Below are 227,162 nucleotides of genomic sequence, written 5' to 3'. Positions count from 1 at the left end.
GGGGGATCTTATAGAGACCTATAAGATAATGAAGGGGCTGGATAGGGTAGAGGTGGAGAGATTCTTTCCACTTAGAAAGGAAACCAGAACTAGAGGGCACAGCCTCAAAATAAAGGGGGGTCAGTTTAGAACAGAGGAGGAACTTCTTCTCTCAGAGGGTGGTGAATCTCTGGAATTCTCTGCCCACTGTAGTGGTGGAGGCTACCTCGTTGAATATGTTTAAGTCACGGATAGATGGATTTCTGATCAGTAAGGGAATTAAGGGTTATGGGAAGCAGGCAGGTAAGTGGAACTGATTCACTTCAGATCAGCCATGATCTTATTGAATGGCGGGGCAGGCTCGAGGGGCTAGATGGCCTACTTCTGCTCCTATTTCTCATGTTTTTATGTTCCCGCTTTTATATTCTATGAAGTTATACTCCAGATAGCTTTATCAACTTGTGTTGCTACTTTATAAACTGATTTACGTATCTGAATTCCCAGATCTCATATTCTTAGTCGATGTAACCAATATTTTGTATAAATTAACCTCTACTTCTTGCACTCATACTGACTACCTCCCCATGTACCAGCACTTTCAGGGAATGATGTAGGAATACTGTATTCATCACAAATTGTTTTGCAAGGGATTGTTTCAAATCAAGATGAAACATGTCAACTATTAGCATTTATAAAGAATGGCCAGATAATTAAGTCTAATGGTCCAGGTGATCAGGAGTTAACATACTGAGGCTGGAATTTTCCAGTCTCGTACACCCTACCACTGCTGACAGCGAGAACGGAGAATTTGGTGCTCAGCAAAAACTCCATTCACTGCAATGGGATCGAGAATCCCAGCCGCGGGCAAGGTTGGAGAATTCCAGCCTAAAGATTTCACATAGGAGAAGACATTTGGTCCAGCAAGCCTACCTATCTGATTACCTACAGCAGTGATACTGTATATTGGTGCTCAAACATATCAGGCCACACATAATTAGTATGCATATTTATATTCATGATTCCCCACATAGCAAGTCTTTGATCTTAGCTCGGTCAAAAAGGAGTAGTGGGGAAGAATGTTGAACATCGGCAACTGGGGAGTTTTGCTGCAGTTTGCTCTTTTGCACCACCTGGTGGCTGAATGAAAAGCAGCACCAGTGAGGCTCCAGCTGCAGGTTCTCGCTATCCCCTCTTGTTCGAGTGATCTAATGTACTGGTAGCTTAAAATGGTAAACAATCATATTTAAAGGGGCGGGCAATGTTCATAAATCATGTGAGGGGAGGAGAGGATTTTTAAATTGCGTTCAAAAAGGATTAATCTTTTGCAGAGGCGAAAATAACTTTATTAGTTAATTACTGAAATGACTAGCTGAATGAAAATTTTTAAAAACAGGAAATGCTGGAAAACTCAGCAAGTCTGGCAGCATCTGTGGAAAGAATCAGAATTAATGTTTCAGGTAAATGTCCCTCAGGGGAGATTACCCTAAAATGTGAACTCTGTTTCTCTCCATAGATGCTGCATGATCTTCTCAATATTTCCAGCAATGTTTTTTAATTTCATATTTCCAGTATCTGCAGTATTTTGCCATTGGATTAAACATTTGTCTTGTTTCATTCCCCTAGCACTTGGCTGAGAATAGGAACTGGAAAATTTGCTACAACTTCGGAATAAATTAAAATGATCAACAGTGTGTGAAGACGTTTGTTCTGTATTTAGTAAGCAAAGTTATGACATCAAGAAATTGATGATATTAAATTTCAAGTACAACTGCAAAGAAAAAAGTCATTAGATTTTTGAGCACTTACAAGAGCAATAGGGCAGTCAAACAGGCCTGACTGGCAATAAGGATGGACAAAATTAAATTGCATGTGTATGGGAGAAAAATACTTGCAGGTTTATCTGAAAGGTTGGATATGTGTAGTACAGGAAAAAGCCAAGAGTAGTGCTGAATAATCATAACTCCAGAGTAACGATACAGACTGATGGGGTTTTATTATAGGAAGAATACATCTGACTGAAGTGACAGATGGAAACTGTAATGAAAGTAACTTGAAATATAAGTATTATTTTTATTACTATCCATGTCCAAAACTTTTCTAACAGAAAGCTAATGAAACAAAACCCAATTAATCTACAGAATGCATAATTAAATTTTAACAATTCCCCCTTTACTCCTGTAGTACAAATGGCTGTGATCATTTGAAATTTGGCATTCTTGCTTTTGTCCTGATAAATGAAATGCTTCAGCAAAGTGTCTTTTTTTCAGTATTTGGTTAACCTCGGCCTGATGTTTTTCAATGCTTGTTTATTTTTCGGTTCTGTTGAAGGATTCTGTTAACTTATCTATTATGTCCACTAATGCTAACTTATCTTTTGTGCATTTTCAGCAATTTCTGCTTTAATTTAAGGTGACTTGATGGAGGTCTTCAAAATTATTAAGAGTTGCGTGAAGTTTAATAGCAATTGATTTGAACCAGTGGAAACAGATAGCAACAAAGTGAGGCACTTTTAATGAGAAAGGTCAAGAAATAGTTTCTCAGTGGTTAGAATTTGGAACTTTCCAACTTGCTTGTTGAAGCAAAAACCATTGATTCTTTAAAAAGGAAATTGGATTATTGCTTGTAAACAGGAATATAAAATTGGTAATTGCATGGCAGTAAGATCAGGTGGCTCATGTGCAAGAAACGCAATCCCAGACTTACTGGGCTGAAAGGATGTAATATAGAAACAAAGCAATGATTCTCTAAATTGTACAATACACAAAAACTGTGAATGGTATGTTTTGTCACAAACGTACTGAGCCAACTAGTGATTACTTACAAGAATTTTATGTAAAGCACCATTAAAACCTGCCAAAAATGTGTAGCTGGCCATATTAAACTTTTCCAGATCAGCAATAGAGAGGGGCTTTCTCGTATAAACAAGAGATGCCATGCACCGGGGGGGGGGGGGGGGGGGGGAGTCATACTGGGGCCAATAGTTTTCCATAGTAAATATAACCTCCTCCTACCCTCCCAAATTATTGATACTAATGCTTTCACATAATCTCACTGATACTATAGTGATTCCATCTCAACACCCGAACAATTTAAAAGCACGTTTACTGTGCACCTTTCAAGTCCAGTTGTATTTGACATTTCTCCACAAACTATTCAACTTCAATTGATAATGAAGAAAAGATGATAATATTTGAAATCTGGTAGAAAACCCGAGACAGACGCACAAAATAAAACCAAAGAATGCAGGAATTAAGTATGCAATCTCTTATCTGCTTAATTTATACTATTTCTGCCTCAGTCTTTTAAGGGTTTTGATTTGCATTTGTGGTCGATTTGAACAGTGTGCACCAAAATCAATGAAAAACAAAATTATACTGATGAAACAGCATTTCTCCCTTAATAAGGCCACTATATAATTACATCAACAAGGTTTCATATTTCCTTAAAGGATGATCTTAAAATATATGCACAAGAGTACTGTAGTATAAAAAGTTAAAAACTGGAAAAGAGAACAATCTGAAGTTTGGATCTCTGCTTTAACGTACAATGTTTCAGAGATAAGTAGGTCAGCAGTATGCTCATATTTCACCCCAAAAAGCCAAGCACATTTTGAAATACAAGGACATAGAGTTCCCAGTAATGATTAGATAATTCAAATAACAGACAAAAACAGAACACTTCATACAAATGCAGCAAACTGGGTTCTACACGTTTTATGGGACTTTGCCTAAAACATGACCACAATTATTTTAATAGATAATAGAAAAAAGAAAATTCTTACCGGAATTTTACCACCACGCCCGCCCCGGCTCACAGAACAGCGTTCTCCGTTGGCCTCGGGTGGGATCTTACGAGCCTCGGGCAGGCAAGGCGGTAAAATTCCGGCAATAAAGTTTTGTACAAGTTCTGTTTCTATTTATAGCTAGTGTCAATGCACAGAAACAATACATAGAGTGGCGCTGCTGAAAATTATACATATAATCTGTGAATTTTATAAATAACGTAATGAATTTAGATAAAATATACTTTTAACCTCTATAGTGCTAAGAGATAAATTTAAGAATGGAAAGCCTTTAACTGTTTAAAAAGTAAAAGGATATTATGACATCTTTTCATAAAAGGCTCTTTTTTGGAATTAAAGATTCTGCATACCACAATGATCTCAAAAGGCAAAAGTCCCTCATCTTAAGTTTAATGCTGCCATAGCAAATTAGTGGTACAAGCATGCACATTCATGCTAATGATAAATAAGGCAGCTTTCGATTCAACAAAATCTTAGATATTTATTATTAGTGTGCAGGTCCTTTAATTTATTTACAATGGGCACTCCTCAAATATTTCAGTAGTGACAGCTACAACTTTTGTGCATACAAGCAAAGGGAAAAAAAGCCAAACATTAAAATCATTTCTAATGAAAAAAATTGGTTTTATTACCCATGATAAATAATTTAATGTTAAAATACAAATCACACAACAATCAACTAGAACTTTTGCCCTGTAATCTTTTGTTGGAGAATCTTGTGCTCAACAAACTGAGGAATATCTCTGTTAAGATGGAACATATTTTTTTATAACCATTGATAGCTAGAGGCATTGTCAAGTACCCTTAGGTCTGATACAGAGTAAAATCCTACTATTTAGCTCAACATGTTTTAATTTGAACCTCAGAGATGCACTCCTTAAAAATTACCTGTGTGATAGTATTATTTCTCACATCAGGAATCCTCTGCGTGGCAGTATAAGTTTACAATGGATTGTGGATTATTATTCTGCCTTGAACCTGAACCCTCTGAGCTGGACTGATACAGCTCAAATTATTTCTTAGTATCCTTAGAAACAGCAAATATAAACAGACTTCAATGTCATCAACTTGAGCGGAATCCAAACACAGGTACCTGACATGAAAGAATAGTATGCTAACCCACAATGACACTAAACGTACAAAAGTTCTGGCTAGTGGTTTATTTTCAAGGTCATGTAATTGTCAGAGGGTTGTGTGTATTGTGTCCTTAATACAATAATGTGTGTCATCAGGTAACATTCTGATTGGAAATATCAATAATGAAGCATTTAAACTCCACTGAATAGCAGGTATAATTTTGATAATTAGGTAGGAAAAGTATAAAATAAACAATTGTCCACTTAGTATCCATGAATATGGCATCCTGTAATTTCATTTCTAATATGATTTCGCCTAACTAAAATTGTAGGGTGTGGAATGAGGCCACTTGGCCCATTTTGTCTGTGCTAGCATTTGTGAACCTTTTATACTTTTGCTTCCCCATTTGTTCGGTATAATGAGCATATGGCACAAAGATGTAAGTGGTGTATTTACTCAAGAAAAAAAGACAGATATAAATATTTTTCTTTTCAACTGTACAAAACTCCATTGCCCCCATCGATTAGCGCATATTCTCTGTACACTTGTCATTTGAATAATCCCACCCATCTGTTACTTTAAATTCATAAAATATACTTTCTCTCTGTTTGTATTTAAAGCTATGTACAGAATTATAAAAATGTTCCTTTTGATAGGGTCACGAGGAATCTGTACAGGGAGATGGAGGGGGAGGACAGAGATGAAAGTAGCTTCGTTCTGTGGAAGGTGATGGTGGACAACTTTCACAGTTCTCTTCCGCTGACATGTATGGACTTCGAGGGGTAGGGGGTGGTGGGTAAGGATCCGAGTCGGAGTTCAGATCCACGTAGTATTTGGGACTCTTCCACCGGCTTGTGGTATAATCACTATCGCACACATCGGTGCTGCATGGAGTTGTCGGTGGCGCCACACTTTGCATAATATAATGTCTGTAAAATTGAAAAATAATGTTTTTGAGTTTCTCTTTCAATCATTTCAACAGTCAAAAACTACATGCCAAAGCCAAGATTTAAGGTGTGCAATTTACCTTAAAGCTTCTAGAATTGTAAACTGAATGCACTCGTACTGCTCATTAATGAACCAATTCAAGTGGTCCATCTCCTGCTGTCCAGCCTCCACCTTGGCTACTGACAGACATGATGGTGGACTAATGAAGGCTACTGTATCATGCTTTATTTGGAGATGGAGAGGCTCATGTAAATGCAATTTAATTAGCTACTTCACAGACTTGGCAACATTATTCTGATTGAAATTAAAATTACAAGGCATTTTACTTACATGTAGCACATTGATGTGGGTTAACTTAAAAAAAAATCAACAAATTTTACCAATGAGATTAAACTAAAAGCATTTATTCCCCCTTTCCTGCTACCTTCTCACAACATGCAATTTTCTTGGCTGAAATCTCATGCTGCAGCCTGATCTTGATGATTATTATCCTACAATTGCTGGGAGGCTGGTGGTTGGGTTCTCCGATTTTCATTTAATTCTTGTGAGGAAATAGCTGCCCTTTGCAAGTTATCTCCACGTGAGGGCATATTGAGGAATCGGAATATAACTTGAAAGAATCCTGGTTTCAAGCCTATATTTGCTTACTCAACTTTATTGCTGCCCATGTCTTAACTTGCACCAAGTCCCATTCCCTTATCGGCCCTGTGCTTGGTTGACCTACACTGGCACCGAGTCAAGCTCTGTTTTTATTTTAAAATTCTCATCCCTTTTTTCAAGCCCCTCCCCATCTCTGTAATCTCCACAGGCCCCACAATTCTCCAGCATTGGTCACATGTGCACACCCGATTTTAATTTTAAATCGGTCCAGCATTGGTAGTCATGCCTTCAGTTGTGTGGGCCCAAACTGCTAGAACATCCTCCTGTAATGACTCAGGAAGCCCGACTGGAAAGGAACATAGTTTATTACAGAATGCAAAGTAAAAACACAACCGTGGCGTATACACACTCGGCCCTGCCTGGGACTACAGTTTAGCAGGACCAATCCTGGGCCTGCCTTATAAAAGATTCAGTTAGTGGGTTCCAGATGGACAGGCCACCCCCTGTAACCAAGGGAACTCAACGAGCCTCAATGGGAGATCACTGATTCCCCATGGACCTTGTGGGGGTTATCAAACTTCCCTGCACCTATCTGTCTCTCTACCTTGATTTCCTCATTAAACATTCCTTAAAACTTACCTCTTTGACCAAGCTTTTAGTCATCTAACCTAAATGTGCTTATGTGGCTCAGTATTATTCTTTGTTTTATTGTGCTCCCATGAAGCACCTTAGGATATTTCATTCCATTAAAGGTGCCAAATAAATAAGTTGTTGACTGCACAATTTACTATATGCCCCTTTAAAAGTCACCGCCAATGTGCTAGATTTCCAACATCAAAATACAATGATGTTACACTAAGTCCCCCAATAATCTGTAACATTAATTTATTATTTAATTGTGACATTCTATCATTTAAACTGCTGAACTCAGTTATGGTCTCAATTTCTACCCCTGCAGCTACATTTATGATGGCATGTCATTTTTTATTTCTATGAATTTTCATAAGATACATTTTCCTAAAATAATGCAGACAGGTAGACAGATTGAGAAGTTGATTTAATTTTCCCTCAGCAAGGTATTTTTACAGTGCACAGGAGTAGCTGCTTCCTGTGTGGTCTCACACATTTCAATCATCCATATCCAATCTGGGCCGTTTCTGAATTGACAAAAGATGGAGGGTGAAAATTCAACAACAGTTTGGTGTTCATGGGAACTGGCTGTGGAACATAAAGTGGTAGTTTCTAAACATTTGGAGAAAGGCTTTATGAGTGCAGAAGTTAAAACAAATGGTCTAATGAAATGCTCATCCAAAAACTGAGAATGTGAACTTTTCATTGAGTTTAATGAACACACTATAAATTGTCTGCTATGTTCAGCATTGAGAACTTCAGCATCTCAGCCATTACAATACTCGCCTGTATCTATGCCCTTTAAATGTTTTTGCAACAATTAATGACAAATAGGTTTTAAGCAGTCAGAAACATGTGCCTTTTCCCACCTGTAAGACCTGGTCGTGGAAGGACTGTTGGAGGAGTAGCACACTTCGGTATTATAGAGCGAACGATCAGTGGCTGGAGATGGAGGTGGGTTTAAAATCTATGAAAAATAAATAAATAATTCAGAACATTTGGAACTGTGATTAAACAGATAAATGGTTTTAAACATTTAAATGTTTTCTTTGCAGGGCAAGTGCTGAGAATCAACTAACTAAACGAACACCAAGATCAACCCATTTGATCATAGGTTTTCCTTCCCAAATTTCAAATGAAAGCTTTGTATAACCAGTCATTTCTCATTGACCAAAATTAAGAAAATAAGCTCATGTAGCTTGCTGCTTCAGTATTGTCCATTGACTACCTTTGCAAAGTGCACCTTCCCTGGCAATTCTGCTCTCACCGATGTCATTAGGTGAGCGGAGCTGATATCCATCACCCACCTGCCACCAGCCCAATCTACACCACTGAATCGCTGTAACCCCTTCCAGCCCTTGGAAGCAGGCCACTTATTCAACTTCCTACCCTCTCCGATCCCCCAAAAACAGCAACTGTGCTTTGAGCCGCACTTGTCCCAATTTCTGGAATTTTCTCGCTCTAATCCTTTAAACTCCTCCTTTGGTCTCACCTCTGACCAAACTTTTGGTTATTCCTCTTAATCTCTCCTTTTTAGGCTCCACTCTTGTTTCTCTACCCCTCCTCTTGCTCCCCCTTATGCTTCACTCCACAGAACATTTTCTGGATTGCAGGGTCTATGAAGATGCAAGTTCTTGCAGTTATTAGCCGACAACTAAAGTTATTTCTAGGATCACCTAAATCTGTCTATGAAGGGCAACATTCGTTAATCAAATCAAACATCACTAGTAATATCACCAGAATATTAAGTTCAGTTTGAATTTGGCCCAGTTATTTAGTAGCTCCACATTTAATTTAAAAAAACCCTTTCTAACTTCTCCTCTATCGCGAGCACTGTAAGTGAACTTTGCCAAGCCTTCTGCCAATGGCATACTAAAATTGACCACAAGGAAGAGAAGAACCAAACTATGATCTTCAAATCAAAACAACTTTAAATTTCAATTTCCAGTACCAGAAGAACCGTCCTCTACTTTATGTCTTATCCCACTTTAAAAAGCATGAATTGTCATGCAATATTCAATGGGGAGAGGAAGTCCCATCGGCCCTGTGTTTGCTGACCTACATTAGCTCCTGGTTTAGCAACATCTTGATTTTAAAATTACCATCCTGGTGGCCTGGCCCCTGCTTATCTCTGGAATCTCCTCCAGCCTCACAACCCTCCGAGATACCTGCGCTCTTCATATTCTGGCCTCTTGAACATCCCTGATTTTAATTGTTCCACCTATGGTGGCGGCACCATTAGCTGCTGAAATTCTGGAATTCTTTCCTGAACCTCTCGTTCTTCCTTTAAGATGATCACTGAAACCTACCCTTCAGACCAGGCTTTTGGTCACCTGCCATTTTATTGCCTTTTGTAGCTTGGTGTAAATTTTGTATGATAATGCCCCTTGGATGCTTTACGAATTAAAGATGCTGTTAGAAATGCTAGCTGTTGAGTCTTGTGACTCAAGCAGTAGTATCCCTGCTTCTGCACCAGAATGCTCTGGGTTCACAAAAGAACCCAGCCAATGGTGCAGATAGTGTGCATCGGTGCAGGTCCCTTGCCCAGATAAATGGGCAAAGGAGGGCATCTGACCAACTGCCAAATTGTTACATTATGGTGATAGGAGTGAAGATAGAGAAGGCTAATCAATCAGCACTGTGGCGACCCGTATAATATGGGAAAAGCTGAGAGAGGGAGAGAGATGCAAGTTGTTGTTGGTACTTAACCTGAAGTTAAAGTTCTTGAATGCAAGGCAGCACAATATCTCTGTTTTCTGTGGATTCAACTGAATTTATTTTAATGTCTTGAAAACTGGCAGTGACAGCATTGAAGTAACATGCCATCGGCAGGTACAGAGTGGTATAGGTTTCTACCACACAGGAAGAGGAGATGCCCTATCTGAAACTTGTGCCCTTCCTAGTAACTGAGATAAGGAGGCACCACAATAGAAAGGCAATGTGGATAGATATTCCACACAATCCTTTTCACTACAAAGATTTGAAATAAAGTATTTTTGCTAAGGCATTTCAGCTGTCAGTTGTCCAAACATAAAACTTTATTATTTAAAGATAATATAAACAACATGTAGTGGAAACTTGCTCTGAATTAGGAGGAAATAGGAGCAGGACCAGAATTTTCCAGCTCTTTATGCTGGCAGCATCTTCTGGTCCTGCTGAAGTGAATGGAAATTTCAGTGGATTTCTGGTGGAGGCTGGAAGACATTCAGCCCATCGAGCTTGTGCCTCCAGTTAATTAGACCATGGCTGATCTCCACTTTCCTGCCTGTCCCCTGTAGCCACTGGCTTCCTTGTAGCTCAAAAATTGAATATGTTCACTGACCCAGCATCCACTGCTCTCTGTGGAAGAAAATTCCAAAACCACTGACTCTCTCAGCGAAGAAATTCTTCCTCATCTCTGTCTTAAATGCAAGACCCCTTATTTTAAAACTGTGCCCCCCCAGTTCAAATTTCTCCAAAAAGGGGAGCATTTTTTCAGCACCTACCCTGTCAAGCCAAATCAGAATCCAATGCATTTCAATAAGGTCATCTTTTATTCTTCTGTACTTAAATTAGTATAGGCCCACCTTGCTCAGCCTAGTCTCAGAAGACAAGCCCTTCATCCCAGGAACCAGCATAGTGAACCTTCTCTGATCTTCTTCTAGTGTAAGTATATTCCTTCTTAACTAAAGGAGATCAAAACCGTATACAGTGCTGCAGATTATGTTCTCACCAATGTGCTGCACATTTATAGCAGAACCATCCTACTTTTATATTCTATCCTTCTTGCAACAAAAGGATAATATTCAATTTATCATCCTAATCACTTGCTGTATCAGCATGCTAACGTTTTGTGATGTATGTACAAGGACACTCATATCCCGTTGTACCACAGCATTCTGCAGTCCTCTTTCCCCACTTATGTAAAATTCTACTTTTTTATCATTCCCACCAGTGTAGTGTAAAACCTCACATTTTTCTCACATTATTCTCCATCTGCCAAATGTTTGCCCATTCATTTAACCCAGCTGTATCCCTTTGTATCCTCACTGATGTACATTGTGCGCTGACAAAGAAGCAACTTCAAATACAGATCTACATTAAATGCACTAAATCACATTGAAACAATGTTCATTTAGAAAATGTCCTGCTCGATCAACAGGGAATCTTTTATGAATTCGCTCCCATTTCTGTGTGTAAATACATGAACTGAATACTGTAGTTTGAGGAGGCGTATTCTCATAACTGACATGGATTCTGAACATATAGAAGTGCACACCTGTGGATAGAAGGTTCCTTTTGTACTCGATGAACTGCTGGAGGAGGCCCCGGTCACATGATTTCTATCGTACAGTGGGGCCCCGTTGCTCCCTCCCATTAGACTCATGGAGCTGATCATGGACTTGCCACATGACATGCCTGTACAGGACAAAACAAAGTCACAAAGTCTGCACAAAGGACTCCAAAAAAACAATTGGAATTGTGTACTAGCATTTTCATTCCAGACTTCAGTGATCATTTTACACACATTTAAATGAAAATAGTTACATAACCTTTACATTTTACTTTGTCGTGAAATCTCAATATAAACCAGGAGCAGGAGTAGGCCATTGGCCTTTCAAGGCTGCTCAACAACATCATAGCTGGTCTGACTGTAACTTCAAGTTCGCATTCCTATCTACCCCTGATAATCTTTCACCTCCTTGTTTATCAAGAATATAGCCGAAGTTCCAAGACCCACATCCCTCAGAAAAAAAATCTCATCTCTGTTTTGAATTTAGACTTTAGACTAGGTTTTTAGACTAGGTCAATTTAGACTAGGTTTATTTAGACTTTCGACAAGATCTCACATAACAGACTACTATGTAGAGTAAACACGTATGGGATTGCAGGTAATGTCTTGAGATGGATAGAAAGCTGGTTAGCAGATTGGAAGCAAAGAGTTGGCATAAATGGGTCTTTTCTGATTGGCAGTCAGTGACTAATGGGGTTCCACAGGGATCTGTGCTAGGACCCCAGCTGTTCACATCATATATTAATGATGTGGAAGAGGAAACAATGTATCATCTCCAAATTTGCAGATAATACAAAGTTGGATGGGGAGGTGAGCTGTAGGAGGATGCAGTGATGCTTCACTGTGATTTGGACAGGCTGAGTGTGGGGGCATCTGCATGGCAGATGCAGTATAATGTGGATAAATGTGAGGTTATCCACTTCAGTAGCAATAATAGGAAGACAGATTATTACTTGAATATGTGTAAATTGAGAGGTGGATACTCAGTGAGACCTTGGGGTGTCCTCAAGCATCAGTTGCTGAAAGTAAGCATGTGGGTACAGCAGACAGTAAAGAAAACAAATGTTATGTTGACCTTCATAGTGAGAGGATTTGAGTATAGGGTTAGGAATATTTTATAGCGATTGTATAGGGTGTTGGTGAGGAGTATTGTGTACAGTTTTGGTGTCCTCATCTGAGGAAGGGTGTCCTCGCTATAGAGGGAGTACAGCGAAGGTTTACCCGGCTGATTACTGGGATGGCAGGTCTGTCATATGAGGAGAGACTAAGTCAGTTCGGATTATATTCACTGGAGTTTAGAAAAATGAAAGGGGATCTCATAGGAACTTATGAAATTTTAACAGAGTTAGAAAGGGTTGATTCGGAAAGAATGTTCCCAATGGTGGGGTCTATAACTGGTGGTCATAGTTTGAGGATAAGAACTGAGGTGAGGAGAAACTTCTTCATTCAGAGAGTGATGAATGTGTGGAATTCACTGCCATAGAATGTAGCTGAGGCCAAAACATTGTTTGATTTCAAAAAGAAATTGGATAAAGCTCCAGGGGCTAAAGGGATATGGGGAGAAGTGGGATCAGGATATTGAATTCGATGATCAGCCATGATCAAAATGAATGGTGGAGCAGGCTCGAAGGGCCGAATGGCCTACTCCTGCTTCTAGCTTCTGTGTTTCTATAATGTGGAATCTCACCTACCAGGAGCTAAGCTGAAACTGCTTTAAAAAAATTCACATGAATGGGCAATCCTTTATTTTTAAACAGTGACCCCTAATTCTTGATTTTACCACAAGAGGGAACATTCACCCCTCAGAATTGTATATGTTTTAATCAAGTTGCTTCTTAATTTTCTCAACTCCAGTGAATACAAGCCCAACCTGTCCAACTGTTCCTCATAAGGCAATGCACCCATTGCAGATATTAGTCTGGTAAACATTCTCCGAACTGCTTCCAATGCATTTAAATCCTTCTTTAAATAAGGAAATCAATACTGTACATGGTACTCCAGATGTGGTCTCACCAATGCCCTGTATAACTGAAGCTTCCATTCTAATGCAAGATCAAATCTGACTGCAGTAGCAATATGCTTCCACATCTTAAAGTGCCAACTTAAGTTGGGGTGTAGCTCCATGAATTTCATGGTACCTTGCCCAGTTGGTCATTCCCTTCAGTTCAGTCTATGCAGAGTGCGTTCTGACCATGAGAGAGCGTCACATTGATGTCTGGTCCTGTCTTCACCTGACTTCTACAAATACACATTTTCCCACCTGGGTCATAGAAGGATTGGCTGATTTTCCCTCTTTGTAGCAGCTAATTGCTGTCCCAGCTATGATCAATTAATTCAGGACAGATCAGAAATTAAAATCTTAATTATACTGAATAATAATACAAAAGATCTCACGTAGTCAAGCTATAAAATCCTTCTAGACATCCATTCTAATTGCTTTTCCGAACAAAAATAGCTCAGCCAGTTGTCTATTAGTGAAAAAACACTAAAATAACAAGCTTTGAAAATGTATTAACTCACATTTATAAAACATAATATACGAGGCATGCATACCTATTGCTAGTTACTGGCATTGTGTAAACATAATTTTCTCTAAATTATAAGACAATATTAGAGGAGCCCAGGGATGTTATTTGTTAATTTGTACAATATTGTTCAGAAACATACAAATTGCATCTCATTTAGAATCAATCATGCAAAGCAAACACCAAAATCAATTATCATCAGGGATAATATGGAGGGTTCCTTACCAGTGAAAGTGCCATGCTGTGAACTGCTGGGAGCAATAAAATTTAGGGGAACATGTGGGGCTCCACTGATATACTCATGTGGAAAAGGTCCATTGGGCCCCTTGTAGCGGCGACAGACGACGCGCTGACAGACGAAGTACATACCACCCATTACAAAGAGTGAAAGGATTATACCAATGACAGGTCCAATTGCACTGCTATGAGACTGGAACTCATTCACTGAAGCTTTAGCCAATTCTGCTGGGAAGATTTAGTTGAAAAGTCATTTCAAGATGAACTGAATCATGATAAATAAAATCAGAACATATTAACATTAACGTCTCCAAGTGAAGCAACTAGTGTACAGCAATATGAAAAACACTTTTGAGAAAAACGGAATGTCAATTTTAAACTGGTAAAATATGAGCCTGGCTGTGTTGGTAGCACTCCCAGCTCGGAATTAGTTCAGGAGTTCATTGTATAAACAAAATTGTCACTTTAGCGCAGGAGAGAGGTTTTGGGAACAAAATATTAAATCAAGATCCAGTCTGTCTGGAAGTATAATTAATATCCCATGACACCATTTAAAAAGGAAATAGTGCTATCGCCAACATTACCTCCTCAACCAGTAACAGTTTAACTTCATCCATCTCATTAACTGTTGGTGGGACCTTGCTGTAAATAACTTGTTTGCTATACGAAGCACTTCAATTGGTTGTGAGACATTACTGGGAAGTTTTGATGATGTTAGAGAGTGTTATTTTTATACTGCAGTAATAAAATGCGTAATTTTGCTTTTTTTCAAAATTAAATATTTATCTGTAGATCACCAATAGGGAAAGCAGGACATTTAGTGCATATATTTACACAGATACATTGATTTGACATACATATAAATGAGCCTCAAGTGAAATCCTGCAAAGATTGCATCTGCTTTAATTTAGTAGCATTCCAACTCGAGCCATAATGAGAGCTGTTGTGGAAAATGGAAACATATTGATGCAGTAACATCTGTGTGCTGTACCTAGCCAGGGTGAGTGAAGCAGAAACTGGGTGTGGAAAAATTGGAACTTTCCATTCATCATCTTCATGGTCACAAGTGTATCAAAATAAAAATGACTTTTTAAAAAAAAATGTTGGATCATCTTTCAAAAGAAAGCTTTACATGTTCTGCTTCAAGAGCCAGAACATGTTCTTCTCAGTGCATCCCAAGGGCCACTGAAGTCCAAAACCCATTAAGTGGATGAACAGATACTAACCGCAAAGTAGTTCGTCTGACCCATCATGGCAATCAGGAAATAAGTTGCAACGTTGCTTCTTCAAGATGCACTGACCACTGTTGCAGCGGAACTGGTTAGGATGACAAATCACTGGAATTGATGGAAAGCACAGTTATATACCAGCCAGTTTTGAGAACAGTTTAAACATTTTGAAATCCTGGAAACAAACAGGTTAAAACTAGCCAGCCTGACATTTTCTGTAGCTCAAATGGAGCAATGCAAGAAGTTTACTAGAATTATATTGCAGCAAGATGAATAGCCATTAATAAAAATCAATAAATAGGGGCATGCACTTTCAGTACGAAGTACCGCTGAAGTAAAATGCTGCTGGTTAAGAGAAAGTAGGCATTTTGCTTTTATTTTCAATTTTTTTTTCTGAAACCTGTCATTTTGAAATTGGATGCACATTTGTGATCAAGCCTCAATCATGAGACCAAAAGAGAATAACTTCACCAGAATAGTGCTACAGACACCTTTCTTGATGTTGATATCACATTATGGAAATTTAGTGATATAATAGTCCCTGAACACTTATTTTGACATTGTTCAGGAAGGGACAGAATGGCCATCTGCACCATTTCCAAATGAGTCACTTTGTAGCTATCAGCGGCTGAACATCTCAGTGATAAACGGGGATGTGAAAAATAGCAAGTTTACATGTGACCGGAAAATAAAAGCATCCTACCTTCTCTGTACAGGTTTGTGTTCTTTATTTGTACAAAAAAGGTTGGAACATACATCCGAAAAGCATTCTCCCATACACTTCCCTTTTTCCTATTAATGCAATTTATTAAGCTTTCAGAACAAACTTGATTTGAAGCAGTTCCGAACCCTTTTCTAGAACCACAAATCTTTCAGCAAGCGAATCTTTGAGTACTCCTTCTTTCAGGTGAGCATCTTAATATCAGCAAAACACCATAGGAAGTCCTGATTTTGCATCTAGCAGCAAAGGAATGGCACATGCTTTCCACCCCACTAACAGCTTCCCACAAAGTTTATACAGGCTTTTGAGCGCAACTTTCTCAAATCTAGCTCTGATCCAGTGTGACACCCTTTACTGGGCTTCTACAGCACACGCTCTGGGCAAGGCTCTTCAAACTATCAGATTGAAGAATCTCATGGAGTGAGGCAGAAACTGAAGCAGAAAGTTCAAATTAATTTTAAATCATGTACAGAAAGTGAAACAGAGGTTGGGAAAGAGAGACGGATTCAGAAAGAGATAAAAGAAGTTAAATAAATGGAAACATTTCTAACATGTATTTCCTTCTGAAGAAATATAACTCAAATTTCTAACATGACATTTTCAGGGCCAGAGAAGTTGTTTGGAAGTCATTATCATTCATCAGCTGTAAAAAAAAAAATCACTTAATCTTGAATTCACCAACCCTAACATTTTCTGGCTTTTTTAGTGGGGAACTAGTAGCAAGTACCCTTAATCCATTACATGTTCTAATGCCAATTTTATTGGTGAGGATTATTACAGCACACCCTGTAGAAGAGGTGGCTACCTCTGACCGCAACTTCTGTATTGCACATTTAAGGGATATGGGGATAAGATTGGAAAGTGGAGTTGGCGAAATTCAGCTTTGATTTTACTGAATGGCAGAGTAGGCTTAAGGGACCATTGAACATAAAAGTAAGGATGTTATACTTCAGTTAAACAGGGCATTGGGGAGACCACATCTTGAATTTTGCGTGCAGTTTTGGTGTCCTTACTTAAGGAGGGATGTTAAGGCACTGTTTAAAATTCGGGGTCACCTTTAAGGACAGAGATGAGGAGAAATGCTTTTCTTTCCCGGGTTGTGTGACTTTACAACTGTGCCTCAGAAGGCGGTAGAAGTGGGGTCATTGAATATTTTTAAGACAGAAGTAGATTGATTCTTGTATTCTAAAGTAATTGAGGGTAGGTAGGAAGGAACGTAGAACTTGAAACATAAACAGGTCTTATCGAATGGCGAAGCATGCTCAAATGGCTGAGCGGCCTATTTCTGCTCCTATTTCGTTTGTTCATATGTTCGTATAATCTATTTGTGCTCCTATTTCTTTTATGTGCTTATATAATTGGGCATGTACAGATGCCCAAAGTTACCTTTTGATTCTCTCTGTTATAATGGTGAGCAATGACAGCTCACCTTATTCCTACAGCACTGCAAAATCCAGGCCAATGGGACTGGTGAAGCAAACTGAAGCATTGCAATACCTAGTTTCTACCACTAGATGAACTCTAATAACATAGCACTCAAAACACGGGTGATTTGCCTGAAAGTGTCAAATTCGCGTAAAAACTGGAGTAAATCCCAGTGGTCTTTACAGCAGGAATTTCAAAATGAATCTCCCACACTCTGCATTACAGAGTGCACTAGTATGAATCCTGCGAAAATCAGGGGGTGGGTCCTATTCCTGCTGGAGAGGCCAGCAGCATAGCACTGAGCGGGCCACTGCACATCCGCCGATCTGTCACAGCAGAGATCGGTGCATGCGCAGTGGCTCTGCACTAATCGGCCTCCCGATTGCTGGCCAACCCCGCATCGCTGGCCCTCCGCCCCCACCATGACCCAATCTAACCAAACTTTTGGTTATTCCTCTTAATCTCTCCTTTCTCGGCTCAGCTCTTGTTTCTCTAGGCCACCCCCCCTCCCCCCACATCTCCCAAACGCAGCGCAGCAGGCTGGGAGAACCACCCCCACTGTTTCTGAGAAATCCGAGGCTTAATTTGGGAAAAAAACATGTTTACTTCAGTGCAGACTCGATGGGCTGAATAGTCTCCTTCTGCACTGGAAAGATTTGATGATTAATGAAATGGCAATGCAATGTGTGGGAAGATGATTTCATTAGCAGCAATAGAAATGTACCTGTGAATCACATCCATTTGCAATAATAATCATTTAATGTAATCAAGGATCTAATGTGTACTCAAGTGTGGCTCTGTGGCAATCTTTGGAGAAAGTATCTCAACTTGAATTTTGAACAAAAGAACCTAATTCAGGGTTATAAACTATACTTTTAAAATTATTTCATGGAATGTGAACGTCCTTTACTGCTCTCAAGAAGGTGGTGCAGAAGAGCTGCACTCTTGAAACGCTGTAGTCTGACTATTGTAAGCACACCCACAGTGCTGTTAGGAAGTAGGTTCCAGGATGTTGACCCAGTCACAATGAAAGAATAGTGAATTAACCCAAGTCAGGATGGTATATGGCTTGGAGGGAAACTTGCAGGTGGTGGCGTTCCTATGTATCTGCTGCCTGTGTCCTTCTGGTGGTAGAGGTTGTCAGTTTGAAATGTGCTGCTGAAGAGGCCTTGGTGAGTTTCTGCAGTCCATTTGTAGATGATACCCACTGCTCCACTGTATGTCAGTGATGGAGTAGTGCCAATCAAGCGGACTGTTTGTACTGGAGGTGTTGAGTTTCTTGAGTATTGTCAGAGCTGCACTCATCCAGGCAAATGGAGATTATTCCATCACACTCCTGACTTGTGTTTTATAGATGGTGGGCAGATGATGAGTCAGGAGTTTAGTTGCTACAGAATTCTCAGCCTCTTTTGTAGCTAGAGTATTGATCCAGCTGGTCCAGTTAAGCTTGAGGGTGGCACGGTAGCACAGTGGTTAGCACTGCTGCTTCACAGCTCCAGGGTCCCGGGTTCGATTCCCGGCTCGGGTCACTGTCTGTGTGGAGTTTGCACATTCTCCTCGTGTCTGCGTGGGTGCTCCGGTTTCCTCCCACAGTCCAAAGATGTGCGGGTTAGGTTGATTGGCCAGGTTAAAAATTGCCCCTTAGAGTCCTGGGATGCGTAGGTTAGAGGGATTAGTGGGTAAATATGTGGAGGTAGGGCCTGGGTGGGATTGTGGTCGGTGCAGACTCGATGGGCCGAATGGCCTCCTTCTGCACTGTAGGGTTTCTATGATGTCTGGTCAATAGTAACTATATTGATGGTGGGGATTCAGCTATGGTGTAATACTACTGAATGTCATGGGGAGATGGTTAGGCTGTCTCTTGTTGGAAATGATCATTGTCTGGTACTTGTATCACACATGTTACTTGCCATGTATCAGCCAAAATCTGAATGTTGTCCAAGTCTTTCTGCATTTGGACATGGGCTGTTTTAGCATTTAAGCAGTTGCAAATGGTACTGAACACTGTGCAAATCAGTGAACATCCTCATTTCTGACCTTGTGATGGAAGGGAGGTCATTGATGAAGCAGCTGAAGATAGTTGCACATAGGACACACTACCTTGAGGAACTCCTATAGCAATGTTCTATGGTTGAGATGATTGGCTCCTACAATCACAGCCATCTTCCTATGGGCGGCACGGTGGCACAGTGGTTAGCACTGCTGCCTCACAGCTCCAGGGACCTGGGTTTAATTCCAGCCTTGGGTGACTGTCTGTGTGGAGTCTGCACCTTCTCCCCATGTCTGCGTGGGTTTCCTCCAGGTGCGCTAGTTTCCTCCCACAGATCAAAGATGTGCCGGTTAGGTTGATTGGCCACGGTAAATTACCCCTTAGTGTCAGGGGGATTAGCGGGGTTATGTGGATTGATATCGGTGCAGGCTCGACAGGCCGAATGGCCTCCTTCAGCACTGCAGGGATTCTATGATTCCTTCATGCTAGCTACGACTCCAACCTGTGGGGAGTTTTCCCCTCAATTCCCATTGACTTCAATTTTGCTAGGGCTCTCTGTGACCACACTCAGTCAAATGCTATCTTGATGTTAAGGGCAGTCGCTCTCACGTCACTTCTTGAATTCAGCTCTTTTGTTCATATCTGGACCAGGCCATAATGGGATCAGGAGCCAAATATCCCTGGCAGAATCTAAACTGAGCATCGATGAGCTGGTTATTACTTTGTTGGTACTGCTTTATAGCACTGTTGACAACAACCTTCCATTTGTGTTGATGATTGAGCCAGACTAATGGGGGTGGTAACTGACTGAATTAGACTTATCCAGCTTTTTGTGAACAGGACATACCTGGGCAATTGTCCACATTGCCAGATAGATGCCAATGTTGAAGCTGTACAAGAACAACTTGGCTAGGGATGCAGATAGTTCATTCGCATGCCAGTGAGAGGGCAAAACATTCCTGCAGGGAAGAATTTCCATGTGCCAAATGACTATAGGGTAAATGCACCAATATTGCACTTGTCCCAAAGAAAAATGATTGCAGGTTGCAATTAGGACTATAGCCCAATTACACCAATTCTTCAAACGCAGCTTCCTATTGAGACCACAGGATATCAAATTTACTATTTAACTTAAATCCATACTGCTGTTATACTTAAAGGTAAAACTGGCACAAAATGAGTGAACATGGTGTGTGCGCATTGAATAGAGATAACTTGAAACCTTAACAAATTCAGTTAGGTTTAGAACTATAGATTGCTGCTGGAGTACCTCATTACTGGCCTTACCATACAACTAACACATTAACTTGATTTTTACCCTCACTTCTTGTTACTCCTTTTAACTCCTTTAGAGACGTTACACAGTAAGAAGTCTCACAACACCAGGTTAAAGTCCAACAGGTTTATTTGGTAGCACAAGCTTTCGGAGTGCTGCTCCTTCATCAGGCGAGTGAGTTGTGTTCACAAACAGGGCGTATACAGACACAAACTCATCAAATATCCTGAGTTTGTGTCTATATATGCCCTGTTTGTGAACACAACTCCTCACTCACCTGATTAAGGAGCAGCGCTCCGAAAGTTTGTGCTACCAAATAAACCTGTTGGACTTTAACCATAGAAACCCTACAGTGCAGAAAGTGGCCATTTGGCCCATCGAGTCTGCACTGACAACAATCCCACCCGGGCCTTATCCCCGTATCCCTATATATTTACCTGCTAATCCCTCTAACCCTCATATTTACCCACTAACCCTTCTAATCTACGCATCCCGCGACACTAAGGGGCAATTTAGCTTGGCCAATCAACCTAACCCGCACATCTTTGGACTGTGGGAGCAAACCAGAGCACCCGGAGGAAACCCACACAGACACGGGGAGAATGTGCAAACTCCGCACAGACAGTGACCCGAGCCGGGAATCAAACCCAGGTCCCTGGAGCTGTGAAGCAGCAGTGCTAACCACCATGCGACCGTGCCGCCCCAGGTCCCTCTGCACAGTAGTATGTTGTAATTTTTCACCGTTTAAATAATAGTCCATTTTACTATTATTCCTTCCAAAGTGGATAACCTCACACTTACCAATGTTGTACTCCATCTGCCAGATCCTTGCCCACTCACTTAGCCTATCCAAATGGTGTTGTGAGACTTCTTACTGGAATTATCTGACGCCAGGAAGATTGGATCAAGCTAACCATATTAAGCGTTCTTAGCACATTTGTTTCACTTTTTTGTTTTGATCTAAGACTGCCCGAGATGCCACTTCTAGTTGCTTTCCACTGGAAAGGAATCAACCTGTTTAGTGTGACCCAAGACTCGTAACAGTTGGACAGAAAATGCCAAATGATTCCTTTACTGACAAAGAAGATAAACCCAACATTTATTTTTTGATGAAGAAGTGAATTTGAAATTCAATTTCAACAAGTAATTAAAAAATAGTTTAAACCACAATATCCAAACAAACACACACTTGAAAAGTAATAACTGGTTAATAAGATTAAAAAGAAAGTTACCAGCACAGTTTTCCTCATCCGATTTATCCTGACAATCCACTTCACCATTACATCGTAAACGTCCATCAATGCATTGGCCCTTTTCACACTGAAAATGGTTGACGGAACAGATTGGGCAGTTTTCTTCATCACTATCATCATCACATTCTGGAAAGCCATCACAACGCCATGCCATTGGGATACAATCAATCTCTCCAGTAGCACATGTAAATTGTTCTGGTGAACAGGTTGGTGGTTCTGAAAGAAGGTGAGTATTATTCAGAATATGCTTTTCATTGTTGATGTTTTATACTTTGTTTTACCCAATGAATGTAGATGTTAGACTGGAATATCAGAAAGGATTCATATCGGAATCTGTACAATTTTTCTTTCATTAGCACTTCTCAAGCACTCATTTTCTGTCCTCCCTTCTTGTCCTTTTTGAAGGTGCAATACATGCTTGAATATTAATGTTTTTATTCTTCTTAGGATGTGGGCATCATTGGCAAATCCAGAATTCGTTGCCTATCCCCAGTTGCTCTTGAGAAGCTGGTAGTGAGTTATCTTCTCAAACCATTGCACAACATGTTACAAAAGCATTCTCATGACACTGTTGGGCAATGAATTCCATGATGTTGATCCAGCAATGAGGAAGGCATGACAATCTATGTCCATCTCAGGATGGTGTATATTTTGAATGGAAACTTGTAATTAGGATTCCCATATGCCTGCTGCTCATGTGCTTCTAGGTGACAAAGGAAGTGGGTCTGGAGATGCCGTTGAAGACGCCTTGGCATTGTATGATGACAGCACCATAGTCTCCATTTGCCATTCTTCATGAGTGAGACAAGAGGCTAAGGTCGGTAATCTCATTTCAATAAATTTTAATATAATTAGTGGGCTTCCCCATCATATCATCCCCCCCCTCCTCTGCCGATATGATGTCACATTGGTGAGGTTTACAACTGCTTTTAAAAACAGGAACCAGGCAAAGGGAACCCACCGGGGTGCACATAAATAAATCCCCTGGGCAGAAAGGGACTTGCCCAGGTAGTACACTACCACTGCCCCCAGCACTGTCCCTCCAGGAAAGCCATTGGAATGGGAAATGTTTCCTGTTTAAACTCTCTTTGTCTCCCTGGTAGGTAGGGCATCCCGCCATCATTCACACCCTGGAGGGTAATAACAAGGCGGATAACTTAACACAAGTCCAAACTGAGGTCTGACTCTTTACTTATAGATGCGGAGAGGACAGAATTTAAAATTCTAATTCCAACGTTTAAGTGAAGGGATTCTTTAAAGATACATTTGCTCGTAAGCAATACTGGTGTTTACCTCAGAGATCATTTAGCCCAAATGATCAGGATTAAGTCACTCTGCTCTTCAATTGAGGTTGCAACGTGGAATGATTTGTCATAGACTTTCAAATGTTACAAAAAATAGGATAATGTACCAAAGGAAGGGATTTAAAATGATAAAATGGCAGTATATAGGTACAGTACCTCCACATGTCAGTAGGTTTTGTAACAACACCAAGTGTACAGGACAGGAGCATCGTGGTGTCCCATCACCTTTTGCAATGCAGATATGTGAGCAGCCACCATTATCACGGGAACAAGGATGTGAACCTGTCAAAAGATTACTCATGACTTTTAATACCATTAGTAAATGCTTCAGATCCTTATCCTGCTCCAGTGCATCACAGAGTCAGGTTTACAAAGCAACCACTTCAGGTCACAAGTGAAAGTGCTGGAAAACAAGCGGCAGGATGAAGGCAGCTCCACCATTAACTAATTATACTTAGGATGTACAGATTGTTCCAAAAGATCATTCTGAAATTTTAATGCAGCAATACATTTGATTCCTTGCTATTCAACGGCTATTCACCAAGAAATTTCTTTCACTATTTTCATGCATAAAGTGCAAAATTTGCAGGCAGTATAATTTGCATTGAAGTTTTTATTAAAAGTTTATTTATTAGTAGGCTTACATTAACATTGCAATGAAGTTACTGTGAAAATCCCCTCGTCACCACATTCCAGCGCCTGTTCGGGTACACTGAAGGAGAATTTAGCATGGCCAATGCACCTAACCAGCACATCTTTCAGACTGTGGGAGAAAACTGGAACATCCGGAGGAAACCCACGCAGACATGGGGAGAACGTGCAGACTCTACACAGACAGTGACTCAAGCCGGGAGTCGAACCCAGGTCCCTGGCGCTGTGAGGCAGCAGTGTGTCACCATGCTGCATTGGCATTTTGTGCACCGTAACTAGCAGCAAACCATGATAAACTGGATGAGGTGAATTGCACAGGTTGTAACAACACAGTGTTGCGTCCTGATACATTTTTGGCTACTCTCACTGCTGTGCAAGTTTTATTTTCTTTGTAAGCAATGATTGAAGGGAGCAGTTTAAAATGATAACACTTAATTACATCCATCAGCAACTGTTGGACGACATCCATTTACAATATTTCCCTAGCCATGTTTTGTGATATCACAAAATCTGTGCATTTGTGATAGAAAATTTCAACAGTATTAAACGAAGAAAACTTACTGAATTCTTCTACATCCAGTTCTTCCACTGCATGGATGCCAGTAAGGTGAACTAATCTGCCCTGAATTCGTGTCCGATGGTCTCCATTAATCTTTTCTATGCACTCAATCATCTGCTGCTGACGATCAATCCAATAAATGTAATCACCAAGTATAGCGAGCCCCATTGGCTGAAGGATGCTGGAATCTTGCAATGTCAGTCTGTTGGCACCTAAGTAAATTAATCAAATTCCTTCTTTTAAAATGTCTTCATGCATGTCATCAAAACACTGCATGAAACTATGCCCGAATTATATACGCAATAGCACCAAAACCAATGTTTTCCAAGAGCAGAATGTGGATTTGCACCCGGGACGTTCCATAAACAAGTTTCTTTCAGGAAAGGGCAAGACTGGAAAAAGAAAGATCAGATTGCAAGTCAACTGGCATTCCTTTCATATCCCTCCTAGCAGCCAAAAGGGTAGGCTTGACAAGTGTTAGTGGTCTTCTGCTTGTTGTCCAACATTAGAATATGGGCAAACTTCAAGAGGGAAAGGGATTAAGTACAAATATTTGCAATAAATGAGAGGATTTTCTTTATGATTTAGTGTATAACCCCATTGCCATACGTAGTACAATGCCAGTTCAACCAGCAAATCAAGTTCTATTCCAGGTTGGAACTGGATTAGTTAATATCAGGCAGAGTAAAAATGGAGACTTGTAATTGGCCTCAATGGTTCTGTAATTAGCAACATGAAAATAAAGTATCAGTTATGGTTCTGGATTCTGAGCACTACCTGGTTCAAAAGTGCATTTACATGGCTATTAGATTTGGGCCTGAATTTTTGGGATGGCGGGGGCAAAAGAGCAGGTGGGGAACATGTCCATGCCGACTCCAACAGCCTCAGTGCTGTTTTATGCTGTAATGAGCGAAGATTGCACAAGTTGGGACTTCCAATCCTCGCTAAAAAGGAAGCCCCTCGTTAGACAGCTGGCAGCCAATCAGCTCTCCAGATCCTTCAGCAAGCATGATGAAGTGTTCAGAAGGGAACTGCACCAACCATCTTCAGGGCACTGAGCTTTAAGGGGAGGAGACGCTCCCAGTCAGATGAGGGCTATTGCTGGATATGCAGGAGAACAATCTTCTGAACTCATTTTCTGCTGTCGTGGAGGCTGCTTGCCTTATCCAAAATGGCGCTGGGATCACAGATCCGGAAGTGCCGCCCCCATTTCCAATGTATGCGATCTTTACCGGTAGGGGCAGGATGTGATTCCCACATGGGGAAATCCAAACCCAGCAGGGCCACGCGAATGCCGCCTTTATGAGTGAAATTTAAAAGGTGTTTGATAATGATGATCAAAATTTAAATATTCAATATTGTTAAACATGCTAACACAGTACAAGCGCAGGCATGTATAAAGATTACTTGAATAAAGTACCAGACATCAACTATTAGCACTAAATAAATCAACAAAAATGCAGATTTTATGTAGGAGCAAAAATTCCTCGTTATAACCTGTTGCATTAAGTTTACCAAAACTTAATACTTTTTTGAATGGCTCAACATTAATAAAAATAAGGCAAATGTTCCCAGGTATCAACTATGAGTCAGAACATTGTGGGTTCAAATCCGACTCTATACACTTGAACACAAATATCTAGGCTGTCACTAGAATGCAGTATCTTTAGGTAACAGTAAACCAAGGTTCCTGATTGCTCTCCCAATTGGATGCAAAACACCCCATGGCACTATTTTGAAGAAAAAGCAAGAGATTATCCCCAGTGTCCTGGCCAATATTTGTCCCATAATCAATTTCAGTAAACCAAACTGACGAGTGATCATTACTACGTTGCTGTCTGTGTGAGCTTCCTGTGTGCAAATTGACTGCCACTTTTTTTTTCCATTGCTATATTTTCTATACTTCAAAAGTTAGTTCTAAAGTGCTTTAGAATTTTCGGAAGTTGAGAAAGGTTTGACCCAATGGGTAAGTAAAAAAAGTGTGGATTTTGAATGACTGCCAAGTCACAAGTTCAATGAACTTATTTTACAAATAATAGAAGCAGATTTTATTTCATAAACTTCCTGCAGGTGAAAAATGTCAAGTGACATTTTACCTAATCCTGTTGTCACATATGTACAATGTAGAGTAACCAAGGATTTAAGATAAGCTCCTGCTTCTAAGAAAAACAAGTCTTCATATTGGTTAGAGCTGACAAAGTAAACATCTGCCCAATCAGAACCACGATTAAAATTTCAAAAGGAAGCAAAAGTTTATTTAGCAACAATGGTTTTTTTCACCACCGTGGCTCAAGAGCTGTTATTACTGACTTAATCAATTTTAACATGAGGTCAGCTGAAGTGGCTTTGTCTTTGTACTGTATATCTGTCCTGAATTATGTGTTAAATGCAGCACACACTGATACAGAATACAATATAGTGCTGGCAGTCCACAAAGTACACAAGAATAGTCCGCTATTGTTTTTTTTCCACCACCAACACCTGCTTTAAGAATTTTTCCACACTTTCCGTTTTGGGTATCTCGTATCAACATCAAACAATTATACGCCAGGTATTTTGGATGCAACATAAAACGTAAAAGGAACCATCTTCAGTACCAAGAATCTGCCTCAGCTCGAATCTCAGGTGAGTACCTCCTACTAACTTATTTCCAACTGTTGTGTTTCCTCTCAGAGTAAAATTACTGCCAAATTAGGGCCAATTGGTGTCAAATTAAGTGCAGTTTAGTGCTGCAGGCCCATACCAACAAGATATTGAGTGGAGATTACCAAACTCATTGTAAATATGACCCTATAGCCAACAGGCTTTCATCCCATCATATTCCATTGCATAAATGATGATATATTACATTACTTACTAACTGATTCTAACAGGACTATATCAATTCCAATGTGCCCTGGTAAGATAGCTCTTTGCTGGTATATTGTAGATAACAGCCTGCATGTTACCGTGAGCAATCTTACCGCACAAATGTTTCACGCAATCATATCAAATTCCTCTCCCTCTATTGTAACGGAGGCATTAATCCTTTTTAAAAAGGCTAAAGCTACTTTTAAAATTACAAAAAGAGGAATATGATCCAAACATGTTCAACATCACTATGATATCATCACTTACTGAACTTTTGGGACAATAAACCTTGTAAAGTTATCTATGTTTGGATATGAACTTGCTGTTTGAGTCATTATTCATTTGGCGACATGATCAATTTAAAAATCCTCTTTGGTTTTTTTTTTAAACTATCCAAGAAAATTGAATATTTCAAAGTCAAGTGTTCCTGAGTCACCGACAGGCAGAATTCCGCCAAAATTAGACTAGATTTTTCTAGTTTGAACTCACTGGTTCTGCCAAGCTATACAAGAAAGATCAAAGACAGACAGATATTATTAAAGATGGATTTCAAAGTTTCACTAAATACAGCTGTGGAAACTCAAAGCTAGAAATCAGTTTTCACTTCACATTTTCAGTAGTATATTGGAACAGAGCTTCATTTTATAGAAGACAGAACGAGTACATTTGAGAAGGATTGTGGAGATCTCAAACTTACCAGACAAATCACTACTTTCTATGCGTTTCAGATCTGCGTCAACCCAGAAAAGTTTCCCCAGTTTGTTATCGATTGCCAAATCAACAGGTCGGATCAATCCAGTTGAAAATAGTACCTCCCTTTCAGTGCCATCAAGCGCTGCACGTTCAATCTTTGGGGACCTGTCCTGCATGTTTGTGAAGTACATATACCTGCATAACATTTTTAATACACAACAAAGGGAGGATTAAAATTGAGATATTGCTGCTAGGAAACCTAGGCCAGAATTCTCCGGTCTCGCACACCCCACCAGCGAGAACGGAGAATTTGGCACTCAGCCAAATCTCCATTTGCAACAACAGAACTGGAGAATTCCAGCCGCAGGCAAAATCGGAGAATTCCGGTCATCGTCTCACACAGAAAGTCAGCATCTTATTACAGTTACTAAAATGAGATTTTTAAAATAAGGGACAAATCAAAGCTGCAACAATTCTTAAGAGTTTCACTAGCTTGGTTAAAGGTTATCTAGGAGAGAATTGGGGTAATTGAGTCTGGAGGTGATAAAAATAATGAGCGAGTATTTCAGTGGAAATGAAATAAAGGATAGCTGCAAAGGATGTCATGAAGATTGAAATAAATGGTCTTTGTGAATGAGGTTATAGGGTTGGAAATTCAGTTCAGGGCCAAATAAAGTTGTGAAGAGTCTGGTTCAGTACCAGATTGTGGCTAAGCAAGGGGTTGGAGACAATATTGAGGTTATGGACTTTGTGCTTCTCGGTATTTACGTTCAGAAACATCTGGCTCATTCAAAACTGAATGCTGGACAGAGTGTCTGACAACACAGAAGCAAAGGAGGGATCAAGAGAGTTGGGACAAGGATAGGTGAATTAATTTAAGTTAACTGTTCAGTAAGCTTCACTTCAATAACAAACACAAAGAAGAAAATGAGTTACCCTCTTTCTGCATTCACAACAATAGCTCTTGGACGGTCATGTTCTCCACGAAGAACTATGCCAATGGGCTTTCCGTTAAGCCTATTAACGTTGATGCTGTTGGATGTTTCACAAGTCCAGTAGACAGTCCGACTGTAGATATCAAGGCTTAAGTCATGAGGTTGTATATCTGAGTTTTGGCTTTGATTTGGCCCAGAAACAACCACAAATGCCTAAATAAATAAACAATAAATCAGGGTCAAAAAATTAAAAACATTTACTGGCTAACCATTTAATGTACATAATGCCAGAAAAGTGCCACGGCACCCTTACAGCAACAGCTTACATGCATAATCTGTGCTAGCTTTGAAATTGAATTATTTTCCCTTGAATTGAAAAATACACAATGATACATTACATTTAAAAGGCATTTTTGTTGTCCTTTCTTTTAAGCACATTATAGCTTCAAACTACAGGATAGACAGATATGTACAGTAATAGTTTTGTGTGGAGTTGCTTCTCCCATTAGCAAGATGCTCAATGCCATAATTCCAGTTATGAATGCAACAGAATTTCAGATCACTAACTAATGCTTTTAGGTCTCTGTTGCAGTTCAACTGAAACAAAGTCACATAGTCTGCATGAGGGAACCTTTTGAAAGGTCGGTTCAAAAGGTCCTCTTCATGTCTCCCCTCTCTCCATGCTAAGGCACGATACCTCAACCACACCTTATAACCCCTTGTGCCCTATAATCCAAGATATTCCTCCTCACCCATCCCCTATGGCCCCTTAATCTACTATACACTGTATAAAACCAAGGAATCCTATAGTGACGATATGTGTAACAAAAGCAGTCACGATAAAATGTGTTAAACAGTCATAAATTAATAACCTTCCACTTCCTTTGGAAAAAACTCTTTTCTCCTACAGGCCAATACAAGTTTCAATTATCCAAATGCTGTGAAGTATCAACAGCAGAAACTGCAAGCACCTGAAATCTATTCATCTGTGTAAATAAACGCTGTGCAATTGACAGAATAGATCATTAAGAGCCATATTGTCAATCAAGCAATATTTTTCTGTGGCTCAGATGTTTCAGTACAGCATTTCGAATACTTACAGTTTCTGCTATTGGTATGTTAAAGGGTCTAGATTATTGACACATTTATTGGTTTGCAGGAAAAACGTTTTTTTTTTAAAAAGTGGAAAGCTATCAATGAGTGACTTCTTTAAAAAGCTGTTTTTTAAAAAACACATTCTTTGGCAACTACGGGGTTAATTGGTTCTATCCAATGTATCATGGTGAATTGGCATGGAAGTGCCATAGATTGGCTTGGGGGTATGAGGGGCCATAAGAGTTAGGTGGAGAATACCTTGGTTTAGGGAATGTGTGAGAAGTGAGGGGATGTGTAGGCTAAAGGGCCTTACTTTGTCCATAACAACAGGGACAGCACCGAAGTGATCTTTTTAAACAGCCCACCATGGCAACTGGCAGCCCCGTAGCTGCCTGTGAACATTTTCCTGGGTCTCCCAGTGTGACTGCAGCCCACACCTGCAATCCCCCATAACCCAGACGGAAAACCCTGTCTTTCCTGGTACTCTCTCCCGAGGCGGGCAAAGCAAGCTGGGAATTTTCCTGACTCCTGCCTTGATGATGAAAATCCAGTTCATTGTGGGACTAAAGCACATTGAAAAGTGAACTATTGAAACCATCTCCAGGATAAATACCTTATGATGCTTTGAAAAGCAGCAAGAGGTGTTCAGAGCTCAGGTAAGTTCATAAAATGTCAAATGTAAGGATGATCTTACAGAGAATGAACGTAAGAGAATGAAAGAGAAAAAGTTCCATTTATACAGTACTTTTCACGATCATCAGACATCTCAAAGTGCTTTACAGCCAATGAAGTACTTTTTTATTTTACATGTAGTTACTGATGTAATATAGGATATACAGCAGTCAATTTGCACAGAGCAAATTCCCACAAACAGCAATGTGATAATGACCAGGTCAGTTATTTTTGTGATGTTGCTGGAGGAATAAATATTGGATTGCAGCTAACTTCCCTGCTTATTTTCAAAATAGCATGACTGGATCTTTTACATCCTTGTGGGAGGGCAAATGGGGCTTTGGTATAACATCTCATCCAAAAGATGATAGTTCAGCATTCCCAGAGTCCCGGACCGAAGGATAACCTTGATCTTTGTGCTCAAATCCTGGAGTGTGAATTGAACTCAGAATATATGGGACTGTTATCATAGATGAATACCCAAGGATAATACAATTTAGGTTAATGATTCTTATGTAAGTTGTTACTGAACTCGGTACACTACCAGCTATAAAATAATTTGAAAAGCAGGACACTCTTGCTTACTTTAGAAACATGCACGTATTAGAAAGATAGATACTGAGGACTTTCCTGATGTCTAGTGGGTAAATGCAAGAAATGGCATGATACTAAGCAAGACAAACCAGGGAGGTGCTAGATTTTGCCTCTATGCTGTACTGAGATCAGTGGTATCAGTTGGATAGAGCAAGAGGTCCAAATGGGCAGAAAATAAAATTAACCACATCTCCTGTTTCAGATTGCAATTTTGTAATCCTGATGGAAAGTGGGCAAATGTGAAAGCCAACCAAAGACAGGATAAAAGCAAATTACTGCGAATGCTGGAATCTGAAACCAGAAGAGAAAATGCTGGAAAATTTCAGCATTTCTGGCAGCATCTGTAAGGAGAGAAAAGAGCTGATGTTTCGAGTCCAGATGACCCTTTGTCAAAGTTCGATAGGTTTCATTCAGCCAGCTGACATACTTGCAAAAATGCAAAATGGATGAGTTACCACTCTGAGGAACTTTACAACTGTCGCATCATCCCTATGTATCAATGCGAGTGAAGAAAATGAGAGAAAACTGAGAAGAGGGCGGCTGAAACACATTTATTTGAAGATAAACACTAATTTCATGGTGGTAGCACTGTTTTTGAAAGATTCCATCTGCCACTTGCCTGAGAACCATCATCTCTTGCTCTTTTGATGACATTTTGACGTCCATCCACCCAGTAAATCAACTTGTCAACAGCATCATACTCCACTGCCTTCACATTACGCAAACCATGTACAGGCAATATTATATCTGGACTTTGGTGTTCATCCAACACCATGCGACTAATTGCAGTCTTCTGACTGAACAGCAAGAAGTTAATGGGTGCTAAAAGAGCAAAGACAAATTAAGCACATATTATTAAAAAGTTATCGGTATCAAGTATTTCTACAATGATCTAATTGCTACAGGCTAAGCTTACAGGATCATTACTGCTAAAGGAAATCTAATTGCAAAACAATGAAAATGTTGGCCTGGATTTTGGGGTAAAATCAGAAAGTTGCCATGGAGTTACCCTTCAGGAGCTTTTCTATACCAGTATTTCACCAAGAAGCTCAGCATTCAGATAAACGGCTGGGCTGTACTGTAAGTGCTGAACTTGTGATGGATATCAACCAAATACATGGGAAAATGTCAGGACTTGTCCATTCAAGTGCAAGTACAGGACCTTGGTGAGACCACATTTGGAATATTGTGTGCAGTTCTGGTCACCTCACTATAGGAAGGATGTGGAAGCGCTGGAAGGAGTGCAGAGGAGATTTACCAGGATGCTGCCTGGTTTGGAGGGTAGGTCATATGAGGAAAGGTTGAGGGAGCTAGGGCTTTTCTCTCTGGAGCGGAGGAGGCTGAGGGGAGACTTAATAGAGGTGTATAAAATGATGAAGGGGATAGATAGAGTGAACGTTCAAAGACTATTTCCTCGGGTGGATGGAGCTATTACAAGGGGGCATAACTATAGGGTTCGTGGTGGGAGATACAGGACGGATATCAGAGGTAGGTTCTTTACGCAGAGAGTGGTTGGGGTGTGGAATGGACTGCCTGCAGTGATAGTGGAGTCAGACACTTTAGAAACATTTAAGCGGTTATTGGATAGGCACATGGAGCACACCAGGATGATAGGGAGTGGGATAGCTTGATCTTGGTTTCAGATAAAGCTCGGCACAACATCGTGGGCCGAAGGGCCTGTTCTGTGCTGTACTGTTCTATGTTCTATGTTAAGTGTTTTGTAAATGGTGTAATCAGTCAAATTATTGCTAAACAATTCCTATGGTACTGAAAATTAACAAATGTGGAGTCTCATTCCTTTGTATTTTGATTGTTGGAGGTTTTTTTAGGTGCAAACAATTTTTACTTTTTCTTTCTCCTTTACCTCTTTTATTAATCGTAAGCAGGGCTCTCTGGTCCCGCTGGCAGTGCACCCCTGCCTGCAGGTTCCCCAGCGGCATGGGGTGGCTTTAATGGGAAAATCCCATTGACAGCAGTGGGACCCGAGAATCCCGCTGCCAGTCAACAGCGCACTGCCTCCCGCCGCCGGGGAATAAGCAGCTGAGAGGCTGGAGAATCTTGCCATGATCACTGCAATTATCCAAACAGAGTTTAAATATGAACTTTTGAAGCAATATTTTAAACATATTAAGTTATTAAATCCTTTGACAACTGAGTGGTATAGAATGCTCAGGGTGAATGAGATTATATTTCAGCTGCAACCCGGTGAGTAAACTGAACAGTAACGTCCAAAACATGGGATACCCGTTTTAGAACGGGGGCGGCACAGTAGCACAGTGGTTAGCACTGCTGCCTCACAGCGCCAAGGACCCGGGTTCGATTCCCGGCTGTGTGGCGTTTGCACGTTCTCCCCGTGTCTGCATGGGTTTCCTCCGGGTGCTCCAGTTTCCTCCCACATTCTGAAAGATGTGCTGGTTAGGTGCATTGACCCAAACAGGCGCCCGGCTGTGGCGACTAGGGGAATTTCACAGTAACTTCATTGCAGTGTTAATGTAAGCCTTACTTGTGACTAATAGATAAAACTTTAACACTTTAAAGAAATATAGTCATTTAACTTTACATATACTGGTAACATTCCTCCAAAATACTTTCATAAATTTGCAGGTTGTCTGAATCATTAGTATTTAATATTTAGTAACTTTTACTAATTATGAAATAAAAGAAGTGCTGGAGAAACTCAAGTCCGGCAGCATTTCTGGAAAGAGAAACAGATTTAATGTTTCGAGTACAATATGCCATTTCTTTGGAACTTAGTTTATTTCAGATTTCCAGTATCTGCAGAATTTTGCTTTTATCTTGTTAATTATGCCACTTTGTAAACTGAAGTAAATACTGCTGACACACAAAATGGGAACTGCTATTTATTACTTTTGTTCTTAAGTTATAATCCTTGCATTATTACAAATGACTGACTTCAATAGCTTGAAAAGAATTTTAGTAGCTCTGAAACTCTATATAAAATAAACTTAGTGTTGGAGTAAGATAAATAAAGACTTACAACTGCAAGTCCTGTTGTTATCATCAAGAAGGTAATGGGATGCACATCCACATCTATACCCAGTTGGCACAGCAAGACAAAGATGAGAACAGTGACCATTGGTTTGCACACATTCATTCCAGCCATCTTGACGTGAAGAATGAAAAACTAGGATGTCCATCACATAGTCCAAATGTCCCTGAATAAGAGTACGGTTTTGCCCATTCATCTTGTCAGCACGCTCAATACTGCGAAGATTCCAATCAGTCCAATAGATGTAATCTCGGTACTGTGTTAATCCAAAAGGGTGAGGCAGATCATCAGCTATGATTTCACGCTGTTTTCCTTAATTGATGAATGACAAAATATTAGATTTTGCAACCAACTCAGCTGAATACATAAAAAGTACAATTAGCAATATTTTATAAGTACATTAGTAACATCTCCTTTCTATGAGTCATTTCAGAACTGAAGCCAAGAGGGCAATGTGGAATTGCATTGCCATTTTGCCCTGGTATTGGTGCATTTGGAAGATGTTCCTCACTTGGTTTTGCACAAGCTTCAATTGGCTCAAAAACCATGGTTTAATTTTATTTGCTCTTTAAAGAAATTCAATTCTGATACAATGCACTGAAAATGGCTGACTGTTTCATCACTTCTTAATCTAAAGAAATTGATCTTAGATGGACACTGGAAAGCAAAACTTTGAGTTCTGCTATTTTCCATATAACATTGATGTGAGCAATCATGGAGCCAAATTTTCCTTTTCATATTATCACTAACAGTAATGCACTTGAGCAAACAAACAATAAATCATTAGAATCTTAGAGGTTTTGAGATTTGCATCTATTCAAGATTATTAAGCATGCAAACAATAACATTAGTTACTCTAAAAGAAAATATCAGCTGAAGAATGTCACAGAAACATGCTGAAAGAATTACAGATAAAGTGCGTGCTTGGAACAAAATATAGAAGTGTTTTCTTCATTGAAAATATTTGCCAAGGAATTGTCCAAGAAATAATAGATGAAGTACTTTGAGTAATCATACTCAGAAGAATTGCAACAGCAGTTCGTGGCCCCAAGTTCAGAAGCACTTTCTTTGGGAATTGGTATAAACTCCCACACATATTATTGGACAACATCAAACTGAAAATGACAATGCCGTGAATAGTTGGCCTCAATTGATAATATGGTATGTAAAATGCTTTGAATTAAAAATGTACAACTGTCTTTTCAGTGGTAAATTTCAGAAACAACTCAAAAAGCATATTAACAAAGCTTATCATCAGCCAAATTCCACACAGAACCTTTTATAAGGCCATATGTTCCATATTTAAATAATAAATAATCATGACAGATCAAAGCACTTATTCACAAGTTACTTCAAAACCAAGTTTGGAATTTCCTCTTACCTAACATATTTGAAGATTCAATCATTGATGTGTCCAGGTCAGTCCAGTAGAGCCTTTTCTCCACATAGTCAATAGTAAGTCCATTGGCACGGCCCACTCTGTCCACCAGTGCAGCACTATTGGCACCATCCATGTGGGCACGGACAATTCTTGGCTTACCACCCCATTCAGTCCAGTACATGTATCTGGCGTAGGAAAACAGTTATCAAAACACTTAGCAGGGTGCAACAAGTCACTGAACAAAAGATCCTGTATTGTCCTAACAGCCTGATCTTATGAATAAGATAAGAGTTTTAACAACACCAGGTTAAAGTCCAGGTAAAATGGACTTTAACCTGGTGTTGTTAAAACTCTTACTGTGTTTACCCCAGTCCAACGCCGGCATCTCCACCTTATGAATAAGATCAGTGACTTCGAGACTATACATTTTTCTGGGTTCAAAAATTCATCAGGTTTCCTGTTCATATAACAAACGAACTTTGAGAAACCATTTTATTTCATAGCTTTCACATAATTAAATCTTTTAATGGCAGTTCACGTATAAAAACACAGAAACTAGAAGCAGTAGGCCATTCGGCCATTTGAGCCTGCTCCATCATTCATTTTGATCATTGAATTCAATATCCTGACATAAATTTTGCATGTTTAAAGCATAGAAAGTTAATAATGTTCTTTATTTTGTTCAGAAGTGCAAAGTATTTTTGTGTCTAATGTAATAGGCGTTAGTGCTATGAATAACTGATGGAGGCAATGGACTTCCAGTATAAGCATCAAGTTCACCAACATGCTGCTTCAAATCCATTCTCAAAAAAACCACCTTCTGCTGATGCAATGGGATTGTTTCTACTCCCTTTTGGCATTGCTGAAGAAGATAAACCAAATTTGTACACAACTTCAGGATATCCTGACGTGTTTCACGATTATTACGCAGGGAAACATGGGCACATTTGTGCACCTATAAATCCCAAAACCATGAAGAGATAAATGACCAGATCTGTTTATTATGTTTTGGTTGAGGGATAAATGTTTGCCAGCACATTGGGAGAGATCCCTGTTCTTCTTCAAAAAGTACACCGGGAACTTTAACCTGTACACAAGAGGAGGGACAGTGCCTTGCCTCACCAGCTCATCTGAAGAAGGCACAAGAAAACAAAGTGTACCTCCTATATTGAGGTACAAGTCTAAATTATATACTCAAGTCTCTGTCATGAGGCTTGATCCTATGACCTTACTTTAGACTTGGTCAGGAGTGGTATCACTGAGTTAAACTTAGCACCTCGAGACAATGGTGATATGCTGACAGATTGCCACAAGTTTTGTACATCCTGCGTCCAGTAGGAAGTGAAATACCCAAATAATTTCACAGAAGATTTTCAAAAGCGTTCAGTAATCAGAATTTAATATCTGTTTAAGTACAACCCTCAAGAGCCTAACTTTTGAACAGATTCTTATTTCCAGATTATACAAACACAGTGGATCTTTGTTGATACCAATTGTGTTGTCCTCTTGACACGATTGCGTTTTAGGAAGATGGTTCAATAGTACAATTGACGACACTTTCATAATAGCCATTTACAATAGATAAAACCTTGAATTCCAAACCAAGGCTGCTGTGGTCAATGGCAAATTTATTGTTCACTACATTCACTCATGCAGATTTGTCTGAACAGTTAATGTCTGCGGCACGGTGGCACAGTGGCTAGCACTGCTGCCTCACAGCGCCAGAGACCTGGGTTCAATTCCAACCTCGGGTCACTGTCTGTGTGGAGTTTGCATGTTCTCCCTGTGTCTGTGTGGGATTCCTCTGGGTGTTCTGGTTTCCTTCCACACTCCAAAGATGTGTCGGTTAGGTTGATTGGCCATGGTAAATTGACCCCAGTGTCAGCAGGATAAATATGTGGTGTTACGGGAGTAGGGCCTAGGTGGGATTGTGGTGGGTGCAGACTCAATGGGCCAAGTGGTCTCCAGCTGCACTGTAGGATTTCTAGAATTCTGTAAGTAACTGATTTGGGATTCAAAATTACCTTTCGTGTGCTGGAGGTTTAGCTCAGCAGGAATCAGCTGATACTACCAATGAGCCTGAATCAAGATACAGTGGAATTCCAAATTCAGTTGGCTCCCCTAGCACACTACACTAAAACTGCTCACAATATGGCTGTAATGTACACCATGCTACAACTTACAGCTGATACAAGCAGCAGGTGCTAACGGAACTCGGTACTTAAGTTTTTATGTCTTTGACATAAGCTAGCCAGTTATAATGGACAAAACACCTCTACAGCTTAATGGTATATCAAAATTCTTATGTCTATGTGTTCTTAATAAAACTCCTTATGTTTTACTTTCCACATTTTCAACATTGCAATCTTTTCTGGGACCTGATAACATTTATCTTACATGATTAAGAATCAATCAGTTACCTTGACAAGCACGGATACAAAAACGCAACATACTGACTGTAGGTTGATAGATTATGACCCAAGAGATGAGAAATTTCAATGTTTTAACTCCTGCAATGTCACTTCTGTAATGCCAGGGATATGGTTTATCTTTAAGCCTACATCCATGCTTCCTGAGGAAACTTTTGAGACCTTTAGAACCTCGTGATATTTACTATACTTGCTCTTCCCTTACCCATCGGAAGGATCAAGAGCCAAAGCACGTGGATTATCCAACTCTTTCCAAACCAAAACCTGTCGATACTGCCCATCCAGCCGTGCCACTTCAATTCGATTGGTGCCCGTGTCTGCCCAGTAGAGGTTTTTTGATAACCAGTCGACCGCCATTCCTTCTGGATAATCGAGACCAAATTCAATCACGTGCTCAACAGAGCTTCCATTCATGAAAGCACGACTGATGGTCTATGGGAAAGAAAGTAGCATACAATGATGCAACATCTCACATCCGTTAACAAGCAGTGTTAATTTCAATTTAACCTGAATACATGGGCCGGAATTCTCCCATGTTATATGCCTTGTCATCACTGCCAGCAAGAACGGAGAATTTGGCGTTCAGCCAAATCTCCATTCACAGCAGTGGGACTGGAGTGTCCTAGCCACGGATGGGGTCGAAGATTCCCGGCCATAATCTTCAAGCAGCTAATTCACATCAAAAAGTTTAAAATCTTTACCTATATTCAGTAGAAAATGAAATAAGATCAACCTAATGTTTCTTCTGAACAGAAAAATCTAAAGAATAAAGTGCCACTGGAGTCTCATGGCATCAGGTCAAACATGGGTAAGGAAACCTCCTGCTCATTACCAGGTACTCCCCCCACACCCCTCCCTGCAAACAAAGGCTATTCAGCCTTGAGGTCTGTGTAGTGTTTTTCTCTGCACAAGCCACGCTGTCTAATTCCACTCAGATTTCAAAGAGAAGCCATTTCTTTTTTTCTATTCGTTTACGGGATGTGGGGGTCACTGACTCGGCCAATATTTATCGCCCATTTCCAGCTGTCCTCAAGAAGCTGGTGTAGAGCTGTCTTCTTGAACTGCTGTAGTCCAAAACATTACCCATGTTTGACCTGATGCCATGAGACTCCAGTGGCACTTTATTCTTTAGATTTTTCTGTTCAGAAGAAACATTAGGTTGATTTTATTTCATTTTCTGCTGAATATAGGTAAAGATTTTAAACTTTTTGATATGAATTAGCTTAATAATTAGCTGCTTGTAGATACACCTACAGTACTGTTAGGGACGGAGTTCCAGGATGTTGACCTAACGATAGTGAAGAAATGGTGACATATTTTCAAGTCAGGATGTTGTGTGACCGAAGAGCCTCTTTCTGTGCTGTAAACCTCGCCAACTTTTATGGAGGAGAACTTCCATGTGCTCATGTGTCTGTTGCCCTTGTCAGTGGCTGTGTTTGGAAGGTGCCTTGGCAAGTTCCTGCAGTGTATCTCTAGCACACAAAATCTATTTACCACTCATTTTTAGAACCGATTACTGTTCTGTACCTTCAAACTAATGTCTGTCCAATAAATTCGGTTATCAGAAACGTCAAAGTCGAGAGCAGATGCTTCCTTCACCCCTGTTAATGGAATTGCCACATCATTGTTGTTGGTCTCCAAGGAAATTCTACGGATATCCGCTCTGCTGGAGAACAGCAGGAAGGCTTCAGGTACAATGCAGGTTTTCATGTCCCTTATTAATTCCAGGCCCATTGGACAGGCACAACGTGGACCCTGAGGCACATACAAACATAGGTGACTGCAGCCACCATTATTTTTCGAACAAGGGTTTGTTCCTGTAATAACAACATGCAAAAGTACCATTATTTAAAGAACTGATCATATAGTAAAAGAAATAAGAAACATTAGAGAAATAAGAAGGGGGAAATCACTTTGATAGGGTTATGCTATAGGCCCCCAAATAGTCAGCGAGAAATTGAGGAGCAAATATGTAAGGAGATTATAGATAGCTCCAAGAAAAATAGGGTGGTAATAGTCGGAGATTTTAACTTTCCCAACATTGACTGGGACAGCCATTGTATTGGAGACTTGGATGGAGAGAAATTTGTTGAGTGTATTCAGGAGGAATTTCTCATTCAGTATGTGGATGGCTCGACTAGAGAGGGGGCAAAACTTGACCTCCTCTTGGGAAATAAGGAAGGGCAGGTGATAGAAGTTTTAGTGAGGGATCACTTTGGGACCAGTGACCATAATCCTATTAGTTTTAAGATAGCTATGGAGAATGATAGGTCTGGCCCAAAAGTTAAAATTCTAAATTGGGGCAAGGCCAATTTTGATGGTTTCAGGCAAGAACTTTCAAAAGTTAATTGGGGGAGTCTGTGGGAAGGCAAAGGGACGTCTGGTAAGTGGGAGGCTTTCAAAAGTGTGTTAACCAGGGTTCAGGGTAAACACATTCCTCTTAGAATGAAGGGCAAGGCTGGCAGAAGTAGGGAACCCTGGATGACTCGGGATATTGAGGCCCTGGTCAAGAAGAAGAAAGAGGCACATGACATGCATAGGCAGCTGGGGTCAAGTGAATCTCTTGAAGAGTATAGGGGGTGTAGGAGTAGAGTTGAGAGAGAAATCAGGAGGGCAAAAAGGGGACACAAAATTGTTTTGGCAGTTAAGGCAAAGGAGAATCCAAAGAGCTTCTACAAATACATAAAGGGCAAAAGAGTAACAAGGGAGAGAGTAGGGCCTCATCGATAGTCACGGTTGAGGTGCCTGAAGATTGGAGAGTGGCAAATGGTGTGCCTTTGTTTAAAAAGGGCTGTAGGGAAAAGCCAGGGAATTACAGGCCAGTGAGCCTCACATCTGTGGTGGGTAAATTGTTGGAAGGTATTTTGAGAGACAGGATCTACAAGCATTTAGAGATGCAAGGACTGATTAGGGACAGTCAGCATGGCTTTGTGAGTGGAAAATCATGTCTCACAAATTTGATTGAGTTTTTTGAAGGGGTAACCAAGAAGGTAGATGAGGGCACTGCAGTTGATGTTGTCTACATGGACTTTAGCAAGGCCTTCGACAAGGTACCGCATGGTAGGTTGTTGCATAAAGTTAAATCTCACGGGATCCAGGGTGAGGTATCTAAATGAATACAAAATTGGCTTCTTGACAGAAGCTAGAGGATGGTTTTAGAGAGTTGTTTTACAAACTGGAGGCCTGTGATCAGCTGTGTGCTTCAGGGATCAGTGCTGGGCCCACTATTATTTGCCATTTACATTAATGATTTGGGTGAGAATATAGGGGGCATGGTTAGTAAGTTTGCAGATGACACCAAGATTGGTGACACAGTGGACACTGAAGAAAGTTATCTCCAATTGCAATGGGAACTTGATCAATTGGGCCAGTGGGCTGACGACTGGCAGATGGAGTTTAATTTAGACAAATGCGAGGGGATGCATTTTTGGTAGATTGAACCAGGGCAGGACTTACTCAGTTAATGGTAGGGCGTTGGGGAGAGTTACAGAACAAAGAGATCTAGGGGTACATGTTCATAGCTCCTTGAAAGTGGAGTCACAGGTGGACAGAGTGGGGAAGAAGGCATTTGGCATGCTTGGTTTCATCGGTCAGAGCATTGAATACAGGAGTTGGGACATCTTGTTGAAGTTGTACAAGACATTGGTCAGGCCACACTTGGAATACTGTGTGCAATTCTGGTCACCCTATTATAGAAAGGATATTATTAAACTAGAAAGAGTGCAGAAGAGATTTACTAGGATGCTACTGGGACTTGATGGATTGAGTTATAAGGAGAGGTTGGATAGACTAGGACTTTTTTCTCTGGAGCGTAGGAGGCTGAGGGGTGATCTTATAGAGGTCTATAAAATAATGAGGGCATAGATCAGCTAGATAGTCAATATCTTTTCCCAAAGGCAGGGGAGTCTAAAACTAGAGGACATAGGTTTAAGGTGAGAGTGGAGAGATATAAAAGTGTCCAGAGGGGCAATTTTTTCACAGAGGGTGGTGAGTGTCTGGAACAAGCTGCCAGAGGTAGTAGTAGAGGCGGGTACAATTTTATCTTTTAAAAAGCATTTAGATAGTTACATGGGTAAGATGGGTATAGAGGGATATGGGCCAAATGCGGGCAATTGGGATTAGCTTAGAGGTTTTTAAAAAAAGGACGACATGAACAAGTTGGGCCGAAGGGCCTGTTTCCTGTAAACCTCTATGACTCTAAATATTGCAGTCCTGTTGAGTGGAGATAGTACTGCTCACAGATATGCACTGTCATGAGAAGCAGACATCTCCCTATATGTGAAGTCCACTCATTAACATATTGATGATGCACTCTACAGATTGGACACTGCACAGGAAATAATTAGGCAAAAGTTAACTATTTGGTTTTGCTCCTCTCCTGAATATGCACTTCATGCTGGTTGACTCTTAAATGTCCTGTAAAATGGTGTGGCAAGCCACTCAGTTCAAGGGCAATTAAGGATAGGCAACAAATGTTGGCCTCGTCAGCGATGCCCGCATCGCACAAAATAATTAAAAAAAACTCTTCCTTGCCATTTGGAAAATGGGTCAGCAATAACAGGAGGGAACCCTGACTAATAGTTCTTTCGCATCCTTCAAGATAACGTACCAAATGCTTTTGTTACTCTTGTTGCTTTCAGTCCCATAAGATCGGGTAGCTGATCAATGATGATTTCTCTCTCTGCACGGTGCTTATGAACACGTTCAATGCTTCGCCTTTGCCAGTCTGTCCAGTAGATATAATCACCCAACAAAGTGAATCCAAATATGTGAGGAAGTTTATCTTCCACAAGTGTCCTACGGCCAGTTCCATCCACATTGATCACCTGTTTAAAAAAGTAAAAAATGTCCAGCTTAGAGAAGATACAAATAGTGATGGTGGGGAAGACCTGCCTTACAGCTAAATACCAAGCAGCCATTTGCACAGTGCCAAACTATTTTATGACAGCATTCTGAGCAGAAACTTGTATGTTATCCTCTCCAATCTGACTTGTATCTTTTAGAAAAACACGTTCTTTTACGTGATCATTTTCAGTTTTGGAAAGAAAACTATTAATAAAATCCAGAAATAAATAGTTTGACATCCTCAGCAGCATCCGAAAGCTGACCTGTAGGATAACAGCTGAGAAGAGAGATATTTATAAATGTGAAACAGAGTCCAACCAAGGAGAAGGGGATGAGTTTGAACCAAAACAAGTCTAACCATGATCAACATAGCTTACACTTCTTTGGACTGTGGGAGGAAACCAGAGCACCTGGAGTAAAATCACGCAGACACGGAGAAAACGTGCAAACCCCACGCAGACAGTGACCCAAGGCCAGAATTGAACCTGGGTCCCTTGCGCTGTGAGGTAGTAGTGCTAACCACTGTGCCACCATGCCATCCCTAACAAAAGAAAATATATACACTTACAGTACTGCTATTCTAGACATTTGACTTACTGTAACCTAGTCAAACATCCCAACTGCTTTCTTTAAAAGCATCTTTCCCACAGCTATGATGATGGCCAAATATTAAAATGCCCATCAAACATGCTCAGGTACCAACTTTGGAATCCAAGTAAACCTTATCAGAATACCAAAACAGCAACTTGCATTTATAAAGCACCTTTAGCGTGGCAAAACACACCAGGCGCTTCACAAGAATACAGTCTGAAAAGTGCAAAGCAGTATTTTCTTCCATCAGATGTGGTCCAAGTGTCCTCACTTTGAAGAAATAAGATCAAAAGGTATTCTTGATGAAACACTATTGTTATCACAAGCATAGGAACAGACAGGCTTCTGATAAACAAGCATCAAAGGAATTAAAAAATACATTGCACATCTGTGGCTGTACTTTATGTGCATCACACTAAAATTGCAAAGGCCTGTGATACTTGCACCAGATTGGTTCAAATTCACATTCATAAATTATATTAATAATACCAGTGACAAATCAGTTGAAAACAAGTGAACATGCTTTCGAGCAGTTAAAATTCCTCTTCACCACATCACAATAAGAAATGCTTTAGTTCCTAACCTGGCTCCACACTGCATTGAAAAACTTTAACATCGCAAGCAAGTTTCTGAACATAATAAAGGCATGAAGAAATTAAAGGTTTATAAGAAAATAATTAACTTGCTTATATAGTTGCATTTTGTGTACTTGAAATATATCAAATAACATTTTACAGTGTTCATCTGGGAAGCCTAAGGCTTTAGCTCAGGCTTATTCAACCTCTTCACCTGGGGAAGGGTTGTGTGTGTGTGTGTGTGTGTGTGTGTGTGGGGGGGGGGGGGGGGGGGGGGGCGGGGGGGGATGTTTTTCTCACTGCAGGGGCTGATGAGCAAATTTCAGAACGATTAAGTTCGGTGCAACATTTTACATTAATTTTTTAAAAAGTTATGAAAAGAAAAGAAACTTGCTGAGCAAAACTAAAGAGCACTCAATAAAGGTGAGTATGAGTGTAACAGGGTGAGTGCATGTCTGTCTATCTCACTCTTAGTCTCAGGGTGCGCACTCAAGTATCCTCAGCCACTGTCAGGGTAGATGAGAGCGCATGACAGTGTGGGCGGGATTTTCTGACCGCGCTCGCTCCAAAACCCCTCCCGAGGTCAATGGACCTTTGCATGGTCCAAGTCCCACGCTGCAATTCCAGTGGCAGGCGGGACGGAAAAATTGTATCATGTCTGAGGTGAGGGTGAAGGAGAACCCTGATACTGGGTGTGTATGGACACACTGCCCTCACACACAGTCTCTTCCTTCCCTCTCTCTTCCCCCGCCCCCCCCAACCCTGTCTCCTCCATCTCTCTTCCACCCCCCCCCCCCACACAGTTTTCTCTTTCTTTCTTCCCCCCACCCCACCTCACACCCTCTCTCCAGGGTTTAGAATTTAAAACAGAAGGCAGCCCACCAAAAGTGGAGCAATTAAGACCGGGGACGCAAAAAAGGCAAGATTAGAGGAATGCAGTTATCTTGGGAGGTGATTAAACAGAGAGGAGCGAGTCGATGGTAGGATTTGAAAGCAAGGATGAGAATTCTTAGTTGAGACATTGCTTAACTGGGAGCCACTACAGATCAGGTCAGAAAGCACTGTAGTACAAGCCAAAACATATCACAGACACTCAGATAAAATACCCCTGTAAGAACTCATCGAGAATATTAAGATATCTGAACATATCTGAAGAATTTCCAAGATTCCTGTTCCAAGACAGAAACCATAAATTTAAAAGTGACAAGGCTATGAAGTTTCTACATGTCTTTTTCCTTCCCCCTCAAAGTTGTTGCCATGGTATATAAGAAAAGACTATGACCCAAGTATTGTTTCCATGGTAATTAATTCAACAAAATTATGTTGAATTTTGGGCCCCAATTTAACATGTCATCCAAAAGACTCACCTGCCCTTTCAGGTGAACATAAAAGATCCTATCTGACAAGCAGTAGAGGCCATCTGGCATCCTGGCCAATTTTTATCCCTCGATGAGCAAGACAAAAACCGACTGACCAGAGTCTTACCACCATTCACACCGGCAGAATTTTCCAAACCCGCTGCAGTGAATGGAGATTTGGCTGACCGCCAAATCCTCTGACCTTGCTGCAGCGAGGAACATGGCGTGAACGGTAGGTAGATCACACCCTATATCTCGTTGCTTTTGTGGGACATTAGTGTGTGTAAATTGGCTGCCATGTTTCTCTACATAACAAGGATGATGCCACTTCAAAAGTATTTAACTGGCTTTTAGATATCTTGAGATCAAAAAAATGCGTTATGCAAGTCCAAGTTCTTCAACAACACAGAAACAAACCTTGGCACCCACTCTCGGTTTTCTCTGCAGGAATGTTCAGTGCCCTCAGTTTGCCCATATGAAATGAGCAATGAATGTCAGGTATGTTCTGGGCTGATACCAAGTCATGCTCCAAGAGGGATCAGCTGCATTTTTATGTGGAGCGTATGTGAAAATGACTTTTAACTTTGGATTTGAGTCTGTTAAATTTTTCAGGTTGATCTGGCATTTTTCTTTATGGCAGCAAGATTTTTCTTAGCAAGTGATCTCCATTATTCAGATATGAGTGTGGGAATGGCACACAGATATTAAAGTGTGGCATGGTGCTGTGCATGCGTGTGAGGAAGTGTGTAGAGAAAAATGTGTACTGGAATAAGATGACAAGTTCTATAAGCAATCTATATGTACGCCGTCATGAATTTCTCGACAGAGAACAAAGGCTGGATATTAGCAGGTTATGTGGGGCAGCAGGTGGGGGAGGCAGTATGGCACAGACTTTCAGACAGCGATCCATGTTTCCCTGCATGCTGTGAAGTTATAACAATTTCTCTGTCTTCAAGTCCCCCTACCAGATAGCCAAGTTCCGCACACGAGGACGGCCTCAACAGGGATCTTGGGTTCACACTACCCGTAACTCCCATGATTTGCCTGGGCTTGCAAAATCTTACTAACTGTCCTGGCCTGAGACAATTCACACCTCTTTAACCTCTGCTTATCCCTCTCTCCACTCGCATTGTCTGTATCTGTAAAGACTTGATTACCTGTAAAGACTCGCATTCCAACCATTATCTTGCAATTGAGTCTGTGTCAGTTGGGTCCTGTTTGTGAACCCAACTCTCCACTCACCTGATGAAGGAGCGGCGCTCCGAAAACTCATGATACCAAATGAACCTGTTGGGCTTTAACCCAGTGGTGCGAGACTTCTTACTGTACCCAACCCAGTCCAAAGCCAGCATCTCCACATCATCCCTACCAGAAAGGTTTGACTTCCAGTCAGGTGGGGAATATATTGCAGGAGTAGGACATAGAACCAGGTAAAAAATGACCCCGAGCGTGTGTGCGTGCATTCGCTCCTGGTCTTCCTGGCCCACAAGCAATGCTGTGAAGGCACTCACTTTCTGCCCAAAGCTGTTCTCACCTCACTTCAGCTGCCTGATACCCCAGGACTTGAGTACTCGGTCGTTCACAGTAAAACCTCCAAAAGCAGGTTACATCAATGACCGACAGCCTCTGTAAAATATTCAAATTGACAACCCACCTCCTTGCTCTATCTTCACTGGAGTCAAGTTTCAGATTTTTTAAAATTTTAACATCTGATCTGACCAAACGCACTCATTTTTGCGTGCTGAAGTTTAGCCCAATCTTTCACAGGATATAATCACTGAAGATTTTGGTTTTAATGTGGTCGCTATAATGGAGAGATAACAATTCCTACAAAGAATGTATTGCAATATATTGGGCCAGCTGATCCATGTTATTCCAAGTGCAGATTGCTTTACTAATTTCTGCTTCCACCATGTAACAAATTCACACTCAAAACAGATACTATAGATTAAAAAAAAATCACAGATACAACATCCCCTCTGGAAATGTGCGCAATGACAGTTCCAGATAGTGTTATCGTCTTGTTAGACAGCTCCTTGAGTAAGAGGAAGAATAATTAAACTTGTTGATTACAGACACCTGTGCTCATTGGGAAGTACCAACTGAGGGAATGCATGTGCACACAATGTTCTCCCAGCCCGCAGGGGCAAAAACATGAAAAATGCTTTGACTGAAACAGTTGCAAGTTCCAGTTTGCTTAAGGCCTAGCAAATCTCTAAGAATGTAATTCATGTACTACCATTTAATTTGTAAGTACCTGTTTGGACAAGCGTAATGTACCATCCTGAGACTCTGGAAGGGACAGGACTAAAATCTTTGTGTTGAGGCCAGCTCAGAGGGAATGGAAAATAGGCATTTTGTCAGGCAGATTTTCTTCACTTGCAATGACTGGTATTATGCTCCTGGATTCTGGCACATGTTGTTTGATAGTGCTTGTGAAGTAATTTCAGATTGTTTACTCCATTGAAGGCACAGTATAAATGCAAGCTGTTGTTGGGTTAGGTATGTATAGAATATCAGTTCAAATTCTTTAATATCATGCTATTAAAATTATGAATGTTAAATGTGATGAACTAATGTGGAACCTTGGTTCTATGATGTTTGGAACAGTGTGAATAGTTCTGGTCTCCACACTACAAAAAGAATGCAGAAAGTGTAAAAACGTTTTCCAAGGATGATACCAGAACTGAGAGGGCACAATGAAAGAAAAAGCACTGAACAAGATGGGGTTCTTTACTAGAGCAAAGATTTGAAAGGCGACATGATCAAAGGGTTTTAAAATCATGAAGGCTTTCGATGGGGGAAGAAGTGCGATGCTGGTTTGGCAGTAAGGATTCTCAACCATACCTCATCTACATCCAGTGTCCATTCTCGTGGGGAATCCAAAACTAGAGAACATAAATATTAGTCATTAGGAAATTTTTCACTCAGTTGTGAGGATGTGGAAAAGGCCAGTATACAGTGTGTTTGAAGCAAACATGATAGATGCTTTTAAGGGCAAGTTAATTAAGCACATGTGAAAGAAAAGAAAGATATGCTGTTAGGTAAGTTAAGAGAAGGTGGGATGGGGCTTGTGTGGAGGACATATACTACCATAGACCTACAGAGCTAAATGGCTCATTTCTTGGATGTAAATTTTATGTAATTGAGAACTGTTTGTATTTAATAGAATTGACTCGTTACTAATGGTTCACGTTTACAACCAGTTAGAATTTAAAACTACTCTTTAAAAGGAAACTTTAACCTAGTAAAGCTCCCTTTCTCCCATCATTTTGCTTTTCAGAGCTTGCTGCTGAGAAGTGTGAAGACCATGAACTCTGGATGAGAACAGGACTCAGTTTGGTCACGAGGCTCTCCATGATATCATTACTGGGTCAGCGCTAACACATGGGAGAAAGGGAGCTTTACTAGGTTAAAGTTTCCTTTTAAAGAGCAGTTTTAAATTCTAACTGGTTGTAAACGTGAACCATTAGTAACGAGTCAATTCTATTAAATACAAACAGTTCTCAATTACATAAAATTTACATCCAAGAAATGAGAGATATCAAAAGCATTGGCTCACTTGGAGATTAAGCATCAGCCTCAAAAACTAAGATCAGTGTTTCTCTGGTTTGCTCACCATCACTTCAATTTGCTGAGCAGACAGTTTAGGAGCATTTAAAATAAACATTTCACTTTTAAAACCTCTGAACTATGTGCGCTTGGTTGAATATTTCATTCTCCAACCTAGATAATCAAGAACCTTAGATTGGATGTTTTAGCTGTCCTGCAATGATTCATTAAAGTTAATTGAGTAATTAATTAAATTGAAAACAAACTACACAAGCAGTAAAGATCACATATTATTTAAAACTTGAAGCTGATTTGGAAGCTTTAAGTCAATTACAAATATAACAACAAATACATTAGTTCCAACGCCATTGGATTATAAATTAGCGATTTAAGATTCTGAAAATAGCTGTGCCAATGTATCATTGCTTTCCTAAATTTCCTCAGTTTTTGTTCTCTGAAGCGGGAGCAACGTTCTTTATGGTTGCCCCATTGTCGGAAGGGCATGAGTGTGATGGAATGAGCATTATTGCAAGTTAGTTTGAAATTGGCAAACATCTGCCATCAAAAATTAGCATTTTTAAGTGCTACCCTTAAGATGAATCAAAAAATAGAACTACTGTCCAAAACTCTGTATATATCAGAGTCTATTCTATGCCTGCAATGCCTAAAGGCATTGCTGTGAAGATGGTTGGCTACAGCTTATGTCCTGAGGCAATCTTTGCAGCCTCAAATTTCCATACATCACCACTGGGTGGCTCTGCAACAATTGTCATACCCTCCAAACAGAAACCTTGAATACAATTCAATCTTTTAACACCATCTGAGAGATACAGTTAACATTATTTGCTTATTATATTTCAATAATTCTCCCTTTACCTTAGCATCAAAATATAATATCCCCACCCATGCCCTGGTGAGAAAGGAAAGCTGCCCTCTCCACCAGGTTTATTCCCCAGGAACAAACCTTGGTAGCTTTGCATCATCGTCATCATTCCACACAGACTGAGATGATGGTTGGATTTCTCTGGCAGGTAGTCGAGCACCCCCATGCCACGGGTTTCCCAGACCACAAACGTGAAGATCGGGGTGCCCTTTAACAAAGGCACCCTGATGCCTGAACAGTGGGGCTGGCCAGTGCACATAAAGTAAAGTAAAGTTTATTTATTAGTCACAAGTAGGCTTACATTAACAGTGCAATGAAGTCACTGTAAAAATCCCTCAGTCATCACACTCTGACGCCTGTTCGGGTACACGGAGGGAGAATTTAGCATGGCCAATCAACCTAATCCGCACATTTTTCAGACTATGGGAGGATCCAGAGCACCTGGAAGAAACCCATGCAGACACGGGGAGAACGTGCAGACTCCACACAAACACTGACCCAAGCCAGAAATCGAACCCGGGTCCCTGGCACTGTGAAGCAGCAGTGCTAACCACTGTGCCACCATGCTGCCCATCGTGGGATGCATAAATTTGCAACCATCAGGTGGGTGACAGGCGCTGCCAGCGTCAGCACAAAATCCCTCCATTTTCATGCCAGTGGGAGCACTTGGAGTGAAAACAGGAGGATTCCGCCCAGCATTTCAGGTTGAAGGACTCTTATCAGAAAGAAGTTGCAATAATCTGATGCTAGAAAGCTGGTCCAATTCAGACTAATTACAACTGGACTCCATCATGCAAGTCAAGAACATGGAGGCTGAAATGTGATCTTCATTAAAAGGGATAGTGAGCCAAAGCTAGAAGGAACTGGAGGGTAAAATGTTTATCGGCATGGCCACTGAAGTTCAGAAAGTAAAACAGTGAATAAGAACAAAGAACAACAAAGTACAGCACAGGAACAGGCCCTTTGGCTGTCCAAGCCCAAATATCCCAATGGGATTTAACCCACCTCCAATGCATTTTGGCCTGAGAATGTGAAAAACACCAAGCATCAATATGCAAAGTACCGAGTTCAAAGCAAGTATTTTATGTGAATTGTTGGTGCATATATTTTTATGGCTTATTTTATTTTCCTTTTTTATTATATTAATAAATATTTTACTTTACCCTACAAATACTTCTGCACAAATGAGTGATCATCCATGGCGTAATTGAGAGTAAATTAGAGTTTTTAGAAGGACGGTAGTATCAGAGACAGTGACCAACCAAAAGTCAGAGTTGTCTTAGGGTGCGGGAACACTGGGACGAGACCCCATGATTGCTGGAGGAATTAGAGAATCTGGCAGCATTGCGGCAAGTGTTGGGACCTGGGAAAGTTGAAAATAATGACAATGTTTGGAGTCACTGGAACTAGCTCGGAGATCACAAAGTACTGAAAATGCAGTCTGTATGTTTGCGAATACCAAGAGTCGTCGAAAGACCTGGAATTGGAAGTCTGGAATTCTAGGGTCCAGCAGGACTGGTGAGAAATAGGATCTGGTAGTATTGTTAAACCACCAGACTTCAGCCATCAATAACCGGCTGTCAGCTGTGTTATCTGACTCTATAGCTGCTCTATTTGCATCCTCACTTAGCCCCGACTGCTTCCATTATTATTCACCATTCTATGTGTTTCTGCCTTGAAAGCGTTTGTGGGCAAATTTTCTCTTATAATAAATGGGCAGAAAATCAGTGTGTTTTCCCTATTTAAAAAAAAATCACTAAATATCTTAAATTTCAATATACTCTTTGCACCACTTGATTTCTTTCCACGTTTTTAAGCACACTTTTCACATCAATATTTTGTTGTAATTTCCTACCTCCACATTTCTAATGTCTTTTGCCTACATAAGCTTGCCACACTAACTGCACAATTCTCTGGGGGAACAGCCTTTTCTGCCAGCTTGGTTTGCATCTTGATTCATCACTTAAGCTTCGAGAATGAATCCTACTTAATCCTGATTGAGGTGAGGAGAGAGTGGAATATAAAATGCCCCTGGCCACTTTGTCAACTCCTACTGCCCATTCAACTTTGACATTCTCTCCTTCGTACTTCCCATCTCTATCCTCCCTCCTTTGCATTCCCCTTTCCTCCCATTGCCAATGTCACTAGCAGAACGTGCAATTACAGGGCACCAGGTTTACAAAGAGAGTTTCCATTATAATTATGGACATAGCAAATTAGAAATAAAATTTAAACACAAGGACAGAATGTACCACTGTGAAAATGGTAAGTGATCGTTAGTCCAGTTAGCTCGTTAACATGCTTTTAAAAAAAAGAACAAAACTGACTTCTCCCTCACAAATATTACACTTGCACACTTTCCTGTCCAGACAGCACAGGATTCACACCAGCTGGAGGAAACACACCAATATCAATTAGATCACTTCCTGAATGTGAGGAAGTTTGTTCAAATTCCATTTCCTCAAGTATAAAAGTGGTTTAAAAATTACTTGTATAGTGGAAACTAAATTTGAATATAGTTTTACTATCTTGATTAAAGGAAACTGAACATACTTTGTTTACACTCAAAGAAAAAGAAATGTGATTACATTAAACATCCAAGCAATGATTTAAGATGGTTTTTGTTAAAGTACTCTGATTCTGCAAGATTTAACACTGACCGTTCAAGTTACCTAAAATTAACTTAACTTCTTTTGTTTGATTTAAAATGACTATTCACTTGTGAACAATGGTTGTAGATTGTGGAACAGCCAAGAACGACTTGTCCGGTACAGTTAAGTTTGGGAATATCATTAGTTCTACACTATATTTCTATTTGGAAATGGAAACAGGGCATTTGAAGAGGGTGAAGTAAATGAGAGAAATACGCAAAGCCTAATTTGAAATATCTTTCTTTCTAGCCAATTATGGCTGCAGAGGCAGTGAATACATTGGTTGGAATTTACAAAATTCCCTTGATCCTTGGAAAGGTCCCAGTGAATTAGAAACAACAAATATAACAACACTATTTAAGAAAAGGGGTGGGGGGGGAGGGGGGGGGGGGGACAGAAAACAGGAAACTATAGATCAGCTAGTTTAACATCTATCATTTGGAAAATATGAAAATCCATTAATATGGAGGCAGCAGCAGAGTATTTAGAAAGGTATAATACAAATTATAATAGTACATGTCAACATAGTTTTGTGAAAGGGAAATCATGTTTGACAAACTTAGTGTTCTTTGAGGATGTAATAAGCAAGGTGGATGAAGGGGAACCAGTAGATGTAGTGTCTTGATGTAGTGGTGCAACTGTACAGGGCATTGTGAGACTGCACCTCGAGTACTGTGTACACTTTTGGTGTCCTTTTTTAAGGGACATGATTGCATTGGAAGCAGTTCAGAGATGGTTCACTGGGATCAAAACATGGTCTTCGGAGCCCAGGTTGAACGGTTTGGGCTTGTATCCTTTGGAGTTTAGAGAGAGAGTCATGATCTTTTGAAACATAAGATTCTGAGGGGGATTGACAGGGTAGACAGAGAGGCTATTTCCCCTTATAGGGGAATCTGAAACTTGGGGGTATAGTTTAAAAATATGGGGGATTCCATTCAACACAGTAAGAAGTCTAACAACACCAGGTTAAAGTCCAACAGGTTTATTTGGTAGCAAAAGCCACTGGCTTTTGGTACCAAATACACCTGTTGGACTTTAACCTGGTGTTGTTAGACTTCTTACTGTGTTTACCCCAGTCCAACACCGGCATCTCCACATCATGGATTCCATTTAAGACAGAGGTGAGGAGTAATTGCTTCTCTCAGAAGGTCATTAAGCTTTGGAACTCTCTCCTTCCGGAACAGTAGCATTGAATACATTCAAGGCAGAGCTAGACAGATTTTGACATGGAGAGTCAAGGTTATGGGAGAGTGGGAGGGGTAGAAAAGTGGAGTAACGCCAGTCAGATTAGCTATGATTGTACTGAATAGCTGGGCAGACTTGTAGGGCCAAGTGGCTGACTCCTACTTCTTACGATGTTACGGATCAGAAGAATAATAAGTGGAGGCAAACCGGCCACCGAAGAGAATAGAAATAGATACTGTAACTGAGTAATATGATGTACTGAAAACAGAGAACAAACTTGAAGACTCTGGCATATTTTGAATTATGTCTCAAGTATCACAGCTACATTACAACCTCACTATTATTTCGCTGTCACTAAAGATTTTATTCTCAGTACAAACTGGTGCAATTTATTGTGCGTCATTCTTCAGAACCTTGTTGCGCAAGCAAGATGCTAGTGTCCGACTCTATGTTCACAGCCAATGATATATCCACTGTAACACTTGAGACTGTCAATCACATCACCAGCTGTGATCGTGCAGCCACACACCAGCACCTGTCACCGAACCTCGATTTCTCGCAGCGGATTATTACCGCACAAGATTTTAAAAATCGTTCATTACACAAGACTTGTGCAGGACTTGTAAAAACAGCATAAAGCACATCTTGCAACAAAAATGAAGAGCTGAAGTGTGCTTACATTTGAAGAAAAAGAAGGATCAATGCCAAAACAACAAAAGAAAAATTCCCCCAGCCCTGCGAGAAGCTCTAATACGATATAGCCCTAAAACAAACTATTTGCAACTCACAGTTTGATCCAAATACTATTCTTCATTGTGCCAAGAACCCTTCTGGAAAAATCTCTTTGAAATAGATTCAGCCAAAATTTCACTGCATTACAAATTTAACTTGTCAGCACAAAACCCACTGTCAGTTGTTTAATTTCCTTAAGAGCTTGCCACATTCTGTACAATACATCGGAGTTTGTAACAGTAATGTTGGTGCACTTGGAGTTTATTATATCTCATTATGACAATTTATTGTATTAGTTGCTGGTCTGGACCTCTGAACGCAGTGAAGATGAGAGTTTCAGGTTCAGCACAGCAAATTTCTTCTGCAATCCACTCAAGATCCAAAAACATTTGCATCATTTTCGCAACACATCTGTTTATTTTCTTTCGTGCACACCTTAATTTTGTACGAAATTAAATTAGTTTGTGTAAACAAAATCTAGTCAGAGATAATAGGCCGCACAATCAGTAATTTCATAAAATCTGAACCCGACTATGGTGAACCAGCACTTGCTAATTCTTATCATCTCTCTCACCCTTTACAACTTTCAAACAAAAATGTTAGTTTAGCTTAGTTGTGATAGGGGATTTTCACAGTAACTTCATTGCGGTGTTAATGTAAGCCTACATGTGACTATTAAAGTTTATTTATTACTCCCACCTTGAGTGCATAATCTAGGCTAGTTCTTCAGTGTGGAACAGAGAACTGAATGTTTGGAGGTTTCATCTTTTGGATGCAATCTCATCTGTTCCTATGACCATATTTGTAGTAGAGCAAGGCGCTCCACTGGTGTGCTGGCCTATTTTTATCGTGCCATCAACGCTCGTTAGACCTGCTAACTGGAAACCTACCTCATGACTCTTTGTGGGACTTCACTGGGCACAAATTGGCTGCTCTGTGTGGCTGCATTACATAAGTAACTAACTGTAATATTTTCGCCCAGTGATATGAAGACCATAAGACCATAAGACATAGGAGCGGAAGTAAGGCCATTTGGCCCATCGAGTCCACTCCACCATTCAATCATGGTTGATTTCAACTCCATTTACCCGCTCTCTCCCCATAGCCCTTAATTCCTCGAGAAATCAAGAATTTATCAATTTCTGTCTTGAAGACGCTCAACGTCTCGGCCTCCACAGCCCTCTGTGGCAATGAGTTCCACAGACCTACCACTCTCTGGCTGAAGAAATTTCTCCTCATCTCTGTTCTAAAGTGACTCCCTTTTATTCTAAGGCTGTGCCCCCGCGTTCTAGTCTCCCCTGCTAATGGAAACAACTTCCCTACGTCCATCCTATCTAAGCCGTTCATTATCTTGTAAGTTTCTATTAGATCTCCCCTCAACCTCCTAAACTCCAATGAATACAATCCCACGATCCTCAGACGTTCATCGTATGTCAGGCCTACCATTCCCGGGATCATCCGTGTGAATCTCCGCTGGACCCGCTCCAGTACCAGTATGTCCTTCCTGAGGTGTGGGGCCCAAAATTGCTCACAGTACTCCAAATGGGGCCTAACCAGTGCTTTATAAAGCCTCAGAAGTACATCCCTGCTTTTGTATTCCAAGCCTCTTGAGATAAATGACAACATTACATTTGCTTTCTTAATTACGGACTCAACCTGCAAGTTTACCTTTAGAGAATCCTGGACTAGGACTCCCAAGTCCCTTTGCACTTTAGCATTATGAATTTTGTCACCGTTTAGAAAATAGTCCATGCCTCTATTCTTTTTTCCAAAGTGCAAGACCTCGCACTTGCCCACGTTGAATTTCATCAGCCACTTCTTGGACCGCTCTCCTAAACTGTCTAAATCTTTCTGCAGCCTCCCCACCTCCTCAATACTACCTGCCCCTCCACCTATCTTTGTATCATCGGCAAACTTGGCCAGAATGCCCCCAGTCCCGTCATCTAGATCGTTAATATATAAAGAGAACAGCTGTGGCCCCAACACTGAACCCTGCGGGACACCACTGATTTCTCGAGGAATTAAGGGCTATGGGGAGAGAGCGGGTAAATGGAGTTGAAATCAACCATGATTGAATGGTGGAGTGGACTCGATGGGCCAAATGGCCTTACTTCCGCTCCTATGTCTTATGGTCTTATGGTCTTCATATCACTGGGCGAAAATATTACAGTTAGTTACTTATGTAATGCAGCCACACAGAGCAGCCAATTTGTGCCCAGTGAAGTCCCACAAAGAGTCATGAGGTAGGTTTCCAGTTAGCAGGTCTAACGAGCGTTGATGGCACGATAAAAATAGGCCAGCACACCAGTGGAGCGCCTTGCTCTACTACAAATATGGTCATAGGATCAGATGAGATTGCATCCAAAAGATGAAACCTCCAAACATTCAGTTCTCTGTTCCACACTGAAGAACTAGCCTAGATTATGCAGTCAAGGTGGGAGTAATAAATAAACTTTAATAGTCACATGTAGGCTTACATTAACACCGCAATGAAGTTACTGTGAAGGGCACTATCTAAATGAAAATTCTTTGTGCTGCACACTGACTTTTCACTCTTCACCAAATGTTTGTTTTGCATTTGGCCTGAAGCCAAAACTCTTCCTTCCTCCCACAATATTGTGCTCCTCTGGTAATTACTAGGAATGGTTTGCTCATGAGATGCTCATTCTGGCCAATAAGGCCGTCTGTTCATTTCGGAGGAATATATTATAATAAGCTGATCAATTAAGTATGAGTGGAAAGAAGGACAAGGTAAGCTTAAAGCAGATAATATAAATGGTGTGGAATTTGAATTGCCCCTATCTACCTAAAAACAACTTCAAATTACATTTATCTTAACAGCATGCATCTGGAAAGCATAATTTCTAAATGTTGTATTATGTGATCTAAGCAACTGTGTAATTTTGTGTAGTTACTTGATATATGTGTGCGCATTTTGCTTGAAGACTATACAAATTCCTTACGAGACATTTCTAACCTTGTACCTCAAATAGGTATTCATGAAAAATGGATTACCACTGCAATATTCGGCCACTTCAAGTAACAATCCAGACAGTCTGAAGTTCTTAACATCAATTATAGCAGAAACACACAAGATGGACCAATGCTGATACATTGCATGTAGTCGAGTCATTTGCTCACTTACCAGGCAGAGACCTTCTCATTAAGGCAGTAATGGAACACAGTAACAGAGAAGTTGAAGAATGGCTCCCTCCAGTTTGGAAATACTGAAGCTTGGCAGTTGGTTTTCCAGTACTTCAGCTATCCCAAGGGCAGTTATTTTTGCAATGGTCTCGTAAGAAATATGTCTCGTCTTCAAGCAAAATGCACACATATATCAAGTAACTACACAAAATTACATAGTTCCTTATATAACATAATACAACATTTTGATATTATGCTTTCCAGATGCATGCTACAAACCTCTTAAGACAAATTTAATAACCTAAACTATAAAGTTTACTTGTTACACAGGCAAAACATGTCTTGCCAAAACTCAAGTTCATTTGCCAATACTAAATTGCATTTGAATGTAGACACAGAGTTCACACGCAAATCCTTACCTCCTGCTGTTAGATCTCGTCTGCTATAAATGGATTTTAAGAGGGGGGAAAATGTGGAGTTATGTTTCAAAGTCCATTATTTAAATGGCTTGTACCCTGTAAATTCCAACACAATGTGGTCTCTGCACATATGGGATCTATTGTGAGCAGACAGTCCACCAGCTGCAGTGGCGACCGTGGACCACAAACAAGTCGAGCTGATGCCAGTTTCACAAAAATGGTGTTAATAAGCCACAAACAAAACCAAACCCTAGAGATCACCACTGTTTGTAGCACTTATGTCACGCACAGAAATGACAGATGTATCATCATAAAGCAAGGAATTACAAAGCACTATACAATTACCACTGGGCTATAGGATAACTTTTGAATCTAAGTTTTATTGTGTATGCATTTATCTGTGGACGTGGATGTATGTAGCTTCCCCTATACCCCAAGTAAATGGACCATCCAGATCTGCCACATACAGATGAAGAACACTCTAACCTTGATCAATGGTTGGAATTAAGCCAACTAATCTCAGCAAGAGCAGTGCTCAAACCATACCAAACCGCTTCAGGCCCGTAGCCTATGAAATGAAGTGGGGTACATTTAGCCACTGATCTCCGTTCTACTGAAAATGTGCTCTGTTGGACATTGGGTCAAGTCATTGCAAATAGCTTTCTAATACTCACTGTGAAGGCTTACAGGTGAAGAAGACTGGTTCTTAATAAAGTCTTAAGATGGCGGCTGGCGCTCTTGCAATCACAGCTCTCCAAGAATCAGTGCTTTCTAGAGAGCTGAGAGAAAATCAGTTTGCGAAGAAAGAAATACATCTACAATCTAGTACAGGGACTCTCGACCATTTTGGTCCTGAAAAACCCTCTCCCATAACACAAGTATTCTTTCTGCATAAAAATAAGCTGTACAATCAAATATATATTATGCACTTTACTTATTTGATGTGAAACTAAATGGGGCCACCATTTTCCAGTGTTTAAAAAGACAGCACTACCCTCCACAACCAGACTGAAATAAACCTGTTGGATTGGAAGGCGCTTTGGAAAACAGGGGGTCTTTGTGTGCACGACTGGCTGAAAAGTACTAAATCTTTTTCTGGCAACATTTGCATCATTTGAGGCATTATTACTATGTTTTTATGACAGAATATGAACAGATTGTGGGAGCTCCATGCGACCAATGTTTAACATATCACAGGCAGCCATGTGACTACAGCACTTCTCAGGTGCTTGCTCGACTGCTCCCAGCATGCCCGAGTGCCACATCACAGAACAATTTGCCTTCTGATTCAACAGTATTACTGTTTATCAAAAGAAGCTCAAAATCTATCAACCCCTCCAGCTTTTCTACTTAGTTTTAGAATTATTTTATCACACAAATCATTTTTATTCAAAACTGGTTCAGCGTTATTTTAATTTTAAAAAAACAATTTCAGTCAAAGTATGTTTTTGGTGATTTTTTAAAATTCTCTCCGGTGTCAGGTACAAGAGAGTGCTATTAATGGTAGTAGGTGATATCCTGATAACACAGCTTATGCTCCCAATATCTAAAACAACACCCAGGGAGGGCAAGAGCAGCCGGTACCGGGGGAGGGGAAAACAGAGCAGTCTAGCACCCCCCCTCCTCAGTGACACATTGTGGGTAGAAACCAAGTCTAAAGCGGCACCACCAGGTGTGGAGGCAATACGAATCCAGGAAGTGGAGTATTTGCAAATGGTGTCGGGATGGTGAAGGTAACAACTCTCTCTTTCTTTCTTCTCCCCACTCACTCTTATTACAGACCACTTGAGTCTTTAATGTGGACACCTGGTTGAGAACCCCTGTTCCAGCAGATCTAGAATGCTGCGCATAGCAAGTCAGATGATGAGCTATTTTATAGGGATTAGTAACCCATGACTATGTTCAATGTATCATTTTGGTTCAATGGAAAGGCGTATCTTTACAACTATAAAGTCTAATTGTCAAGAAAATAGATGGTTAGGTCAGAATTAAATTAGTGTTTGGTCAGGGAGTTTTTACAGATTGCAATGCATCATTAGTTTCAGGTTACAACTCCTAAGTAAACAGCATTTTAAGTTTGTATTGCACTTGAAGCAAAATGTGTTCATAGCGTGGAGCTTCCATGGTGTTGCTAACAGATAATCTGATTAATTGCTTTTTTATAATAAGATTATACAATGTTTTGCACAATGTATTATTCTACGGTAAAGCTATACTTAAGTTAATTTATCCTTTTAAAATCACAAAGTCCAATTTCTAGCAGTGAAGTTACTCAGAATTCAGCTGTTTGCTGAGTAAACTTTGCACTTCAAACAAGGTTTATCAGTTCAGGTTGTTGCGCAACTTGTTTTCTGCCAATAAAGTATGGCAATTTGGCGTATAACATCTGTGTGCATTAGATATACTGACCCTAAATTCCATTGGATTATTGCTCCTTGTCTGAATCCATGTTCTGGAGCCCCTGAACCAGAGGAAATAGTTCCTATCAGACCTCTTTATCCCATTTTAAAGTACTTCAATTAGACCACCTGATCACGTAAATGCAAGAGAATGCAAACCAATTAATGCAACCTATCCTTATATCTCAATCCTTTAAGCCCTGGTATAATTCTCATGAATCTGCATTATACCTCTTTCCAAGGCCAAGTGAGTGTGAATCCAATTCACTTTGGCAGACACTGATGAGCAGGAATTCAAACATTACATTTATTCTGACATATTTTTGGAATTGAAGAAAGTGTACTTCACCAGAGCATCAAACTTCAGCTTGCATTACAAACAGAATTCTATCATTGATCAGCTAGTTCTGCAGAGGCAACGTTAGTCCATACATGTGAAGACAGTGCTCTTATTCTCTTTAAAAGGTGCAAAAACACTCAACTCGTTGAGAAAACTTGCCAATACTTTCAAGATCTGAGCCACTGGCTGCCTTTTCCAACAACTGAGAGATGGCCAGCCAAGAACAAAACAGGTGAGATGGAAAGCAAAAAAGAATCAACGTGAAAAATCTGTCATATATAAAAATATACACATGCATAAAATGCAGAATTTCCAGCATCATTGCGGTTATTTTTGTTCAACCTACCAGGTATTTGAACATTTTTAAAAAATCATTAAGGTAGCAATCAATTGGACATCATCTGAATAAGCTCTGTATGAGGCCCACACCACACAAATTCTTCTTTAAAAAGAGACAGTTTGAGGCCATTTCACTGACATCCAAGATTTCATGCCACTAGTTGGCGGGGTTTTGCATTCAATGACCACCTTTCTGTAAAGCCCTATAATGTTCTACGTTTATCAGGTGGCTGCAGGCAAAAAACTAATAATTAACATTATCCAGCTGGATCTTTTACTAATTAAACATTATTGCAGAAGAAAATCTCATGAAAATCAGACGGAGGGAAGAAGGTAATATTGTATGAATGTTCATGTGTGTTAAGCTGCAAAATGCTTTTAAGGAAGATCCATCCCCAGGAATTATTTTTATAAATGTACAAGGAAATGTACAATGTTTTCATTGCTGCAGGTAGATAAAACAATTTCCCCCCTCACACCTGCCCAATACATTTCTTCTAGGTATAATATTGAGGAAGGGCTCGCTCTTCATTTTTTCTCACCCATCCATTTTGGATTTTATTTTGAAACAAAAGGCCAAATTGTATATAAAACCTAAGGAAACAATTTAGTAATCTGCTTTCTTTCCCAGTTACAAAACATGGCTGCTGAGAATTCTGTTCAAATAAGCATCCAGGGACTTTTATTGACAGTCCTCTTTCAAATTTAAATACATTCTAGTGTACAGTATGCACGAATATTTTTATTTTCCTGATTACTTTTGAATTTTGAAACAAACTAAAATAAGCGGGTTGCAACTGATATAATCATTTTCAAAACAGAACAAAATTTAACGGTGCTCCTCACTCAGTCTTTCTTCTTAGATGTATTTGTTTCCAACTCTCTTGTTAATTGTAGCTGTTGGTATAGAGTATTCATAAGTTTTGTTTTATAGCTAATTAATGAAGAGAGGAACTGAAGAAAGGGCAGTCTCACGGAGCTGGACAAATGGCATTGGAATTCACCAAGCGTTAGATTATTCACCCACTGATAGGGAACGTGAGCTGGGATTACACCATCGTGAGACAGAGTAGCTTTACCCTACTGTTGATAAAGTGTTGTTAGAATAGTAATCCTGCTCATTTGGTGTATGTGCTTGGCTGAGGACCCAATGGTGCAAAGCTACCAACAGTGGGATTATGACTGAATGTCTCTAAATCAGAATCCCGCCTCAATAGGGGTCTTTTACGTCAAAGTCTGCAGAGAGATCGGAGAATGGCAAGAAAGGACAATGCACTTTGGTTAGTCACAGAGGATGTAATTTGTGACCTATCAGATATTGCTTAGGTAAGTTAAATTAAAGAGGTCAAAAGCAAATATATATCAGTATTTAACAACTTCTTAAACAATTAAATTGGTGTTTCAAATACTTACCATTCCACAAACTGAACTTTGATCTCAGCTATTCAGTTATGCTGGTGCATTAAGCAAAAAAACAGATGTTTCCCTATGGGAAGAGGGTGTGGTGGAACAGACCAAAACATCATTTACCATATGCACTTTTGAGGTTTTCCGATGTTATAAATTAGGGAGCTTTTAGTTTTAAGCATGAAGCTTATATTTAAATCTTTGTACAGAGTTAAAAATACAATGCTAAATGTATTGCAATTATAAGAAAATTAATATAAGGCAGTATTGAATGAAGGTCTCATCATTGGCTGGAGAGCTGGTAAGAGCTTTATATTGCCTCTTTTAGAAAGGCCTGCTGTGTTAAGTGCCACAAGCACTTAACTGGACAGTGCTGGCCTGCCCCAAGAACAAGGAAGAGTGGGGAGAATCCCACCCACTGAAAGCTGGGACCTGTATCTCTATTGAATGATGTGGAGATGCCAGCGTTGAACTGGGGTAAGCACAGTAAGAAGTCTCACAACACCAGGTTAAAGTCCAACAGGTTTATTTGGCAGCACTAGCTTTCGGAGCCCCTATTTCGGAGTCTCTATTGAATGGCAAGGACACTGGGTAGGCTGTTGGCATGACACCCACTCAAGGCCTTGTATCGTCACAAGGTTGCAGGACACAGGTGAATGATGGCAGCAGGGAGTTGTGGGGTGGGGGGAATAAAAGGGGAGAGGAATGAAATGAAAGAAGGTGGAAGCAGGAAGGAGGGGAGGAGAAGGTGAGGGAGGAAGGGGAAGGCTCTCAGCAAGTGCTCCCTTCCCTAAGAAATCTGCTTGTCATGCTCGCTGCATTGTAACACTCAAACTCACCATCAGGTGGAATTCTCCCAAGGCCCCACCAGCGGGTTCAATGGTAGAGGCCAGAGTGTGGTTTGGGGGGGGCGGGGGGAGGAAGAGAAAGAGAGAGAGAGAAGAGAGAGAGAGAATTTGGCAAGAAGCCCAAAATCTATTATGTGTCACCGTGAATTTGCAGTGCGATCTTGCGTTGATACTCACATGGCAGATTGGAAAACACACTGAAGGCTGGCATGAAATTCATTTGCACCCCACTAATGGGATGCAGTTGATGGCCCAACTGTCCATGCCCAATTCTGCACGGTCCCAGCAGGAAAACATACTGGTGTGAAACACCTTTGGATCAACGTGACATGCAAATGTTGGAACTCACTTGAACAATGCTTGGAGCTGCCACTGGAGTTCAGGAAGGAGGCCAAAAGCAACCCTGGACCCTGAAACATCCCAAGTGAGTGGGGGAGGCACCTGCAGGTGAACATTCCAGATTCAGTGTCCTGGAGGGGCTCCACCTTCCTGCTCAGAGTGCTCCTGGAGATCCATCTTCATTTTCAGGAGGTCTGCCTCCTTTCTTCAACAGTGAGTCAGTGATCTTGGGTGCCTTCAGGCCTGTCCTGCCATGGAATATAATGCAAAACACCCAGTTGCATAAATAATGAGGTAGGGGCCAGAAGATGTGGCGTGTTGTCCCACCAGCCTCCACAGCGGGAAACATTCCATGTTCCCACACTCACCATGGGACTTATTCCAACCATAATCTCCTGGTTGGGACCAAATTGCCACATATTACATTTTTCCTGGTAATTATAATTGGTCCACTTCAGGTCACTGCTCAGAAAAGAATGCCACAGTACTTAAATATTCATCCTGATCCATGTCCATGCCATGAAAATAGACCGAAATATCATAAGACTTAGAGTAGAAGTAGACAATTCGGCCCATTGTGTCTGCTCCGCCATCTTCCCTGACAAACCTCCAAGAATCCTATATGTCTCAATAAGGTAACCGCTCATTCTTCTAAACTCCAATGACTGCAGACCCAACCTATGTCTCCCCATAAGAAAATCCCTCCATAACCGGGATCAACCTAGCGAAGCTTCTCTGGACTGCCTCCAATGCCACTCACGATAAGGGGACCAAAACTGCTCGCAGCATTCCAGGTGTGGCCCAACTATGCCCTGTATATTTTCAGTTAGACTTCCCTACTTTTATACTCCATTCGGTTATCTGATTTTAGCCACACAAAAAAAAGTGACATGACACATCGAATATTTATACAAAATTGTATAATATCGGCAGTTATGTCAAAAAAGTGTACAAAAATCCTGTTGAATTCTTAACAGCAAAAATAGTGAAATCTTGCCATGGGGAAAAGATTGGCAACGAACAAACTAATACATTGCAAAGTCCCTGGGAGGAGGCCTGAAGCTCGATTGAGTTTGTCGCCTGGAGAGGACCTACGAGAATCAAGCTCCACTGACCTTGTGCTACACTGGTGCTGCAGGGTCCAGTAGCTGGAGGCCTCCATCTTCTTCCCGCATATCCCTGAGCAGACCAAGGCCCTTAAAGGCAAGTCCCAACTTCTGCATGCCACGTTGTCCAGATGTTGGGTGTTTTCACTCTGGCCTCACAGAGAATCGACTTTGGGAGTGGGGAGATTCCGGTCTGGCCTTCATCTGCATAGTAAGAAGTCTCACACATCTGCATAGTAAGAAGTCTCACAACACCAGGTTAAAGTCCAACAGGTTTATTTGGTAGCACAAGCCACAAGCTTTCGGAGCGCTGCCCCTGGGACTGGGTGACTGGGAGTTCTGTTCAAACAGGGCATATAAAGACACAAACTCAATTTACAAAATAACGGTTGGAATGCGAGTCTTTACAGGTAATCAATTCTTAAAAGAAACAGACAATGTGAGCGGAGAGAGGGTTAAGCACAGGTTAAAGAGGTGTGTATTGTCTCCAGCCAGGACAGTTAGTGAGATTTTGCAAGCCCAGGCAAGTCGTGGGGGTCATAGATAGTGTGATCGCGGTTGAGGCCGTCCTCATGTGTGCGGAACGTGGCTGTCAGTCTCTGCTCAGCGACTCTGCGTTGTCGTGTGTCATGAAGGCCGCCTTGGAGAACGCTTACCCGAAGATCAGAGGCCGAATGTGGGCCTCAACCTAGATCTTGGGTTCATGTCTCACTATCTGTAACCCCCACGACTTGCCTGGGCTTGCAAAATTTCACTAACTGTCCCGGCTGGAGACAAGACACATCTCTTTAACCTGTGCTTAACCCTCTCTCCACTCACATTTTCTATACCTTTAAGACTTGATGACCTGTAAAGACTTGCCATTATTTTGTAAATTGAGTTTGTGTCTTTATATGCCCCGTTTGTGAACTGAAATCCCACTCAACTGATGAAGGAGCAGCGCTCCGAAAGCTAGTGGCTTGTGCTACCAAATAAACCTGTTGGACTTTAACCTGGTGTTGTGAGACTTCTTACTGTGTTTACCCCAGTCCAACGCCGGCATCTCCACATCATGGCTTTCATCTGCATCCCATTAGTAGGATGCAAATTGGTTTCTCAACAACCTTCAGCAGGAATCATGATCTTCTACGGTGAGCAGTGTCGGAAAATCCCGCTGCCATTTCCCTCCAGAATGAAGCTGGTTTTTGGATCTCCAGCCGAATTCTCCTGTCACCTGACATTCTTCCCACTGATGGGAGAATTCCACCCAACATTTTATGCAAGATCAAAACATTCAGTAAAACCCAAAAACGGAATTCCTCTGTCACCTATGTGCCTATTTCTACATATACCACACATATACTTTGCTTGTGAACTGATTGCTCCCACTTAACATATGCAAATAATTTTAGAGTCAATGAAACCAGTTCAAATGACATTACAGAGCAAGCTGAATAAAGGTAAATAGAGCTCATCCTTAAAACAATTTTAACTCAACCTGCTGAACAAAGTACAAATTGATCCCAACTAAGAGGACTGCTGCATAGGTTGAAAGTAATTTCCCAATCCTGAATATCCCAAGTCTGCTTTCAACTGTACAACAGTGTGCTGTCATCAGAAAGAGGAATTGTCAACTTCTCGACATTGGAGGCAGAAACTGTGGAAGTGTATAGGCACAGATAGCAAATTCTTGAATCTGCACATCATGCAATATGCTGAAAACATGCACAATGAAGAGACAAAAACCACAATGAAGCACTTTCTATCAAATGAAAGGAAGGCTCAAACCGAAGGAGACAATGTCACATACCAAGAAGACATTACAATTTTCTAAACCAAGAAGAAAGAGGGAGACTGTGAAGAATCTAATATGGAAAGAATACAAAAACAAGAAAGATAACCGACTTCTCAATCAGGAAACTTTTGCATTAAGCAATTAAAATTAAGGTTGTGTGAGATCAAAAGAGAAAAATGGCAGTGAACTACAACTAATCATACAAAATGTGCAATTTCCCACTGGTACCAGTTTGAGTAAGAAGCTGCTTGGCCCCAATATTTATGGGGAGCCAATGAGAGAGCGCTGGTACTAACCAGTGGCCAGGAGACACAGTAATTCCAGGAATGCAAAGGGCCTGCCAAAGTTGTCTGTCCAGCAGCCAGCCCAAGTGAAGGCTGGATGGCTCTCAGGCAGGGTAATCTCTGATAGAAGGTTGCAGCCAGGACTATTCAGGATAGTCCCAACAATTGAAAAAGCTTGGGAGTTGAATTGGGGGTGTCATGGGCTCAGTGCAGGAAAGCAATCTTGGGGGTGGTGTGATGGGATGAGGATTGATTTGATCTTGATTTGTCACATGTATTGGGATACAGTGAAAAGTATTGTTTCTTGCATGCTATACTGACATTACATACCGTTCATAGAGTATATAGAGAAGGAAAGGAAAGGGAGCAGAATGTAGTGTTACAGTCAGAGCCAGGGTGGAGAGAAAGATCAGCTTAATGTATGGTAGATCCATTCAAAAGTCTATGTACGGTATGCTTTGTTTGTATAGCGCGTAAGAAACAATACTTTTCATTGTATATTAATACATGTGACAATAATAAATCAAATCAAAGTCTGATGGCAGCAGAGAAGAAGTGTTCTTGAGTCGGTTGGAGAGAAAAAGAGAGAGAGAGAGAACTATTACATGGAAGGGAGAGTGGGAAAGATCACAACAGGTTTGCTTGAGGGGCCAGGGTGGAGCACTTCTGCTGTATCCTGCTGCCAGGCTTCCCAGCTGTTGCATTCAAATAGCTCCTGAAACTGGAGGAACTGAGCCTCACTTAAATATTACAATCACTGGCTAACCTCAAACTCAGCATAGTTAAACCATAAATGGGTGCATTGTTGGTGGTTTGGGATTACATTTCATATTTTACAAAAACATAATCCTCCTCCTGACCCTCTCTCTTCCGACGAGTGGCAGTGATGGAAGGGATCTGCAAGTTCGAATCAACCTCATCATGAGGCAATTAGAACAAAGAACAATACAGCACAGAAACAGACCCTTCGGCCCTCGAAGCCAACGTCGATCACGCTGTCCTATCTCGTCGAACCACTTATATCCCTCTATTCCCGGTCTGTTCATGTGTCTATTCAGATAAGTCTGGAAATTTTGGAAATAAACAGTCACCAGATGCACACTATATTGGTGTTCTGTTTTATTGCATCATTTTTTAGTGGCATGTCCTAATTTGTTTCTCATCAATAGTAAAGTTCCACATTATAAATTAGACGTTATGCAAACATGATTTACACAGTAGGCTGTGCCAAGCCAATCCTGTTACAACTAAGATTTGATTTTTAAAATACATAAATTATTTTGGGGACTTTTATTGCTTTGAACAAAACATGCAAGATTGATTTTGCCATGACAAGAGACACATATTCATCTGATAAGTCAACCAATCACTTGAGCTAGTTCATTGCATGGATAAAAATTAGGTCAACCTCTAACAGCTCGAGGCTGGCAACACTGATTTTACATATTTATTCAAAGCTTGATTTTGCTATGCAAGAAATGGTCTTTCTACAGTATATTCACTGCAAGTTAGCACATAAATGTATCTTTAAAGGATTTCAGATGCTCACCCCATTTAAACTCTGCAAAAATCAAATTTTGTTCTTCCAAATAGCTACTAAAACCCCACAAAAAACTATACTTCAAGTACTGACAGAAGACTCCAATGTGCTTTATATAAATAATAAAAGATAGCTGGCAGGGAATTGTTACATCAAAATTGATGCAATTATATAAAAATCTGAGTGAAGCGCATCTGATGTATCTGAGATAGTGAATCCTTGTTTCTGTTTGAAGGTTTTCACTACATTCTTAATTGCTACATTATATAAATGCACTCAGAAATATATCCTGAATTATAAAAACACACATGAGTGGTTGGATCACTGGCGATGCAACTTGGACTCTGATCATTGGATGACAGGCTCCATGTTGGCCGCAAATATATGTTAGAAATGATGACAAAGAGAGTAGTATTACCAGAACCAGCACATTTATGGATAGAACATCTCTCCTTCCTTTCCAGGTCACTATTTAAAATATGCACAATAATCACACCAATTTCATCAATGGGTTTTCTATATGCAATGCTCCTTAGCAACATACAGTAGTGAGAATTACTACATGCGATTTTATCTTTCAGTGAGGTTTAACCTCAATGCACATGTAGGAATTTCCTTCATATTGCATGGTGGTGGTGGTGGGGTGGGTCTTTTCTTAATGGAGTACTTATGGCATAGCCCACTCCTAGCAAGCTTTCATCTTCTCATTTTAGTTCTGTCAAGATTATGACAATTGTATCATTAAAAGGAGAATATTGGTCTCAAAACATATTTACGCACAAAATACCCAAAAACATTGTTCGACAAGAACTGAGAGTTTTAAAAAAAAGTTAACACTTGACAAAAACATGATTATTTTCCGAAATTCATCAAGAATCAAGTGCCAGCAATTTGGTCTGATTTCCAAAACACAGTGGGAAAGATAAAAAGGTACTATCTTTGGAAGCAGGCCAGAAACAAGATTCCAATGGAAAGCATGGAGAGTTCTGCTGAAACTGCTCTGTATATATCTTTTTGTACATTAAATTACACAGAAATGCATCTCTGGTTCTTTCCTCACGTGTCTATTGGCACAAGAAGTATTCTACAAACTCAGAAATAAGGAGGTGCACAGCTTGAAAAGAAATTCAAGACCACAGCCCTTTCTCAAGATTGAAAGAAAAAAAAACTGTTCCAGGAATAATTTAGTTTGCCAGGAGGAACAAAGTTCTTTTCAGAAATCAGCTTTCAGAGGCACAGGAATATCTACACAGGGAGCCTGGGAGGAGGGCTACATGACTCAAAGTCTTCCATTTATAGTCATTCGGGCAGTGAATAGGCACATTCCAAATGCCACAAGGCATATTCAGGTCCCTTCAATCAACAGATCTGATGTTTATTTTATCTCTGACACGGAACACTATATCGACATATAGCAAAAATACACATGTATGTAATTTATTAATAACATTCTACAGCATTATCAGTCATAATGTTTATCCAGGTAGTCCATTGGAAAATTTGAACAGAAAAATATTCACTTTTAATTGCCCTTAATTGTCTGAGATTCATGTGGAAACTTGTTAAAAAAAATTATCCGGGTAGACTTTGAATAAAACCAATACAATTTAATGGCTCTGCAGAGCATTTATGAAAAGGAACGGTGAAAGAACGATTGTCAAATGGAAGTTTGAGTGTGAGACACTTCTGCTAAAAGGAGTGTGTGGCAGACTGTGGGGGTTCTCATACGTCCCAATCAGGCCCCCATTATGTCTTCATTGTTAGAGTAGAAGGTGAGGGTCACCTCCTGTCAAGAAAAGGACAGCTTCCTTTCCCACAGAACTATGGCGGTCAATCAAAAACTCTGAAAGACGAGCCTCATTCTGCAGCCATGATTGAGTACTAATGTCATTTGGATTCAACAAAGCCCAAAAAAGAAAAAAAGGAATGTGCATTACTAACACCACTCTAAGAAAGACAGTTAAACAGAAAGTGTTACTTTGTGAAGGGTGGGGGTTGGGAAACACCAAAAGTAGATTTGTCACCACTTTAAAGACCTTAAAATAAATGTCCCTTAAGTTGCAAAAATTCTAAATTTAGTGTGGTATTTTCTGAATTTTAATCATGAATGTTTGGAAGTGTGATTCAGCTGGTTAACCAATGTTTTTCTTCAGTACAAACAGCCATTCAGGAGTATTGTTTTTAAAGCTCTCAATACGGGGTGTTAAAAGTCAGATGTCTGTACAAATCCGTAAGAACACAGATGCTAAAATCAAAGTATTTTCCTTTTGATTAAAGTCATTCAGCTATTATAATCCCTGGAGTGCTGCATTTCCTTAGCACTGAAAAAAAAAGCTTCAAAATGTTTGCTATTGCCTTTCACACACCAAAGTTAAAATGTGGATTCTTGTTCGGAGCTTTTAACTAAGGAGAAGTTTGCAGAAACCAGAAGCACACTCTCAGAAGTAAAATACCTGTCATAAAAAGGAAAACCAACAATGGAGCACTGAATTCAGTGGAACATTTCAACCATAATGCCATTCTATGTAGAAGCGCAAGATAATAGAAAAACAATAATTGAAGAATAAGATTCCAAAACCCCCCAGCACCAGTCGGAGAGGTGCTAATATGACAAAATATGCAGACATTCCAACTTTATTTCAAATTGAAAATGTTATTTACTGCAAAATATACTGGATAGAGAAGGTAACTTTATTCATGCATCATCCCTTGTACAAAAGGAGTTCTATCCCAGTTCACACTATTTTTTCCATACCTATTATCTTAATTTACAAGATGATCAGAGTGAACAGGATAGATCCTTCAGCACATTCTTTACACAGAACAGGATCTCACATCAGTCTTGTAGAGTTCATTATGTATGGTGTTTATGTTTTGTTTTTACGCATCTAAGTATAAAAGTTCATGACAAATGGAAACTGGGAAAAAGAGGAGAGACTATGCCACAAAAAACTCTCTTGGAGACGGACAAAAGAGATAGCTCTATTCTATAGAGGATTCAATGGTTGTTGAACCCCCCTCTGATTGATGTCACCCCAATATTCATTGAACATTTGAAACCAACTTCCTTCTCACGACTCCCGTCTAAGAAAAAGGCCAGTGCCAGGATTGTGACAGAAAGGCCCAGAAGACAAACAATGACAGACTGCTTCACAAACTTCCAGGAAAGAATAATGCTGATGTATTGTAGAGGCCAAACGTAGATTGGCTAAGCTAACTAACTAACTGACCTTGCTCTTTTTAATCAATTTTTAGATTAGCAGAAAACCACAGCAGTTTGGTTATTATTCCGTTTAAAGCTGAAATATTACTCCCTAATATGGATCTTTATCCCAATGTAGTTTTGCTGTGGTTCCATCCCATTATATTTTTAAGTCTTTATGTATCACAACTCTGATCAAAAGCAAGCAACTTTCTTCTCAGGTAGCAGTCAATGCTGCATTGTAACAGAATACTGGGTAATGAGCATGGCTAAGAACAGAAATCTATTGTATGGACAAACCACGTCCATCACAATGTGACACAGAAAGAAATAATGGGGCCTCCAGTACTCATCAGCTAACAATAATGTGAATTTGGCTTAGTTCAACACTTTAATGTTGGTCTAAGACGCCAAAGACTACCAGACTACAGTGGGAAATGGAAAAGTGGGATTGGGATGGGGGAGATCAAAGAGTCAAGTGGTTACGGAGATGGCTTATAAGTTTCCACCAGTCCTGCTCTTCCTTGCTCACAAGCAGTGCTGGAAAGGAACAGAACTGTTGGCTCCAGCAGTTCTCATCTCTCTTTCATTGCCAGGTTGCACAAAGTAAGGGAAACCTCACGAACCAGTATGAAATTAAAAATGAATGGTAAAGTCGGAGGTACAAAGCCTCATTAAAATACTTAACTAACAGTTTCCTGAAAGCAGTTTGGTCATCCCTTCTCGTTCTTAGAGACATAGAAAGTTTACAGCACAGAAAGAAACCACCTGGCCCATTGTGTCTGCATTGTCCTTCAAGGCAAAGATAGCTATGTTCATTATTCTGGGTGGTTGACAAGTTACATAGGTGACTACTAATTCATAGAATCCCGACAGTACAAAAGGAGGCCATTTGGCCCATCAAGTCTGTACTGACCGCAATCCCACCCAGGCCCTATTCCAATAACCCCACACATTTACACTTCCAGTCCCCCTAACACCAGGGTCAATTTAGCATGGCCAATCAACCTAACCCGCACATCTTTGGACTTATGATCATAATTATGATCTGTTTTGCTGCAAATCGGACAGGAAACCACATACAATTGAATTCTGAGCATGTTGCTAGCTCGGGATTACCTCGCCTTGAATTTTCACTCTGCCTCTGAGGTGTGCTTGTTTTTGAAGGAGACCGCAGTTTTCTATTTGATTGTGCTCGGTACAGTGATTCTGGGCAAGTTTCTCCCAATACCCAGGGTGATATCAAAACCCCTATTAATAGTGCAAATTGGCAGGCTCAAGTCAGGTTGGATTCTGGTTTGAGATTTTTTACATCCTATATGACACAAATTCCATTTTTTTTGCAGAGGTGGAGGGGGTGGTTTACAGATCTCCACAATAACTGCCAGAGAACAATAAGGAGATTCAAAAATGTCATCTATTCATGATACTCAATAGTGTTAACCATCAATAAACACATCACAGTTCATGCTGGAAATATGGTAATGTAGAAGATGTCATGTTGAACTTAAACCGTTAACTGTTTCTCTCCCCACAGGGGCTGCCTGACCTGAATTTTTCCAGCATTTTCTGTTTAAATTTTCAGCTTTCTACCATCCTCAGTATTTTACTTTTATCATTATGGTAATGTAGAACTTGGCCAGCAAATTATAGAAGGACAGTTTGATGTGTGTTTAATTTTCCCTTTTAAAAAAAATTGTTCTTTGGAAGCAAGCATCACTGGCAAGGCCAGTATTTGCTGCCCTCACCAAATTGTCCTGTGATGATAGTGATGAGTCGACTTCTTAAACCATTGCAGTCCATCTGGTGTAGGTACACCCATAGTACTGTGCGGAAGGGAGTTCAAGGATTTCTGACTCACTGACAGTGAAGAAACAGTTCCACATCACAATGATGTACGATTTGACGGGAAATTGCAAGTTCTGGTGTTCCCATGTGCCTTTTCTAGGTGGTAGAGTTTGGAAGGTACCGTCAAAGGAGGCTTGAGAAGTTGCTGTAGTGCATCTTGTAGATCATAAGAGAGCATAAGAAACAGGAACAACCATTCAAGCATGCTCTGTCATTGAGCAAGATCACAGATAACCTTCCTCAACCCCACCTTCCTGCAATATCCCCATATCCCTTAATAAGAACATAAAATTTTTAAAATTGTAATGAGGTTACATGTTTTTCATGTAAAAACCCTTTTAAACTTGATCTCACTATACACACACACACTCTGTGCATTGGTGGTGGAGGGAGTAAATGTTGAAGGTGGTGGATGGGTTGAATATCAAACAGGCTGCTTTATGCTGGATGGTGTTGAGCTTTGAGTATTGTTGGAGCTGCACTCATCCAAGCAAATGAGAGTATTCCATCACCCTCCAGACTTGTGCCTTGTATATGGGGATTTCCTTCCATCAGTTTTCTCACACTGCACCCACCTCTCTTGAAGGCATTGACTTCAACGTGGACTCGTAAGGTCTCTCTGATCCCCTGCCTAAATAACCACCTTCAAATGGTGCAGGCAAATGGTTTTTGTTCTACTACTCTTTATAAAGACACACCACCAGGTTCAATCCTGCCTTTGTTTGAAGTTTACATTCATTGCTCAGCAGTGCTCACGGGATAACCTTTAGCAGTGGAACTCTGTTTGATTAATCACTCACTTATCAATCTTGCTCCTACCTTCTTGGTCAAAATGAATTGGCTTAGCACAGGCTACAGATCTAACCGGTCATTAAAACTCAGCTACTTATTTCCATTGGAGGAAACCTTGATGTGGGTTTTCAGGCGGAAACAGAACAACAAGTAACACACATTGTCACTGGTTAATTCCTGAATAAATACATTTGCACTGGCTAAATCCAGCTACTGTTTTCTACAAATCACTCTTGGCTTTGTCAGCTTTGACCTGATTACAATGAAATGTTCTGGGTGAACTGACTTTAAACAAAGTAGTCTGCACAGGAATTATTCTGGCAGTGGCTAATAGCTATGCATTAATACACAAGATAACACATTAGGTACTTTGATAGAATTGCACTTTTTGTTTCTTTTTTGGGTTGCAGATGATGCAGGTACAACAGAAATGTGAACATGCCCATTGTAAGATGGAGATATTACATTGTCACTTTGTCTACTCATTGCAATACTGTTAAACTGCAAAGAGTTAGAAGCAAAAAAGTTTGCCAGTAATTAGCTATGCAGAGTCAGTAAGGGTACAAAAAACATTTCCTTTATCCCTGCTGTAGTACCTTAATCCATGTAAAACAAATCCAAATCTACTATAAAAGTATCCATTTTGCATACAAATTCCATTTTAATTTTTTTGTCTCAACTTGTAAATCGTTCAATATATACAAACCATGCAAAATTTTAATATACTTCCATTTATAACATTTTTTTTCAGTCTCTGCCAATTCAAAGGTTTTTTTTCAGTTGCAAACAATGTTACCACAGGGTGCCAAAGCTTTAGGGAAAGCCCTATATAGTCCGGTGTCACGATAGGTTTGACAAGCTGTGCCAAATGGCTTCTTCAGAATACAAGATTTTAATGAAGTGACTGGGTTCTTTGTGCTGCAACTGAACAGCACAGATGCAAAGGTTTCTGTCAGGAGAAAATAAGTGCTGGTTTTGCTGCATGAACTTTCACACATTCTCATGCCTGCTACATAGCCATACACTTAATCTGTAATTCATATCACAATTCTTCGAACCATCAGCTTCAATACATTAAAATGTATATTCAAACAACTTGCCAAGTTAACGTTTGAAGAAAGTGCTACTGCTGCAGTCAAAAAGACTGAAAACTTATACATGTCACTGCACAGCTGTCAACATTCTTCCTCCCCGCCCCAAATTAAATTACATGGATGAAATGCAAGTAGAATTTTAAGAGGTTAAGCATGCCGCACAATTCAGTTATAGAGGGCAGAAGTACTACAAGAGCATAAAAATATTTTTTAATTGTGTGATGCAGATATGCCAGCTGTACAACATGCTGTTGTGTGTGTGTGTGTGTGTGTGTGTGTGTGTGCGCGCGCGCGCGGGGTGGGGGGAAATCACTGAGTGCTTCTACTCTTTGCAGAAACCACCACTCTCATCAAGACACTTTCTTGACGAGGCACAAAACACAAAATAAAGATTTGCTTGCATTTCACATATGATTTCTCACCCACACACTTTTCTTTCCACCCAATAAATAAAGAGCACTTTAATCGTGCTTTTCTATTTCATGTTGGAGGTTACGCAGTACAAAGTTTCTTTTCATCTCATAGGCCCCGTACAAGGCCAGAGGCAGAAGAATGCAACAAATGCTCAGACTTGAGAAGCTGTGAATAGGAAATATTTATCCTCGCTACAATGTTTGGACCAATATGGAACACCGTACACTTTTCAAATCTAAATTCCATTTAAAATTCACCTCATATCTTAAAATAACAAAAGGACATTCATCATGCAAATCTGGAAAGATATCTTTCATTAAACTAGAACAGTAAACTTCAAGCTCCAGCAATTGCAAGCTGAATTTCAGTAGTTTCTAAATGCTTGGAATTGTCCACATACGAAACACATAATAAACATCAGTCCTGTCTTAGGTAATGAGGCCAATAAGTGAAAGATATATTGTGGATATATGTAAAATAGCATGGGGATATGGAACTATAAATGTGAGCATGTGTTAAGCAGAACATGTGGGACAATTGGGAGAAAGATCTTCAAGTTAAAGTAGAAAAATCTATAAAACTGACAGTAAAGATCAGCAAATTTTTTGAGGAGGTAACTAAGTGTGTTGATGAAGGGAGGGCAGTTGATGTCATATACATGGATTTTAGTAAGGCGTTTGATAAGGTCCCCCATGGTCGGCTTATGATGAAAGTGAGGAGGTGTGGGATAGAGGGAAAGTTGGCCGATTGGATAGGTAACTGGCTATCTGATCGAAGACAGAGGGTGGTGGTGGATGGAAAATTTTCGGATTGGAGGCAGGTTGCTAGCGGAGTGCCACAGGGATCAGTGCTTGGTCCGCTGCTCTCTTTGTGATTTTTATTAATGACTTAGAGGAGGGGGCTGAAGGGTGGATCAGTAAATTTGCTGATGACACCAAGATTGGTGGAGTAGTGGATGAGGTGGAGGGCTGTTGTAGGCTGCAAAGAGACATAGATAGGATGCAAAGCTGGGCTGAAAAATGGCAAATGGAGTTTAACCCTGATAAATGTGAGGTGATTCATTTTGGTAGGACTAATTTAAATGTGGATTACAGGGTCAAAGGTAGGGTTCTGAAGACTGTGGAGGAACAGAGAGATCTTGGGGTCCATATCCACAGATCTCTAAAGGTTGCCACTCAAGTGGATAGAGCTGTGAAGGCGGCCTATAGTGTGTTAGCTTTTATTAACAGGGGGTTGGAGTTTAAGAGCCGTGGGGTTATGCTGCAACTGTACAGGACCTTGGTGAGACCACATTTGGAATATTGTGTGCAGTTCTGGTCACCTCACTATAAGAAGGATGTGGAAGCGCTGGAAAGAGTGCAGAGGAGATTTACCAGGATGCTGCCTGGTTTGGAGGGTAGGTCTTATGAGGAAAGGTTGAGGGAGCTAGGGCTGTTCTCTCTGGAGCGGAGGAGGCTGAGGGGATACTTAATAGAGGTTTATAAAATGATGAAGGGGATAGATAGAGTGAACGTTCAAAGACTATTTCCTCGGGTGGATGGAGCTATTACAAGGGGGCATAACTATAGGGTTCGTGGTGGGAGATACAGGAAGGATATCAGAGGTAGGTTCTTTACGCAGAGAGTGGTTGGGGTGTGGAATGGACTGCCTGCAGTGATGGTGGAGTCAGACACTTTAGGAACATTTAAGCGGTTATTGGATAGGCACATGGAGCACACCAGGATGATAGGGAGTGGGATAGCTTGATCTTGGTTTCAGATAAAGCTCGGCACAACATCGTGGGCTGAAGGGCCTGTTCTGTGCTGTACTGTTCTATGTTCTATGTTTAAAGTGAGAAAAGACAAATGAGGTGCTTCAAATTGACGGGAAGACATAAATAATTTAAAAGTTAGGAAGAGCGTAATTCAAACAGAACTTTTCCACCTATTACCATGGAAGGTCACTGAGCAGACAGGGTAAATTGATTCAAGTGACAATTCTGAAGAAAGGAAGGCTAAATGATGTTTTTAAAAGGTGTCAGGTATCTACGCAATGTCCCAATGGCATCTTTGTCTTTCTGTTTTTTTAATGTGACAAATATTGCTACATTATGCATTAAACTTTGCAACCACCTTCAGCCAGAAGCACCAATTGGATGATCCATCTCAGCCTTCTTTTCAGGTCCCCAGCATCACGATGCCAGTCTTCAGCTGATTTAATTCACTCCATATCATATCAAAAAACAGATAAAGACACTCACTGCGATTCTCCGGCCATGCCATGGTGGAAAACTTGACAGTGGGAGGCAGCGCCCTTGGCTGGCCACAGGATCTTTTGGTCCTGCCGCTGTCAATGGGGATTTCCCATTGATTTCACCCCATGCCATTGGGAAATCCGTAGCGGCGGTGCACCATTGGGACCAGAAGATTCCACCAGCATGAAGAGCCCGTCGTATACCACAAAGTTTATATCCTGGCTATAGCAGTGAAGACTTGTATTCCAGAACTAGCCAAATGTCTCCAGTACAGATATAACACTGGCATCTACCTAATAATGTGGAACGTTGCCTAGATACGCCCTGTCCACAAAAAGCAAGACAAGTGTGATCTGGCCAGTCTACTCTCAACCTTCCCCACAAAGTGATCAAACGTGTTGTTGACAGTGCAATCGAGCAGTATTTAGAATCCTAGAATTCCTATAGTGCAGAAGGAGACCATTTGGCTCATTGAGTCTGCACCAACTCTCCAACAGAGCAACTTTCCCAGGCCCACCCCATCCCCATCTGTAATCCCACACATTTACAGCACTAATCCCCCTAACCTACACATCTTGGGACACTAAAGGGCAATTTAACATGGCCAATCCATCTACCTGCACATCTCTGGACTGTGGAAGGAAACTGGAGCACCTGGAGGAATCCCACACAGACACAGGGGGAACGTGCAGATTTCACACAGACAGTGACCCAAAGCTGGAATTGGTCCCTGGTGCTGTGAGGCAGTAGTGCTAACCACTGTGCCACCATGCTGCCCAGAACCCAACGGGAGCAGGTAAGTTTGATATCCACTGGTATGAAAACAATTTAAAATTCTCCCAATGGCGGGTTAATGGCAGGTCAGTTCTCCTGCTGCCTGGTGGTGTGAATGCTATTTGCATCTCATGAATGCTCATTAAAACAGTTGCTCACTGAAATCTTATCAGGCCTTCGCAATCTTGCATCATACCAGCAGGAAATTACTTCGGCCTCAGACCCGTTTGGAAAAGAGTGATGTACACAAGGCAGAGGAGATGAGATAATTCATCTGCTTTCTGCACTGTGTAGTGCTTCTGATGTGGTTGCTAGCTGCGCTGTTCTCCTAGGCAACAACCTCCCAGACTGGAGAGGTGAAGTTGGTGTTCTTCCTGGAGCATTCCCTTGGGTAGGAACAAGGAGTGAGAGGAGGCAATTCAGCCCTCTGAGCCTGTTCCACCATTCTATATCACCATGGCCCATCTCATCCTACCTCCACTTCCCTGCCTTTTCCCCATAGCCCTTCATCCCACTTTTGATCAAATATTCATCTATCTCTTTCTTGAACCCATTGATTGATTCTGCATCCACTGCACTCTGAGGCAGCGAGTTCCATTGATTCAGAACCCTCTGAGAAGTAGCTTCTCCTTATCTCTGTGTTGAACCTCTCCCTCTTACTCTACAACTATGACCTTTTTTCCTAGACTGTTTTAGAAGGGAGAACATCTGGTTAATATTTACTTTATCAATCCCATTGGGTTATTTTATGTACCTCAATCGAATTCCCTCTCATTCTTCTGTACTCCAGCAAGTACGAGCTCAAGCTACTCAACTGTTCCTAATATGACAGCCCCTTCAAACCTCCAATCAATCTAGTGAACCTCTTCTGAACCACCTCCAGTGCCACCACATCCTTCCTCAAAGAAGGTGACCAAAACTGAACACAGCACTCCCAGTGTGGTCGCACCTATGCCTTATACAATTGTAACAACACTTCTTTGCTTTTATACTCTAGACCCTTTGCAATAAATGCCCAGATTCCATTTGCCATCCTTATAACATTCTGCACCTGCATACCCACTTTCTGAGACTCATGTACAAGGACACCCAGATCCCTTTTGAATCTGTTTCCCATTTAAATAGTAAATTGCCCTTTTAGTTTACAGGCCAAAATGGATAACCTCTCATTTACCCACATTAAACTCCATCTATCAGATTCTGGCCCATTGCCTGTCAATATCCATTTTTAAAAGCTTTTTATCTCCTCATCCCACCTACCTTTGTGTCATCAGCACATTTCACTATGTTACACTCTGTCCCTGCTTATAGATCATTGATATAGATTGTAAATAGTTGTGGTCCGAGAACTGAACCCTGCGGAACCCCACTAGGCTCCGAAAGCTTATGGTATTTGCTACCAAATAAACCTGTTGGACTTTAACCTGGTGTTGTGAGACTTCTTACTGTGCTTACCCCAGTCCAACGCCGGCATCTCCACATCACAACCCCACTAGTTACAGATCGCCAACTGGAAAAGGACCCATTTATCCCAACCTCTGCTTTCTATCAGTCAGCCAATCCTCAATCCAAGCCACTACTCTACCCCCAACCCCTTGGGATCTAACCTTCTGGATCAGTCTCTTGTGTGGCACCTTATCAAATGCCTTCTGGAAGTCCAGATAGATCACATCCACAGGATGCCCGTTATCTACCTTGCTAAAAGAGTTCTAAAAGAACTCTAGCAGGTTTGTCAAACAAGACTTGCCCTTCACAAAACCGTGCTGACACTGGTGAATTGAGCTTTGCTTTTCCAGATGCTCAGTCACCTCCTCCTTAATGATTGACTCCGGTGACTTTCCCACCACAGAGGTCAAGCTGACTGGTCTATAGTTTCCCACTTTTTGCCTCTCTCCTTCATTGAATAAGGGCATCACATTAGCATGTCCCAACATCTGGGCTCCTTGAGTCAAGGCTTCGAAGGCATGATGTTGAGTTGAGAAACAAGTTTCTTGAGGCAGCTAGCCTTTTGTCATTGAGTCCTGCACTCTCTTGTGAAAACAGGTGCGTCACAGAGCGCAAATCAGTATAAGCCTCTTCACCAATGCTCAGACTGGATTCTTGCCAGTCACTCGGCTCCTGATCTCAGTACAGCCTTAACCCAAATATGGACAGAAGAGCTCAACTCCAGAGGCGAGGTGAGACATCAAGTCAGCATTTGACTCGACATCAAGTCAGCATTTCACCAAGTGTGGCATCAAGAAGCCCAAGTAAAACTGGAGTCAATGGGAAACATGGGGAAATTACTTTCCACTGATTGGAGTCATATTTAGTATAAAGGAAGATGGTTATGGTTGTTAGGGGCCAATCATTTCAGTCACAGGACACCACTGCAGGAGTTCCTCAGGGTAGTGTTCTCGGCCCAACCATCTCCAGCTCTTCATCAATGATCTTCCCTCCATCATAAGGTCAGAAGGGGGATATTTACTGATGTTTGCAAAATATTCAGCACCATTTGCAACTCCTCAGATACTGAAACAGTCTGTGTCCATATGCAGCAACACCTGGACAATGGCTTGGGCTGATAAGCAGCAAGTAAAATTCACACCACACAACTGCCAAGCAATATCCATCTGTGACGAGGAAGAATCTAACCATCTCTCATTGATGTTCAGTGGTATTACATTGCCGAATCCGCCACTATCAACACCCTGAGGTCACCTATGACGAGAAAGTTAACAGGACAAGCTATATAAATACTGTGGTTACAAGAGCAAGTCAAAGGCTGCTGTGACAGCACCTTCCAAAACCTTTACCACCTGAAAGGACAAGGACAGCAATGGGAACATCACCACCTGCATGTTCTCCTCCAAATCTCCCATCATTCTGACTTGGAATATAAGTGCCATTCCTGCACTGTTCACAATGTCAAGATCCTGGAACTCCCTTCCTAACAGCACTGTAGGTGTTCCTACACCATATGGACTGTAGGTAGTTCAAGAGCAGTCCAAGAAGACAGTTCAACATCACCTTCTCAATGGCATTTAAGGTTGAGCAATAAACGCTACCCTTGCCAGCAATGATCAAATCCCACAAATGAATTAAAAATCTGTACATGCAATCAAAATATTCATGAAGGAGTTAGCTCAATCACTTAATTCAGTAAAGAACACAATGATAAGAATCAAGAATGCAAGATTAGAATCTGAAACAGGGTGTGGATGAACAAGGTAAATTAGCTGAATGATTCTTTATCATTCCTGCAGTGTTATATTGCTAGGTTTTACAATCTAGTGAACTGTTAATACTTTTAGGAGTTGATGTACTCAATAACTGGAATCAAGAAACTTTGGATGAGGAAGTTACATGAAAGTAACAACATTGAAATCAGCATTCTGCCACAAACTGAAATATAACTGAAATAGTACAATCACTTCTCTATTTCAAATTTGAATTGTCGAGGTGGTTTCATCCCACAAAAACAGAATACAAGGATGGCTAATTGTCCTCAACTAAATGTTTTAAATAATAATTAATTTAGCGGTTTAAATTACATTTAGACTGTCTTATGTTATTAATGTAACATGTGAATATAATTTCCTGCATTGGTAACATTTTTATCTGTGGATTTTCTACCCCACCTCATTTTGAACATTGATTTCCATCCAGGGGGTCTTTGTCTGCTGGATGGATGAAAAGTATTTCATGACATTGAACACAATATAGTACACCACTATTTCACTCAAGGCTCCAAATGTACTCTAGTCTTCCTGTGCCAATTTGCACTCACAGTGCCATATCACTAGCTCAAGTTTCTTTTCAGAACTTACTTCAATTTTGTCGGTTTTGGCATCACCCCAGTAAAGTTTGTTTTCAACATAGTCCAACGCCAAGCCATTGGGCCAACCCAGAGAGGTGTTTACCAAAATCATCCGTTCAGAGCCATCCAGGTTTGCACGTTCTATCTTCGGGTTTTCACCCCAATCTGTCCAGTACATATAGCTGTAAAGATATTGATAAAATTAATTCTTGCCCCATTGTAACAAAACAAATCACTGCTTTCTTTGCAATTATGTTCCAGAAATTTTGATGATGACTTTTTTGTCAACAGATCAATTTCTCAATAGTTGGAACTTAAAAACAGCAAACAAACCCAGGTTTGAACGGTAGATGGTGAAATTTGAATTCAATAAAAATCTGGAATTTAAATTCTAATGATGACCATGAAACCATTGTCGATTGTTGTAAAAACCCACCTGGTTCACTTTAGGGAAGGAAATCTGCCATCCTTACCCAGTCTGGCCTACATGTGACTCCAGATCCTCAGCAATGTAGTTGACTCTTAAATGCCCTCAGGGGTGGGCAATAAATCACATCCCATGAACGAATTAAAAAGAATTACTGCCTGTATACTTCAAAACACGTAGCATGCAAAAATCACTATTTTTTTCAATTCTGATTTAATATTTACACCAAAAATCCTTGCATACATACCCAGTCACTGGATTAAGGACAATTGCTCGAGGTTCATCAAGACCTTCTGCTATCAGTATTTTTCTAGACGTCCCATTAAGGCGAGTTACTTCAATGCGGTCAGTTCCGGTATCAGTCCAATAAAGATTTCGTGCAATCCAATCGACAGCTATTCCATCTGGGTGGTTAACTTCTGTGGTCACCAGCGTCTGGGCCCCTGAGCCATCCAGAAATGCACGACGAATAGCTCTAACTTCATCATCAGTCCAGTAAATATATCCATCCACTGGATCATAGTCTATTGCTATTGCATGTCGAATATCATCAAGCTGGAGAATAACATCTGTGAAATCTGGCATGTCTAAGGAGATACGTCGTAAGTCTGTTCTTCTCGCAAGCAGCAAGACCTCTTCAGCACCTATTGTAGGGCAGAAAAAATATGTTAGTTCGAGGACTGCTTCTGAACATAACATTTAATAGGCAAAATATATTCAACAATGCATTATCATGATTTATACAGTCAAAACCAAGCAAGACTAACTATGTTATGTTCATCAATCCAAACAAAACAGAAAAATAACTCCGGACACATTCATCCCTAGGTTGAATGCTAACAAATATAGAGGGGAAAGCATCTTAATAACATTTTAATGAGAGAGATTCCATATAACTCTTTAAAAAACATAATTAAAAAATGATCAATCTTTATTTTGTCCTCTTTGGTTGAATGTATATCTATGTTTAAAAGTATGTAACTTAATTAACTTGATTAAAAGGACCTGGGAGACCTGAATTAGTATAAAAAACTGAAATGACAAATACACAGAATCACACACCATCAACTTTGTTCGAAAAAGCTCTTTGTAGCCTCCCGGACTCAACACTTGAGTTCAACAATTTCAGGTCATAACCTCTGCTCCCAAAGTTTCAGACAGCAGCTGATGATTCTGCTATTCCTATTTACACCTCCTATTGATGGATCTTTGGTTTCTCTACTTGCTCCATTACTACTTTTTGCCTTACAGTATCACCACATTAGTCATTTAGTTACTGCTTCCTTCACAGATCTTCTCTTTTGTTCTTCCCCCTAGCTGACACCTTACCCCTGCCTCAGTAGTTAGTTAAAACTGGTTACATCACTAACATTTGCACGTTCCGATGAAAACTCATTAACTCACAGAAATTGACAGAATATTTCCAGTTTTGTTTCTCTCATCAGTTTTAGCCTATTTGTCCTGATAAGTTAGCCAACATTTACTGTTTGATATAAATATTTGCAGACAAATAAACGGAACCAAAATCCTTAAAAGTTTTATTTCAGTGCATCATTCCACAATAACATCTGATCAAATGTTATCATGTGTAAGTCACTCAAATTTTAAAACTATACTGCTTTATGCCAGAGTATTTCATCAGCATGAACATGCTCACACCTAGTGGTCTTTTATCGTGGCAATTATTTATCTCATTAGAAAAAGATTAAAAAGTGTTTTTTAATATAATAATTATCTAGTTGAATGTTCTACTGGCTAGCTAGAGGCATTAAAATGATTTTGAAGAATTACAAAACAAAAGAACATACACAAAACATCATTGCAATGTAGGACACTTACCATGCTGTGAAACAGTGATAATTCACCCATATTTATTACCATTAAATGGTTTTAAAGCAGTCATTTCTTAATGCCTGCACAAGCGAGTATACTTTCTTGGTAAGAATGAATTTATCGAGCATGTTTCAAGATCGTGAGCTGTCTCAAAAGTGTTTTACACCAAATGAAACATTTAATTAAATTGTAAGGGAGGCCATGGCCTAGTGGTATTATTGCTGGACTATTAATCCAGAAATTCAGCTAATGTTCTGGGGGCCCGGGTTTGAATCCCGCCATAGCATATGGTGGAATTTGAATTCAATAAAACTATTTGGAATTGAGAATCTACTGATGACCATGAAACCATCGCCAATTGTCAGGAAAAACCCATCTGGTTCATTAGCATCCTTTAGGGAAGGAAATCTGCCATCCTTACCCAGTCTGGCCTACATGTGACTCCAGAGTCGCAGCGTTGACTCTCAACTGACCTCTGAAATGGCATAGCAAGCCATTCAGTTCAAGGGCAACTAGGGACAGGCAATTAATGCTAGCCAGCCAGCGACACCCATGTCCCACAAATGAATTATAAAAGTCACTGTGGCAATGTAGGAAAATACAACAGCCAATCTGTGCTCAAAAATCTCACCAATAGCAATGAGATAAATGACCAGATGATTTGTTTTCTGAAAGTTCTTGTGAAAGGTACATGTTTGCCAAGTTACTTAGGATTTTCCCAATTGAATTACTTTGCTGACTAAAAATATTCAATGCAATGGCATATATTTTTTTAAATGTACATGATTATACACATAAGGATTATTTGCTTAAACAACAACCAGAAAAAGTATTAAACACTTTAGGACAGTGTTAAGAAATTGCACATTCCAACAAGGACAGTGATACACAGTTTAAAATAAAGCTGCAACCCAATCTCGGAGTTCCGAATTGATCAAACCAGGAAATAGAAGCTCATGTTTACAATCAGAACTGGGAAATTATGTCACAGCCTTTGTGCAGTCCATCTTTGTACATATTTCCATACATGGAATTTGACTTGAAAACATTTATTTTGTTTAAAGTACAGTCAAGGAAAAAGAGATGAGTTTTATGTAATCTCATCTGACGCTATTACTGCCAGTTTGAATGAAAATGAACTGGCTGTGCGTAATCAGAAAATTGCAGGCCCAGCACAAATATTTCGCTTTAATCGGACAAGCAGAAGTAAAAGGCTACCAGCCTTAATCTACAGTTGCTGGAGTTATTTATACAGCAACTTACAATCCAAGACTAGTAACTGAAAGCTTGCCTTCCAGCCTGTCAAGATTGTGTTTATATTGCTTGGCTCCTGACTGACTGGAAATCTAATTGTCCTGCTTAGGAGAGGTATTGGTGCCAGCACTGATACAAAATTGCACAGAATTGACTGAAATGTAAATAGAGGGGAAGAAAAAAGCTCTGCTCCGCCCTCTAAATATTTAAATCAAGGTCACATAGGTTCAAAAGGTATTAGACCATTTGACTACAGACATTGCTAAGAATTCAAAATCCTTTTAATTCATAATACATCAAGTGTAGCCTTTTTTTTAAAAAAAAGGAGAACATTCTACCATTCTCACTGTGAATTCAAAAAAGCAAAACCGAACTCAAAACTTTTCTCCTCAACACTAAATTCTTGATTGTTACTCAGACATACTTTCAATTCCATTCAAAAAATATAATTTTGTTACTTATTAAGTGACAGTAATAACATGTTGATGCATTTGTATGAAAGCTCTTCAATGGTATTTTAAGAAAGGTGTTATCTATTCATATTAAAAGGGCCTATGCTTTTCATGGAATACTTTTTGTGTGAACATGCACTTCAGTAATGACGCACAGCATGAACTCAAGCCACAATCTTCCATTGATATTCATTTGCTCTAGGTAATAGGACGGCTTGACAAATTGTTCCCAAGACCCTGACAAAGGCTCTCCATAGGTGGGTACAAGAAAATGCACAAGAACAGCCTGTGAAATTAGGTCGCTAAATTCCCCCTTCCCTTTTCAGCAAGGGCTTAGCCTCTGTCCAGCAAGTGACGGTGCAGTATAATCGGAAATATCGGGAGTTTGACATGTGGGGAAATCATAGGTGCGAAATTGACAATGTCAGTGAATTGGAGCTTCAATGTGCTGTCATCAAACTGCCCCTTAATTAAACTGGAATTAATTAGCAGTGCAATTATTGATTTATAATGAGGCAATTATTCCTATCATGCAGCCAACCTATCCAAATAAACTTCAGCTAGGAAATTATCAGGGGAGCATGTATTCCTGTCCAGATGTCTGTATTTATACTCTGTTCAACTGTCACCCGCATGGAGAAGTATTTTCAACACAGCTGGAGAATTATGGATGGAGAATTCACAATTTTTCTTCCAAACAAAAATGAAAATCCTTTAATTCAATCTTGAAATTATAGTAATGGGTGATATTGAAGAATAACATAGATTGTTTTGCTGTCCACCTAAAGAAAGGGAGTATTGTGAGCTGAAGATCCACAGGAGGCCAAATTTACAGCTATTGACTAAAAAAAGTTACAAAACTTTAAAATAAAATCTTTGTATTGGAGCAGAAATTCAACCTTCCAAAATGCATAGTTCAAATGAGTCCATGAAACACCAATACAAATGATAAATTCATGCATGATACTTAGGAGTTCAGTCACAACCAACATGCTTTATACTTTGGAAAGGTAATCAAATATTCACAAGCATATAGACTGAAAGAAAAACTCAAAACCTGTCTGTGAGCCCTCCTGAACCAACTGACAGCTTTTTAAAAATATATTTAATTCTCCAATAGACCAAGGTGAATGATGTTATCAATACATTTCCATGTAATGGCAAAATCTAAAAGTTCAGATCTCAGTCCTGCATCATGCATCAATTTCAAACTGAATTCAATTGCAAGGTTGTACCACCTATGCAGGCAAACAGCAACTTGCATTTATTATACTGTTTTATAGAAAAAAATAACCAAGGTACTTCACAGACACTTAAATCTTTAAATGGGCTAGAACACAGAATGTTCTCAAACAACAACCCTTTACTTTTTTTGGAATTATACAGATACTTTTACAGATTCAAATTATAGTACTCCTTACATGAATTTATCCACATTTAAAATTGACGAAGAAAAAGAAACAGTCCCTTATACAGCAGAAAATATTTAAAATGCTGTGAAAGATTATATTCAAGGAAACAAGAAACTCATTCAGAATTCCGAATTTTTTGAAAGTGACACTGCTAATCGTTTTGCTATTTTATATGATTGCTTTTAGAAGTGAATTTTACATGATAGATTGGAGCGTACAATGTAAATCAATGCAAGCTGCCAACTTTATTTTAATTAGTTTTGAAATGCAGCTTGTAAACATCATTTAAATGGTTATTGATTGAGGCTGCATTATTAATAGTCATGCTTCAGTGCTGAAATGCCAGTTAAATTACATTTGCAAAATTTCATTCAGGAGTGACAAGAAAAATGGAAGGACACCCCACAAGTTGACAAAGATTCTTTTTCATCCTCCTCTGCACCACTTCACATTTGACAGGTGACAAGACCGTTTATAATATAGTAACAAATGTGCCAATTTATCAAGCTAATGCAAACAAATGTAAAGCGCAGTCTCAGTTCCCCCAAGCCCTGCCAGAACTCCTTGCTATTCCTGCCCCATTTGTCTATCTGCTAATCAGATTAGTACAATGTGTCATTGTTTCATCCAAATTCTCAGTCAACGCCGCTGGGAACTCTTGTCCTTTCCACTCACTAACTGTGTAATGAAACAGGCCGTGAACAACGTGGCTCCAAAGCTATTCTCCCCGTCTTTTAAATGCAGGAAGGAACGTCAACATTGTAATACTTACTGCCTGAATGGAACTAATTTCCAGCATTCATATGTGCTATGCTTGGACCTGATGTGATGCGTGCGTTGAGAAGGGGTTGTTTATTTTACAATCTGCGCCTCAGTTTTAACTTCCAACTAATGTGCCAGGAAGCTGTTAAGGTTACAGAGTGAATACACAATGTTGGCACTTTTCATTAGGCAGGCTAAGTGTTTCAAGACTGTGGATGCATCAATGAGTTTGAGTCTCAACAACCACCATTCATTATAATGAATGCTTGTTTTCAAACAATGTTGATCTTTTGTTCAGATATTTAACTCACAAATAGAAAGAACATGCAACATTTTGAACTTAAAGGCACCACAAAGACACAAGAACTATTGTTATCACAAAATTTTTAATGCAGAAAGGAAGGCGAGAACAACATTTCCTCAAAGTATATTTTTCCTTTTTTCCTACCTGGAACACTGGCAGTCTATTTTTAGATTTCCAAAGCTGGTTTACAACTAATTGCAGAAATATAGGAATGGCTTTGGGTGATTTTTCAATATTTGTTGTGGGAAGATGCTTGACCTCCACTTTATATATTCCCATAACTATACAATGTGGAGATTTTTAGAATGTCAATCTGATCACATCATTCAATGGACCCAAATTATGCCTACTGTGTGACAATTCCCCGTATTATTTAGTTTATTCGGTGCCGGAGTCATCAAGCCAGATTTTCATTACCAAGGCGGGTACCTCGAGTTGGGAATTTCCTGACTTGGCAGACCTGTCTTGGTGGAAAGTGTGCCATGAAGACTGAACTTTCAATCCAGGGGTGTGAGTGCAGAATGGAGTCAAGCCCGTCAACCCTGGGAGCAGATTGGAGGTGACCACAGATGCGGCCAAGTGCCAAAGCAAGCTGTTTAAAAGGCCTGTCTCAGTTCTAAGACTTTGGGCAGAATTCTCCCATGGTCTCATTGATGGGTTCGACAGCAGAGAATTCTGCAGGAGTCCAAGAATCGATTTTACACCGGTGTGATTTTCCCACAGGATCTTCTGCTGGTGCCTGCCGTGCAGGATTGAGAAACACGCTGGAGGCTGGTGTGACACTGATTTGCTTCCCGCTAATGGGATGCAGGTAAAGGCCCAACCAGAATCTTCCACCTACTCCCGATTCTTTGTGACACCAGTCAAAAAACTCATCAGGCCAGAATATGTCTGAAATAGCATGGTGTGCAGAAGTCGGGACGCATCTGAACAATGCCTGGGGCTGTTTTCGGAGTTTAGGATGGAGGGCACCAATGACCTTGGACCCCGGAACACCACAGCAGTGGGTAGGGGGAGCATCTGCAGGTAGATCGTACAGATTCAGGGCCATGAGGAAGTCCATCTTCCAGCCTCAGTGTTTATGGAGATCGATCTTTTTCACCTTTCTTCAATGGCGGGTCAGTGATGTTGGGCACCTTATTAATATGGCACAAAGGTAGGATGGAGGAACTTGCGCCATCATGTCCGTCCCACCATGGAATACGGCGCTAAACCCCCATGATTAATGAGGTTGGGGTTGGAAGATATGGCGTTGTTTCCCACCGACCTCCACAACAGGAAACACTCCCGTTCCCACCCCCCCACCCCGCCCAACACATGTTCACCACCTACTCCCAACAGCCTATCGTGTCTTCCATGCAACACACGGTGCTTCCATACTTATTTACCCAGTATAAACTCTGTACAGAATCATTGAAGCATTTTGTAGTAACTGCATGCTTGAAACAGCTTCAAAAATACCCATTAATAATTTAAACATAAAACAATTGTAAATTATCAGAGCTTTAAAGAATCAATAATAGAAGGTTTAAGAAATTAACACCTCTTCATTTTGTGCAAATACATATTACTAAAATAGATCACAGAAAACATACTAATTATATCACACCACTGTCAATTTTCTCTGCATTTGTCAACAAACTCACTCATAGTCCTCTTATCGGAGTCTGGACTGGGCCATTAACGAAAGAGATGACAGAAAAAAAAAAAGAGTTTATTATAAAATCATAAAGCTGTGAATCTTCTCCACACCGAGATCAGAGAAATTATTTTATGCATGTTATATTTTGTTTTTAGAATCTTCACTAAAACAAAATTGGATGAAATGACTAGTTTTATTTAAACGATGTGCTTAACAGTTACAAATGAAAAATGTCACTTCTCCCTTTTTAGAAATGAGGTCCTATGCCCTAACATTTTGGTGAGAAAGGTCTCAGGAGTTTGAAAGCAATAAAACCAAGTCTTGGATGAAGGCTGCTAAATTTCCGAAGACTTGTTCCATCCGAGCATAATTCAAACCAGTGAAAATATGCTCACTATTTTTCACCTAATCTACAAAAAAAAAAGTTGGCCTTATCAGTAGCATTTCTTACCTTTTTTACAAATCTTCTCATCTTTTTCTAGCTGGACACCAGTTGGGCAGGCACATCTGAAGAATGGTTCTTTTGGGGAAAGCAGGCATAAGTGAGAACATCCTCCATTATTTTCATCACATGGGATGCGAACTGTACAAGATGGGTGAAAGGGGAAAAAATGAATGTCCTCTCCAGTGATGGCATAAAATTTAACATACTATCTTAACAACCAGGTTCTGATGAATCAAGTACACATCCCCTACCCAAAATGTGACTAATTTTCCCTTTACTACCAACTTCTCACTTCCTCTCCTTTATTGAAGGTGATGACTCTTTACAGATTTATGATAACACTGTAAAATGGGCTTCAGAAAAAGAAATAGCCAAGCTTTTAATTCTTGGTCAGTATTCAGTGACTCCTTCCCGTATCATAAACAAGTGGCTTTTCTTTATGTATGGGCTTTGCGAATAACTGTAAACAGACTATTAAACTGCTCAGGTCATTATCCAAAGCCCATCCTATCCACAGACATGCACATTCCAAGTTTGTTAGAGATCAGTAATGGAAATCATGGGTAACTGCTCACTCTTTCACCTGAAGTGTTGAGCTAATCTTATCGCAGTCGAATTTAGAGCAGGTTCACTGTAACAAATTTGGAATCTTTTTTCGTTTTTTGTCTCAGCTACTGGCTAGATGAACTAGTCCCAATTTGATAGGACCTTCTCCTTTTCTCTACTCTGCCTGTTCAGATCATCAGTAATGGTCTTTTAATAATGGATTTTTTAAATTCAAGAACCACATTCACAGTTCAAAGGCTGGATTGCTGTGTAATTGACAGCAAAAAACCCCATAAAAACCCCATAGAAATTCATATACAAATTAAATAATCAAATTAAAAACATGGGTTTCCATCTGACAATCACGCAATAACAAAAAAGGACAAATGAAGAGGGATCTCAGTAAAGCGCAAACCTCTACCATGCAGTCTTAACTCAATTTTATTACACAGTTCTTCATTGAGGCACTGTAACTAGAAAGATGAGAAAATAAATCTTTTTATTCGGAGCTTCCGTCTCACTCCACTGAGCAGACTTCAGGTCAATGCATATTCAACAATGTGCTCTGAAAACTCTGCTCTCATTTTGACAGCTGTGAGCACAGCAGCTGAGATAATCCATAACATAACAAAAAAAAAATGTCAAATCACCCTCTCAACATTAACAAATCCTTTAAAAAATTCCAGGCACTAGATTTGCATCTTTGACAAAATTATAATCACTTCTTCCATGGGACATACCCTAACTGTGTACCCAAATTTCATTCAAATCCATGCATTAGTTTCTGAGATATACTGTTCACAAACAAATAGGCTTAACAGACCAACAGGACAAAAATATAACTTTCACACACCTTCAGTGATGGAGGTAACAAACAAATACCATACTCAGATACTGATCTTCCAGAACACAAGTAAAATAGGGTTATATAGATACATATTTTCTGTAAAATACATCTTTGCCTACACAAACAGCAGTCTTTGATTTTCCACTACGTTATTCTTAACATTGTTAATTAAGATTCAAATATGCTTGGAACAGGAAGGCTGGAAGTGACTCATAAAACTGAAAATGTGCAAGGCTGGCGTGATGAAAGAGATTAACTTCATGTGGCATGACAAAGAACAATTTTATTTAATTGCCCAGTTACGAAATTAAATATGTTCAAATAAAGTAGTGGAATTTTTTTGGATAGGCTTTCTCAATTGTGGATTTGGATTGCGCTGATAATGATTTATTCATTTTGGCATGAATGTTTTCTTTATAAAATTGAGAGTCTACCCGATATATACAACACCAAAACAAGGGAGATGAAAATTTCACCACATCACAACAAAGCCTACTTTGAAGGGAACTGAAATTAATCCACAAAGAAACATGCCCATATAATCCATCTAATACAAAAGGAGATGTTTGTTTGCCTCCTTAATTAACTGTACATTAATGAATCATGAATATGTATAGTTCCTGAGAATTAGTTTTCATTGACAGGTCATTCATTATCAAGAGCATTCTCGAGTTATTCTTTAGGAATTTAAAAAATATATATTTTTATCAAATACTTTTTTAAAAAAACAAATAATGCAACAAGCTCTCAAGAATTGGTACAGTGCAGCAAGATCATTTTCACACAAGTACATATAGGAAGAGACAGAGAAAAAAAAATGGACTAACTATTATATCCAGAGCCTCCCATTATATAAATAATGAAAGGATATATCGAGGGATGGGGGAATATCAGGATACGGCCACAACCAAACTTACAGGATAATACTGACAGAGCGACAAAACATATGGAAGGCAAATTTTTAAAGTAGCTACTGTCATTGCTTATTCAACTATAAAAAAAAAACACACAGGATATTAGGACATGTAAGATGGCGGTTAAACTGCCAAGGATTTTCCTGCCACATTTGGGCGTGCACCAAAGGATGCTTCTCCCATCTCCAGCCATCTTGGAGGCACCAATAATACATTACAGCATCTTTTTCCAGGATACCATAACAGGAGTTAGAGATTCTATCACCCCAAAATACAAGATACGCAAGTTCAGGGAGTTTTCCTACCCACTACCACCATATTAGACCACTTCTCACCTTCCTGCGATGACGCTACCTATTTTAACCATAACTGTAATAAAGTATATCAGGTGAAAAAGTGCACCACTATAAACATCAATATTACAAGACGAGAAGACGGATAAAAAGAAAATTTCACAGCTCTAGTACCATACAACCTACACAACACACACCTCAGAAACGAGAAGTACATTGTGGGATGCATTCCATTAAGGATAAATGGATGCCACTAGATTCACCAGGATATCAGGATAACAGAATAACAAGTGAAAATTCAACATCATGCTCCCTTTCAGGGAAATGCCCCTATCAATGTGATGAATCATGTAACAAGATCAATTAAGAGATGAAATTACAGGGGATACATTCAAGGATTAACAATGAACTGCAGAATATGACTCTAAACAGGACAATTGGCAAAATTTGCCTCAGAACTGTTACAGGATTGACCCATCAATATGAAAAAGCACAGTACAGGATTAACACAAAGATAAAATTACAGGAGGTACAATTCAGGATTAATGAATACTGATTTTTGCAGTGCAATAAGGATAACAGGCAACAAACACTTGTGCTTATATATCATACACCCTTGTCAGAATAAAAGACAATGGCCAGGATTCTCCAACCTCGTCCACAGCTGGGATTCTCCTGTCCCATGCTAAGAATGGAGATTTGGCTGAGCGTCAAATTCTCTGTCTCGCTGGCAGTGGTGGCATATGACATTGGATAGTTCTCACTAACATCATAAAATCAAGAGCATGATTACAAGGGAACAAAGTTCAGGATTAATGAAGAACTGCAGGATAATATAACCATCCACAAAGCTTGAAAAGGCCAAAGCCACGACAGGATCATCAAGCAACATCCAGGATCCATCCATAGTTTCACCAAAGCCTTTTCACCTCTACCATGTCATTGTCCTGAAGTCCCGGTAAAGAGAAACCCAGACCCAGTGGGTGGCAAAGACCGTTGCGTCCTGCCACCTCCAGCCCTTCTTCGATGAACACCGAGGACAAGACAATGTAAGACCTGCAGTCAGAGTCTTCAACCAACCCTAGACCTCGAAGACTGGATACAGTGTGCTCCATTGAACGTGAAACGCCCAGCCTCGAATCAAGATTGTGAAAGCATGGCAGCCAGTTCTCAAATTGGGCTGGGAATTCTCCCCTCTCGGGAGACTGGGCGCACTGATACTCCTTCACTGGCCCCATTTCCCTGAATCAACCAGGATGTTAGACATAACATGCAGCAGGATTTCCAAGGACTGAAGGGTGAGCCCCTCCCTCGGAAACGGCCCTCTTGATTTACAGGATTCTCTTCTCCACTTCATCCATGCTCTTTAGGATATCTCTCAGTTCAGCAATGTGAGCACCAATAGTCTGTGGCAGGGAGCCAAAACTGTCATCCACAATTTTAGTCACAATGGCAGCTATTATCATGAAGTCTACAGCATTGGCCCGCTCAACAGCAAAACCACCATTGCAAATCGGTCCCACCCCAGCCGCCTCAATTAATTAAGGATTTCCTTGACTCAATTCGGCTCCCTGTAACCAAAGTTTAGCCAGGATTTTCCAGGAACATAGCACAGATCATACATATCAGGATCAGATAATTGTGGTTGTGCATCAGGATAGAAAAAGGATCAAAAATGAAAAATGAGTAGCGCCAAAGCTCGTGAGAACGCTGCCGCTCCCGCACGTACATTACATGACCCCCCCCTGTTACTTCATTAAAAGTTGAGACCACGAGATCAGCGATGATCGTACTGAATAGCGGAGTAGGCTCGAGGGACTAAATGCCCTACTCCTGCTCCTAATTTGTACGTTCTGATGAAACTGGCGTTTGGCTTCTGAAAGATTGGTTCATCACACGATAATGGGACCAATCCTGTCTGCAGGGTTGATGAAAACATTAGGGATTAGATCTCAGAGAACAGAATGCATCAAGTTAAAGGGCGTGAGGTGAGCGGAGAAATTCTGCCATTCACATCTCCTCGAGACACATCTTTTGCTTCTTCACTTGTCCAATTACCATTCCTTTTGGCCCTGCACGACTAACTGTTATTTAGTTTAATTCCCTCCTGTCTTTCACACTATCACAGTTCTTCCCTTTTGTTATTTCCACCATCTCCCCTTTCATTTTCTCAAAACCAATTATAATTTTTCCCGGTTCTGATGAAAGATCATTGACCTGAAATGTTTGTCTGTTCGTCTCTCTATAGATGCTGCCTGACCTGCCTTATTTCTAATTTTGGTCTATCAGACTTCCATCTCACATTCTGGTCTGCTGTGCCAGGATAAACATCACTTTTCCCCTCCCAAAAAATGGAAATTTTGAATCTATTTCAGCTGTCACGACGACTGAAGGCCTGAGTAATGTGCTCCAAAACAACATCAGTAAAATTAAATGACAGATGCTCAGTCTGCAATCAAATTGAACAATTATTTTTGCTGCAAAATTGGTGATTTTACATTTGTAGAATGGTTACAGCACAGAAGATGGCTTTTTGCACCATTTTGTCCATGGCAGCTCACTAAAAGAGCAACTCCTTCATGTTTTCCCTGTAGCCCTGCAAATTTTCCCTTTTCAGGTAATGATCCCATTTCCTTCACAAAGCCTCAGCCTCCACCATCATCTCCAACAGCACATTCCAGATACACTTTTCCTCATGCTGCTGTTGCCTCTTTTGCCAATCACCTTAAATCAGTGTCATCTGGTTCCTGATCCTTCCATCAATGGGAACCGTCCCTTACTTTGTCCAGATCCCTCATGATTTTGAACCCTTCCATCAATTCCTCCTCTCAACCTCCTCTTCTGCAAGGAGAACAGCCCCAGTTGTAGAATAACTTGTCTGCTTGTGTACCCGATGCCCCTATTTATAAAGCTCAGGATCTTATATACTTTATTAACCACTTTCTCGACCTGGCCAGCCAACTTCAATGATTTGTGCAAATATACTTCTATAAAAATCATACCCTTTTCAAATCAGGAAGAAACTAAACAGATTGGAATCTCTTAACATTTACGTTTGTCTTACCACAATTCAATTTGTGCACCAACCAATGTTGAAGTTATTAGACGAACATGAGTGCTGAACATTTGCTTGCTGTAAAACCGCAGGAGGAGATTTGGACAAGGCACTTACACTGACCACATGATTTTTAGCTTTGCCGAAAACCACAAGGGGAGGCAGGGAACATTTTCTTCACACTATGACCACAGTTAGTAACTCTTCAGAGTTTATATACTGGGACCTGTACTCTGAACTAGCCTGAAGTTTAGTGATCTACTGTACACATAACTTAAAAAAAAAAGGACAAATTATAATTGTACAGCTCAATCACAAAACATAACCTAATATCCCAGCAACTGGAGTGCCATTATGAATACATACGCACATGGGAATCATAGACTATGAGGAGCAATGGTAACTTAGTGAATATGTTACTAGACTAGCAAACCAGGTGGTTAAAGCACTTTTCTGTTTCAGATGCCCAAATTGGGGTCCCATGTCATAAATTTAGGATCAAATCAGTTGCAGCATGCAAAATGTATGTTCCAGCCAATTAGGCTGATGATATATAATAAAGACTGCCTATTTAAATTTGTCACACAATAATTACACTCTCCCACCAGTGATGGTACAATTCAGTCTTGCGGCTTCGAGCTGCACAGCCTTCACTAGAGAAATCTCTATCCCCCAACTTATTTCTCTGCTTCCCGAATAACCTCAAGTTTAACTGCAATAATATGCAACCAAGTATAATATTAAAATAAAACACAGGAAATATGAGTTGATGCATGGTCTAATTATCTCCCACCATTTAACCCTGCTTTCTCTAAAGTCTACATTTGATTTCCGTCACACCGCCCATGCAATACCACAGGGGAGTGAGATAAGTGTATGTACAACACACATCCTGTAATAGTCACTTCCCTCCTGTACTAAATACCCAACCTGCTGGGCTGGCCGCTCGGTACTGGCCTCTCCTGTCACCCTTGAAATCCTGGTGGTGGTGGCAGAATGAAGCCCATAAACGACGCCACCACAGCCAATGGTAAAATTGTGGTGAGGACAGGGATGGGGGAGTAGGCAGTGGAAAGGCTGCCTGCAGGATTTTACATCCTCATCATCCCACATACATTCCCCACCAACGGGTTGAAAAGTCCAGCCATTTTGGCATCGATCTGAACCGGTGGGTGGAATCTTGTGCCTTCCCTATCGCAAATTTTGTGGTGTTGGGGAGGGGTGGGAGAGCGGGGCATTTAATCAGGTGAGAGGCGGCAGGTCGGGTCCCCATCACCTTCATGCCTTCAACCCAATTAGGTCCATCATGGGATGGCCTGGAGAAGATCTTCCTGCCCCAATTTCAATGGAGGCCCTCAATTTGCCAAGTAATACATCTTCACTAGAGCGCTCCCTAGGAGTTGGGTCAAAGGCACTCAGTGCCTGATCAAAGGACCTGACATTGGGGAATACGGGCCTGCTAAGATCAACCCCTCTGCCCTTGCTGCTGATTCCCTTACCATGCCTTGTTACAACCCCCTTCCCCACCATCACTCACCTACACCTGGGTCACTCCTTGACCGGAGGACTCGGTCAGGTGTAATACCAGCAATAGCCATCACTTCCCCAGTGGCGCCGCTGAGTATAAAAGAGGCCAGCAGCTCTCAGCAGACAGGACATCAGCCCCCATGGTTCTTGATCCTGTGGGGAAGGGAAGGGAAGGGAAGGCCCACCGCTAACCTGTTAAGTGCCTGAGGCACACAAAACGTGGCAAGCCTTCTCAAAAAGAGGTGACATGGGGTCCTGCCAGCTTTCCTACCTGTGGCCAACACCCTGTCGTCCCCATCAGTTTCCACCCTTTATCTCAGTTTCTCTCTCCAGACTTGCTGTATATTTCCAGCATCTTGCAGTTAATTTCAGATTTCCAACATCTGCTGTATTTTTTGGGATGTCCGGAGGTTGTGAAAGGTGTTATAGAAATGCAAGCTCGTTTTTGAATATGCTAGATCTAAACTTTTTAAGTGAAAAGTTAATTTAGAGAGAGTTTATAAATTAACTAAATGCACTTAATACCACATCAAGCTTTCCAAAACACGTTCCGAATGCTTATTTAACATCTCCATGCATAAGATTAGTTAAATTTATTTTAACTAGTAGAAACGGAGCAAACTCTATTTCATTCATTTTGGTTTTGAGGTGGACGGGGAGGAAAATGATTGGGGAAGAGGAAATTAGTAATGTTGTTCTCGGGAAGTGAAAGGTATTTAAGCTGCTGCTGGTGGGTCTTGTTATGTGTTTTCATTGCCACTGGAGTATAAACTGCTAGCTAGACAAGGCATTTTGTCAACTGAAAGGAACATAATCAGCACAATGCATGCTCTTGAAATGCAGGACTAACAGTAACTGATGCATCTGACAGTCCATTCTGATTCTTTGCATCTGTTGCTGCGTACGTTGGTCACATAGTTCTCCCCATCTCTTCATCAGAGGCTCACAGGTTTACAAACCTGACCTCTGAGGGACACACCAGCACATTCAAGGCTACTGATTAGTTACTTTGAGCCGCACCATCTTGTGTTCTGAGTCATTCTTAAATCAACAAGCTAGCTTTCAGGAACGATAGGGGCTTGATGAATGAGGCCTACAGCAACTCTGCCATGCTGATCATTATACTAGTGAATTCTCTCATTTATGTCCTGCCAGGAGGCTGATAACCCGTTGTATAATACATCATAAAAGCCAAATTACTGATTAGCAACATTAAAAGAAAATAAGCAATTTTTTTGTACAGGGATTTTTTTCCTGAAATCACGCTCAAATATTTTTGTACTGGATTACTGACAATGAAAGCCTTAAAGAAAACAATTTATACCCTTGAGCACTTCTCTTTGAAAATACGACAAACAAACAAGTACAGTACTTGCAAATTTGTGCCACAACTCGCGTTGCCTTTTTTTTCAAGCGTTGTATCCATGAATGCACTTTACTAATCTTGTGAAGGAAACAGGCTGTTTTCCACAAGAAGCTAATAGGAACATGGGAAGAGGGGTAGGCCATTCAGCCCATTGAGCCTGCCCCACCATTCAATACAATGATGGCTGATCAGGCATTTCAATACCTTTCACCCACACTATCCCCATAACCCTTTACGCTCCTGTCAATCAGGAATCGATCAATCTCCACCTTAAACATACACAATGTCTGAGCTTCCACACCATCTGGGGTAGAAGATTCCAAAGATTCACAACCCTGTGTAAAGAAATTTCTCCTAATCTCAGTGCTAAGTGACATCCCCCTTATTTTTAAATTGTGCCCTCTTGTTCTAGACTCCCCAAACAAGGGGAGTCTTACCTGCATCGACCTTATCTATTCCTTTAAGTATTTTGTGGGTTCCAATGAGATCACCTCTCATTCTTCGAAACTCTAGAGAATACAGGCCCAGTTTGCCCAATCTCTCTTCATAAGACAGTCCCGCCATTCCCGGTCTGGTGAACTTTCATTGCACTCCCTCTATGGCAATAATATCCTTTCCGATGCAAGGGGACCAAAACTGCACACAGTATTCCAGATGCAGCCTAACCACGCTGAAGCAAGACCTCATTAACTCCTGGATTCAAAACTTCTTGCAATATAGGCTAACATTCCATTAGCCTTCCTAATAGCTTGCTGCAGTGATGTTAGCCTTCAGTGACTTGTGGACAAGAACACCCAGGTCCTTTGTACATCTACACTTCCAAATTTCTTAACTTTTAGGAAATATTCTGCACATCTGTTCTTTTTACCAAAGTGAATTACTTCACATTTTTTCACATGATATTCCATTTGCCATGTTCTTGCCCACCCATTAAGTCGGTCCAAATCCTCCTGTAGCTACTTTACATCTTCCTTATAACACAAAGCTAGGCGGGAATGTGTGTTATCTGTGAACTTGAAAATATTACTTTTGGTCCTCGCATCCAAATAATTGATATATATTGTGGACAGCTGAGGCCCAAGTACTGACCCTTGCAGTTCCCCACGAGCCACAGCCTGCCAATGCAAGAATGACCCATTTATTCCTACTCTTTTTGACATCATTCTGCATTCTTTGTAAACTGAATGCTTTGTTTTTCCTGCCTTCTGGTCCCACTATTATTTCCTGTTACCAGCTTTGCTTTCTTCCAATTTGGGCCACAACTTAGGGTTCTCATCCTCCTGACAAGCTAGTTTAAATCCACCCCAACAGCACTAGCAAATTTCCCTGCAAGAATATCAGTCCTAGTCCTGTTCAGCTGTAACCCATCCAGCTTGTACAGGTCCCACCTGCCTCAGAACCGGACCCAATGCTTCAGAAGTCTGATTTTCCCCCCCCCCCCACTCTTACAATATTACTCCAAAAGTTCTTAAAGTTACTGCTTAAAAGAGACAGCAATATGATGTCCAGATTCAGCTATCATTTATCTTCACCACAGAAAAAAAGTGCCTTGTCATTACATTTAATCGTGCTCTGATTTTTTTTAATGCTATGTACAATTTCCTCCGAGATTGGAAAAAGTCAGAAAGGAAATAATGAGGTGCCAACTTACTATCCCAGAATCAACATAGATGTTTAGCATATGACCTTTCTTTCAACTCAAATGGACAAAATAGTTTTCTCTGATTCAATCTTTTAATGCAGTTTTCTTAAGAGGGGGAAGAATGCAGAGGCTGGAGTACTAGCAGTTCTAGGCTTTTTTAAAATCTTTTGAATATTGTGGCAAAATAAGTATATTTTAAGGTATGATATTTTCTCAACATGTTGTGCCCATTCATGTTAAATCTCATTCTTTTCAATCTTACCTGCGGTTCAGTTGAAAAATCTATAGATTCTAATGTTTCCCTGACTCTCTCCAACAGCAAAGTGAAAATAAATACACATCAAGTGGAGACAGAAAGATTACAAAATAACCTCGCTACCAAGATCCTACAGCCATGATTCCAAGACTCATAAGCGTTGCACACAATGTATTTAACCACAAAAACAAGTACTGTGAACAGACACAGCAAGTGCAGCAGATGTTCTGCACAGTGTTGCTATAAGAAGTCCTGCTGAGCCTATATACTTCCGAGTCATGACATGCTGACATTTCACCCCATTAGCATCAGGCTTTATGGAGTCTAATGGATTCTGACATTTTGTAGTCAGTGCTTCACTGAGCACAAGGAAGAGATCTTACAAAGAAAGCAATGTTAAAACACCATTAGTATTCTCAAAATTGGGACCATTACAGTGTCTAAGGAATAATGCTGCCAAAAATAGTTTCCCTTTGAGAATCTTTCAACCAAAACAGAAATGCTCTATGTTGGGGCAGATTCTCCCCCCAAAAAATCGAAGTATAACGAATTCACGTAAAGACTAGAGTAAATACCACTGTTTTTTTCAGCGGGATTTTCAAAATGAATCTCCCACACTCTGGACTACAGAGTGCACTAGCGTGAATCGTGCTGAAAATCCGGGGGTGGGGCCTATCCCTGCTGAAGAGGCCTGCAGCATGGTGCTGAGTGGGCCATTGCGCATGCACTGATCTTCCGCAGTTCTGACTCCCCCCACCGCCCCGAACACCACCCCCCCCTCCCCTTTACCCCGATCAATGGCCTCCCTCCCTCTGTCACCCAGCCCAAGTGCAGAGCAGCAGTGGGATCCTCCCACCCCCACCGATCACACTTCCTAGAGGCCCCGCCCCCTCAGCACTGCCCAATACCTGGGCTTCCATGGCCTCCCCTTCACTCCAGCGGGGTCAGGCCGCCAGCGCCCCGCAAGTGGGGAGCTATTGTAAACCCTGCTGGAGCGAAACACTTCTGGGCAGGGGTGGAGACTTTAGCAGACTTAGAGACTTCAGTCCCGGGACGCTAACCATATGTTAAACATATTAAAATCAGAATTTACATAATTTATACAGCACCGCGCCAGAAATCGGCAAGAGCTGATGGTGCCGAAAATCCGGTTGCTGGAGACTCCCAGAGGCCGTGGCGCCCAGCGGGGAGCCCGCTAAATGGCCTCCGCTCGAGTCTCCTGGCGCCTCCCTTGTCTTTATGTGGATCTGCAATGTGTTAAGGCCATTCATTTGTGAAGCAGAATCCAGACTGCAAGAAGCAACACAAACAACTGTGACAGCAAAACTGTTTCTAAGTCACATTTCAGAACAAAGGGCAGGATTGGGGATATTTGGATTGGGATCCCAACATTGTGGTCAAATGATGGTGCCAGACCTGAACTGTATCAGGAGCAGTCACCCGGCAGTCATTTTTTTCTGAATTTGCCAAATAGTAGCCAGAGGGCACACTTGCTGTACAATTGAGCATAGTAGATGGACTTTTAGAGCTGGAAGGCCAATAGGAGGTCCTCCAGTGCAGAAGGTCCTGGACTTGCCAGTGCCAACTTCAGAGGCCCACTCAGCAACTTTTCAAGTTTTGGAATTAAAAAATGGACACAGCTGCAGAGCCACCTTGACGGAGGGTCTCAAAGCCTGCAGCCTTGATCCCTCCTAGTTCTGCTGCTGGAAGGCCGCCTACTGGCAGCTGGACTGCTCCTGCTGCCGGGGACATACAGGCCAAATTTCTGATAATTAGCTTTAGTTAGCCTTTTCCTTACCTTCTGCCTTCAATTCCACCTCTGGGATTATAGCCTGAGGGGCAATTTGGTACTGTCAAACTGATATGTCACTGCTCTTGTAAAGTTACATGCCCACCCACCTCTGTTCCTGCCTCCATATCAGGGTAAACATGCTGCCCATTTTTACACTTGTTGCCAGGAGGGTTTTGCATTCAGCGCTGCAGGGATTAACTCTCTCTCTTGGTGGGTCTCCAGGTCAGAGGAACAAGTACCCTCATGCTAGAGTTGAGGTTAACTCCAGTTATGGCATTATGTATATTCTTGCCAGCAGTAGCAAAGCAATGATAAAAGATACCAACTTACCATCAAGATCTCATTCTCAGGAACACAACTATAAAGTTAATTGAGGAAGTACTGTATTGCACTTTTAGATATTTAGTTGTATATCAAGAGTTTTACATGCAACATTAAATCATTACATGATAAATAACATTACGATTTGATAACCACCTGCAATCCAAATTAAAACATTTCCACAGATTTGTTTGGACCAGGGTTGCATGTGACTACACTGGGCCATGACTCGAGCTTTGGATTGTTTAAAGAATATTGCAAAGGTAACTACAGCGTGAGAAAATTGAGCAGATTTGGTAATAAATTGTTCTGCTTGTTAAATCATAAATAGTGACATTGATCAAAACATTTCCTTAAAATAAATATTTTAGATATTAATCTTTTAACCTTGATGACCATCCCCAAACTTACTGTGCGGCTGTCTCTCCTGACTGAAGACTTGGATATCCATGGGAGAGTAAATACTGACAAGTATCTCCCGTTTATTTGCCCCAGTCCTCTTGTTACAAGCGTGGATTGAGCGGGTTTGCCAATCTGTCCAGTATAACGTTTCGCCATATAACGTCAGGGCAAATGGATGAGTCAGAGTACCTTGCACAACTTTTTGCCTGTTGAAGAAAACAAAATAAAGCAATTCAAACAAAAGAGGCAATAAGAGCTAACACACAACTCTTGCTGTTAAAGCACAGAAACAAGTTGCATTTTTATATTACCTGTCACATAAAAGGACACTTTTCTGAAGAAGATCCAAACAAGAGGTGAACAAATTCAGGGAGGCAGGAGTGAAGAGGTAAGTTTTGAAGAGGGATAGCAAAGTTTAATAATTTCCAAAGAATAGTCTTGGGTGAAGCGGAAGGTTTGAACAATTAACTGAAATCTGGTACAGAAGCAGAGACGTGGATTGAAATAGATGGCTGGAGAAAATTGCTTAAAAAGTGAAGTAAGACTATGAAGAGATTAGAAATCTAGGATGAGGACCTTGCATCTCATATGCCAAAAGCGTACGTGCAGCTTGAAAACAGGAACAATTTGAATGGGCGGCACGGTGGCACAGTGGTTAGCACTGCTGCCTCACAGCACCAGGGACCCGGGTTCAATTCCGGCCTCGGGTCACTTTCTGTGGAGTTTGCACATTCTCCCTGTGTCTACATGGGTTTCCTCCGGGTGCTTTGGTTACTTCCCACAGTCCAAAGATGTGTGGGTTAGGTTGATTGGCCATGCTAAATTGACTCTAGTGTCAGGGGAATTAGCAGGGTAAATGTGGGGTTATGGGAGTGGGGCCTGTGTAGGATTGTGATCGGTGCATTCTTAATGGGCCGAATGGCCTCTTTTTGCACTGTAGGTATTCTATTCTATCTAACTTTGCGCGAGAAGAAGCATGGACTACAGAGTTCATAATAATTGGTTATGAAACAAGTTGGGAAGCCAATAAGAGAATTGATTGTAGTCAATGCCTCAAGGTAATAATAAATGAATTAAATTCTGATGGGGGGGGTGGTGGAAACAGAAAAAGGTACAAAAGAACATTTTTTTGTGAAGGCATAGAATTCCAGTCTTGACAATTAAGTAGAGGTGTGAAATTCTGGGCATCGTTTCAAAAAACATTTTCTAAGTACAATATAAATAAAAACTGCACAAAAGAAATTAAGACAAAAACTTGCAATACAGGTCATTTTAGTGTTCATGTGAATCTATGTATATTATTCCTGGGACAATTTCTGGAGACAAAGACATGTTTATATTTGGCAAACTGGTCACTTAAATATAAAGAATTAAAATGGTGTACGCAACAAACAGCATTTCACAACTAATAGCTAAAAGAACAAATGAATTTTCATTTATGTAGCACATTTCTGGACGTTCATTTCAGGACATCCCAAAGTGCTTCAGAACCAATGAATAATGGTAGAAATGCAGACATTGTTGCATTAAGCAAAAGCCACATTCAATGCGTGTTCAGCAAGTTCCCACAAATGGCAATGAGATAAAAGATCTAATGATGGGTTTTACTGGTGATAGTTTGGGGATAAATATTGACAAGGTCACAGTGAAAGTTCCACTGTTCACCTTCAAATAATGTTATTACATCCACCCCATTTCACGGGTATTTTATTTGTAGCAGGGCAGACATTGCATGGCCCGCTCGCCTGTGGTTCAATTGAGACATTTAAGTGGCCAATTAATGATCACTTAAGAGCTTCCTCCTGCTGCCGCTGGCATTTTACCCATGATGGGTAAAATGTACCAAGCGTCTACGCCGCCCAGTAAAATCTGATGAGCCTTCTGGCTAGGTGCAGTGTGCCAATCTCATTGGCCAGTAGCTCTCTTGAGGTGTGACTTGCTCTCCAATAGAGACGGAAAACCCATCTCAAATCAAATAAAGGCCCTACGGCTGTTAAATTACTGTGGGCTGAGCCAGCAAAGCACGGGCAGGCTTGCAATTGTGAGAATGTGTCTTCAGGTAAAATACAGCCCAACTCTCATTTAAAAGACAGGACTTCAGACAGTCTATTTTTACATCTGGGTATTGTATTGCCTATAATAAAAAGATAAAATGTTGGAAATACTCAGCAGGTCTGACAGCATTGGTTGAGAGAGAAACAGAGTTAATGTTGACAGTCTGTATTGTATGCCTGATCTTCATGGTTGTACTGTATTGCCTATTCTTTTCCGCACTCTTTGCAGCTCCCATCTACACACAAGCTTGGTGAAAACATTTGTATTTTGCTCGCTATGAAGTTGAACTGTACAAGATGGTTATATTTTAACATGTCCCCTTTAACTTAAGGCAAAATTGAGTATTCCAGAAATGCCCAGTTTGAAGACATGCCCGGGAGATCTGGTTGCCATGGGGAGAAACTCAAACAGAAACCTCAAGCAACAGTTTTCAGACCTTTACTCAGCATCTCACACAACTTCTTTTTGAGGCAAAAAGAGCAAGAGAAAGAATCTGTTGTGGAGAAATGGAAGAACTGTTTTATGTTTGATGCGCGATTAAATCACTCGGGAGGCTAGATTGTACCCGGGAAATAAAGGCTTTTATTACTAACAAGAATGGAGCACACTATATACAATACAATCCCAGACTAAAGGGTCACCAGGAAGTGCAGTGACCTTTATACTTCCCCAGGTAGGCGGAGCCAACTGGAGTGTATCACAGAACAATATCAACAGGTAGAACAGCCCAACCCTAACCCCAACAGTGACAACAGTAACATACCTACAAATACCCATAGTGCTGACCATCCATGGCTCAGCACTCATAGTGGTAACCAACTATGGTTCACCACAATGTTAAAAGAAAGAGTTTGTTTACTCTTCAAAAAGGAAAGAGAGAGAACACCAATGGGACTTTGAGCTATGACTTAATATTTAAAGCTCAGTGAGCCTAGCTGGTGAAAACTGGATCTGGAAAATTCTAAGAACATTTTAGGTGTACCGACACTACAAAGACTGCAGCTGTTCAAGAAAGCAGCTCACCAGAACCTTCTCAAGGACAATTAGGTATGGGCAATAAAAAGATGCTGGCCCAGCCAGTGATGCCCACATTGTTTGAAATAATGTAAAAACCTTGGTTGAATGGAATGATTTTGAAGGATACTAGAAGTTTTGATCTAGTGTAGCAGGGAAAAGTGAGCCCTCTGGACAGTCTGTTGCTACAGAGGAAATCTCCCTGTAATTGTACAAATCTGGCAGGTGTAATGCACAGCAAAAGGGGTTCTAAGATGTCTCTCAATTGTATTAGTTAGCTGATACAAACATATCTTTATTTAAGTTTGGTATAGGGTAGTTGCCTGTTAAGTAATATTTGGTCTATGTTGATTTTAGTTTGCTTGTTACAGTAAATGTCTTAAAATATGAAACCATGTCCTTTGGATCTTTCCATCAGTTGCTGGGAAATTCATCTCTTTTAAGTTGTCGGTCTCTATGGGAACCTTTTTATACTGAAGAATGAAGTTTTACACAGTGAATTTTACCCGTCTCATTTCTTTCTTACAAATCTCAGCCCTGAATTTCTACATCGTTTTTATACGCCTGTGGTCTTTAATCTAGCAAAAAATGCTTCAACGGAATTGTATAAAGGGATTCAATTCATTTATGATTACCAATTTAGCTGCAATAACCTACCCATAATTTGAGAAATATCTCAAGTGCTCTCAAGAGTGGCAAATATAGCCTTTTAAACAAACAAAGCGCACACTGTGATATTTAATGAGTCATGTCTTTATGCATTAAAGTAAAATTTAAGAAATGGATGGTTAAAAATAAAAGGCACCCACGTATTTGTTTACACACAAAACAGGAACACCTTCCATATTAATTATCAAGAGGTATTACAAGTTAACACCACCAACACAGAGACTTACACACTGCAGTGCATATTGGCTATTTGAGTATGGAGGTCAGTATTCCATAGAAATACACACATGTTCCCGACACGTGCTTCTATCGTTTGTGAAGTTGATAATCTGGTATTAGTATCAACTATTCCATGTCAACGTGTTTTACATAATATGCAAATTAACTTCTCTAGAGTTTGTCTGAACAATGTATCTCACCCGGAGAAAAGCATCCACTCCGATATTCCTGAGACATTCCCATTTCCCATAAGAGCCTGAGGGAAAAGAGAGTGAGAGAGCGCAAGTATAGAGAACGAGAGAAGGGGAGAAATAAGAGAAAGGAGGACTTGATTTGTATAATGCCTATCATGACCACTGGACATCCTGAAGGGCTTTCAGCCAATTAAGTACTTATGAAGTGCAGTCACTGTTGTAATGTAGGAATCATGGCAGCCAATTTGCATTTGTGAAGCTTCCCACGAACAGCAATGTGATAATAACCAGATAATCTGTCTTTGTGATTGAGGGACAAATATCTACCAGGACACTGGGGATAACTCCCCTGCTTTTCTTCAAAATAGTGCTAGAGGGTCTTTTACGTTCATTTGAGAGTGCAGATGCGGCCCTGGTTTAATGTCTCATCCGAAAGACTGCACCACTAAAAGTGCCAATCTTGATTTTTGTGCTCGAGAGGAACTTGAAGTCAGAACATTGTGACAGATGCACGAGTTCTACCAACCAAGCCATGGTTGACATGGCCAGAAAGAAATAGTAAACCAACTTAGATTATCAGAGACCTGGAAAAGTCACCTGTCTTTCTCCCCACACATATAAGAGGTACATAATTTTGAAAAACAAAACAAATTTTGAAAAATTCAAAATCAAGCAACATTATCTCATTCTTCTACTTATGAACGAGTTAAAAAGTCGGCAACGCCCATTGAGTTGTAAAGACTTGTACAAAAGAATTGATGTTCGATTTCATGGTATGTAAGATTGTTTGAACCACTCAAAGTTCTTTAACTCTTTCCTCTAATGGGTAAGTTCTAACATTTCAAATTGTTTTTTCTATATGCACCTTGGTAGAAGCTGAAACTCTCCAGTTTCCACGACGCAGCACTTACTCCCGGCATTAACAATTGCCATGTGGCAAGGGCATCATCCTAAAGTATAGCAATAGGCCTTAGCAGTGAGCAAGAGAAAGAAACATTTTGTGCAGAGAAAAGATTCAAAGCTTATGCTTCTATTGAAATTCGGAAGTCAAACTTTTTAACGGTAGGCCTCTCGTGGAACAACACCAAATGCACTTGATGGTTAATTATCATCTGAACCCAAGATTAAAATTAAATTGAGAGCTGATCTAATACTCAGTTTGTCAGGATAATCTGTTTAGCAAAATAAAAATCATTTAGACAGCATCTTCCATGTCTGCAGAACATTTCCAAAACATTTCTTGGCCAATGGCCAGAATTCTCCAGCCGTTCACGTCCCACCACCAGGGAGCATGGAGAATTTGGTGCTCAACCAAATCTCCATTCACTACAGCGGAATGGGAAAATCCCACTGGCATGAACTGTTGGAGAATCATGCCCACTGACTTATTTTATTTTACTGTAGCTACCGTTGTCTTGTAGGGAAATGCAGCAGTCAATCTGTGCACAGTAAGCTTTCTCACAATCAATGATATAAATTATTGCACAATTTGTTTCAGTGTTGGCTGAGAGATAAATATCGGTCAGACACTGGGAGAGCTCTCCTGCTCCTCCATGAAGGTATCATGGAATCTTTTACATCTAATGAGTGAACAGGGCATCTGGAAGCCTGCAGCACCTCCGATGGTGCAGCATCTCCTCAGTACCACATTGAAGTGTCGAGCCATAATGACATGCTCAAGTCCTGGAGAGGGGTGTTGAACTATGACCTTCCAAATCAAAGGTAAGGTGTCACCACTGAGGCAAAGTGTAACATGTATTTTTTTCAACATCTGCTGGGAAAAGAACAATCACCAAATGTTGCAATTTTTAAAAAAAATCAGAAATACATCATCTGTAACTTATTGTTTTGATGGCACTCTCAAATACTGTGGATGTGAGGTGCATTCCATGAAATCTCTTTGAAGGTTTTGAAAGTGGCTTGTGCAGGCCAATAAAAAGTTCACTGCAGCTGCAAAAATTAAATAATAATTGCTGCTGACATTATCTGTTCTCTAAATAAAAGTCTGGAATTTTAATCTATAGTATGGAGGCACTAACTCCGAGCCAAAAATTGTAGAGCAAACCAAGCGCATATAAAATATACATATTCACACATGAATAAAACCCACAAAACATACTGTATATAAAACCTCAACCTTTCTGTCCAGTAAGGCAGGGGCAGCAGTTATATACTAAAAATTAAGTCATCCATGTTACATTCAAATTTCTGCCAATTTTTCTTTGAACATAGTTCTACATTCTTCCTCCTCCATATTGAACTACTCAAAAGGACATACAATTCTTTTTAAAAGCATTGCAAAAAGGCTAACATAAATTACATTTCAAATTCACAAAGCCATTTATGTCCTCTTATCAGCAGCTTCTTCAAAATGCTTATTGATTTCTAATGTTGAGAAAGGAACATTATTGCCCATCAATCCCAGCCCAAGACATCTGAAGTTGTCAATGCTGGTATGTAGCTAAAGTGACTATTCCATAAGTGTGAGCCAAATAGTGAACGCCAACTGGCATATGGACATCACAAGTTAAATCCTGTTCACACTCAACATTTAACTATGCGACCAGCAACAGGAGTCTCCCACATCACAAAGATGGCGGTGTTAATATTAGCACTCCAGCAGCCTCCTCTGATGACACATTTCTGGGTTTAAAGAATTGAAGTCTCAGAGTTCAGCAGGATACTGAGCCCAGCAAGGTTTTGATGATGACACAAATAAAATTACTCAGAATGATTACTATGAAGTAACATAGTGATTTAAACTAAAGATTGTGAAGTTTCCTTTGAAATGTGTTTCCACTCAGGCTGTTGCCTAGAAACCAGAATACCCTTATTTACGGCCTTCCTTCACGATGCATAGACACAGGCAGAATAGGTTGACAATGACAGTTAAGGTCATACAGCATTTAAATCCATTTTAGGCACAACCATTAGTATTTGGGCTTTTCTGGCTCTTCACCTCACTTAAAAGGCACAGATAAAAACACATCTGGGCCATTGTTAAAGGCAGGGATGACGTAGCTCAGGTCACAGCCTCATTTTCTTCTTCCAGTCATGTTAAAATCAAGTAGAAAGATGGAGAAAAGTCTAGCCCTTAACTAAACTACCAGGTAGCATATTGTCAGATGTGTAAAACACGCAAGATACTGAATTTTGCTCCCCATTAGCTTTGTGGATTAGTATATTTCCACAAGGAAGACGCCCAGCCAACACACAAGATTTGACACAATTCATTTCGGAGTACAGGTAGTGGGATCAAGAGGAGTAGAATGCACTGAAACGGTGGTTGTCTATGAACAATTTCATGTGTTGTCCATGACCTCATACAACTATAATATATTGTACGTTCAACTATCATTATCTTAATATAAAATAAAAGCAAATTACTGCTCTGACAAAGAATCACCCAGATTCTAAACAGGAGTTTGGTTCTTTCTCCACATATGCCGTCAGACCTGCTGAGATTTTTCAGCATCTTCTGTTATCATTTATCTTAAACTCATTTCAAAATTATATTTACTGCACTAACCAGAAAGCCTAGAAATGCTCTTTAATTAAAAATATAATTGCTGGAAATATGTAGCAGATTCGCCAGGACATGCAAATAGAATGGGTGTACAGCCAATACTGATACGTACTTGTGGATCTGTTATATACTTCTAGCATTCGTGTTTTCATTAAAGAGAAGTTTATTTATTATTGTCACAGGTGGGCTTACATTAACACTGCAATGAAGTTACTGTGAAAATCCCCTAGTCGCCATGCTCCGACTCCTGTTCGGATAGACTGAGGGAGAATTTAGCATGGCCAGTGCACCTAACCCGCACATCTTTCAGGCTGTGGGAGGAAACCGGGGCACCCGGAGGAAACCCACGCAGACATGGGGAGAACGTGCAGACTCCACACAGACAGACAGTGACCCAAGCCAAGAATCGAACCCAGGTCCCTGGCGCTGTGTGGCAGCAGTACTAGCCATTGTGCCGCCCTAGGCTGCTAAAAAGTAATTTTAGTTAGGCACAGTAAAAGGGCTTTTAAAAATGGCTCATACTAACTATAATTAAATAGGCTGACTGGTTGTCTGGGGAGACTCCCTGGTCGCTCGCTGATATCCAATAGTGAGCTGAATTTCATTCCACTCCACCCGAGTCAGCAACATCAGTTGTATTGTGACTGCATTCTGCAAATTACTGAATTCCCTCTCTCAGTCAAAATAGGGGACACTTTAACACCCAATTTTCTTTGTTCAAATCACACCACTCCTACATTTCCAAAATGAGCTTATGTATTTTATTCAGTACGACCTGCTCCATCATGCTGAAATGCAAAATTTACAATTTAATCAGGCTTCTACAGAAAATAGATAAGCGGTAGCCTATAGTTTTAATTATTGGAGTCTCCCTATCCTCGGATTTTGAGTGCTATTTAATTTAAATTGCACTGCAATGAAAGCACTGTTTGGTTACATGACTGACATAGTGTACAGCATCTGGACAACAATACAGATATATTTTCCAACTGGACCTCCATTAGTAAATGGTGCATTATTAAAATCTGATGTTAACTTGCTGACCCCAGACTTTTGTGGCCCGGATCTCAGTCCGTGTCTGGTCTGACGTTGGGGGAATCACCAAGGATGGGATGGAGGTTGGAAAATGAAAAAATGTATGCAAGGTGGGAATGATAAGTTTGTGTAATTCATTCATAGGATATGGAAATCCCTAGAAAGGTCAGCATTTAATGCCCATTCTTCATTTCCCTTAAGCAGCTGGTAGAGAGCCACCTCCTTGGAGTGCTGTACTCCATGTGGTGAAGGTACTTCCTTAATGCCATTTTTGAGTTCCAGTAGTTTGACCCAACAATGCTAACAACGATACACTTCCAAGTCATAATAATATATGGCTTGGAGAGGAACATGCAGATGGTTCATTACCACCTGTAATCTATCCTTGGTATACACTGCAGCCACTCTGCATCAGTGGTGGAGGGAGTGAATGTTTAAGATGGTGTATGGGATACCAATCAAGCTGGCTGCTTTATCCTGGATGATGTTGAACTTCTTGAGTGCTGTTGGAGTTGCACTCATCCAGGCAAGGGGAGAGTATTGCATCACACTCCTGACTTGGACCTTGTAGATTGTGGAAAGGCTTTGGGGAGTCACAAGGCGAGTTACTTGCTACATAATTCCCAGCAACTAACAATATGTAGTTAAAGTATTTATATGTCAGGTCCAATTAAGTTTCTGGCCAATGGTGACCCACAGGATATTGTCGATATGAGCTCAATTAAAAACCATGTGACCCTAACTTAAAGGGATACATCTATTTGAAAGTATCTTCCTGTCAATGGGGACAAAAATGTTGGTAACTGTACAAAGCTTACCAATATTTTTGATGTGTTCATATATCAGTCTTTACATAGACTGATAGTGTTTGGCAAAAACAAGTCCAATAAATGCTGGGAAAGTAAACAGAGGTTAAAGAGCTAGGATGGGATATCCAGTTAATAGTATTTTAGAATACCAGCAAGGAGGCAAGTTAAGATACTGTAAAGACATAAGTGACCGTTACTACCACAGGCTGTTCCAATTTATGACACTGGTTCGTTGAAAGTGACAATGCAGATGATACATCAGTTGACCCAAAAAGTTGCACTGAATTTACAAAGTTAAATACAAGTTCAACTCAATTTCTCCTTCGCTGTGTTATCCGAAAGCTTTAAATGAAGTGGGGATTTCATTGGTCAATCCACTGTCCCCATTTTACGAGCACCTCAAAATAAATGACAGTGCAAGAACTGATGTTCCCCGTGAGCTCTACAACTCCTCAGCAAGCTGGAAGTCCTCACACAAGCTGTGCATAGGTCAGCCCCACAAAAAAAATTAGGGGCCCGGCACTTGAATATATCACCCTGACACATCAAAAGGAAATTAGAGGGAATGTTGGAAAGAACACTTGCCACAATTTCAACTAAGCGAAACCAGCAAGGAAACAAACAAAAGTAACAGGATAGCCTCAAAATCCTGCTACAAATCTTCCCATAACACTCTTTAAATAGACTTCCATAAACGGCACACCTTAGCAGCCATTTTACATGTGAAAACAGACAGAACAATAGATCAACTACAGCAAATTCCATGGATAGGGCTGAGGTTTAATAAACTGCAAACTGGCTGGCCCCTTTAGAACCCGTATCCACCAGTCAATTCTCTACGGGAGATTTTCCAATCAGGCTTTGGAGCCAGAGTGGTCTGCAATACTCCAGGGCATTGTTGATAACTGGCAGGTCTGTTTTGCTTATTTGTGAAATCCGCCGAGGTAAGACTGCAGAGGCAGGGTGGGGGGTAGGGTTGGTTGAGATTCTTTCTGCTGGGCTGCAGAGAACCCAAGAAGATAATTTTGTTAAGGGTAGGGTGATCCTAGCTGGCCAAGCAGTGGAAAGCTCAACATTGCTTTGAACTGGTGCGCTGCATGGCTTTAGCAAAGTGAACTTCAACAATACCTATGAATATACTTGGGGGTCTTTCGAACCTGCCAACACATGGTTAAAACCTCCGCATTTAGAGAGGGATGTTACCCTACGTGGAGAGAACAAACATTCAACATCCATCATGCTACAGAAGTAGATTTCTCAGTAGTCTGATTCAGGGATTCAGACATCGTGATGAGTTATATGTGCGTGTCAGATACTTTATTGACTTTTTTAAAAAATCTTGTGTGTTCATGATATGGTCTGTCAAGCTCAAATTCAAAACAATTTTACTAATGCTTTTTAATGCCGAGATAAACTCTGTAGTTCTTTTAACATATGGCAGCAATTTGTGTAAGTGTACCAATATGTTGTTACAACTAATAGTTTTAATTGCATGGTTTTCATGCTGTTTGCAGTCTGCTGCCTGACGTACTTGCCTGAAGGAAACTCTCTTGTGTAGCTTTAGCACAGTCGGCATCCAATTTGAGGGGTCACATGAAAACAGAAATTGACGCACTATCCATTTTACTGAATTTTATAGTTTTATTTTAAGCAGGATATACAGATCAGGACATTGATCTGGGGACACTTCATCTATCGAACACAGTAACTTCAAGTAAGGCTATCCCACTTGCTTACTCTTCACTGAGTTCACCTTTTCATTATAATTTGAAATAAAAAACAAATATTTGCACAGAACGTGAAAAAAAAAAGCTCCCAACAATCCATTTTACAGTCTTTATTCCAAAGCCACTACAATACAACAAAATATAGCCTTTGAAGAGGCTTTCAAAGGCACTGGTTGTATAGCAGAGCTGATCAAAACATTGCACCACTCCTGCCCTTGTTTGTCTGACCCCAGCGGCAGTAATAAAGCATGCTGATCAGAAGATTCGTGTACGTCAGCATTTAAAACAGGCCTACCCGTTTGGGGTAAAAGAAACAACTTCCATTGTCTTCCGCAAGCCAATACTCGCAAAGGGCAAAGCAGACATAGCCTCCCTGCTCACTTCAGACTCTAGCCACAGTAAGCCAGCTGAACGCTGCATGAAGCAATTCAACTAATGTCTGGAATAATTAAGGAAAATATTACTTGCCTCAAATGTAAATACTGCAATGAATACATGGAGCTTGTAAAGCGTAAATAGGACGTTACAGCCGCCAAATTACTTTTAAGAGAATTTATTTGGTGCATGTTTATAACAAGTAACAGATTCCGGAATATTACCACAGCATACTAAAAGAAAAATCAAGTGCTATCAGGACACTGTGATCGATGTAGGGTAATTAATTTATAATGTAATCTGAAAGAAAATATGTCTGGGGGTAGGAAGTAAGCATCCATACCTCAATCTCACCAAAAGGTCTAGCACTCATTGGTCTGTATGTATGTTTCCTTGACTACAAAAATATCAAATATTCCAAGTAAGTAATTTAATGATTTTTCAGACTCACGTATCATTAACTTTGCCATGATTTTAGGATTGGTCTTAGATATTAATGGTATTTATATTTCCTCCTCAAACAGTATAGTCAGTAATTAACTCGTTATGTATAAACCGGTACTAGATTTTAAAAAAGAATTATGAGCAATATTTAATTTTCTCCACAAGTTACAAGACAGCATCAGACAAGTGGCTAGGTGGGTGGAGCAGGAAGGCAAGTGCCTGATTCAGGTCTTAACCAATATTTAATATTAAAAATCAGGATCTAACATTCCATGCTACTAAGGAAGTCTGCACTTTCCCTTCCTGTGATTAAAACACCTGGTCTTTGCTTGAAGCCTTGGCAGGGTCTAGTCGAGAGTTGTGGCTGGAAACACAGGTGCACACCAACAGTCTACCAGCTAAATTTCACAGAATCCTGAAATTATTTTTACCATCCACAGATGTTGAAGATTATTGGTCCGCGCATGACAGAATTGATAGGAGTGACCACCACACAGTTCTTGCAGAGTTGAAGTCCCATCCTCACACCGAGGTGTTGTGTGACATTATCATCATTGTAAATGAGATTGATTCAGAACAGCAATATATTCAGAAAATGTTGGAAAAACCCAGCAGGTCTGGCAACATCTGGGGTGAGAGAAAAAGAGTTAGCATTGAGTCTAATATGACTCATTCTGTTCCGAAGAAGAGTCACATTGGACTCAAAACGTTAACTCAGTTTCTCTCTTCACAGATGCTGCCAGAAATGCTGAGTTTTTCGAGCAGTTTCTGTTTTTATTTCAGATCTCTGACATCCACAATATTTTGCTTTTATTTTAGACCCAGAGAAGACCTATTAATTTAAAACTGGGCACTATGAGGTGCTGCGGGCCATCAGCAGCAGAAATGTATTCAACCACAATTAGGAAGCTCATGGTCTGGCATATTGCTCACTCTTCAGATTTGGGGTAGTTAGATTTTAGTTCAAGTTGACTATTTTTATACAAAATTCACCATAATAACCCACAAGGTCAAGGAGACCATTATAATACCAACAACCCATTTTGCAACCTGTATTTATAAAACTTGCATTAATCAAACTGTAGTATTGAACAGTGATCTGTCATGAAATAGATGATTATAAAAGTAATGAATCTTGATAGAATTCTAATCAACGAATCAATGTAATTGAGAATCAGAAAGACTGGGTTTTCATTTAATTATTAATGCATAATCATTGTATAAGTTTTATATCTTTCTCTCATGAGAAAGTAAACCTTCAGTTGAAATTACGAAGGTCTGTGAGACATTACATAATAGCCTTGCAAGACGCCAGCATAATGAGTGAAGAGTTGTTCAAAATCAGATTAAGAAGCAGTGATAATTAACACCATTGTACTTCTGTTAGAATTACAGAGGCCAGATAGTCTCCGGTACAAGTGGAAGTCATTCAAATTTACTTCAGAACAGCCAATCATTAAATCAACAATAGCCTGACTCTACCATGGTACGATGGCCATACGGAGTCAAGTACAGGGGTTCTCTAATATTTCATTGCCAGCTAGAGTTTGAAAACTCCGGTGTACAAACCATATGCCAGTCTCAGCAACAAGGTGCAAGATTGAGATCAGAGACCTTAGATGGTGAACATGACCTACACTTCAATGGACTGCACAACTAGCTGAAGCTGTAAAAATCATTCTCCCGAGTTGAAGTATGCCTTTTCTTCAATAAGCTTTCTAAAATTTACTAGTCTACAAGTTATGTTTGGCCTTAATTGGTTAAGTCTTGTTTGAACATAAATAGATTTATTAAGCCATCACAATTGCTGGTATTTGGATTGACCGAAATTAAATCAGTATTTACAATTAGACTATCTAAAATTGGTGACCACAGCAGGACCAGACTAGAAGTCGGACCATTGATTAATAAAAAGTTAATTACTGTGTTTTGGAAGGGTGTGTGTACCAATTCACAGTGACTTAGACCAAGGTCAAAATGTATTCAACTCTACTCAATGCAAAGAGAAATTGGACAAACTGTCTGACCCTGGCACATTTTTGTGCCTCAAGAGTGGAGATAAAGAGATGGGATAACGAGATTTTATTCAAACACAAGCTGCAGCAATGCTCAAGGTCAGAACAGATCTGACAGTGGAGGTGTTGTAGGCCATAAGCAGAATTGTACTCAACCATTGTTACATTATGGCCTTGCATTTCACTCTAACATTACCATAAAGTCAACAGATTAACTCTATTTCAATGAGGAACATAAAAGAGCATGCCAAAAAGCAGCAATTCATTTTTAGGTATGCCTGGTGAACCTATACAGGACCAAATGCTTGCCGAACAAGTAGTCACTCAATTTAGCTCTGGAATCAGCTTTTTATCCATGTTTGGACCATGGATTTCATGAGGTTTGTAGCCAGGTTGTCTTGGCAGAAGCCAAGCTGAGCATCCTCAAAGATGGCAGATCTCCATACAAAAAATTAGGCTGAAATTTGCACAACCAATTCGAGCCAGAAGCGCTGCGTGGATAGTCCTCATCATGACAGTCTTCAGCCAATTTGATTCACGCAATGTGATATCAAGAAATGGCTGAACACCCTCGATACAGCAAAGGCCCTGACAACATACCAGTTTTAACGCTGAAAACATGCGCTCCAGATCTGGCTGTATCAATTACAAAGCTGATCCCAGTATTTTACAGCACTGCACCTACTTGAAAAACCGGAAAATTGCTTAGGGATGTCCTGGTCAAAAAAAGGGAAAATCTAATCTGGCCAATTATAGTCCCATCAGTCTATTCTTGATCAGCAGCAAGTGATGCAAGATGCTATTGATAGTGCTTCCGAGTGGCACTTACTCGCTTTACTGGATTCTGACTTAAAGACCGGAATTCTATCATCTCGCCCGTCCCGGGGATCAGAGCGGGCGAGGGGAGGACAATGTGAAGGTCCATTGACCTCGGACGGGATTTTACATTTTCGGGATGAGAGGGGCTTCAAAATCCCATCCAACGTGTTAACTTGGTTTCCTGCTCCACAGATTCTGAGAATTTTATTTTAATTCAAATTTCCAGCATCTGGAGTACTTTATCTCATATGCATTTTTCACCTGCTCACTGATGCTCAATTTGGGTTCTGTCAGGGCATCTCACCTCCAGATCTAATAACAGCTTTAATCCAAACATGGTCGGAAAAAAAGAGCTGAATTCCAGAGGTGGAGTGTAGTGATTGTTCCTTTAAGAGCAACACAGCACAGTAAGGATCACTTGGTCTGGGAGACCAATGGGGACTTAGAGTAGGAAATTGTCCCATGGGGTGGAACCCTCTTGGGCAAGAAACATAAGAGGGAGCAAGTTGTAGCTATGTGGCTGCGGAACAATTCTTATTAATAAATCTGGTGTGTTCATTAACGGAGTCTCTGATAGCGTAGCTTTACATGGGGTCAGAGTGATTGCCTTTGAGCATGGAATCAAGTTGCCCTAGTAAAACAGGTGTCAATGGGAGTTGGGGGGAAACTCTCTCCACTGGTCGGAGCCATACCGAGCACAATGGAAGATGATTGTAGTTGTTGGGGCCAATAACCTCTGCCTCAGACATTGCTGCAGGAACTCCTCAGGGTAATGTCCTAATCTCAATTATCATCAACATCTTCATCAATGACTCCATCATAAGCTCAGATGGTGAGAACTTGTGCTGAAGACTGCAGAGTGTTCAGCACGATTCAAACTCCTCAGATACTGAAACAGTCTGTGCCCGCTTGCTGCAAGAGCTGGACATCATTCAGTCTTAGGCTAAAAAGTGGCAAGTAATATTGGAACACACATGTGCCAGGCAATTACCAACTCCATTCAGAGAGAGACAATTTTCCCCTTGACAATCAATTGCATTACAATTGTCTAATCCTCCATCATCGGCATCCTGGGAGTCTTGACCAACTAAAACCTAACTGGACCAGTGTTAAGCATATTTAATCTAATTTCATGATTCATTTTAGGAGTATAATTATTATTTTGGGGATTTAAAAAAAAAATGTATGATGAATTAAGACACTTGGTTTCAAAAACTGGAAAACAGACCTAAAGTAATTTAAATCAAAGGGTAGCCTATATTTATTTTAGAAAGGTCATTCTGGGCTATATTACAAACTAAACTATAGGCTACTTCTCTGAGCTATTTGGTGGAGACGGAATGTCTACAGCTTTCTCAATGGGGATTTAAATTATTCCTATTGTTTCCCAGAACAAAAGGTTTAGGAATTGGATATCCCAGCCATGCCACATTGTTGTATGGATGGACTGCAGTGCTTTTGGGTTTTCTGTGTGATTTCTCACAGAAATAGTTAGATGATGTCTTGTTCTGGAACAGTTTAGAGGAGTTGGAAAAGAGGATCTACCAAAGATACTGGAACCAGTAGCAACAGGGGTGGTTCTGATTTGAAATCATGAAGCAAGAATGCAGTGAGCCTGTGCTTAAGCTGGGGAGTCCACAATTGTGAGGTGGTGAAGGAGAACTGGCTAACTGGAGCTGGTGGAAGGATCCCATGAAATTTCACATAGCGGGAATACTGAGGAGAATCAAAGTGAATTCCTGAGAACATTGGCACACCTTAGTTTGGCCCAAGGAGAAGTGAAGGAACACTTAAGATCTTGTAAAGTATATAGGAACTTAGGTGGAAATAAAAGTAGAATGGAGAGTGTTTTGTTGCAATTTTCAGGTTTAAAGTACAAGTATTTACAGAATATACTTGCATTGTTTTACTCTTGTTCAGTAATTTTTCTTGTTAAAATGTGAAATTTTGTGGTGCGATCCTTTCAGTTAATAACTTAGAATTTGAGATTTTTTTTTAAATTACTGGTCTCAGTCAAGATCATAACACCAGACACATTAATACTGGCCACAAGAGTAGATCAGAGGCTGGGTATTCTAGAATAACTCACCTCCTGACTCCTCAAAGCCTTTCCACCACCTACAACTAACAAATCAGGAATCTGATGGAATACTTTCCAATACGTCTGGATGAGTGCAACTCTTAGAAGCCTAACACAGTCCAGGGCAGAGCAGCCCACTTGACTGGCACTCCACCCAACACCTTATACATTCACTCCCTCCACCACCAGCGCATTGTTGGCTGCAGCATATACAATCTACAAAATGTACTGCAGCTACTCACCATGGCTCCTTCAAGACCTCCCAAACCTGTGACCTCTATTGCCTAGAAGAGGAAGGGTAACAGGCACACTGCGAACACCATCAATAGTACCACATTGTCGATTCAATTGAAAAGTCAGAGATTACGATTATGTTATTCAGAGTACAGTAATAAACCCTCAATGAGCTATCCCAGTAAATTAATTGCACTTATTTTCCATTAAACAACTGCTCCGTAATCTTCAGTGATGAAAGGAAGTCAAATATTTCAATAAAATTACCTGAAAGAGCCATCCAAGTTGGATCTATGAATAAAACTCAACTTTGCATCCGCCCAGTAAAGTTTCTGTTCCTCGATATCAATTGTCAGTCCATTTGGCCAGTAAATATCAGAGTCCACAATGACAGAGCGACTGCTGCCATCCATGCCGGCTCGTTCAATTCTTGGTATTTCACCCCAGTCTGTCCAATACATGTACCTGTAAAAATATGCAGAACAATAGAAATAAGAACTTGCTGACAGACATTTGCTAAACTTTGCTTTCTCGTGTTAAATATTCTCAATCTATGTACAGTGCACAAGCTGTGAAAACCATCATGACAAAAGAATTGTAATGTTTGAAAATTATTGTAGAATCACAGTCATCAAAAAAATTCTTATTCATCATTTAACCTTCTTTATCCATGCTTAAATTAACAAGATATCTCTCAAAAAAGTCAAAAGACGATCCTGCTTACATAGAAGACAAAGTAATACATGTTCCACCATCTGCATGGTTAGCTTTTCTAAACAGCTGCGTTTAGTCCTGTGAACGCAGACAAGTGTCTAAACTTTACTGTCAAAACAATAATGGGTTTGGAATGAAATTTACAATAGAGCAACCAAATGTTTCTTTTCCAGAAAAAAAGGAGATCGCCAGCTGGGGATGTGAGAAGTCTTTCACATTTGGAAGTGTCATAAGTGGCCTCAGTCTTTTCAGAAACAAAACTGCAGTCAGTTTCTTCATACCTTTGGGCTTCCTCAATGGACAGTATGGTGTGGTACTAAGATTGGTCACTGCACTATGTTGTATCAGCTGGGGCAACTCTCAAGCAATTTACAATTATAGAATGAGTTTAACATTATAAACATTCCAAGGTGATTCACGAGAAATAGATGCCAAGCACATGAACAGTCACAGCACTGTGTGCAACCCCTCTGTGCATTTTGGCCTTGAGCTGACTTCAAATTCCATAATCGCAACAGTAAACTAGGTCATTTATTCCTGCAGCCCAGTGACATTCTGCAGGGGGGCTGAGGATCCGAGTGCCCAAATGCACGAATCACAAAAGGTTAGTACACAGGTAAAGCAAGTAATTAGGAAAGCTAATAAAATGTTATAATTTATTGCAAGGGGAATTGAATACAAAAGTAGAGGGGTTATGCTTCAGTTGCACAGGAAAATTGGCAAGACAACTTCTGGAATGTTGTGTACAGTACTAGTCTCTATATTTAAGGTAAGATCCAAATGCATTAGAAGCAGTTCAGAAAAGGTTTACTCGACTAATACCATGAATTGGCCAGTTGTCTTTGGAGAAAAGGTTGCAGAGGTTAGATTTGTATCCATTAGAGTTTAGAAGAGTAAAAGGTAACTTGATCAAAACCTTTGAGATCCTGAGGAGTATTAACAGGCTGAATATGGAGAGAAAGTTTTCGCTCGTCAGAGAATCTAGAACTAAGGGATCACTCATTCAAGATGATGAGGATGATAATTTTTTCTCTCAGAGGGAATATGTAGATGAGGAAGAGAGAAGTGAAGGAATGGTGAGAAGTTAAGGAATCATACTTTTTAGTACTCTGGAGATGACTTTGAGGAGATGGTACAAGTAAGGCTGATGCCACACTGACAAGAAAGTAGAAAATGACATAATATTCCGAGCTGAGGAGAGCATGAAAGCATTAAACACACAGGGTTCAGTGAAATAAGAAAACAGGAAATAACAACCAATCTTAATTGTCATCCAATGAATCTTGTTAGAAAAGAGAGAGAGATAACCAGGGGACCAGCATGGCAGCTGATCAGGCTATATTTATGTTCCATCTGCCTCTGATCCCAGTCCCAGTGAGAGACGAAAAATCAAACTCATAAAGGAAGAGTGAGAGACACATACAAATGAAGAGAGATGGAGACAGACTGGCACACATACACAAAACAGTGAATGTGTAACACTTTTGACTTTGATGTCTGCCTGGCTGAATTGCTTATTGATGATACTGCTTACGTTAGTCAAGGTTGCAGAGAACTGCCAGTGCTTGTGGAATTAAACAGAGCTATTTTCATGACATTAGGCACAAAAATTGAAAGTAAATCAAAATAAATACAAGTTTTGTCGGTTATTCCTGTTGCCATACTTTATAAACAGTCACTGGCTGATTTGGATGAGCAGGCAGAAGTTTCGCAAGCCACGCTTACATATTTTTTTACATAATGGCCAAGGAATTGGGCCTGCATGTTTGGGTTACTTGTTTTCTAACTTTCTGCCTCTCCCACTGGGAAAACACCTTTCTTCAAATCGGTGTCTCCACACCCGCCTGCTCAGATGTAGCTTGCCCAAGGTCAGAGCTTATGGGAAAATTTCCAATAAATCATGTTCCAATACTCCATGTCATGGCATGCTGAAAATCTGTCTTCTTTTTTTGATTTATTGTATAGACAATTTTGTTAAAAAAAAACAAACATTGTCACCATCAAACAATTGAGCAGTACAGCACAGTGACATTATAATTGACTAATAGTAAACATGGGAATGAAAACACTGTTTCCAACATAACTATAATGCCACAGACAATCCCCCAAAAGTATGAGACCATCTTTGTACTTTTAACCTATTCATTCATACATTCATATGTGCTCTGCCTGAAGATAAGTCCTGAGCTCATGGTCTGATGCTTCACTTTGTACTGTTTTCCTGGCACTCTTTTTGTCAGTGGTGTTTTGCCATTGCCTTCTCCTCACAGCGGCGAGGCGAGGAGGCAGGTCCCAAGTGCACCTCAGCCAGCACAGGAATCAAACCCATGCATTTGGTATTATTCTGAACGATATGATAGCCAACTGAGCTTACAGGCTCTATTTTATAATCCATATCACATGGAAAAACAAGTAATTCTATCTGGACCTTTGTATAAGGGGGCAATGAAACCAGCCTGGTAATATATTGTCATTCATTAGGATGGAAATGTATAAGATGAACGAAGTACATTAAAATCTGAAAGGAATGGTTACACGCACGCACGCACACACAAAATTTCCAGGCCATAGCTCATTTTTTGGAAATAAATGGGAACAACTGCAAAGTAGATGAGAATGTCCCAAATGGCTGTCATTGGCTACAAACAAAGTTCTCTATCAGCCCCATGAAAACAAGCTAGCAAAGCGGACTAATAACCTAGAGGCTTGGACTAATGCTCAGGAGATCAGAGTTCAAATCCCACCATGGAGAATTTAAATTGATTTAAAACATCTAATCTAATGAACATGATCATCCTGGCTGCTAACCACTACCTGCTCAAGGGCAATTAGGGATGGCAAAGCCATAGCCAAGGAAGCTCCCATCCCAAGAACAAGAAAAAATGGTGAACATATATTCAGCCATTGTTGGACACCTCTCAACAGCCAGATCAAAATCAGATTGCAACCTGTGCTCTTGGCCATAGAATGGTGAAGGAATTAGTTATGAAAACTACTGCAACATTATCTCAGATAAGATGTTAAATCGAGGTCCAATCTATCCTCTCAAGTGGATGAAAAGATCCCATAGCACTATTGAATGCTTATCCTTCAACACAATTAGAACCAACATAATTGAAACAGATTTTCTGATCATGGGTGGCACTTTAGCAGTGGTTAGCACTGCAGCTTCACAGCGCCAGGGACCTGGGTCCTACTGCAGCCTTGTGTGGCGTTTGCACATTCTTCTCATGTCCACATGGGTTTTCTCCAGGTGCTCTGGTTGCCTCCCACAGTCCAAAGATGTGCGGGCTGCACGGATTATCCATGGTAAATGTATGGGGTTACGGGGAGAGGTCAGAAGGGAGGGTATGGGTGGGATACTCTTTCGGAGAGTCAAGACAGACTCGACGGGCCGGATGGCCTCCATCTGCCCTGTATCTCATTACTATTTATGAGACCTTGCTGCCCACAAATTGACTGTCACATTTCCCTATGTGACCACAGGGAATTTACTTCACAAGTATTCATTGGCTGTGGCACAGTTTGGAAAGTACTGGAGTCATTAAAAAATGTTGTAAAAAATCTTTAAAATATCCCAACCAAAAAAAAAAATTTCCCCAGTTTTACCACTTGTTTTCCACTCCATTTTTAAACAACGGCCACGTTCCTAAAGGGTTACTGATACAGTTTGCAAAACCCATGACATCTACCTCCCAGAAGAACAAGGGTAGCAGGCTAATGGGAGCGCTACCACATGCAAGTTCTCTTCAGGTTGCACACCACCCAAGTTGGAAACATATCGCTGTCCCTTCACTGTCACGGAATCAAAATCCTGGAGCTCCCTTCCCAACAGCATGGACTGCAGCTCTTCAAGGAGGTGACTCATCACCCTCTCGAGGGCAATTGTGGATGGGACATAAATAATGGTCTTTCCAGCCACACTCACATCTCATGAGCAAATTTTTAAAAAACACTAAATTCTGCAAACGTGCTGCAAGACGATTCTGCCTCTAACTCTTCTTGTCTTGCCAAGGAAAGGCCTCACTTTTGTTCCGTGTCTCTTTCTGATAAGACAGCAGAATGAACAAAAAGGTGGAGAATTGTGGGAAAATTACAGTCTGCAACACCTTGAGCAGAAAGGTGGACGGATAAGGATATATTTTTAAAAATAGTCCTTTTTCCCTTATCTGGCGTGGTAACAATTTCTGCCAATGGCTTTCCTTTAATTTAATCAACACATTTTCTACTATAACTAGCATATAGTTGGCTTTTAAATATTTATGTACTGCATCATATTGACAGAATTAAAGACATAAAAAGAAAACCGAGAAAGAGAGAGAGAGAGATAGCTTATGATTTTTCCTCAGTGTTTGAAATTAAATTCAATCACTGAGCACACCTGGAAGTCATTATTCAGCCATTGATTTAGTCTTTTATTGAGTTTGTGATACAAAACCTGGACTCAGAAATGATGCCATTGGAAACTACTTGAAAATTGCCCAACATATTCATTGAAAATGTTTCACTGTTTTAATGGAGACATTAACCCATTTTAGATAAATAGATCAGTGCTAAACAGGTAACACATCCAAATGCTAGTATACCACAGGGTAAATTTCCAGCTCCCACTGCCTGTACACCATCTCTGAAGTATAAACTGTGAAAGATTATTTTGTGGTTAGGCCTGTGGAGACTAGACAAGAGCAAACAGTTAACATTTAAAAAAAAGCTAAGAGGAGGAAATGCAAGAGCGGTGAATGAAAGATGACGAGAATAAGAGACAGAGGCAAAAAAATGAGGCAGCAAGAGCTCAAAAAAAAAGAGTGGTGAAGAATAGCAAAGATAGCTTAAAAGGGTAAAAAGGCAGTGTATAACAAGGAAAATAACTGCAGCTGTAAACGGTGGAAACAAAAGCTTTGAGAAGACAACTAAATGGAAACGAGGACCAACAATAGCTGTTACAGTAAAACCATTTTCCTGCTGGCATGCCAGAGACAAGTTTAACTTTCTTTGCTATGTTTACATTTGCATGTAATGCAGGAAATCTGATCAAAATGTTGGAGAAACAGACAGTTAATAAAAATTACCACATCTTTTCTAAAATCTAAACATGCTGACAATGATGCCAAACTACTCCGAACCACTCTCGTATCTTTTCTTCCATAATTATTATTAAACTGAAAATTTAATATGGGGGAAACAAAAGATGCAGCGATGTTGCCACTATTTTCGATCACGATAACATATCTATTGTAATTTAACTTAATTTGGTGCATTTTAAATCTCTTTTAAAAGAAGTACAAGATGGATTTTAAATGACCAATTTCCGCTTGAAACCAAATTCAATTTCTCTACAAAGGCAAATGCAGCAGCGCTAGCTATTCATCGAATCCTTTTGAACTAGATTTCTTGTACAAACACGCACTGGATGCATTTCATTTTGAAGTTTAAAACCAGTCCTTCCTATCATATTAACATGAATTAGCTTCTATCTCAGATGTGTGCAGCATGGGTAAGTAACAAACCACTTTATATTAATGAACCTCTAAGAGCCCGAAATCCTTCTACTGCTACCAAACACAGTCCAGAGCAATCCTTCAGGGTTTTCTTTATTGTACTGTACTTGGAAGTCAGCAGCTTTCAGGGAAAATTGTAAAATATCCTCGTTTCTATTCAGCTGAACACAGCTATTGGGCAGAATCATCCCACAGCTGTCCTAACTGCAGTGGTAGGCGTGAAAAAATGTTTTCCCCGCCAGCCGCAATGGCTTGCTTTAGTGCCGTAATGTCTGTCACCCACCTCATTAATCACGCTGCCACAGGAAAGGCGCCATTTCACTGCCATGCCGTTCATTACCTGATTTTTTCCCTCACTCTGGGCTCCATTTCTAAACTGCAGCCGCGCACACAGTTCAATGTTTGCAGCCCAGGACCGCTCCAGGTGAGAACATGGCCATGAAAGCCAAAAGAAGTTCAGTTACCCATCACCAAAACGTCTTCTACCATGATGTCCTCTACCCTCACTGAGGCCACAGGAGGTCCAGCAATCTCACCACTCCGCTTGGGAGCTGGTGGCAAGTCGTCATCAGTGCCAATGCAGCACAGAAGAAGCTGACCGTCTGGTGCAGAAAGAGGGTGAATGATCTCATCCATGCTGCCAGGGCAAGTCACGTCTTCTGGAGACTGTCACCTCTGCCTTCAGCACCTTGAGACCACTTACACAGATCACCTGGAGCTCCCATAGACACCCTAGGAGACCCCATAACAGCCTTCATCCCTGCAGTTTCTTCTCATGCGGAGGTCTCTTCTCCCTCTTCCCCAAGCAGGCCACAGCCCTGCTGCTGCTGAAAAGCCACCCCCAATGTACCACTGGTCTGGTGGGTGGATTGTTGACCATGAGCCAACCCCATTAAAAGCAATCTGGTGCTACTGGCAAAGCCTGCCGCTGATGATAGCAAGTGCTGCTCAAAGCAAAGTAGGCAAACTAACCTCGAAGTCCTGAGTGAAATGGGAGTTGCCATGCGCACACCATTTATATACACTCGTGAAACACGTTGGTGGGGGATGTAAAATGATTTTGCCCATCGCAAGTGCTCATATTGCAGAATAAATTGCTATAACGATCCAATATTAATTCCTTTACTTTGGCCCACATAGGGTCACACATGGACATAGAGGAGAAAGGAGGAAAGAGACAGGAAAATAATTCAAATGATATTTCTAAGACTTGTTACTTATAATACATCTGGTTAATTGTAACACTATTTGGCAATCATATTGCACAGCCAGCTGGAATCTACTTATGAATTATTGGATATGTATCTAAATTTTATATCATAGAATCCCAAGGAGGCCACTTGGACCATTGAGTGTGCACTGACTCTCCAAAAGATCATCCCATCCAGGCCCACTCCAGCCCTATCCCTGTAACGCCCACATATTTCCCCCTAATCCCTCTATCCTATGCAGCTTGGGACATCAAGGGGCAATTTAGTATGGCCAATCCACCCAACCTGAATTTCTTTGGACTGTGGGAGGAAATCAGAGCACTCGGAAGAAACCCACACAGACATGGGGAGAACATGCAAACTCCACGCAGGCAGTCACCCAAGGCTGGAAGCGAACCCGGGTTCCTGGCACTGAGGTAGCAGTGTTAACCACTGTGCCGCCCTGTAAGCTTTTGATAACTTTCCTATCTTAAAACTTTTTAAAACAAAGAACATGAGGAAGTTACATGTCATTTGTTGAAACATAATTCCAGAGATCCACACAACTTTCTCACAATTTTCTTTAAGGTTTATCATAATGTCAAAATCTCTTACAGCAAAACTAAAATACCAACTTGTAATCATGGTTTACAGAAAAGGTTTTCATGGAGATGGCCATGGAATGTGGATAAAAACATGCAATTAGAAAAAAAAACTATCCTCACTTTCACATGTCAATTACTTTGGAGTTCTCCGTCACAAAACATTGCTAAAGGAAAATTCAGAAGTGATTGCAAGAGAAAAAAGTTAAATGGTATAGAGAGTGAGCATGGAAGGAAGATTAGACTTTCTAGCTTTTTAAAAAATTAATTTGTGGGACATGGGCATCACCGGCTGGCCAGCATTTATTACCTATCCCTAGTTGCCCTTGAGAAGGTGGTGGTGAGCCGCCTTCTTGAAATTGCTGCAGTCCATGTTCTGTGGATTGACCCACAATGCCGTTAGGGAGGGAATTCGACCCAACAACTGTGAAGGAATGGCGATATATTTCCAAGTCAAGATGGTGAGAGGCTTGGAGGGGAACTTGCAGGTGGTGGCGTTCCCATTTATCTGCTGACCTTGTTTTTTCTAGATGGAAGTGGTCGTGGGTTTGGAAGGTACTGTCTAAGGATCTTGGTGAATTGTTGCAGTGCACCTTGTAGATAGTACACACTGCTGCTACTGAGCGTCGGTGGTGGAGGGATTGAAGTTTGTAGATATGGTGCTAATCAAGCGGGCTGCTTTATCCTGGATGAGGTCAAGCTTCTTGAGTGCTGTTGGAGCTGCACCCATCCAGGCAAGTGGGGAGTATTCCATGACATTCCTGACTTGTGCTTTGTAGATGGTGGATAGGCTTTGGGGAGTCAGGAGGTGAGTTATTCGCCGCAGTATTGCTAGCTTCTGACCTGCTCTTGTAGCCACTGTGTTTATGTGGTGAGTCCAGTTGAGTTTCTGGTCAATGGTAACCCCAAGGGTGTTGACAGTGGGGGATTCAGTGATGATTACACCATTGAATGTTAAGGGGCGGTGGTTAGAGTGTCTCTTATTGGTGATGGTCATTGCCTGGCATTTGTGTGGCGCAAATATTATTTGCCACTTGTCAGCCCAAGCCTGGATATTGTCCAGATCTTGTTGTATTTGAACATGGACTGCCTCAGTATCTGAGGAGTTGCAAATGTGCAATCATCGGTGAACATCCCCACTTCGGACCTTATGATGGAGGGAAGATCATTGATGAAGCAGCTGAAGATTGTTGGGCCTAGGACACTCTCCTGAGGTACTCCTGCAGAGGTGTCATGGAGCTGAGATGACTGACCCTCCACAACCACAATCATCTTCCTATGTACCAGGTATGACTTCAAACTTGTAGAAAAACACTAATGCGTACTAGTTGAACAAATGTCCTATAATAGTCTATGATTGCATGAAAAAACCTTTTTCAGAATTGCTTGAAGTAGGATACCTGTAACAACTCCTCTGAACGCTACTCCAGAAACATCTCATTTTTAAAAAGTTTTTAAAAATAATTTTCCAGCTTTAATTTATAAATAGGCAAATCAAAAAATTAACAAGAAATGAATTTGCATCCATTGGCAGATTATGTGATAGCGATAATCTTCCTCTTGCAGGTTCTATTCAGGAGGCCTCCAAAAGGAAGACCAAGGTTTAAAAATGGAGCATTTAAAATGTTTTCTAAGGCAGTGATTATGACATAACTTTAGTGATTTTAGCAGATCTGATTTCTATCCTGTATTGCCTCCAAGGCAGACAGCCTTTAGATTTACGTTGTTGCTTTGCATTAGGGACTTTCCAATATTAAGCCATACTTATAGTGCCTTAGCCAACTTAATTATAATTATGACTATCCTTCAACCTTCGTGACAAAAAAAAATACACTGGAGAAATTTTTAGGAAGGAGAAAAAAAGAACTGACACTTGCATAGCGTCTTGCATGACTGCAAGAAGTCCCAACGCACTTCACAGCCAATAAAATACTTTTGAAGTGTAGCCAGTATTGCAATGTAGGAAAATGCAGCTGCCAATTTGCGTACAACGAGGTTCCTTAAACAGCAATGAGATAATGATCAGATAATTTGCTTTAGTGATGTGGGTTGAGGGACAAACATTGGCCAGGCTACTGAGAGAACCACCTTCTCCAGATAAATACTAGTATTAGTGAGCAATGACCTATGTATCTTTGCCATGCGTAGTATAATATTGCTACTTTTCTGAGGAGACAGATTGAATATTGTGGTCAAGTTGAAGCTGGTTATGCGTGACTCGCACCTCAATGCTGGGCATGTTGGTTTGGGAGAAGACACTGCTGTTGGACAACCTTGCTTGCCATTAAATTTGGAATATCTTGCGAAGGCTTTGTTGCTGGCACTTCTCCAGGGCTTTGAGGTGCTTGTTGTAGGCAGTCCAAGTTTCTGAAGCATATAGGAGGAGTACAGGAATCACTGGTAAATTGTCACGGGTTTGAGATCCTGGTCCTCAAATACTCTTTTCGAATGGCTTACTACTCCACCTATGTTAGACAGCCTACTACTCCACCTATGTTAGACAGCCTTTAGATTTACGTTGTTGCTTTGCATTAGGGACTTTCCAATATTAAGCCATACATATGTTCATCTGCCACATGAGCTTCCTCCCACTCACCCCATCCTACCCCCACATCCATTTATTTCCATCTCCCTCGAGTATGCATCAAGTCTCCCATTAAACGTGTCAATGCTATCTGCTTCCATATGGCAGTAAATTCTAAACTGGCACCACTGTATGAATAAATTCCTCTGAAAGTTTGAGATCATCCTGTGATAATGCTTACATTCTCTGTTTTTCTGGACTCGCGAATAATTGAAAACAGCTTCTGCACGTTTACCTATCAAAACCCTTCATAATTTTACATGTCTCATCAAGGCTCCTTTACGTTCTCTTTTCTATTTTCATCATCACCCACCTTATTTGTCATTTATAACTGTCATATGAAAAAACTTGACCCCTTTTCTAAAACCTTCCAGCTTTAATCATAGAATGCTTACAGCACAGGAGAAGGCCATTCAGCCTACCGAGTCCATGGCTGCTCTCTACAAGAGCCATCACTCCATCAGCCTTTTCCTGCAGTCCAACTAAGTATTTCTTTTCAGGTGCTTATCCAAATCCCTGTTGAAAACCACAGTTGAATCAGTCTCCGCCATGCTCTCAGGCAGTGCACTTTACAAGTTGTACTGCCAGAATGTCTGAAAATTGGTGAAAACAGTGCACGTTCCAGATATTTGATGTGTTAATATGAAACAAAATGGGGAAATGTTATTGTACACAGACAAGAATGAAGCAAGTTGTTCAGTTTAGTTCAATACAGCAGCTGGCCCTTAGCTGAAAGGCTTAAGAAATTGGAACCGGTCGCAGAGAAAAGCAACTGCTGTTAACATTTGGAATTCAAAGGAAAGAACTCCTTCAAGTTCATTCCCTCTAAATTGCTTTCTCGCTAACTTAGTTTGTATTCAACTTCTTTGTCAACTATAGTTGTAGGAGATAAGCTAGTATGTAATGTTTGATTTCAGTGCTAAGGGTTAAGTGTTCAAGTTCTACTTTTTTTTGGATGTACAAAAAAGCAAATTACCGTAACAGCTTTTAAAAATGGATTGCACGAGTGTTTTAATATTTAATAATTTTTACTTGATGCACATAAATGCAGGGTGCAGCTTTACACAGGAGTGCTAACGTGGCCTGCGAAAGGTCAGTCTTGCTGCCTATTAGTAAAGCCAAATTCTGCAAGTAACTGTAGCCTCCAAATTGGTGAATCTCCTTAGGCGAGATTGTTGGCTCAGTAATCCCCAGGAACTTCAGCCTGAGGATACTCAAATAGGGACAAAACTCTTGACAGAAAAGATGTTATGGGTTTTCAGAACATACTGAATGCTATTGTGCAATTAAATCTCTACATTATAGTCGTGACGATACTTCAAAAGTACTTATTTGGCTGTGTAAAGCACATGGGCACATTCAGAGGTCGTGAACTTGTAAATTCAAGTTCTTTCTTTTACATCTGTTTTGTCACAAATAAAACTTAGTTCCTGCAGTAAATCATCAGCTTAACAGGGAATGCAAAAGAGCAGTTGAAAAGATTTTCCAAACAACATTTGTCAATTTGAATGGTGGTTGTTGCTAATTGCCCCCTTTTCATTTATAGTTTTTTTGGACTTCATAACTGTCAGTTTTCATTTTATGAATTTCCTACTCGTGTTCCAGTACATTTTCTTGAAATTCCTACCCATGTTCCATTACAGCTTTATAAATTTCCTACCATGTTCCATTAGTTTCATGAATTTCCTACCCATGTTCCATTACAAGTTTATGAATTTTCTATCCATGTTCAATTAGTGTTATGAATGTCTTATCCATGTTCAACTACAATGTTATGAATTTCCTACCAATGTTCCATTACAGTTTTATGAATACAAGCCATCAGAAATCAATGCAACATGCATTCAAGCAATATACCAAGTTGTAATGGATGGGCTGGGAACAACTTTTATTCATATATGTTAAAAATCATCTCGTAGCATTGCTCATGGTGTACCAATGGATACACTGAAGGCTGACACCTTAGAAATATTAATATAATTTGTGCATCATAGGCAACACTTGTAATCTGTGGTAGATCCAAAAAACATCTAACTGGAAACCATTCAAATGTCAGACGAAAAATGTTAGGCAATGTAAATATTTCAAGATCACTTGTAGCGCAATAAGAAAACTATAACATAACAATTGATAGTCAGCAATGGAACTTTATCTCAGAATTGAAGATATTGCAGCAATTATGGATGGACAATAAATGCTGGTCGAGCAAGCAACACCTATATCGCATGAAAGAATTTTTTTAAATGGGAGCACAATTCTCAGATATTGGGTCCAATGGTGATAAGGATAGCAGAGGAGAAGGACAAGGGCAGTAAGGGAATTGAGGCCCTGTCCTCAGCATAGTATCTACCACTAAAAGTACAGGAACGTCTTGGACATGTTGGAGAACAAATACTGCAAGAGACCACACCTCGACAGGCAGAGGATTAGAGATTTTTGCCCTTGTTTTGGGAGATCTCACACTTCGCACCGCTGCTTGGCAATCCCTGCCAGAAGCCATCAATGCCACTTAGCCTTTAACATCTTCCCTGGCCTCTTCAAGGACCAGCAGGTGACCTTGGCGGTGTCTTGCAAATGGCAGTACATCCTATTTCAGAGATAGGGCCTCACAGGTACAAAAGGCAGTGGGATTTACCTCCATCACTGGATTCCTGCAGATGAAGGGCGTCATTGATTGCACACAGTAGCCTTCAAGGCACTGAGCCACCAGCCAGTCAAATTCGTGAATAGGAAGGGCTTCTACCCCTTCAAAGGTTCAGCTGATCGGTGAGCACAAGAGGTTCCTGCATGTTGCTTTCCTGGCAACTGCCATGACTGCTTCATCCTCCAGCAGTCCAGAATTTCAGAGCTTTTTGTTTCCCCTCCCAAACTTTGTGGATGGACTTTAGGGAAAAAGGACTATCCTTTGAAAAGATGAACATAGAAACGAGGAGCAGGGAGATTTTTAAATTCTTTCATGGGATATGGGCATCGCTGGCTAGGCCAGCATTCATTGTTCATCTCTAAATGCCCTTGAGAAGGTGGTGGTGAGCTGCGTTCTTGAACCGCTGCAGTCCATGTGGTGTAGGCACACCACTGGTGCTGTTAGGGAGGGAGTTCCAGGATTTTGACTCAGCGACAGTGAATTAATTGTGACCGATCGTGCCAATAAATATCCCCTTATACATGAAGGCACTAGCCTTCCATGTTTAGTACATTAGTGAGCAAATACCACATCTTCACGGTTTTACATATGTCCATAATCTCGAAGTTGCTGAGCCATTTACTGCATAGTAACAGCCAGCACTGTTAATCCTCATGCAAAGCCGAGGCTAATATATTACCATTCTAATACAGTACATATTCCCATGTCTTTTTCCTTGAGCAATGACAATTTTCTTTCCATGTCTAGTGTCCAACTGAGTGAAATTTGACCTTTAGATATCTGGTTATATTACAAGAATGTGACATGTCCTGTCAAATCGCCACCTCAAACCGAGCTCTCTTGAACCTGGTTAACTCCTCTACAGTTCCTTGAACCTCTGGACAGACTTGTTCAAAGCAATCAAAAGAAAGTAAAAACATTAATGCTTCAGTTGAGCCGATATTTACTGCCTTATGTAGTCCATTCTGTAAAGTAATTGTTAAAAATATGACAATTTTCCTTAATTTCCCTGACAGTTTCCCTTCAGAATTCCAAAAGTTAGGATAACTTTTAGCCTTTTAGGAAGGCTGAGGGGGGATCTTATAGAGACCTATAAGATAATGAAGGGGCTGGATAGGGTAGAGGTGGAGAGATTCTTTCCACTTAGAAAGGATACTAGAACGAGAGGGCACAGCCTCAAAATAAAGGGGGGTCAGTTTAGGACAGAGTTGAGGAGGAACTTCTTCTCTCAGAGGGTGGTGAATCTCTGGAATTCTCTGCCCACTGAAGTGGTGGAGGCTACCTCGTTGAATATGTTTAAATCACGGATAGATGGATTCCTGATCGGTAAGGGAATTAGGGTTATAGGGATCAGGCGGGTAAGTGGAACTGATCCACTTCAGATCAGCCATGATCTTATTGAATGGCGGGGCAGGCTCGAGGGGCTAGATGGCCTACTCCTGCTCCTATTTCTTATTTTCTTATGTTCTTATGTTATGATAACACAAGGGTAAGGCTATTGGTATGATAATTAACATTCAATATTATCTATCATGTTTTTCTACATTATCATTGCATTATGTCATGCAATTCTTCCAAAATATTTTGCAGAATGTTGAAGAGATTGACAGGGTTAAAGTACCTCCTAGTTCCGAATGCCAAGGTTACATCTTGGATTTAAATAGATCTTCATGAAGGTTAAGTCAGATTAAATTTGCTCCCCTACTTCCCCCACTTAAAATATTTTAAATGATTCTGCTTTTCATACAAAGCAACGAGTTTGTGCACTAACCATCTCTTGAACTTTAATTCATCAAATGCAGCCCATAGCACAAACTGCAGAGATTGCTAAAATCCTTGACCTACAATGGCAGAATTAGTTTTCTTAATGTATGGTTATTCCAGTTTTAAAAATTGGAAATCATTGTGGTTCTTGTAACAAATGCCAGATGAGACAATGAAGAAGGTCCAAATCCAAAATGGAAGGTCTGGCACACGCATTGACACTTACATCGGATATAGTTAATCAGGTTCAGCTGTGATGTCCCTTCCAATCCTCAAGATCAAATAGACTTTTCAATACTCTGGAAACTAGGTCGACCAGAGTTCATGTGGAAAATCCTGAATGGCAATGAGACTAGAAGACCCATCATCATTGTTAAAGTTCCAAACTGCCTCTGGCCTCAATTAAAGTTGGAAAAGGGTGGGTTGGAGTGGGGTTTGCATTGGGAAATAGATCAATCAGACTTTAGCTTCCTCACATGACCCAAATCAGCCTGTTTTTTAAGCTACAGTTCAGCCCAATATCCTGGACTTCCTAGGCCTAGCATCAAACCTTTCCTTAAGTTAAGATGCCTGGAAGTGTGATGTGGTGGCCATTACAGAGACTTGGATGTCTCAGGGACAGGACTGGATACTCCAGGTGCCGGGATTCAGATATTTCAGGAAGGACAGGGAGGGAGGCAAGAGAGGGGGTGGAGTGGCACTGCTGATCAGGGATAGTGTCACAGCTGTAGAGAAGGTGGATGCTGTGGATTGTCTACAGAGTCTCTGTGGGTGGAAGTTCGGAGTGGGAAGGGGTCGATCACTTTGCTGGGAGTTTTCTATAGGCCGCCCAATAGTAACAGGGAGGTGGAGGAGCAGATAGGGAAACAGATCCTGGAGAGTTGCAATAATAGCAGAGTTGTTGTGATGGGAGACTTCAATTTCCCAAACAGATTGGAATATCCCTAGGGTAAGTGGATTGGATGGGGAAGAGTTCGTTAGGTGTGTCCCGGAGGGTTTCCTGACACAGCCTGAGGACAAGCCTACAAGAGGAGTGGCTATACTTGATCTGATACTGACCAATGAACCTGGACAGCTGTCAGATCTCAGTGGGAGAGCATCTTGGGGATAGCGATCATAACTCTATCTCCTTTATGCTTGCATTGGAAAAAGAGAGGATCAGGCAAGCTAGAAAAGCATTTATATGGAGTAAGGGGAAATATGAAGACATAAGGCAGCAAATTAGAGGAGTAAATTAGAAGGAGGTATTCTCGGGGAAATGTACTGAAGAGAGGTGGCAGTTTTTCAAGGAATGTCTGTCTAGAGTTCTACAGGACAACGTTCCGAGCAGACAGGGAGGAGTTGGTAGGTTAAAGGAACCATGGTGCACGAAAGCTGTGCGGGATCTAGTCGAGAAGAAAAGGAAAGCATACAAAAGGTTCAGAGAGCTTGGCGAAGATAGGGATCTAGATGAGTATACGGCTTGTAGGAAGGGACTAAAGAAGGAAATTAGGAGAGCCAGAAGGGGTCACGAGAAGGCCTTGGCAGTTAGGATTAAGGAAAACCCTAAGGCATTCTATAAATATGTGAAGAGTAAAAGGATGAGACGTGAAGGAATAGGGCCTAAAAAAGGTGAAGGCGGGAAAATCTGTACGGAACCAGTAGAAATGGCAGAGGTGCTTAATGAGCATTTTGCCTCGGTTTTCACAGAGGAGAAGGACCTGGGTGGATGTACTGCGGGCTTGCGGTGGACTGAAAAGATTGAGTATGTGGACTTTAACAAAGAGGTTGTGCTGGAATCTTTGAATGGCATCAAGATAGATAAGTCGCCGGGTCCGGATGGGATGTACCCCAGGTTACTGTGGGAGGCGAGGGAAGAGATTGCAGAGCCTCTGGCGACGATCTTTGCATCATCGATGGAGACGGGAGGGGTGCCGGAGGATTGCGGATGTGGTTCCTATTTTCAAGAAGGGGAATAGGGATAGCCCAGGAAATGACCGACCGGTGAGTCTAACCTCAGTGGTTGGTAAGCTGATGGAGATGATCCTGAGGGACAAGATTTATGAGCATTTAGAGAGGTTTAGTATGCTCAAGAATACTCAGCATGGCTTTGTCAAAGGCAGATCGTGCCTTACGAGCCTGGTGGAGTTCTTCGAAAATGTGACTGAACACATTGACGAAGGGAAAGCGGTAGATGTGGTTTATATGGATTTTAGCAAGGCGTTCGATAAGGTCCCCCATGCAAGGCTTCTGGAAAAAGTGAGAGGGCATGGGATCCAAGGGGCTGCTGTCCCATGGATCCAGAACTGGCTTGCCCAAAGGAGGCAGAGAGTGGGTATAGATGGGTCTTTTTCTAAATGGAGGTCGGTCACCAGTGGTGTGCCCCAGGGATCTGTTCTGAGACCCTTGCTGTTTGTCATTTTCATAAATGACCTGGATGAGGAAGAGGAGGGATGGGTTGATAAGTTTGCCGACGACACGAAGGTTGGTGGGGTTGTGGATAGTCTGGAGGGATGTCAGAAGTTAGAGGGACATAGATAGGATGCAAGACTGGGCGGAGAAGTGGCAGATGGACTTCAACCCAGATAAATGCGTAGTGGTCCATTTTGGCAGGTCAAATGGGATGAAGGAGTACAATATAAAGGGAAAGACTCTTAGTACTGTAGAGGATCAGAAGGGCCTTGGGGCCCGGGTCATAGGACTCTAAAATCGGCCCCGCAGGTGGAGGAGGTGGTTAAGAAGGCATATGATGTGCTGGCCTTTATCAATCGAGGGATTGAGTTTAGGAGTCCGGGGATAATGATGCAGCTATACAAGACCCTCGTCAGACCCCACTTGGAATACTGTGCTCAGTTCTGGTCGCCTCATTACAGGAAGCATGTGGAAAAGATTGAAAGGGTGCAGAGGCGATTTACAAGGATGTTGCCTGGATTGATTGGCATGCTTTATGAGGATAGGCTGAGAGAGCTCGGTCTTTTCTCCTTGGAGAGACGTAGGATGAGAGGAGACCTAATAGAGGTATATAAGATGTTGAGAGGCATAGATCGGGTGGACTCTCAGAGGCTTTTTCCCAGGGTGGAAATGGCTGCTACGAGAGGACACAGGTTTAAGGTGCTGGGGGGTAGGTACAAGGGAAACGTTAGGGAGAAGTTTTTCACACAGAGGGTGGTGGGCGAGTGGAATCGGCTGCCGTCAGTGGTGCTGGAGGCAAACTCAATAGGGCCTTTTAAGAGACTCCTGGATGAGTACATGGGACTTAATAGGATGGAGGGTTATAGGTAGGCCTAAAAGGTAGGGATATGTTCGGCACAACTTGTGGGGCCGAAGGGCCTGTTTTGTGCTGTAATTTTTCTATGTTTGCTTCATTGTGGTACTAGTACTGGAAAATCCAGTACTTTGTCAGATTACCCATTCCTTTTTAAATGGAATTCTTTAACTGCATCACTACTGCAGCCATTCTAAACATAGGGTTATATACATTGGATAAAGCAAGGAAGATATAGCACAGAAACAGACTTTAAGCTCAAGCAGCCCATGTGAGCTTCAATCGTGCGCCTGCTGCCTTTCCTCATCTAAATTTATCAGAGTAACAAGATGTACTGCAGCAGTGCATCAAGCCTCCTTCAACCCGCAATTTCTACCACTTAGAAGAAGAGCAGCAGGTGCAAGTTCCAACCACACACTGTCTTAATCGGAACCATATCACTGTTCCTTTATGGTCACTGGGTTTTAAATCTGGAACCCCCCTTCCTAAGAGCACTGAGGATGTATCCAACACAACATGGTCTGCTGTGGCTCAAGAAGGTGGCTCACCACTACCTTCATAAGGGAAGCTAAAAATGGGGAAACCAATGCAGATTTAGCGAGCTACCCCATTAATGAAAAAAAAAACCCTTTATCCCCTTCCCCCTCATGCTTCTCTAAAATCCATCCATACTATTTGCTTCAAGTGCTCCTGTGGTGGTGAATTCCACATCCCCACAACTCTTTGAATAAAGCAATTTCTTCTGAATTTCCTATTAGGCTTCAAAATGATCATATATTGATGGTCCCTAGTTATGCTCTTCCCTTCAAGGAGAAACATCCTCTGTGTATCCAGTCTATCAAAATCTTTCATAATTTTAAAGACTGTTTACTAGGCCACCCTTGGCCTTTTGTTTAAGGGAAAAGGAGACCCAGTTTGTCCATCCTTGCCTGATATGTATACCCATGCATTTGTGAACCTTCTTTGCATCCTCGCCAGTGCCTGTATATTTATTTTTAATGTGGTGACCAGAATTCAACGCACAATGGTTGAGTCAAGATTTAATAAAAAGTTAGCATAACTTACTAGCTTTTCAATTTTATCCTTTGAGAAATAAACCCGAGTGCTTGGTTTGATTTTTGTATAACCTTGCTGCCCTGTGGCACAACTTTCAGTGATTGCTGTATTTCCATTCTATGATCCTTTTTCCTCAACCCCATCTAGACTTGTGTACCTAACAAGTAATAAATGTCCTCCCTATTCTTCCTACCTCATAATTGCATTGAACTTCATTTACCATTTACTGATTGATTCTGAAAGATTATTAATGCCCTCCTGTAATTTGTTGTAGTCTTTCTTGGTATTGATCACTACCCGTAGTTTAGTGTCATCTGCAAATTTAGAAATTATGATTTTGATTTCAAAGTTCAAATCGTTAATGTAAATAGTGAACAGTAGCGGTCCCAGCTATGATCCTTGTGGAACACCTCTTCCCACCTTTCTTCACTCTGAATAACTACCCCTGTACTCCCACTCTCTGCTTTCTGTCTTGAAGCAAGTTAGCAATCCACTCTGCAACTTGTCCTCTGACTCCTCATTCTCTGATCTTGTTCATTAGTCTATAATGGGGGACCTTATTGAAGCCCTTCTGAAAGTCCTGATAAATTACATCTACTGTATTACCACTTTCCACTCACTCCATTGCCTCTGCAAATAAAATTAATAAGGTTGATTGAGCAAGATTTTCCCTTTTGAAATATATGCTGACTAGTCATTACGAATGTTTTGGTTCCTATAATGTTCTTTTATTCTTCCCTTTAGTAAGGATCCCATTATTATCAATTACTTAAATCACCTGACTCTTGGACTTCTCTTCACACAATAAAAAAAGGCAAGGACTAGAAAAAGCAACAATCAAAAAAAATATTTTTGCAATGTTTTCTTTTCATAATGAACTGTGGTTCTATGGGTACAGACTGCCTTCCCAAACTCTACCGTGTTAACAGACTGACAAGCAAATGCATCCTCTATTCACAAGTTGCTAAGAGTCTGCTACAGGTCAGCTGACAATATTGCCAAAGCATAGTTCATTTATTTACAATCAAAAAACATGTGCATGATCCTGACAAACCAGGAGGCTGTCGAATTTGTGACATCCCACATTAATATTTTTTAAAATCGGCTTTTCTTACAAAATGTAGAAAAAATAAATTGAAATTAAATCCCAGGTGGCTGCAGTGGAATCGTACTGAAAATAAAGATATTCCTGATGGGCTATTCCAGTGGTATGTAGAGGTCATCGAGAGAGAAACAGACTTCTAAACGGGAAGGTGAAATAACAATACTGTCCTTTATTCCCACATTAACTTAAATTTAGCCTTTGTTGAAGGTTGGTCTTGTCTGAGTGCATGCCATAGCATTTCTGGTTAAGTCTAAGCATCTGTTCAGTTGCACAGCAAGGAAATAATACCTTTGAAAAGGTTGCAGCACCAGGGCAATATGTATCACATTTCTATTTTCATGCCAAAATTCAAAAATCACAAACTGTTAAATTTTCAAAATTAAAAAGCAAGACAAAAATGAAACACTTACCCATGTTGTGGATCAAGTGCAATAGCTCTTGGCTGATCAAGATCCTGCCAGAAAAGGACCTTTCGAGTAATTCCATCGAGATTGGCAACCTCTATCCGATTAGTTTCAGAGTCTGTCCAATAAAGCTTCTTGCCTAACCAGTCACAAGCCAAACCATCCGGTGAAACAAGACCAGAAATGATCACTTTCTGCACATTCCCTGTTAGGTTCACATATGTTTGTTTAATAGCTTCTTCACTCACATCAGTCCAATAAATTGCACCTTCAGAGTACAAAAAGTCAACTGCAGCTGCATCCTCCAGACCACTGACCACGACAGTAGATTCAGGTCTCACTGTTTCTGCATCTACCAATCTGACATCCCGCCTATTCGCAAAAAGCAGCAGCGGCGATGCTATAGAAAAACAAGAAAAGTACAGTTAGTTACCAGCCTTTCATATTTTTACTTTTACCACCTTATCTTGGCAGTTTTTCCCCCTCTATTCTTCTAAGGCCAAACATAAGATAGCAATCATTTTCTGCCCAGACAAGGAAAAAACCAATGTACAGTAACCCAGTCTCTATCTTTTTTCCTAGCTATTGTTGCAACTTGTCTGAATTCAGTACTCACTCACCCACCACCCCACCCCCAACACAATCGTCATTTGACATCAAAACATGCTCACATCCTACAACATAAGGAGTTGCTACACCTTTACACATCCCAAATCGACTACAAGACATCAGAAGATAGGAAGTTGGAGCAGGAGTAGGCCAGACAGCCTTTGAACCTGCTCCACCATTCAATATAATCATGGCTAATCTTTCTGATCTTTTGTCTCAACTTCACTTTTTTGTCAGCTCACCATGTCCCTTGTTTCCCTGAGACACCAAAAAATCCCAGGTTTAAATATATTCAAAGCATCACAGCCAGCTGGGGTAGAGAATTCCATAGATTTGCAACCCGTTGAGAGAAGAAATTTCTTCTCAACACCATCCCAAAGGATAAAGGGCCAAGTATATGAGACTATGCCCTAGTGCTTCAGATTCCCAGGCAGAGGAAACAACCTCTCAGTGTCAATCCTATCAAACTTCATTCAGGATCTTGTACCTTTCAATGAGATCACCATTTAGTCTTCTAAATTCCAGAGTGTACAAACCCAACTTACTTTGCCTCTGATTCCAGGAACCAATCTAGTAAACAAGGCTACACGTTGTGTATCTTCATGTCTTTATTCCGAACCCTGCTCATTACCACATTTGAGTAACACTTGAGCAACACTTGAGCAAAACTTTGGACATGCACAACAATTTGGTAATGAAACCAAACCCAACGATTTCTAAAAGCCCAGCAACTAGTTTACTGGTATATTACTCATCATTCGTCTCCGCATCACAGCTCAAATCAGCAAGCATCCATTTCCTAATACATAAAATACTAGTTCAGTTACATTTTTGCCCAAATAAAGTGTCATCATATATAATACCCACACATTTCCACATTTAACTTCTTGGATTATTTATTGTGTCATCCGGTAGTTGTCAAGCTTTCTTTATAGACTTATCTCAAAATGTAATTATCATTTAAGAGTTCATCATAGGCCTTTTCTATCATCTACAACCATCCGTTGGTGCTAAAGGTTCCTTCAACAGATCTCGATGGGTGAGGGAATATAGAAAATAAACAATCACACCAGCTTGATTAGTAATTTGGTGCACAAAGTCATCTGAAACTTGGCATGTATTTGGCAGGAGAATTCCTACTCATCTTGTACAAAAGGTGGTGCCCACAAGTAGCAAATAAATTAAGCATAAAAAAGGAAGACCTGGTGCAAGGAACCTCTCAAAAAAGCCAAAGACAAAAAAGAATTTCACATTTTCAGGACATTTCGAAGTACTTAATAGACAACAATGTATGGGTACTTTCTGAAATTGCAGAAAAAGGTGACGGCAAACAAAACAAGGTCATACAGGCAACAGAAAGTATTGGAAAGTGGCACATCGGTAATGTCACTGGGGACACAATTTCAAATTCCATCTAGGTGGTTGGGAAATTCAATGAATTAAATCAGGAAAGAAATATAGCCCCAATAATGATGACTATGAAACTGTCAGAAAATCTCATCTGATTCTCTAATGTCTTTTAGAGAAGGAAATCTGCCACACTTACCCAATCTGGCCAAAATGCAATTTCAGAATTACAGCAACTTAGTTGACTCCGAAATGGGCCAGTCAGCCAGATTTGCATCAAACTGCTACACAAAACCTGAGTAAGCCCCAACAGCACTATGGGTGGATCTATAACACATGGACTGTAGCGGAATTAAGCAGAAATGTCAGAGCTGGCAGGCAGGAACAAAAATTGTGTTGGGAAGCCAAGGGTGGCAGGGATCCATGCGAGTAAATGGTCCCCAGCATAAAGCAAGTAAAGGGAGAAGGGGATTGGCAGTTGATATAAGAGGGGGGACAGGCAAGGCCAGGGTTTGGGAAACCAAGGGATTTGTATGGGGATCATGCGGAATAGCTGCATCTCTTGGGATTCCAGGGTTCCACAGAAAAAATTACATTTATAAACTTTGGCATCTACTGGCTACTCCTTGATGCTGGTATTTTTCAACTGTTGAGTTGCCCTAACATGGGCCCCTCGAATCCAGAAGTTAAAATATTCTTGTGGTATTGAGGTACAAGAGGCTAATGGCAAATAGGTTCACACCTGCCTGGAGGGGTCTGTCCCCCGTGTCTGTTTGCAGCTGAGTTATTAAGTTAAGATGGTGGGGTGGTGGTGAAGAGAAGGTGTTAATACATGAAGGTTCCTGTCCAACACCCCCATTATCTTAACTTCCACTGAAACCTTTTTTTGATGGGCAGGAAAGGGAGCACTAAAATCTATCTCAAATACTCTAACTCTTGAGTTCAAGGTCTGGCTGCAGCTATGCAAGTGGGTGGATGCGGTGGACAGCAAGCCATTCACTATTCAGGTTGTGTGAACAGGGTCAAAATCAGGCCTTTTAATTCCGAGATTGATACGGGATAACTTGCTTTAGCAGAGATGTAATAAAGGCTCACTGGATTGATTCCTGGGATGAGAGGGTTGTCCTACGAGGACAGATAGTGGAATAGGCCAATACTCTCTGGAGTTTAGAAGAATGAGAAGCAATGTCAATGAAACATAAAATATTCTGAGAGGGTTTTGCAAGGCAGATGCTGAGACCCTGGGCTGGACAGTTTAGAACTAGGCTCATAGTCTGAGGATAAGGGGGTTAGCCATTTAGGACTAAGATGTGGAGAAATTTCTTTGTTCAAAGTGTTACGAATATAAAATTCTGTACCCTAGTGAATCATGGATGCTTAGGTCACAGTATATTCAAGCTGAGATCAATAGATTTTAAACTTTAAGGAAACTATGGGATATGAGGATCTGAAGGGAAAGTAGGACAGAAGTCGTCGAAGGTCAGTAATGATCTTGCCAAATGGCAGAACTGACTCATGGGATCTACTCCTGCTCATTTGCTTATGCTCTCATGAGCCAGATAGATCAGGAAGGATCATGGTTTGATCCCCGATCTGAAGTGGAACACCGTCACTCTAACAAGTTGCTCCCCTCTGCTGGGGAAGGGCAAAACTGGTCTGGGCTCAGACCATGGATTACATTTCAATAGCTTCTGTTGGTAATGCGCATGAATGGTCCAGGGCAACAACAGGATTGGGCACAATCGAGTAGCTTGCCAACACTTGCAATCAAGACCCATGTAAACAATGGTCATTTAGATGAAGCACGAGAGAGCAGCCTCATTGTGTGGTACCTGAAGTTTCAGGAAAAAAAAAGAGGGGAAGAAAACAAATTGTAGCATCCTGTCCATTTGAGGAGAAATAGGAGCTAAATGATCAGTCTATGTATTTTTGAAATAACTTTCTTATTCCACATGGATGGACCTGTGCTTCAGTTTCACAAATTCCGGGCCATTTCACTCCATTGTAATCTACACTGTGGGCAATAAGTTATTGGATGCTTCACATAATTTTCCAGACAATCTGTGGTAACCACTGACCGGAAAATTCTGGTACAACAGCCTGGGTAATGGCTGGTCATAAATTATTCTAGCAAAGTTCTTGCAAATAGCAGCGTTAAAGAAACTTTTGACTCAGCTATCTCCAGAATTCTAATTGCACATTACTTATCCACAACCGTATTACAAACCACAGAATAAACACTTTTATCAGGAGAGCATCATAGAATCCCTACAGTACAGAAGGAGGCCATTCGGCCCATCGAGCCTGCACCGACAACAATCCCACCCTATCCCACAACCCCACATATTTATCCTGCTAATCCATCCGAAACTAGGGTCAATTTAGCATTGCCAATCAAGCTAACCCACACATCTTTGGAATGTGGGAGGAAACCGGAGCACCCGGAGGAAACCCACGCAGACACGGGAAGAATGTGCAAACTCCACACAGGCAGTGACCCAAGCTGGGAATTGAACCTGGGTCCCTGGCACTGTGAGGCAGCAGTGCTAACCACTGTGCTACAAACCTATCTCCGAACAGATATCTGCGAACATACAGGGATTACAAACAAATCTGTATTAGGATGGCAATTTATAATCGGCTATATCAGGTCTTAGTAGCTCTTTAATCATCTGCTTGTGCATTAAACAGAAGAAAGAAAATTGGCAGAAAGATGGGGAGCATCGTAGTTCAAAGAGAAACATTTCCTCAGAGCAAAGTTAGTACTGTAAAACTGAATGGGATAGATGGGGGGGGGGGGGGGGGGGGGTGTGTGTGTGTGTGTGTGTGTGTGTGTGTGTGTGTGTGTGTGTGTGTGTGTGAGAGAGAGAGAGAAAGAAAACAGAGACAGGATCCAGGTAAGGAGATAACACATATTCAAAGGGAACATTTATACAGGACGAGTACCCACAAGTAGGCTACAACTTTAAAGTTATTCCTCAGTTCAAGAGCTCCTACTTACAGCATGGGAGTTTTATTTTAGAAAGACAGTTTCAACAAAGGTATCTGTCTCCCAATGAGACTGGACATGGAAAATTCCACAAATTGTCTCAGTTCTTAATCTTGCTGTTTTATTGTTCATACTACCAGATTAGGAGCTCTTACAATCAGGCAGCATTGGAGATTTTGTTTGTAAAGTTTGCCTTAAAATAAATATGTTCTATTATATATTTAAGAGTGGCAACCTAGTCCAGTTTAATTTACAAAGCTGAAAATTGGTTTACCATATAAAATGAGCATTTTTAATCAGAGTTTAGTCCACCCCGTGTGAGTAACCCGATTTTAAATAACTGGAAGTGACTTCAACAATCTATACAGAATCATTTAAAGTTTAATTGTTTTACAATAGTCAGCTTCAAAAAGTAAATATTTTTAATATCTAACAGCTTTTGAAAAGGTGCCTAATAATGACGGTGCCAAAAAAAGGTTAATTTTATGAGGCTTTTCAAAGGTTTGCAAACTGGGTAATTAGCTGAAAATTGCCATGGTAATTAATTTGATCTGGCGGTGTGGCAGGTTTTGTGGGCTGGGCCAGTTTCCAATGAGATAGTTTTTAAACCAGCCCAAGAGATCACAAAAACTTGATTTATGGTGGATGTAATCTGCATTTTAGTTTTTTGATTTTTGATGCGGGTTTGGTCGTTTTTGGGAAGATTGCGTGGGGGAAAAATAAACTTCAACCTCGCAGTAACCCCAGCACCAGATCAGGAATCTGTGCATGTAACAATGAAAAAGAATGATGAGCACTAGCAGAGTGCCTTTGAAATTCAGCTAATTTCTTCAAAAATGTCAAAATCAAAGGTCAACAGTCTCAACATCTGAGTAAACAAAGAGATAATGATTTGTAACAGTTCCTTTCCTACGTATCAAACAGGCTGTAGCAATGGTATGATAATCGGACGAACATAAATTAGAAGCAGGAATAGGCCATTCGGTCCCTCGAACCTGCTCTGCCATTCAATAGGACCATAACTGATCTAATTTTAACCTCAACTTCACATTCCTGCCCATGCCCAATAGATAACATTTCACCCCATTGCTTATCAAGGATCTATCCACCTCTTAAGATATTCAAGGATTCTGCCCCAACCAGCTTTTGAGGAAGAAAATTCCAAAGTCTCACAACACTCTGAGAAATTACATTTATCTTTCCGAAACCACTAAGAGATTCCATGATGTGGATTCAAGGGCCAAGTGAAAACCTGTCAAAATTGCAGCAGTTTCCAAACTATTAAACTCTTTTAATTTGAATAGACAGCTATCTATAAAGGAATATGTTACCTGATGAAACAATTCACCATGATAGAAGAAACGTTCATGCACCAAAGGGCAAGAGTTCTTCTTGAAAAAAAAAAGCAGCCATTAATGACTGAAGAGGTGGGGGATAACACAAAACTAAAAGAAAAGGCATACAAAAATGCAAATAAGTGGCAGAGATCCGGGTAAAAGGGAAAGATACAAGGAACGGCAAAAGGTTGACAAAGCAAATGGTGAGAGCTATAAAAAAGGGACAATGAAAAGAAATTTAGAACGGATTTCAATATCAACACAAAAACCCTTTATCATTGTACCAGGGGGAAAAGGATATTTAAAATCAATGTGGGCCCCTTTAAAAACTGGAATTGTGATATTATAAATTAAAATTAGGAAATGGACTTTTGGAATAATGCCTGTGCATCAGCATTTATAGTAGGGGAAGAGGACAGCGTGCCGGATACCGTAAGGGAACTAATTTTAAATCAAAAGGTGCAAACTCACTATAGTTAATGTAAAAAAATTTAACAGCAATGTAGAAAATAATGGCACTAAAGAATAACAAATCCCCAGGGCCAGATGGTTTCCAATCCATGGTTTTAAAGCAAGTAGGATGTTGTAAAGTTCTTTCAATTTCGGACCCATTCCTTCAGATTGGAAAATTGCATGCTACCATTTAAGAAAAAAAAGAGAGAAAAACCAGAGAATTATAGACCAATTAGACTAGCAATTTCCTGACAACAGACATTAAAGTCGAAGGATAGAGTGGCTGAGCATCTTGAAATCTTTCAGCTGATTAGAGAGCAGCAGCATGGATTTATTTGCAAGGTTGTGCTGAAGGAACCCAATTTGAAATAGTGCACAGGGAATTGTCCATAGATAAAAGCAAAATACTGCTGATGCTGGAATCTGAAATCAAAAGAGAAAATTCTGGAGAATCTCAGCGGGTCTGGCAGCATCTCTAAGGAGAGAAAAGAGCTGATGTTTCGAGTCCAGATGACCTTTTGTCAAAGCTTTGAGTGAGCAAAATTGTGGCAAATAGATTTCAATATTGGCAAATTTGAAGTTATCTTCTTTGATCTAAAAAGAGATCAGACTATTTTTAAATGGTGAAAAGCAAAAGCAAAGATGGTCAGAGACATTGGTGTCTATGTACACAGATCATTAAAGTTTCATTGACAGAAACAAACATAGATCAAAAAGACTAAAGGAATGTTTGTCTTTATATCTAAAGGATTAGAGTATGAAATATTAGAAGTCATGCTACAGCTATACAAAACCCTACTTAGGTCACAGCTGGAGTATTGTGAGCAGTTCTGGGCAATGCGCTACTTTGGGAAGGTTATATTGGGCTTGGATGGATTACAGTGTAGGTTTTATTCATTCAGGGGATGTGGTGTCACTGGGCCAGCATTTATTGCCCATCCCTAATTGCTTTTGAACCGAGTGGTTCATTAGAGCATTTCAGAGGGCAGTTGAGAGTCAACCACATTGTTGTGGGTCTGGAGTCACATGTAGACCAGATCATGTAAGGGTGCAGGTTTCCTTCCTTAAAAGGACATTAGCAAACCAGATGACTTTTTATGACAAGTGACATTGGTTTCACGGTCATCAATAGACTTTTAATTCCAGATTGTTATTGAATATAAATTTCACTATCTGCCATGGTGGGATTCAAACCCAGGTCCCCAGTGCATTACCTTGGGTTTTCTGCATTAGAAGTCCAGTGACAATATCACTACACCACCACCTCCCCTAAAGTTGGAGACATTTAAGCCACAGATATATTTCAGAAAAGAGGACCAAGACTGAGCCCTAGTAATTAAAAGTGACTAGTGTGACCTGGGGTTTTCAGCTTTGAATGGAAAAGAGATGATACTCAGTACTGAATAGCAAATTCATATCACTATTTAAAATTAAATCAAGGCAAAGCACAGGTGCTAGCTAGCTAATAAAACGTAAATGCCAAGTTGACGTCAGGATGTTTATTTGGCCAGTACAGTGATTTATAGATTGGAAGCAAAATCTGAAATCCTTTAAGAAATAATTTGGCAGATGGACTATAATGTGGGAAAATGTGTACTTGTCCACTTTGACAGGAAGATTAGAGAAGCAATAGGGCGGCACGGTAGCAGTGGTTAGCACTGCTGCTTCACAGCGCCAGGGGCCCTGGTTCAATCCTGGCCTCAGGTGACTGTGTGGAGTTTGCACGTTCTCCATAGATTTGTGTGGGTTTCCTCCAGCTGCTCTGATTTCCTTCCACAGTACAAAAGATGTGTGGGTTAGGTTGATTGGCCATGCTAAATTGTCTCTTCGTGCTAGGGGGATTAGCAGGATAAGTGTGTGGGGTTACGGGGGGGCCCGAGTGGGATTGTTGTCGGTGCAGACTCGATTGGCCGAATTGCCTCCTTCTGCACTGTAGGGATTCTATGATTTTTTGATGAACGAGCTAAAATAAGCTGTATGTAAACTGTGATAAAAGAGAGTTTTGTAACGAAGTGGGTACATTTGATTTAATCCATGGGGAAAATGGTTGAGTTTGGATGCAATGCTGATTTTACACTCCACCCATTTTACTTTCCATTAAAATCATAATGGATAGGATGTTAAGCGGGAGGTCCACCCATTCCCAAGGATTTCTCATCTGCCAAGTTAGGTTAAAAGAGACAGAAAGGTCTCAGCAGCCACTTCAGTTCACTTCAAAATTTAGGATCCATTATTTTTTAATACCTGACATAATTAAAAGTTATGCCCAACAGGACGAGAATTAGGTTTCCAGCATAGCAGTAACACAAATCTTATTCAAGCTGCTTATGTGCCCAACAGTAGCAGCAAGGCTGAAAATAAAACTAAATAGAAAATAAATTCATGAATTTTGATCAAAAGCAGGTTAATATTTACAAAGTCTCAGAATCCCTGCCAATCACTATTCTGACATTAAAAGGGTATTACATTCTGAAATGTAAAATTCACCTGTGAACAAGTAGGTTACAAAGGTCTTCTACTGGAAGGAAGCAAACTCCACGACCAAGATTTCTAATCTGGTGTTTATAGGATGCACACTTTTAGTAACTGGATGATTGGTTTATGGATGATTAATCTGGAGGTGATGTGCTTTTTAAATTTTTTACAACTGAAACCATTTGCTGAAGATTGCAGAGTGATTCACTGAATGGTCAATGTCACAGTTCACTTTATTATGCATTATTTGAAATCTTGCTGTCCAAGCACCTTCTGAACCAGTGAAAGACTAAGACGTAGCCTACCAGGAATGGCAAGAAGTGTTGCGTCTGTTTGATCCTAATAATGTTTGAGTTGTATAAGTTATTTAGTTTTGTAACTGGATATTTCGTTATTTATACAACTTAATCAATTCTTCAGGTACAATCTATAACATAACATAGCACATTACCATGTAATGTTATGAGACCTAGAGCATATGACCAGTAGATTTATTTTTGGTTAATGCTGGATAAGTACTCATTGCTATCTAAAATAGAATTTCCATGGCCTGTTCATGAATCTACAGGTTGGGAAATAATGCTGTCAGTCAAAATACAGATTGAGTAGAACTATCATAAAGCAACTTTTGGAAGGAAAGTTTCAGAGTTTAATGCAATGAAGCATTTTGCACACAGTAAACTCCTGATGCAAGCCAAGAAAGCAAACTGATTGCTTTACAAATCGGGGCTGTTACACAGACAGGGGAAGGTTGGTTTCTCTGCAAAGTGCAGCAGTGTAGGGACATCCTGGCGTTTTTTTTTTAAAAAAGAACCTTCTTGCTCATTTGCCGTAATTTTACCGCCTCAGCCACCCGAGACTCGTAAGATCCCGCCTGAAGCCAACAGAGAATGTCGTTTTGCGAGCTGCGCCCACCTCAATTACGGGCGTGGCAGTAAAATTCCAGCCATTATCTTTTTCTTAGCCACAATTAGAAATTTTAACACTGTAGACCATCAACAGTCAGAGAAAATGCAATATTGAATACACTACAGTGCAAAAACCCTGAATTTTAAAGTGAGACTCATAAAGAGAGCCTTATTAACTAACGTGTTGAGAAAATAAAAAGTGACTTTCTTCTCCCATCCCATTTCAAGTTCAGGCCTAAGTAACATAAACACTGCTAACTTTTTAGTTCAGCTTTTGCCAGATAATATCGAGTTTGAGAATTAAATGCTGGAATGTTTTTGTTATGTGGTCTCTTGTTTAGTGAGAACTAAACAAACTGTCAGAGTTCACAATTTTGAGCATAGTTTTCAGACAGAAGACATCTTACACTAACTGACTGTCAAAGCTGAGTGTAAATCAAAGTCTCTAAACGGGTAAATTTATCTCACTGAATCTTCCCTACAAAACAAAAGTGGAAAACGAGGGATAGTCCAACAGGTAATTCCAAAATTTCCATATCCATCAAGGCCATCAAGAAAAGCCAAGATTTTAGACAAAAAACGCAGCACTCACCGACTTGCTCAACTGCAGAATATTTTTCAATACATTTATGCTAATAGTATCACAGACCTTATACATTTAATCATGTCATAAGGACATGAAGTACATTAACAGCTGCTACCATTACTGGAGGCCACTGCCCAATCAAGACTCCTCTGAAAAGTTGGAACAGTGCAAATTAAATAAAAGGCATAAAGAATTAAAGATCATAAACTAACCCTCATTGCACAACATCTGAACATCTCACATTAAGGAACGCACCAGAACACTAACTGAATACCAGTTGTGAAAATATCAGATACTCCTACATATCTATCCAAATTAAATTATTGAAGAATTGTATTGACAACCAGGGCAAAACTATAATAGTTTCAATATTCAGTGTAAAACTGAATAGCTTATGGTTCTAACTTCATGGGAGAAAAATCATTTGTGCACAAGCTAATGGTAAGGACTCAGGAAATCTTCAATGCAGTAAGTTGACAATTAAACTGTTAAATCAAACTTCATCTCTGCACATTTTTTATATCTGCTATACCCTAGAGATTGCAGATATTAGCAGAGTAATGCTCCATAATGTACAATATTCCTCTACTATTTTGGCAGAGATTTTACCATTTAAAGTAAATTATAAACCCTGTTAAAATAATGTACAAATGCATTAATCATATTCAACAATGAATATAGTTTTATATTCAGCAATGTTTGTGTTGCATGATAAATCAGGGCTTTGTAGCCTTTTAGTTGACTCAAATGTAAAACTTTCCAAGCTTTCAAACCCACGACCACTACCATCTAGAAGAACAAGAGTAGCAGATGCCTGGTAACACCACCACCTGGATGTGTTAACACTGCTGCCTCACAGTGCCAGGGACCCGGGTTCGATTCCTGGCTTGGGTCTCTGTCTATGTGGAGTATAATGTGGGAAAATGTGTACTTGTCCATTTTGACAGGAAGATTAGAGAAGCAGTGGGGCGGCACGATGGCACAGTGGTTAGCAGTGTTGTTTCACAGACCAGGGGCCCAGGTTCAATCCCCGGCCTCAAGTGACTGCCTGTGTAGAGTTTGCACATTCTCCCCGTGTCTGCATGGGTTTCTTCCGGGAGCTTCGGTTTACTCCCACAGTCCAAAGATGTGCGGGTTAGGTGGATTGGCCATCCTAAATTGCCCCCTAGTGTCAGGAGGATTAACAAGGGTAAATGCATGGGGTTATGCGGATAGGGTCTGGGTGGGATGGTGATCGGTGCAGACTCAAGGGGCCGAATGGCCTCCTTCTGCACTGTAGGATTCTATTGTCCCCTTCCAGTCACTCACCATCGTGACTTGAAAATATATTGCTGTTCCGTCACTGTTGCTGGGTCAAAATCCTTGAACTCACTTTCTAACAATATTGTGGGTGTTCCAACACCACAGGGACTGCAGCAGTTCAAGAAGGCAGCTCACCACCACCTTTTTAGCCGGACATCAGTGGTGGGGAAAATGCTGGAATCAGGATTAAGGATGTAACAACTGAGCATTTGGAAAGCGGTGACAGAATCGGTCCAAGTCAGCATGGATTCACTAAAGGAAATTGGTGCTTGACAAATCTGGAATTTTTTGAGGATGTGACTAGTAGAGTGGACATGGGTGAACCAGTGGATGTTGTGTATCTGGACTTTCAAAAGGCTTTTGACAAAGTCCCACACAAGAGATTAGTGAGCAAAATTAAAGCTCATGACATTGGGGATAATATATTGACGTGGAGAGAGAACTGGTTGGCAGACAGAAAGCAGGGAATGGAAATAAATGGGTCCTTTTCAGAGTAAGAGTTTTAACAACACCAGACTAAAATCCAACAGGATTATTTGGTAGCAAATGCCATTAGCTTTCGGAGCGCTGCTCCTTCATCAGATGGAGTGGAAATCTGCTCTCAAACAGGGCACAGAGACACAGAGAGCAGATTTCCACTCCATCTGACGAAGGAGCAGCGCTCCAAAAGCTAATGGCATTTGCTACTAAATAAACCTGCTGGACTTTAACCTGGTGTTGTTAAAACTCTTACTGTGTTTATCCCAGTCCAACACCGGCATCTCCACATCCTTTTCAGAGTGGCAGACAGTGACTAGTGGGGAACCTCAGGGTTCTGTGCTGGGACCCCAGCTATTCACAATATACGTTAATGATTTGGATGACGGAATTGAATGCAATATCTTCAAGTTTGCAGACGACACTTAGCTGGGTGGCAGTGTGTGCCGTGAAGAGGATGCTGAGAGGCTGCAGGATGACTTGAACAGGATTGCTGAGTGGGCAAATACAATATCATGTGGATAAATATGAGGTTATCCACTTTGGTGACAAAAAACAGAAAGAAAGAAGGATGATCTGAATTGTGACAGTTTAGGAAAAGGGGAAGCACAATGTGACCTGAGTGTCACGGTGGAACACAGTCACTGAAGGCTGGCATGCAGGTACAGCAGGCAGTGAGGAAAGCTAATGGTATGCTGGCCTTCATAGCAAGAGGATTTGAGTACAGGAATAAGGATGTCTTGCTGCAGTTGCTGCAGTAATACAGGGCTTTGGTGAGGCCACACCTCGAGTACTGTTTGGAGCTTTGGTCTCCTAGTCTGAGGAAGGACATTCTTGCTATTGATGGAGTCCAGCGAAGGTTCACCAGACTGATTCCTGGAATGGCATATGGAGAGACTGGATCTACTGGGCTTGTATTCACTGGAATTTAGAAGAATTAAAGGGGATCTCATAGAAACATATAAAAATCCTGATGGGGCTGGGCAGGCTAGATGCAGGAAGAATGTTCCCAATGTTGGAAAAGTCCAGAACTAGGAGTCACAGTCTAAGAATAAGGGGTAAGCTATTCAGGAATGAGATGAGGAAGAACCTATTCACTCAGTTGTAAACTTGTAGAATTCTCCACCACAGAAAGTTGTTGGGGCCAATTCGTTAAATATATTCAAGAGACATCTGTGGCTAAAGGGATCAAGCCATATGGAGAGAAAGTGGGAGTGGGATACTGAAAGTGCATGATCAGCCATGATCATATTGAATGGTGGTGTAGGCTCGAAGGGCCGGATGGCCTATTCCTGCACCTATTTTCTATGTTTCTGAAGGGCAACAAATGCTGGCCTAGTCAGTGACGCCCACATCCCGTAAACGAATTTTGAAAAATGCAGAAAATCTGATGGAACGTCGACAATAACTATTTGTAGTCAGATTTACATAAATGGAAACACAAGCCAACAGTGACAGTTTGAGATCTTCCCTCGTGCAGCTTCTACTCATCCTACACAAAAACTTCATGGTTACCACATCTCTGCTATAAAATGTGCAAAAAGCACTTTTTTGGATTAAAGTGATTAGGTTAGAATTTATTAAAATAAGTGTAAGCACATTTTTTATATACAAATGGTACTGTAACATCGGACAGATGCAAGATTACATCCCAAGGCTGCTATCCAAGCTGTGTCATTCCATCATTAGCGAAAAGGTGACTTACTGTCTGGCTGACCATCGAAAACTGAATAGCATGAGGTCTCTCTTCATGCATGGTAGATAAGGACTAAATTTGCCACAAAACCTTAAATTATGGCCATTCCAGTCTAAGCACTCTTTTAACAACATGTTAATTGCTGCCACGTAACCTCTCAAAACAATGTTGACATCAGCAAGCATACAAATTAACCGAGCAAATCAAATGCATTTATGTCCATCAAAAAGCTGTCTAGATCAGCCTTGAATAAATTCAATGACTAGACTCCATTACTTTCTGGGGAAGAGAATTCTACAGATTAATGATCCACTGAAAAAAAAATTCTCCTCATCTCCATTTAAAAGGGAGACCTCATATCCTTCAAATGTGTCCCCTAGTTCTAGCCTCGCCCACAAGAGGACACATCTTCCTGCACCCTATCAAGTCCCCCCAGGATCTTCTATGTTTCAATATTACCTCTCATTCTTCTAATTCAATGGATACATACCTAACCTGTTTATATTACGATCAACCTTTGATCGCAATATAAACCCTTTATCCCAGGAATGAGTTGAGTGTCAGAGTTTTACAGCACAGCGAGAGGCCATTTTGGCCTATTGTCTGTGCTGGCCATCAAGCATCTATCTATTCTAATCCCATGTTTCAGCACTTGGCCCACAGCCTTTTATGCTCTGACATTTCAAGCACTCATCTAAATGTTTCTTAAATCTTTTGAGGCTTCCCACCTCTACCACCCTTTCAGGTGAAAATTTCTAGATTTCCACCACCCCTGGGGGAAAACAAACTATTCCTCAAATCCCCTCTAAATCTCATGCCCTTTACCTTACATCTATGCCCCCAGTTATTGTCTCCTCTACTAAGGGGAAAAGTTTCTTCCTATCTACGTCCTTCATAGTTTTGTGCACCCCGATCAAGTTCCCCCTCAGCTTTCTTTGCTCGAAGGAGAACAACCCCAACCTAACAAGCCTCTCTTCATAGCTGAAACACTCCAGCCCATGCAATATCCCGGTGAATCTCCTCTGCACCATTTCTAGTGTAATGACATCCTTCCTATGGCGTGGTGCTAGAAACTGCACACTAGCTGTGACCCAAGGGTGAACTTTCTCTGAACTGTTTCAAATGCAATGGAATCCTTTTTCAAATAAGGAGTCCAAAACTGTACACAGTGGTCCAGATGTGGTCTCAGCAAGGCCCTGTACAGCTGCAGTAAAACCTCCCTAATTTTATATTTCATGCCCCTTGCAATGATTACCAACATTCCATTTGCCTTCCTAAATATTTGCTGTACCTGCACACTAATCTTTGGTGATTCATGTACCAGGACACCCACTTCCCTCTGTACCATCACATTCTGTAATCACTCTGCCTTTCTATCTTCCCTGCCAAAGTGGACACTTTTCCTGCCATACTTTCCCACATTATAGTCCACCTGCTGAACTTTTGTCCACTCAATTAATCTATGTCTCTCTGTAGACTTTTTAAACCCCTTCTTGGCAACTTATATTCCTAATACAAAGGCTAAATACAGTGAATGCAGATGTAATGCCAACAGTATGGGTTCAATTCCCATACCAGCTGAGGGTGTTCATGAAGGCTCCGCCTTCTCAACCTTGCGCGGTTGATGGGCCGCTGCTGGCATTTGTTGCCCAGTCCTAATTTCCACTGAACTGGCCATTTCAAAGGGCAGTTAAGAGTAAATCACATTGCTGTGGGTCTGGAGTCACATATAGGCGTGGGTGTGCATGTGTGCGGTGTGTGTGCATGCACGGTAAGATTTTGGCAGAGTTGGTGAGTCTGCTTCAAGGTTGGTCGGTCTAGCAGGCAAAGACTTGGATCAGCAATGAGTGAAAGAGTTTTTAATCATTCCCTTAAAATGACGCCGTGAAAAATGAGCCCCCCCCCCCCCCCCACCCTTTTTTTCCTTATAAAAAGTGCCATAAGATCTGGAAAGAAAACCTGCCTGTTCCTCTGGAGAAACATGCCAGTTTTCAGTCAGACCCTGAGATTTGGCCATTTTTGGTAAGATTCTACCCATAGTCAAAGAGGTAGGTTTTAAGGAGTTTTGCAAATGAGGAAAGACGGGCAGGGAGGTGCAGAGGTTTAACGGGGGAATTCCAAGTGATAGATCCTTGACAACTGAAAGCAAAGCCACCAATGATGGAGTGTTTAAAATAGGGAACGTGCAAGAAGCCAGAATCAGAAAGACGCAGACATCTCAGAGGATTGCATAGTTGAAGGAGGTATAGAAATAGCATTGGGCAAGGCCATGGAGGGATTTGAAAACAAGGATGAAAATACTAAGATTGAGACATAGCCAGACTGGGAGCCAATGTAGGCTGGTAAGCACAAGATGAACCAGATGGCAGCAGAAGTTTAGATGAGCTCAAGTTAATGGAGGATGGAAGATGGGAGTGCAGCCAGGAGAGCTTTGGGATAGATAGTAGGTGGTCTTGATGATGGTGCTGGTATGCAATTAGAAGCTCAACCTAGGGTTAAAAATAATGAAGGTAGTAAACGTCCGATTGAGCATCAAACAGTTGCCAGATGGATGGAGTCAGTGGCTAGGGTGTGGAGTTTGTGGTGGGGATTAAAGACAGCGGCAGGGGCCTTCCCAATGCTCAGTTGAAGGAAATTACTGTGCATCAATAATGGATGTTAGGAACCAGTCTGACAATTTAGAGATCATCTCACTTAATTTTACAAAAGAAAAAAATAGTGTTATAAAAACAAATGTGGCACTACTGGTTGTATAGCAATAGATTTCTTAATTCTGGGTAGAAATATACCCAAAAAGATAATTTTTTTAAAAACTCTTCATAGAAATTTTACGGATCACAATCAAGTAGGAATGAAAATAATAGTGTAGACCTAAAAGGTTAGATGTTTGAGTCCAGTTGGTAATCAGGACAAGAAAATAATTCACTTTACAAAAAGGGACAATAGCACAACATGGGAAATGTTTATAAACCTGCCACTGGCTCCGGGATATCAGGTCAGTCGTAGAAAGAAAATCTAACAAAAAAAATTAAAATCCTTTCAAACAGAAGTAATATACTTGTGATGAAACTTGTTTGATTTTTGATGAGACTCTGTATCAGTCATAAAATGGTGCTGATGACAGAAAGGGAAGAGAATTTTCAAATAAAACAAAACAGTTTGAGAAAGTATTATAGCCAATTAATATGTAGTTCTGGGTCGGTGGGATCACAGAGTCATGATGCTGCCCAAGTTAACAAAACTTCCTTTTAAAATGTTTTAAGAACATAGTTTTGCACAGGCAAGCCAAAAGAACGTTTGTTAATCTTTGCGGATTCAGTCAGTTTATTCACAAAAATCATCCTTCACATTTCCCGTTGAAAAATCAGGAACATAATTTGCAAATCGAATGCCATACTGTCCAGAGCAAGATAGACCTCTGCTGTCCGTCAACAGGACCGCTTGCATGGTTTGTATCGCAATTATCAATATCAGTTTCCTAAAGCCATACCCCATCACAGAAACATCAAGCATTTTTTTTATTTTGTGCGGTTTTCCCTTTTGGCACTAATCAGAGTCTCAAACTGCTCACTGCCTCCTTAAAACTAACTTGCATAGTGTCTGGACTTGTTCCAATATCATTTTCTCTATTAATTGTGTCTGCCCTTAACCTTGGATCTGCACTTAATTTGCAGCCTTATACATGCCAGCTCTCATAACTATAACTTCCTCAGAAGGCATCTGACATGCTTGTTCCTCCACGTGCCATGCACTATCCCTGGTTAGTTACACAGTTCAATGGTTACCAATATGTAAGAAAATGCTATATAATTATCCTATTCTTTTTCAAGTCCCATAGCTTGCTCTCTCCCCATATGTACTTTTTGGCAATCTTACAGATTACTTTTTCCCCCTTAGACAACGACCCAGACTGAAGACAGACCAATTTTAAAAACAAAAATACATTACATAAGTCTACAAGGGCTATTGCAGACTTCACTCCACTGATTCAAGAAGTAAACTTAGAGAATATTCAGAAAAAACATCATTTGAGTATTTTTGCCATGCACCAAATAGCTACATCACATTTGATCTTTCTGAAAACCTTTTCAGATAACCTTACAAAAAAATACTTTCAAGTCACACTGCTAAGACTTTTTATCTACCTCATAGCTGAAAAGAACGAATCGGAGTAGAATAATTCTTAAGTATATATGGCTGCACCAGCTAATATTCCCAAGGAGACCGGTCTCCAATGTGCCCCCAGTTAGAAGTATAAAATTAAGCCAAAAATGTTTGCAGCCTATTTAATTAGAATTGAATTGCTAGAATACTCAAGGTCATCTGATACTGCCCAATCCATCAACGCTACAATGTGATTAACTTCGAGGTTGCCATAAAAATCAAACTTCTGTCGATCATTCAATGTATTCTGGTCAAGGAACAGGGTTTACAGCAAACTTCAAGCAAACAAATACCTTAAAGGAAATTCAGTGAAACTGACAGAAATATAAAATGAAAAGGATGAATCCGTATGCATTTGCAGAAATAAAAACACACTCATTCTAATTTAGACAAAAGTTGTAGTTTGAGAAACAAGGGCTTCTTTTCCCATTGATGATGTTTTAATTGTCCATGTAACAGGCTCCCAAAATAGCAACAGCTCAACCTAATGCTACAAACACTCCATGCTAGCTTTCCTTCATCTCAACTGAATAAACCAAACACCATTTACTACAAATCAGAAGATGCCTGTAGCAAAATAGACCACGTAATGGACTTTATAATCCACTCGCACTTAAAACTCAGACTACAGTGTCTCTTAGCATTAAACTGTTGCACTCAATCCATTATGTCGAACATAGAACAGTACAGCACAGGAACAGGCCCTTCGGCACAACATTGTGGGCCAAACATGATGCCAAATCAAACTGATCCCTCTATCTGCCCTTGGTCCATATCCCTCTATTCCTTGCACATTCATGCGCTTAGCTAAAAGCCCCTATCGTATCTGCCTTCACCACCACCTCTGGCAGCTCGTTCCAGACACCTACCACTCTGTGTAAAAAACTTGCCCCTCACATGACCTTTGAGCTTTTCCCCCTGTCACCTTAAGTGCATGCCCCCTAATATTACACATTTCAACTCTGGGAAAAAGATTCTGACTGTCAACCCCATCTATGCCTCTCAATTTTGCAGACTTCTATCAGGTCTCCCCTCAGCCTCCGCCAGAGAGAACAACCCTAGTTTGACCAGCCTCTCCTTATAGTTCATACCGTCTAATTATTTTCCATTTATCCAAATATAGAAGAAAAGTTTGTTCAATCATGTACCTTAATCTAAAGAATCGAAACTGTCTTTTCACCTGGATAATATGTCTGCTGGTAAAGGGACACTTTCCTCATGTTTGTAAATTAAAAGGCAGTAATGACAGCATTCGGTTAATGACACAAAGCCTTAACCAGTTATCAATATTCCTTTTTTTTTTACATATTAAAACCAATTCAAATATACAATTTTTGCAGTAATTAACTTATTTAGTGTTTTGTTATTATTTAGGCAAAAAATAGCTGCCAGTTGTGCAGGTTGTTGAATGCTATGTCACAATGTCAAGGAAAGCTAATGTCTACTTTATCTTCCATGAAAAGCTTAATTTCTACCTATGTTTCATTTCAAAGTATTATTACAATTGAGTATTTATTTTGATCACTGGAATTAGATCATTAAAATCTGAACGTCAAATGCTCAGTTATTTTTAAAATATTTTACGGCAGCTGCTTTGGAAAGTTTTCTCAACCTCCTCCTTCTCACCTGAAAGGTTCACAAAAACATGCAGTTTTCCCACAGTTGGACTCAATTCCCCAGCTGCACAAATAATACAGCTTCATACCTCTAAACACACCCAGATGGCATTGTTCTAGGAATCACAAAGCCATCGCACAAAGAATCTGCAGTTAAATAGGCCCTCATCGATCCACAGGGTATGCTAAAGCACTTTATGACCAATAAATTATTTTTGACATGCAATCACTCGTTCCACAGATAAATATTATCAGTCTCTAACCTAGAGTGGGTTTAAAAGAACACAAACTCTTCATCCATTACTCATTTTATTTCTGAAGTAGACTTTTTAATCATTTCTAGTGTTCAAGTCAGCTTTGAAAAGAAGATCATGCACTTCTATAGCACCTTTCACAGCCACCTCCCTACATGACCCCCAGATGTCCCAAAGCAAATTACAGCCAATTGAATACTTTGAAACTAGTCATCATTGCAACGTAGGAAATGTGGTGGCCAATTGGCAAACACCAAGACCATACAAACAGCAATGCTGACCAGCTAATCTTTTTTTTAAAATTAAGGATAAATATTGCCCAGGCCATCAAAGAGAACTCGCCTGCTCTACTTTAAATAATGTCAAGGGGTCTTCACATATTGTACTATACAGTAAAAATATAGAATTTAGAAGCCATTTAACACAAATGTTTTTCCATACTGCTATAATACTTGACATAGTACAGAAAGAGTAACATTTACTGTAATGTCAATTTCGTAAATAAATTGGGTTAAATAGAAGGGGAATGAAAACTGGCAGTGCAATATCACAGCAGGGCAGGCTTTTATTAAATTTTCAGTTGGTGCCCAGTTCTGCAATGGGGAGATGCTCTCTTCCCACTGAAACCCCACCCCATGAAAAACAGCTCCACGACACAGCTAAATAGCTTTTTCAATCTTCTGGTCGATGTGTGTTCTTCAACCATGATCACCAAAGCAGACTATCTGGTCATCACTGCTGTTTCTGCAAATTGGCTGTCGCAACTTCTACATTACAAAGGCGACTTAACTTCAAAATTACTCCAGTGACTATAAAGTGCTTTGGGATGATAGGATAGCATGAAAGGTGCTTGAAATTCTTCACTTCACAATGAAGATCAGCATTTCCATTTTAATCTTTTTGACTAAATGTGAACCTGTAGAGTTGTTTGGAGTTGAATTTTGTATTAGAACCAAAAACCACACCATTAATGGTCAGTGTGACATTAAAACATCAAACTGAACGTCTGTAGAGAAACATTCATATTCAGAGTACAAATTCCACAATTTCATGACACACGGAGAGGCTCAACTCCTCCAGCAATTTGTAGCAAATCTCTCCTCAATACCAAATGCTATGATTCTTCACATTGTTAACTCACTGCTATTCCACCAGCAATTTCTGGGCCAAATGAACAGGACGGAAGCATCTCCAGACCACGATGGCTTCCACCAATGATTTTAATAGACAAACCAACCTGTATCCTTGTCTGCTTCCTCTGGTTTCTGTGCTTCCCTGTTACCATTTTACAGTGAGGCAAAGAGGAGCGCAGTAAAGAGAAGAATATTTTTGAGGCAGAGGTAGAATTTTGACTAATAAGACAATCAAAGGTTGTCAGATGGGCGGCAGAATGTGGCATTGAGGCCACAATCAAATGAATCATGATCTTTTTGAATACTCCAGCTCTGAATTCATATGTTTATCTGTTTGCATTATTTTTGTACAAAACACAGGCCAATTACATTTTTCCCTACATGCAGGGAAGTTTTCAAACAAGATTTTTATAACAGTAATTTTAACAAATGTATTATAGGTCGCCCTGCCAACTATACCACATATTTGCATTAAATATATTTTAGTTTTTATCACAATATCATAATTGGCAGACAGTACATTAACGTGGGTTGGTGGGAGGCAGGAAAGCACATTTCACAGAAGCATCAGCTGAATCACTCACTATTTACACATCCGTATATTGTACTTGTACAATCAAAATTTATAATTAATGTTTTCAATTTTAGGTGCCTAACTAGCATGTGGTTTAAACAGTATACAAGATAAGGAGCTACTCTGCATCATTCAGCCCATGAGGCAAGGAATACAACAAAATATTTGGTTTCAAATGTTGAGCGAATAGGATATGTACAAAAAGGGTCCTCTTTCCAACCTTTTTTTTGGGTGCTGGTGAACACCTATTAAATAAACAATTCTCCAAACAACAAGTGTGCAGAAACCTAAACTAATTAATGAAGAACTGGTTAGTATCTCTAGTTCAGAAATGCCCAAATTTTTTTTTAAAATTAAATACAAACGTCATACCAATGCCACCAGATTCCATATCCACATCATGACCAGATTCCATAAGCAGAGACAGCAGTAAGTCTAATATAAAATTCTGATGACAGGTTATTGACCTGAAACATTAATTCTTGTTTCTTTCTCCGCAGATACTGCTAGGCCTGCTGAGTATGTACAAGGGGTTCTGTTTTTTTTAAAAATTAAATTATCTGATTCCGTGAGACCAGCCAACAGAAAGATCCATTTTAGCAGGTCATCTGAGCCACTGTCTTAGCCATGTCGTGGGCTACCTCAATACTTAACAGGCCACATATAAAGCTTCAATGTTCCCTTTTGCTTGCATACATTAGAAGCAGCTGACCTGAATAAACCTGGGGTATTCTGATTCAGGATTTAACTACCAATTCAACCCACAAAATTAAAAGAGAGACTAGCAAGGAAAAGTAAGCATGAATTGGAATGAAGTTGCATGAGACCCTGCTTCCATTGTTCGGGAAGCACACATATCAATTAGCACCCCCCCCACCACCATCACCCTTTAGCCATCATATGCACAAAATCAGTCATAGCTTGAACATTCCTGCTCAAACCAGAATGCTAACAGAAGTAACATTTTTCACCCAAATGTCTTACAATATAAATTATTTATGCTTTATTTGGCAAGGCTATTCAATGTAAGATCATTTTGATTTGATTTGTCACATGTACTGGGATACAGTGATAAGTATTGTTTCTTGTGCGCTATACAGGTACAACATAGCATTCATGATGTACATAGGGGGAAAAGAAGAGAGTGCAGAATAGTGTTGCAGTTACAGGTAGAGTGAAGAGAAAGATAAGCCTAATACATGATATATGCGACGCTACTGTGCCTTTAAGAAATGTATTTTAATCATGTTTCTCTGCAGTTTTTTTTAAAGAGGGCCTTTGTGCTCGTTGCTGACCTGTCTGAAATTGTGTCCTTTTATTGTCGTTAGAATCATAATAGGATTTTTGTTCATTTTTAATTCGGGCCTAATGCACGCTCCTAGAATTTTATGACCCTTTTGAATCATTGGATGGAAGAATGATTGATAGGTTAGGTAAGACAGGTTTTCTTTCCTCAAGAGTTCTTACTTTCAGTTTTGGTTGCTGGCTAGTTAGGTGTTTGGACTCCAGGCTAGATGAAGTGTGTTTGTCTCTCTCCCTGGTATTAGAAATTCTGTTGGCTAGTTGGAAGCAGTCTTTCTTACTTTTCTGGTGTGAACATTTTGCTGTTGATGGTTTGCTAGCTAGAGGTAAGCAGTGGATCTAGCTCGAGGTGTTTGAAGCTCCAGGGCTGGGAATTCAGAAATTCAATTATTTATCCAGAGGACTAATTCACAGCAGGTGTTGCAGAGCTAGAAAATCCAACATCACATGAGCATTCTTATTTTCTGTGCTAAACCTGGGATTGGGTATGTTTGTTTGATTGGAAAAGTACATTGAGCTGTTAAGGTTTATTCAATATCATGGTTGTTTTTTTTCTTGTTTGTAATTGGTAAAAGTTCTTGCTAATTTTCTTTCTATGTGTTAACTGTATTCTTAAATAAACTTTGTTTGATAAAATTGGGTCAGTTAAATCATACCTGGGGTGAAACATCGTATGCTTATCCGTGCCAAAATTCAAAGTGCAAAACTTATGATCTAGGCTGACTTCATAAAACACCTTGTAGTTTCCGACCTTGATTATAACAGATAGGACCATTCAAAAATCTGATGACAGCAGGGAAAAAGCTGTTCTTCAGTTTGTTGGCACGAGTTTTCAGATTTTTCCTGACGGAAGAAGGTGGAAAAGAGTAAATCTGGGTCGCATGGGGTCCTTGATAATACTGCTGCTTTCCCGAGGCAACGGGAAGTGTAGATGGATTCAAAGTGTAGATGTATCCAAAGGATTGCGCCTCTTTCCTCCCTTTAAACAGTGGTATAACCACAGCTTTTCTTTTAATCCTCACAAAAACATATCATGTCTTGCCAGCATTGACATGCATACAGTACAATTACTTGGGCTTCATCCACTTTGTTCAATAAATTTTAACCAAGGCATACAGTTTGAGGTTTCAACTGTTTTTTTACCCTCGCCAAAATTCATAATCTCCTTCCTGGTGGTATGGCTCTGCAAGCCAGACTTGTTCTAGTATTTCGCCCAATTGCCTGTTATTTAAGTGCGAGCCATAAGCAGTAGCCTTTTCAACGGTTTAATCCAAGTTTCTCATCATCCATATTAAAGTTCTAGATTTGCTTTTAAGCTGAAATCCTGGTTAAAAATCCACTATTTGTAAATCACAAATACACAGATTCCTCGAAGTAGTCATGTAGGTTAATATAGCCATAGAAATGCAAACAAACAACCAGGTTCACTTCTAGATGGATTGAATTGAAACACAAAGAAACTGTCAAATTCACTGTCTTTGGTATCGGACGTAAAACGTTCATCAAATTCACTCTTCGTCACTTTGGCTATGGAATAGATTACAAGGATCCTTTCAGGGTCATCCTGACTTGAAACGTTGGTTCTGTTCTCTATCAGACCTGCTGAGATTTTCCACAATTTTCTGTTTTGGTTTCAGATTCCAGCGTCCGTAGTAATTTGCTTTTAGCACTCTGGATCAGATTTGATACTTTTGCTTTCAGAATTATCCCTCCATAAAGAAATCACATCTTCCTCTGCATCTATTGAATTGGATATTCTGCATTTTTTGATTAAATCTGATGACAGTTTGTGCTTTAATAGCATCCCACGATTTGACGATGAACACAAAACATCAAGCAGGGCAGCAAGCATATTTCCACTATTTGTGAAGGTTTTATCTCCACCAATTATTCACTGATACTACTCGGCACGAACTTGATCCTTGAATGACTTGTTGGGGGCACTCATCCAAAGCATGTTAGAACTCCTAGTATAACTGCAATTTGGGTGATATTTCTTTACAAACACCTCTTATTCTCACCAGTTAAATGGGATTTGAACAAATGTCCCACACTGTAATAAGCTGTGTTCTTTGCAATGGTCATCGAGGTGTCTATTGATTTGGTTTGTCACATGTACTGGTATACAGTGAAAAGTATTGTTTCTTGCGCACTATACTGACAAAGCATACTGTTCATAGAGTACATGGGGAGAAGGAAAGGAGAGGGTGCAGTATGTAGTGTTACATACATACAGTATTGACCCAAAACTTCACCTCATCCTCATTCATCCAAGCATGTTCATGGACAAATCACTTGCAGCATGATTTATGTTTGAAAATTACCATAGGCTTTAATTTTATTTCATTGGTGATGCAGGCTTGAATCTCATCTTCTCATGTCCTGTGCTTTTCACAAGAAGTGTTTTCAAACCTTTCCATCCCACAGTTTGGGGTTGCTGGGCAAATCTAAATGCATGAGTGTTTCTTCCATGTTGCTGATCTGACATAACTGGTGTTTTTGCCACTGTCTGACGATGAATTGCTGGAAATTGGTAATATTGGCATTCCGGTCTTTTGGTAATCACTGAGCAATCTTGGTCTCCTGCTGCAACACTAGATTGTTAACTACACCAACAAGCTGTTGCTCGGAAATATTTGTTCGACTTGCTTTGATTTGGTCCACCCAATTCTGTATATACACATTGCATTTCTGGTGATGATCTAATAATTCTGATGATTTTCACGTGATTCTAACACATGCTTCTCAAGATCTTAATTCCCTGTTCTCATGGCGCATTTGGTCTTGGGCAGTTTCTTCAGTGCAGATTCCTTCTTCCGTACCTGCACCAATCTTTCACAAACACTGAATTCCTGCACTGCAGTGGTTATTTGTCGAGTTTTAGCTTGAAATCAGCTTCGCACTTCATCTTTTTGAACAAATGTCCCACACTATAATAAGCTGTGTTCTTTGCAATGGTCATCGAGGTGTCTATTGATCTGGTTTGTCACATGTACTGGTATACAGTGAAAAGTATTGTTTCTGGCGCACTATACCGACAAAGCATACTGTTCATAGAGTACATGGGGAGAAGGAAAGGAGAGGACGCAGTATGTAGTGTTACATGCATATAGTATTGACCCAAAACTTCATTATTTGCCCTGTACAGTCTGCATTGCTTGAACTCTTCTTGGCAACTTGGCCCATATTGTCTGCTTGATCCATGTGTTGATTTACAAGGCAAGTAAATCATACATTTCTGAAAACTTAATGCCAACTACTAATGCGAAATGTAGCATTTCTTGACAGAAAGGTCGGGGTGGAGGAGGTGGGGGGTTGATTTACACACCGAGTATAGGCCCAAGCATCAATTTTGGAACTGAAAAAAATGGGATCATCTTATATACCTATACATCGTGAGCTGTGATCTGTTTAATGTGCAAGAAACCTTGGTCAGACCATGGTTGGAATATTGTGAACTGTTCTCGGCTCCATATTATTATTGGATATGGAGATGGTGCTAAGAGATTTACCAGAATTATATCAGAACTAACAGAGTATACCCATCAGGAAAGCTTGAACAAATAACATGAATGCATTCAAGCGGGAAGCTGGTTAAAAACACAAGGGAGAAAGGAATAGAAGCACATGTCGATGGGGTTAAAAGAGAAGTGGGTGGTGGTTAGCAAGGAACATAAACAGAGGCACAAGTGTGTTGGACTGAATGGCCCATTTCTGTGCTGTAAATCATTTATAACCTAGTTAAATTCTTTTTGGGGATCATTGTAATCTGCTGCAGAGTGAATGTTTCAGGGATTGATTAAACTCTACACCCTTTGCTTACTTGTCTTTGGAATTGATTTGGTTTATGATCAAAGTACTACTGTCCAATTTATAAAAATAAAATGGAAAATAAGTAAATTTAAGGATCATGTATTTTGTTTACTGGATGGTTAAATCTTAAACCCCACATAGCAACGGTCCACAAAGTTGATCAAAGAAAAATGGCTTGTCTGATAAGGAATAAACATATTGGAGCAAAGTTTTCTGTGGAAGATTGTTGGCTATTAAAAATATCAAAAATGTGCTGCCTGAGTTACACATTCTGCCCTTAGCTTCATGAAAGCATCTTTCGGCACTGAGCTCCCTTGCTCTTTTTATTTACAAGTTTGCTGTATTTCTCCACTAAACTCACTCAGAAAGTTAACACCTGTCATCACAGGTGCAAGTATCCTTTTAACAATGTGTTAACTTGTAATTACTGCCAGTCAACCTCTTTGGCACTGAAAACTATCTGCTCCAAATATGGAGAGACATTGCTTCAAGTTTTGAAATTTTCCAAAAGTTAAAAAAATGTCAAAACTTTAAATGTATTTTTCTTTTCTATCACATTTTTCACTCTTATTCCAATCATTCTTTTCTCTCTATTACTCTGTACCTGATATGATTTCTGCTTGGTCCTTCCTCTATTTATTTTTCAATCCTTTCAACTTATTAGCTGAGGACATATCTCCTTGTTCAGACTGCCTCCTTGCTCTGCCTTTATAAGCTTGCACTTTCAACAACTTTATTAACAAACATATTTTGAGCTGAAAGTTGCAAGAGTAAGTGATAATAAGACTGTTACGTTATGACGAGCAGTTAATTTTGTGCCTTTATTGGAAAACGTAATGATAGTAATTTTAATAGACCTGCTACTAATATATTAGCCTATTATAAATTTCAGTTGGAAACATGTCAGTTATAGACACTGTAAGCATTGGTCACAGCAAATCTTGCATTGATAATATTTAACTGGAAGCCGTAAATAATGCCAGACTTGAGTTGTTAAGTTTACATGAAGCATTCTGTACATGGTTCAATGTTCTACCTCCTCGTAAATAAAACAAACCTATGAATAAAATGCAGCTGGGAAAGCTATTATCACTGTCTGTCAATAAGTCATTCTGATATCAGACATACTTGCGAGGGAAATGGAACAGTTGATTGGTTACTTATTCCTGTGATCATGCCAGACCAAAGTTACTGACAATAAAAAAAAAGTTAAAATCTGTGGTGGTCACAAAAAAAAATGAAAGGAAACACTATTCCTTTTCTTCCTTTGAGTTTCTTAATTTAAATTTCAGAAGCACCATAACTCAATCATGCACCTTTTGAAGAGACTCCAACAGATGCAGAATGTTCAAAGCAGCTGCTATGCAAAATAATTTGAAGTGCAAGGGGCCTATAATTTTCCAGGTATCATAATTGAAAAGTCCGCATCTATACACATTTTTAGAGCTGCAAAAATCAAAGGAGGTCTCACAGTCTTAAAACTGAGATAAATGGCATAAATGCCTCCTTGAATCATGTTGCGCTCCTTCCTGTCATAAGAAGCATGCTCCCACGTACAAGTTGAGATGCCAAATTTCTTACATTGCTTAAAAACCAATCTTTATATGATCACCAAGAATATTTGGAGTTTGCACATTCTCTTCGTGTCTGCGTGGGTTTCCTCCGGGTGCTCCGGTTTCCTCCCACAGTCCAAAGATGTGCGGGTTAGGTTGATTGGCCATGCTAAAATTGCCCTTAGTGTCCTGGGATGCGTAGGTTAGAGGGATTAGTGGGTAAATATGTAGGGATATAGGGGTAGGGTCTGGGTGGGATTGTGGTCGGTGCAGACTCGATGGGCCGAATGGCCTTTCTCTGTGCTGTAGGGTTTCTAAGATTCTAAGATTTATATTTATTTTATAATACAAATGCAAAAATCAATAGGGAAATATTTTCTCTCTGGTTGGTACACATAGCAAAATCAGAATCCAGTTTCTATTAAAACAATGTGCAGGAAAAACTTCCAGTATCTCTCAGCAAATCATTTTTCCCCTCCATTTTGAGATTGAGATCCAATTTTGAGGGTGGCACGGTAGCACAGTGGTTAGCACTGCTGCTTCACAGCGCCAAGGACCCTGGTTCGATTCCCAGCTTGGGGGTCAGTGTGTGGAGTTTGCACGTTCTCCCCGTGTCTGTGTGGGTTTCCTCCAGGTGCTCCAGTTTCCTCCCACATTCTGAAAGAAGTGCTGGTTAGGTGCATTGATCCGAACAGGCGCCGGACTGTGGCGACTAGGGGAATTTCACAGTAACTTCATTGCAGTGTTAATGTAAGCCTTACTTGTGATTAATAAATAAACTTTACTTTATCCCTGTGGTGCTCTAACTCCAGCCTTTTATACATCCTCCAGTTTAAAAGCTCCACCATTGCAGCTGAAAGTATGGCTGCCATTGGCCCTAAACACAATTCCCTCCAGAACTGTCTAAACTACTATTTCTTTCAGACATTCCTTAATATCTATGTGTTCAACCAAGCTTTTAGTCTGTCTATTATAATATCCCCTTCTGTAGTGTCAAATCTTGTTAGATAACTTTTGAAGTGCTTTGGGATGCTTTGTTATGTTAAAGGCACAATGTAAACACAAGTTTTTGTTATATAGCTTTATAAACTCATGTTTAAATCATCTCCCGGGTGTTAAAAAATCTTTTAAAAGAAATGGTAAAGTCTGATCTCATGTATCCTTTAACTAAAATATTACAGAATGTATTATGAGGATAAGTCAATTGTGAAGAAGACTGGAGCAGAAAAGGCCTTTACTTCCTGTGAAAACCGAAGTAACACTTCACCTGACATTGATAGTAGGAAAGAGGTACAAGACCATTGCACACCTTAATATATTATTTTTATGTTCAAAGGGGGAGCTCAAGGTCTTCCTTGTTTTGAAAACTGAGACAAGCAGTTCAGCTGCTTCTGATACATCCCTCCCCCCTTTCTCACCAAGCCAAAACTTTGACAAGATTTAATCTGCCCAAGCCAAGAACTTGAGTCTTTCAGCAGATTCTCTTCTTGTTCTTTCCTGCCGTCCCTGAGCGCATCTTGCCCAGGGGACCCAACTCCCCCTCGCTTGATCCTATTCTCACTTAACTTCAGGCCATATGACTCGGATTCATCCTCACCTTAATTAATTTCAGGCTTTTTCTCATTCATTTGACTTCCTTTCCTGGCTTCCATGCTACTTGACATTATATTTGGTTCCCAGACAAGGCTCCGGTACTGGCCCCTCCCCTTCATCGCTCTCCTCATCGAGAAACTTGTATGACATTTCTGTCCTTTCAAACACCTCATTTCCATCCTTCTTTCCTCTACAAAGCCTTTGAATGTGTTGTTGCTTCATAAATCTGTGTTTATCTTTCCTGCTGTTCCATGTTTAAATATCTTCGGTAGTCATGATGTGGAGATGCCGGCGTTGGACTGGGGTAAACACAGTAAGAAGTTTGACAACACCAGGTTAAAGTCCAACAGGTTTATTTGGTAGCAAAAGCCACACAAGCTTTCGAGGCTCTGAGCCCCTTCTTCAGGTGAGTGGGAATTCTGTTCACAAACAGAACTTATAAAGACACAGACTCAATTTACATGAATAATGGTTTTAGTATTCGCATTCCAACCATTATTCATGTAAATTGAGTCTGTGTCTTTATAAGTTCTGTTTGTGAACAGAATTCCCACTCACCTGAAGAAGGGGCTCAGAGCCTCGAAAGCTTGTGTGGCTTTTGCTACCAAATAAACCTGTTGGACTTTAACCTGGTGTTGTCAAACTTCTTACTGTAAATATCTTCAATCAGGTTTCCATCCCTGTCACAGCACTGAAATGGCCCTAATCAAAATCACAGATGACATCCTCTGTGACTGTACATACGGTGCGCTCTCTCTCCTAACCCTTCACAAACTGTCGAACAGTTATTAACACCATTCTCCTCATTAATCAAGCAAGTGGGACTGCCCTCTCTTGATTCCATTCATATCTGCATGGTCGTAATCTCCTGCAACAACTTATTTTCATGTCCTTGTACTGTTATAACTGGAAATCCCCAAGGATCTATCCTTGGCCTCATACTAATTCTCATCTACATTCTGCCCTTTAGCAACGCTCTGAAAATACACGTTGCACATATAGACCAATGATACCCAGCACCACCACCTCTCTGGACCCCTCAATGCCACCGTGCTGTCAAACAGATTGCCCTCCAGCTCTGGGTGAACTAAAATCTCCTCCAATTAAACACTGGGAAGACTGAAGCATTGCCTTCACCTCCCCATACCCCAACCTGCCACAAACTCCATTTGCTAGCTACTTTTTTATCCTCCTCCCTAGCCACTCTCTCAGGTTCAGCCATACTGTCCACAACTTTGGCAATATATCTGCCTACTTCAACCGCTGTAATATTGCTGGTCTCGCCCCATTTACCCTAATCCAAGCCTTTGTTACCTTCAGACTGGACTACACCAATGCTCTCCTAACCAGCCTTCAACTTCCACTCTCCATGAACTTAACTGTCCCATATCCAAGGTCACACCAATTCCCATTCACTCCTTCTGCTGGCATACGATTTTAAAATTCTCAAATCTATCCATGGGTTTGCCCCTGCCTATCTCAAACCTCCTCCAGCCCAACAACCTTCTGAGAATTCTCCATTCCTCCAACGCTCGGCCTTTGCCCCTTACTCGTGGCTCTGTCCTCAGCAGATGAGATCCTAAACCTCTCTGTCCTTCTTTCTTCCTTCAAGACAATTGTAAATTCCTCCCTCTTTCACTAAGCTACTGGTCAGCTATTCTAATTGTCATCTTCTTTGGCTTGGTATCAATTTTCATTTGATTAGTTTCCCATTAAAGATATCCTACAGTGCCAAGTTGTTGAAATAGAGAAAAGTGAATAATATAACTGAAGACCTGGCTTTTCCACTTGAATTCTGTCCTTTTTAAGCAAAAGACCTTCAATTTGTTATAACTATGAAAGTCTATTTAGTGGGTCACTTGGTCTAAACAGTAGCATTCTCGCCCAAGCTCAGAAGATCACGTGTTCAAGCCCTTATTTTTCATGTGAAATGCTGAAGAAATGTTTTAATATAATAATCTAAATTGGCCAGATAAAGAAATTGACTCATGATCACATCGTTATGATAAAATGTCCCTACTTTTTTTCTTTCCTTTGCCAATTTTCTCTTCTCTCCTCCTGAACCTTTGCTGTATTATGATTCCACAAGCTACCAATCAATTTGATAACTACCAGCAATCACTCACATGTTGAACGTTGCCCATGTGTTGCAATAGAGACTAAACTCAAATATGTCCTCACTACATCGACATACCTGCATTTCCAGCTGTGTTTACTGGATAGTGAGTAATGGTGGGAATTCTGGTTGAGTTCTCCCTTCACTAACCTCGCTGAGGTTAACTAGTCCAGCAGAGAATGGAAAAACAAACCCAGGACTTCATGGATTATATTGCTTAGCTGAATAAATGCCATCAACACAAGAGCCTAAGAAATAGTAGTAAACCATTCACTCCCTGGTGAGTGGTTTACTACTATTCAAATAATATTATGGTGGATCTGATTGTGGTCTCAAATCCACTTTCCTGCCTGACCCTCAAATCACTTGTAGATGAAAATTTGCCTTGATTTTATTCAATGATCCAGCTTCCACTGCATTCTGGGGTAGGAAATTTCACAGATTAACAACCCTCAGAGAAGAAATTCCTTTTCAACCCCTTATTCGGAAACTGTACCCACAGCTCCTTAAAACTATTTAATGCCTCTAAAATGTGCTTTGTATGATGAGGGAACTAATATATTATGCAACTGCACTGTTTTCTGGTAAAAGTGACTGATCTAAAATTTACAATCTGACAGCTGAAATCTTGCTCATTACGAGAAAATTAAAAAATTTATTGATGTCCAATAAAGTCAAGAAGTAACAAATCACATGCACATGCCTCTGAAGTATGGAAAATTACTTAATAGAAAGTTTGAGCATTGTGTCAATCAGGAGTGGCATGGTGGCAGAGTGGTTAGCACTGCTGCCTCACAGTGCCAGGAATCCAGGTTCAATTCTGGCCTCAGATCACTGTCTGTCTTGAGTTTGGCTCTCTGTGTCTGCATAGGTTTCCTCCCACAGTCCAAAGATGTGCAGGTTAGGTGGATTGGCCATGCTAAATTGGCTCTTCATGTCAGGGAGATAAGCAGGGCAAATACAAGGGGTTACGGGGAAAGAGCCTGGGCGGGATTGTTGCCAGTACAGGCTCAATGGGCCAAATGGGATTCTATGAAACTATATACTCAGCTACCCCTCAGGTTATTGTAAACAGGCAGCATGTTCGTTTGGTTTGAAATTCTCTCTCAAACTTCGGCATGTAATGAAACTGAGGTAATTAAAAACATATAATGAAACAGGATTATAAAATTCACTATAAACAATCCCACTACTTAAAATTAAACAATAAAAAATTTACAGATCCAAGCTACATCATAAATGCTGCATCTTAATGTCAGGACCACAAATGTGCTCTGAGCCCATGTCAAGTCCCTTTAAAACAGGAGAAATCTTTATTTCCCCAAATACAATAGTTAGATAACATTATTAAAAAGGTTAAGTTTTAATTTTATTTCCCATGCTTGATACAGGTTGGATTATTTCTAGATGTGAAACTAATATACATTAAGTTTCCAATAATAAGTAAAATTCAATAGTTCAACAAATGAACAGATCCACAGACTAATATTCCTGAAAGATGCAATGCACTGAAATATAATTCAAAAATGCAGCTTTAGACAAAACATGTTTGAAGAAAAGTCAATCACATCTTGCGAAATTAAACAAGTCATTTCGAGGTAGAAAGAATGGAATCATTTAGAAAGCTTAGGTTACCGTGAACGTAGATATATATAATATATATATATTTAAAAACCCCTTCAATAAAATAAAGCCTGGGTCAGAGAACTCAGCACAAGGAATTAATAAGCCATTTTATTTCCTGCCAACAACTTCATGTACATGATCTCTGATGCAGTTCCTTAACATGTCATAGCAAAAGAAAATTATGCCCCCCTGGAATATGCACTTTTCAAAGTCTCGGTTTTTATTTTCGACATATTCATTGCCTCGCCAGATTCCGTGAAAACCTTGCACGTCTCCGGTTTCCGTGCGCCGGATATATATATTATTCATTAAGCAACTTGGATTAGTTCAGTTCAAATCTTGCAACTTGTTGTACATTTGTCACTTTCTCAGACAGAAATATCACACACATAAACAGCAAATGAGTGCATCCTGCTAATCCAAATAAAAGTTGTTGGCAGCCACAAAGAGGAACGCTTGCTGCCTACTTATATTGCATTAATTACGAGTTTATACAGGTCGCGTCTTATAGATTTTGACGAACTTTTCGGAACACTGGGAAGTGACACCCGACACCACGTCCTAAATTCTTGTCTTTGTGACCTTAGTGTAATTTTTTTTTATACCCCAAATAAACTTTTCACCCAGTCAACCGATTTCAATTTACCAAATGTTATATTTGACGGTCCCCAAGATCCAGAAACCCGTCGAAGAACTGGCGTCCAGATCCAAATAGTCTTATTTTTTATATCTCTACCACTCTGCGCCTTTTTTCCACACACAAAAAAAATTAAAATCGCTTCTCACTGAAAGGGGTCTGAAGACAAACGCTGATTTGCCACAAGACAGACCCAACAATGGACTTTTTTTTTGCTGTTGCATTTACTACAAGTAACAACGGGACGAGGCAACAAACGCGAAGCCCACAGGCTGATCGGAGATAACAAACAGCCAAGTGTCCCACTTTACCACACGCGCGATCCACACCTACTTACTTACCTGTTGCAACCAAGTAGTGGCTAAAAACGATCAGCGGGAGTAATAAAGTCTCCATTTGTTGCTGGAAGAAGTGAAAATGTTTCACTCAGGCCCCATGGTTACAAAGTATCGACACACTATCACTCCAGCAGCACCTTCAGCCTTTGCTGCCCTGTCGCCAGCACTTTTCCCGGCCGGGCTACTTCCCCCCCACTCTTCAGCCACAACAGGACTCGCCAGCGGAAGCCCGTCCTGATTGACAGCACGTCTGGGCCAATCAACCTCTCATCTTGCCAAATCACTGACTCCCTCCTGACCAATAGGAAGTGAAAAGAAGCGGGATCTTCCCCCTCCCCCTCAAATGGAAGTTCGGCTGAGTTTAAGAATGTTTGCCTTTGGATCAGTGCCACAAGAACCTTCAAAAGGGTGTCGCTTCAGCACAAGAGCGATGCTGTTGATGTTAAGCTTCCTGCACGTAGTCTTATAATTGTTTTTTTTTCTGAAGAGACGCGCGTTGAAAATCCAACATGATTTGGTTTGGGATGGGGGGGGGGGGGGGAATAAAAGATCGCAACAAGTGTTTGTTTTTCTCTCCTGAGTTTTCTCTCATACGTGAACCAAAAAACCCGCTGCTGTGAATGTTCCCCTCAAGCAGTAAAGCCGGGGAAACGTACCAGATTGAATATGCAAAGTTACATGTTTTCACATTTTTAGCCAGGTTATTGGCGGGTACGATCGAAATGCAAAAAAATACTGCCACCATTTGGTATCATGGCAAACAGCAAACAATCTTTGTTCTGTCTGTGATCTGCGCCTCCCAACTTCTCAGTTCACGGACCCTATTCTCCTGTATTACTCCTGTAATAACTGCTGTAAATAAGACCTGATGGGCCGAAAAACGTCAATTTTGTGCCTATAGCCATCTTTGCCAGCTGTGATCCTAACCATATATTTTCCCAAACTCTGCCAATGCAGACTTTCAAATTTAGGCAGCTGTATTTACACATATTCTTCATTATGTTTGAATTTTGCCAACTAGCAGATTTGGAAAGGGTATTTTGAATGTGGCTAAACCCTAACCCCAAGGAACAGCAAGAACTGTTGACATATGTAGCTTTGGGTTGCGATGCTATTTGAGATTGAGCAATGTGAGTTCAAGTATTCGCTCATACAGCAAATGTAGAAGCTTTTAAACAGTGGCATAAGCTGTCTTTTCTTGCCGCAGGCCTCTTTAGCTATAGTGTTCTTGATGTCAAGGTGAGTAGATACCATCCAATTTTCTCCTCACCAGAGACAGCATCCCAACTCTAACTAGTGTCTCCTCAGTTGAAATTAGGAACCCACACTGTGTGAGGAAGCATATGATGGGTTGAGGTGGGAAAATAACCTATTCTTCGGGTGGCATGATGGCACAGTGGTTAGCACTGCTGCCTCACAGCATCAGGGACTCGGGTTCAACTCCCGGCTTGGGTCACTGTGCGGAGTCTGCACGTTCTCTCCATGTTTGCGTGAGTTTCGTCTGGGTGCTCCGGTTTCTTCCCACAGTCTGAAAGTGCACTGCCCATGCTAAATCCTCCCTCAGTGTACCCAAACGTCAACGTTGAGAGCGTTCAAGTGGTTATTGGATAAACATATGGATGATATTGGAATAGTGTAGATTAGAGGGGCTTTAGTTTGGTACCACTGGTCGACGCAACATCGAGGGCCGAAGGGCCTGTACTGCGCTGTAATGTTCTATGTTCTATGTTCAAACAAGTGCTGGAGTATGGCGACTGGGGGATTTTCACAGTAATTTCATTGCAGTGTTAATGTAAGCTTACTTGTGAGACTAATAAATAAACTTTAGTACGATTATCAATATTGTCACTTTTACTTTTATGTAGCTGTGAAAAAAGTTGGTGAACCAGACTCCCTCACAGTTTTAGATATGTCCAATGTGCAGCCATATTGCTTTTATTTAAGTAGTAATCTTCCACTAAAGTTAAATTTGAAGGACTCGTTGATGGACATTGGTGATGTTTTCTATAGGAGATATATTTGAAACAGTCTAATTTCTCTCTGTAAATTTAGAATTAATGCAACAGTTATCAACATTAGAGTTCTTAATTTCTTATAACTGCAGCGTGAATCCAGATAATTCTATCAGGCAAAGACTGTGGTTTAAATTGATGAGTGTGATAAAACAAAAATTACATTTGGTCATCTATCTCAAATTTCTGACACCACTATGGAGCTACATTCTTTTTAATCTCCATTGCCTATAAATAGAGCTGGATGAAGAAAGTTCACATATTAGGGAAAATATTTCGTAACATTTGCTTTGTAACATTCCGTGTCTCTTATCCTGCTTTTAACAGATTTTGTACCCAATATGCTCACACTTGACCAAGAAACCATTGTTGAGTTTAAAGATGTCTCTAATTTTGAGAAAGGAAAGAAACATCTCCCACTTATCCTCTAATCTGGTGCTTTACAGCCACCTCCATCATATTTAGCAGAAGACTCTGCAGCATAGCCAGTCAGATGGCAGAGTTTAGTTCTGCCTTTGAAATTGAAATTGATGCATTTTAGCCAGTAGACTTTTCCAAAATAGTTCAATGCAGTGCTGTTTCTTCAGTGTTGCAAGACCTATCTCTTGGCTGATGGTAGACTAGTGATATAAATCAGTAAGCTTTATTCCAGCTTTCAGAATTCTAAAGCAGCTGAACAGATCTGACAGTTAAATAAGTGCATCTGTCTAGAGTTTAAGACAACTGTTCAGCTTCCAAATATGTTGCTAATCGTGGATCCTTCCATGCCAAAGCATTAGCATTGGCTAACCACACAAATGTTTGATTAGTGTTAGATAGCATTCATGAACTTTAAAATCGATTTAATTTAAAACTAAAACTAGGATGACACAGTGGTTAGCAGTGCTGCCTCACAGCTTCAGGGACCCGCGTTCAATTCCAGCCTTGGGTCACTGTCTGTGTGGAATTTGCACATTCTCCCCCTGTCTGCGTGGCTTTCCTCCGGGTGCTCCGGTTTCCTCCCACAGTCCAAAGATGTGCGGGTTAGGATGATTGGCCATGCTAAATTGACCCTTAGTGTCTGGGGGTTAGCAGATGGGGATAGGTGGGGTTATGGGGATAGGTGGAGTTATGGGGATAGGGCCTGGGGGTGGGATTCTGGTTGGTGCAGACTCGATGGGCCAAATAGCCTCCTTCTGCACTGTAGGGATTCTATTCTGTTCGAATAAAAAATAGTCAGAGAATTAGAATATATGGCCCCTCAAGCCTACAAGCCTACTCCGCCATTTAATAAGATAGTGGCTGACCCATGACCTCAACAAGGAACATAGGAACACGAGTAGACCATTTAGCCCCTATGGCCTGTTCTGCCATTCAGTGAAGTCATGGCATATCTGCGACCTAACTCATATACCCTTCTTTTTTCCATATTTCTTCATACCTTTGGCTAACTGAAATCTGTCAATCTCCATTTTAAAATTGTCAAGAAATAGTAACTGATTTCCGAGTGGAAATTGGGAACTATCAAGTTCTGAAGTGCCCTGGGAGTTTCCAACATGCACAAATTGGGAGCAGGCTATGCTTGTACGGTTTAGTGTTGTGAGATCTTTGGGCTAGGGAGAATTGCCCAGAGTGCCTGTGTGAGGAACAAAAGGTGTGAAAACCCAATCACAGGACCCAGGGAGAGGATGTTACTGCGAGGTACCAGAGAGAGAACCCCAAGGAAGGAACCACTGGGAGGAGACCTTTAGTAGGTACCACTGAAGAGAGGAACAGAGAAAAAGACTCCAAACAGTAAAAGTGCAGGCTCCAAGTATTGAGAGCCCAGCTGAAGCCACGGAAGGTTGGTGATTCCATGCTGTGGGCTACTGGGGCAAAGATAACCCTTTGGAGCAGTTGATTCTACTTGATGTGGCTGAAGAGCTGACATTGCACCTGTGTGTTGGTGCTTCATAGAAGTCCTCATCTGAGTCCTCTTTGGCAGAATTTGTCTGCAAGCTCACCCTCCAGTGAACTGGAACTTGAGATATCCTTTCTCTCTGTTCTGGCTGCAGTCCATTCATGCCTAGTGACTTAACACATTCTGATCCTCACTATACAGGTCTCTAAATGTCATGCAGTGCCAGTATTTGAGTTAGTAATTGTGATTGTAAGATCAAGTGACACTGCTTTGTAATCAGTGATGTGTTATGTATCTCCCCCTTCCTCCTGAGGCTCTGTGGCTGGGCAGGCAGCAGCACCTGGGTATCTTTGATGCAGTCAATTAGGCTATAGAAATTCTAGCCATTTCAAACATGAATCAGATTAATGTTAAAAACTGAAATTGCAATGAATATGCATTTCTTACCTTAATAATAATATGTACAATTGCGTTAAAATCCTTGAGTTCGTAATGCTGTCACATACCAGTCCATTATAATTAATGGGTAAAACTGTGACAAGAACGACTTGTAATTCTGAATTGCTCCAGATGTGGCACTGCAATCTGGTCACAACAAAAACACCTCAATGATCAACTGCTGCTGATTTTCCTCTTTTGCACCTTTGTAGAATATGAAAGAATAAATCTGATGGGGATAATCCCAATATGTAACAGAACTTTCCTGAATTTCTATCCATTTAGACTAAATTAATTGATAGAAAATTAGACTGGCTCTGACTCTTTTGGGAGTGTTGTCCACCCTGCCTTAATTTTCTCTACTAGCTGTGAATGCCCATGCAGTCAATAGAATATCAATATCAATGGGATGAATGGCCTCCTTTGTAGCAAATTTCTGATTTAATGAATGGGCACATCAAGGAGTGCCTTATAGCGCATGACCCGCAACATTATTGTCATCTGCTCTAGCTCCTTATCTTTTCTGTCTGTATGGGATGAAGGGAGTGGAAACACTCACACAGCCAAAGACAAATCAAAACACTGACAATTAGCTGAAAGATATCACTACCAAAATACAATTACCAGTAAAAAGTCTTATTTGACAGACTCGTGGAAAAGATGTTTGACAAAGTGCCAGAGGTGTGCCTCAGGGATCAGTGTTGGGACCACAATTGTTTATGATATACATAGATGATTTGGAGTTGGGGGCCAAGTGTGGTGTGTCAAAATTCGCAGATGACACTAAAATGAGTGGTAGAGCAAAGTGTGCAGAGGATGCTGAAAGTCGGCAAAGGGATATAGATAACCTAAGTGAGTGGGCAAGGGTCTGGCAGATGGAGTACAATGTTGGTAAATGTAAGGTCATCCATTTTGGTAGGAATAACAGCAAAATGGACTATTATTTAAATGATAAAAAATTACAGCATGCTGCTGTGCAGAGCGACCTGGGTGTCCCTGTGCAAGAATCACAAAAAGTTGGTTTGCAGGTGCAGCAGGTAATTAAGAAGGCAAATGGAATTTTGTCCTTCATCGCTAGAGAGATGGAGTTTAAAAACAGCGAGGTTATGTTACAGCTGTATGTATAAGATGCTGGTGAGGCCACACCTAGAGTACTGTGTATAGTTTTGGTCTCCCTCCTTGAGAAGGAGAAAAGCACTGGAGGGAGTGCAGAGGAGATTCACGAGATTGATTCCGGAGTTGAGAGGGTTGACTTATGAGGAGAGACTGAGTAGACTGGGGCTATACTCATTGGAATTCAGAAGAATGAGGGAAGATCTTATAGAAACATGTAAGATTATGAAGGGAATAGATAAGATAGAAGCAGGGAAGTTGTTTCCACTGACAGGTGAAACTAGAACTAGCTCAAAATAAGGGGGCGCAGATTTAGGACTGAGTTGAGGAGGAATTTCTCCACCCAAAGGATTGTGAATCTGTGAAATTCCCTGCCCAGTGAAGCAGTTGAGGCTACATCATTGAATGTTTTTAAGGTAAGGATCGATACATTTTTGAACAGTGAAGGAATTAAGGGTTATGGTGAACAGACGGATAAGTGGAGCTGAGTCCACAAAAAGATCAGCCATGATCTTATTGAATGGCAGAGCAGGCTCGAGGGACCAGATGGCCTACTCCTGCTCCTAGTTCTTATGTTCTTATATTCTTACTTACTAATCGTCCTTACACATATGCACATTCACTGGGCTAAACCATCTTCAGCAACCATCTGCATTGGCCTCTGCATAACTCAACCATCTTATTCTACATCTTTAGAAGAAAACTTTCTGGTTGCAGTTGAAAAAAAGTGCAGCCAAACTGAATTGCTTCCAAGATCTTACTGTGTATATTGCTGAAAAGGGAGACACGTTACCAAAGCTTTTCATCTTGCTCTCACCAAGACAAATGTAAGATTGCCAAATTTTAAGCAATCACAACAATTTATACGACAGTGGAAAGGGGCGCTCGAAGATTGGCAGTGGACTCTGATTGGCTGAGACATTGCCATGGTAGAAGCAATGGGGAACTATAGGCTCCCCAATCTTCGGGCTAATTTGAGAAAGGCTGCATGGCTTGCATATACTCATTTTGTTTGCAGAGAGAACGGGTCCTGTTTATGAATGTATGTCTCTTGTAGCAAGTATGAATTAGTCATGTTATGAGCTCAATTGATTTTCTTAAGTTGGTTGTTAATGTAGATATTAGTACACTTTGGGCAGCACTTGCTGAGCAGCCCTATCAGAGATTCACATCTAACAACAATTGTTTTGGCTTCATGTGTATCATGTGAACTTAACAACTTATGTAGACGAATCAATTCAAATCAATCAAATTACGTAGACGAATTCTGCTTTAATGACACCATGTATGCCCAAATCGATCATGTAGTCTTAGGCCCAGTGCTTGCTAACATTTTTGTCAGTTCCCATGTGACACACACCTTTGATGGAATGAGCCCAACTTACATGCCAATGCATGTTTACAATATGTGGGTGATATCTTTGTCATCTTGAAATTTACAGCCGTGTGCAAGGATTTCTGTTCTCACGCTAATATGCTTCAGCACGTGCTCATATCATGTTTGAGATGAAGCAGTCTAACATGCTCCTTTCCCTTGAAATGCTAGTTGCAAAGTTCACTAATGGGTCTCATTACTGTCTACCATAGGCAGTTTCTGGTCAGATACAAATTGAGATTTGTATAGCTCTACAAGCTGTAAGATTGGCCTTCTCAACAATCTTGTAAATAGGGCCAGAGACATGTTCTTATCTTGCAAGCTTTACACAGAAATAGAGAGCACCAAAATTATCCTGTAGGCTAATTTCTATCTTGGTCAGATCATTGTTCGCTGATTGTCAAGCAAACTCATAAATGGGCCAAAGCTGCTTTTTTCAGGCTTGAACGGTGCCTCGTCTGCCTCATATTACCCTGGAAAGACAAGTTTCTCAAAAAAATTGAAAAACAGGTTAGAACATAGAACATAGAACAGTACAGCACAGAACAGGCCCTTCGGCCCACGATGTTGTGCCGAGCTTTATCTGAAACCAAGATCAAGCTATCCCACTCCCTATCATCCTGGTGTGCTCCATGTGCCTATCCAATAACCGCTTAAATGTTTCTAAAGTGTCTGACTCCACTATCACTGCAGGCAGTCCTTTGCACACCCCAACCACTCTCTGCGTAAAGAACCTACCTCTGATATCCGTCCTGTATCTCCCACCACGAACCCTATAGTTATGCCCCCTTGTAATAGCTCCATCCACCCGAGGAAATAGTCTTTGAACGTTCACTCTATCTATCCCCTTCATCATTTTATAATGACTGTGTCATGTTACTACTATGCAGTGGTTATGTGAGTAGTATTTTCTATAACAGGATGCTGCTATCAAGACATACCACATAATTGAGCAATATTGTGTATGAATTTCTGTACCGGTGCGATGCCAGGTTATACTTGCCAGTAATTGACTGATTGAATCAAACAACATGTTTCTTTGGTTGTTGGTAATTGGTATGAGCATAGACCTACTCAACCAGCTCCACACTTCTAGAAGCAAAAAACAATCAACTGTAGATGTGATTTTGCAATTGGGCAGCATTGGCTGAACAATCCTCAATGTGTTAATAGCTACACAATCAACTAATTTAAGATCATCAGTCAAACTTGTAATGTGATTCATTTACACTTGCAGGAACTGATATACATTCACATTCAGCAACATGTTCTCTGCAAACAAAAGGAACATGTTCAAGCTTGCAGCTTTATTTGAATTACCTGGGAACTTGGAGAGCTCTTGGTTCCCCGTTATTTAACCAGGGCAATGTTTCAGCCAATCAGGATTGACTTGCCAATCAACGATCACCCTTTTCTCCTGTAATTTAAATTATTGTGATCGCTGAAAATTGGCATTCTTGTGTTTGTCTTGATGAGTGCAAGATGAAAAGTTTTAGCAACATGTCTCACTTTTAAGTAATATTCAAATTTTGCATTACTTATATATAACTACTGATTTTTAACTGGGTGTATCCTTTACTGAGAATGTTTTTCATGCTCTGCATCTTCTGCTCCTTTTAGGTGCTTTCTCAATGGCATGACAGCATAAAATTTTAGAGCTCAGATAATAAGCACCCTTTAAGTGCTTCTTAAATTGAGGTCCAAGTTGTTTTACTCTGCAGCTGAAGCCGGTCCTCCAGGCATCCTGATCACCTGTGGGCCCACCTCAAACTCCCTTCGAGTGGACTGTAGGAAATAGAGAGAGTTTTAGGTAATTTACACTTGTATTGTGTGTTGGTCATAAGTTACAGCTTTAAGTTTAAGTTTCAGCTTAATTTATATTTCTGCAGTTGTTTGCGACATGCTCCATCAAACACGCTCCATTTGGCCTACTTTATTCTCACCACTCCCTCGCTTGGTGGGTTGAAAACGCACTGATCCAGAAAGTTCTCCAGTACACATTTCAGGAATTTCTTCTCTTCAGCAAGAGCAGTCATGCTTTGTCCAACGTCCCCACATTTTTTTCCCAAAACCCTATAAATTCCTTACCCTCAAGAACCTGTCCAGCTTATTTTTTAAATTATTTGTGGAATCAACTTCCAGCTCTTTTTCATAGTGAGCATTCCAGATCGTGACAACTCTCAGTGAAGACATTCCTTTTCTTCTCCTCTTGCTAACGATTTTAAATCTACGATCCACTGGTCAGAAGGAAGAATGTTTCTTTATATTCTCTATCAAAACCTCAGGAATTCTGGGCAGGACTAGAAATTTCCAGCTGATATTTCTTTATTTACCCCTTTTTTAGATAGTTATTTTTTCCATCACTTGCAACTAACGACAATTGAGAGAGAGAGAGTCTATACCTTAACTTTCTTGGACTGCCCCACAATCTCGACTGTGGTCTCGCTTTTGTACATTTTCTCAAGAGTTTGTTTCTCCTGCTCTGTTCTGCTGCTGTTCAAATACTTTGGGCTGCCCCTGTGTGGCTCCATGTTCTCTCGCTGCTTCTGTGCTGATGTTTAAATATTTGGGTCGCTCCTGTAGTGTTCTGCATTCTGCTGACAAGTGCATCCAAAACACCATAATAAAATCTTCATCCTCAAACAGCCATTTTCGACTTCTGAAAAATTCTGTTATCTGCTGTTTGCCTCTTGCCATCAATGGCAAGATTTTGGCATGATGTGGAGATGCCAGCGTTGGACTGGGGTAAACACAGTAAGAGTTTTAACAACACCAGGTTAAAGTCCAACAGGTTTATTTGGTAGCAAATGCCATTAGCTTTCAGAGCGCTGCTCCTTCGTCAGATGGAGTGGAAATCTGCTTTCAAACAAAATCTGCTCTCTGTGCCCTGTTCGAGAGCAGATTTCCACTCCATCTGACGAAGGAGTAGCGCTCTGAAAGCTAATGGCATTTGCTACCAAATAAACCTGTTGGACTTTAACCTGGTGTTGTTAAAACTCTTACAAGATTTTGGCGGGCATGGTGAACCAGACTGGGAGCTGGCTGTGCATGTGCAGTCAGGCTGCCCTTGTGAAAGTTGGTTGAGTATGTGGCAGAGTGTGACTTTGGTAAATGCAATTCCATCACTTCAGCACTAGGAACAGAAAAGCAGGCCTATACAGATTAACCCATTTAACGCCAATTCCGGTAACTTGACTAATAGATCCACAGCAAAATTAGCCAGATAAATCTCAGTCGAGGGGTGGAAAACAGCCAGCAGAATAAGTTGCTGTCAAACTTTGGTTACACGCAGAGCTACATGAACTACAATTATGAATCTTTATGCATGTTAGCACAGAGATCAACTATCATTTATTTGCTTCATCTCCATCTGTGCCTGACTTATCTTTCATTAAGAGCCAAAAAACTCCAGCTGAGCAGATGTACCTGCTTTGAAGGATGTGATCTCCTTAGTTCTTTACTTGTTCAAGCAACTGCCACACATGTCACAGTGTTAGGATGCATATGCTCGCTGAAAGAAAGACCTCGTACTAAGTTGTACTAAGTGGGTGAAAGGAAAATCCCTCAACTCTGATATATCCTCACACAACCTTATTTAATATTTTGGATTCAATAATGCTAAGTTGAACTGGTTGATACTGGTTCAGACTTTGCTGCCAAACTAATTTGATATTGCATCATTAATGTTCAAATTATTGAGCAACTTGTGGCAAGAAGAAGATACCTTGTAAATTACAAATTGTCACAAATCGCTGGGCAATATGCATAATTTAGGTTCAAAGTTTGAGGGAGCTTTAAGGTTTTGGGGGGGTGGGGGGGGGGGGGGGGGTTGTGGGCGGTGGTGAACTTTGGGAGGGATGCCTCCCAAAATACCTGCAACCCTGGATTTAAGCACACTGAATATCCACTGGCAACAAGGCTATAAATACATAAATAGAAATGCTTATCTTAAAGAAACGGACAATTTTGCAATGGACGACCAATCCCTGACACTCCAAAACAAGAAAACTGTTGAAACAGTTCTGAGCCAGCCGCCTGTTTGCCTTTTGCCAATCAGGGATTTTTTGAATGTGTGGAAAGACAGCAGTACTTGCAACACCGTAATCAAGGTAGCCTTGATTAAAGAATCCAACTCTTCAAGTTGCAAGTGACTAGGGGGTAATCTGCTTTACCTTTAAGTCCTTGGTTGATCTGCTGGAATTTTCACGGTCAAACTTGTTCCACTCAAACATGTCATTCGCTGACCACAGCAGTTAAGCTTCTTTCCTGTGGCCACAGTGGCTCTGCTGCTTCTGGCCACTCTGCAGCCCGCTCCACATGACCCTGCTGTTTCTCTCTTCCCTCTACTTTCCTGGCTTTCAACTCCATCTTTCACCCACGCTGAAGGCAGCTGGCTCTGCTTTCCATTTTAGTCCATGCTCAAGGCTTCTAGCTTAGCCCTCAGAGGGTGCCACGCTGTCCACCAAAGTGGCTCACAGGACAGGGCATAACAACATCCCCTGGTCAACTGCTGCCACAGCAAATATGGGGCCCAGTGAGAGTCGGGAAGACAGTGCAACCTCTTGTTACATATCAGTAACATTGGGTTGAGGCTTCAATAGGCCCAAAGGATTTCCCTGCCCCCTCCCCGTTGTAAAATTTCAGACAGGTTGCTGCCACCTAATGGATTTTACATGTCACCCTGCATTCAAACCTGGCAGTGGGGGCAGCATAAAATCCAGTTCTTGATGTTGACCCACCCAAGTATGTCCTTCCAAGGGCAACACTCACCTTCCAATACTTTAGCCAAGTGATAGTTTAAAAAAAAATCTGGTTCTACATATTAGTGGCTAAAGGTAGTTAGACTGTGTGGGAAATCACAACCAGGCCTAATCCCTCACTGACACCCACACACGTATTTTCCAACATGAGTCACAGGACAGAAATTAGAAGGGAGGAACCCTGACTGATTTTTCTCCAGCCTATTACCCAGTCCCTGAGGCAATTTTCCATCAATATTTGAGATCAGTGAATTCAGCACAGACCAAGGATCAAATCCAGAAACTTCCAGATCTAAATGGATCCGTTCCATATTAAGCATGCACTTACCAATTGAGCCACTGGTGCAGCTGCCAAAATTAACTTAACGTTTGCCACGGCAGTTATGTTATTTTGATGAATGTAGCTCATCAGATTCCATGGTTCATAGGATAAAAACATTAAAGATCAGCCAGGCCCTCTTAACCCAATTTCTGCTCAAATTCACAATCCCAGGAATTTCCTCCGTGAGTTCCTCTGCATCTTCAGCTTCTTTAAGACCCTCGTTAAATTCTACCTAATTGACAGAGTTTCTGGTCACACCTCATAATAGCTCAACTTTGGATCACTGAAATATTCTTTTCACTTATGTCTTTCTGAAGCTCTTTGGGATGTTTATCTGAACTAGAGGCACTATTTAAGTGCTTTTGTTGTAGTACATTTAAACATGTTATTATGGAAGGGCGGCACGATAGCACAGTGGTTAGCACTGCTGTCTCACAGCGCCAAGGACTCAGGTTCGATTCCTGACTTGGGTCACTGTCTGTGTGGAGTTTGCACATTCTCCCCATGTCTGCGTGTGTTTCCTCCGGGTGCTCCGGTTTCCTCCCACCGTCCAAAAATGTGCGGGTTAGATGGATTGGCCATGCTAAAATTGCCCCTTTGTGTCAGGGGGACGACCTAGGGTAAATTCATGAGGTTATGGAGTTAGGACCTGGGTGGGATTGTGGTCGATGCAGACTTGATGGGCCGAGTGGCCTCCTTCTGCACTGTAGGATTCTATGAAATGAGTAAATTTTTAAGTTTTATTTTCTTCAAATGCTTATTTTAGAAATATTTTATATGTGTTCATAAAGATATGTTACTTTTAAATGAACAAGTTTCATAATATTATGTTTACATTCAATTGTGTTTATTTTAAGAAAGAATATGTAATTGTTTAAGAACAAATAATCCATAGTTTTATCATATTAAAATAAGCAAACAATGAACCTCACAGATAGAATTAATCATTGCTGTACTTGCTCTGCACTCTTTAAGACAGTCATCAAAAGCCTCATTACAGTAATCTTTCATTAAACACAATCTACACAACTCAGGACCTTTATCTATTTACTTTGATACACAAATTTTCTAAATTACAAAAGAAAACGAGACCGCGAAATGGTGCAGTCAGCTTTTGTGTTTTCCTCAAGTCTTTGTTGTTTGGAAAATACCATCGAAAGAATTCAACGTTGTGTTGAAATTCATTAAAAAATACTTTTACAGGTTCTTAAGATGAGACTAAATTGTTTAAAATGAGAATCAAGCAGACAATATTGCTATGATATAAATTTGATTCGGCTGTGGGGAGAGAATGAGCTAAAATACACAGCAGTCATATTTTATAATGTTTGCAGCCATTTTACTCAGTGTAAAGAACTGAACACCTCATACTGTACCTCTTTCAGAGTAAATTCCCTGTTACAAATATCCTCCTGATATGACACTTTCTTTGCCAAGCTAAAACACACTCGCATGAAGCTTTAAATTTTATGTGCAAGCACTTTGTTCTTTCCATCGATTTGGTGTTATTATTAATAGATGTCTAAAGATAAGTTTGAGCCATATTCCAAAATGCATTGTTTAATCATTCTGTACCCTGTAAATCCCTGCACAAAATGGTCTCTGCACATATGGAATAGATTTTAAGCAGACTATCTCCCAGCTGCACAGTTGAGTCTGGACCGCAAGCAAGTAGATGTGATGCCAACTTGAGAAAAAGTATGTTAATAAGCCACAAACAAAACCAAAACAAAAATGCTCATATTGTATTTATTATTCTACAGCTAACCAAAGGCCGACTTTAATGAAGCTAGACATTGTAAAGCCACTAGTGCTCATGCCTTTGAATTAATTACTCATATCTTCGATTTTTTTTGGGCAACATTTCAATTGGCTGTATTCTGCTGACATTCAAGACCTGGGTGCAACAGATCCTTTTCATAAACCTGCTTTTGGACACTTAAAGTAAGTTTAACATGGGCTGTGTTAAAAATAAAGGGTTTGAAGTTACATTCTGGAATATTTGCATATGAATATGTACCCAGTTCACATGAAATTCCTTGCTTCACTATTTTCATAGAAACATTCCTCCATTCAAAATAAACAAACGGGAGCGCCAGGGAACATATGTTGGGATTGATTTTCCTCTGTTCAAGTATGTATTGGTTTCTGGGCTGTCAAGCAAAGGGAAAGAGATAGAAATCGAATCATACAGCACAGAGGAGGCCCTTCTGCCCATTGAGTCCTCACCAACACATCAGAAACACCCCTAAACTCCCACCTAATCCCATCTGCCAGCACTTGGTCCATAGCCCTGAATGTTATGATTTGCCAAGTACTCATTCAGATACCTGTTAAAGGATGTGAGGCAACCCACCTCTACCACCCTCCCAGGCAGCGCATTCCAGACCTTCAACACCCTCTGGGTAAAAAAGCTTTTCCTCACATCCCCCCTAAAACTCCTGCCCCTCACCTTGAACCTATGTCCCCTCATGACCCTTCAACTAAGGGGAACGGCTGCTTCTTATCTACTCTGTCCATGTCTCTCATAAACATGTACACCTCGATCAGGTCACCCCGCAGTCTTCTCTGCTCCAACAAAAACAACCCAAGCCTATGCAACCTCTCTTATAACTTAAATCCTATCCCAGGCAGCATCCTGGTGAATCTCCTCTGCACCCCTTCCAGTGCAATCACATCCTTCTGATAATGTGGTGACCAGGACTGCACACAGTACTCTAGCTGTGGCCTCACCAAAGTTCTATACAACTCCAACATGACTTCCCTGCTTTTGTAATCTATGACTCGAATGATAAAGTCAAGTGTCCCATATGCCTTTGTCACCACCCTACTAACATGCGCTCTGCGTTCAGAGATCTGTGGACAAATGTACCAAGGTCCTTTTGTTCCACAGAACTTCCTGGTGTCCTACCATTCACTGAGTACTTACTTGTCAAATTACTCCTTCCAAAGTGTATCTCCTCACACTTTTCAGGGTTAAATTCCATCTGCCACTTATCTGCCCATTTGACCATTCCAGCTATATCTTCTTGTCGCCCAAGACACTCAACCTCACTGTTGACTACCCATCCAATCTTTGTGTCATTCGCAAATTTACTAATCCTACCCCCCATATAGTCATCAATGTCATTTATATAAATGATGAATAATAGGGGGCCCAACACAGATCTCTGTGATACGCCACTGGACACTGGCTTCCAATCACTAAAGCAGCCTTCTGTCATCACCCTCTAATTCCTACAACTGAGTCAATTTTGAATCCACTTTATCAAATTACCCTGTATCTTGTGTGAATTTACCTTCTTTACAAGTCTCCCATGTGGGACCTTGTCAAAGGCTTTGCTGAAATCCAGATATACTACATTGACTGCACTACCCTTGTCTACACATCTGGTCACCTTCTCAAAACATTCAATCAAATTTGTTAGACATGACCTCCCTCTGACGAAGCCAGGCTGACTATCCCTGATCAGGCTTTCCTTCTCCAAGTAGAGATAGATGCTCTCCTTCAGAATTTTCTCCAATAGTTTCCCTACCACTGACGTGAGACTCACTGGTCTATAGTTCCCTGGTTTATCTCTAACATCCTTCTTTGCTGTTCTCCAGTCGTCTGGCACTTCTCCTGTGGCCAGAGAGGAATTGAAAATTTGGGTCAGAGCCCTTGCAATCTCCTCCCTTGCCGCCCACAGCAGCCTACGACACAATTCATCTGGACCTGGAGATTTATCCATTTTTAAGGCAGCCAACAGCTCCAATATCTTGTCCTTCCCTATGTCAATTTGTTCAAGAACCTCGCAGTCCCTCTCCCTGAATTGCATATCATTGTCCTCATTCTCTTGATGGATGTGAAGTATTCATTCAGCACTCTACCAATGTCCACTGGCTCCACCCACAGATTGCCCCCTTAGTCCCTAATGGGCTTCACACTTTCCCTGGTTATCCTCTTCCCATTGATATACTTATAGAATATCTTGGGATTTTCTCTACTTTTACCAGCCAGAGCTTTCTCATATCCCCTCTTTGCTCTCCTAATTGCTTTCTTAAGCTCCACCCTGCACTTTCTGTACCTCACTAATGCCTCCACTGATTTGCTCCCCTTGTATTTTTTAAACGCCTTTCTTTTCCTTCTCATTGTATCCTGAATATCTCTGGTCATCCATGGTTCTCTGGGCCTGTTATTCCTACCTATCACCTTAGAGGGGACATGCTGGGCTTGTACCCTCCTAGGGCTGAATTTTACCATGAGCCTCAGAATCCCGGCGTTGGTTAAAATGGAAGTTCAGAGTATGCATTTGACAGTAACAGGACTGGCTTGGTGAATTTGCTCCTAATTGGCCACCTCTGGGCCTATCATCTAATCAAGGATGGCGGGCATGCCTCAGATGGTGCTGGCAGCTCTGATGCCACTGGGTGAACTGGGCACTGTCAGGGGAACTATAGGAGATGAGTGTCTAAAGTGGAAGTGCCTGGAGAGGTCAGTACAATTTCAAATTCTGGTTGGCTGAATTCTGTGTGCTCTGTCAATCGCGGGGAGGGGAATCTCTCTGTGGGTATCGGATCCACTGGGTTGCCTTTCATGCCTATGGTCCTCTCTTGTGAGTCATGGAACCTTGACTCCAATGGCACCCTTGGGTGCCACCTGAATGCTGCCTCCATCAAGCTGGTGACATCCCTACATGGGACGCTCCCCAAATCCCCACCGTCACCAGCAAAATACCAGCAACCCCAAAGAGAGGGCCCTTTACTTAGGGCCCTAATTATGCAAATTGCCAGCCTGTCTCCCTAAAGCGGGCAGCTAATCCACAGTCGTGTCCACAGATAGTATATGTCCTCGTCATCGGTATTGCGCAAAGGAGCCATTCCGATCCACTGCCCAATATTTTACCAGCCCTATGCCTTCATTTCAACTGCCGTAGGGCCGATAAAATTCTGCCCAATGTGTAGAAGTCATGTCAAAAACTTAAATAAATCTGAGTGCAGATCTAATGGTTTAAGCTGAAGGGGAATTGGTTCAAAATCCACTTTGCCACCAAATCAGTGTGATTCTTTGCCAGATCAAAACAGTTAAGCCCAAGCATCAACGTGCCAATATTTAGTACTAAACATCACCATCTGCACAAAATATCAAAGGGAAACACTATACAAATCCTACATGGATTTACATGTAATGAACAATACTTTCCAGTTCTTTTACAAGCACCACATTACTGTACAACATGAATCGTAAATTATAATAGCATCACCAGGGAACAAAATGTACCAAGCCCAACAAATAACTGTTTCATTCTTAGCCATGAAAACATTGGTTAAAAGTTAATTTCAATAAGGATAACTCTACTGGGTGGAAACATCATAGAGACAATGCTATGCAGGATCTTAACTTACTTAAAGCTTTTTACCTGGACTTGCATATCATATTAAGCATATCAAACAATTTTAGCACTTGTGCTACTGCTTCTTGTTTGCTCATTTCACTTTGGCTATGTATGGAAAGTTACACATGAACACATTCTCTTGAAAAACCCAACATAAAATGAATAGCATGGGTGGAGTAAAGTTAAAGAAAAACCTGCATGTTGGGCAAACATGAAGCAAGGGCTTAAACAAAATATATTTGCAGAATGAAATCTTGAGGTCCGAATACTTGTGGGTAGAGGAAGGGCATAATGAAAGAACTTTAATTTATATTATGCCTTTTGCAATATGCTAAAATGCTTTACAGTCAATGGAATATTATTGAAGTGTGCTCACTGCTTTAATATAGGGTAAAACATCAGCTGATTTGTGCACAGCAAGGTTTCACAAACAGCAATGAGACAAATAACGAGATCTGAGGAGCATCATTCGATACTGCTGAAAATGATGGTGGGAATCACATTGGGTGAGATTTTCTGGCCTCCCTATGGGAGGTTTCTCGGTGGCGGGAGGCAGTGTGCCATTGGCCGGCAGCAGGATCTTTTGGTCCTGCTGCTATCAATGAGATTTCCCATTGATTCCACCCCATGCTGCCAGGGAACCGGCGGCAGGGGCGGTGGGACCAGAAGATCCTGCTGCCATGAAGAGCCAGAAGATTTCGTCCAATACATGTTCAACCCAAAGACGTTGCTTCTGATAGAGGCAACATGCCAAATTTATGCTGCCTGTTAATTTGCATGAATGCTCCGAGCAAACTATTAAATGCACTGTTGAGTGACTGCAGGTCTCAGCAAAGGGTCCCGAGTTTGAGTGAGTCTCACACCACTTCAATTTAGCCTGCACCACGTAAAGTTTATTTATCAGTCACAAGTAGGCTTACATTCACACTGCAATGAAGTTACTGTGAAAATCCCCTAGTCACCACATATATCTATATATATATAAAGAGCGAGAGGGTTGGCCCACTCAAGGACAGGGGAGGGAATCTATGCATGGAGCCAGAGGAAATGGGTGAGATATTAAATGAGTACTTTGTGTCAGTATTCACCAAAGAGAAGGACTTGGTGGATGATGAATCTGGGAAAGGGTGTGTATATAGTTTGAGTCATGTTGAGATCAAAAAGGAGGAGCTATTCAGGTTCTTGAGAAACATTAAGGTAGACAAGTCCCCAGGGCCTAATGGGATATACCCCAAAAAACTGAGAGAGGCACAGGAGGAAATTGCTGAGGCCTTGAGAGAAATCTTTGTATTCTCACTGGCTAGAGGGGAGGTCCCAGAGGATTGGAGAATAGCCAATGTTGTTCTTTTGTTTAAGAAGGGTAGCAAGAATAATCCAGGTAATTACAGACCAGTGAGCTTGACGTCATGGTAGGGAAAGAGGATTCTTTGAGACAGGATTCACTCCCTCTTGGAAATAAGTGGACGTATTAGCAAGAGGCAACATGGTTTTGTGAAGGGGAGGTCATGTCTCACTAACTTGATTGAGTTTTTCAAGGTTGTGATGAAGATGATTCATGAGGGTAGGGCAGTGGATGTTGTCTACATAAAACTCAGTAAGGCCTTTGACAAGGACCCTCATGGCAGACTGGTGCAGAAGGTGAAGTCGCATGGGATCAGAGGGGAGCTGGCAAGATGGATACAAACTGGCTCGGTCATAGAAGAGAGGGGGTAGCAGTGGAAGGATGCATTTCTGAATGGAGGACTGTAACAAGTGGCGTTCCTCATGGATCAGTGCTGGGACCTTTGCTGTTTGTAATATATATAAATGATTTGGAGGAAAATGTAACTGGATTGATTAGTAAGTTTGCGGACGACACAAAGGTTGGTGGATTTGCAGATAGCAGTGAGGACCATCAGAGGATACAGCAGGATATAAATCAATTGGACTCTTGGGCGGAGAGATGGAAGATGGAGTTTAATCCGGACAAATGCGAGGTAATGCATTTTGGAAGGTCTAATGTAGATAGGAAATATACAGTAAATGGCAGAACCCTTAAGAGTATTGGTAGGCAGAGAGACCTGGATGTACAGATACACAGGTCACTGAAAGTGGTAATGCAGGTGGAGAAGGTAGTCAAGAAGGCATACGGCATGCTTGTTTTCATCGACTGGAGCATTGAGTTTAAAAATTGGCAAGTCATGTTGCATCTTTATAGAACCTTAGTTAGGCCGCACTTGGAATATAGTGGAAAAGATTTACCAGGATTTTGCCTGGTATGGAGGGCATTAGCCATGAGGAGAGGTTGGAGAAACTTGGTTTGTTCTCACTGGAACGACGGAGGTTGAGGGGCGGCCTGATAGAAGTCTACAAAGTTATGAGGGGCATGGACAGAGTGGATAGTCAGAAGCTTTTTCCCAGGGTGGAAGAGTCAATTACTAGGGAGCATAGGTTTAAGGTGCGAGGGGCAAGGATTAAAGGAGATGTACGAGGCAAGCTTTTTACACAAGGGTGGTGGGTGCCTGGAACTCGCTGCCGGGGGAGGCAGTGGAAGCAGATACGATAGTGAGTTTTAAGGGGCATCTGGACAAATACATGAATAGGATGGGAATAGAGGGATATGGTCCCCGGAAGGGTAGAGGGTTTTAGTTCAGTCAGGCAGCATGTTCGGTGCAGGCTTGGAGGGCCGAAGGGCCTGTTCTTGTGCTGTAATTTTCTTTGTTCTTTATTTTCTGCCACACTCTGGCACCTGTTTGGGTACACTGATGGAGAATTTACCATGGTCAATCCACCTAACCTGCACATCTTTGGACTGTGGGAGGAAACCAGAGACCCAGAGGAAACCCATGCAGATACAGGGAGAATGTGCAAATTCCACACAGACTGTGAGCTAAACCGGGAATTGAACCCAGGTCCCTGGCACTGTGAGGCAGCAGTGCTAACCACTGTGCCGCCGTGCTGCCCATGTAAAGGGATGTTGGAGTAGGTTCTGAAACTATGTGTGGAAAAATTATTGTGCAGTGGGGGAGAGACCATCCTCCAAGGTTCCCTGATGCTGCTCAGGATGCTTTGGTGGAGGAGGTGGAGAAGAGGAGAGATATGTTCTATTCATTGGGGACCTGGAAGCCCTTTCGCAAACTGCAAAGGTGGTAAGACTGTGGGCTGGATTTAACACTGAGTGGGAGGTCACAATGGTTTAAAGCACATGGCCCACATGTTCCTGCCCCCCCGCATTGTCTCCACCATGATTAAGTACCAACATCCAATTAACGGCCAGTCAGTGGAACTGCCAGCCAATTAGTGAGTGTTCAGTGGTCATCTCAGCAAATTTCACTGTACGACTAGCCCCTGACGAACTGTGTGGCTGTCAATCAACTGGAAATCTCACACTTGTCTGTTTCAGCTTGGATTAGAGCCTTTTGCCAAGTCCAAAATCAAGCTATGGGCTAGGACGATAGGACACAGGGGCAGGGTTATAAGTGCTAAATTTAATTTAAAACATGACAGTTCGAGACACAGGACACTTTTTAATTTAAAAGTAAACTTCTGCATGTAGTTTATGCCTTAGAATTATTTGGACTGCTCGTCCAAAAACTAAGTATAGTAGTCTGGTCATAACTGCTTGAGTCATTGAGGTTTGCCAATGCAAGGTTTCTTCAAACAAGCTCAGTGCAAACCTCAGGATGGAGTGATCAGTTGAACTATCCGGTTCACTACCTGCCTTGCTCCTGACAGATTTTCACAGTAACTTCATTGCAAGTAGTGTAAGGCTACTTGTGACATGGCACATGGTTCATGGCACCATAATTCAAATCTTAACTTCAACGTAATTCAAAACATGTAATCTTTTCAGTAAGCCATGCGCTCCCTTGATTTATGTCCTCTTTATTTCAGCAAAATCATTTTTTAACAGTTTAACTTATTCAAAACAATTTTTGCACAGCCTTTCATTAGGGGATGCATGTAGAATAAAAATGAACTGCAAATATAATTTTTTGAATGAGCTTTGGGGAATAATTCCACTGCACGGTACAAGGAGCCCTGTAATCTTTCAGGGTTGCTTCCCAACTGTAAGTAATTTATGTGACAAGCTTTTTATTAAAATAAATATTTCTTGCCTGTGTTTGAAGGGCTTGTATGTTTTTTTTATGAGAGCTAGGACTATCAATTGTGTGATACTGAACTTCTTCAACAAAACATCTCTTCACAGCTCAGTAAATTACTTTTCCAGCGGTTTTAAGCTGTCTGATTTAATTTACCAAAAGGGCTCCCCCCAAGGCATTGTGGGATAGCAATTTTTGACAAAGCCTCACTCCTACGAAAACAGGAAATAAAATCTCTGTTGACTTGTCGTCCCCGAACCGATCATTAGAAACAGAACTATAATGGGCGGTTTAACATTGAGAGTATTTTATGGTCCCCAGTCGGATAGCCTGTTGACACTTAGTGTCCAGGGTCACACATGAAGAATGGTCACTTGGGCCATGGATCAGAGATTAGCCACCACTGGTGGGACCATATCCAAGCAAGGGTAAAAGCTTGAAAGACGAGGAGAAAGAGGGAAATGGAACTGGGAATGCTCGAGAGAAAAGTCAGAACAAAATATGCCTTATTGTTTTGCAAAAAAACAGAATTGAAGAGGCAATTTAAGAAGCTTGGAGATAATACCCCAGCGTTTACAGTAAAACCTTCTAATGGCATCCACTGTTAGTTAGATTTGCCCCTATACTTTTCAGGGTTTTTTTTGTGTGGTGAGTTCTGAATGTGTGAGTTGCTAACATCTAGGCATCTGGGCCCAATGCGAATGGTACAAGCAACTGTTATTCATAGCGGAAGGCTGGAAAGGAAATGAAAATTAAGAACCAGTGTATCAATGAGAAATCAGGAAAAGAAAGAGAAAGAACGAGAGGGAAAGAAGGATTATGTTAAGAGAGTTAGGAGAAAAGGAGACATGAAGGACAAGTAAAAGATACGTAAATTTTAAATCTCAGGTTCTTAAAATCTCCAACAATTAAAATCTGAAGTAAAGAGATACCACACTTGAAATAATTCATTTTCAGTGCCATGCATGGAAACTTGGGACATATCTGAGATGACCATGTCCTGGCGCAAGGAGAAACCATTGTAAGAAATGGGCTGGTTGTGCTGTTACGGTTGAGTTGAAACAAGCTCAGTCAGTGCTCAGGAGCTGCTGCAGAGGAAAGACAGTGAAGGAGACTTGGAGATTGGAGAAGCCAATTGAATGCTGAAGAGAGGTGTTAGAGAACGTGAGGTAACATACTACGGCTACAGTCACAAAGGATGTTTTTAGTGAGTGACTGACCCCAGTGCTGTGGCCAGGTGGAATTGAAGTAAAGTGATTTGATGGGAGAGTTGAGCATTGTGTGACAATGATATATTTGGAGACTTTAGGAAAAGATGGGTTGGAGATGGAGCGGTAGCTGTAGAGTACAGACAGGTTTAGACTGGGCCTTTTGAAGAAAGAATGATTATAGCAGTCTTCAAGGAAGCCAGAGCTGCAGGGAGCAAAGGAACAGTTGAACAGCTTTAACAGCAGCAGTGTTTGTAGCAAGTGCTGAACCACAAGGGGAGTTTGGCAGTTTGAAACAGTGGGCACGATTTTACGAAAAAAATTCTAATTGCCAAATGAGCCGTGAGTTGTCATCTCATGGCACTTAGTGCAAAAGAAAGTCCAGATGCGAATCTCACCGGGGGTGGAGGCGTGGAGCCTAATCTCACCGGTGAAGCTAGCTGCAGAGTGCTTGGGGCGCCATTGCTCAGGCGTCCCCATCTCCCGGTGCAGTAGGAGATCTCCTGCCACCCATTCACAGCTCAGTAAATTACTGATTACTTCCTCCCCTGCCAATCACCCCTCCCCCATCTGCAGAACATCCCCCTCACCATTCTCCACCCCTGCAGTGCTCCCTCCTTGCCTCCCCACTGCAGTGCTCCCTCCCCCCCTTGCCTCCCCCCCCTGTTATTGTCCCACCCCCACTAGGTCACATCCCCAGTCAGGCTCCACCCCCCCTGGCACTGCCCCAGCACAGATATGGTGCCCGGTGGGCACTGTGAGACTGGCACTGTCCCATGGGCACTTTACAGCCATGCCCCCGACCACCCAAGGGGCTTCAATGGCCTCTGGTTTCCCCCTGGCTAGGCCATCACATCTGGTCTATGCAAAATGCCACATTAATAATATATCATAATGATATAGTTAACGTTACTTAAAAACTGTTCCCTTTTCATGATAAATGTTACTTAAAAATAACAGGTGGAAAAATGAATGAATGGGTTTCAGAGAGACTCTGGTCCCAGTAGTTCTGTTCTGTGCTTTGAGGTTGTGGTGGTTCTTGTGGTTCTTCTCCACATAGTAATCACTTTCAAGGAAAATTAAGTTACACACACTTGCTGGCTGCTGAGATCTAGCTTAACTCAACTTCATTACAGAACAGAGTTGTGCTCCCTAAGTATTGGTAACAACATCAGTGCATGTGTCAACTTTCCGTCTATCTTTAATGATCTGCCTCAATTTTTAAGACACGGTTAACGATTATAAAGTTATTCCCTGCAAGTATGTTTTGAGGAAGTCCCATGTAAGTGAAAATGCCTAAGTACAGAAAACATGCACACAAGTGGGATTAATGGATGATTCTTTCAAAGAGCCTGCGCAGACATAATGCACTGATTGGCCTTTGTGTGCCCTTTGATTCTTGATAAACAAATGTAATAATTATATTTGGTGGCACATTGAAAACTGATATAACTTGTAAGTGCTGAAGGCTGATAAACATTGACCATTGGCTGCACTGCTTCTAATTGGCTGCCATTTTCACTGCAGTGTGTGGTTCTCAGGCTGGAAGCATATTTTTGAATACATTTGACATTGGAGGATTAGGACTCAGTCAATTATTTATGAACATATGAATTAGGAGTTGGCCACTTGGCCCCTCAAGCTTGCTCCACTATTCAATTAGATCATAGTTGATTTGATTGTAACTTCTCATCCCCACGTTCCTGCCTACTCCCAATAACCCATTGCCCTTTGGTAATCAATAATCTATCCAGCTCTGCCTTAAAACAATTCAAAGACTCCTGCTTCCACTACCTTTTGAGGAAGAGAGTTCTAAAGACTCACTACCCTCTGAGAAAAAAAAAATTATCCTCATCTCCGTCTTAAATGAATGCCCTCTTATTTTTAAACAGTGTCCCCAGTTCTAGACTCTCCAACAAGAAGAGACATCTTCTCCACATCAACCCTGTCAATGACCGTCAGGATCTTAAAGGTTTCGATCAAGTCGCCTCTTACTCTTCTAAACTCTCGTGGGTACAAACCTAACCTGTCCACCTTTCCTCATAAAACAACCTGCCCATTCCTGGTATTAGTCAAGTAAATGTTCCCTGAAATGCTTTGAGCACATTTACATATTTCCTTAATAAGGAGACCAATACTGTACAGAGTATTCCAGATGTGGTCTCACCAATCCCCTGTACAACTGAAGCACAACCTCTCTACTTTTGTAATCAATTCCCTCACAATGAATGATAACATTCTATTAACTTTCCTAACGACCTGCTGTATTTCAATAGCTAGCCTCTTCTGATTCATGCACTAGGACGTCCAGATCCCTCTGCATCTCAGAGCTCTGCAATCTCTCACCATTTGGACAATATGCTTCTCTTTTATTAGTCTTGCCAAAATGGGCAATTTCACATTTGCCCACATTATACTCCATTTGCCCTTGACTTTTGTTGCCAATATTACATTGCAGGAAATTCAGGGCCAGTGCCAAGCTGTTATTTTTGTTAATTGGTCAGCAGATTCAACAAAAAAAGAAACTTTTAAAGTATTTTAGCAGATGTAATTATCTTTAAATTGAGAATCCAGTATTAAGAATCTGGAAATCTTTATTTCCTCTCCACAGATGCTGCCAGACTTGCAGAGTGTGTTCAGTATTTTCTGTTTAGAACTAAGACTCTGGAGATAATTTTATTTGCCAATCACTTGATTTCAATGTAATCAAATTGCTAACAGATGCATTTAAAAAAAAGACATTGGGGATGACCTTATGAAAAAAATTCTAAGTCCAGGACAAGCATGAAAACAGGAGAGTTTCTGATCCGTTTTTGGGTGAGGCCAAATCTGCCACCTTATGCACTTGGACTAAAAAAAACCCTCAAAAAATGTTTCTCGCATGTAGGGGGAGGGGATGGAGCTTAAATCACCCGAATGCTGACTGAGTGCAGCGGAGGGTGCCATGGTGCATGCACAGGTCCCTTGATGTGAGAGCAGAGAGGTCTGTCACTCAGCTTCTGCTGCCCTCAGCCCATCTCCATGCCTAAACACAGCATCCCTCCCAGCTACCACGGGCACCCACGGCCTATTGCAACCTCCTCCACCTGCCTGGATCAATCTATCCCCACAAACACCCCACCCGTCCTGGCTAATCCCCCTCTTCCCCTGATTGCCGCCTATCTCCTCCCCACCCACCGATGGCCAGCCCGAACCCCACCCCCCTCATGGCCAGCCCCAATCCTCCTCTACTGATCCCTAATGCAGAGTGGCAGTGGGTCCCCCACCACCCCACCACTGACAAGCCACCCCTGGTCTGGCCCCATCCCCTGAGGCCCCATCCCCTAGGCACTGCCCAGTGCCTGATGGACAGTGCCAAGGTGCCAGGCTGGCACTGCCCAAGGGGTACCGCCCTTGCCCACAGCTTCCCGAGGGGGCCTCAATGTACGCCGGTTCTACTGGCAAGGCCATCATGTCTGGTCCCCCTTGCCGGGGACCAGCTGTGATTCTGCTGGAGAGAACCTATCCTGGCGAGGCCACAGAGGCAAGTGAGCCGGGACGATTGAGTCCTGGACTCGCTAAACACATGCAAAATATATTTAAAGTCAATTTAAATAACTTATTGAGCCTCATTGCCGGAAATGGGCACAAGGCTGACTGTGCCGGAGATCCGATGCTGGAGGATCGCAAGAGGAGAGAAATCGGGCGCGAAGCCGATTTCTTGGCTCTCATGTGATCTTACTGGATAGCCCCACCCATCGGCTGGCAGGGTGTCATGGTAAGATCGCCCCCATTGATTTTGTATCCAAGTCTTGCCAAATGCAATTTTTAAATGAGCCTTGGTTGAAGCAATGAGAATATTTACAACTGCTAATAGTGCTTCTGGCAATACACTTTTATAATGCTGAGGGCATTTCTGGAAATCCTATTGGGGTACAAGATGAGAATCAGCAGAAAGGAGAGCCCAAATCTGCCACGGCATGGAGAGAAAACAAGAGAGCTTGCAGAAAGAGGCCATTTAGCTCATTGAATCTGCACCAACTCTCTGAATGAGCTTCTTACCCAGGCCCTCATTTCTGCCCGAGCCCAGTGCATTTACCATGGCAAATCCACCTAACCTACACAGCTTTGGACAATGGGAAGCAATTTAGAATGGCCAATCCACCCAAGCTCACTTTTTTATATGAGATAGCCATTATGTCCCTTTGTCTTTACTGGAGATGGGAATTAGCCTTTGGATACTTTAGACATAAAAGTAAAGTTACCATAGTCCCAGGTGACCATCAAAGGAGATAGCTGAGTGGTAGTGATTTAACCTGAGGATCACCACACCGCAGGTGAGGGGAAAGGTTGAGAAAGCGGGTCTTCATGAATAATCTCAGCCAGCACAGGAATTGAACCCATACTGTTGGCATCATGGCGGCACGGTAGCACAGTGGTTAGCACTGCTGCTTCACAGCTCCAGGGTCCCGGGTTCGATTCCCGGCTCGGGTCACTGTCTGTGTGGAGTTTGCACATTCTCCTCGTGTCTGCGTGGGTTTCCTCCGAGTGCTCCGGTTTCCTCCCACAGTCCAAAGATGTGCGGGTTAGGTTGATTGGCCAGGTTAAAAATTGTCCCTGAGATGCGTAGTTAGAGGGATTAGCAGGTAAATATGTGGGGGTAGGGCCTGGGTGGGATTGTGGTCGGTGCAGACTCGATGGGCTGAATGGCCCCCTTCTACACTGTAGGGTTTCTATGGTTTCTATGATCATGAGCCAGCCGTCCAGCCAACTGAGCTAAAGGGAGGGACTCCATTATCACTTTAAAAAATCACTCTGAAGCCATTCCTGTCAGTGTTTAACTGTACATTCTTAGCCATTTTTGAGGTTTGTATCCATTTCTTTAAATATAAAACTCAGATCTTTTTAAAGTTCAATATTTCCATGTATAATTCCATGTTTTTTTTCTCCATCATCATAACACATGAGATATCACGAATATCAGTCAGCCTACAATCCATGCCTGCAGATGACTGGTGCAACATTTGCTAGAGCAGATACATTCATCACTTTCCCCATGGACAACTGGAGGCAGTGAGATAAGGATTTGTGCATACTGTGGACTTTTCCCAAATCCAGGTCATCATTGCACTCACCTTATCCTGTGGGCTCCATCGGAAGATCACTCTATGAATGTCAAACAGATTTGTGATGAACAGTAATGAGTTATGCAGGTCTTCTATCCCAACAGTTGCCACCATGCCTTCATACCATACCAGTTTCCAAACTCTTCTCATCAAGTCAGAGGCTGGCTGCTTGGAGCAAGGACAATATTCTGCACAGTTGGATTATGGCTGCCTGTGCTCTGTAATTTTCAGGCTTTAAAACCCAACCTTGGTGTCTCTTTTTTCCCCTATTTTTTATAAGCATGGCCTGTATTGCGCTGTAATGTTCTATGTTCTATGTTCTAAAATAAAAAATAGTTGGGGTCTCGTCTAACTTTATAATATACCTTAGTTCTGGTCCCGAAGAACTATTTGTATATTTTTATATAGAAACCAACAGGAAGATCAACAATTTTTAATTCAAAATTTTCCCAAGTACCGTTGTAAGATTTGTTTTGGAAAGATGTTAGAAAGATGTGAGAAGAAACCTTATTTCTTTACATCCTCAGAATCAAACAGGGCCTGATAGAGGAAGACCAACAAAGATAAAAGGAGCAAAAATACCTTAACAATAGTCTCACCTTCAGAAGTAAGATGAAAGAAAATGAAATGCTGCACCATATTAACAAGGTCATTTTACCTAAAGGACAACCTTTGAAAACAGACTCAAGATTTTGATGTCACTTTGACAAGACATATTATCTATCACCTTAACTTTGAAATTAGCAACATTGACTACACACCATTCACAATATTGCTTTAAAAAATCTCTGCTTTAAACAGCAGAATGGTGGCGGCTGCATCTTAAGTGAAACCTGCTATCATACTACTTCCTCGAGTTCAAGTACACATAAATACACTTTGCAACTCTTTCTATTTTGCATTTAAACAGTAGACTATAATATGAAGTACATTTGCCCACATCTATATTTGCTCTAATATTAGTCAACAGCAAAACAGCACAATGAAAATCCATGAATGGTATATTTTGAATTAATTTTTTATTTCTTACATCAAAGTACAGGATAGCTATTAACACCCAAAAATATTTTCTTTGGTTCATTCAGTCGCAGAAATATTTTAAAAGGGACGATTTTGATACCCTGGACAATGCCACCACTCTTGATAAGAAAGTCAGAGAAAAAAAGAGACCCATTTCTCTAGGTTTCTGCAGGTAATAATTTTCCAGGGCTCTGCTTGGCATGAACGATCATGATATTCCCTGCCCTGGACAGACACAGTGCATTCTGTGTGCACTCCTCCTGTCCAGTATCAGAGCTAATAACTCACTCTTACAAAGTGTTCCCTGGCCTTCATGGTCCAATGCTAAGGAGCTAGGCACTTGCAGCTAGGCAGGGGGAATCGGTTGGGATTACTGCTCCTCGTCCAGTAACCCCTGCAGATCAGGCCCAGCTTTAATCCCTCCATTGCCACATCTAGGAATCCCAACCTTTCCAGATTGAACTGGAGTCTCCAGGAATTGGAGATTAATCTCCAGGGCACTGCTGCTGGCGAAAACTTTTTGCCTTTCTCTTTGTGTATCCCTTGTCCTACTTGCTGTAATCTGTGGTGCAGATCAATTGAGCTTGCAACAGTATAAAAACTGAATCAAAATGGAAAAGCTTTAGTTTTGCAGCATTGACCGAAAAAAGACCTGCTCTATAATACATAAAATCTATAAAATAGCAGGTCTTGGATGTACAGTTGTGTATTTCATTATTAATCAAACAATTCAGGCCAAGCCTAGAATTTTCAAGATATCCAGAATGTTTAATGTGAACTTTAACTGGCATTATCTGAAAAAGGCTTAGGATGAACTGTTGGAACAAATTGAGATTTAAGGTTTGAACCAATTTGATCCTATGTACTTGCAAATATTTGTACTGTTCCCATTTTTAAAATAAAGCAACACAGTATGACACATGCAAGGGAATCTGTGCCTGTAAATTTTATATTTTTGAGCCTAACTGAAAACAGAAACCGAACTAAAACGAGAAACAGAAAAATAAACTAACCCTCCCTGTTTCTAAGGAAGCAAAAACAAACTGAGCTTTGGAAACCAAAGCTTCTGGGTAGACTGAATTAGGTTGAAAGATGGAAAAGGAGACAGGTCAATCCAAACTGTAATAGCAGTTGATGAGTTCAGCAGTGAAGAACAGACAAGCTGTAGAAAAAAAACAGAAAATGCTGGAAAATCTCAGCAGATCTGACAGCGTCTGTGGGGAGAGAATAGAGCCAACGTTTCAAGTCTAGATGACCCTTCATCAGAGCGGTCGGAGGCAGAATCCAGATTCAGGAGCTGAGAATAAGTTGCAGCAGTTGTTTCTGTTACTTGAAGATTACATTGGTGGATCTACTGCAAGTTGAGCAGGTTCTACAAAGGAGTACTGTTTGTTTGTGATGGAGGTCAGGCCTACAGAACTCAGGTTGGTTGTGTGCTTCTGTCGTCTGGGATTCAGACCAGCTCCTGAAAGGAGGGGAGCTGAAAACGCTTTGTCAGGAAAACTTCAGATATGCAGGACTTGGCGACTGAGTGTGATCATCAAATTCTGAGTGAACGGCTAAACCAATTTGTAAGATATGTCTTAGTTGCATCTGCCATTCAATGGACAATTTATAGTTTATAATGGGCTGGTGACTTCCAAAGCTTGCTGCCTCACATTGAATCCGGAAGATTTCACGCTCTGTTGTGGGCCCCTCAACTTTCCTCGCAGGGAGTGCTGTTCTCAACAGCATGTCTGTGATGTACATCTGTTCCCTTGCTTGTATGTCGCATCCAGATGATATCTTTGCAGATGAAGTAACATTCTTTGCAGGCACTTTGGAACAGATAGTAACAGTTTGAGAAAAACGCTTTGAAGAGGCTTGTGGTTGGATTCCGCTGTTACTTTGTCTCTCCCAAGCAGGTATTGATGATAATTCTCACAGGCAGAAACAGCAGCCAGCTACTCTCTTTCCCGATCTGAGTGTAGTGCTGTTCATTTTGCTTTGCTGCCTTGGGTGCAAATGTGGAATCATGGAATCCCTACAGTACAGAATGAGGCCATTTGGCCCATCAAGTCTGTACTGACCACAATCCCATCCAGGCCCTATTCCCGTAACCCCACACGTTTACTCTCCTAATCCCCCTGACACTAAGGGGCAATTTATCAGGGCCATTCAACCTAACCCGCACATCTTTAGACTGTGGGAGGAAACCAGAGCACCCAGAGGAAACCCACGCAGACACGGGGAGAACATACAAACTCCACATAGACAGTGACCCAGGGCTGGAATTCAACCCAGGTCCCTAGCGCTGTGAGGCAGCAGTGCTAACCACTGTGACTAGTTGTCCTTGCTGCATCTGAGTTGCTCCCAAACCTATTATCCCACACAGTAAAGTGACTTCATCATTGACACCATAGTTTTTCAGCATTGGTATGGTTGACACGGCAAAGAATAAAGAATAAAGAAAATTACAGCACAAGAACAGGTCCTTCGGCCCTCCAAGCCTGCACCCGACCATGTTGCCCGACTGAACTAAAACCCCCTACCCTTCCGGGGATCATATCCCTCTATTCCCAACCTATTCATAGTCCAAAGCTGTGTGGGTTAGGTTGATTGGCCAGGTTAAAAATTGTCCCTGAGATGCGTAGGTTGGAGGGATTAGCGGGTAAAATATGTGGGGGTAGGGCCTGGGTGGGATTGTGGTCGGTGCAGACTCGATGGGCCGAATGGCCTCCTTCTGCACTGTAGGGTTTCTATGTTTCTATGTTAATTTGTCCAGACACCCCTTAAAAGTCACTATCGTTTCTGCTTCCACTATCTCCCCGGTAGCGAGTTCCAGGCACCATCCACCCTCTGTGTCGTACATCTCCTTTAAACCTTGCCCCTCGCAACTTAAACCTATGCCCCCTAGTAATTGACTCGACCACCCTGGGAAAAGCTTCTGACTATCCATTCTGTCCATGCCCCTCATAATCTTGTAGACTTCTATCAGGTTGCCCCTCAACCTCCGTCGTCCAGTGAGAACAAGCCAAGTTTCTCCAACCTCTCTTCATAGCTAATGCCGTCCATACCAGGCAACATCCTGGTAAATCTTTTCTGTACCCTCTCCAAAGCCTCCACATCCTTCTGGTAGTGTGGCGACCAGAATTGAACACTATATTCCAAGTGCGGCCTAACGAAGGTTCTCTAAAACTGCAACATGGCTTGCCAATTTTTACATTTAATGCCCCGGCCGATGAAGGCAAGCATGCCGTATGCCTTCTTGACTACCTTCTCCACCTGCGTTGCCACTTTCAGTGACCTGTGTACCTGTACACCCAGATCCCTCTGCCTATCAATACTCTTAAGGGTTCTGCCATTTACTGTATTTTTGCTATCAGTATTAGACTTTCCAAAATGCAAACCTCACATTTGTCCGGATTAAACTCCATCTGCCATCTCTCCGCCCAAGTCTCCAACTGATCTATATCCTGCTGTATCCTCTGACGGTCCTCATCACTATCCGCAAGTCCACCAACCTTTGTGTCATCCGCAAACTTACTAATCAAACCAGTTACGTTTTCCTCCAAATCATTTCTATATATTACAAAAGGGAAAGGTCCCAGTATTGATCCCTGAGGAATGTCACTTGTCACACCCCTCCATTCAGAAAAGCACCCTTCCACTGCTACCTTCCACTGCTACCCTCTGTTGGCAGCAGGAGAAATACTTAATACGATTAATGTTACCAGAGAGGCAGTGCTGGGTAGACTAATGGGACTGAAGGTGGACAAGTCCCCGGGTCCGGATGGAATGCATCCCAGGGTATTGAAAGAAATGTCAGAGGTAATAGTGGATGCGTTAGTGATTATTTATCAAAACTCGTTGCATTCTGGGGTAGTGCCGGTTGATTGGAAAACGGCTAATGTTACGCCGCTGTTTAAAAAAGGAAGGAGACAAAAGGCGGGTAACTATAGGCCGGTCAGCTTAACGTCTGTAGTAGGGAAAATGCTGGAATCCATTATTAAAGAGGAGATAGCAGGGCATCTGGATAGAAATGGTTCGATCAATCAGACGCAGCATGGATTCATGAGGGGAAAGTCGTGCTTGACGAACATGTTGGATTTTTATGAAGATGTGACGAGGGCGGTTGATGGAGGAGAACCGGTGGATGCGGTGTTTTTGGATTTCCAAAAGGCGTTTGATAAGGTGCCCCATAAAAGGCTGCTGAAGAAGATTAGGGCACACGGAGTTGGGGGTAGTGTGTTAAAGTGGATTGGGGACTGGCTATCCGACAGGAAGCAAAGAGTCGGAATAAATGGGTGTTTTTCCGGTTGGAGGAAGGTAACTAGTGGCGTGCCGCAGGGATCGGTACTCGGGCCGCAACTGTTTACCATTTATATAGATGATCTGGAGGAGGGGACGGAGTGTAGGGTAACGAAGTTTGCAGACGACACAAAGATAAGTGGAAAAGTGAATCGTGTGGAGGACGGAGAAGATCTGCAGAGAGATTTGGACAGGCTGAGTGAATGGGCGAGGATATGGCAAATGGAGTATAACGTTGAGAAATGCGAGGTTATACACTTTGGAGGAAATAATAACAAATGGGATTACTATCTCAATGGAAACAAATTAAAACATGCTACCGTGCAAAGGGACCTGGGGGTCCTTGTGCATGAGACGCAAAAGCCCAGTCTGCAGGTACAACAGGTGATCAAGAAGGCAAATGGGATGTTGGCCTATATTGCGAGGGGGATAGAATATAAAAGCAGGGATGTCTTGATGCACCTGTACAGGGCATTGGTGAGGCCGCAGCTGGAATACTGTGTGCAGTATTGGTCCCCTTACATGAGGAAGGATATATTGGCATTGGAGGGAGTGCAGAGAAGGTTCACCAGGTTGATACCGGAGATGAGGGGTTTGGATTATGAGGAGAGGCTGAGGAGATTGGGTTTGTACTCGTTGGAGTTTAGAAGGATGAGGGGGGATCTTATGGAGACTTATAAGATAATGCGGGGGCTGGATAGGGTGGAGGCGGAGAGATTCTTTCCACTTAGTAAGGAAGTTAAAACTAGAGGACACAGCCTCAAAATAAAGGGGGGTCAGTTTAAGACAGAGTTGAGGAGGAACTTCTTCTCCCAGAGGGTGGTGAATCTCTGGAATTCTCTGCCCACTGAGGTGGTGGAGGCTACCTCGCTGAATATGTTTAAAGCACGGATGGATGGATTCCTGAGCGGTAAGGGAATTAAGGGTTATGGGGATCAGGCGGGTAAGTGGTACTGATCCACGTCAGATCAGCCATGATCTTATTGAATGGCGGGGCAGGCTCGAGGGGCTAGATGGCCTACTCCTGCTCCTATTTCTTATGTTCTTATGTTCTTATATCTTCTATGACCGAGCCAGTTCTGTATCCATCTTGTCAGCTCACATCTGATCCCATGAAACTTCACCTTCTGTACCAGTCTGCAATGAGGGACCTTGTCTTAAGCCTTACTGAAGTCCATGTAGACAACATCCACTGCCCTATCCTCATTAATCATCTTTGTCACTTCCTCGAAAAACGCGATCAAGTTATTGAGCCGTGACCTCCCCTTCACAAAACCATGTTAACTCTTGCTAATATGTCCACTTATTTCCAACTGGGAGTAAATCCTGTCTCGAAGAATCCTCTCCAATAATTTCCCTACCACTGATGTAAGGCTCACTGGCCTGTAAATATCTGGATTATCCTTGCTACCCTTCTTAAACAAAGGAACAACATTGGCTATTCTCCAATCCTCTAGGATCTCCCCTATAGTAGTCATGATAAGACCATAAGACCATAAGACATAGGAGCGGAAGTAAGGCCATTCGGCCCATCGAGTCCACTCCACCATTCAATCATGGTTGATTTCAACTCCATTTACCCGCTCTCTCCCCATAGCCCTTAATTCCTCGACTTTAACCTGGTGTTGTTAAACGTGTTTACCCCAGTCCAACGCTGGCATCTCCACATCATGACTACCATCGACACCGCAAACTGCCGGCTCCAAGTGGAGAGGATCTCCAAGAAGTTCGCGCATATCGACACAGACATCAAGTTTCTACAAAGATGCAAGAAAGCAGACAAGATACCGAAAGGACGACAGATCACGAACCCACTCAGGTCAACTTATAACACAGACTCCGCTGAGAGACTTTGCTGTCGCACCTCTCTCACACTCCTCAACCACCTCGTACACCAGCTCTACAGCAAACGCCGCATCCTGGAAACAAAGATGGAATCCATATTCTCAACTTGCGCTCAGGACGCAGACCAGCTGCGAAACTTTGCCAAGCAGATGAGACAAAGGAACTACACCATCTACACCATCTACAAGAACAGGAAACTTGAGAAACTCGGCATCACCACCAACAGCAACCAAGCCTCCCCCGGTACCACAGTAGAAAACAGTACCACTGCAGGGAAGTCCATTGTCAACTTGTCCGACTACACACTTCAACCAGATGAAATCGAAGTTCTCAGCTGAGGGCTCAATTTTTGCCCCACCACCAAAATAGACCCCATCAGTCTCGCAGCAGGCACAGAGGAATTCATCAGGCGAATGAGGCTGCGGGAGTTCTTCCACAAACCCCAAGAGGCCAACAGTGAACACAATGAGACAGCCAATGAACCAGAACAGCCAACAGAGAGATCCGTAGTGCATCCGAAGAGGAAAGAGTCGAATTGGACTCCTCCGGAAGGCCGCTGCCCTCGACTTGACATGTATGCCCAGGCCATCAGAAGGTGCGTCAACACCAAATTCATCAGCCACACTCACAAGACAGCCCCGAACATCACCCAAGCACAACGCAATGCCATCCACGCTCTCAAGACCAACTGCAACATTGTCATCAAACCAGCAGACAAAGGAGGGGCCATCGTCATACTTGACAGAACGGATTACTGCAAAGAAGTGTACCGACAACGAAACAACGAGGAACACTACAGACAGTTGCCTGCAGATCCGACCAAAGAACACACCCGTCAACTCAACACTCTGATCAAGACCTTTGATCCGGACCTTCAGAGCACCCTCCGTGCTCTCATCCCACGTACTCCCCGCGTTGGAGATCTCTACTGCCTCCCGAAGATACACAAGGCAAACACACCCGGCCGTCCCATTGTATTGGGCAATGGGACCCTGTGCGAGAACCTCTCCGGCTATGTCGAGGGCATCCTGAAACCCATTGTACAAAGAACCCCCAGCTTTTGTCGTGACACTACGGCCTTCCTACAGAAACTCGGCACACATGGAGCAGTTGAACCAGGAGCGCTCTTCGTCACAATGGATGTCTCGGCACTCTACACCAGCATCCCCCACGATGATGGCATTGCTGCAATGGCCTCAGTGCTCAGCGCCGACAACAGCCAGTTTCCAGATGCAATTTTACAACTCATCCGCTTCATCCTGGACCACAATGTCTTCACCTTCAACAACCAGTTCTTCATCCAGACACACGGAACAGCCATGGGGACCAAATTCGCACCTCAATATGCCAACATCTTCATGCACAGGTTCGAACAAGACTTCTTCACCGCACAGGACCTTCAACTGATGCTATACACTAGATACATCGATGACATTTTCTTCCTTTGGACTCATGGTGAACAATCACTGAAACAGCTATATGATGACATCAACAAGTTCCATCCCACCATCAGACTCACCATGGACTACTCTCCGGAATCGGTTGCATACTTGGACACACGCATCTCCATTAAGGACGGTCACCTCAGCACCTCACTATACCGCAAGCCCACGGATAACCTCACGATGCTCCACTTCTCCAGCTTCCACCCTAAACACGTTAAAGAAGCCATCTCCTATGGACAAGCCCTCCGTATACACAGGATCTGCTTGGATGAGGAGGATCGCAACAGACACCTCCAGACGCTGAAAGATGCCCTCATAAGAACAGGATATGGCGCTCGACTCATCGATCGACAGTTCCGACGCGCCACAGCGAAAAACCGCACCGACCTCCTCAGAAGACAAACACGGGACACGGTGGACAGAGTACCCTTCGTCGTCCAGTACTTCCCCGGAGTGGAGAAGCTACGACATCTCCTCCAGAGCCTTCAACATGTCATTGATGAAGACGAACATCTCACCAAGGCCATCCCCACACCCCCACTTCTTGCCTTCAAACAACCGCACAACCTCAAACAGACCATTGTCCGCAGAAAACTACCCAGCCTTCAGGAGAACAGTGACCACGACACCACACAACCCTGCCACAGCAACCTCTGCAAGACGTGCCGGATCATCGACACGGATGCCATCATCTCACGTGAGAACACCATCCACCAGGTACACAGTACATACTCTTGCAACTCGGCCAACGTTGTCTACCTTATACGCTGCAGGAAAGGATGGCCCAAGGCATGGTACATTGGGGAAACCATGCAGACGCTGTGACAACGGATGAATGAACACCGCTCGACAATCACCAGGCAAGACTGTTCTCTTCCTGTTGGGGAGCACTTCAGCGGTCACGGGCATTCGGCCTCTGATATTTGGGTAAGCGTTCTCCAAGGTGGCCTTCACGACACACGACGGCGCAGAGTTGCTGAACAGAAGCTGATAGCCAAGTTCCGCACACATGAGGACGGCCTCAACCGGGATATTGGGTTCATGTCACACTATCTGTAATCCCCACAGCTTGCCTGGACTAGAAACCCTACAGTACAGAAAGAGGCCATTCGGCCCATCGAGTCTGCACCGACCACAATCCCACCCAGGCCCTACCCCCATATCCCTACATATTTAACCGCTAATCCCTCTAACCTATGCATCTCAGGACACTAAGGGCAATTTTTAGCATGGCCAATCAACCTAACCCGCACATCTTTGGACTGTGGGAGGAAACCGGAGCACCCGGAGGAAACCCACGCAGACACGAGGAGAATGTGCAAACTCCACACAGACAGTGACCCAAGCCGGGAAGCGAACCCAGGTCCCTGGAGCTGTGAAGCAACAGTGCTAACCACTGTGCTACCGTGTCGCCCCTTGCAGAGTCTCACTGTCTGTCCTGTCTGGAGAGAATACACACCTCTTTAACCTGTCTCAATGCTCTCTCCACTCACATTGTTTGTACCTTTAAGACTTGATTAGCTGTAAGTATTCACATTCCAACCATTATTCTGTTAATTGAGTTTGTATCTTTATATGCCCTGTTTGTGAACAGAATTCCCACTCACCTGAAGAAGGAGCTTAAGGCTCCGAAAGCTTGTGGCTTTTGCTACCAAATAAACCTGTTGGACTTTAACCTGGTGTTGTTAAACTTCTTACTGTGATCTCCCCTATAGCCAGTGAGGAAACAAAGATTTCTCTCAAGGCCCCAACAATTTCCTCCTTGCCTCTCTCAGTATTCCGGGGTATATCCCATCAGGCCCTGAGGACTTGTCTACCTTAATGTTTCTCAAGACCACCAATATCTCCTCCTTTTTGATCTCAACATGACTCAAACTATCTACACATCCTTCCCCAACTCATCAGCCAGCAAGTCCTTCTCTTTGGTGAATACTGATGCAAAGTACTCATTTAATACCACTCCCATTTCCTCTGGCTCCATGCATAGATTCCCTCCCCTATCCTTGAGTGGTCCAACACTCTCCTTGGCTACCCTCTTGCTCTTTATAGTATAAAAAGCCTTGGGATTTTCCTTAATCGTGCTGGCCAATGACTTTTCATGACCCCTTTTAGCCCTCCTTACTCCTTCTTTAAGTTTCTTTTTACTTTCCTTGTATTCAACACTTGCTTTGTGTGTTCCCAGCCTCCTAGCCTTGAAAAATGCTTCATTTTTCTCTTTGACTAGGCTCACACTATGACTTGTTATCCAAGGTTCCTGAAACTTGCCATACTTATCCTTCATCCTTACAGGAATGTGCTGGTCCTGAATCCCTATCAACTTACACTTGAAAGCCTCCCACATGCCAGATATTGATTTGCCCTCAAACATCTGCCCCCAATCTTCAGTTCTTCAGTTCTTGCCTCATATTGTCGTAATTAGCCTTCCCCCAATTTTGCACCTTCACTTGAGGACTACACTTATCTTTATCCATCAGTACCTTAAAGCTTACTGAATTGTGGTCACTGTTCCCGAACTGCTCCCCGACTGAAACATCGACCACCTGGTTGTTTGAGTTTAGTGAAAGCTGCTTCTTGTTCTGTGCCCCAATCCCACTTCACATCCTTGGCAGTGAGCTTGCATAATGGTTCACACACCGACAAACAAATCAGGCAAAAACTTTTGCTAACTAGTTCACAAATTCAGCAAATCATGCTTTCACATCTATTGGTTGCTGTACTGCTGCTGCAACTCTCATCCTGTCAGGCTCAGGGCAACAACGTTTTGCTGTCAGTATATAACCTATGTACTTGACTTCAGGAATCTTCAGTCACAATTTTCTTCTTGTTCAGGTTCATCTGGCAAGCTCTCTCCAGCAGTCGTATTAAATTCTGATCATAGTCAGCTACGGCTTCTTCCATTGTGTTCCCATATCCGTAGACTAGTAAAATATATCCATAGACTAGTATGGCTTCCACTCTGGGAAGATCACTGACTATCTCATGTCTGTATTGATACCCTCTGGAGCTGTGGAAATGCCAAGTGGCATGAATAACCATCCGTATCTCCTGAACACTGCTTTCATTCAGCTTCACTTGCTTATAACCAACGTTTGCATCTGGGCTAGTTAAGATCTTTGCCTTGGCAAGTTGTGGCAAAATTCCTTTGATGGGGTTGTGAGAGCTCTCCATGTTTTATTTAAATCCTTTGGGTCTAAACATACTGGCAGCTTTTCAGGTTGTTTCATTGCTACCATGCTGTTAATCCAGTCTGTAGGAGTTGTCACTGTCTTCATCATTTACTTCTTTTCCAACTCTTCTATCTTGTTTTTTAGGTTTGACCTGAGGGCAGCTGGAACTCTTCTCAGCAGATGCTGAGTTGGTCTTACATTCTCATCTACTTCTCGATGACATTCTCCAGGTAGACATCCCAACCCTGCAAACACATCTTTGCACTCCTCTAGGATCTGCTCAGCAGTCAATGGTTTGTGCGCCGCAACACATTGTAAATCTTGGTTGGAACATTTAGGTTTATCAGTCCAAGCTTAGGCTTGTTCCAGCCGAGAGGAGTGGCTGTTGCAAAGGTCTGTGATATGGAATTCCCCAGATCTTCATTCTTGTCATTGCATTGGGCTTTCAGGCTAATTTGTGCTCTCGGTATGAACATTGTGCCATCACATAGCCTCAAAATTAGCTTGGAGGGTTCAATTTTCGGAGTGCCATGTTGAGCCACTTCACACAGGTCTGTGAAGGTCATCATCGTGCATGAAGGACCAGTGTCTATCTGACAATTCATAGTCACTTTATATTCTCCTCCTAGGGTCATCATGGTACTGGTCACAAACCATTTATCTCCAATAGACTCGACAGAACTAACTGTTGTATGGTGTATAGTTCTTCATCAGATTCTTCCACTGATATCTCTCTGGTGGCCACCTCTATAGGTTTGTTTCACTTCTTTCTAGCCAAACACTTGTATGCAAAATGATTTAGCTTCTTACATTTAAAACACTGCTTTCCCCACACTGGAAAATCTTTCTTTTCCTTTGTATGATGTTGTCCACAGTGTTTGTTCTTTGTCTGTGATTGTTCTGCTCTTTCGGCCTGGAATGTTTTTTGTCATCATGTATCCCTGGTCTATTCTGCCATACATGTGCTCTAGTTGATGTTTTCCAACCTCAGCATTTCTGCACACGCCTACTGCTTCCTTGAGAGTAAGTTTCTCCTCTCTCAGTAGACTTGCTCTCACTGTTGGATCTCTTATGCTGAAGAGATAATTTAATGATAACATCATTTTGTTGCCCAAATTCACATGATCCTGTGAGCTGTGTTACTACAGTCACATATTGAGCCCTAATGTTGAACACATACCATTCATAAGTTACATTGACTTGTAGTTCAAAGCAAACTTTAAAGGCTTTCAAAATTTCTGCAGTCTGTTCTTACCAATATTGAGAATATTACAACCTCAGTTAGAAAAATTGTAAACAGGCCTATCACAGGCAAGAGCCAAGAGCGAGGACTTAACTACCATAAGCAGTCTTCAGCCAGCAATTTGGATACACCATGCCTTACTTTTGTGTTGTCCCTATCTACTGCTGTCATAAATGTTATGACCAGTCCCCTGGTGACATCCCCCAGTTTGTTACCCTCCATTCCCTCTGTGAGAACTATCTTGGCACAAGACCCAATTTGTTATGATTCTCAATGGGATTCCCCCCAAATGGCTATGCCCTCAGGTGAGGAGGCTTGAACTGACTCCATGGCAGGCAGGGCGGTAGAATTCCGGTGAGTGGGTTTATTAGTAAGGAAGATGTGAGAAAATAATAAAATACACATACCCACAGATTTGAAATGAGAAGTGAGTCCAAAAACAAAAGTAAAAAAATGCGCATCAGTCTTTGACTTGCCCATGAGGAGTAGATGATGAAATGTTGCAGCCATTAAGTTGGATGATTCTGGTAGTGCTGATTTCAGCAGTAGAGCAGTTGATTTGGAGATTCTTGGTTCTGCAGATTAGGTGAAAGGAGTTGACCTGCTTTCTTTTCAACTGTGGCTTTGCTGACTTGGCATGATTCCAACAATCAGAGAGAGAGGAGGGCTTTACCCGCTAGTAACAGGGGTACCTAGTCAATGTTCTTCAGCTGTGACCATTCACAGCACACACCAGCACAATGGAACAAGTACACCAGAGTAGCACACAGAGACCAGAATTGCAGCTGGTTTGGAGTCACTGGATTCTGCAGGGTAGCTGGAAAGCTGCCCAACTTCCTTTAGCTTGAGACCTTTGTTGAGTTTTCTTCCATCAACAGAAATAGAAATCTCTTTTCACACAAAACTGCCTTTGCAGGGTCGACTAATAGCTCTCTTGTTTCTGTGCCACAAACTCTGACAGCCCAGCACCAGTAAAACCCAATCAGGTCTGCAGCTGGCTTTTTATCCCAGTTCCCTGTGTATTCCAGGAAAGGGTGGAAATAACAAACATGTCTGAGACATAACTGACAAGTTGGCATTAATTTCAGCTGAAATGGTAATCAGCTTCTATTATCTCCACAGGAGATTACAGTTTGGTTTCAACATTGCTTCTTCTTTTGAAACGTCTCTATCTGAAAAAGGGTGTGACATTGCATTATCTCTCACAACTTCAGTGGGATCCGCATAAGAATTTCAGATAGTTACTTCGCAGCTTCAGCCAGTTTTGGTTTGTATGTCCTTGTTTCTTTGAAAAAAATGTCTTAATCAAGGTTCAATATGTCGTACGTAATTTGGGGTTCAGATTCATTGTTGTGGCATAAACATTGTGAATGTTTACATTTTGCCTGGTTGAATGTAACTTATGAATGTTATGTGTTCAACATTAGGGCTCAAGGTGAATAAGAGTCTGTTGATTGGTATGTGACTGCAGTAACACAGCTCACAGAATCATGTGAATTTGGGCAACTAAAAGATGGTGTTATTAAATGATTTCATTACATGATTAAACATATCATTTTAAAATTTTCTCTTTTGATGCTTTTTTGCTCTAGTGCAAAAGTTTGGACTGTTATGTTGTCAAACCCAGGTCGAACCAATGGTTAGAACTGCTGCCTCACAGCGCCAGGGACCCGGGTTCAATTCCGGCCTTGGATAACTGTCTGTGTGAAGTCTGCACATTCTCCCCGTGTCTGTGTGGGTTTCCTCTGGGTATTTCGGTTTCCTCCCACACTCCGAAGATGTACAGGTTAGGTTGATTGGCTGTGCTAAATTGCCCCTTAATGTCAGGGGGATTAGTGGGGTAAATACGTGGAGTTAAGAGGATAGGGCCTCAATCTTGTTGGTGCAGGTTCAGTGGGCTGAATGGCCTTCTTCTGCACTGTAGTGAGTCTATGATTCTATGTTGTTAGCAGCACAATTTGGTCTCACTTTATCCAAGCAATTTAACAACCTGTCGGGTGGAACTTTCCCATTGACAAACATCTAGCTTAGAGAAAATAGTTCCAACTGCACTGATGTGGCCAAAATGTGAAATGAAGAATGTAATTATCGAGCTGAAAAATAATTTGTTAAAAGATGAGTTTTGGCATACAAATTGATACGATTAGCAGGTTTGATAAAAATTGTTTCCATTCATTTAATTTCTAAGCTGAGTGTTCTTAGTTGGGCAAAAACATCAGTGAAGTGGTACACTGCAGAATTACAGACTGGAGTCACTGATCAACAGAATTCAACGCGTTATTGAAGAGCAATAATCTTTCACAATACCCCACGCAGTGAAATAGATATTCTCACTAGCAGGATAATCCCACAACAGAAAACTGTGCAGTTCAAAAAATGTCTTGAGAGATCAGTTCTATGTTAAACTCCTAAAATTATTGGCCAGAATTCTCCGGCCTCCCAGCCATGTGTTTTCCACTGGCGGGAGGTGGTGGTTGTTTGCTAGCAGCAGGATTCTCTGGTCCCACTGCTGTCAATGGGAATTCCCATTTACATCACCCCATGCTGGTGGGTAACCTGAGGAGAATTCCGGCCAATGTATTTTAAACAGACTTGAGCTTTGCTTTAATTTTGTAGTCTCTCGGTGTTATGTACAGATGTCCGTTCAATTGTCAGGTCCATTTACACATTAAATACAAAAACAGAATGAATTGGATATTATCTACAAATATGCCAAAAGATTGCATTAATACAAAAGCACAGCTACAAAACAACTATATTTAGTTCTGCTCCAGATCCAAATCACTGAGCATTAATATTGGCACATTAGTTTCAATGCAAAGCTATGTATCAATGCAATAGTAACAATAAACCTCAGCTACCATATCCTGATCTAACTTGTGAGTGTACTAAAGCCAGGCACTGAGAGAACCTGTCCCAACCACTGCACTCCATTGTAGTGAATTTGCGACAGCTGAGTGATTTCTTGGGCCATTTCAGAGAGCAGTTAAAAGTCACACACATTGCATATGAGTATGGACACATGTACAGACCAGGCCAGATAAGGATTGCAGGTTTCCTCTGTAGAAGAATGTTAATGAACTAGTTAGGTTTTTTGGACAATCCAGTCATTTTGCCACCATTGCTGATAAAACTGGAATAAAAAGCTATTATTTAATTAACTGAATTTAAATTCCCTAACTACCATTGTGAGATTTTAACCCCAAATCCAAACCTCTGGATTACGAGTCCAGCTGCCACTATAGCACCATACCCATTGTCAAACTTTACAGCACTGTGAATGTCATTCAGCCCATCGTGCTTGTATAGCTGAATGAAAGAATTGATTCCCACAGCTCAACTCTTTTCTTCATAACACTGTAAATTACTTCCCGTGGAATCTGAATTTACCAAACTTTCAGGTAATGTGTTCCAGTTTTAACAACCCCCTGTGTGAAGAAATTTCTCCTAATTTTCCCTCTAGTTTTTTTGCCAATGATTTTAAATATAATAGTTTCTGATCATTGATTCGTTTGTCAGATGAAAGTTTCTCCCTACTTGCTCCATTAAACCTTCATAATTTTGAATACTTCAGTTAGGTTGCCCATTGACCTTCTCTGCTATAATAATAATCCCAGCCTTACCAATCTTGCGATGTAAGCGAAGACCCTAATCTCTGGTATCATGGTGGTAAACCTCCTTGATATCATTACCAAAGGCTGTGCCACCCTTCCAAAAGTGTGGTGTCCAGAATTGTACACAGAGGGTGATGCTAGCAGGCAGAGGGTTAACACAAGTTTGTAAATGTTTAGCATGACTTCCTTGTTTTTGTACCCCATGCCCCTATTTATTATTTAAAATCAAGTATCCCATAAGCTTTCTTAACCACCTTAGCAATGTGCCCTGCCACCTTCAAAAATTTGTGTAATGTCCCCCAGATCTCTCTGTTCTTGTACCCTCTTCATAATAGCATCATTTAGATCATGCCCAATGACTTCCCAAACTGCAGGTTGCAACCCGCAGTGAGATGAGATTTTGGGGTCAGGAGCTCTGAGGCATCAATGGCTGCATTGGAGATGGGACTGATTTCTAATGCCTGTGAGGTCCCTTTGAATTCTCTTTTTTTAATGTGGGTATGGTCTAATGGACTGGTCTCTGAGGCCTGATTGCTGCCAGTAAAAAGGTAGATGTTCATTTTCTGAATAGAAAACCTGTCTTTTTTATGAACTCCTCCAACTCACAAGTCAATGCTAAATTAACACAAATCCATATCCTGGGTATTAAGATAGATGCAACAAATTTGTTATCTCTTCTTTCACCGTAACAGTTGAGGCTTCAAATCAGTATAAATTTAAGAGATATACATAGAATCCATACAGTGCGGAAGGAGGCCATTTGGCCTATCGAGTCTGCACCGATTCTCTGACAGAGTATCTTACCCAGGCCCTCTTCCCCACCCTATTCCTGAATCCCCACATATTTCCCATGGCTAATCCACCTAACCTGCACATCTTTGGACTGTGGAAGGAAACTGGAGCACCCGGAGTGAACTGACGCAGACACGGGGAGAATGTGCAAACTCCGCACAGACAGTGACCCGAGGCCGGAATTGAACCCGGGTCCCTGGAGCTGTGTGGCAGCAGTGCTAACCATTGTGCCATGCACAGTTTTAAAAAGTATATATTCATGCTTACTAAAAGTTTTATGAGCTACAATAGTTTTGTAATGGAGGAAAATTCTTTGAATGTGTACCACACAGATTTGTGTTGTGTATAATTGCAGTGGCTATCATAAAACCTGGTTCTGCATGTAATTTGCAGTCATGTATATCACATATCCTGTACATGCTGAAATAGAACTTCAAGATTTAATGTAGCTAAGAAAAATAGAGAGTCATAAAGAAAATTGTAAAGAGTTAATTATGTATGAGTGAAATTTACAATGTAGATTTTGTAATATATCAAATTTTAGTTGAGGCAACTGCAAGTATTTAGCTGCTTTAAGTGCTCTGCAATGATTGCCCAAGTGGTAGTAACAAATAGGATAAAAATAGATAAAAAGGAAGTGCAATATAGGTGGACATCGCTCAAAGTTAAAAAAGTCATCTGGTCCAGATGGGATTCATTCGGGGTTGCTGAGGGAAGTTATGGCTGTGATAATAAATAGAAGCTCTGAACAAAATCTTTCAGTTCTTCTTGAATACAAGTAGTGCCAGAGGACTAGAGGATTGTAAATATTCCACCTTTGTTCAAAAAGGATAACGATAAACCTGTTAACAACAGACTAATTTGTCTGTCTATCTGTCTGAAGCCTCTATTAGTCCCACCCCAACCCAACCCCACTCAACAGCCCTCAAACCTTCCAAAGTTTCACTCTGGGCTCACACTGGAAACACATTTGGGAAGCACTGTCATGCATCTTCTCCATATTTTCTTCCCAAAAATTTCATCACTTCATACTTCCTAAATTTCACCACTGCATTAAATTGTATCTGTCACACATCCATTCTTGTCACCAGTCTAGGCCCCCCCCAGTAATCTGCTACTATTCTGCTCACCACATACAATATTGTCAAATGTTATGTCATTCTCAAGCTTTGAAATTATGCTCCGTATACCCAAGTCCATTTTCATTCCATAGACACGCAGAGAAATACTCCGAATACTGACCGAGTGACCCCACTGCATACTTCTCTCCTGCACTACTCTGTGCCTTCAATTCTTTAGTCATGTATGTATCCAAGTTACCATCATTCCTTTAATACTATGTGCTACTATTTTATGAATAGGTCTTTTCCTGCTATTTTATCAAATGTCTTTTGAAGATCCATCTGTGCAGCATCTACTGGACTGCCTTCACAAGCCTTCTCCATTACATTATCAGAGAAATCAACCAAGTTCTCAGACATGATTTTCACTAATAAGTCCATGCTGACCCATTAACCCATGCTTCTCAAAATTAAATTTAGTTTTCTTCTTCCTCTTCTGCTTTGGTTGTATCAGCGTCACAGACTGACATCCTGTATTCCACTTACATAAATGCACTTGCTAAACCAGATAAGACCTTATAATATGGTAGTCCTGATAATACACTGATACATTGATATACTGTCTTGGAAACAGATGCTTTTTTGTATTTTTGTCCATGGCTACCTTGTGTTTGTTATTGCCGAAGGGCACTAGGTACTTATCTCTGTCAATTCCTACCAGTCCATTCCATATATCATAAAACGTGGTCAGTCTTTGACAATTATGAAGCTTTTCCACCATTGACATTTGACTAATAAATCTGTAATTATCAGGTTGATCCTTCTCTTTTTCAATAAAGGTGGAATATTTACAGTCCTCTGGCACCACTTGTATTCAAAGAAAACAAAAAGATCTGTTATCAGCAACCTAGGTTGAATCCCATCTGGATCCATCTCATCTAATCAATCTAGCCTACAGATCTTGGGACACTAAGGGGCAATTTTTACCATGGCTAATCCAACTAACATCTTTGGACTGTGGGAAGAAACCGGAGCACGTGGAGGAAACCCACACATGACATGGGGAGATCATGCAAACTCCACACAGGCAGTCACCCAAGGCTGGAATTGAACCTTATGATACAATGACCACTGTCTCTTAAATGCTCCCCTACTGTTACATGAGCTATTTGGCTCACCTCATTCCCACAAACCAAGTTCAGCAATGCCTCCTTTCTCATTGGACTGGAAATATAATGCTATAGAAAATTCTCCTCAACACACTCTAGGAACTTTTGATTTGCTCTGTCTTTTACAGTACTACTATCCCACTCTATATTTGGATAACTGTGACTATTCTATAATTTTTGAACCTCTCTGCAATTACCTTGTACATTTATTCCACTACATCATCCCCACTATTTGATGGCATGTAGACTACAGCAATCTAATTGAACACTTTCTGTTCCTTAGCACTAGCCATATAGATTCTGTGCTTGACCCATCTAGGACATTCTCTCTTTCCAGCACTGCAATGTTCTTCTTTACCGCTGACACCGCCCCTCACTCTTTCCTGAACATCTTGTATCCAGGAATATTTAATACCCAGTCCTGCCCTTTTTTGAGCCAGGTCTCTGTCATTGCCACAACATCATATTTCCACATGGCAATTGCCACCTGTAACTCACCAATCTTATTTACTGCAGTATATGCATTTACATACATGTACAGTAACTGTGATTTAGACTCTATTACTTTCTCCCTCTTTCTGATCCCACCTATTTACTTACTATTCTTTATTTTACTGCTATCTCTCCCAATCTTCAGTGCACCTTGGTATTTCCCTCGGATATTGCGTCTTGGTTCCCATTCCTCATCCAAGTTAAACTCTCCCCAGTAGCAATAGCAAATCACCCCACATGGAACTTAGTCCTGGCTCTAGTTATGTGTAGTCTGTCTGGTCTGTACAGGTCCCCTCTCCTGCAGATCTGCACCCAATGACCCAGAAATCTAAAGCCCTCTCTCCTGCACCATCTTTGCAGCCATGCATTCACCTGCTTCAACCTGCTATTTCTATACTCACTTTCACATGGTACTGGGAATAGACTGAAGATTATGACTTCTGGTGTCCTGCTTGCTAATTTCTTATTTAGATCCCTAAATTCTGACAGCGGGGCGACATCCATCTTTCTGCCTATGTCGTTTGTACCTATGTACCTATTCTGAACTCAACATTGTGTTCAACAATTTCAAGATCATAACCACTGCTCTTTTATTCCCTTCCTTTTTGTTCTTTCTTCTTCTTCATTCCCCCTTCAACCCCCCCCCCCCCCCCCCCAACCGTCACCCCCAAGCCCCCTTTCCTTGCATTTGTGCTTGCTTAAAACCTGTTACATCAGGTTTTGGCATTTTCTAGTTCCAGTTTGAGATGTTAACTCTGTTTCTCTCTCCATGGTGACTTGGTATGCTAATATTTCCAGCATTTTGTGTTTATATTTCAGATATCCAGAATGTAGTATTTTTCCTTTTTGATTTTGTGCAACACTCATCTTGATCTGTGATTAATACAAGATTGTTATACTATAACTTGCATTTATACAGTCATTTTTAATGTATTAAGAAAACATCCAAAGCACTTTACTGATGGTCATAAAAAATGGATTAAGGCTAATCTAGGAAGATGGAGTTAGGGAGAATTGCTGAAGACTAGATTTAGAAGATGGATATAAAGGAAAACATTTAGTGGTTTCTCAAAGTAGGATCAAGATAGCTAAAGTCTCTGGGAGAGGGCAATGTACAAAAGTCCCATCGAAGATGTTTGAAAGGGTCTGGAGGAGATTGTGGAAATCCATTGGATGGTGGTTTTGGATGAAGACAATTTTGAATTGATGATATTCAAAGTTGAGGAGCCAGTGTCGATGAGATCGGTGGAGTTGGGGGGTGGAGGGGTCCCACTGCCACTCAGCATAGAGATCGGTGGGGGAAGCAGAGAGGCCAGTGATCGGGGCGGGCTGGCGGCGGGCGGGGGGGGTTGGTCAGTCAAGGGGGCAGTCAGCCTGCTGGGGGGTGAGGTCAGCACTGCGAGGGGGGGGAAGGGGGGGTGTCAGGAGGCTGGTAGACAGGAGCCACTGCGCATGCGCTGATTTCGGCACTGACAGTTCATGCACAGTAGCCCACTCAGCACACCGATTTCAGCCTTTCCAGTGGGAATAGGCCCCGCCCCCTGAAATTGAATGATATTCACTCTGGTGGCCTCTGCAGTGCAGAGTGTGGGAGATTCTTCTCTGAACACCCACTGAAAAAACAGCATGAATTACTCCAGTTTTCACGCGAATTCGACACTTAGAATTTTTTTGGGAGAATTCCGCCCAGGGTCTACAGGTAAAAAGGTTAGCTTCCTCGACACGTCTGAAAAGCACCAGGAGGCCCATGTCTTCACAGTAAATTGTTGCTGACATCTGCAGCCTCCTGGAACAAGACCTCCTTCCCAGGCTATGTCTCTGGTTATTGGAAGCCCATCGCCAACCTACCTCCCCCAACTCCACATCTCTGCCTCTCTTCTCCTGCAAGAGGAGAAAGCAAGGTGAGTGCTGAGCAGAGGAGGGAAATACTTCGTGGAAGGTCACTGTGAGGCTTGAGTGCAGGAGAGAAATAGGCTGAGGGTTAATGTGAGTGTTGGCTGTTTGAATGGTGGTGAGGTGCTCACAGAGAGGGATGAGTGGAGGTGCAAGTCATGTTCATTGGAGAAGTGCAATGCAGGAGAAGCTGGGTAAGTCATACTCTGGGATTGGAAAGCGAAATGCTGTGCGGCTCACCGATCAAGTCTTCCTGGCATCCTGAATCCTTTTGGTGCACTGTCTCAAGGTTGAAGCAACCACACTCCTGCTGCTGACTTCCTTGGTCACTTTATCCATTCCTGCTTGGTTGGAGAGGTTATCTTTTTCTACTTGTCCTCAGGCAAGCTCACCTCACTGCAGCTTCTCAGCTGCACTCAATAAGAGTGGGAAAACTGGGTTTATGGG

General features: G+C 41.1%; 1 protein-coding gene across 2 annotated transcripts; it reads right to left on the bottom strand.

Moving 5' to 3' along the window:
- Positions 1 to 4,239: 4,239 nt before the first annotated feature.
- Positions 4,240 to 177,209, bottom strand: LOC144498874 (low-density lipoprotein receptor-related protein 5-like). Of its 2 annotated transcripts, none has more exons than XM_078220687.1 (23): positions 177,019 to 177,209; positions 142,124 to 142,517; positions 121,580 to 121,777; positions 104,107 to 104,303; positions 91,143 to 91,274; positions 83,280 to 83,676; positions 82,616 to 82,787; positions 42,748 to 42,964; positions 39,666 to 39,955; positions 38,344 to 38,570; positions 35,710 to 35,894; positions 34,317 to 34,640; positions 31,938 to 32,140; positions 28,959 to 29,170; positions 28,027 to 28,217; positions 24,482 to 24,691; positions 23,426 to 23,551; positions 21,945 to 22,181; positions 15,298 to 15,408; positions 14,060 to 14,296; positions 11,295 to 11,434; positions 7,906 to 8,003; positions 4,240 to 5,787 (listed from the first exon to the last, which is right to left on the bottom strand). In XM_078220687.1, exons 1-23 carry the CDS (start codon positions 177,071 to 177,073, stop codon positions 5,517 to 5,519), a joined length of 4,824 nt encoding a protein of 1,607 aa, XP_078076813.1. In that variant the 5' UTR covers positions 177,074 to 177,209; the 3' UTR covers positions 4,240 to 5,516. The 2 variants fall into 2 exon arrangements, with proteins under 2 accessions (XP_078076813.1, XP_078076812.1); XM_078220686.1 differs by having other exon boundaries at positions 14,060 to 14,299; positions 177,019 to 177,193.
- Positions 177,210 to 227,162: the final 49,953 nt, after the last annotated feature.

Source organism: Mustelus asterias, chromosome 9 (genome assembly GCF_964213995.1).
Source record: "Mustelus asterias chromosome 9, sMusAst1.hap1.1, whole genome shotgun sequence".
NCBI lineage: Eukaryota > Metazoa > Chordata > Chondrichthyes > Carcharhiniformes > Triakidae > Mustelus > Mustelus asterias.
This window is presented reverse-complemented; position numbering and strand designations above follow the sequence as displayed.

Excerpts from the sequence above, each read along its gene's own strand:
- LOC144498874 (XM_078220686.1), bottom strand. The coding sequence starts at position 177,073 with ATGGAGACTTTATTACTCCCGCTGATCGTTTTTAGCCACTACTTGGTT. Across the intron at positions 24,692-28,026 it reads AGAAAGTAGTGATTTGTCTG|GTGCCAACAGACTGACATTG; the intron begins GTAAGTTTGAGA and ends TAATTTACTTAG. Across the intron at positions 11,435-14,059 it reads ACAGCATGGCACTTTCACTG|GCATGTCATGTGGCAAGTCC; the intron begins GTAAGGAACCCT and ends TGTCCTGTACAG.